Source organism: Netta rufina (assembly GCF_964035555.1).
Source record: "Netta rufina genome assembly, chromosome: 7".
Lineage (NCBI taxonomy): Eukaryota > Metazoa > Chordata > Aves > Anseriformes > Anatidae > Netta > Netta rufina.
In genome coordinates, this window is record NC_140130.1 from 8,647,449 (window position 1) to 8,933,098 (window position 285,650).

A 285,650-nucleotide genomic window follows, 5' to 3' on the forward strand; every position below is an offset into this window, starting at 1 on the left:
TCTTTCCTACCATAGATATGGTAAGTACCAGTGCTAAATGCGACACCAGTCACAGTGCTGATACACCACTCTGATAGCCTTGTCTCTTGGCCAGAGGACACTGCCATCTTTCCAACCTCTACTAGTCACTACTGCTAGTATCTAGTACCTCCACCACATAGCTAGTACCTAGCGGAGGCAGAAAGCAACAGACATGACAGTGGATGAAGCAGCTGACTGTACAAGTAAAAGGTGAAGTCTGTCTTGATGCTGTTGAAGGAAACCAGAGGGTAGTGTAGAGAACACAGGCTGGGTGCTGGTTTCTCCATCCACGGGGCATTGTTTAAACACTCTTAGGATGGATGCTGGAATTGTCCTCTACACAACTTGTGAAGTCTATCTTATGTAGTGGGACTTTGGTGTTCACAAGAGGGGGAAGACACTTAAGAGGCACAAATATGGACAGAAGTGAGGTAATGAAACAGCAAAGGCTTTCGCACACCTGTTGTGGGAAGGTTGTACCCACACACATAGCTCCTTTCAGTCAGTGATGAGCACTGATAGAAAATTAGTCTTGTGGATGGAGTAACCTGTGTGTGTTTTAAAGAAGTGTGTCTGCTGAGTATGTTTCACAACTCACAGACTGCTCCTGGACTATGGCTGGTATAAATATTAGAAGTCAACCTAATCCTTGTCCAGGAAATATACATGTAAGCAGGGCACCTGGTAGCCAGACAAAGGCTTGGACTTTTGGGTGGCTACTGAGCAGCTACAGAAAAGCGCAGGTTGTAGCATCATGGGCTGCAGGTGGAGAAAGAGCACCTTTGCTCTGTGTAATACACATCGCTTCAGCCAAACAGAGGCATTGCACAAGCTCTCCTTCTCTCTGCAGTCCATCGGCAAGATGCTAAGGTTGGTGCTTTCCCAGAGAACATTACAGAGGTTTTGCAAGTTGCCAGCTGCAAATACAATACTGCTTGGGCCTAAGAGGTATGTAGGGGCTGCCTGGGCCGCTGCCACTTATGAAGGATAGTGTAATGGCCTAGTGTTTTCCACCCACACAGCCAATGAAGTCTGGTCTGACACTCATGTGAGAGGATGGAGAGGTCAGCATGCTTGTGTGGCCTCATGAATCTGGTAGAGAGCCAGACACAGCTGCCGTTTGCCCACATCATTTCATGGGGTCTGTGTGCACAGGCAGTGAGAGCAGCCTGAGTCTTCTCCTTCCTCCACAACCCCTTCTAAGAGGCATTCCCATGGGCACACGGGAGTTAGGAAATGACCTTTTCCAAATGAAATATTTGGATGTTTTTTACTGTGGCTATCATCAGCTTAAGATGAAATTCCATAGCTGAAATTCCTTACTGCGTCACCTCAGCTGCTTCTGAAAATGTAATCCGTTGCAAGCCTGAGAGTTATGACCACAAGACCAAGTGGAGGAAGTTATCAAAGATATGACCCATGCTCACATCCCTTAATTGGAGGACACATGATCTGGTCCAGTGTTGTGCCGACGTAGCAGGGCTCTGACACAACACGCTCCTTTTAATGCTGGTGTTGGTAGAGCTACAACCATTCCCACCACCACCCTGATCAGATATGACAGTGGGCTCTGCCTGGTAATGTATTTTACTGTAATTCAGATTTGTGTTGGAGCTATCCTGAGGGTGAAAAAGCATTGACTGTTTTTGTTTGTTTGTTTGTTTGTTTGTTTTCTTTTTTTTTTTTTCTCAGTAACTTATCTCTAGGTATTAACATAGAGTTATTGTGAACACTGGGAATATTTCAGAGGGCAGATATGTCTCATGGTGTGGGAGACCCACTGGGAGGAGGATGAAGAAAGGTAGAGAGAAAACAGATGGCTGGTGGTTTGAAAAAACAGATTTGCAGCTCACGTGACTGAGTAGAAGTTACACTCTAACTTTTAATAGACTGGCAAAGCATTAGAAATCACATATAATATTAACTGTGTTACAAATATATCTTTGTTCAAGGCAAGAGATTCTAAGGTGATTAAAAACCTTTTTTTTTTTTTTTTTTTTTTTTTCAGGCAACACATTTAATAAATAGTCTTTCTACAAGTCTCTAGTAGTTTCAGTTCATGGGACCCTCGGTGGCTTCTGTGTGCAAAAACTAAGCAGTAAAGACACAGCAAAAGTATAGATATGTGTTTCTTTCGTAGTTCAAATTCTTATTTAGGATTAATTCCCTCCATGTGACAATTGGCCCAACGGCATTTTCCATCACCCTAGTACTTGCATTACATCATCTTTTTACGATTAAAACTTCAAATGGGTCTTGCCCAGTTCCCGATCCAGCCTGTGTGGAGAAGCATGGAGAGCCCTGCAGGGAATCTAAATGAAACCTGGAGATGGGAATCTCCTTTTCTTCCCCAGCACAACCTGTCATTTGTGATCTACAGATATACAGTTATTAATGAATAATAATAATATACTAATAATATTTTACACAGGTGCAAGATGTGGTTGTTCATTGCAACTTTGTTTTTGACACAAGCAGCTGCAAACTCAGAAGATGTCATGGAGCACACGACGGGTGCAAATCCTGAGACATTCATGAATATTGTAAGTTCAGGAGAAGCCTGAATTTCCTGTCTGAAGGTTTGCAGATGTGTAGCTAGGGGAAAGAGGGTTGCAGAGGGGTGGAGGGTGTGTGGAGAGGGCTTGTGTAGCTGTGTGTGCTGGGTTTGTACAGCTGAGTAGTATTATGCTGCCTCAAAAACACAATTAACAAGCCCTGCTTCCTGAATGAATCTTTTTCCTCCCAGCATTAAGCGCAATTATAAGCAGGTCAGTTAGAGGAGGCAGTAATCACAATGTGGATTGGATCAGATTTCTTCCTTGAGGGTAGAAAGTTTTGCACACTCCTCTTCTCCTTGTTCAAACAGCTTGGCATTCTCCCATTCCCCTTGATAAGGCTGGAGCTCAGTGAGGAATTAAAAGCCCCACAAGTGAGCCTAAAATGGAGCCAGCGCTGGTGGTGCTGCACCAGGCACAGGCTCACCAGCACACCAGTCCTGGGTTGGAGGCACCAGGGCAGGGCTTTGCATCCAGACCCCTGCTGGCCCCACTCCCAGCTGGGCCAGCACTGCAGATCCAGCAGGCTGCACCTTTAGATGCACTCAGGAGTTTGGCAATGAAATTGCTGAAATCAGCCTCTTCTAGCAACCATGTGAAAATGCAAGCATGGCAATCTGTAGGCTTGATTTCACTGGACTGAAACGTCCCAATCTGTTGAATTTTCAGCATAGATAAAGCTTTGGCAGAGCCACGTGAGTCCTGTGAAAAATCCTACAGAGCTTGTCCTGTTGCCACAAGAGGCACTTCCAGTCAGCCCAGCTCTGCAGGATGGATATGCCCACGATCTTATCTGCCCTGCCAGCTGGCTCAGAGCATGACATGACATGTTTTGCTGCTAGTATCAGGAGCCAGTAAGCCCTTTTGCTTTCAGCCCTCACTTTTGGAGGAATCCAAAGACACGTGATGCATGTTGCAGCTGGGCCCTGCTGCCTCCTGACCCTGAGCAGCCCCACTCCTGCTCAGTCACTGCCCATGCCTCCTCATCCCTTGTAGACCTCAGCATTTGGTATTTTCAAACATTTGATTGGGTTTTCCACCTTGTTTCTTGTTTTCTCAGAGCCAAATGATCTGCTACAGAGGGTACCCCAGTGAGGAGTACGAAGTCCTGACTCGTGATGGTTACTATGTCATCCTGAACAGAATTCCTCACGGGAGAGAAAAGCCTGGAAATGGAGGTATGGTTCTGTTTGGCAAGGAAGCCAGCAAAAAAAAGGTGTAACCCACTGATCAGCTACCTGAGATCTGTGTGAAGGGATGAAATTTATCCAGCTAAGGGAGTATATGCTGTTAAAGCTAAAATACTAAATCCATGGCACTTCTCCAATTTACAGCCAAGGTTTTGCCAGCCAGCAAATGGGTGCAGCATGGGAACCCTTTTTATCAAGCAGCAACTTGGCTTCAAGGCTCAGAGGGTGAAGACATATCGTGGGATAATTTAGTTTTACTTTTTCCTCCTAAATCTGTGACTTTGGAATCTGTACTATCCTGGGGACAGGCCTGTAGGCCTGAGCTTTTACATGGTTGCTGTGAGCTGCCTGTGGCCACGGCACTGAGGGTATGGGCATGTTGGACCAGAAGGACCTGGGAGAGACAACAGCAGCTCTCCAGCCTGAGACAACCAGGATAATAGCCATGAGACAACTACCGCAGAGATTTCCTAATGTCCCTGATCTGATGTCTTTCTCCAGGCTTCATCTTCTCAAGGAGATGTCATAACATGCATTGCATGTTGTCTGAGCATGCAACAAGGAGGCTGTCTTAGCCTGAATTTGGGTTAAGTAGGAGGATTCTGTTTGAATGAAACATGCTGTTTCTCTTTCAAATCCAGGCCCCAAACCAGTTGTGTTTCTTCAGCATGGGCTACTCGGTGAAGGCAGCAACTGGGTTGAAAATCTGTCTAACAACAGCCTTGGCTTCATACTAGCAGACTCTGGCTATGACGTCTGGCTGGGAAACAGTCGGGGAACACGCTGGTCCCAGAGACACCGGCATCTTTCCACTGATCAGGTTGAATTCTGGGATTTCAGGTAGGCTGGAGTGGATTACAAAAGCTGGCAAACTTTCCTATCTGTCACTAACCTCTGGGCAGAGGTGGGTGCCTCCATGAAGGCAAGTCAGAGCATATAGTCCCAGACATGGCCTCCCCCAGACCTCCCAGTGGAGGCTGGAGGCAGGAAGGCTGGAGACACCTGTGCAAACCCAGCTTGTGATATGGTGCCAGCATCTCCAGGCAGTGGGGTGCTGCAGCCTCTGTAGGTCTCCACCCTGTGGAGACACCAGCTTGCAGTAGACAAGCTAATAATGTAGGTCTGCATTTCACCGTATCACTCTAAAAGACACATGGGCAGGAGCTCTTGAGAAGCAGAGCAGGTGCTGGCACCCTGACCTGCAGAGCCAGTTGTGGATCTTCAGAGCTGTCATGTGTTGCACCTGAAATGCTGTGTTGCACTGCTGGCTGGGGTCTGCACAGTTTCCCAACTACGGTTATGGGAGGACTAAGCCTTTTCAAGGAACGATGAGGCCATGGTAGGAGAGATGCCTTCGGACCTCATGTAGTTCCACCCACCACAGAGCTCTTCTTGGCCATGAGAATTTTCTACTGGAAAATTACCCTCAGATGTCAAAGCCTTCTGTATATATACCTTGTAACTGACATGCTATTCCTGTATTGCAGTTTCCATGAAATGGCTATGTATGACCTCCCAGCAATGATCAACTTTGTTCTGCGGAAGACCGGCCAGAAGCAGATATATTACGTGGGCTACTCTCAGGGTGCCACTATTGGTGTGTTAGAAAGGGTTGGACATCACCTTTCTCTCCACAGCAGGGAAGGCATGGCCCGTACCACCTTGAAAACAATAATTTTTCCATATGTGAACAGAAATTCTAGAGAGGTCCTATCTTTGTGAACAGCCGAGCAGGCACATGAGGGCAATGTTCAGAAGGTCTCTTGCAGTGAGGAATCCCTCAGCAGCAGTGCTTTCTATAAAGGAGAACTGGGAGGACCAGCATGTTCCAGATCAGTAGGAAAATTTCTTGGTGACCTCAGTAAGCTCCTGAAAACCAAATTTCAGCCCAGAAAATCGAATTGCAATGTTCCGCACCAAACACAGAGGCATTTTGCATGGAGGTCACAGTTTGTGCTTTCTGATGAAGCACGCATTGTTGTTTTTTTTTCACCAGCTAGGCCACCACAAGTATGAGAGAACATAAGAGAGAACAAGACCAACAAGTCTCATATTGTTTTTCTGTTTTCTCAGCATTCATAGCATTTTCATCCATGCCAGAACTGGCTCAGAAAATCAAAATGTTTTTTGCCCTGGCTCCTGCAGTGTTAATTAAGCACGCCAAAAGTCCAGTTATGAAGATGTCGTTCCTGCTTGACAGACAATTCAAGGTATTTCAGGTATGAAATATGGTCCCTACTCTACTCCCTTGAGCTCAATTTTAATGACAGTGAGAAACAAATCCAGTGCTTTCAGCCCACCAGAGAGGTGGACTGAAAGAGAAGAGGCAAGAACATCGATTTCCCCAGCGTGCCTTCCACCAGCACATGGGCAGCACAACGTTCAGCAACCTGCACGCATCCCAGCAGGGCAGAGAGTAGAGGGAAGCAGGTTTTGCTCCCACAGGCACCCTGTGCAGCACGTCCCCTTACAGGACAGCTCATGGGGACACCGCAGGGCTCTGGCAAGCCGGGTTGCGGAAGACAGGCTGAGGGGTGGGTGCAGAAAGAGAAATGCAAGCAGTTACCTTTGCTCTTTGTTTCCCCAGCTCTTGCTGGGCCAAACGGACGCCTCACTGCGAATGAGGAAGCTCTGGAGATTTCTTCCTGACTTGTGCAGGCACCCAGTCTTGCACAAGCCCTGTGCCACCCTGTTGTTCCTGCTGGGAGGCTACAATGAGAAGAACCTCAACATGGTATGTGTGCCTCTGTACCCCTCTTGCTGCCACCCCAAAAGAAGAAGTCCACAAGCTTTCTGCACGTGCACTGCTTGTCCCCAGGAGACATGCTAAACCTCCTGGCAGCGCAAGGAAGCACCACAGCCGCACCACAGAGCAATTGATTTTTAATGGAAATTATATTTCTGAACCTGAACCAAGTCTATATGCAGCACAACTCAGCAGCGGCTGTTTTGGAAAATGCATTGTCTGGCAACTGTTGTCATTGGTCCTAACTATTTGCAAGGAATGATATCTTGAATGTTTTTCCCTGCAGACCCGGCTGGATGTATACACAGCCCACTATCCTGACAGGACATCTGTCAAAAACATGATACACTGGGCCCAGGTAGGTTCCCTGAAAGAGAGCAGAAGGACATTGAGTGTGTGAAAGTAAAGTCACCAACAGAAAGTTCTCTTGCAGCACCCTGCACACAAAACACTGCTGGCGAGAAGGGTCACACAGGTGCAAGGGTAGCACGAAATCATGTGCAACCCATTGCTTTGTGAACTTGGCAGCTATGGACACAGGAGGTCAAATCACCACCCCTGTACAAGAGGAAGGTCTGGCTCTGTGGGGATGCTACCCCACTGTGAAACATCAAGCACCCTCTTGCAAAGTAGTCCCTCAAGGAGGCTTTGAGATGTGGGACTTTTGCAGCTGCACTGAGGGGCCCCACTGCGCATCTCACTGCAGTTTGGTCCTCTCCTCCCAGGTGATGACCTCAGGAGACTTCAAAGCCTTTGACTATGGCAGTGAAAACCAAGCAATATACCACCAGGTAGGAGGAGGCTGCAGCGCTGGTGTCTGGAGGAGGGAGGTGGGCAGGTGACAGTGGCAGGGGCTGGGGAAACCCCCTTGCATTCATTCCCCAGGATGTCCCCATCCAAAACCACTGCCAGCGTCACGCCGAGTCTGTCCCAGGTGTTGCAGGGCTGGGTTAGCTTGTGGGGGTTCTCAGACGTGTCTGTGTCTCTCCAGGAGATACCTCCCTCCTACCAGCTGGAGAAGATGACTGTGCCCACTGCAGTGTGGTCAGGGGGTGAGGACTGGGCAGCCGACTGGAGGGACGTGCACCTGCTGCTGCCCCGCATCGCCCATGTCGTCTCCTACGTGCACATTGCTGACTGGAACCACTGGGACTTCATCTGGGGTTTGGATGCCCCCAGGCGCCTCTACAGCCACATCCTGGCCCTGATGGAGAGGTCCCGGTAGAGCGGGACCCAGCTCAGCAGGCCAGTTGCATCTGGACACGGGGAGGCTGGGTGCTGGGAGCAGCCCCTGTCTGTGGCAGCGAGGAGATGGATCGAGCCAAACCTTCCTCAGCTGCCACAGGGGGCTCGGGGTGGATGCGGGGAACATGGGGCCAGATGACAGCGGTGCCACTGCCAAACCGCCTGCTCCTGCTCTGCATGTCCCCACCCTGCTGCGTGCTGCAAAACCCATACCCGCACATCCAGAAAAACAAAATAAATATAAATAAATAAAAAAACAAATTGCTCGAAGGGGACGAGACAGGGCTGTGGCGCTGCCGCAGCTCCCCACGGCCATGCAGATCCGGGGTGGCCCCGGAAGCGGCGCGGGCCCCATGGAGGCCGGCGGCGGGCGGCGGGTGCTGGTGGTGGGCGCGGGGCTGGCGGCGCTGGGAGTGGCGCAGCGGCTGCAGGGCCCTGGCGCTGTGCGGCTGCTGGAGGCGGGGAGCCGCATCGGGGGCCGCATCTGGAGCCACCCTTTTGGTAGGTAGTGAGGTGGAGGGGGGGCTCCGAGCTCGGGAGCCCCGGGGTGATCCCGTCCCCCTCCTGCAGCCTCGGGGCTGGCGGAGCTGGGCGCGCACTGGATCCACGGGCCCTCGGAGGGGAACCCCGTCTTTCACCTGGCCTCCTGCTACGGCCTGCTGGGCCCTGGCGCTGCCGAGAAGGAGAACCAGCAGGTGGAGGCTGGGGGGCACCCTCTGCTGCCCTGTGTCACCTACGGCAGCTCAGGGAAGGTGCTGAGACCCGAGCTGGTGAGCAGCACCCGCGCTCTCTTCTCTGAGCTGCTGGGCTCGGCCCAGGCCTTCCTCCATGCCAAGGAGCTACCTGCTGCCGGCGTGGGGCAGTACCTGCGGGCAGAGCTCGCCCGGCTGGCCCCCACCTGGGATGAGAATGAGGACAGCAAGCGGCTCCGGCTGGCCATCCTCAGCACCTGTCTGAAGCTGGAGTGCTGCATCAGCGGCACCCACAGCATGGACCTGGTGGCCCTGGGGTCCTTTGGGGAGTACACTTCGTTGCCCGGCCTTGACTGCACCTTCCCGGGGTAAGTGTGGGGCAGGGAGCAGAGGGAAGCCCCTGGTGGGGTCCCACACAGGGTGACCAAGCAGGGCAGGCAGGCATCCCGGTTGTCATCCTCTCCCACAGCGGCTACAGCAGCCTGCCCGACCGCATGCTTGCAGCTCTGCCTGAGGGCACCGTCCTCCTCAACAAGCCAGTGAAAACCATCCAGTGGCAGGGGTCCTTCTGTGAGAAGGGGGATGTGGCGAGGATCTTCCCCGTCCGGGTGGAGTGCGAGGACGGTGACTCCTTTCTCGCTGACCACGTCATCATCACCATCCCGCTGGGTGAGACCACCGATTCCCTGCCCTGCCCATCCCTTGGCACCCAGTCCCTGCCCCACACCACGAGGGGATGTTCCTGTGCGCTGCTGCTGGCTGGCAAGGCTGAATATGGGCAGGATTGGCCTGAGCCCCTTCCCAGCCTCCCCTTCCCATGGACCATGAGGAGAAAGTATCCCAAACCCAAGCACTGCGGCCCTATCCCCTTCCCTGACTGCTGCATCACCCTGCTGAGCCCCACTGCCACCCCAGGCTCAGTGAGCAGCTGGATTGCAGTGGAAGGAGCTGCCTGGTCTTTTCTCTGTAGGTTTCCTCAAAGAACACCATCACGACTTTTTCCAGCCCCCCCTGCCCAAGTGGAAAGCAGAGGCCATTCGCCGCCTGGGCTTCGGCACCAACAACAAGATCTTCCTGGAGTTTGAGCAACCCTTCTGGGAGCCTGAGCAGCAGCTCTTGGAAGTGGTGTGGGAGGACGAATCACCCCTTGCAGAGCCCAGCACTGACCTGGAAGCCGGCTGGTTCAAGAAGCTCATCGGCTTTGTGGTCCTCCAGCCACCAGAGCAGTATGTGGCTGGGCACTTCAGCCCCACACCACGGCATCTCTGCAGTGCTGGCAGGCAGTGCTGTGTTTGGGCACCTTCAACGCAACATGAATGAGCATCTCGGTCCCGTCTGTGGTGTCAAGCCTTCACAGAGCCGCTGTCACCTCTGGCTGCAGCACAGTGGGAACAGTGCTGTTCCCAGGGCAGAGAGGGCTCTTGCCTGCGCGGAACTAGCCCCATCGCCTTCCATCCTGACAGGTGCCCTCCTCTCCCTCCCCCAGGCTTGGGCACGTCCTCTGTGGCTTCATTGCTGGGAAGGAGGCAGAGTACATGGAGACGCTAAGCGATGCAGAGGTTCTCCGCACCATGACCAACGTTCTCCGCACGCTGACAGGTACCTGCTCCCCTACCCACTGCTGCCCAGTGGGGCCAGGGTGCCTTCGGAGATGGAAGATCCCCTAAATCTCCATGCAAGAGCTCCCAGGCTGCTTAGGCAGAAGGCTGGCGGACTCTCCCAACACCCAGAGTGGTGCTGGGAGGACAGGTCTCAGCTTTGTCCCCATGTGTGTAGGGAACCCAAGCCTGCCTGCTCCCCAGAGCATTCTCCGGTCCCAGTGGCACAGTGCACCCTACACCCGGGGCTCCTACAGCTACGTGGCTGTTGGCAGCTCAGGGGATGACATTGATGCGCTGGCCCAGCCTCTGCCTGATGACGCATCAGACCCCAGGGTAATTATGCTGGGAAATGGCGGGTGTATGGGACCCATGGGACAGCCGCCCTGGTGCTGTTCCTCTGACTGGGCGGAGATGTGTGGGGATGGGTGGCCACAGGTGGGAACAGGGTACCCCAAGGACAGGGGGTACAAGGACAGATGGCTTCTGCTCTGTTCAGGAGTCCATGACGCTTGAGTCCTCCTGCCAAGCTTCAGGGATGAGGGGGGTACCCCATTCCCATACACTCTGGGGATGTGCAGCTCCCCCCCACCCGCTTCCCAGCACCCTCAGGCCACGCAGTATTCCTCCTTGGCCTCTGCCACCGTGCTTGCGGCGCACAGAGGTGCCCACCTCTTGCTCTCCGCACAGCAGGTTGTGCATGCGAGTGGGCACCCCCCCCCCCCCACGCCGGACCCCGGGGACGGGAGGCCTTTGGGTCCTGGGGGAGCTGCTTCAGCACAGCCCCCCCCCCCGGGGGAGCTCACCTCCCACCGCCCATCTCCCCGCAGCCGCTGCAGCTCCTCTTCGCCGGCGAGGCCACCCACCGCACCTTCTACTCCACTACGCACGGGGCGCTGCTGTCGGGCTGGCGGGAGGCCGACCGCCTCAACCGGCTCCCGCGAGCCGCCGAGCAGCAATAAACCCGCCTTGCCGCAGCGATCCGAGCCTCCTTTATTGAACCCGGCGCCGCCGGGGGGGGGGGGGGGGCCGCAGGGCCCGCAGCGCCGCTAGTACCAGTTGGTGCTGGCGATCATGAAGCGCACGTCGTCCAGCGGGGCCGTCGCCGGGCCGGGTTGCGGGGCGGGCTGCGGGGCGGGCTCCGCGGCGGGCGGCTGGGGGGCGGCGGCGGGCGGCTGGGGGGCGGCGGGGACCTCGGGGGGCGCCCCTCGGGCCCCTCCCGGCCCCGCCGCCGAGGCTTCGCCCCCCGCCGCAGGCGCTCCAGCGCGCGGTGTCGCCATGGCTCTAGGAACGGCGCGGGGCGGGGAGAGGTGAGGCCCGGCCCCGATCCCGGTCGCGAGCCCGCCCCCCTCGGCCCGCTCCTCCCTTGCGCGCCCGCTGCCGCTGCCGCCGGCGCCGCCATGACGGGGCGGGCGGGAGCGCTGAGAGCGGCCGCCGCCGCCGCGGGCGGGCCTCGCTGGGGGCCAGGCGCCTTCCGAGCTCGTTTCGACTTCGGCGGTCGCGACGTGGCCTCCTGGTTCCCCGGGCACATGGCCAAAGGTGAGGGCCCGGTGGCGGGCGAGCCCCTCAGCGGGCGCCCCGCTGCTCACCACCCGGCGCTGCGTTCCAGGGCTGCGGCAGATGCGGGGCTCCCTGCGGCGCGCAGACTGCCTGGTCGAGGTGCACGACGCTCGCATATCCTCCGCCACGCCACCCTCCCCGGCACCTCGCCCCGCGTTGACACCAGCACCGTGTCCCATCGCCTCCTGGTGCCCTGGCCCAAGTCCCTTAACCCTCCCCCCCCCCCCGTACAAGCCCTGTAACCCCCAAATTAGCCCCCGGACCCCACTCCCACCCCCCCAGCCCTTCTGTTTTCCCCAGTATCTGCCCCTGCTGCCAGCATGCAGTTGTTCACCTTAGCAGTGAGTACATCCCGCTGTCAGGCCGTAACCCCATGCTGCAGGAGGCACTGGGCATCCGCCCACACGTTCTGGTTCTGAACAAGATGGACCTGGCCGACCCTCGCCAGCAGCTGGTGAGCACGAGGGGTGCTGGAGCTGGCCAGGGTCCTGGTGGGGCTACTGCAGGACAGTGCCAGAAGTGCCTCTGTCTCCACAGAAAGTCCTGGAGCAGCTGAAGCAGCAGGGATGTTCTCACGTTGTCTTTGCTGATTGTCAGCGGGACAGCAATGTCAAGAAGGTAACGGGACAGCAACCCCAGTGTGGCTCCCCGCTATGCCATGCTGTGGGGAGGTGACACGTAGTAGCATGCCTGGTGACCAGCATCACTGGGCCACAGTATTCCACATCTCCAAGGCTGGCTCCAATTGGCCAAGGTGCCCCATCCTCTCCTTGGCCCCAAGTAAGAGCCCTTCTCCCTGCTTCCCTGCAGATTGTCCCCCTGGTTGCCAAGCTCGTCAGCAGCAGTCCCCGCTATGACAGGGCCGAGGTGAGAAGAGACGAGACTGCAAGCATGTGTGCAATGTCACTCTGGGCCTGCGGTCTTAGTGCCCCACCAGCAAGCGGGTGACCAGGGAATCAGGGCTGCAGGCACCTCCCTCTCCCACTGAGGAGAGGGTGCTGCATGCCTGGAAGTGCTGGCAAACACTGGGCTGCTTCTGTGTGGCTGCTGAGGTGTAGCTGGCTGGTAACCAGCTTCTGCCTGCGCGTATCCCCCTTGCTTCCAGAATGCTGAGTACAACATCATGGTGATCGGTGTGCCCAACGTGGGCAAGTCATCACTCATCAACTCACTGCGGAGGCTGCACCTCAGAAAGGGTATTTCTCTGGCGCAGGAAGGAGCCACTGGCATAGCCGTGCCGAGGCATGTCACTTGTTTCCCTCACTCTCTCCTTTCCCCAAAGGAAAAGCCACCGCAGTTGGTGGTGAGCCGGGTGTCACCAAGGCAGTGCTGACCAGAATTCAGGTACTGTCCCTTTTCTCCCTGCCAGCTGGGTGGGTGCTGGCCTTGGAGAAGGGCCTGAGCGCTTGCATGTCCTCAGAAGCCTGTCAAGGTACCCCGTTACTTTGCAGCAAGACTCCAATGAAGAGCTCAGCTTGTTAGTGGTGTCACAACCCCTGCCTGAGCCTGTGTTGCTAATTACTGGACCACATGTCTGTATAACAGCCCCGCCGTCCCACTGCAGGTCTGCGAGACGCCCCTTATGTACCTGGTGGACACTCCTGGAGTGCTGCCCCCAAAGCTGGGGGACGTGGAGATGGGCATGAAGCTGGCACTGTGTGGTAAGATGCATTCAGGGCATGAGCTGGCACTGGCCACTGGGCAGAGCAGCACCACTGTCCGCAGCCAACACTTGAGGGCTTTGTGTCTGGCCTAGTGTCCACAGGTGATGCATGGGTGCAGGGAGAGGTGACAGGGCTGGGAGTGGGGCTGCCGTAGCGCAGAGCTGAGGCAGGCTGAAGTTGCCGGGACTTGCCCTCTCTTCCAGGAGCTATCCGTGACCACCTGGTCGGGGAGGACATCATGGCTGACTACCTGCTATACACACTGAACAGGCAGCAGCAATTTGGGTGAGCATGGCGTGGAGACGGGGAGAAGCTGGAGGCACCCTTAGGCACAGCCACCTGCTGGGCTAGGTGGCAGCCACGTCTTTCTGGCAGGTACGTGCAGCACTATGGGCTGCCTGAGGCCAGTGACGACATTGGGCACGTGCTGAAGCATGTGGCGCTCATCCTGGGCAAGACGCAGAAAGTGAAGGTGCTCACGGGAACAGGTGAGGAGTGTGGGGCATTCTGTGGTCTTGGGGGGTCTTGTGGTCTTGGGTTTTGGGGGATTGTAGGGCTGTGGACTCTGCTGAGTGCTTGCACCAGCCTCTGGCACCTTCCTTCACATTAGCTGCCTCCTTCTCCAGGGAATGTCAATGTGACGATGCTCAACTACTCAGCTGCTGCTTACGAGTTCCTGCGTGCCTTCCGTGCCGGACGCCTGGGCAGGGTGACGCTGGACTGAGGGATGGGGTCAGCGTGGGCTCACCAAGGGGTGCAGAGATCTCAGCAGCAGCAGGGAGGCAGGCCCTGGTAGCATGGGGGTATGATTAAAGTGGCTCTTGCTGATCTGTGCCTTGCTGGAACTCGTGTCTGGGGGGCGAGGGGGTTGGCTGTGCCATAGGCCTTGCCCTGTAGTGTTGCTATGGGGGATGAGGTGCCTCAGTGATGGCTGTGGCCACCCTGCAAGGACTGGGGGAAGTGGGTGCCTCGAGCAGAAACCAAACACTGCAGTCACAACCTCCAGCCCCAGATGAAACCACTGTGGCCCTGGAACAGGGGTTTCGGCTGCCCCAGGGCACTCAGCTTGTGCCACCCATCCCGTATTCGGTGCCTGGGCTGCAGCCAGTCACGTGTACTTTCTGCCTGGCTTTATTGCTGCAGTGTCACTGTCAAACCATCAAGAATCCCATGTGCGAAGGGGTGGTACAAACAGGGGCGTCTGAGGTGGTGGGGTTTAACATTGGCGCAGGCAGGCCATGAGCCCGGGGCTCTGTGGGGTCCTGGCCCACAGCGGGGGGCACCTCTGGCCGGGCGTGGGTGTCTGGTCCTTGCTGGGGGATGGGAAGGATCAGGCCACCAAGCGGTGCAGAAGGGCAGCGAGCGGGCAGAGCCAGGAGGCAACCTGACCCCAGGCCACCCAGCCCGGGGCCACCGAGGTCCACGCGCCAGCTGTTGCATTGCCCTCGCGGTACTCGATGCTGTCGTCAGGCCCACTGGCCAGCCGGCCTTGCTGCAGTGCAGCCCCTGCTGCCGCCCCGCCAGCAGCCGCTGCTGCCGCAACGCGCAGGGCCCCACCGTAGCGGGGCAGGGCCCTCAGCCGGCTGCGGGCAGCCCCCCTTGCCCTGCCCCGCGCGGAACCCCGGGCACCCCCGCGCCCGCCCTTGCCGGCGGCCACATCGCAGAAGGTGGCGGTGAGCAGCATCAGCGACCAGCACCACGCCAGGCGCCGCCTCATTCCACAGGACCTGCGCGCAGGGATGGCCAGGCTGCATGGGTGCGTGGCAGGCATGCGAGCACGTGCAGAGCGTGCCGGGGTTGCACGCGTGCCCTCGCTTATGCGACGCTCGTGGGGTGTGCGGGCGTAGCACGTGCGGCAGCGCACGGGCTGCACGCGCGCACCCTGCTGAGTCTTGCACGTGCGTGCGCGTGCACGCACGGGCTTACACACATGTGGCACAGCCTCGTGTGCTCCCGTGTCCCTCTGGCGCGCCCGCGTGCGGGTTCGCGCTCAGCCGCGAGAGGAGGCTGTGGGCACTGCCGTGCGGCCGCGTGCCCGCGCCCGTGCCCAAATCACGCCGGCGGTCGCGCGCGCTCCCCTCTCCTTCCCTCCCGCGCCTCGCCGGCGTGCACCACCGCGGCCGCGCGCTTCCAGACACGCGCGCGATGGCTCCCGCCCGCGCCCCGCGCTCACCGGGACAGGGCCCGCCGCTGGTTCCCCTCCGGTCTGGCCGTGCCGCGGGAGGGAGCGGGGCTGCGCGGCCGGTGCGCGCCCACGCGCGGCGCGGGGCGCGCCGCGGGGCGGGGCCGCGCCAGCCAATGGGCGCTCCGCGGGGCCGGGGGGCGTGGCCTCGGCCGCCCTCCGGCCCCGCGCTCCGCAGACATGGCCGCCGCCGTGCGCGCGCTCCTCCGTCCCGCAGTCTCCTGCCGCCGCCTGTGCGTCCCCGTCTTGCCGGGCCGGCGTCTGCCGGCGGCGCGGGGCTGCAGCAGCGCCGGTGAGCGGGGCTCCGGGCAGCGGGAGCGTCCCGCGGGGCAAAGGGCGCCGCGCCCGGCGAAGGTCGCCCTGAAATGGCGGCGGGCGGCGCGGCGGGGGGGGCGGGGGGGCGCGGGGGGACGCGGCGGCGTGACCGGTTACCGGGCCGCGGGCAGGGCCCCCCTTCCAGTTCCTGCAGGTGCAGAAGGCGGGGAGCAAGGGCAACGTGGGCCTGATTCGGCTGCAGCGGCCACAGGCGCTGAACGCCCTTTGCGAGGGGCTGATGGCGGAGCTGCAGCGGGTGCTCGACGCCTTCGAGGCCGACGCGCAGGTGGGCGCCATCGTCATCACCGGCAGCGACAAGGCCTTCGCAGGTAGCACCGCGGCCGCCCGCCTCCCTGCCCTGCCTGCCTTGGGGTCCCCATGCCATGAGCACCCCTGCTCCCATTGCAGCCGGCGCAGACATCAAGGAGATGCAGGGCAAAAGCTTCCAGCAGTGCTATGGCGGCGCTTTCCTGGCTGGCTGGGACCGTGTGGCCACTGTCCGGAAACCCACTATCGCTGCTGTCAACGGCTATGCCGTGAGTGTCCCGGTGTCCCTGCGTGCCCTGCGCCGCGTGCCCCACGCCCGCGCTAACCCCGCTGTGTGGCCAGCTGGGCGGTGGATGTGAGCTGGCCATGATGTGCGACATCATCTACGCTGGAGAGACGGCGCAGTTCGGGCAGCCTGAAATCCTGCTGGGAACAATCCCAGGTGAGCGCGGGTGTCACAGCTCGGCAGGGCAGGGACAGCTGGGGGTCCCCGCCCGCTGTGCCCATCACCCCTTCCCCAGGTGCTGGTGGGACGCAGAGGCTAACCAGGGCAGTGGGAAAGTCGCTGGCCATGGAGATGGTGCTCACTGGGGAGCGGATCTCAGCAGCGGAGGCCAAGGCAGCAGGTAGGGATGTGAGCAAGGCCAGCATCACAGCAACACCCCCCTGACCCTGCTGCCAGCTCCCTGCTTTTCCTCTAGGTCTTGTCAGCAAGGTCTTCCCCGTGGACAAGCTGCTGGACGCGGCCATCAGCTGTGCTGAGAAGATTGCCAGCAACTCCAAGCTGGTGGTGGCTATGGCAAAGGAATCTGTCAATGCTGGTATGGGTTTTTAGGGGTAGGGAGCACCGTGGGAGGTGCTGGCTGCATGGTGTCCCCATCTTCTCTCCCTTTCCCAGCCTTCGAGACAACACTGGCAGAAGGGAACAGGACAGAGAAGCGTCTCTTCTACGCCACCTTTGCCACCGTGAGTGTAGGGCCGGCCCTCGGTGCATTGTGTGGGTGGAGCAGGCCCACGGTCTCCCCTCCTTCAGCCTCTACTCTTCCACCAGGATGACCGCAAGGAAGGGATGACGGCATTTGTGGAAAAGCGCAAAGCAGACTTCACTGACAGCTGAGCTGCAATGGCACAGGTGTCGGCTGCCGTTTGTCACCCGTGTGCCTCAGCTGGATGTACACCCCACCCCCAGCACCACATCACCCCAATTACCTCTGCGCTAGGCAAGGCAATCCCTGTCAGGGAGTTAGACATCACTATTAAAAGGCTTTCCTGGTGCTGCCGCAGCATTGGTGTCCTTGCTGGTAGCCAGGCAGGGGCCTGCCCAAGCTGGGAAGTGTTGGGGTTTGCTGAGGTCCCCACGCTGCACCGGGGTGATGGGCTGAGCCCCCCCCAGCCTGTCGAAGTTCCCCAAAGCTGAGAATTTTGGGGCTGCACTGTGGTACAGAATCATAGGATCGTTAAGCTCCAGCTGTCCCGCTACCACCAATATTACCCACTAAAGCCACATGCCCCTAAGTACCACATCCAACCTTTCCTTAAACACCCCCAGATAGTACAGAACTGTAGAACTGTGCTCCTGGCAGAAACGAGGAGACAACCAGGATAAGGAGTGCGGAGAGTTTTTATTGGGGGGGCACCTGGGGAGGGCAGAGCCTCTCATCTGCAGCCCAGGCAGGGCCACAGTCCTACTCAGCCATGGTAGAGGTGGTCGCGGTCCTTCTCAGGGCCATTCTGCACCTCCATGGACATAACCAGGGGTTTCCCGAGGTCAGCAGGCTCCTCAGCCTCAGCCTCCACTACAGAGTGGTAGAGGTGGTCGCGGTCCTCCTCCGGTCCCACCTGGACTTGGGGTGACCCTGCAGGGGGGAAGAGAGGTTTTAAGTGGCCAAGGTGGTGGCAGAGGGCCTGGGCGCTGCCAGGGCAGACCATGTTACTTGCTCCAGTATCCTTGGCCCATTCACCTTGCTCTGGTGGCTCCACCGCTCTTCGACCCAGGAGGCTGGAAGGGAGAGCAGAGGCAGCATGTAGGACAGCAGGGCAGGCAAATCACATGTAGCAAGAGCAATGCATTCCCCCTGAGGTGCCTTATGCTTGGGGGTGTTGTTTTGCCTGCTGCTTTTCCCAGCCAGATCCTCCACCACCCCCCTGAACAGTGGTGCCATGATATTTCTTACATTTCCTTCACCTCATCCAGGTCCATGTCCACATCCTCCCCAACGGGGCCACCAAGAGCCTGCAGGAGAGAGGGGGGCATGCATGAGGGCAGTGGCTCCTCGCATCAGAGTTCCTTGTGCCGCAGAGGCTCAAGCTCACCTGGGTGCCCCCGGGGGCCAGCAGGAGGAGAGCGGTGCCCAGCAGGATGGCCATGCCGCACAGAGCCATGGCTGCCTCTGCCCGCACCTGGCCTTTGCCCTGCACTTTATCCTCAGGTGCGGTGCAGCCACGTGTCTGTCTCCTGGTGCTCCATGGGGAAGCAGTGCCAGTGCACCCTGACCTGTACTGCTGCACCTGCACCCTACTTTACACTGGGACTCGTGCACTTCACTATGCACGACTGCAGCTGCAACCTGCTGTGCACTACTGGGCTTTTCTGTGCAGGTGGGTGAGCAGTACATAAGGAGGCCATTGGTGTTTTAAGAAAGGAATTGGCCGTCAGCAGGACATTGAGATGGTCTGTCCATGTGGGCCTGTGTTTTGTGGCTTGCACCCAAAGCCCCCGGGAGGTGACGGTGGACATGCTGCATTTTGACCATGTTACTCCAAGTGCTGCGCGTGGCTTCAGTGGCTACAGCACTGCCAGGACTGCTGCCACTGTAATGGTTGAGCTAGCAGCTGCTGGTGCCTGGAGCAGTGCATGAGGCTGTGAGAGTGTGGGCATTTCCTCAGCAGCACCTCCTACACGTGACAAAGCTTCCTGCTCACCCTGTGCCTGAATCCCAGTGGGATTTTGGTGCCATCTCCCACCTGTTGCAGCAGGATGGTGCTGGTGGGTGCCAGCAGCAGGCGAGTAGCAGGTGAGCAGCAGGCAATCCTGTCATTTCAGTGCATTGGGTGGAAGTGGTGAGTCTGGGGCTTGTCCTCTGTTCTGACCCTCAGGTACAGCTTGTGAATGAGGCAGAATAACTGTGAGGAGAAACAGCCTAGAGCTGGCTGCCTTTTCCTTTGCTGAGTTTTTGTTTTGTTTTCCTTTTCTGGGGCATAAAACCTCTGCAGCAAGCCAAAGCTGCTCAACCACCTCCTCTTCTTGCAGTGCTGCACTTGGGCAGTGCTGGAGCCAGAGACAGCACCTCCAGGATTCGTAGAACAAAATCACAGAATGGTTTGGGTTGGAAGGGACCTTAAAGCCTATCCTGTTCCAACCCCTGCCACAGACAGGGGCACCTCCTATTAGACCAAGGTTGCCCAAAGCCCCATCCAACCTGGCCTTGGGCACTGCTGGGGTAGAGCATCCACAGCTTCTCTGGGCAGCCTGGGACAGTGTCTTGCCACCCTCACAGTGAAGAATTTCTTCCTAATGTCTAACCTAAACCTACACTTAGTTTAAAGCCATTCCCCCTTGTCCTATCACTACACCCCCTGACAAAGAGCCCCTCTCCAGCTTTCCTGTAGCCCCCTTTAGGCACTGGAAAGCTGCTATCAGGTCTCTCTGGAGCCTTTTCTACTTCAGGCTGAACAATCCCAGCTCCCTCAGCCTGTCTTCACAAGAAGAGGTGCTTCAGCCTCTTGATCATCCTTGTGGCTTCCTCTGGACCCTCTCTGACAGGTCCTTCCTGTGCTGGCTGCTCCTGAAGGCTCCTGGGGCCTCACGAGACCTGTCTTCTGCAGCACAGGGCTCCCAGGCTAGCGAAGTAGGGGGAGCTGGAAAGATCTCCGTTGTTGAAGGCTGCAAGACCTCAGGGTGGTGCCCACCCACATCCCAAGTCCAGTGATGGCTCCAGAGACTGGAGACAGCCCTGCAGGCCTGGCATCCCCAGCAGCAGCACTGCCAGGGAGGAGCAAGCTCCAAGAGCCACCAGCCAAAGGGTTATGTGCCACCAGAGACATGCCAGGGATGCCAAAGCTAAGCAGGGGTCACACCACATGCCCTTCACTTCCTTGCTTGAAATAAAGTTTTCTCAATGGCACCAGCCACCCAGGAAAGGCTGGCCCATGGACTCTGCAAAAAGCTGATCACCCCAAAAAGAAGCAGTAGTGAGCCCAGAGTCTGTGATTATGATTTTTACTTATTTTTTAAGACCAAGGGTGGACACTCAGACACTTAGAGTCTGGGAAAAATGAAGAAAGATGTTTCCAGATGGAAGCTTCAGAGCTAAACATACAAGGGGGAGCACTGAGCAGCAGACTTGGTTTCTCCCGTGTGATCTTCATACCTCAGCGCACCTGAGCCTGCAGGCTCAGGGACTTAACATTTTCAGTTATCTCAGCATGGAAATATCTCATTAGGGGCTTCCTGCTTTGGGATGTGTTTTTGATGGCCTGCCTCTGCTGCTGGAGGTCCCAGGGCAGTGCATGGTGCTTGCTGCACTGCTGTAGCTGTGGCTGGTGGCAAGCACCAGATGTGGGGTGACATCCCTCCTTATGTAATATCCTCCACCCCATTTGTCCCTACCAGCACCTGTGCTTCCCTCTGCACAGCCTTCACTCTGTCCCTGCCCTCCCTTTCCACATTTCCCTCCACTCTACCTAGCTCCAGTTGGTTTGTTGGTCAGGGACCGCTGTAGCTGAGGAGCAAGGATTAAAGCTGGACAAACCAGTTGTTTTAAACAGAATAAAACATTTTAAACCTCACAGGGAAATCACTTATGTCCCTTTAAAAATTGCTCTCTGCTCCTATTTGCAAGGCATTTTCAAAGCCTTTTTTTTTGCCCTTTGTTCCTTCTAGAGAGGAGAAAGGGAAAAAAAGCAATTACAGATCCTAAGCTTCTTGGATAAATGCCATACCAGCAACCTCCTGTGATTATTTTTTTTCTTTATGGATGGAAAAATCATCTCCATCATCAATTGATTTTGGAGTTATTTGGGGCAAAGGCCAAAGGTTCCTTCTGCCTTTCTGGCTCCACCTGCATTGCAAGACAGCACCTTTACTCTCACCTCCACGTTGCAGTGCTCTGCTGCAGGCTGGAACTTTTTGCTAGCAGCTGGTGACAGAAAAAACAAAGTTCACCCCACCCCATGTCCATATGCTGTTGGGAGGGCTGTTTGCACCATCATCTTTCAATAATGCTGCTAGAAAACGTCAGACAAAAAGTAAGCTAGACTGTGAAAGTGTTGTGCCTTGTTATCTAGGGGCTTTCAGACATACTCTGCTCAGTACACTTAAGGCAAGATTGCAGAAGATAGAGGTATGGCAAATATAATGTTTTTTTCTGCATGCATGGTTTCACTCAGGAGCAGCGCAACCCTAAGCCACTCCAACAGCCCTTCTCAGACACTGCGCCATACAAACACAGTCCTCACCTGCAGGGGCTGGTAGGGAAGTGTGATACTCATCCAGCAGGCTAGCTGATGGGGTTGGGAGGATGAAGGGCTTCCTAGAAGATGGCATACGGTGGATGTTTCTCTGTGTTACCCCGGCTGCATTTTTGGCAGTGATTAACTCTGTGCAATTCTTGTGTCTGTCTGGAGTTCAGAAAATCATTTACCAAGATCAGGCAAGGTATGTCTTAGAAAGTTGCTACTACCCAGAGGAGTCCTGCTGATGACGAGACACAACAACTCAGCAGCACAGAGGCAGACAAATTTATCTGTAGTTTGGTTTTGGGGGTATCAGAGAAGAGAGGTTTGTGGCTCATGGAAGATGAATATAAGCATGGCTCTGCTCAGAAATCCTCTCCAAGGGATGAGGTACGCAGACACAAAGGGACTGTAGCAAAGTACCTCCCGAGATACTTATGCATCCCAAACCGCACAACCCCTGTTGTCTCCTTTCCACTTTCCTGTAAGGGAGTGGATCCTTGCATGTGACTGCAAATATTCCTGCATGGCCACGGCACTATCAATAATGTTTGCTGGTGGTGGCAGCTGGTACATTTTCATCTTGTGACTATTTCTAGTGCTTCAGACTTTCTTCCTTGGGCCTTTAAATCCCCTGGTGGCACCTTGCCCAAAGCAAATTGTGGATGGGACCCTGGAAAGAGAGACATCTGTTAACACGCATTTGTGAGATCTTTGCTCTTTGTGTATCAGCAGAGCTCCTGCTGTGACCATTCAATTATCAGAAACGGTCATGCTTTAAAATGAGAAGCTGGCTTAGCCCAAGAATGCAAGGTAATGATGCTGGAGTTAAACGAGTTAAGTGATCTTTATTTGATATTAGTGCAGAACTGACTGCTGCACAGAGTAAAACTTGAAGCACAGGGCTCAGCTGCAGCCCGTGTTAGGAAGTCTTGCAGAAACAGTCACTTATTTCAGCTTTTGCCAGCACATTAAGCACTGCAGGAGCTCTGTAGGACACAGGTTGCTAGTGCAAAGGTCTGGCTGCACACTGATTCGCCTGGACAAGCTCTCGGTGTGCTTATAGCCAGCCCATTTCCCAACACCCTGCCCATCCTTTAACACCTCACCTCCCACAGGCTCACTGGGATGTTTTTTGTCTTGCATGGTTTCCAGCACACAGGATAGGAAGAGCAAGGCATCACACACAACAAAGCAAAATATGGGGGAAATACTGTCTTCTTTTCAATTTATTCTGCACATTTCATTTATGTGCTGGAGGGCTCTCCTCTCTCTTCACAAGCAGTTACAAGCTGTTACAAAATGTAATATGCCACTGGGCAGTTAGAGTGTTTGTTTTTGTGGAGGTGTATGATTGCGAAGAGCAGAAGCAACAAGAAAAGTGAGGCCTTTCAGCAAAGTCTCTTATGACCAGGAGCATCATGTCAAATTCAAGACAGCTTTTCTTCCTTGCTTATAACCTGTTACTCCTGAAAAAGCAGTCAAGTTTAAAATGTCACTCTGTCAGCCACTTAGCATCACCTTACCCCCATGTACGTGTAAAGCAACAGTTTTCTGTCATATAGACCATTACATGCTACTGTCAAAAGCAGACCCAGTAGGCCGTAGCATGTTGGTGAGCACTTTCAGACATGGTTTCACAACTTAGAGTTGTGAAACAGCATAATTTTACAAAGTGAAGTGCAAATGCCAATGAAAGTGCAAGGGAGCTGAGGTCCCTGTGTGGCACTCCAGCACAGTTGTGGGCACACCATGCTTCCTCCAGACTGTGAGCCTGTCTCAGATGCAGCAAACTCAGAACAAAGTATCCCTTTGCTAGCTGGAATAGTATAAGGAAAACCTGGAACTATTGGTGCCGAGAGCAGGATACTTGAACTATATTGACCATTAACACTGTCACTAATATGTCAATAATCCAGGTGCTGGGAAGAGGGTGACATGCTGCTTCAGTGACCTTTGGATCACATCACATGCTGCCACTGTGTATAGATTTTACAGTAAGTGATAAAGATGATTTCAAAAGTCAAGGCAGTATTAGGCTGTTCAGATTCAATTTTCTGTAATGCTTTTATCTAAAAAAACAGAAAATACAGCAATGCTGATCTGGCCTTGGAAAAGGTAAGTAGGGTGTTCACCTACTTTATTTATACCTTGTCCCATGAGCCCAGAAAGCTACAGCCAAACACACCAGCTTGGCCCAGAGTTAGCTAGGATGGGAAAGTGCTACAAAGCAGGACAGAAACTTGTTTGAATACTTTAGGGCTTAGACTGCAACAGAATTACCTTCAGACCCATGCCATTCTGCAGTACTCTGGGAAGAGATCACCAGCTGGCAGAGTAACAGAAACAACTTGCTAACAAGGCTTTCATATCATACACACACTTTTTATTCCTTATGCTTTTCTCTTTTTTAAAAAGGGCTTTTAAAAAATAAATAGAAATATTACCTCTTTTATCTTCAATAAGAGACAGCCTGAGCTGTGTTGCAGTATGAAATTAAGATGGTACGGTCCCAACCCTGGAAATTTTTGCCTGTGAAGGCAAGTGGTACAGACCTGGATTTATAGAGTCGTTTCTCTGGCACTGTGGGGCTGGGGCTGGCTGCAGGCTGAGGGATCTCCATGCTCTCACTGGGCCCTACTTCCATGGGGTCCACTTGGAATTGCTCCGAAGTCTCCATGCTGACATCCATTGGCACACTTGCACCCTGCTGCATGGGACAGCTCATGTGCTTGGTGCCACTGCAGAGACAACATTTTGTATCCTTTCTCAGCAGATGCCATGTGAGCCCAGAGCAAAGGAAACAAAAGGTATTTAATGATGAAGTTATAAAGCAGGTCAAGTCAGACTTTTTTGAGTTATTGCATGAAAGACATTTGGCTGCACAAAACACCCACAGAGGCCATAAAGCTGCTTGAGAGCTAAGCAAAAGTATTTAGCACTGCTGCATTATAGCACACAGCTTAGTCCCTAAGTTTTATTCTTCTATCCAGAAAGCATAACTTATTCACAGGCTTGACTCCCAACTTAGGTTGGACAGGACCTCTGAAGGCCTTTAGTCCAATCCTCTGCCTCAAACAGGATGTACTGTATGACTGGAGCACGTCACCCAAGCAAGTGTCGAAAGACTCCATAGACCCAGGCTCCCTGTCCCTTTGGGCACCCATCACATGGCTGCACCCCCATGGCAGAAAGGAAAGGAATTTTCTCTTCATCCCATCATCCAGGTCACTGACACTGGTTTTAAGCAGTATCAATCCCTGTATTAATCCCTGTAGTAAATGCAGCGCTCGCTCGAAAGCAGCCAGCTGGGAAAACCATCCACTATATTTACAAAGGCTCCCTGTGCTCTACTCACACTTCTTGGGAGTGGAATATCACAAAGAGTTGCAGATAAAGCAGGAAACATGCAAAAGGTGACGCAGAGAGACGTTGGACTTGGCATTTAAACTCAAGAAAGCATGAGAGAACTAAGACACACTTCAACGTTAAGATAAGGCGAAAAAAAATTAATTTCTGAGTCTAACTTGCTTACTCTGGAAAGGGAGCAAACCAGCAGAGAAGCATAACACTACCTCTATGTGGGAAAGCCCGTTGTGATATTGCAATTCAGCAGTTACCTTTTCACTTTCTTTGGTCTACCAAATCGGAAGTCAGCAGGATAAAGGTGAATGGTGACCAAGTGATCCTTTCTGTCTTTGCTGCTCTTGAATTTCTCTGTACAGCCTTCTACCAAGCACTTGTACTGAAAGACAGGAAAAAAAAAAGACACCACTGGCAAAGGCAACCTATGGGGGATGCAGGATCATTTTGGTGGGTTCCTCTCCTCCTTCATAATGTCTGAATGGAGCAAAACTAGAAGTTAAAGAAAATATGGCTTTCCCAGTCTCACTGCCTTGCCAGCATCCTGCCACACACAGGGCAACTGCCACTTCTACAGGACTCATCCAGTGGAAGACTCACCATGTTCTGTTTCTCAGCCATTATCTGGAAGAGTGAGTCATGCCACTCCAATATGTGGATATCCAAGAGATGCCCTGAAGGAAAGGAGCGCTTGCAGAAGGAGCAGACATTTCTGTGCAGTGTGTTGTAGTGGTGCTCATAGCCCTCCAGGGTGTCAAAGACCTGGGAGCACCCAGAGATGTGACAACAGAATTCAGACACCCTACAGGGAAATTAGGATATCAACAGTATGTTACAGCCATATTCAATATAAAAATTAGTGCCTTAATGTAAGGTGTGCATACCTCTTTAGAAGATTTTATTTAACTGTGGCCTTTTTAAGAAGAAAGGGGAGAGGAAGAATTCCAGCCTGCAGCTCCCTCGCAGGGAGCAGAGGGACAGGCGCTGAGCTCTGCTCTCTGGGGACAGCGACAGGACCCGAGGGCACGGCATGGAGCTGGGACAGGGGAGGGTCAGGCTGGGGGGTAGGGAAAGGATCTGCACCCAGAGGTGTTGGGCACTGGGACAGGCTGCCCCGGGACTGGGCACACAGCACTGAGCTGCTGGAGGTCAAGGAGCTCTCAGACACAGGATTTGGGGTTTGGGTGGTGCTGCATGGAGCCAGGAGCTGGGCTCAGCGCTCCTTGCGGGTCCCTGCCAGCTCGGGGTACGCGAACAATCCGAAAAACAGCCGAAAGACGCGACGGAGTTAGGATCGTGGCGACGCCGCTCGCTGGGGTCCCCTGTCGGCTGCCACAACCCCAGCACCGCACCTGGGTCTCTCTGCCTCCTCGGCCCGGCCCGTGAGGGCGTCCCGCAGGTACAGGTGCCTCTGCACGTCGCCGTCCTGCAAGAGGAGAGGAGAGCTGGGGGTTGCCCGCGGCCGCGCCGCTCCCCCTTACCCCCGCCCCGCTCCGCCTCACCTCCAGCAGGGGGTGCTGCGGGCCCAGGCGCAGGCGGCGCGGGGCGAAGGAGAAGGGCGGCCGCGGCAGAGCCCGGCAGGGCGGCGGGGGCCGCTCCCGCAGGCGGCGGAGCTGCGCCATGGGGTCAGGCCGGGCAGCGCGCAGGCGCCGACAGCGCTTCCGTGGGGTGGTGGCGGAGGCTTCCGGGAGGAGGCCCGCGGTGGGCTCGGGCTGGGTCTGGGGAGCGGGAGCCGCTCGGAGCCGCGGGGTGAGGACGGGGCACGGCACGGCGGGGCGGGGCGGGGCGGGAGGGGGCACGGCGGCGGCCGGGAGAGAGCGGGGCCGCCGCCTGGGGCTGGCCCCGGGGCGGGGATCCACCGCTCGCTGGTTCCTCGCCGGGCGGAGCTTCACGCTGGGGCCTTCAGGCAGCTGCTTCAAACGGTTCTTTTTCCTTTTCTCTTTTCATTTTTCTTTTTCTCTTCTCTTTTTTTCATTTTTTTTTCATTGTTTCCTTTTATTTTTTTCTTTTTTCCTTTTTGTTTTTCCTTTTTCCCTTTTTCATTTTTTCTTTTTTAATTTTTCTCTTTTTCGGCAAGCCAAAAGCACGTCCATATGGTCTCTGCTCAGCACGTCTAAGGCTTGCAGTGTCGAACCCCTCACTGTTGGTTCTGTCCTGCTCTTTCACTTGTGGCCGTCGTAACTGCAGACTTTAACAGTTAATTTTGCGTTCATCCGTTCGTAATAAAGGGCAGTGGAATGTAAAAACCCTTCAGCGTGGAAGAGCTGCCATTGAGTAACTCCAGAAACAATGGGGGCATAGAGGGTTTCGGCTGTGTCTGCAGTGTGTTGCTCAGCATGTCAGCTCTTCTCGTAAAGAGACAGTATACTACTTGGCAGCTCATGTCACTTCCATGATGAAAAGTCCTCTGCTGGTTCACCCGCACCTGAAGTGAGCAGAGGTAAACCAGGCCAGACGCGGAGTTGCAGTTTTGCTTGCTTTCTCCCCTTACACGTATTTTTTTTATTCCAATTAAATGTCCCTGTGTACCATGTGGGCTCATAATAGAGTTAGGAAATGTTGTTTGTTTGGTTACATTTTTATATGTAGAAGCAAAATAATATCTCACTGCCTTTCTGTGCACCATGCGGTTTGTAACCTCGGGCAGGAATATGAGTGAGTTCCGCATCCACCACGATGTTAATGAGCTGCTCAGCCTGCTGCATGTCCATGGAGGGGAAGGAGCCGAAGTGTACATCGATCTTCTGCAGAAGAACCGCACGCCGTATGTTACCACCACTGTCTCTGCACACAGTGCTAAGGTAAATGCTGTGCTGTAGTAACGGCTGAGATGTGTTTAAAGTCTTATGGGCAGACCTACTGAAGCATTGTTCTTCCTTTGCAATTGCTGCTAAAAGCGACACGGTCTCCCACAGTATTCTGCTGGAGAAGCTGGCAGCCCACGGCTTGGATAAGTACACTCTTTGCTGGGCTAAAAACTAGCTACACAGCTGGGCCCACAGAGTGTTGGTTAATGGAGTGAAATCCAGCTGGCGACCAGTCACCAGTGGTGTTCTCCAGTGGTCGGTGTCGGGGCCCTAACTCTTTAATATGTTTACTGATGACTTGGATGGGGGAATTGAATGCACCCTCAGTAAGTTTGCAGATGACACCAAATTGGGGGGAAGTGTCGGTCTGCCATAGGGTAGGAAGGCCATGCAGAGGGACCTGAACAGGATAGGTCGATGGGCAGAGGCCAAGGGGATGATGTTCAACATGGCTAAATGCCGGGTCCTGCACTTTGGTCACAACAACCCCATGCAACACTACAGGCTTGGGGCAGGGTGGCTAGAAACCTGTGCAGAGGAAAAGGACCTGAGGGTGTTGGTCGATGCTCACCTGAACATGCACCAGCAGTGTGCCCAGGTGGCCAAGAAGGCCAACGGCATCCTGGCTTGTGTCAGGAATAGTGCAGCCAGCAGGACCAGGGAGGTGATTGTCCTCCTGTACTCTGCTCTGGTGAGGCCACACCTCAAGTGCTGTGTTCAGCTTTGGGCCCCTCACTACAAGGACATTGAGGCCCTGGAGCGTGTCCAGAGAAGGGCTACAAAGCTGGTGAAGGGCCTGGCCCACAAGTCCTGTGAGGAGCGGCTGAGGGCACTGGGGTTGTTTGGTCTGGAGAAGAGGAGGCTCAGGGGAGACCCCATTGCTCTCTCCAGGTACCTGAAAGAGAGGTGTGGGGAGCTGTGGGTCGGCCTCTTCTCACAGGTAACTAGTGATAGGACTAGAGGGAATGGCCTCAAGTTGCACCAGGGGAGGTTCAGGTTGGGAATTAGGAGGCATTTCTTAGAGAGAGGGATTAGGCATTGGAATGGGTTGCCAAGGGAGGTGGTGGAGTCAACGTCCCTGGCAGCCTTTAAGGAAAGGTTGGACATATTGCCCAGGGACATGGTTTAATGGGTAGTAGTGGTGGTAGGGAGATGGTTGGACCAGATGATTTTGGAGGTCTTTTCCAGCCTTAATGATTCTATGATTCTATAAACTGCTGGCTCCACGAAGACAAGGCATCCTATGGAGAAACTAGGCATAAACTCTTTTCAGTGTGATGTCTTTGTGTATAACCTCATCTGGAATCTTGATTTTCAACTTAGAGTAGAAAAGATCTCATCATGAAAAGATAGAATAAAAAAATCCTTGCATCTTGGAGGGACTGGTGAAAGAACATGAGGTTTGTTAAAACTGGGAGAAAAATTAAAAAGAGCTTATTTTGTGCCTGTGATGGTTGTTTCAAATTGTAATTAGAGGGGTTGTTCTCTGGAGAAATAAATGAAAAATAGTTATCCTATGAAATGTGATTGTCTGAACAATATCTGACTTTCTTTCTGAGTACCCACCCATGGTATCAGGGATTTAAAGCCTGACACTCGTGACCAGGCATACTTCAATGGCCATTGTACTCCAGACTTACGCATCATTTATGTTACAGCTATAGTTCACTGAAATGTGGGAAGGTTAAAGGAGGAGGCGGCACTGCTGGAGATCCATAGTCCAACCCTTTGTTCATAGCAGGGCCAACATCTCAGCCACAGCAGATTGCTTAGCTGTATTTTGAATACCTTCAAGAGATTCCTTCGTTTCCCTAGGCCCCATCCCAGGGCAGCATTGCTCTCTCAGTAAAGGACCCCAGGGACAGCTTGGGCTTTCTTTGGTGCTGTTTGTGTCAGTGCCTCCTGTGCTTTTGCTGTTCCTCTCATGGCAAAGTCTGCAACTCCTCTGTGAGCAATGGGCAACATGCTGTGCCCATGCTCTGGGTTCAATCCTTTTTGTTCATATCTCTATTGTTAGTGAAGCCCCCAAAGAGGACCTGGTATCCAGATGGGGCTTCATTGGTGCCAAGTGCCTTAATAAGCCTGCTGATACAAAACTATTGCTTCAGATTGTGCATGCACAAAGTCAGTTCTGCTACAGATCTTGTGCTTTCCATAATCTTTTCACTCCTGCAGTACCATGGCCATCACCTGAAGTGCTAGGACCCTCCCACACCTCTGTTGTAATTATTAGTAGGAAGCCAATGCTGTATCATTCAGTCCAAAGCCTATTCCCTGAAGTACTTTGGAGCCAGCACCAGCCTACACCTTGTCTCCATCCTTGCATAATGCTCCTCCCTTGAATGCTGTGATGATAATGTCTGTTAAACATTTAATATTAACATGGTGTTTTACAGGTTAAAATAGCAGAATTTTCTCAAACACCTGAAGATTTTTTAAAGAAGTACGATGAGCTGAAGTCTAAAAATACAAGACATCTAGATTCTTTAGTATATCTGCTGTCAAAGCTCACAGAAGATAAAGAGGTTTGTTTCTGTATTAGAATTGAGTTTGCTGTAAGTATTCAGAAGTAGTAGCAATGCATTGGTCTTAAGTGCACGTGCTTTCTGATGATAATGTTAAGTGAAATGCATTGAAATCAACAGAACACAACCAGTTCTAGCATTTTCTGTTAAATATAACCAGTTCTAGCATTTACATTAAAGTACTACTGAGAATTGCGCTCCTCTTGACATAGTCCACTTTAAGACATGATACTGGGATGTGAAGACCTGTGGTCTGATGCAGCATAACCATCTTATGGTCAGATGTTTTTTGCTTTATTACATGTTGACCAGTATTCACAAAATCTTTTTTTTTTTTTTTTTTTTTGTGTGTGTGTGTGTACAGACACTCCAGTATTTGCAACAAAATGCTAAAGAAAGAGCGGAACTTGCAGCAAATGCAGTAGCCAGTGGCAGCACAAATTTTTCCATTTCCTCATCTACTTCCAAGATATCTCTACAGGAGCTTGAGGAGCTACGCAAGCAGCTAGGCAGTGTCACAGCCAACTCCAGTGTACAGCAGGTACTAGCGTAGTCTCTTCCCTAGCCTTGGGATCAAGATCTTTCCCTACTGCTTGCATGTAGCTGTGCTCTTTCTTAACTTTTATCATCTAGTGGAATTAAAAATGTTCCTATCTATGCAGATAATATATTTTCTCTCTCAAGATGTGTTAGTCAAATTATACATGTATTAAATCTTTGTGCTGTTCTTCATAAAAGTAGCCTTTTCTATTTAAGTCAGTAAAGGTGAGTTGATTTTAGGCCACAGCAGTCCTTAGTGGCTGGGATCAATATAATTTCACTTTTCCATTTCAAACTACCTCTTTAACCTGTTCAGGCATTTCCTTTTCTGCCTGTAGTAGTGCTTACTCGGGAGCCCAGAAGCCTTTATGACCTGTCCCATCCTTGCTGAAAATTCTGCTCTCCCAGATATGTGGGTGCAATGCCTCACATAATCATTCCACAAGTGGGCACAGCCATTCTTTCTGAGCTATTTGAATGAGTCTTCCTGTAATAAATGCTTCAAATTGATCCCAGTCAAAGAGGAAAAAGGGTAAAAACAAACAAACAAATGAAACAACTGTAAAAGTAAACTGTATTATTGTAAGGCTTAGAAAACAGATAGGCAAATGTTTCATTATCAGTAGGTCAGAAAGTTCAAAGGGATGATTATTACTTAAATCCAAACATCATTTTTCCTATAATCAGTTATATAAATAACCATTTCCTAGCTATGCTTAGGCATTTTGGCTGTAGAAGGCACAGGAGCAACAGTATGAACAGTTATTTGGACAGAAGCAAAGATGATATATGGGGAGAAGGAGAAGAGTGGGGGCTCAGAGGTCCGTAGTGAGTAACTGGACAATATGTGCAAATTCTTCCATTTAAAATTTTGTGATTCCTATTCTCCTCAGAGTTTTGGTTTTGTTTCTGTTTTGCCTTTTGGCTGACTATTCAATAAAATATATCAAGGGACAAACCTATAGGCTCTGAATGTTTCTGAGATGTAGACCTGCTTCTGAACACTCAGAAAATGCGTGCCAGGGTCTTTTCAGTCTTCAGTCTATGCCACAGCAGCTCTTTGCCTGAGGTCTGTGGAGGCATTGCTGTGTCTGTATTGTGTGTGTTGTCTGTTCATATTGATGGGGTGTGAATACTCAGGTGCTCGCTCTGTAGGGGAATTCTCCATGTTTAGTGTTTAGGGATGCCTACAGGGTTTCTCAGCTTTAAGGGCTTTAAGTGCACGTGATGATGGGGAGTGCAAACCCCCCGTCTTCTGTCAGGCAGTGATGACGCTGGTCTTGTTCCACAGATATTTGTGAAGCGCATGTCTCCACAGACTGTTTGCTTGACTCATCCAAATCCACAGATGTTTTGAGTCAAGTGGTTGATTTAGATCATGAAGGAAAGACAAATTTCTAGTAAGATAACTGATGTTTTTAATAGGATTTATGTGTGGACTTGCTGTAAGAGGAGAGAAGAGTAAGCAGCGTTCCCTAGGATGTATAGTTGAATTACGAGTTGGTTTCCCATGCATGCTTTTCCTTTGAGGCACAGATATGACTCTGCAACCAAAGGAATTGAAATGGCAACATAAGCCAATTGAAAAGATTTATGCCTCCCAGCTGCTCCATTTATGCTTTCTTCAGGCTTACAGAGCTGAAACTCTCATAAAAGGTCTGATGCTCAGGGTCATTGGGTCATTGTGACCGTATCAACTCACATAGCAGAAATATCTCAGCCGCCCTCTCACAGAACTGCACTAAGTGAGGGTGGCTGTTGTTTTGTCCCTCCAGGAAAGAGATCCTGCATCTCCCCGCTGGCCTAGCCTACGGCTGCTGCTCCTATGTGGGGAAAAAAGGTCTCCTGTCAAATCTTACTATCCTGAGGATATTTGTGGGAATGTTTGGACCTCATCTGTCTTTCTTCTTGGTGTTCCAGAATTCCAGCTTAATCCAGGAATCAAACTTTTTTTTTTTTCCCCCTAAATCCAATACCTCTGAGTTGAAGCTTGCCGGAGAAGATCACTTCTGTTCAGAGGCGCTTTGTGAGCTGTTGTAGAGACGGTAGAGAAATCCAGAGGCACAGCTGTCACTGCAGAGAGGCTCCCAAGCAGATAGGATGTTCTGCAAGGCCATGAATCTGGTGCCTCTCAGGTCTGAGGACCTTGCACCAGGGTTATGCCAGCACTGAGGTTGCAGCAAACACCAGCAGAACTGGTGTTGTCTGGGGGAGCCGTCCAGTGGCTGATTCGTGTTTGAAGGGTTTTAAGACCTCACACTGGGCATCTCTTAGGATGTGAGGAATGGTTGGGGTAAGCCCCAGGGTGAATGAATTCACACTGTCCTTTAAGATGCAAAGCTCATGTTTGCTCGCTTCCTTCTCACATTCCTCTGAGTCCTCTGAGACCTTCTACGAGAAGAAAATAAAATGACCCTGTGCATATTCCATTTCACGTAAGTATTTGTAGAGCTTAAGAAATAGCTTTTATAAGCATGTCCCCCATGTTTGTGCAATTGTGGGTGTAAATGTTGATGTAGGTTACATGTCATGCAGGCCCCTATAGCTGAGAATTAATCTTTCGCTCCATTTATTTTACTGACAGATATCCAGAGCTGGTGATGAAAACTTTTGACATTTTAAGAGCTTAGTTCCTTCACTGACTGATTCAGAGTAAAAACAGCATTATTTTCCACCAGTGGATTATCGGGATTGCATTTCTGATACAGCTGCTCACTGGGCACTCTGCAGAAACTGAGTTCAAAAGTGTTCATTTACCTGTCTGCAAGTGCTCCTTTAATAAGATGTTACTGCTTACAGCTTCTCCAAGTAGTTTGCTGGCTTTTATGTGATGCACTTTGCAAACTAATAAGATTCCTGGTGCTTGTGCAGGTCCCCATTCTGCTCCCATATCTGTGCCATAGCACGGAGGCTGGTGGGGAGGCATACAGCAAGGCATTATTTGATGTATTCTCCAATAAAAAGAATGCCAACTGTATAAAAAAATCATCTCTGCAGCACTGAGACCAATAGACTAGATAGTACTAACAGACCAAATCCTGCGCTGTGCAGGACATCAGTTACATCAGTTATTCTATTTTCTGTTCTCAAGGTAGCAGCTTCAGTCAATTTCTGCTTAAAATTCAAAATTTCTTGTGCTTCTGAAGATCTTTTTCCTTTTCTCTCTCCCTCTCTCTTTTCTCAACAGCCTCTTGAGCTTACACGAAAAGTGCTCCGAGATAAGCAAAACAAGAAGAATTCAGGTCAGCCTGTTCCAGTATTTCCATCCTGGGTATATGAGAGACCTGCACTTATTGGCGACTTCTTAACTGGCACCAGTTTAAGCACTGACACAATGGTACCTATAGGTATGTGATACACAGGGAAAGTTACCTTAACGTATTATGTTCCATTCAGAAGTGCCATGATGAAATTCAGATTTCATCACACTCAGGATGAAAGTGGTCTAAAAGCAAAACATGACTCCTTGGACTCTGCAGATGAAGACCGGGGTTCCAAAAAAAACAAAACAAAACAAAAGCAAACAAACAAACAACAAAACCAACAACAACAAACTTACTTCCTTCAGTGCTTCTCCTGTGCTGAATTCCATCCCCATTGTTAAACCACACAATGTAATCTGTTTTGTGTTTTCCCAGTCCTTTTTCTCGAGTCATAGCTTCCATAACTATTCTCAGCTGTATCTGTAGTTGTACCTGTCAAAGGAGCCATCATTAATCCATCCAGTTCAATCTCCTCTCCAGTAAAACTATAAAAAACTGCCCGATTTGCTCTTGTTTCTAGCCAGAGCTGCAAGGGACCAATCCTACCCTATTGTGTTATAGCTTTAAGCAGAGTTGTGTATAGAACTCCTGTAGGAAACCTGTAGTTTTGTAGGAAACCTGTAGTTTCTTTCTGATGTGAATTTGGACTGTGTGGAACATGACAACAGTAGGCTTATTCCTGGAGGTTCCCCTAAATAATGATACATAAATAAATCCACCATTGTGTTTCTGCTGTGTCCTCTTGGGACGTTCTTTAAGGGTATGTTCCCAGCAAGCTCAGAACCATTTGTTTTGTCAAAGTTTGGAAAAGGCCAGTATGTTTTTGCTGCACACAGATCTTCTTTCTCTGAGATGCTGATTTGAATAGCAGGGCTGAGTGTTTCCCTGTTGTCAAATGGTTCTTTTAGCTGCATGGGAGTTTTAAGCATGCCTGATGCATACATTTTACATGCTTTTATTTGAGTCTTTTGAATCATATGACTGAGACTCTGTCATACCTTCAGTTAAATGTTTTTTTTTCCAGGGATTAACAAATTGTGTAGTGCCCAGTAATCACTGGTGAGTGACTGTCAAATGACTGTCAAATGCTGCACCAGCACATACATTCCTACAAACTGAGAGGGACTGTTAGCTAGTTTCATGAGATAAGGTTTGCCATAGTGAGTGCTGTAGCCACTCTGATCTGGTCCTCCAATATACTATATCACATTTCAAGTTGAGTCCTTTATCCTTCTTGATTGCACCATTCAGAGACCCTGCAACTTCTGGTTCACCTGCAGCTTTTGCTGAGTTAGCATTTATTTTTGTCTGTATTTAAACTGTATATTTGAATGTTTCAATGAAGGGAAGTAGGGGGAGTTGTCAGCAAGACTAGAACTCCTCAGATCCAGTATAACTGAGCCTATTTCAGTGAAAGGATCGGCAGTGCAAGTGATGTTTTTGTGGTCACAGATGTCAGATGTATAGCCCTGTCTGCCTGGTTTACTTTGAGTATAAATGACCAAAGGATTCTTTTTTCCTGGAAAGCAAGGTAGAAGATTTTGGAGCTGACCCTAATTCTGTTATATTTCTTTGTATCTTTGTTCTCTTTGTATGGTAGTATGTCTTCTTTTAAGCTTCAGGTCTTCAGTCAAAATGATATGAATGAAATGGCATGATCTGATTGTGTGCTTTTTTTGTCTTCCTTTTGAAAACAGGTACTTTGCCATTAGCCTCTCAGGAATCCGTGATTGTGGAGGACTTGCTATATGTTTTGATTGGTGTGGATGGAAGATACATCACAGCACAGACTCTTGTAGGCAGGCAGAACCGAACATTTTCGGTTGATCCAAACTTGGACTTGTCCATCAAAGAGCTGGTGACCAGGATTCTTCCTGTAGCAGCAAGTTACTCTGCTATCACCAGGTACAGAACTGACATTTCCTCTCGAAGGAGGATGTTCTCCTTTGAGCATCAAGATGTAGAATATAGTCTGTCATTTTGCAGATTGTGACTTCCAAGCTAAATTTAAACCTTTGGGGGTATGAAATAAGAATGACACCTTATTTGAAATGGTTTTGACTGCATTTCTTTCTTTCTGACTTTTTCCTCTGTGCTGTGTATTCACTTTTACATTCACCTCACCTTTGCTGTATCCAAACACTGTCTTGGTGCATTCAGACAAAGGAAAAATGGGTTGTGTTGTTTTATTATGGCTTGTCTCTTCCTGCTTTGCTATGGATTTCTCTTTGTTTCCTGTCTTTTGATCTCCTCTGGGCATCCAGGACTAAAACAACCTTTCTGTCTGCTGCTGAGCGGGAGACACAGCCTACTGCTGCTTAATTTCTGGTAGCTACCTTAATAATGGTTGAAAGGCTTTAGGATAAGGTACAGCTCACTGACAGCAGACGTTTGTAGGGTGGATGTCTGTGTTTGATTTGATGTCCCTAAAAGATCAGAAAAGAGAAAGAAACTCTTTAAGGAAACAATTTATCTAGTCTCTTTTACACAACTCCTTGATGTGACTTGTATTTGGAAGCATCTTTCTTTGTCCACTAACTGTGCTGGGTCTGGCTGGGATGGAGTTAACATTCCCTGAAGCAGCCCACACAGTGCTGTGCTCTGCACATGTAGCTAGAACAGTACTGGTATCACACCAGTGTTTTGTCCATTGCTGAGCAATACTGGCACCACATCAGGACTCCCTCCAACCCCCCCCCCCCACCCCCAGAGCCAGCAGGCTCTGGGTTGGCAAGAGGTGGGGAAAAGACATACTAGCACAGCTGACCTAAACCAGCTGAAGGGATATTCCATACCATATGGTATCACACTCAGTAATAAAAGGTGGGAAAGGGGAAGGGGTGCTCTCGTTGTGAAAATGTCAGTCCTCCCAAACAACTGCTACACTTATTGAGGTCCTGCTTCTCAGGATGTGGCTGAACATTGCTCGTTGATGGGAAGTAGTGAGTAATTTCTTTTCTCTCTGTGTGCTTCTGCGCAGCCTTTGCTTGTTTTTTTTTTTTTTTTGTTTGTTTGTTTGTTTGTTTGTTTTTTTTCCGTCTTCCTTTTCCCTTTAATTAAATCTTCTTTACCTCAGCCCGTGAGTTTTGTTTTTTTTTTTTCTTTCCAGTATACTTTCTTCCCTCTTCTTCTTGAGGACAGGAGGTGAGAGAGCAGTTGTGGTGGAGTTTGGCTGCCCACCTGAGTAAAACCACCACACTAACATATATGAAGCTGTCTATGTCTGATGAGGTGAATTCCTGCTGTGGCATGGAGAGTCAGAAGCTAGCAACAATGTTTTCCCCAGTGTCTGGGTCCATGATACTGCTTCCTTTTGAGATCTTTTCCTGTCTTCTAATCTGTTTCTTATATAAAGGCAATCACCTTGAAAATGGTGGCTCTCACTTTTTATAGTGGTTTTACTCTAAATTCTAGATCCCCTGCAGTTTGAGAGGAAACATTTTCCCATAGCATTCTGTACTAAGAAACTTGGTGATGAGAAGTAAAGAGGGGGACACAGAGCAAATGTGAAACATGAAACTCCAGATGAAGACTGGTATGCTTTGCAACACATGGTCTGTTCATGTTTGTATAGCCTTCTGAAGTTAAAGTGCTTGAAAATGATGGAAATTGCCTTGTCTACCCAGGAGTTTCCATTTTGCATTTTGCAGGTTTATAGAGGAGAAGTCTTCCTTTGAGTATGGACAGGTAAATCACGCTCTGGCTGCTGCTATGCGTACTCTGATCAAGGAATACATGATACTAATTACACAGCTGGAACATCTTCAGAGACAGGGACTTCTGTCACTGCAGAAACTCTGGTTTTATATCCAGCCCACAATGAGGACTCTAGAGATTCTTGCTTCACTTGGTAAGTTTCAAAAAATACAGTAATTGTTTTGACAGATGCATGACAGTGGTTTCTGAGAACTGTACATAGTAACAATACAGACATGGCATGTATCATTATGTTAAGAGGCACTGCATCAGCAGTAGCCATCTGCTGCACCACATATGGTGGAAAGGCAGAACAGGCCCTCTCTGGATACCTCAGAATTACACTAGTGTGCTGAGTGATGAGGCACAGTTGCAACCCATTTGAGAACATATATTGCTTGCACATCTCACAGGAATACTGCCAGGCAGATAATCCTTCCTATAGGAAAGAATTGCAGCACTTTCATTAATAGCATTTTAATACCTTCAATTTCTTACTTCATTGTATTGTTTCCTCAATAATTTTGATTAAATTAAACTCTCTGGAATGAGAATACTTTCATATTTCTGTCTACTAAGCCCAGAGGCTTTATCTGGACATAAAAATCTGTTTTACATAGAATCCGAAGTTGGATTATCCTTCCTGGTATTCATGTTTCCTGAAATTTTTAGGTTTCTGGAACACAACAATTAGCCATCTACATTAAGGTTTACTTCAATCAAAAATTCATGACAGTACTGTATTCCACTTCCTCTGTCCCTTACATCCCTTTTGCTGTGCAAAGTATAAATTTTACTACAAGCTTACCCAAAATCAGGTGTTCCGAGCTGTATGTGTGACTAGCTCAGTGTTACGTTGGAGAAAGGATGTACTTTTGAGATTAGAGGTTTGACAAGCAAGTCACTGAAGTGTAGGATTCTTTCATTAGTGTCTGGAAAGAAAGATCTCTGTATATGCTTCAGCACAGAAGCCTTTCGAACTTTGAGCCATCAGATGCTTTGTGTCTGCCTGAGTTCAGTTCTCCTTGTTTGGAGAACTGCTTTTCATTATTGCTTGTTTGTAAGGTGGATCATTTGGGATTTTATTTCAGTGTGTTTCAGGCTATAGGCTTTTGGCTGCATGGTGGAATAGCCTTGCATCTTCACAGATGTATAGGAGGAGTCTACTGCTGACTAGGAGAACTGCTGATGTCAGCTAATCAACTAATAAAGTCATTAAGTTGGTCAGCATAGCTTGTGCAGATAATTTGTGTATTTAAATAAAGAGCCTTGTGTCTCACACACCTATATTTTTTAATTTTAGCTACTTCTGTGGATAAGGGTGAGTGTATGGGAGGATCAACCCTGAGCTTACTCCATGATAAGACTTTCAACTACACGGGAGACAGCCAGGCCCAGGAACTGTGTCTGTATTTAACCAAGGCAGCCAGTGTGCCTTATTTTGAAATTCTGGAAAAGTGGATATATCGAGGCATCATTAATGATCCATACAGGTAAAGAACAGCTAAGGAATGAAAATGAAATCAAAAAGTTAAGAAATATTGTTTCGGTCTTTGTGATTTTTACATTTTCTAGTGTACTTGTCCCTCTGTTTTATAGAGTCTGGATAGCGTAAGTGCCCAGACCGAGCAGCAGTTGGTACACAAGGCAACATTGCCTGGAAGGGAGCTACTGGAGTGTGTTTAACTACATTTCCTATTTGATTCAGTAGTTAAACAATCAGGGGCATGCTCACTTGTTTTATAGCACGATAGTTCAAATGTGTAATCCAGTCAAATTCCACCTTACCATGCTTGTCCCACTGGAATTGTTCTCCGTCCATATCCACATCCCCTTCAGGACAGGGGTGAACCCTGTTCTCATAAAGCGCAAGTGTGCTAACTCACTGAATCTGTGTTAATGTAGTCCACTAATATGATCATCTGATATGAGTTAACAACACTCTCTAAAGTTTCTTGTCTTGTAGAATCATTTAAAGCATTTTTCTGTTCTTAATAGTTTATGCAACACTCCTGTGGCATACGGAAGTGTTTTAATTTCTTCACACATTTTCAGAATCCTAACAGGGGAGAAACTAAAATACATGTAGCTAAAAAGAAAACCTTCCTGATAGTGAGAAAGCGAAGGTCAGCTTTCTCACCTGTACACTAACAGCCAAATAACATTTAGGCTTGGTTTCTGAGCCCTGTAAAATTCTGTATCTGTGATAATTGATTGCAGATTAATGCAAACACTCCACAAAATGCTTCTCTTACTACAAATACAGACTAATGTCAGTTCTCAGTTGGAATGTATCTTCATGAGACCTTGTTTCTGATAGATTATATTACCAGTTTACAGGTCAAAACAAGTAATCCTCATTGTACCACTTCCTGCTTCTAAACATCTCCTTTAAATGTTCAGTGAGTTCATGGTGGAGGAACACGAGTTGCAGAAGGAGAAGATTCAGGAAGACTATAATGACAAGTATTGGGATCAAAGATACACTGTTGTACAGCAACAGATTCCATCATTCTTACAGAAAATGGCTGACAAAATACTAAGCACAGGTCGGTAAAGATATGTTTCTGATATAAGAGAAATCTAAGATGACCATCGCCATTCTTTACATAAAGATTAAATAAATGTCATCACATTTTGCCAGTTCATGGGGTTATCCAGCTGCAACTTCTCGGAGGAAAAGAGGAAATTAAAAGGAACTCCAAATCATGTAAATAAAAAAATGTTTGAAGGAGTACAGCAGAAAGAGGAGCTTTCTGTCTTACTCCTCTGTTACGTGGGTACAGTTTTCTAGCAGCTAGCTACATGGCTGAGGTTTGGACACACAGACTCTTAGTTCGGGCACTTGAAGGAAGCATGCCACCCAATGGTTACCATTGTTCCCTGCCATAAGTACAAACTCCTCAAAATACAAAAGTACAGCACCAGATTTTCAAAGTTTTTTGGCTGTCTGCAAAGGTGTTTTACCACCACTGGAAAACCAAAAACTGTTCTGAATCACCTTAAACATGGTATTAGTAGCCTAATTTAAATTCTGTATCATCTTTTGAAAGGCATTTAAATCCTTTCCAGCTTTTTGTAGAACTTAATATAAACATTTCACAATGTATCTTCTGCTTCATGATAGTGATTTGGAAGCTTCTTTCTTGGAGGCAGATACAATGTTGTGAATATTGGTAATTCTTTCTCTTTTAATCCAGGGAAATACTTGAATGTTGTGCGAGAATGTGGACGTGATGTTACCTGCCCTGTGGCTAAAGAGGTCATCTATACTTTAAAAGAGCGAGCGTATGTGGAACAAATAGAGAAAGCATACAACTATGCTAGCAAAGTTCTTCTGGATTTCCTAATGGAGGAGAAAGAGCTGGTGGCTCACCTGAGGTTTGATTTATTTTCTTAAATGTATGTTAAATAGATTGTTTCTGATAATGAAAATAAGGTTTTAAAGTTAGTTCTATTTTCTTGGAATATTACTATTGTATTAGCTCTGTTCCTGTTAGAAATGTTGACCTTAAAAAAAAAAAAAAGGTTTTTTCTTCCCAAAAATAATAAAAAATGGTATAAAATCACAGAAATATTGGGTGCAAAAGACTTCTAGGGGTCTCTAGTCCAACTTCCTCCTTGAAGGCTACCACCAAAACTAGGTCAGGGTGGCATTGGCTTTGTCTAGCCCAATGCTGACGCACAGCCCCATGCCCCGTGCGTAACCACAGTATGTTAAGACTGTGCTAGTCCCATTTTCACTCTGAAAATGGCAGTGATCGTGTGTGATCTTTGGCCAGATGCTAGCTCTTCTGTGAGCTGTTTCTGGGCTCCTGGCCCACTGCAGTTGATTCTCCCTCATGCCATGTAATAATTGAAGTTAATGCATCATACTATAGCAGAAGTCAACACAAGTACATGGAATACTTCAAAAGTCAGCACAGATACTTGGTCAGGAGATTTCAGGATTCTACTGAGTTAGCAACTGCCTCTTGGATAGATCTGGACTCTGTGGAGGCTGGGTTGTTTTTCGGGAGAGCAGCAATATGATCCTTTGCGTAGCAGTGTAGTGCATACCTTTTTTCTTAATGTGCATTTTTACAGGAAAAAAAGAACAGCAGCAACCCTGATATGAGTGCACAAAAGCATGCTGACTGAGGTGATGGGATGGAGGGGAACGTGAATAAAAGATTAGCTTTCAAATGGGTTATTTATATCAGTGCATTCTGTAAACAAGTAAAAAAGTTTGTTTTTTAAAAATGTAATCAATTATCCTTATTTTCCTGAGCAGATCTATAAAACACTATTTCCTAATGGATCAAGGGGACTTCTTTGTTCACTTTATGGATCTCACAGAAGAGGAGCTTAAGAAGCCTGTAGATGACATCATAACTACTAGGCTAGAAGCTTTGCTTGAATTAGCCTTGCGAATGAGCACAGCCAACACAGATCCTTTCAAGGACGATTTAAAGGTAAGAATGTACATAAGCAGAAGATAACTGAATCTGAGCAGAAGGCCTGCTATTGGGAAAATCAGCATGCCTGTAAGAAGCTGCTGAAAGTGCAGTCAATGAAAACAGAATTAATGCCTATATTTCTGCAGACCTTCTCTCAGTTCAGTCCTGTTTCATCCACATTAGCAATGGGAAACACTTGTCCTGTGCAAGGGGGCACATTTTCTTGGCTGATGCCCAAACACAGAGAAGGTGCTTTTGGTGGCATCAGGATGAGATGGGAGCAGTAGCACGTTTCATGCTTGTTCTCAGCTTGGATGCCCGCTCTGGAGTCCAAGGAAATATCTAATTAGATGTCCTGACATATAATGATTACTACATCTTAGGTGAAAGTCAAGAGCTTCTGCTGTAGTATTTTACAGAATGTGAATTGGCACAGAAGCCACACTTGGGGAATGTGGAATCTGAATTGACCTGATAGAGGCCGAGGGCAAGGTAGAACTATTGGCATAGTAGCATGTTATATGGTGATGGTCAAACACTACAGTGACACTCTCTGCTGTCTGCTGTAGCACTGTCCAGATCAGACTATTTACCATTGTATTCTAGGTTGATCTGATGACTTGAGAGCAACTTGGATAAAATGCAGTTGTTCTGCCACATAGCTCTTGCTACACAATAGTTGTGAGTACCCTATTGACTTCACTTTTTTCCTGTTCCTTCTTTATAGATTGATTTAATGCCCCATGACCTCATTACGCAGCTCTTGAGGGTGTTGGCCATAGAAACAAAACAGGAAAAGGCCGTTATTAATGCAGATCCCACAGAGCTCACTCTCAGCGGGCTGGAAGCATTTTCTTTTGACTACATCGTTAAATGGCCTCTGTCCCTTATTATAAACAGGTAAAGTATTCATCCACTGGAGGAAAAAAGGTAGAAATTTCTGTATGGGGTTAAAACACATTTGCAAACAGTAAAATACTGCCAAGTCAATGTCTTTAAAGTGATGTTAAAAATCAACCAGTAGAAAATGCTATGGGATTGCTGAGCTCCACTTACAGACTATGGAATATCGTGTGACAGTACAGCCCCAACAGACTATGCCAAAGACATACTTGGAAAGTCAAGGTTCCATTTTAAATGGAATCTCAGCCTGGTCCATGGTCATCTTGTGACCAGTTTCCCAGTGTTCATTTGTCCACAGCTTTTTGAAGAATCTCCACGAGAAGATCTTCATTTGAAAGTGAACTCTCACTAGAAGGTTTCCATGTTTCCAGTCAAACATTTCTTAGGTGTAGAGGGGCAGAAAAAAAAGTCCTTTCTGGTAGCCCTGGTTACAAACTAGAAGGATACAGTCTGTTGCTAGAATTACTGTATAAACCATTTTGCATTTAATTGAATTAGGAGGAACCAAATGTTTAATTTTTTTCTGCAATGTGTCTCCTGTTCTCCTGGAGGAACACTGGCAGACATGCTACTGTGAGCCATGGCAAATGGGACAGGCAGTGTTATGTGAAAAGGGTGACAGATGTTGATTGCTAAATGCCAGTAATTAGCTTATCCCCTCATTTCTCCTTTAAAAAAATCAGTTGACACAGCGGGACTTTCCTAATGACATGATGCTTTAGAAATTGTGTCTCTTTCTCTCAAATCGAGCATATTAACTTTGATGGTAACTATAGAGTGAAAATACTATGTGATGCAGGTTCACAAACTGTGTCGACTGGACCTCTGTAGACACCTACATGGAAGTGTCTGAATGCAAACCTGAATCCAGTCCCAGATACTATAAATAAGCATCCCCATCTGTTTCTAGCAGTGCATTGCTGGCACAGTATTGCTGCCTGTAGCTTGGTTACAGTTTTTCTTCATCTTTTTGAAGAATCCTGGTGAATTGTTTTGGCAGTTGTTGCAGTCTTAATGTACCGGGTATAAAACTACAGGCTTTTAGCCCTCCATACCAGTAGGTATGTGAGTGACCTTTCTACAGGTGGCTCAATGGAACTGGAAAAGGAGTCTCTACCTTGTGGCAGGAAGTATGGAGGAGGGTCTCCTTGGAGAGGAATTCTTTGGGATGATTACAAATGTAATTTTTTACTTTGATTTGAATTATTTCAGTGCAGATCTGTGTGTATCTGAAGGCGTAAGAAACATATTGTGTTCCTTTGAGCAGCTTCAGCCTTCATAGCTTACTTTGTCTGTCAATCAGAAAAGGGCTTAATCTGAATGGTTTTCTCCTTTCTTTCCAGGAAAGCTCTGACAAGATACCAGATGCTTTTCAGACACATGTTCTATTGCAAACATGTAGAAAGACAATTGTGCAACGTTTGGATCAGCAATAAGACAGCCAAGCAGTTCTCCCTACATTCAGCTAAGTGGTATGGCCTTTTTTCCTACTGGGTCAGTTGTGAAGCTTTGGTTTTCCTTGTTTCCATGTTAGTCAGGTATGCCATGACATGAATCAGATCACTTTGACAGGAAACAGATCATTACAAATTTCTGACAGGCTAAGAGAGGTCAGAATATAACATTTTAGGTTTCAGTTGAAAGTGTCTGCCCAATAATCTTTGCGCTGCTTGACTTGTTCCTCTTTTTTGACAAAAAGTTTAGGAAAGGAAGCCAATGATCTTTAGGGTTGGCTCATTATATACCAAGCAGTTACAGCAGAGTACGTTTGTGGACATCGTCTTGCTCGCTACTTTAGCATCAGCAAGATTAGATAAGGCCCCAGTAGTTTAAAAGCAGCTTCTTCTTCACTTCTAGCTAGGCCACTATGCAAGACTCGTGACCTTCACATAGCTTGGCAAATGTTTGGGATTTTGGTGTCATACCAAGTGAATAAGGTAAAATTGGTGAGGTGTTTTCCTAGAAAATGATTCAACCTTGTTCCATCTGTGAGGGTAGATTTTAGTCTTTGGAGCTGCACACCAAGTGCAGGGGACGCCTGTTTGGAGCATGAGAGAGGTGCCAGCACTGCAAGGCAATCCCTTCTGCCTTGCCAGTGGCACTTCCCTGTCACAAGGTGACCTCAGCCAACATGACTGTAGCTCTGGTTCCTCTGTAATTGTAGAGGAGGTTAGTGGAAGAGACCTGTGGAGGTCTCTAGTACAACGCCCTGTTTACAATGTGACTGTCACCAGCAGTGGACAGGTCATTGTGGCTGAAAACCCCTAGGGTGGGTATCCCTCACCTCTCTGGTGGCCTGTCCCACTTTAGTGAAGTCAGTTCTTAGTTTGGCATCACAGTGTCTGTGTAAATTAACATTGAAAGAACCTGTATATAATCCCGCCATTCTGCCATAGCCTGCAAAGGTGAAATTGCATTAAATGCCATTGGTGGCAGGTGATTTGATTAAATTTAATATTTTTAAGTATTCATTTAACAAGCAAGCATTTATAGGCTAGAAAGAAACATAAGCCATTTATCTTGTTATATTTTACCCTGCTAACAAATGCATGCCTCACTAGATAGCTACACCAGTAAAATGGCTTTAATACTGTCCATTTATGGCTGAGTATGAGCAAATATTCAAATTAACTGTCCAGATTCAAAATTAAGGGAACGACATTTAAATAAGTGGAAAACAATCAGAGATGTTTTCCATTAACTTTATAATCACTGTCACACTGCAGCAGTGAATTTGCTAGGACAGAAATAGTTAGCTCTCTGCTTTGCTTGGTTGTGCAAGCTTAGTGATAGCTCTTCATGGCTTCTGCTAGTTCTAAGTTGTGTGGGTGTGATTTTTTTTCCCTAGGTTTGCTGGTGCTTTCACACTGCGGCAGCGGATGCTGAATTTTGTACAGAATATCCAGTATTACATGATGTTTGAAGTGATGGAGCCAACGTGGCACATTCTTGAGAAGAACTTGAAACTGGTGAGTGTACATGCTTGAGAGAAGTACAAAGAAAATTCTTAAGTTACCAAAATTAATGTAGGGAAAAACTGCTTAATTTCGGTTACTGTAGGCCACTGTTCAGTATTTTATTGAAGACACTTTGTTGGGTGAACTATTGTTCTTATCACACTACAAACTCTGCTGCTGTTCTGCATAACCTTTCTGCTTTGTTAGTCATGTATCCCTTTCCTCTTGTGCATCCTCCTATCTGTTCCCAGCTCCCATACTCTTCATCCTGCTATGGAAAGTTGGTGTTCTACTGAACATCACTTTACACAGAGAAAAGAAATCTGTGGAAAAGGAAGAAGGATGCTGGGTACAAAGATCACAAGCAGGTCTAGACATCGTCAATTGATTCATTGAGGTACACAAGAAGTAACTCAACATGTCCTAGAGCATGTCTCAGAGGTCATTGTCAGAAGCAGGATGGTGGCCTAGAGCTTTGGTCCAGTGCAGCCCAGCTGTCCTGGTTTGTTTCACTTATGTTCTGTCCTGTAATAGGCTTCTAATATTGATGATGTCTTGAGCCATCATACGAGCTTCCTGGATAACTGCCTGAAGGACTGCATGCTAACCAATCCAGAGCTGCTGAAGATCTTCTCCAAGCTGATGTCTGTCTGTGTCATGTTCACAAACTGCATGCAGGTATGTATAGCCTCCCCATTTTTACCATGCTGGCATCAGTTGCTTTGGGTGCCAGGCAGCCCTGACAGTCCCTTCTTTCAACTCTTACCCCTCTGGTCATTGGTACATATGGAAGAGCCTCTCTTTCCCCCACCAACAGGCTTTATAAGCTTTGATGGCTCGGACTTTTCCTCCAAGTGATTTCTATAGCTTCTCCCTCTGCAAAATTGCCTTTATGCTCTTCTATTTCAGTACTGAGATCAGGTTCATATGAACCTCATTACCTCTCTTCATCCATTTCTGCAGCAGAATTAGAGGTGTAAGTTCTGCAGTTTTTAAGATGCTCTCTAGTTTTTAACACACTGTTGTAAGGACCCGTGAAGACTGTTCTCCTTAGGCAGATTCTAGCTAGCATGTCAGGGAGCCTTAAAACAAAACAAAAAAACCACCTTCCATTGGGTTAAGTCAGTTTTGTTTATTAACTTTGTAATTTTAATCTCAGAGAGTTAGCTTCCATTGGGATTAGCTAGCAGCAGGGCTAGCAGGATTGAATCAACCTCATGGTTTGCAAAGTGGAAAAAATGGGAGCTCACTGTTTCTCCAAACCTCTGTCCTTCCAAGAGGTTCACCCAGAGCATGAAGCTGGATAATGAGATGGACCGGCTCACCTTAGAACATGGCACAATGCTGGGCCCACCAACAGAGGAGGAGCGTGCTGAAGAGACCACAAAGAAGAAGCTGACTAACAAGGTGGGACGCTGGGAGAATAGCTCAGCCTCTATCAATGCTGCCTGGGGCTGCAGCTTGGTCAGGGTGGCTTTCGTGCCTCCTGCAGATAGACCATTTGGTTTCCAGAGCACCACTGGTCCCAAAAGCAGAATCTTCACAGAATTGTGGGCATTTTTGAGGGCAGCATAGAGCACTGGTGCTCTCAAAGTCTGCTTTGAAGACCTTGTCTCCCACAGAATTCACTGCACTTGTTTTTAAGTTCTTAGCTGTGTTTTCAGATGTGCAGTGGATACATGCAGGCTTTCTGCAGCTCAAGAACTTTCCTATTTCCAGACTTGCATTTCATGACAGATAAGCCAAAAAGCTGTGAGTGTGACAGCCTTTCATATCCGGGGTGTTTGTGTTGTCTGTATTCTTGTCTGTTATTCCTGTTTGTGTTGTTTGTATTCCATGTCTAGAGGCATGCTTACTAAGGCATTTGTTTGGCATGCTCTGCTGTTAGCAGACTGCCTACTGTCCTGCTGAAAGCCCCTCTCTAGCACAGAGGCACTAGAGTCCATCACACTGCAAGGCAATGAGAGCACTCCAGAGGTTGCAGCCTGGCTTAGGTAACACTCCCCTTTCTTCTTACTGACTTTTCCTACTGCCTGAAAATAAGCAACAGCATGTATTTGAGGTTTACTCTACTAGGATCTACTCTGATGTTCTCCCTGATAGGCAGGACAAGGTTTTTAATTACCCAGGATCTTGCAACTGCTTTGGAGATCTTCTTTCAGTGCCTGAGTGACTGTTAAGTTTTATGGCAATATTTTTGAACAGGTTAGAAAAATGGAGGGAATGGTTTCATCTCCTTAGCAAGTGTGAATCAGCAAATGTGAGACTACTCATCCTTTGCTTTGGTAGCTTTTAGCAGAGCATGCTGACAACTTCCACCTGACATCTGGCTTCGAAGCAACAATCAACAAGTTTGATACTAATTTCTCTATGCATCTGCTGGACCTGTTGGACAAGTTGAGTGTTTACAGCACCAATGACTGTGAGCATAGCATGCTCAACATCATCTACAGGTGAGCCAGTAGTTTCCTCTCAGTAACTTTCCCTCCTGTGGTATTCAGATTCAGCCCAGAAGAAATGATTGATGTTTATGATTGTGCATCTCCTGCATTAGTGATAACACTGAAATCACAAGAAATGTTGCTTTGCTTTTCAACACATACATTTAAAAATAATCATTTGGATTATGTGATTTTTTTTTTCTATTAATGTTGTAAATCTAATACAAACATTAGTTTTCATGGGGATTATCTCATTGAGTAGACGGATTTTTTCTTTAATGTGCTAGCTAATTCCTGAATGCAGCATAAATATTCCAAAATTAGAAAAACATGCAAGAGCTTAATCAGAAATGCCTATTTTGATAACAGCTTTTAATATTTATGGCTGGACTATGTTTTTTAAGAGTTAAACACTCATGAAACCGGTCAGCCTGCAGATTGGAAATGCTCAGCTGAGGCATGTGCATGACCACAGAATTAGAAGACAAACGTTTGTCAGGAGTTGGCATCTGTTAACTCAAAGACTTTCCATGGTGGAGTTGCATAAAAGAGCTCTTGGATACTGACTGCCTCACACCTCGCAAAGACTCTAATGGTTCAGTAATGCTTCTTGCAGACTGTTAGGCACTTAACAAACAAACAAAATTATTTTTTCCAGTATTGCACAGAGGCATAATTTTAAGAGGCTAGGAGTTTCAGGAACATAAAATATTTCAACACCAACTCTTCTGAAGTGCTTATTCTGTTTGTAAGCCTAACAGACACATTCATTCTTACACCTCTGTTGAGATGTGCCACACCTGAAATAAGAGAGTAAAGGCTTCAGGAAGATTTTTTTGATGCAGGTTGTTGTCTCTTCCTCATGCCATGGCTCTTGAAACTTTCCTTTGCCTTTTCTGGCCATATCTGACAGCCCCGTCCAGGATCGCTGGTACCTACGTGTTCAAATATTGCTTTGTGAAGTATTCCAGCAGGAGACTGGGCTTCCAGTTGTCCTTTACTTCTGAGAACTTCTTGATCAGCAACTACTGTACATTTACACGGCTCCCAGCCTCCTGTGTTGGCATCTGATGCTATGCCTGAGATGTGGTCACACAGCTGAGACCAAGGTTGAAGAGTAAAATCTGTCATTCCTGTTACCACTTGTGGTTCCAGGAGTGAAATCTAGCCCACCAGCTCCCACACCACTGTAGAAAATTGTCATTTTCCCTGAATTCGTCATGTAAGGGAGGACATTTTATCATTTCCAGTACAAGCTCCAATGGACTGGCTTTTTTATGATGCTTCATCCAGGAGATCCTAATGGCAACTAACTCCATGATCCAGCCTCTTGAACATCATTGCAGGCAGCACTGGGCACAGCCAACACACTATTGAAGATCAAGTTGCCTGAATTGTTAATAGAAGAGCATCATGGCCCACAGTCCCTGAATCCTGTAAAGAACGTGTGGAGATCCTCCCATTGGTGGCCTCACCCAGCTCAGCCCAAGGCTGGAGGTGGTTCTCAGCTTACTCAGGAATTCAGAAGAATGTCAAGTGTTTGACCATTCTTTCCGCCGTGGAACAGCAGATGTCCTGGAGCAGCCTTCCATCACATGTCATGCCAGAGATTATATTAATGTATTTTCTGGTGGTAGCTCAGGTGTTGCCCTCCTTCCAGTGCTGTTCCTAGCATAGCATCAGAGGTTCACCCCTTTTATCATTGTCTCTCCACCCTTCTCTCAACTGTTTATGCTTCCAGCAGGGTGATGGAAGCTGTATCTCTTGGTGATGCTGCACCATGGAGATTACCGGTGCATCCTGTTCAGCTGTGGGCCGCTGGTGTCCAGGCCAGGAGTCACCCTCCACCAGATTTCTTTGTGTTTTACAGACCACACGAGTGTTAGCTGTGTCAGAAGGTTAACTCCTGAGCTGTGGAGGCAGTTCTTTCAAGTAATGAGAACTTGTTTTTTAAGAGCACTTCCTGCTTCTGAAGAAAAGAGAAGTATGGTGATTCAGCAGGATGTGGGAAAACATAGAATCATAGAATATCCTGAGTTGGAAGGGACCCTTAAGGATCATCAAGTCCAACCCTTGACACCGCACAGGTCTACCCAAAAGTTCAGACCATGTGACTAAGTGCACAGTCCAATCTCTTCTTAAATTCAGACAGGCTCGGTGCAGTGACCACTTCCCTGGGGAGCCTGTTCCAGTGTGCAACCACCCTCTCTGTGAAGAACCCCCTCCTGATGTCAAGCCTAAATTTCCCCTGCCTCAGCTTAACCCCGTTCCCGCAGGTCCTGTCACTGGTGTTAATGGAGAAAAGGTCTCCTGCCTCTCGAAACCCCCTTACGAGGAAGTTGTAGACTGTGATGAGGTCTCCCCTCAGCCTCCTCTTCTCCAGGCTGAACAGGCCCAGTGACCTCAGCCGTTCTTCGTACGTCTTCCCCTCCAGGCCTTTCACCATCTTCGTAGCCCTCCTCTGGACACTCTCCAACAGTTTCATGTCCTTTTTATACTGTGGTGCCCAGAACTGCACACAGTACTCGAGGTGATTGTCTTGTTCTAGTCCTTCATATCGATTATTTAAGGGTGGATGAGAAGGTGAGGTGGGCAGAGAGAGGGCTCGCCTACCACCCTGAATAGGTACCTGCCTCCATTCCCCCCCTTGATCTAGGTCTCCTCCCGCTGCCTGGCAGGAGGAGGGAACCTCCGTCTTCTGCATAACAGGAGATGCCTGTGCTGTGGCAGGCTCGTGAGCCTGCCTCAGAGAGGGTAGAGTGCACCTCCACCAGTCAATTTCCCTCTCTGATTCCCTGATGCTCCTGAGCCTGTTCACCTCCTCCCGGAGCTCCGCTACCTGGTTGAGCAGTTCTTCAACCTGGGCACACCTCCCACAGGCATACCCACCACTGCTGTCGGAGACTGACAGAAGGCTGGGGCACACTCTGCAGCCCAGGACCTGGACGGCTGCATGTTTCCCCGAGCCCTCCGTCTGAGTAGCCACACTGGTGACCATGGCTGGAGATGCCGCACGAGATGCAGAGGCCACAGTTTTCTGCCTGGTTGATACCATGGTCAGGTTCTACGCAAGCACCAAAGGGAGAGGCAGCTGCAACAGAGAGACGATGGGCCCCCCGCTCGCCCTGCCCGTGCAAACTGCCGCGCCACGCCCTTCGACGCACCACGCCCTGTTTGCCTGTCCTGTTCGCCGCACTCCAGAACTACTCCAGAGCTACAGAACTCTTCCTTTTCAGTTTGCGTTGAGGATGGTGAGCTAAGCCACGACAGGCTGTTCTGAACAGAGTCTGAGGCCTTTGCCCTCAGGTACTTCCATGCCTCATTTCTGTTCAAGGGTTGCAGAGGAAATATTGGGTACTGGGTCTTTATGCTGTCAGGACTGTCACTGCTGTTAAGTCCCCCAGTTTGGACCATCTAGGATCATGTGAGCCCTCACCAAGATGTTGGACACAGATGGACCTTGAATTACAAAGCAGATGTCCCTATTTTCTCAACTGGAATTCTGTGTGTTAGCAGGCCATACAAGAGAATGTCTTTCTATTTCTACGGGCTGCTAGATAATGTTTTAAAAAGTGAAAATCCCACGGTGAATGCCCAGACTTGACATTTAGCTCTCATTCAGTCTGTAGAGATTATTGGATTGAGTCCTGGACTCTATGGCAACAGGAACCCAAGAAGCCAAATGGACATGGTTACCATCTAAAATACCATACTTGAGAGACAGAGGAGTTTATAAGAAATACTGGTCTTTTCTTTTTTAATTGATTATTTGTTAAAGATGATTGTCAAAATGTAAAATAGGTAATGGATACCTTTTATTCATAATTCTAATACTTTTATTGAGTTAATCCTGAATAATATTTATTCGGTTTATAGTACCTGTACATTTTTACTGAGTAACCGAGGACCAACTGTCATATTTGTAGCATCAAAGAACAGAAGACAGAGATCTAGGGGGGTTTCTTCAAGCAGTGAAGCACACACATAATTCAGATTTTCAGTATGCTGAAGATGCTCGGGTGTCTTGGCTTCATCAACAACAGTGCTGGCAAGGAGCTGCCAGCTGCAGAAAATGCCCAAAGTTTCTCTTTCACTCTGCAGCAGTCAGAAGGAGAATTACAGCCTAAGGAATTGTCAGATGGGTGACTGACTGATTTCAAATACTCCGAAAACTTTACTCATCAAGTGTAGCTAGCATTCATCAAATATCTTTCCTTCACAAATTTGGAGTCAACAGCAATGACTGAGCTTAGAGTAAGACCAGTAGAACATATGAAGTGAGGGAGAAATACAGCAAATAAAAGTTCCAGCCACAGAACAAGAAACTGAAGTATATGCTGGGTTTGAGGAAGCACCAGGCAAATTCTTAAGAAAGTTATCAAAAATAATTTGATCGTAAAAACAGAGTTGAAATGGAAAAGGATGTAAATGAGTCCTGGCCTTACAAGCCCTTAGATTTGAGTCAAAATTTGGTAAATATGACTGCCTCAGTGTCGCATTTCCTTTTTATATCATTTAAAGGACAAAAGAGTTGTAAGCTTTTCAACCAGGAGAAAGCAACCAGTAAATTCCATCTGTTTAGGCTGCTTTCCACAGTCTCAAAAAATGTCAAGGAACACTTTGTTGGCATTTATGCAACGTTGTTAAGCAACATGAAACTCAAATATTGTGCCCATTCATTGAGTATTGGAACAACTTATTTGAGAAATGAACAGAGCAACTTTTGTGTGATTCACACTTTTCACTTGGTGTTCCTAGCACACACATTTTGAAGAGCCCCATGTGTGTTACGTGGCTTCATAGTGCAGAGAACAGCCTAAGGAAGGCCACAGCAGGAGTGGAGCTGGGTGTTTCTGTGGCATATGAGACACTTGGATTGTTAAGGACACAGTTTTATGATATTGCTGGTATTGTCTCTTTTATAGATATATTTAAATGTATCAGCGATACCTGTGACTTTGCCTCAGCAGCATTCAGCCATTTGTTTGCTTCAATCATTAATCTGTTTAAAACATAATTGTCTTAATAAAAAGATGGTGGTAATGGAAACTGCATTTCATAGTAGTTACAGTAGATAATTTGGTAGATTTCATGCTATACTCCTCATACAGGAGTTCAATGTTTAAGGAGATAATTTGGGAAGGAGAATGTACTGCATGTCTTTTCACAGAATCACGGAATCATCTAGGTTGGAAGAGACCTCCAAGATCACCTAGTCCAACCTCTGACCTAACACTAACAAGTCCTAAATTTAGTCCTAAAAAAGTCCCATTTTCAGGACATAGCTACTGCTTTTGCAGTCAGGGTAATGGTGGGGATGAATTAAAGCCCAGCTTTCCTCAGATGACATGTAGGGTTGCTCCTTGGCCACTCAGTAAAATGCACGGCTTCCTCATACAGTTCTTGCAGGTGCCTGATGCCCATACCTGTCCTCTTGGTCTGTAGTGAGGGGCTTCCCCCAGCAGCATGCTTCAGCACACACAGAATCCTGCTGTGGCTGGGCAGCTGTTCCTGTTGGCTTCAGTGGCTCATTCCTCCAGAGCAGGGCACATGTCTCTGGTGCGTCACAGCACACGTGTGGCACAGGGCAGATGCTGAAATACACGGCTTTGGTTCAGACCCCTTCCTTTCAGCAAACTGCGTCCTGAAATTCATATGGCCTGTAAAACAGTCAATGTGTTTTGGGAACCCCTTGCTGCCTGCAAGCACCCTGACAAACGTGCTGCAGCACTTGTAAGCTCTCAGAGGCCCTGGGCAGCATATACAGCTTGCTGCGTGCCACTGTTTGGGGCAGGTGAGCAAGGAGGCTGATGAACTATCTGCCTTTTGTCTCTCAGGTTGGACTTCAATGGGTTCTACACAGAGCGTCTGGAGCACATGTCTGCTGAGCGGAGCCAGAAGGCAGCTCCCCTGCTTCCCCACACAGCCATAGCTGCCCAGTGAAGCCCTGCCACTGCAGCTGCTGTGTCTTCTGCACCAGCGGAGAACAGGACACTCAATCGCTTCCAGCCCTCTACACTCACTGTGAGCTGGAAACAAACCACAAAGGTTATCGCAGAGAGACAGGGGAACATATGATCTTCTGGATTGTATGTGTTGGGTTTTGCCTTCTGAGGCTTTTAAGTCCCTTTTTTTAAAAAACTGCATTGTAAAATGATGTATTTGTGTGTTGTAAAATAAAAAAAAAAAAATCAAAATTTTTTCTGTTAACAGCTGACATTGTAAATTAGTCTTTACATGACTAAATCCTGGTCAGTTCACAGAGGTCTGGCTTAGCTGCATGCAGCATTGTTTTGTGAAGACAGCCCAGCTGGATGGCTGCTGGAATGGAGGTGATCAGCTGCTCAAACTGATGAAGTGGGATTTGTAGCTGGTTAAAATATGTGATACTCAAATCATGTTGTCTTGAGTCCTTCACAGAAGCACTCAGTATCTGTGGGGTTGTGCAGGCATAAGAATTGCACGAGCCTGTTTGGGAGCAGGTATAGTAGTGGGCAATCATTGATCTCTACATTCAGGATCAGTTTAAACAGTACAACAAATAGCTGTGAAATGTTAACTTTTAAAGTTAACAAATAACTTCTAAGCACCTATCTGTGAGTAACCCCAAGATGTCCTGGTCACACCAGCACATGTACACACATGGCTCACTGTCCTAGGCAGAGGTGGTGATGCTGGTGGGGCAAAACAGAAGTGTTCCAGCAGCCTTCAGCTCCTGCTGTTTATATGCGGAGCTCTACACCCACCTTACACAGCTTTGTAGGCTGTCAGGCTGATTGCTGCTTTGCTTCAAAAGCCCCTTTAAAGCTCCCTGGGTTACTGTTTAATCCAGTTGTTGGTCATCTATCTTTTGAACACCCTCCAGTTTTTCCTGCATCCTGCTTCACATGCATATGCCATTTACACTCATATTCTTATAAGGTGTTGTCCTGGCCATTGGCCATGGGGAGAGCATGCAAGCTTCCTCCAGTGTCCCCAGAATGAGAACACACTGACAGGTAACTTCAGCTGCCCAAAAACTGTGACCCACAAGTGGCTATTTGCTTGACTGAGTGGCAACTTTGAAGGTTTGGGGGTATTCAGAGGGATCGTCCCTCTGAATACCTGGGGGGTTTGGGGGTATTAAGAGATACACCCTCTCCAAGGGCAGGCCAGGTTGGACATCCTGCTAGCACAGAGCAGGAGGCATCTGTATGTCTTCCCTCCACAAAGGGCTGCATAGCCTTCTTGTGCCAGGAGAGTGGCAAGGAACAACCGTCTGAATTCAGCAGCCTCACATCCTACAGGTCAGGTCTCAGTGTCCGGAGAAGCTTGTTGTTGCTTGACCAGTCTGTATCTCTCCTGTGAGCCAGGTCGCCTGCAGTGGTCTGTGGTTCTTTCAAGGCCTGCTCAGCTCTGCACAACTTGCAAGCACAGTCATTGCAGTGAGTACAACTGTGTAATAGAAATAATAATATTGTTATGATCAGACATGACTAGGAGTGTTCGGGTGAAAGTAATGGAAGGAAAAAATAGGCAGGAAAAGGGTTCTAGTAGGTAGACAGCACCCCGGCTGCAGGCCACCAAGGTCCCTGAGGCTCCCTAGGACACCCTGGCCAAGAGGCAAAAGACAGTGAGTAAACCCCAGTGACTTGCAGTGGTGACAAAGGACAGAGCCACTGGCCCAAGGACATGAAGCAGAGCCACAACCGGCATGTGGTCCCCGAGCCCAGGAGAACCCAGAAGAGGAGGGGGACTCGCCAAGCAGCACCCATCCCCAGGTTGTGGCAAGGAGTTGGAGGCCAGTGGAGACCCAGGCCTCCAGAACCCAGCAGCTTTGGGTCATGCGAGCCCTTGGGAAGGAGCCCATGACCACAAGCAAGCGACACCAGCCGCGCTTCCCTCCCCAGGGCCAAGATGCGGTTCTCCTCCACGGCCATAGGGCCGCTGCAGCGCCTGCAGCCGGGGCTCCCCCGTCACCATCCCCCCCCCCCCAGCCTGACGGCTGTCCGGAAGCGGGGGGGGCTCTGCTGCGTTCCTCTTGTGGTCTACCCGCCCCGGTCCCACGGACCCCCCCCTGCCGGGGGCGGCCCCATCGGAGGCCCGTCTCGCCCCGTCCCGTCCTGTCCTGCCGCCTGTGGGTGAGTCACGCCGGGCGGAGGCTGCCGGCGCGGAGCGGAGCGGCGCGGAGCGGATGGGGCCGGGCAGTGCCGAGCCATGGTCCCGACGCTCGTCCTCCGGCTGCTGGGGCTGCTGCTGCTATTGCTGCTCGGCCACGGTGAGAACGGGTGGAGGTGCCCAGGGCTCTGGGGGAGCTCGCGGGTGGGTGCGCAGGGATGCTCGCGGGGCGCGGCAGCAGCGGGGTTCCTGACCGGAGGGGTGCTGGATTGTCAGGACGGCTCGGTCGGGAAGATTTCGGCTGCTTCAGACGGGGGCTAGAGCTCCAGTGCCAGGCTGGCGGTCATCACTGCCATCGCCGCCCCACGCTCCATCACCTCTCCATGTGCCATCCACCACCTCACATTCACTTGAGGACAGGGGATGGCAAACTGGGATTGAGCCCAAGCACCTGGCTTGCCTCCTACAGCTGGAGAAGCCCCCGTCTGACACTGGTCCCCACCACAGATGTGCTCCTGGTGACCTCTGTCCTGTGCCATGCTGCCAGCCCGTGGGCTGTGCAGCGTTATGCAATTGCACCTGGATGAAACTCCTGTGAGAATGGGGGGAAGGGGGATTTGTCATCGGCAGCCTGAGATGTGCTGGTGGAGAAACTGTGACTCAGCCAGCCAAGGGGGAGGCAGCAAAGGCTGCTGGCTCTTCTCGGGCACCATGTGTGAGGCTCCAGGCACCACAGACAGGCACTTTGCTCCACTGCTGGCCTGGCTGGCTCCTGTGCTGAGGAGCCTCTGCTTTCAGACATCAAAAAACAAGGGTTGCAAAGGTGGCAAGCTCAAAGCACAGATGAATTTTGAATTTTTCCCCCTTTGAATTTTCTAGGTGTCTCTAGTGGACCAGAGGAGGAGCTGGCCCATGTCGAGCAGTATGAGATGGTGATGCCCCGCAGGGTGCTGGAGCCCCGGGGGAAGAGGGACCTCTCTGCATCACCTGTAAGTAGTGTTGCCTCCCAAATTCCATCTCTGCACAGCCACCTTCACTGCCTCTCAGGGTGTCCAGCAGGGTTTTGGTCAGCAGAAGTCAGAGCTCAGAGCTGGACCTCTTTAGCCAGGTGTCTGCACTGGTTGAATGATACTGCATGTTCTGTCCACCACAGAGGGTGGAGGTATTTGATCACAACAGCTTTTCTGGATGGTTTCAGGTCAAAATAGGGGCTGATAGCAGGAAGGAATCTCAGGGAGGGCAATGTTTAGTGCTTTCTTTGGAGATGTTATGTAGTGTGGCTATCCCTTCCAGCCTTGCACTGATCTTGTGACATCTGGTCTTTACTTAAATAGGAGTTTGCAGATTCTTGCTGAGCTTTAATCACTTTTCTTGCTGTGTTTGCTTAAGTTTTTTCTTTTTAATCCTTTGGGGACAGGAAATAAGAATCAGAAAGTTTCAGAAACCCACATGAAAGAAACTCAGTGGTTTTTTTGTTTGCTTGTTTGTTTGTTTGTTTTGTTTTGTTTTTTGGGAAACCTTGTAATCTGAGGGAGGGAATGGGGTTTGACTCAGGAGTTTTGAGTGCTCAGGTAGGCATTCATGTGATGAAGGCCTTGAACTCAAGAGGCTTTCCACATTGCCTTGAAAGAAGTGAAGACCAGCCGAATACATGGATTTGTGTTTTAAGAGTGAAAAAGCACCAATTTTAGCACCTGTGGGGATGAAAGGGTTGAGGACATTTGTTTCCTAGTAAACTCTTCATACAGCCTGTTCATCTGTGATTCAAACCCTTTCTGATAAAAGAGTTTCAAAAACACTCCCCGAAAGCATCTGTTTTCTCTGCTCTAGAAATCTAAACTTGTCCATGAGACAAATGTTGCTATTTAAAGACACCATCTGTGCCACTGGGCATCTTTGCCCCTCTCTTTGCATCCCTCTGCTCCCCCACAAGAAAGGGTCCTGGAGGAGGAGCATGAAGGGCTTTGAGGAACTTGGGCTGGACCAGTCCTCCGGGATGGTGCCAGCCAAGCCTCTGATGTGTGGCTGGGTGAATTGTGGGGAAACTTTATCATGGCTTTTTTTCGTCTCCTCACTCTGTGGTTGTCTCCAAGAGACTGCCGCTACTCTCCCCTCTGAATTGCTTTTCTGCAATTTCTTAAAGCCTCCAGAACTGCCAACAATAACACAGCACCACTTTGTCTGAGGGCGCTGGACAGACATGTCATATGGGAGACATTGTTCATGAGAGAAGAATTTGCCAGGAACCTGTGAGAGCGTTTTCTGGCAGGCAGCCGATTACTGCCAGCAGCAATGCAAGCTGGAAAGACAGGCAGCAGGACTGAGGGTGACCAAGAGCAGGAAAACCCCTCTACCTGACCAGGCTCCATGATGATTATAGGTACCATCACCATCCACCCAGGCAGAAGCCAGACACCTCATCAAGGAGGAATGTGAGCCCTCACTTTCCAGTTTGCTTGAGTCCCCACCCCAGGATCCATAAGAGCTGAGGATGCGCCTCAGGGCACTCTCTCCTTGCTGCAGCAGTGGCTGAGGAGGTCTCAGGTCCCACATCCCTTGCTGTCTCTCCCACCAGCCCCAGGGAGCTGGGATCTCTGGAGGTCTCTGTCCCAGCCTCCAAGGGTGGGGGAACACATGGGATCTTTGGCCAGTTGAAAACAAATCTTCCCATAAAGGTGGAGCAGCCCTGCTCTCTGGGGATATACAGCATCTCCATGGGGGTTCTGGGCCTTTGCCCCACTGACCTGGTCCTAGGGACCATAGGGCGTGCTTGAGACACCTTTGGGGCCCTTCCACCAGCACTATGGTGATACTGGGGGGGGAGGAGGGAGAAGGGAGGAATCCAATACAATGAGACTGAACTTTACCGTCAGTAGCAGACAAGAATCCAAATCAGGTTATTTTCTATTCATCATATTCGTGTTAGATCAGGCAGAGATAAGGAAGACTCTGCTGATGAAAGCAGTTGGGCACCAGGGATCTTTGTGGTTCAGCCTGTGAGTAAGTTCTGAACTAAGTCCCAGAAAAGGAGCTCTTGTGACTGATGAGCAGGAAACTTCAGTTTCTGATGTGGCCATCTGCAGCCATGTGTCAGACACGGGAAACCAGCTTTTGCTGACTCAGCTTCATTGCTGGCGACCTGCTTATTATCTCAGGATGTGCTGGGGATTCACATTATTGCCCGCATGCTTTCTTTTTGTCTGATTTCTTGGGTCTTTGCTGGATGCCTTCAGGGTGAGCTTGCACGTGGCCAATGAGGAGCAAGTCTCCCCATCCCACAGTTGCCTTGCAGAAGGAAGGATGTGCAAGGTCAGGGCAATGGAGCCATCCTTTATGCAGTTTGTGTTGACTTGTGCCATCATCTTGTTTCCTGCAGAGCACCTACCCGGACCATGTCCTCTACAGCATCCAAGCTGAAGGCAGGGACTACCTTCTGTACGTAGAGAAGAACAGGTGAGTGTGGGTGGGCAGGCCCTGGGCAGGCTCACTTACCACCCTGCTGCACACGTCACTTTTCTGGGGCCCAACATCACAGCTCTGGCCACCAAAGCCATCAGCCCAGACCCACACTGGGAAAATAAATCCAAGCTCTTGGGAGTGTCAAATGTGCTGTGGGTCAGGTGGGTTAGATTTGGCTTGAGAGGTCTGGAGCAACATGGAACGCTTCTGCCTTGCTTTCTAGCCATCTTCTCTCCAAAGCTGATGTTTCTCTTGATGCTGCTCCCTTTTCTGATCTGCAGGGAGCTGCTGGGACAGCATTACACTGAGACACACTACTTGGCTGATGGCACAGAGATCATAGAGAAGCCAGATGTCCAGGTACGGGTCTGGAGTAACAGCAGCCTCCTGGAAGAGGAGTTTTTGGGTCACCACCAATGACAGAGAGCCTTCATCATGCTTCCTGAGATGCCTCCAGGGCTGAGCTGAGACCCACTCCAAGCCCCTGCCATAGGCAGGGACAGCTTTCACTAGATCAGGTCACCCAAAGCCCCATCCAGCCTGACTTTGAACACTTCCAACAGTCAAGCTTCTCCAGTCAGCTTGTTCCAGTGTCTCACACACTCACTGTAAAAAGTTCTTCTGTATTCTTATGTGATCTAAATCTAACCTCTTCTAGTTTAAAACCATTTCACCTTGTCATAGCGCTACAGGCACATGTAAAAAGTACTCCCCCCCCCCCCCCCCCCCCCAGCTTTCCTGCAACCCCCATTAGGCACTGCAAGGATGCTAGAAGGTCTTCCTGGAATCTTCTCTTCTTTAGGCAGAACAACCCCAACTCCCTCAGCCTGTGTTCATAGGAGAGGTTCTTCAGCCCCTTGATCATCCTCGTGCCTTGTCCAATTCCTTCTGGGTGACATCAGTTCCCAGTAGCATATCAACCACACCACTCAGCTTGGTGTCATCCACAGACTTGTTGAGGATGTACTCAATCCCACTGTCCATGTCACTGATTAAGATATTAAATAGTATTGGTCCTGGCATGGACCCTTGAGGGACACCACTTGCTACTGGTCTCCGTTCAGACATTGAGCCATTGACTGCAACTCTATGATGTGGCCACCCAGGCAATCCTTTATCCACCAAATAGTCCATCCATCAAATCCATGTCTCTCCAATGTAGAGGCAAGGGTGTTGCCATATCAAAGGCCATACAGAAGTCCAGGTAGATGACATCAGTTGGTCTTCCCTTGCCCACTGATGCAATTGCTCCATTGCAGAGGGCCAGATTGGTCAGACACAATCTTATGCACCTCTTTTCTGTGTTTCAGGATCACTGTTTTTATCAAGGCCATGTTGTGGGGTACACAGACTCTGCAGCAAGCATCAGCACCTGTGGCGGGCTCAGGTAGGACCTGAGGTTTCCCTGGGGAACAGTTTGGCTGGGGGCAGTACAGAAGAAAGGGAAAAAAAAGACGTTCTTTCCCCACATTCTGGGTGTGCATGGCTCTGTGGCTCAGCGCCGATCAGGGAAAACAGCCACAGAGCTTTACAGTGTCACTTCTGGGGGAGTGATTCATGGCACCGAGTGAAAGTGGAATGGGACCAGAGCCATCCACTCTACCACGCCAAACTCGCTCTCCCCTAGCTTCTCGCAGTGCTGCTGCTCCTTCCTCAAAAATCTGCTTTGGCTCTATCTTTACATAGCAGCTGAAAGTTCCCTTGCAGAGGAACCTGAGCCCCCAGCTCCATGCAGGGTTGCTCAGTTTGCCATGCAAGATTTGCATCCTGCTATTCTTAAAAAAGCTCAGCTGACAGACGGAAATTGCAAAAGAATAAATCTAGTAGCTGGGGAGGAATGGTTGTCTTGCAGGGGTTTGTGTGAGAAGGACAAGGTGTCTGCAGCAGTGAATGGAGTTAGCAAGTGTGTTAGCAGGATGAACAAATGCCAGGTTGCAGGACAAGTGCCTGCTGCAGCTTTGTGGCAGCTGGTTCCTTGTTTTGTGAGCAGTGGTTGTGTCTGCAGGGACTCTGGCTCAGCAGAGCATGTGCATACATGGGACATGTAATATGTTTGTGTAGCAGGAGGACAACATGTTCACAGGCAGAACAAGCAGCATAATGATACACACAGAGAATGGGATAATACAGGTGCAGAAAGATGAGACAAAGTTGCAGGGAAGAGGCACAAAGTCCCTGGCTTTTCCTATGCACAGTGGCTAGGGATTAACATATGGCCCAAGAGCTGCTTAGGGCTTTTTGCTGTTTGTGATGGCCTGCACATGGCCAGGAGGACCTGATTGCCACAGCCTGTGAATGGCCCGTAACTCATCCCAACTACCTAGGGGAGCCACAGAAGGGTGGGTTAAGTGGTGGGTGCTTTCCTGTATGGCTGTGCGTTGTATCGCAGGTGCTCACAGGGCTGGTGTGTGGTCTGTCCATCCTGCACAGTGTCTATGAGGCTGCTGGCATGACACCGCCCCAGCCTGATGCCTGCCCTCTCTCTTGGCAGTGGCTTTTTCCAAGTGAATGAGACCACCTTCCTGCTGAAGCCTCTAGAGGAGGACGAGGCTGGCTGGCATGTGGTGTACAGAGCTGCCCACCTCAGGACAAAGCGCGGCGCATGCCAAGAGGCGGGTGCCACCCGGAGTATGCACCTGGAGTATGACCACGACCCTAAAAGTGCTGCACCCATGAAGCTTTATCACTGGGTTAAGGATTGCATTGCTTCTCCTTGTCATAGCTGACTTTTTGAAAGCCTAGGGTCTGCGAAGCCCAGGAGAGAGCTGGGCCATGCTGCATTGCATGGAGATGCTTCCCTCCCCTTGCCCTGCTCCTTGCCTGGCACAGTCCCACACAGGGTCTCACAGAGCCTCTCATCTGCCTTAAAGCAGTAGCAGGCTGGAGCTTTTCCTTGTGTGTTGGAAGATGTCTGAAACACCTGGGCAAAATAACATCAGAAAGCAGACTTAGAAGAACCTCTAGTCTTGCATTGCACTGGAAGATGCCTGAGGTTCCAACAAATCCCACAGGATGGTTAACAACAGGGCTCAGCAAACCAGAGAGCTGTACTTTTTTCTGCACTCACTTTTGTCTTCCCTTCCAGAAATCAGCCCAGTTACGCAAAGGGCCCCGATATGTGGAGCTTGTCCTGGTTGTGGACAATGAAGAGGTAAGGGAGGCTGAGTTCATGCTTTCAGTCTTACATGGCTTCTGGGAACTGGAAGCCAACTTGGGAATCTCTCTGTGTCCTTCCTCTAGTTCAGAAAATACAAGGACTTGCACAGGGTGCAGAACCGCATGAAGGAAATTGTGAACCATGTCGACAAGGTGAGCCCCAGGGTGCCAACTTACCTTCCTTACTCCTGCAGTGCTAGCACAGGCCCCAGTCACCCCAGTCAAAGCGGGGAGAGATCTGTGATAGAGCTGGAGCCAACCTCACACCATTAGATAGGTGACCAGAGGGTGACCAACTCTGCTGGCCAGTGGGGTGTGCAAAGTAGGCATTGAGGCTCGCCTCTACCTGGAGTCCTCAGGAGCATGTGAAGCCTGCCTCTGAGCTCTCTGTTAGGTACTTCACATGAGGGGACAGCAGGAAATTTCTTCTGGGAACATGTCCTACAGATGCCCTCAAGAAAAGGAAGGACCTGTCTACATAGTTTAGCCCAGCTCATACTATTTTGTGAGGAGGACTTGAGGTGCTAGACCTCATATAGTATTGCTGGTGGGGGGCCTGGCCTGGCTGGGCAACAAGTTCCCAGGGGAGGTGAGACTGTTCCTCTGCCGCACGGCTAAGGTACAAGCACTGTATTCCTTTGCAGCTTTACCAGCCTCTGGGCCTGCGTGTGGCCTTGATTGGCTTGGAGGTGTGGAGCAACAGGGACAAAATCACCGTCAGTCGCAATGCAGAGGTGACACTGGAGAACTTCCTCCGCTGGCGGGAGACAGAGCTGCTGAAGAGGAAGCAGCACGACAATGCCCAGCTGATCACGTAAGCAGGCTGGATGGTTTCTTCTGAGCTGGCACAGAGATTCCATGCCCATGGTCACTTTTCCTTCCCACAGTGGTGTAGACTTCCATGACACAACCGTAGGGCTGGCAAAGAAGCTTGCGATGTGCACCAGGGACTCAGGTGGTGTCAATCAGGTGGGTCCCACTGCCTAGGCACATGCCACAAGGGCTGCAGCAGAGGTCTCTGAGGTACCTGAGCAATAAAAAGCATCCCAGAGTTGCTCTATGGACATGGGGCTTCTCACACCACCTGTCACATGGTTGGGACTTGACTTGCAGTTGGTCTTTCATCATCTTGTTTATGCTTCTCATCCATCCACTCCTCCCCAGGGATGACATCCTTTACTGGAATGTAAGCAGTCAAATGTGCGACATGCAAAGCAGCATTTCAGGGTAGCTGCTTTATCTATGCTGATTTATGCCCTTCAGAGCCCAGTCTGGAGTTCTTCAGAGGCTGTGACACCAGGCTCAGCTTTTGTGTTCAGTTACCTCAGCCAGTGCAGAGCCACGAGGATGATTAGGGGAGTGGAGCATCTCCCTTAAGAGGAAAGGCTGAGGGAGCTGGGTCTCTTTATCTTGGAGATGATGAGACTGAGGGGTGACCTTATTAACATTTATATTTATAAATATGTAAAGGGGGTGTCAGGAGGATGGAGTCAGGCTCTTCTCAGTGACACCCAATGATAGGACAAGGGGCAATGGATGCAAGCTGGAACATAGGAGGTTCCGCTTAAATATGAGACAAAACTTTTTTTACAGTGAGGGTGACAGCACTGGAACAGGTTGCCCAGGAGGGTTGTGGAATCTCCTTCTCTGGAGACTTTCAAAACCTGCCTGGATGCATTCCTGTGTGAAATGATTTAGGCGTTCCTGCTCTGGCAGGGGGACTGGACTAGATGTTCTTTCAAGGTCCCTTTCAATCCCTAATATTCTGTGATTCTGTGACCACATTTCACTTTTTGTTCCATAGGACCATAGCATGGATCCTATCGGTGCTGCATCCACCATGGCTCATGAGATGGGACACAACCTAGGGATGTCTCATGATGAAGATATTGCTGGCTGCCACTGTCCTGTAATCAAAGATCAAGGAGGATGTGTTATGGCAGCAAAGATCAGGTGAGTGGAGAAAATGTGAAGAAAGAGTGAAGAGTAGCCCTGGGCAGCAAATATTCCTAGATGTCCTGATGAGAGCTGGAGTGAAGCTTGGTAGACTGTCAGGGAGTCTGGGAGAACATTCACCACTTTGTTAACTGACCTTTGCTGGGTGGGAAGGACTGCAGGTGCTCCACCGTGCTCACTACTGCCTGGTTTTGTGCCCCTTCAGCCTGACTTATCCCAGGCTCTTCAGCAGCTGCAGTGAGCAGGACATGTGGCAGTTCCTCAAGGACCCCAGGACCAGCTGCCTGCTGAACGTCCCCCAGGCGGATGAGCTGTACGGGGAGCCAGTGTGTGGGAACCGGTTTGTAGAGCGGGGAGAGCAGTGTGACTGCGGCAGGCCAGAGGTACAGCTTGGGTGCTCAGGAAGAAATGGAGTGGCTGGGACCTGAAACCTCGTCACTCAGACTCGGAGGGGGTTGTGGAAGCTTCTTTCCCGCCCTTGGGCTTTGCAAGACCTCCTGAATTCCCTGTGCTCCTTATGTTCATGCCAAAAAATAGCTTGGGGAAGGCATTTGTTAACTTAGATGTGTGCCCCCCCACCCCTCATGTAGCTGGCCGTGGTTTTAGCAGGAGCATTCCTAGGAAAGGCATCCCCAGGGAAACATCCCCCAGCATGTCCTCAGGAGAGATGGCCTAAGAAAGGGGACATCAGAGCGCATTGTCCTCACAAGAGGCGTGTTTAGCTCTTCCTCATCTCAGTACAACACAGGGGGAAGTTTTGTGACAAACTGCCAGGAGACCTGTGCTGGGACCTTTGGGGAGGAACCCATTGCCTTCCTCATGCAGTTAGCGCAGAGATCCTCTGTGTCATTCTTGGAGATTCGCGAAGGGTGCTACCTTTCCAGGGGCCAAGGTCATGTCTGTTTTCCTCCAAACTCCACATCTTATGAAAAATCTTTTGTAGTCTTCTGGTTTTATGGTGGTAATGGGGGTAAAGATGCTGCAGGAACAGTTCACATCCACAGTGCAGGGCCCCAGTCAGGCAGTGCAGAGTTTTGGACCAGGACGTTGCTGTGCTTTTGCCCCATGGTTCAACCTGGAGCCATTTTATGCCTATGATGGTTACACTGCCCTAGTAACTTGGCAGCCACCCAAAAATAAGGAAAGATTCTTTCAGGGGGCACTTGGAAAAGTTTCAGCCCCTTCCTCTTTTGGAAGGCTTTTGCTGCTCTCTCTGCAGCGTGGATTTGTGGCAATGGTGTTTTTCTCTTGGGAGCTTGCAGCTAAAGCAAAGCTGAGACTTGTCAGTCCTGTGGTAATGAGAGGCCCCATGCAGCCTTGGTTCTTGGTCCCACCAACACAGGCCCCATGCAACTTCTCCTCCTCCAGCCACTTTGGACTCTGCTGTCTCAAAACCAAGCCATTTTTGGCTGTGTCTCACAGGAGTGCTTTGATCGCTGCTGCAATGCCACCACTTGCCAGCTGAGAGAGGGGGCCGAGTGCGCACAAGGTGACTGCTGCCAGGACTGCAAGGTACTGTGCAGAGACCTGGTGGAGGCCTAGTGTTTGGCTAGGGCATGATGCCCACTCTCCCCTATCCCCCCACTCCAACTCCCGAGGAGCTTTGTGGCAGAGGAAATGCATGCCTACAGCTGCCAAAGGGCCTGGAGGACCTCTGCTGCTGTCCAGTGTAAGAAATGCCTTGATATGAAGGGACAGTACAGTAAGAAGACACTGGGGCAAGTCCAACCTAAAAGCAAAACACAAGGTGTTGCATGGGGGGAAGTACTTAAGTACAGGAACAACTGGTCTAATGGTATGTCCCCTTCCTGTGCAGTAGCCCAGTCAAAAGCAAACACCTTTGTGCCATCTTTGGCACAGATCTGTCTGTGACACAAGCCACCATGTCTGGATTCCCCTTTCTGGGGGTGCAAAGAGATGCTTTGCAGACCTGGGTGCTGACAGGCTCTGTCCTGGATCAGGGCAATGGGATGTGGTGCCCGTGTGGCTCTTGACAGCCTTCTTTCTGCACAGGTGAAGGCTGCTGGCACAATGTGCCGGGCCAGCAAGAATGACTGTGACCTTCCAGAGCACTGCACTGGCCTCAGCTCCGAGTGCCCGGACGATGTCTTCCAGGAAAACGGCATCCCCTGCCAGAGTGGCAATGGCTACTGCTACAACGGGGCCTGCCCCTCACACGCTGAGCAGTGCCGTGTGCTCTGGGGTGCAGGTAGCATTCCTCCTCTCCCCCCACCTTGGGAGAGGGCTGGTGGTGGGGCAGGCAGTTCTTGGTGTCAGGGATGGCCGGAGGTAGCTGCCCTCATGTTGCTGCCAGCTGCTGTTGGCTTGCTGCAGGCTCTGGCTCCACATGATCCTTCTGCTCTGTGCCTCCCACAGCAGCCCGAGTAGCTCCCGATGAATGCTTTAAGCAGAACAGCAGGCAAGACCTCAAACTCCACTGCCTGACTGAGTCTGGGAAGAGGCCCTGCAGCCCCAAGTAAGGAGCAGGGAGCCTGTTTTCAGTTCTGACCCTGGGGACCAGGCAAAGCTCCTCAGGGCTCACAGCTGCTCTGCTGACAGGGATGTGAAGTGCGGCACACTGCTGTGCATGAGTGACAACACCAGTCCTGTCCTTGGGAGCGGCTTCTTCACTCTCTCCTTTGGCCAATTCAAGTGCAAAGCAGCCCTCGACAGCAATGATGGCAATGAGATGGTGGCTAACCTCAGGCTGGTGGCCACTGGCACCAAGTGTGGGGAGGAGATGGTGAGTGCCTGGGGGATGTGCTGGAGCAGTGGGAGGTGACTCCCGGCCATGGGGCTGTGCTCAGAGCCTCTCACCCACCCCCAGGTCTGCTACACTGGGCACTGCCAGAACCTTCTGGTCTATGGCAAGAAGAACTGCTCAGCAAAGTGTAACAGCCATGGGGTAGGTTGTGCTTCCATGTTCCCTGTGGCTGCAGCTAGCAGGGCTCTCCATCTCCAAGCAACATGGGTGGTAGTCCCTGCTGTTCACTTTGCCTCCTTGCCTTGACTCTGCCCTCCCTGGTTTCAGGTGTGCAATCACAAGCGGGAGTGCCACTGTGAGCCAGGGTGGGCACCACCATACTGCCAGCGCAAGGTTTTGGAGCTCACACCAGGTAGGGCACCTTGTGCACGTAGCCAGCATCATCTCTCTGAGCTTTGTGCTTGTGCCAGGGTGGGAGCAAGGAACGAGGTCAGTGTCTTGCTGCCATGCTGGCCACCTCTCTGTCCCCATGGGGCATTTCTGGCATCGGGGTGCCTGTCCCAGTGCCAACTGTGTCTCTGTAGGGGGTAGCAGCATGGTCCTGGCTGCTGTGCTGTCCGTGCTGGCACTCTCCAGCATCCTGCTCGGTGGAGGTGTTGTTCTGCTCAGAGGCAGAGGGATGAGGTACTTCCAGAAGGGGTAAGAAGGCCTGCAGCAGGGTTAAGCTACAAGAATACAGGACAAGCTCAGGGCTGGAGGGCTGCAGCAGCCCTTGTTGCCTGTTGGTCCTTTGCCTCACAGGACCTCCAGCAGAACCACCACTGGCCTCACCAACCCGGTCTTTCACGAGGGGAACCGGCTGCAGCCCCCCAGCAGCCAGCTGTCCCACCGTGACATCAGCAGCCCCAATCTGCTCAGCACCACCATGGCCCCACACAGCACCCGGCCCCTGGTGCCCAGCTGCCCGGTCCCACAGGTAGGAGTGCAGCATGAAGTCCTGGGGTGGGAGCTGCAGTGAACCTGAGCTCTGGCTCATCCACATCCCTCTGCCTGATGGACAGCACCATCCCTGCTCCCTGGGGCAGCTGTTCCTCTGCCCTGAAGTCCGGCTGCCGTCCCTCACACAGGTCCCTTCCCAGCACCCAGGACTCAAGTCTCTCCCCTCCTGTCCCCAGCAGAGGCCAAAGCCACCCAGGAAACCTCTGCCAGCCCTAAAGAGCAAGGAGGTAGGTGCCCCCAGTACAGCACTGGTGCTGGGATGGAGTTGGGGCTGGTGGCTGGGGAGCAAGGCTGTGCAGGCTCACCTACAGGGAGTCTACTTCGCCTTTGCCTCTTGCCCCTCTGCCCAGCCCTGCAGCATGGTGGCAGGAGCAGCATCGCCATCACCACCAGCACCTCCCACTAAGCCTCCGACCCTCTTGTCTCAGCCATGCACATTCCTAGTATTGCCCCAGGTGAGCTTGTGCCCAGTGCCCCCCAGCACCCAGTGTCACTTCTGTCCCCTACCAGCAGCAAGAGGCCCCACAGGGATCTTGCGCCCCATCCCCCTAACATCCCCTTCATTGTTGCAGCTGGACATCCCCCCCAAAGTGGCCCTGAAGCCGACAGCAGCCAGAAGGTGACCTGGGACATGTCCATCACTGTGGCAGAGGAGGTATGGGTGCTGGCACTTTGGCAGGCTGGCTGAAGGCTGCTGCGTCTTCTGTCACCGGTACCTGAATCGCTTGCTGAACCTCCCTGGATAGCATTCATGTTTACAGATACTTGAATTGTGCCTTAACAGACTTCGTAGTTTTATGAATTGCCCAGACAGCCATGAGCTGGGGGCTCAGTGTCAGAGGGAGACCAGCAGCAGAGACAGTGCTGACACCACTGTACCCCCAGAACCCTCCCCTCCCCCAAACAATGCCCGTTTTTCTCCCCCAAGCCTCTCTTGGTGCCACCGATGGGACAGCTCTGATTTGGAGGCCAGCCTGGGTTGTTAGTCTGTCATGTGCTCTGGGTGCTGCTGCCTTCTCCCTGCATGTAGTGAATATGTCCTGTTCCTCACATCCCATCCCTTTTGAGGCCATAGTAAGGAGCTCCTGGCCCTAAGCACCCTGGGGTGGCACAATGAGAATGCTGTGTAGACCTGACACTGCAGCCAGGGCCAGGCACACCACGCATCTTGCCAGTGCTCTGGCAGGTCCGAGCCAGGCTTGGCTTTACTGTAGTTTCCCTCCCCAGCAGGTTTTTAGCTGCTCAAGCTACTGATCTCTTGAAATGAGATTTCCCATGTGTGTTTTTACTGTGGCCATTAATTTGATTACACAATCATTTTGAGCCCTTTGTTGTGAAATTGATCCTCCCCATTTTTTTACATCATTTAAGTTGAGGGCTTTTATACAAATAAAAGACTGAAGACAGTAGTGGCTTGGGGTGTCACATCATAGCTTTGAGGCAGGAGGGTAAATGCATGATGCACATTGAACCAGAGCCATGTGAGGACAGCTCTGGGCTGCAGGGTTCAGTGCTAATTGTGCTTGGCAAGAAGGTGTGGATGGTGCTGGAGGTGAATTGCATCCTGTGCCAGAGGTGCAGGGGCCAAGTGCCTTCTCCCAGTTGCAGGCAGTTAGATCAGCGCGGTGGTCACAAGAAAAGCCTATGGGTACCTTACATCTCTGCCCAAGGACTCTGTCCCTGGGAAAGGTTCCATGCTAGATCCCTGTGAATCACATGGCTGCAGCATGTGTGGCAGCCCAGCTCCCACCCCGAGCTCTGGGGGTAGAGACAGAACAAGCTGTAAATACCGTGTTCACTGCACAGCTCCACCGTCCTGTGGTTCTCTTTGAGCTTGGGATGCTTGAGGGGCTTCCAGTGTTGCAGTCAACAGGAGACACACCAGAGGCAGCATTACTGCTGTGTGAGCAGGAAAAAGCGACACCAGCTCTAAGACACAAAGCCACCAAAGAAATGGTAACAAAATAGTTTTATTGTTTTATAAAAAGAACACAACACTGTGCACGTAAACTTGAACATATGTATAGTGCTTTTTATAAAGAAGGTGCTGATGAAGGAGCAAGCCCCTCTAGTCACAACAGCATGCAGGCCCTTTTGAACAGAGAAAAAACAGTTCAAAGCCATGTTCCCCATTACATCCACATTCTCACTCAGCCCTCCCAGCTGAGTGAGAAGCAAAGCCCATCCCAGGTGTCAAGGTGCTCATTCAGCTGCCAGCCATGGCACCTCACCCTTTGTACATCCACTCAGGCTCCTCCATCAAGTGGGGATAGAGGCTTTTGTGCAAGGCACTGAGCATCATGCAGATATTGCTGCAGGATCTCAAACCCCAAGAGCATCGATAACCCGTCCATAAGACAAAGGGTGGAGGTGGCAGATGCACACCTAGCCAGATGGGGACAACATTTAGCCAGAGTGACAGCCACCGGAGGCAAACCCACACACACACCTGGATGGCTGCAGGGGCAGGAGATGGCTCAACCCTTCCTGCACTAGCTACCCTTCTCCCTGTGTGGGGGTCTTTTGCTGTAGAGATCTGCAAGCTGCCTTGGTGTCAGCTCAAGGCTCCCTGATGCCCTTACTCCCCAGCACCTCCAGGCTAGCATAACCCACCATGCTCACCTGTGGTATGACCCCTGGGGTCTGATGCCAGCACTACGCAATGCCTAATCCCAGGCAATTCTGTCACCTCTCTAAGGAAGGTTTCTGTTCACAGAAAGTCAGCATTCATCTCAGAAGCCAACCAAACTGAAGAGGAGAGGCTGTGTTTCTGCTGCAAAGCGACTGCTGCAAGCCAGCAACACTGAAGAACTGATATGTGTCTCCACTGGCTCCTCAAAGGCCTTCCCACAGGGAAAAGGGGGGTCTTGTAAATCCAAGAGTACTTCCAGGAGCCACTCCAAACACCACAGACACAAAGCATGCTGCCATCCCGCCTCTGGCTTGTACCCTTCCCCAGGGGCAGGCCCTGCCAGTTTTAGAAAGGCTAACCCTGTGCCTGCCTGTTCCTCTCCCATCACCAGCCATGGGATTTCAGCATCCTTCCTGCTTCCCCACCTCCACGAGGAGTCCTCAGGGCCCTCAGCAATCCCTAGCCATTAGCACCTTTACATCTCTGCTCTGCAGCAGGAGGACACTGCTTGCTCAAGCCTTTGGCAGCAAAGAGACAAGCTCCCCCTGCAAAAGCTCTGCTTGGCAGTCCCCAAGCACTGCATCTGTAAGTTGCACAGAGGCATGCAACCCATGTGCCATGCACATGCATCCTGAAGCAGAGTAGTAACTAGGCATTGGGAGTCTGCAGATGGAGGAAAGAAAGGGTTAAAACATCCCTGCTCTACTCCAGAGATGGATGAGCAGCAGCTGGGCAGGAACTGAGAAAGGGTAAGGCACCCTATGTTACTGAACTTCCTGAGGGGGTGACACCACCATCCTTTCAGCCAACAAAGCTAAACAGTATAAGCAAAATAGCACTGGAAGAACTAACACACACACACAACTACCTGGGGAGATCATTAGCAGACACTTTCATGTTGTTCATTCTGGGTTGAATGCTCCACCAAGGCAAAAGCTAAGTGAGTTCCTTCCCTTGCCAGAAGACTGTAGATGGTGCTAGGGACAGAAAAGCGGGAACATACAGATATCCAAGGTACATGGAGGAGAGGTTGTCTCTGAACATGCAGTGGGTTAAGAGGCAGACAGCACTGCAAGCAGGGGCATGGCCTTCTGGCTCAGGTCCTTGCCAGTGGCTTCTCCAGACATCATCTTCTGAGACTGTCACAGAACACAACAAGAAACAGGTTCTAGAAACAAGCACATCCTCATAGGCAAAGGGGAGCATGGAAGAAAAGAGGAAAGCAGATTATACAAACAGATTTCATCCCCCACAAGGAAATTCACCTTTGCTGCATGCCTCTTCTCTCACCCTGAAGTGATACACAGGGAGCAGGGAAATGGGTACATCATGACACATGCCAGAGCAGGAGGTCTTCCCGCCAGCATCGCTGATGAGTCAAAAACCTGTGAGGCAGCAAAGCCCAGCCAGTGCCTGTGAGACTGGAGACAGACTCCCCACTGCAGCTGGTCAAGGATGTACAAGGCCAGTCCAGCTTCTTGGAGTGATGAATGCTGCTCTGGGAAGTGGCAATGCCCTGCCAGCTTTGCAGCTGAGGAATCAATCTGCTGCAGAGCAGGGTCAACTGCACAAGTGGGATGGAGAGTGCAAAGCAGCACTGGGCTGGAAAGGCTGCCTGCTGACCTCAGGCACCTGGTTATCTGCCTGGCAGTGGTCTGTAACAGAAGTCCATCTGAGGAGCAGGATAATGATAAGACTCCTGCACTCCACCCCAAGAATTTCTTGCATCTCTCATCAATTCTCTCCCTTTGCTTTGCAGCAAGGCAAAGCCGTGTAAATTCAGCACCCTTTCTGTGGTGAAAAGACCTAGAGGGAAGCTGCAATCTGACCAATGATTTCCCAGCTCTGGACCCTCTGTTCCCAACCAGCTGCTCTGAGGTGTTCCACACACTGGTTTATGGAGCAAGGTGAGACGCAGCCACCCAGATGAAGTATACTGCAGTCAGTCATGGCCACCCAACATAAGGCTCTTGCTTGGAGAAGGGGAGTTACAGAACCCCATCAGAGACTGCTTGCTCTGAGTTGTTATCTACTTTCCACTGCCTACAGGAAAGGAAAAGATAATGGCTATGCAGATCCTATTCAAATAAACTATTCCACACCAAACCACTCCTTGCTGGGTATTGCTCTGAGCAAGAACAGGCAGCCTCTGCTGGCCAACTACAGAGATATTGAGGAGAGTTGTGTCCCGTAAGCATAAATCTGCCTTGGAGTCCACAAAGTGAAGCTTTCCCAGCAAGACGAAGGAAAACTGCTTAGCCTCAGCGAGAGCACTGTGGAACAACCAGTGTGCAGCCACACTGCACTCAAAGCCAAATATCCTACCTCAAGGGTAATGCTTGCTAAATAATTGCACCTACTGCAGAAGGCTTTCCTGGTGACCGTCTTTTAATATTCCAGTATAGGTATGTTAGTACAGAATTATCCCTCATTTGGAAGCACCAATTTAATAGGGAAGAAACGGAAGAGGCAGAGCACTTGCAATGTGCTGCTAGAAGAAAATCAACCCAACTGCCACCTATATGCAAGATGTCCACATACGCCACACGTGCCCCACCAGCACAGGGCAACATCCCCATTCACAGCTGAGTAAGCTGTCAAGCTACACCAGGTCTCTTTCTACCCCTGTCAGCCAGTACTTTCCTTTGGTTTGAGGTGGCTTTCTGCAGAGGTGTCTGGACCTTCCTGTGAAGAAAGGCTGGTGTCTTGGGCAGTCCTCAGTTCAGCTTGCTGAAAGGCACAGGAATCCAGAAACACACTGGGGATGCTGTCACCAAAATACAGCTTGCTGTTCGTAGCTATCGCCTGATACTTCATTAGTTCCAGATACTCTGGGGTAAGTTTCAGCTACAAAAAAGAAACCAGAGACTGTAAGAGACAATTTTCTAGGGTTGGCATCATTAGATTTCATCTCAGGTAGCTGCCTCCTGGAAACTGGAATGTGGGCTGTTAGATCTAGTGTGTTTTTTTTCAATGCTGCCCACCTTAACCTAGTCTGTGCAGAGAAAAAGAGTAAGCAAGTCCTCTCGTGACCAACTTTCAAGTGCTCACCTTGTTGGAATCAGCCAGCTTCCGAGCAGTGTAATACTCCGCATCTGCTTTTGCTTTCTCTCTTGCTAAGAATGCAGCATCTAACACAGCAACAGAGGATGGACAGGAAAAGAAGCATTAGGAAGTGAACAAATACTGCGTGCCCAGCATGGCACAAACTAACCCAGGTGTACCTGCGACAGCTCCTCTGCTAGGCACCTCCACTTCTGGCTTCTTGGAGAGGTGATCTCACGCTACTGCACCCTTTATTATTTTTGTAGGGCAGCACCGCTTGCGAGCCCAGTTTGAGGCTTCTCAACCCACAACCACCCTTAGGCTGAAAGATGCCCCCCAGCAGCATGCCAGCACTATGGTTACCTTCAATCTCAGAAATTCGCTTTTCAGTTTCCTTCTCCATAATCTTCTGTTGATAGTGAATCCTGGCCACCTGAGCAGCCTTCTCTGCCTCTGCAATCACAACAGGCTCATCTCAGATATTCACTTCTTAAGGCCTAAGCATTAGCACCCTGACCCCAGACCTGATCAGGGATATGCTGCCACGCAAGTGATTTGCCCTCCGCTGCCTCCCTTTCTGCTTGGGTCCTATGGTCCTGTATAGGTTCAGTGCGTTTATGCTTCAAGAAACAGTTATAGAATGACAATAGTGCTGATGCGTCTAGTACCGAACTGGCTGACCCCCTCCCTTTACAAATATGTCAACGTTCCCTGACTTGGGGACATTTTAAAGCCCAATCAGTTTTGCTGGCAGAACTGTTAACTCTTGATCTACTCCAGCAGCAGCCGTGCTGTAGGATAGAGGCACTCGTTGCTCTGCTGCTGTGGGGAGGGAGGTGGGAAGTAGATACAGCAACATAAACACTCCTGTTTTCTACCGTCTCTGACTGTTGGTGCAGCTTTCAGAGAAAACTGTCTAGCCCCAGTCTGCTGGTACTGACTGCTCACTTACCAATAAGTGCTTTTTTTCGGTCTGTCTCTGCCTCCTTCTCTACTACCTTCTGCTTCTGGGCTGCAATGAGCAGCTTGGTCTTCTCAGCTTCCCTGCACAGCAAAAGACAACATCGCATGAAAACAGTAGGGGAGCAGTTCTGCAAACAAGGGCAGTAGATGCCTGGGTGGGAAGATGTTGACCAGATGTCAGTAGCATTCCCTTGCAGCAATGAAGGCTAGCTCTATCTTCAGCTGCACGAGCACATGAATTGCCAGCAGATCAATGGAAGAGATTATTCCTCCTCTTTATTTGGCACTGGTGAGGCCACATCTGGACACTGCATATGGTTTGAGGCCCCCCACTGCAAGGGAGACATCAACAAACAGAAGCAAACCCAGGGAGGTTCTGGTGATGGTGGGTGGAAAACACGTACGTGGGGGGGGGGTGCGTATGTGTGGCCAGGATGCAGAAGCAGGGCTTACTCAGCTGCAGGCAAGGAGGCACCAGGGTCCTGAGGGCATCTCCTCTGGCCCAAGGGGGTCCTGGAGATGCTGTGGGCAGACCCTGCTCCCAGGGGTACAGTGAGAGCACTGGAGGCACCGGCACAAGTTGTAGCACCACACAGCCCCGAGGAGACAGCCCTTCCCATGCAAGCAGGGCATTTCTGTCCTTGGAGACAACCCTGATGCTCTGGGACACAGCCCCAAGGAACTGTGGTGTTGGCCCTGCTTTGGGAGGGGGTTTGGACAAGAGATCTCCACAGGTCTGTATCAAACTAAAATCTTTCTATGATTCTTTAAGTCTGCAGACAGGACCTTGCAAGCAAAGCACAAGGACTCCAGAACCCTGAATTTGGTTTATCAATCTTCTACAGGTTCTCTATAGATTAGTGTCCCCTCCAAAAGGGAGTAGTAATGTAGCCTTGCTACAGACTAACCATCTAATAACCATGAAAGGCTAAAAGGCTTCAGAGTGAAAGAGATATGAAAATGGAAAAAGACTGCACAGGTGTACCTAACCAAGCAACTGCTTGGCTAGAGTCCACCTCTCACCTTCTGAACGCGAGGTTAGAGTCTTCTAACAATACACAGGGTGGAAGGCATAAGCCTTCCAAACCAATTCATACAGTTTTAGGTGTTGCTACTCACATGAGCTCAAAATTTCTTCGGATGGCTTCTGGGATTTTGGGTTTCGTAACACGAACAGCCTATAGAGAAAAAAAAAAAAAGTGGGTGCATTTTAGATTAAACATTTTGACGAGATCTGCATAGCTATGAAATGTCTTTGCAAAACCAGACATCTTCAAATTTACCGAAGACCACACATAGAGGATTCCAGTCCTTGTGTACAAGACAGTTGAGTACAACCACTTCCAGACAAGTACCTTACATTTTATTTCCTGTCTCTGTACCTTTAATGAAACCAAAGTGATCAAGTAATGAATGTGGAAAAGACTCCTAAAGAGGTTCGCCAACTCTGCTAGAAGCCAGCTCTACATCCCACAGATGGGAAGACTCCTCAAGCATCACCAGACAACAGTTCCCAAAATAGTGCTCAAGAAAGAGGTTCACCAACCCAATGAAATTAAATTGCAGGAGTAAGAATTGCAAACAGAGGCAGAGCCACAAGCTCAGTAATGAGTTTTCTAGGAGAAAAGCTTGCAGAAGCTACCATGCAATGACAGACATTGCAGCGAAGACACAGGAGAGCAGCAGGGCATGTGGCAACTGGGCACAGCTGCTGCATGTGACCGCTGATCACCAAGAGCGATTTGCATGGCAATACTGATACCACGTGGCAAGAGGCAGAGCCAGTTGCTGAGCTGCTCTGCAGAGGGCTTCCTCTGAAACAGGAAGGAAACATCTAGAGACAAGACCAAGAGCTGATGCCTCCCAGCTGTGATATACAGAGTAATAATTTGTGTCAATAAGATGGTTGATATTAATAAAGAAGGGGGAGATTTGGGAGTGTGGCCACAGGGGTCAGCAAGCCCCATGGTTGATGATAACATCAGACTCTTAACGATGAGGCCATCAGGAGTGTAAGAGAGGTTAGAGGGAACAAAAAAGGGTGATTCAGGAGATGCCATGCAGTCTTGGGTTGCTTGTTCTCCAGCCATTACAGCATGGAAGTTGCTGGGTGTTTGCTGTTACTGGGCCAAGTTGTTTGAGCAATGAAAAGTTGTTTTGAAAAGAACTGCTATGGGGCGAAGGGTGTAAGAGGGGAACCTGTCCTCAAGATAAAAAGGAACGAATAGGGACAGGCTAGCAGAACAGAGACCAGGACGGGAACAGGCACATTGATCACCTCATGATGATAGGTTCGGCCAAACTCAGCAACCTTCTCAGAGAAGCTCCTACAGAAAGTCGATGGAAATAGGCACACCAGAGCTGGGAAGAAGGTCAAGCTGAGAGAAGTGGAGCCGCGCACACAACTGCCCCTCGCTGGTAAGCAGTTGTGCATTACGGGGAATCATACTCCTTAGAAACAAAGACTGTCCTGGTAACAATCAGACAGTTTATGATCCTGAAATATGGGACCAAATTAAGGTCAAGGTGTGGGACTCTGCAAGTAAAAACGACAAGGTTACAGTGGGATTGCTCGGCACCTGGCGAGCAGTCTCTGAGGCCTTAAAGAGCCATGTGGGGCCACAGTCAGAAACGTGTGGTTTGCCAGACAGTGAGGGAGCTGCAGGCTCGTTCACTGATCTGACTGCTACGCCATCGGCCCCTCTGCTGCTACAGCCATCGAAGGCTTTCGCTGTTACACCCCCTGGTGACCTGGACGTGCCTTCTGACCCAGGCCTCAAAAAGGAGATGGGTATGTTTTCCTTCAATCCGGAAAGAATAGGATATATAAGGCCCAAAGGCCGAGTTGCTTGACAACTTAAAGCAAGACATATTGTTCCCACGACTAGCCCTGGAATTCTCTGGTGTTTGTGATCAAGAGAAGGAATGGAAAATGGAGACTGTTATAAGTCATGGAAGATATGGGAGCACTTCAACCAGGCCAACTATGCTCCCCCAGTCATGGACATTAATAGTAATAGACTTAAAGGACTGTTTGTTACTTTTCCTGATTGTACATATGTATAGGTGTACTCGGGTTTAGTATGTAAAAGCATTGTTATGTTCGTGTGTGTGTGTTGGTAGAGCATAGACTCCCCACGCACCCAGCACTGTTTACTTGCCTTTTATAAATATTCCTTTTATAAATATTACTAAATTCAGATTGAGTTGAGACTTCATTTATAACACAGCCCATGTGCTGCCTGGTTCATTAGGGACCTTTGCAAGATGCAGATTAACACAGTCCATGGCAGTACAATGGTTTCACAACCCTCTTGTTCCAGCTCCACTGCAGGTCTAGCACCGAACCTGCTGCTCACTTCTCTCTGGGGCCAGCAAATCTGCAAAGAACAGATCTAAACTTCCACAGAGGGGAACATCACATGGGCACATCTGAAACAAGTCTTTGCAGGTGGTAAGAGAAAGGGAAACATTTGTATGACAGGTACTTCAACCCTGTTACATGCATCCTGCCTGGAGAGAAGCAGCCAGCATGGCATCACAAGACACTCAGGAACAACTGCTGCTTCTCTAAACAAGCAAAGCAAGCAGATTTATGGTACTTAAGACCAGAACATCTTTCAGCTAAAGGATTTTTTTTAAGCTCCCAACAGGAACAAAGCCTTTCCAAGTTCCTGGAAAGGTTCTGCATGCAGAAAGCTCTCCTCGAAGCAACTCCCTCATGCTCCCAGCCACAGCAGGCTGCATAGGGGTATATTACTTCTACCTCTGTAATACCACCTGCACCAAAACAAAGACTGGTTTCCAGAAGTGTGGCTTTTCAAACATGGTCAAAGATTCCTTTTCACAGTTATTAGGAACCTCCCTTGCTGGCTGTAACCTTTCAAAGATAAGTGAGTAGCTTCACAATGTCAGGAGGCAGCAACTCAGACCCTTTGGATGCAGCATCCCCCCTGGTTCCACCCATTTGTGTATTCCCATCTGCCTAAGTGGTTTCTATGCTCAAACGTCTTCTACTGCAGGCAATGCTTTACCTCTGCAGATTCTGGCAGCAGGGTAAGGACCTGGGCAGTCTGAGGGCAAGCCATGCTGGAAAGAAGTGATGGGCAAAGAAGGTGCCAAGTACGTGAGCCTTTTCCATGTTCTTAGCCACCACGTCCTCTGCCCCACAGTACAGTAGGCCTACAGCTTCTTGAGGCTTCCTCTCGCTTGGATGCACCTCTGAAGCCCTTTATGTTACCCTGAACATCCACCATTAAGTCCAAGCCCCAGCTCACCTATCCCCTTTTGTAGGCTTTTCACTTTTCAACTCAGTTGGGAGCACTGTGTTCATCCACACCCGTGCCAAAATATGTATTCAGTGCCCTTCAGAAAATCTGGTGTTGCCTGCAGCCAACCCTTTCTGCCCTTCCAAAAAATATGTCAGTGGTTAAAGCTCTCCATGAGTTCTAGTGATAACGATGCTTCCTTTGGTTTTCCTCATGCAGCTTTATCTACTTCATTCTTCACCCAGCTAGGGTGAAAGTCTGTAGCAGAGAAGGACCACACCATACCCAGTGTTTGCCTAGTCTTTACCTACACAGTATCTCATCTCGTGAGCTATCCCCAACAAGCCATGGGACTGCAAACAGGCAAGCGTTTCCAGTTGCACATTTTTGTTTCCCAAGATGCACCCATTTGTGTCTAGACACATAGGAAAAGCCCAAGAATGTACTGCTATCTGAAGGAAAGTGCAAAAGCCTGCCCTATGACACTGTCCCTAGACACCTTCTTACTATCCACTGGCCTCCGCTTCTCTTAGAATCACAGAATATCCTGAGTTGGAAGGGACCTGTAAGGATCATCGAGTCCAACTCCTGGCACCACACACGTCTACCCAAAAATTCAGGTCATGTGACTAAGAGCACAGTCCAAACACTTCTTAAACTCCAACAGGCTTGGTGCAGTGACTACTTCCTTGTGGAGACTGTTCCAGTGTGTGACCACCCTCTCAGTGAAGAACCTCTTCCTGATATCCAGCCTAAACCTTCCCTGCCTCAGCTTGACACCATTCCCACGGGTCCTATCACTAGTGACTAAAGAAAACAGATCGACTCCTTCCCCCCCATTCCCCTTTGCGAGGAAGCTGTAGGCCACGATGAGGTCTCCCCTCAGCCTCCTCTTCTCCAGGCTAAACAGGCCAAATGATCTCAGCTGCTCTTCAGACATCTTCCCCTCTAGGCCCTTCAGCATCTTTGTAGCCCTACTCTGGACACTCTCCAACAGTTTCATGTCCTTTTTGTACTGTGGTGCCCAGAACTGCACACAGTACTCGAGGTGAGGCTGCACCAGTGCAAAGCAGAGCAGGACAAGCATTTCCCTTGACTAACTAGCAATTCCAACTCTTCAGACTGTGGTCAACGTTCCACTCCACTAGGAAATAAAGTTTTTTATCAAGCAACTTGGAGGATTTGTCAAAGTTTCATCTACATTAACTAGTTTTAATAGGACCTTGAAATAAATGCTGTTAAATCCCTCTAATACCACCTTTGCAATAATGAATTGGGAGGGACCCTTTATCAGGAAGTGTAGTGATAGGACAAGGAGTAACGGCTTTAAACTAATAGATGGCAGATTTAGATTAGATGTAAGGAAGAACTCTCTACTTATGAGGGTGGTGAGGCAGTGGCACAGATTGTCCCAAGAAGCTGTGCATGCCCCATCCCTGGAAGTGCTCAAGGCCAGCCCAGATGGGGCTTTGAACAGCCTGGTTTGGTGGAAGAGGGCCTGGAAGTAGATGATCTTTCAGGTCCCTTCCAACCCACACCATGCTATGATTCTATGAATTATTAAAAAATAATAAGAAAAGATCTGAGCTTTTAATCATGATGGTAATTTTGTTTTATGAAAATCTTCCATAGGAATGCTGTGAGCAATGTACAGTTGGATATTTGGAAGAGCAGAGCCATCTCATCTTTTTTGGTAAGATACTGTCTGTGGCTGACTCTTGTCAACAGAGCAGCCTATGGCAAAAATCAACCTTAAAGCAGAAAGCAGTATTTATTGCAGCACTTCATATGTTGTCAAAGGGAGGCTCTCTGTCCCTGCACAGCCAGCTTAGCTAAATGTCGCAATAAAAATAGCAAAACAGATTTAGTTTCTTTCTTCCCCACAGTGAAAGTTTCCAGAGACTTCCATTTTAGCCCTTGCAAGCCTAAGGTTTTCCCAGTCAGTTGCCCTGAACTTCAACATGACAAAAAGCTGGCAGGTCCCATAGCCTGACTAAGACTAAAGATGATTTTCTAACATTAAACAGAAAATCAATCAGGATTCATAGCATTTCAAAGTGGTAACTGTCACATGGACAGTCTTCAACTGACAAACCTCACATCTCCAGGTTCAACTATTTCACGAGGTGGAAAACAGAAGCAAGAAACTTCATCAATACAGTAAAACATGAGCAAATAAGAGGTAGAAAAAAATATGTTTTGTTAGGCAAGGAACCTACCTGGATAGTAAGACCTGGTGCCATGACATTGAGATCTTTCTGCAGGGCCAGCTTCAGATTCTCATCTATCTGATCTGTTTGGAGGACAAGAGAGAGACCAGTTAGCTTTTATCACCATTTCTCCACTTATTTCCATTCTCCATCATTTATCTCCATTATCTCCATCATATTATCTCCATTTCAGTGTTTATCATCATTTCTCTGTGTGACAACAAGTCAGCTGGCTTTGAAGAGGCATCTCTATGGTGCAAGATAAAAAGACTTTTTGAGTACATTGCTTCCTTTCCTATACTCCCTGGAAAATATTCCCAAGAGGAGAGCTGTAAGAACCACACACTAGTGCCTATGGAAAAGTTAAACTACTGATGAATTCATGATACCTGAGCTGAGGGTAAGTGGCTTTTCTCAGAAAGGAAACATACCCAGAGCCCACAGCAGAAGCCCATCCCTCCCTAGCCAGAGCCATGTCAATCCCATTGCCAGCAGCAAGCTCTGGTCTTGAGGGACATGCAGGATCCAATACTTGCTACTGAAAAAAAAAATGTATTTGTCACTTCCAAGCTCCAGGAAGATTTTTCCACTAAACTGGACAGTTACAATGGGATTAAACTGCACATACCATCAGAAAATTCCTCTCTGACTACAGATATTTGGCAAGTCTAAGTACAGCATTCAAAGATCTACTGTTTCTTAACATTAGAAGTCTGACAGCCTTTCACCTTCCAAAGTGATAAATCCGTTTTCCCTTCCTCCTTCCCTTAAGAAGGAACATAATGCTGTTATGCCTTTGGATCCACAGGCATATGCCAAGGTCAGGGCATTGGATCCCAGGAGCAGACCATTAAATGGGATAATTCCTGAATGACTGATACCCCTTGTGAAAAAACTAGAGCAGTGCAATGAACTGCAAGCACGTCCTTCTGGCTCTTCCCTGCCAACAGTCAGAATTAAGCTTTTTAAGTAAAGAAGTTAATGCAGCAACAGAACGGAGGCTTAAAATGTAAGCGAACAAGACAGAAGCATCATCATAATGAAAACAATGAGCACGACTCCATGCACAATAGCAGAGAGCTACTTAGTATATCCAGAATTCAGTCCTAAGTGGAAGAGGACAAATCAAATCCCACATGTAGATGGGGTAAGACAAAGAAATCCAAATCATTAAGGAGTAAAGCTACAAAGGAAGTGGCATACAGATATATAAGGAGATGGTTTCTAGACTACAACTTCAGTACAGAGGCTGTTTGCTCACAGGAAACTGTTGTAACATATTCCACAACAGAAGAGGGAGACTACACAGACCTTGGTAGGTGTGTCCGGCTGCCATCCACTTACCAAACAGCTCGATGTATACTTCCTGAAGAGTATGAGCACTGCAGAACTGATTCAGCTCATGATGAATTTTATTGAAGATCAAGGTCTTATCGTAGTCCGCAGTGTAATTTTTCACAATATCATACACTGAGGAAATAAGAGAATTATCTCAGCTCACCACCAGCATCGATCGCATCCAGTGACTGTTGACATGTACTGCTTTCTGCAATGCCTGAACATCAAAATGACAGCTCAAGACATCAGGAAACTAGTACAGCAGTAGGTCACCAGAGAGTTAGGGGACATCCATCCTTGGATGTGTCAGGACTTGGTTGGACACAGTCACAACTGCCCAGACCGGCTGTTCATGATATGCCTGTAGCAAGTGGGAGGGAGGTCAGAGGAGAAACCCACAGCGGTCCTCTCCACAAGCACTGCTGGAGTTATATGACTTCAAAGAGATGAGTCAATACAGCAACATATTTTGTCAAACATTATCCTGGTTTATGATCAACATAAAAAAAAATGGCCCCTGTTCAGGACCCACATGTATAGGAAAGGACACTAGAAAAAAAATGACAAAAAGCATCATTCCTACAACTGTAACATGAAAAATGCCTCAGTAACACAAGAGTTTTGCATTAAACTATGCTGCTGAAAAAAAAGCTGTCTGGGTCTTTGGGTTTGGCAGCTGGGGAAATAAGGTAAGAGGCTCCTGTATGGGCTTTGCCTTTGTAATGGTCTCAGCTGTTGAGCTGGCAAGCAGCTGGGAGCTTTGCTGTGTACGCTGAGTTTCACAGGTTTCCCTTCTCTTCAGCTCCAAGAAATAGGATTGCTCTAGCACTTGCCACAAGCAGCCTAACATACCCAGGTATAAAATCCTTCAAGGGAGAAGCAGTCTTAGAACTTATTGTCATCTAAGCAAATCTATGGCTCTTTGAAAAGCTTGCAGACACAAACATGAAACTAAGTACTGGTAACCACAAAGGTACTAAGACAGAAAAAAAGGAAGCAGTGCTGCAAACCAAGACAGAGCTGCTAGAGGATGAGTGAAAACAGTCACAGTGCTGCTTGTTGAAACAGGACAGGAAAATACCTGCATATGGTGCCAATTTATTCACAACTTCTATTCGGTCAATGTAGATCATAACACCGCCACTACAAGTGAAAAAGAAGAGTTAATGAATTACTAATTAAATTGTTAACACTGGTTTGCATTTAAAGCAAAGTTGTCTTTTTTCACTTTTTTACCAAACTCTGTTGGAAACTTGCAGTTAATTTTTACCCAGGACAATTCTGACCTCTCGAGCATTTTGCAATCAGATGGCAGCAAGCAAGCCCCAGCTTTGCACAGACTGGTCCCTCTCTCTGCATAAATCAAAAGCCTGTTTCAACAAGTCTGCAAGGCAGCTTTCACTTCACCTTATCTCCTACTCAACCAACAGAAGGAAAATAACCTCAAACAGGAATGTAGCTGCAACCATCAGAAAGTTGGAGTCCAACACAATGAAGGGAAGGCAGCAAAGACAGCAGGTATACCTGCTGAAAGCAGCAGAGCAGCCTCTGTTTTACACAAACTGGAGACAGATGGCAGCTCTTCTAGACAGCAAATACATTTAAACAGAAAATCCACTTGTTTAAGTTCACTAACTCCAGCAGTAACTGGACAAGGCCACTGTCAGAAATGAAAGAAAGAAAGCATGTAAGAGATTTTAGTTTGCATTCACGTGTCACCATGCCACACCACAACTGCTCTGCAGCAGTAATGCAGCTGCAGAAAAACAACCACACCTCCAGATGCTGATAGGAAGGAACCCATGGCCCTCCTGGTGAGACCAGGCACTGTCAGATGGGCCAGAGAAAGCTGGCAGGGCTTGGTCCCATGAGCACTTCCAAATGATAACAGACTACTGGAGCTACTGCTCATACTCCAGAGCAACAGTAGTGACAATCCAAAATAGAAGAGAAAGCTCTGAGCCAGCCCACAGGAAGACTCACTAGCCATTTATTTTAAATCTGTGGCACTAGATGGAAATAAACCATCATCAGCACATGGACCTCCTGATCCTAATGGTCTCCAGACTTGCCTCTCAGTCCAAGGCATTAAGCGGCATCCAATGCACTTCCACTCCCTTTCACTCCTTAGCCTCTATTAGAGCTCATCCCTACCTTTAATTTATGAAATTAAATGCCATTAAATTCAGGCCTTGTTTATGACACAGGTAAAAAGCACAGACTCTGCAGAGTAGAAAAAACTAACTTGCAACAGCTTTTAACTTTCTGAAGAGCACGTTTTTAAAATATGATACTCTCTGTTTTACCCTCTGTTGAAAGGCAGGGCACAAAGAACAAGTTTTATCAGAAACCATTAAGAGACAGCTGCTCTCTAGATGTGGATCTTATCCAGCTCCAAACTAAGACTCTCTAGTGTTTTAACTCAGATGTATTCCCCACAACAAACTTGATTTCTTATTTTGTACTTTTTAACTTCATCAGTTAAAAGTTAAGTCTGCAGAAAAATTACCTTGCCAGTTTTAAGCCAAATCTTATTGCAAGTGGGCAGATTGAAACAGGGAATCATTTCTGTGCTCTTTTAGGAGAGGTCTGCCAGGCACAGCCTGTGCTTGTTCTACAAACCAGTGTGCTTCACGGTAAGCTGTTATCTGAAAAAGATGATGATGGACTGCACTTGTCTGCTGAGAGGTACATGTAAAAGCCAGCAGAAAAGACATTCATAGCTGAAGATAGACTTATTTCCTGGTGAGATAATACTCTAAGGAGAATTTCTCTCTTTTTTTTTTTTCTCAAGATTTCTTTCTAGGCCATGGTCATTCCTACTTAAGAATTATTACTTTTATTTAAGACAGGCCTTCAAAGTCCTTCACAGATGTGTCAAGCTATATGAGCAGTTATAACAACACGGTATGTGCATTTTTCTCCATCTCATTTGTTCTGCACTCTGTCCCTCTGTGCTCAAAAAAATGACTATTTATCATTTCAAGTGACTTCCAACATCATTCTGCAGGATTTTCTGAACCTGCTTTCATCCTAATGATTTGCTCCAGTCACCTCATAACACTTCCACAAGGACAGGGAAATCCAGTTACCATCTTGGCTTATCTTCAAAACATCCTGGTGAGGAACCATAGCAGAGAGTGTGGGTTTCATCCACTGCAATCCCCCAGTAGAGCAATGCTGCACATTTAAATACTGGGGTCTTTTTTGCATTTCAATTTTATGGGGCTATTAGAAGAAAAATGATAACATCTCATACAATCTCTCTCCTATGCAGCATGCATATGCAATTCCTTACCACCTCACGTGCAAGCATGAGGTGATTAGCACCTCAGGTCAGAAAGGACTGCCTGCTGACCCCAACCCAACCAACACTATCTATAACTCTTCCAAGGATCCCAGCCACCAGTGTGGGTCAACAGAAGGGGCATAAGCGAGTATGCCCGCTGAATAGGCAGGCCACCTCCTTCCTCACTGAGGGCGCAAGCCTACAAAGCAGTTAACACTGTTTTACGTTCAGCCAGCTGTTGAAGCATCTCATCTAACACTGGGCAGCGTTGATGGTCTTTTGGACCTTGCTGATGTAGATCCAGGAGCCAAACCGGACTGTAACACACTGACCTTATGATGAGCACCTCAGACAAGATCTCCTCGCAAACAGCCTGGTACAGAGGATACTGGTAATCTACTGGGCTGCAGGAGATAGCATCCTGGGCAGTTTGGGGACAGTTGTTCTTGCAAAGCACCATGCACTGATTTGGGATGAGAATCCAACTGCTTTAGCACCTACAGCTTAAACGCCATCTAGGACAAAACTCTTCCCATTTCAGCAACTGACATCCACTCAAAAAACACCTCAATTTACAAGAGCCAGATGCAAGGCAGGGTGACTCTTACAGTACAGCTCCCGCAGGGACCTCCAGTGCTTACAACTCTGCATCATAGTTTCCGCAGCCTCTCACGCACTCAAATTTGCAGCCTCTGTAGTGGTGACTCACAGGGCCCAAAGTCCTCATGTCAGAGCTGCTCATGAGGTTGGTCAGACAGAGCAGCCCTGAACTGAGCAGGCTCTTTAGTCAGGGAGAGAAGAACAAGAAGTCCGTAGGAAGTCTGAAAGGAAAATCAGCACATTGGCTATGTGCATCTGGGAGAAGTTTATGCATGTGGCAGTTTGCTATATCATCTAAGAGATGAAACCAAGAAAAGTTGCTAGAAAGAGACCCATGGTAGCAATGTCTCTACTACAAACCTTCAGCAGTACCTGTCAGCCCTAGCCACAAAACAAGATGCTCTTATTCTGGGTACTGTTAAAAAAAAAAAAAAAAAAAAAAAAAAAAAAAAAGCCATCCCTAACTTTACAGGACAGTTGAAAACGTACAGGGGATGCTACAGGAGACTGACATACACTAGCAAGCATTTCAGTAGAATTTAGTCTCATACATTTCAGGATTTTAGCTTGTGCTGGGCCAGGAGAAGTCAAGGGAAGAACTAAGGATGCTGCCATAAAAGAGGCTATAAAAAAAGCAAATCTTCAATGCTCACTGCTAGAGCTGACCACAGACAAGACCAGACAAGGTTAGGTAATGACAGCATACAAAAACAAGGCTTGAAGGTTAGACCTGATAAACCTAACACATCCACTTGCAATCTGCACAACACATTTTTCCACAGGACTAGCTAACAGGGATCCATCCTAGAGCAGCATTCCTCTAGCACTCTGGGTTCCTGCCTAGGATCTTCAGCACAAGCACAACACAACTCTCACACCTTTGCAAATAAACATCTAATACTACAAATAAAACATCTATGTTAATACAAATAAAACATCTAACGTTACCTGGGTAACAATACTACTTAGTGTCTTGACTATTTATTGTTTCTTGGCATGGTAAAACCTGTACAATATTTAGAATGAGTCCTTCCAGTTAAGTTTGCAAGAAAAATGCCACTTACCTAATTCTCTCATGTAATATTTGACTAAACTACTCTCAACTTGTTTATTATATTGCACAAGTAATACATTTAGTGAAGTATTCTTCAAGTCAGTTCTTTGGAATACCTTGCTCTTCTACAACTAGTTTCTTCTGCTCTCCTGATTTCTCCTTTATTTTAGAGATGTGCCCTGAGGAAACTGCTGAACCTCCCAAGGAATTGAGAAGGCATTTTCTTGTCAGGGAAAGTCAGAAGTCTCAGATGCTAGAGGCAATCACATAATTGATTTTCTTCATGGCTTAGAGCACATAAATATCCTACCTGCTGTAATGAAATGGTTTTACATGTAGTCTCTGGGGTGACAGCTGTTTTATGAAAAACATACATCTGGTGCCAAAATATTTTAAAACCTCTATTAAACATAATCATTTAATACTGTAAAGTATAAATGGGACAAGTAAGGCAAAAATTGGAGATGGGCACCCACACAGCCACTGGAAATCTTCCCAATGTAGATGAGGATACAGGGGACATGAACAAGGTGGAAGAGAAACCAGCCTTTGAAGTCTGATCGTTCAGAATACAATTACAGAACTTTTAAGTGTTTAGGGTCTGCTCTTTTAACAAACTCTGAGCCTAGATAGTAAAATTTCAGATTTGATCCCTTCATTACTTATAAACAAATGTTTTATTACAGAAATTTGGATTCAAACCTTTGGCACAGAGTAGCTTCAGACTTTTGATTCCAAATGCGGAAAATTTAAATGCATAAAAGAAAATACAGAAACTCATTCTAGTAATAACATCTTAAAAATGGACAGATCTACTGGGACCTTTGGTCTGAAGTATATTCAATTACTAAGAACTACTTCAGCTGCTGTTTGGTGTATTTGAGCATGCGTATTACCTGCAACTTCACAACGACTTGTAGTGCACAACTGAATTCTGCAACTCTGAAACTTAGCAGGAGCTTAATGAACTTGTCATATGAAACTACAAAGTTTAGCTGTTAAATGACAGACCTGCAGAACAACTGTCTCTGCTCAAGCAGGAACAGAGCAGCACAGTTTAATTTTGACTGTATGTCTACCGTGGTTAAGCTTCAGCAGAAATCTGTTAGGTCTGCTGAGATGGCTTCCAGGACAATGTCTCTGGCCCAGAGGTGTGACACTGTTTTACTAAGTCCAGCAGGTGAAATATTATTGATACTTGTAAGCCAAAGAAGTTAGCATTAAACACATTCTTAAAACTCTGCTCTGACGACTTATTTTTAACCATGCCATTTAAGACATGGAAAAATCACAAGTCTTACTTCTCTTCCAGCAATTGCTTTTCATTTGCACCCAAAGATTCTTTACCTAACAACAAAGCCCTGGCAGAAGCTCTGAACAGTAGCATTATTTACAAACACTCCTGTAAGAAGTTTAAGATCTAAAATTTTAGATCTGTTAGCAATCCATAAGAATTTAATTTTAATATTTAAGCCCAAGCAATGTCTCATGACTTGCTATAGGAATAATTCTAAGAAGAAAAAGAGATCAAAATCAACTTTGCTTTATTTAGGATGTTACTAGTGTTCAACTTTCAATTTCAGCAGGGTTGCTATGTGTCATTACTCAAGTCATACTGGCAGGGTTTTTTTTTTTTTTGTTTGTTTGTTTTTAAACAACCAACCAACCAAAAACCAACAACAACAACAGAAATATTAAGAGTACATTACAGTTAAAACACAGGAAGAATCACTGGTCTTGATTGATCCTGCAGGAACAGATTCTGTGATCCCTTTAACTTGAGAATGAATGAACAAACCAGAACCTGCAACCCAACTCAACTTGCTCTCTACTTCTGTTCTTGCTCTACTTGTTGGAACTATAAAAGGATCAACTTAATTATGAAGCACTCAAGGGCCACCCATGCATAGGCTGTCTCTTTAGCCTGCCTCTTCCTTTATGTCAGGTGAAATGCTTATTCCAAAAACGCCCCAACTATCCCAAGAAACTCATTTTCTTGAGCTGTTTTTGACATGAACCATCTCCCCATCAGAAGGGAGGCTTCCTATTCTCCCATTCATTATTTACTTCTGCCCACTGCTGGAGTCAACACTTGTATGAGCCACAAGCCTCAGACTAGAAATACTGCAAAACACAGGGCAGTCCAAGGCACAACAATGGGTTAGCAGAGTAACTGAGGGAAGAAAACAAGTTAAGAGAATATCACTGGAAATGCAAATGATCTCTGAACATAGATTCCAGTGAAAGCAAGAACATTCTCTCCCATACCTCTGCTTAATTTCCACGTATAATGTATGTGTTCATGTTTGGGACCAATTTTAGGGTAGGTGCCTTTACTTTCCAGCCTCTGTGTCACAGTAATATATACAGTTGCAAGCTATGCAATAGAAGACATCTGCCCATCACCTGAAGAAATACAGAGAAAAAACGTACCTTGTCCCACAAGGCACATTTTTCACTTCATCAGTCTGCAACGTGGTCTGAAATAAAAAGACAGCCAGTGCTCAGAAAAACACCACATTCCCAAGGAAGACTGCACAGTATCCAGTCCCTTACAACCATTACATAGGCATGTGGAATCAAAAACATGTCCTCTGCCTCCCTCATGACTTCTGTAGGTGTGAGCTGAAGACAGACTTTGTTCTGACTGCATTTTGGAAGACACAATGCAGCTGTGCTCATTTCCCTACTCATACTTCCTGCAACTCTCCTAGCAAACAATCAGGCCACAAATGCAGACTGTCTTCCTGAAGCAAGACATGTCTTGTCCAAGCAAGGCACATGCACTAGGGCACCCAGGTGGTGGGAACATAGGGTTTCTGAGGAGCTGTTGCTCCAACTGCCAACTCACTGAGCCTCTCTGGAAACACCAGTTACCTAAGTCACCCCTATGCAGCACTATCCCTTCTGACGTTTGCTCCCACTCACCCTCTTCCAAGATGAGGAGGCACTAACCTGCACAGATTTGAAGGTGGTAATGAATGGGAGCATGATGTGGTAGCCCGGTCCACTCGGACTAGTTAACAATGCGCCACCCCTAGAGAGAGAGAGAAAGAGAAATGCAGGAAAAAAAAGGGAAATGGAGAAAAGATTCAAGCAAACAGAAAATACTATGTGCTGGTTCTGAGAGAGAATGTTCAAAACACCAGGAGTCACAGCTGTGGTAGGGCAAATTACATTACTCACCTGCTCCAAAGTTGCAGCATCAACACAAGGTGTCTCAGAAGGAGTCACTGCAGGCCTGTAACCTTATAGACTACAATACCAAACAGCAAGCTGGTGAGCATAAAGCGAACTGCCCTGACTACACAACTCACCTATGAAAGAGCTGATTCTGCATCAGATGCTTGTCAATTGCCACTTGACAATCATTTTCTTCAGTCCTGTGAGCAATTAACTTCTAGAGATAGCAGATATTGCTAAAATCCTCCATCACTGGCAACATTGCAAAGAGCTTCAAGAATACATATTTTTCTTCCCTAAATAGTTGACTGGCAACCATGGAAAAATTCAGTTGGTGTGATAATGTCAGTTTGAATTTCCACAAGGCATTCGGTACAGTCCCTTACCCAAAGCACAAAACAAATCTACAGTCTCCTGGGTGGTCATTTAGTTAAAAGACAAGAGACACAGAACTCTTAAGTAATGAATCCTCTCAGTGCGTTAATGTCTCCTGCAGCATCCTACTTCAACACGCTTGTAATAAAAAGAAAAAGCAGCACAAAGGAAATGGCCCATGATGGCAAATGTGAAGCGTAGAAAGGATGTAACAGAAATACGGCAGGAAAAAAAAAAAAAAAAAAAAAAGAAAGAAAATCAGAAAGACTGGGTGCTGAATTCATCTGTTCCTTCATTAAAGTTTGAAGTAAAATCTGGTCAACTAGTGGCATTTAGTGACTGCTACCACTATCTCTCTTGCTCTGCAAAGAGTATCCACAGCAGCTGCAAGCCCCCTGTGAAACTTGGTCCTGAGTCAATATTCTGGATGGCCTGGGACAGAGGTAACAGCACTCAGCATGAGAGAAAGAGGGTCTACAAACAGGAAAGGACTGGGTAAACCAAGAACACTGACTTTACGCTTTTAGATCCAAGTTATGACCGGAAAAGTCATCTCATAAGAGATATGAAAAGTAGCTCAGGATTCAGAAAGACCAAAGTTCATAATGGCTCTATACACAGACAGGCTTTCTAGACCCACATTCGTGTAAGAGGGCAGAAACAACTCAGCCTGCCAATCTCTGAACGAAACCCTGGGAAAAAATCAGAGGGGAGCAATCACCTCCAAATGTGGTCCAAGGGCCGAGGAAGAAACCTAGCAACAGGAAAAAAATAGACGAAAATCCACGGAAACCTTCAGAGTGCTAGAAGGAAACAGTACCTGTAATACACAGCCAGGTGCCCCTCCTCAACCTTGTGAATGGAGGCGTACAAGAAAAAGACGAGAACTCCCGTGGCAGCGGCAACTACGGCTCCAGCCTGGGCCATGGTCATCCTTGCAGCACCTGCGGGACAAACACAAAACAGCTCAGCGGGCGGCGGGGCCGGGGTCCCGCCTCCCCTCCCGCTGCCCCTTTTGCAACGGGAAGCAAAGGGCCTGCTTAGGCCGGCGATGCGGGAGGCGCCCCCGCAGCACCCCGCAGGCCTCCCCCGTTCCCAGCGCTGTTACCGCCTCGGCCGGCGCGGTCTCTCCGCCCCCCAAATTATCGCGACCTTCCTTCGACGCCCCCCACACCGGGGAGCCGCACACCTCGCCGTCGCCCTGCGGGTTGACCCGGGACCAGCTCTCACCCGTTTAACCCGGCAGAGCCGTCCCGGGGGAGGCGCCCGCCGGGCCCTCGTACTTTTGGAGGCAGGCGCGGGCCCGTGCCGCTGGACGCCGCGCCCCCTGTTGAAGGCGAGGCCGGGCCGGGCCGCGCCCGCTGCACCGGCGGCCCAACGGCTCCCGCCACGCCCCGCGCGCAGGCTCCGCCTCTCCCCCACTCTCCAGCCGCCGGGGGCGAGAGCGCGGCAAACGAGGCGCCCGCTGATGGCGTCACGGCGCGCGGCCGCTGCATAGTTGCCCGAGCAGAGCGGCAGGACAGCTGCAGGGGGCCTCGGGGCAGCGTTTATTTACAATAAACTCGGGTTAAAAACACACGGCACCCCAGCGCGAACCGCTCCAGCCCGTCCCCTCAGCGCAGAGCCCGGCAGCGGCGGCTGCTCCCTCGGTGCAGCGCCGCCCAGCTCCATGCGGTAACGGCCGCCAGGCCCCTTCACTGCCAGGCACGTATGTCCGTTGCAGCCGTTGGCACCGGCTCGGCTGCGGTTCCAAAAGGCGAGGCGAGGGGGCTGCTGTGCCCCTCAGTAGCCCAGCACCCTCTTTTCAGGCAGCAGCACGGCAGGTCTCAGTGCTACTTCAGCCAACTCCAGTCAAATCCCTGCAAGAAGAAGCAAGGAAAGGGCTGGTGAAGGAAGCAGCTGCTCCATGCCTGAGGGCAAGGCGGTGACCGAAGGGTTCTCGCTATTGCGTGGCTCTCCTTGAAAGAATCATTTTGAGGGAACAGCTAAAAAAATCCTCCCGATTTCACTGCTTGGTTTGCCTCCTGTGCAGAAGTCCCTGTCCTCATTACAGCACTCGGGCACATCACAAGCTGTACTGTGAAGTCGCTTTGGAAATTATAGTCTGTGAATACATGATTTTGGGAATTACATTCTGTGTCTGAACAGAACCTAGTGCTACTGGTCCTACTGATTGTACAGGTACTGCAAGAACACCAAAGAAAAAGAAAACTAAAGGCTCCAAGTCATACTTCTGTAAGAATAGAGAAAATAATCTTATAGCTATTCTTTTTTTCCTCTGTGTTTTTCCAAGTGAATTGAAGAGGACAAATTTCATGTTCTGCTGCTTTTCTGTTGCCTAACTTCTGTTTCATGATGCAAGGAAAGCAGGAAGGAAACCAAGCATAAACAATCTGCAATGGACTGTGCACTTAGTCACATGGTCTAAACTTTTGGGCAGACCTGTGCGGTGAGTTGGACTTTATGATCTTTAGGGGTCCCTTCCAATTTGGGATATTCTATGATTCCATGATTCTATGCATCAACAATCCATATGCTGATCTGCAGAGCATAATGCCACCACAAGCAAACAATCTTTCTGGATTAAAATATACCAGAGACAGATGCTGCACCTTGGAATGAGAGGCTGGAGAGGACAGAGATCAACAGATAAGTAGGCAGTCACAGGTCTGCTTTCTCCTCTCCAGCAACAGCAAGGAAACACAACAGGAAAGATTGTATTACAGAATTGATACCAACCCTGTCAGGGCTGAACAAAGTATTCAATGGCCAATGGCTATGCATAATTAAGGCAGTTTTCTTGCTCACATAACTACTTTGCATTATTCAGTGGCTAATTTCATCCCTCATGCATATTGCTCAATGCCTTGGTATTATGAAGTTGTCTGCAACTCCTACTAATGAGTTTTCATTTGCAGATGAATTTTCATTTCACTGAACTCATCCTGAATAACTTAGTAACTCCAACAAACTCACTTCGCTGTTTACTATGTTTCATAAACAGCAGAACATTAAAATGTCTATGAATTAAAATGTTTACAAGAGCTCCATTTCAAACATCTTCATTTCTCCAACCCTCTGCTCCTTGCTATTTCAGCAGTTACAACTGGTAAACAGCTTTAACTTTTTATCTCATGAGAACAGATGTTAGCCCTAAGAAGACACTATAAGAAGCTTTTTCAAAATCCAAGGTATAGCATGCCAACAGATCTTACTTCTCCACAGATCAGTGACTTCCTTAGAAGACTGCAATAAATCTGTGAGACAATTTCACGCTGACAGAAGCTGTATTGACACTTCTCCTTGATAAAAAGTTTGATATACATGCCTAATTGTTCTTTTCTCATTGTATTTATATAGGTGTTTCTATGATATAGCCTCCAAGATCAGGTAAGAACCTTTTCTAGAAACCTGGTGTTCTGTGGTGCTCTTCATCCTCCCAGTAAATGAGCTCTTTTAAGCAGTAACTTACCAGCCTTCACCAGTAGTTCAGGAACAGTTTCAGATCACATCAACGCTTCTGGGTGATCTTTACTTTTTTCACGTCTTGGTATTTCAAGCACAGACTAATACAAAAAGCCTTCCTAGGACTCTCTGCTTCTGCCACAAGGAGAGCTTCATTTAATAATCAGAAAAGGGCTCTCAGAATTGGAGAGCCCTGCTCACTCCAGTGCAGGGATGACTTTGCCCCATCCTCCTTTGTTGCTCAGTAGAGCAACACCCAGAGTTCAGGGAGCAGGATGGTGAAGTTTGGTTTCTCTTTGATGTGAACCAGAACAGTCTTGTTGAAAATGAAACCAATATTCTGATCAAACTCTACCCGCCGGAGAGTCTCGCTCTGTGCAGTCTAGCCAGCTGACACTTTTCCAAGTACTACTTTCCATAAGGACCAGCATGTTAGCAGAGTCCAGGGGAGTGAAAGACATCATGTGGCAGCCACATCAATTTGCATAATTATAAATTAGCCTATTTAAGGAGGAGTTATCCGCACCCCAAGAGGATCTTGTGGCTTTTAAAAATCAGGTCCTCAGAAATACACCGACAGACTTACCATCATGCTGTTACTCTGCTCTTGTCTTGCCTCCTGTAAAATACTGCTGAAGCGGTCGAGATAATTCAGATTCTCTTCTATCACATCAATAAAATCTTCCCTGTAGGGAAAGCATAAGAAGACTGATTTAAAAGACAATTAAAACTGATGTCAGTAGGCCCTGCACTGAAGAAAACAAAACAAAACAAACAAACAAAAACAACACAAGAACTAATTGTTCTATGCAACTGTAGGAGGTGCCTTGTAGTGCACAAAACCTGCATTGAGGTGGCATTGTGCAGATCCTGACACTGGATTTGCTCTTCAGAGGCAGTACACAAACCACACTGAAATCCAACCTTAACAGAACCTGGGAAGCAAACTGAGTACAAAGGGACTGGAATTAAATCTCTCAACTTTTTGTAGTGCCTCACAGAAAAGCCATAGTTCAAGGAGGAGCTTTGCCAGAGATCACCCGCTAAAGGGTGATCAATGCACATCCCTTGGAGGTGGAATTTGCCCTGCAGCAGCAGACAGAAAAGACAAAGTAGCAAGAGTTGCTCAAGTTTCAAAAAACGGACTTCCAGCAACAGCCTGCTTAGAAAACGTGTACCTTCAGAACCTAAATATTTCCCTGACAACCAAAAAACAAAGAGATGGCCAAATGGTTTGATAAATTAAATGCTTGTGTTTATAACCCCTGCCCTCGTCAACAAAATCATCATGGCTGCAGATCGAGTGCTGAGCAGTCTTTGAGGAGTATCTTCTTTTTGTTAGGCTGACTGGAAGTAAAACTATTACTGAATTCAGAAGAGCAGGAAAAAAAAAAAAAAAAAGACAAAATCCAAACCCCTCAGCTCCTGACAACTCTCCTACTTCAGCTAGGACTAGCTGATAGACCTTAATAAAGTTATCCAACCACAAGACTAAGTAATCTGACATGAAATAAATTAATTACAGTGCTAGCTGATGGAGATTCCAAGCTGTAGCTGAAAGTAGTTTGCAGAACTTGCACAGGACCAGAGTGTGAAAGTTTGTGAATAAAGTTAACCTAACTTCTGATTTTTATAGCATTAGTAACTTACTAGGTATTGAAAGCTTTTTGAGAAGGATTAAAAAAACAGATATTGAAGCAGATGGACTGCTTACTAATAACCCCAGCTTCAGACATCCATTCACACAATTAAGACTTTTTAAAATTACTGAAGCTGTCTGTAACAAGCAATAAATATAGTCTGATTTATCTAAGACTTCTATGAGAACTTGGGTATGAAAAGAAACCGGCCAAAGTCTAATTTTGCTGTGGTCCCCTGGGTCACTGTTGTGGTGTAGCTGGAAGGAAGTTATTTAAAAATGCCAGTTAGGAACTGAACAATGTTGCCTTCGGAGGCAATACAGTATGCCATAACACTCCTTGCCTGTTATCCAAAAACCACCACATGGGAAGCGAAGACATGTCAAACGGATGGGGCCCCAAACACTGAAGACTTCAGTGGCAGAGGACAGGATTTCAAAGTGTACACACAAACAATAGTTACACTGGCTCTTTCTCTGCAGCAGCATCCTTTCCCCATAGTTCTTACCCATCTTCAGGAGTTGCCATAGGTGATAGCGGGTGAGGAACATGTTCCGAGGAGCTCTGGGGGAGCCAGGTGGCTGCGGAAGTTGAGGCTGCCCCTTCCAGGCTGGAGCTTACCAGTGATCGAGAAGAGCTCTGAGTCTAGGAAAAAAAAAAATCGATTTGCTGTTATAGACAAAATGAAGTTCCCCTGCAGCCTGTGGACAGAACCATCGTGATGCTGGCTGTCCCACTGCAGCCCATGGAGGAACCCATGCTGGAGCAGGTGGACGTGCCTAGAAGGAAGATGCAGCTTGTGGAGCAGAACCCATCCTGGAGCAGGTTTGTGGAAGCAGCTGCAACCTGTGGGGGACCTATGCTGGAGCAGTCCTTTCCTGAAGGACTCCATCCCATCCAAAGGAGCAGCTTGGTGTTATATATGTTCATCTGATTTGTGTCAGTATGGAACAGTGCTAGGGCCGCATGGTATGATAAATGTGACCTTCTGTCTTACATACCCTTGTATAACCACAAGTCTAAGAAAAACAGAATGGTTGATGTATATAGTTCTTGTACCTTGCAAAGGAATTTGTGTCAGAAAATATTCCTCAAATCTATGAACCTATTTGCTTTTGTTATTCTGAACTCTTATTTCTAACAGTTACAGCCTTTTTTATCTTCTTTGTGGTTGATTTAGCACTGCTATAGATGTGACTGTCCCTGTGAATGGCCTGTGAGGAATGTTTTAACTACTCGTGAAGTGTCAATAAGAGAGCTATTTGTGTTTGTATGTTCTTTCTTTGAAGTCTGGGGGTTTCAGAACAACTGCTAACAACTAGTGACTGTTATGGCTTCTGAATGGGACACTATGCAAGCCTCTGATATCTGGCCAGGAGATTAAGAAGAAAAAAAAGAAGCTGAAGGACAGCTAGGAGACAAGACTTGCAGGGGATGCTCTGTAAATTTGACATGCTGCCAAGGAGTACAAAGGGGAAGGACAAGAAAAAAACTTGGGAGAGGAAGACTACGAGCCTTCAGCATGAAAGACCCCTAAAGACCCCCAGAGGGACCACCGGAGACCGATGCGCATGCTCCAGTAGGAGGGACTGGATCCCGGAAGCTAATTATAATAACCTTTTTTTTTTTTTTTTTTTAGAAGTAGTAATGAATATGTATTAGTCTTGGAGCATAAAAATCAGCTACTTGATGTAACTGGTGTGCGTCCTGGTGGAGCGGAGACTCCCGGTGCACCCAGCACTGTTTGCTTACCTCTATTCTTTTAATAAATTGTAAACTTTCATTATAATCCTATTTTGAAGACTGAGCCATTTATAACATTGGGAAGCAATGCATCCCATGGGAGGTACCCTGCACTGCAGCAGGGGAAGAGCACGAGGAAGAAGGAACATCAGAGATGAAGCATTATGGACTGACTGCAACTCCCATTCCCCATCACTCGTGCTGCCCAGGGCAGGAACAAGCAGAAGAACAGAGATCAAAGTTGAGTGTGGAAAGAAAGGGAGGGTGAGCAAAAGTGGTTTTATTTTTTCTTTCCAGTTCTCACTGTCCTACTGTTATCAACTGGCAAAAAATTAAATTAATCTTCTCCAAGCTGAGTCTGTGACAACTGATGGTAATTAGTAAGCAATCTGCCTGTCCTCATCTCCAATCACAGGTTATTCATTTTATTTCTCTCCCTGTCCTGCTTTGGAAGGGAAGTGAGAGCACAGCTGGGTGGGAATGTGGAGGCCCACCCACTGCAATATGCCATGTCCTAAACTGTGAGCCATGCACAGCAACAACAATTTTGAGCGTGTAAAGGCTATGTTTCCTATGATAACCTTAAATGTTAGCATGTGGAAATCAGGAGATTGTTTTGGCCCTACAGTCACTAGAAACAATGCATAAAAAGCAGTGTATCCTTAAAACACCTTATACTATTCAAGAAAGCACCTATTTCACTTTTGCAGCAATACTATCATAATGATAGGTTTAAAAGAGCAGTCTGGAGTTCACCTATCCCAGTATATGTCCTCTGGTGCTACATGCTCAGAGAACATAAGAACAAGGCTCATGTCGTGCCATGCCATGTGTACTGTACTCCAGCCTCCAGCAGTTTGCCATCTGAGGACTCACTGGAACCAACAACTCTTTTACTGGACTTCTTTTCCATTAATTTGTCTAGTGCCTTTCTAAATCTGTGTGAACTATTAGCATCTCAAACTTCCCTTCTCTACAGGAAAGTACCGGTTGTGTGGATATATTTTTTTTTTTTGGTCTGTTTTGATCTTGTCTCTTTAGTTTCATTTGATGTTCCCTGGTTCCTGTAATGGAAGGAAGAGCCAACAACTAATCCAAAAGCTACTTACGCAAGCAATTTTGAGCAAATGCCATATCTCCCTTTGTCTTTTGCCCTGCATCTGCATCACCGAGTTATCAGCTTCTTTGATGTTATTTAAAGCCACTTCAATCTTTGGAAGCAGGTCAATAATCTTCTGCTTGCAGCCCAAGAGCTTGCTGAAATTAAAACAAAGCACAGTTACTTTTCTACTTGTGTGGCAATATGCTTTGGCAAGACCAAGGTGGCCTCATCTTGGGATTCATGAAAACGCCTGTGAGAACAGCCCTTTCCCTTAGCACAACATTGTGATGCAGGTACAATAGCCACAAGACTGGAGAGGCCCCTGGACTTTTCTAAGTCCAGTTAAGACTCAAAAAAGTGGGCAGACAACACACAATACCCAGAATATAAGCTATTCTTATACGAGATACAAAAATTGGTCCTAATGACAATGAACAACAGAGAAACTCAACCATGGTATTTTAATTTTCTTTGGTCTGTGCTGGTCTCTGTGGGATGACCGTACTTTAGCTAGCAACTTTTTTTTTTGTGGCATAAGCTACATCTGAAAATAAAACTAGGTCATGTTTTGCTGATTACTGAGATCTACATATTATTTCTTTTGTTGATCTGTTTGAAAATTTAATGAACAAATCAATGTTACCTTCTCAACTGTTACAATGTTCTTTAATTTATTTAAAAAAATAAAAATAAAAAATCCCAACCTAAGCACTGGCAGAATTTGTCACATTTTAGAGCAGCCTCTTGGACGCTAACAGTACAAGCCATTACGTTCTCCCCTTTTGCTACTAGTTGCATACATTAGCTGCATTTTAAAAGAGCTAGGTGGAAATTCAACTCTGACAAAGGAGCAGAACTAATACTGCTATGAGAAGTTCACATTTGTGAACACATCATCTGGGTTCTGTTCTCCATGGTTTTCCTCTCCTTTCCTGCTACAAAGATACAAATATGGAAAGTTGCGTTTGTTTGTTTTTCTGCATAAATACCTAAGATGGCCAAAAAGTTCCTTGAGAACTCGGTCTTGACTCTGAACTGTCTGCACAATAATCTTCACCATGTCCGTGCTGTCACTGTAGGCATGATCTGGAAGGGACATCAATCACCATATAAGTATAATACTCTTCAGTGAGGAGCCACTGTGGATACAAATGCCCAGCACCAAGGAAAGTCACTGAATACGTGCAGTCACATAAACAAACATAATTAAAAAATTCTGAAATTAGCTAAAATCTCTCATTAGGCACAGCTTTTCCTTAACGTCTCTTCTCTCCACAGATATGTATACAATTCCAGCAACTCTTGCTGCCCAGATACTGGTTTCAATACAGTCTGCAGGTGGCTGCCAAACACATACGTAACTGACTCTTCCTGCTCATGAGCTACTATGTTCAGAACACCTAACACCCAGACATGGGGCTCCATCCAGTACAATTAAGAGGTAGAAGCAGGAGAAGAAAAGAGACTGCCCTTTGACTGGAGTGATGACAGAGTTCTTCCTGAATCTGCGGGGAATAAAGGACTACCCTGTAACTGGGATAGGAAAAAAAATGCCTGGAGGCAGACAGACTTCTTCAAGGCTGATGCTCCAAGTCTGAAAATTGTAGGACAAACTCATGTCTGAGGAACAGTGCTACAGGAATTTGGGAGAGCTCTAGGCTGAGCAAGAAGAAATCAGCTTGAGGCATGCCCTTGAGTCTGGTTAGCTTTAATACAATAATTTTCCTTCTCCTAAACATTATTTTCAGGGTTGCAGAATTTGAGTTCAGAAAAATTAGCAAAAATTAGTGGTCAGGTACAAATTCAGAACAGTCTTTGAACAATTTCCTTCCATACCTGGTGGTCTTGTTTTTAATTGCTTGTACAGGTCTATGGCTCTCTGTTCCCTTAGAAAAGAAGAAAATTATTCGTACATGTATCAACAAAGAGATGACTCAAGAAAAAAACAAACAACACAACAACATTATAATTAAGTTATGCCTTGCTGAACCTCATACATTGGAGATGCCGCCTTCCATTGCAAGTGCACAAGTATGGTATTTGGGATACAGTTAACAGTCTTCCTGTGATGGAAGTCAAGACTTCCCTAAAAGCAGTCTCTCTTTTCCTGTGATTATGCATTTTCTTCTCAGACAACCACAGTAACTGGAGGTTATTTTTAGTGTCAAATTTTCATGTGGCTCAGATATGTATTCATTCTGTGGTATCTCTAATTGTGAAACTTAATTTTCAACTATAGGTACTTCTGCACAACTGCCTGAAAAATTATTGTTCCTGTTCTGCTTACTTTGCCTGGTCAATTTCACAGTGAAATTCTGCAAACAGAAAGATAGCCATATCAAAAACAATAGAACAATAGTGTTTTTCTTCTTCCCATTAAGTCTATGTTCTTTCTCTCAAATATTTCAAAAGAAGCCAAACACTGAAGCTTCTACCTTTGAACAAATCTTCACTTCTAAATCAGAAGTTGGTCATAAACAATCAGTTTAGCCAGTTTTGACACTGCACTTTAGGCTCTCACCAGGCCTCTTTCGTTAACTGCCCCTAGATCACCCCAATATGGTTCCATCGCGCAAGCTTCTTCTCATGTACATTGTTTCCAGCATACTGGATAGTTATCTATCTTGAGACTCATGCTTAAGGCAAGGATAGGGAAGAGGTGCTCTTTTCTCCTCATTAAGAACAGCAGCACAGAACTTCATCTTCATAGTGTTAGACTAGCATAATCAACAGCTTAGGGCATGCTTTAAGCACCCTGAAAATAGCTGATGCAGCCTTGCATGGTCCAAATACTAAAAACAACATTTTAGGAGGCACACTCATTAGTTTAAGCTGATCTGAATATGGGCTACTGCTGCAAGAGGTGGCTTCTCCCTTCCAGCACTTCCTCTCTTGAAAAAAAAAAACAAAAAACAAACTTTAGCTGATCTAGCTCTGCAGAGGGACAGGGGAGAACATGCCGTGAACAGGCATGTTTCCTCTCAGAATATTCAATACAGGTTAAATTAACAGATCTAACCTTGGTGGTTATTTGACCCCTCTTTTATAATTGTCACTTGTGCTCTCAACAACAGCTTGAAATATAATTGCTTCCTAGCACTTCTTAACATCAGTAGTATCTGTTCACTCTTTCATGTTTTAATGCTTTTTAAAAAACAAATACTCAAGTTCCAAAATATTAAAGTATTCATGAGTTTTTAATTATCCTTGCTCTGAAATCATACTAAAGCTATTTAACACGATTTTACAACAAACTCCTAACTTTCACATGAAACATTGTAAATTCACTCTTCCCCAGTGCCAAAAGAAATCTTCTGCATTTTCGAGACCAAGATATTCATATCTTGGGCCCATCCTATTCTTAGATGAAGTCTCACAGTCAATGACAGAAAAGCATCCTGTTTTCTCCAGCTGTGTTCTCCAGGTTTCCCCAAGTCTAGTTATTCTGTGGCTGCAGTTAAGTTAGATAAGCTAGGTAAGCTTGCTCCTGTGACTGAATGCTAATCTTTCTTGGACATCTAGCTTTCTGACAAATCAGTGTCAATCTGCCTTGCCATGTTGCTAACTGATCAGTTGATCTTCAAGAGGAAGGCGGAGCATACGTCAAAGAAAGTGGGACTTCCTCTCTTACCAGCAGAATGATCTTAAACCGATTGCAAAGCTACTCTGCATACTCAGTTTGCAAAAAAAAAAAAAAATAAAAATTGAGGAGCGCGTTTCTAAAGTGCTGACAGAACAGCCATTACAAAAGACAGAAAATATTGCTCAAACACCAAAGCCCACAAAATCCATTCATGTACAACAAAAACAGCAAGCAAAAGACTTACAGACTCTCCATGACTTCTCCTTGGCGTCTTGCGTATGGACTCTTCTGAAGCTCCACAATCTCTGTGTGCAGAGCCATAATCTGTTCATCTAGATATCCAATATCTTCAGCCTAATGGGGAAACGTAGCTGCAAATCAAACTGAAGGAGATAGAAATTCCCAGAATACACACTTGTGTAACAGGCAGACTTCAGGAGACAAAGGCTCTTCAACATGGCTGCTGCTGTAATAACTGAGGTCATTATTAGTACCTTCTCAGTGATGATACCACCTCCATTCACATCTCTGACAATCACACTGGATGAGAAAAAACAACTTCTATATAAATCACAGTGCTTTAAGATGCACACTTCACACACACGCAGGCTCTACAAATGTTCTAGCAATGGAGAATTTTTCCCCTGCTCTTACAGAATGAATGAAGGATGTTCTCATTTATTTTATACCTCCATATGCCGGGGGCGTAAAATAAATCTGCATTTTGGTCTGATATATTTCTAGTATTTCACACCTTCCTCAGAGCAAGGTACCAACCTCATACCAAGCCCCCCACATGACTTAGATGAAGCAAACATCAAGAACTTCTTGAGCATGAGGACTAGCCAAGTGGTGCCTGACACGCACCAGAGATCTCTGGTAGCATGGTAGAGAAGACACAGGCTAACATCTTTGTACCATGGACTGGGCACTGATCACACAATACAACTGGGTGGCAAAGAAACTGCCTTCCTGAGAAAGTATTTTGCCATATTTCAGCTTTTTCTTTCTGTCTTGGGGTTGTAGGATCTGCAGAAGGAGTATTTTCTAGAATGTACTTGGTGCTGAAGCTGCAGAAGTACTTGGCATGAGGCTGTATAAGTGGGATGTGACCCCTTGACCAGAAAAGGACATCTTGGAAGTAAAGAACAAACCAAGAAGAGAAGAAGTCACACATGGTCAAAAGAGAATCAGATTGTGAGAAAAATGTGAAGTAAACCATGTTGTCAGAGTCTCTATCTGGAGCACGATGGCTCACAAACTGTGTCTCACAGAAGTTAAGGTGCTCTCTAGATAGTCTAAGATACCACTGTATACTACACGGTAAAATATTTTCCATTCCTGATAAATCTTATGTGGTGTGACCAGTTATTGGACTACACAGCTTGAAGACAGAACATAATTCTGATTCTCTGAAAAGCAAACAGATGTTGATGCTCTTGGTTTTCTGTAAACCGCCATCAACAGCTTTCAATTATCCTGCTAGAAGCAGCTTCCATTCTATCTTTCTTGCATTCTAAAAGGAACTGTATTGGGTTTATGTGACAAGGTTTTCGTAGCAAGGGGCTATAGGAGTGGCCTCTGTGCAAACAGACCAGGAGCTGCCCCCATCCTGGACGGAGCCAGTTCCAGCTAGCTTCGAAACGTACCTGGTGCAATAGCAGAGATGCTATCAGTGGTGCTGTCATAACCTATTTAAGGAAGGGCTAAAAATGCAGTGCAACAGCAGTGAGAGAGGAGTGAGAAAAGTATGAGAGAAGCAACCCTGCAGACACCAAGACCAGTGAAGGAGGGAAGGAGGTGCTCCAGATAGGAAACCAGATGTTTCCCTGCAGCCTGTGGAGGAGCATGTCAGAGCAGACATCCATGCTACAGCCCATAGAGAGCCCCCAAAGGAACAGGTGGGTATGCCCTGAAGGAAGCTGCAGCTTCCATTAGAAAAGAAGAAGCAACAGCAATAATTTGACAATAAACTTTTACACTCATCCTACTTCCAAACCTAATTTTCATAGCTAGAAGTTTACTCTATCCCTATTAAGGTCTGGACAGAACTGTAAGCAGAATTAGTCCAACTCCTCACTGCTTTCAGTGGAAGTAGAATTAAAATGCTCATTCCTCAAAAATGGAGATCAGAATTCTAATTAGGATATAAATTTCAACTAAACCTTCTTGTAGGACTAACTAGCTGAGAAACAGAAAGCCATTATGTCAGCTCAGCTGTCTACAAATGAAGACATCCATTATCCATTAGGACAACTCTGAGTAAGAACTAGCTCTAGCTCCACTCTGAATTTCTTAAGAATGCATCTGCGCTGGTGTGGCCTCACCTCAAGTACTGTGTGCAGTTCTGGGCACAACAGTACAAAAAGGATGTAAAACTGCTGTGTCCAGAGGAGAGCCTGGAGGGGAAGACATATGAGGAGCGGCTGAGGTCACTTGGCCCGTTCAGCCTGGAAAAGAGGAGGCTGAGGGGAGACCTCATCGTGGTCTACAGCTTCCTCACAAGAGGGAGTGGAGGGGCAGGCACCAACATATTCTCCTTAATCACCAGTGATAGGACCCGCAGGAATGGTGTCAAGCTGAGGCAGGGGAGGTTTAGGCTGGACATCAGGAAGAGGTTCTTCACTGAGAGGGTGGTCGTACACTGGAACAGGCTCCCCAGGGACATAGTCACTGCACCAAGCCTGTCTGAATTTAAGAAGTGTTTGACTGTGCTCTTAGTCACATGGTCTAAAATATTGAGTAGACCTGTGCAGTGCCAGGAGTTGGACTTGATGATCCTTACAGGTCTCTTCCAACTCAGGATATTCTATGATTCTATGATTTAATTTCTTTTACCAAAACCTAATTTGCATATTTACTTGCAAAATACAAACAAATGTATGTCTGTACTCCTCAACGAAGTAGTGCAATTTTGAAACCACTGTTTAGTAAGGGATTGGTACTATTTTCAGCTTCAGCAATGCAAACTTGTGTGTGTAACAAAACCAACAAATACTCTTGGCTATAGCAACGCTATTTCTTCTCTGCAATAAATAACATTTCTGCAGTCTACCATCCTATACAGACAACTGAGTCTGGTGAAATTTGCATTTGTTTTGTTCAAACCAATAAATCCAAACAACCTTGTGACTGAGGACTGTTTCTTTTTAATGCTCCCACCTCTAGCCATGATTTTCTCATTCTCACAGCAAAAAGTTTATCAAATAGACTAAAGGGACAAAGCAATACAAGACAGTTAAAGTTGCTGTCACATCCTTTACAGAGAGATAACAAAGTCTCTTTAATATCACCTACCTGGGCACACTGAGAAGCCTTCTCTTCCATCTCCTTCCATGCTTTGAGCATCTTTTCTGAAGCTTAAGAGAAGAGATTTGTTAATTTAAAAAAAAGCTATAGATAACAAAAATAAAGCACGACTTGAACTTTGCATCTATCAGTTGAATTTAAACGCAAACAGCATAAGGCCAAATCTCCAAGCAGGAGCCATAAACCCAGAGATCAGAGAGAGCCAGTAAAGCCACAATGTAACAGAAACTCCAAGCTGACCTTAACTTGAAGCAAACTGTTTTGATAGGATTTCACTGTTTGCAAGCACTGGTCTAAAATGGCTTTGAGTCTTTAAACACCATTATTAAGCTCAACAACTGCCACATTTGATTAAATACAGACTGTACAAAAACAGTTCAGCGAGTACTTCTATTTTCCATCATAATCCTTCTGCCCAGTTATAATTTTTGACTCAAGTTTCACTTTCTAGCCATATGTCCAAACTATGCATAAATTGCTACTGTCCCCTGAATAATATTTGTAAGATCCAAACATTTCTACAACATTAAAACTGCAGTTAGGGCTTTTTTTTTTTTTTTTTTTTTTAACCTAATCTCTCAACCTGACTTGCGCTACCTCCTGGTATCAGCCACCACAAAATTGCTCTTTCAGCACTGTTCAAAACAGTGTTACAATTACCATGTTGGTTTCTTTTGCCACAGATGGTTAGCAGCTCTCCTACTGCACATCAAGTGCAACAACTCTGCCCTTCACTTTATACCCACTGACCATTCCAAATCTGTAAAACTTTGAAGAAATAAACAGCAAACATTTACAACTTGAGTATGTGGCAGAATGGGCAATGTTATATATCTTAAATTATAAAAAAGTGACATCATTCACATGGAGCCATATGTGCTACAGGAGCCCAATGTTCCTTTATTTTCCTGGCTTGATATTAGTAGGGAACAATCTACTTGTTTCACTGTGCCTGAAGGTACACAGACATCTTTTACTTATCTTCCTGCCTTTGCTTGTGCCAAACTCTTCTCTTGCATTTACTCCCAGCAAAGACATAGAGATGCTGAAGAACAGAATGGCAGCTCCTGCATTCATTTTCTTTTAAGCTAGTTCCTACCCACAGTCCTTCATAGTCAACCTGATCCTTTACAGGATCAGGAAAGAAACTCAGGCGAGTATTACACAAATACGTACATATGCCATAAGCCATCTGGTCACTGTATCTCTCCAGGTCGAGGCGAATGCTCTGATGAAAGAATTCCAGCTTTGCTTTCAGTTGCTGAGATGCTGATACCATATTGTTTTTCATTTTGATTAGGTTGGCATTATACCGAAGGAGACTCAGCCTAACAAGTGAAACAAGAACAGTACATGTTAGTTGAAAAGTGTATGTGGACTTACGTAGCCAGAGATCAAAGAAGCTGTCGCATCACCTGAAGGGAAGACACTTAGCAAAAAATTGCCTAGGATCTTTGGAACAGGGAGTCTTGGTGGGGCCACAGACTCACATCCACAGAAGCTGCAGGTGCTCAGCAAGCAAAAGAGAAAGTACTTCCATGGTTCCTCATCCCCCCCAGCCCCCAATTAAACAGTCTTTGCAGTGTGTACTACTTTTAGCATATATGGACTCCTGTAGCACATGTGGCTCCATGTGAATGATGTCACAGAATTGAAGGGGTTGTAAGGGACCTCGAAAGATCATTGGGCCCAACCCCCCTGCCAAAGCATGTTCCTTAGAGCAGGCTGCCCAGGTAGGCGTCCAGACGGGCCTTGAATATCTCCAGAGAAGGATACCCCACAACCTCCCCGGGCAGCCTGTCCCAGCACTCCATCACCCTCACTGTGAAGAAGTTCTTTCACATGTTGGTGTGGAAATTCCTGTACTCCATTTTGTGGCCATTGCCCCTTGTCCTGTCCCCGCAAACCACTGAGAAGAGGTTGGCCAAATCCCTCTGTCTTCCACACCTCAGGTATTTATACACATTGATGAGATCCCCTCTCAGTCTTCTCTTCTCCAGGCTGAACAGACCCAGGTCTCTTAGCCTTTCCTCATATGGAAGATGCTCCAGGCCCTGTATCATCTTTGTGGCCCTCCGCTGGACTCTTTCCAGGAGATCTCTGTCTTTCTTGTACCAGGGAGCCCAGAACTGGACATAGTACTCCAGGTGAGGCCTGACCAGGGCAGAGTAAAGGGGGAGGATCACCTCCCTTGACCCGCTGGCCATACTCCTTTTAATGCACGCCAGGATCCCGTTGGCCCTCTTGGCCACAAGGGCACAGTGCTGGCTCATGGTCAACCTGTCATCCACCAGGACCCCCAGGTCCTTCTCCTCAGAGCTCCTCTCCAGCAGGTCATCCCCTAGCCTGTACTGATACGTGTGGTACTTCCCAGGTGCAGGACTCTACACTTGCTCTTGGTAAACCTCATTTGGTTTCTTCCTGCCCATCTCTCCAGCTGGTCCAGGTCTCGCTGAATGGCAGCACAGCCTTCTGGCGTGTCAGCCACTCCTCCCAGCTCTGTGTCATCGGCATACTTGCTGAGGGCAGACACTATTCCCTCATCAAGGTTGTCAATGAAGATGTTGAACAAGACTGGACCCAGCACCGACCCCTGGGGAACACCGCTAGTCGCAGGCCTCCAGTCAGACTCTGTGCTGCCGATCACCACCCTGTGAGCTTGGCCAGTCAGTCCCTTCTCAACCCACCTTACTGTCCACTGCTGTATCCCACACTTTCTCAGCTTTGCTATGAGGATGTCATGGGAGACAGTATTGAAAACCTTGCTAAAGTCAAGGTAGATGACATCCACTGCTCTCCCCCCATCTACCCAGCTGGTGATGGCATCATAGAAGGCAACGAGGTTGGTCGAGCACGACTTCCCCTTGGTGAATCCATGCTGACCACTCCTCATAACCTTCTTCTTCTCCTCTTACAATTGCCTGGAGATGGCATCCAGAACAAGCTGCTTTAACATCTTTCCAGGGACAGAGATGAGACTGACTGGCCTGTAGTTTCCCGAATCGTCCTTCTTGCCCTTCTTGAAGACTGGAGTGAGAGTGGCTATCCTCCGATCTTCAGGCACCTCTCCTGTTCTCCAGGACCTTTCAAAGATGATAGAGAGCGTTTTGGCTCGTCACCTCTGCCAACTGCCTTAGCACACGTGGATGCATCCCATTGCAACCCATGGATTTGTGTGCATTGAGCCCACTCAGATGCTCCTGAACCACTCCTTTGTCAACAAGGGGGGAGATCTCCACTTTCCAGACTCTTTCTCCTCCCTCCAGGGGGGGGAGTCCCTGAAGCAAAGAAAGCATTCAGTATCTCCGCCTTCTCAGCGTCTCTCATTACCAGGACACCCCCCTCGTTCAGCAAGGGACCCACGTTACCCCTAGTCGTCCTTTTACTGTTTACATACTTTAAAAACAAACAAACAAAAAAAGAACTTATTATCTTTTATCTCTTTTGCAAGCCTCATCTCTAGGTGGTCTTTAGCCTTCCTTGTCATTTCCCTGCAGGCCCTGACAACACTTCTATACTCCTCCCAAGAGGACAGGCCCTTTTTTCACATTTCATAAACCTTCCTCTTCTTTTTGATCTTGCCAATGAGCTCTTTGCTCATCCACGCAGGTTTCCTGCCCACCTTCCGGAATTTCCTACTCTTAGGGATGCACAGGTCCTGAGCTTGGAAGAAGTGCTGTTTAAATGTAGCCCAGCTCTCACATGCACCCTTGCCTTCTAGCAACCTAGCCCATGAGATACACCCAAGCAGGTCCCGGAAGAGATCAAAGTTGGCTCTCCGGAAGTCCAGGGTAGCAATCCAGCTTTTAGCCTTACTTCTTATGTCACCTTTTTTTTAATCAATTGATATAGAACAGTGCCCATTCTGCCACTCGGTCATAGGATAAAACCTACAAATGTAGCAAGCAGTTCCATAGATTCTGTCACCAGTTCCATGGATTCTGCAAAACAACTGTACTGGGCTGCGCTGGGAGGAGCACTGCCAGCAGGCTGAGGGAGGTGATGTGATCCCTCCCTTCTGCTCAACTGTGGTGAGATCACACCTAGAGTTGGGTCCAGGTTTGCTCTCCCCAGTACAGGAGAGATGTGGAGCTACTGCAGAGAGTCCAACGAATATGATTAAGGGACTGGAGCCCCCCTCCTATGAGGATGGGCTGAGAGAGCGGGGACTGTTCAGCCTGGAGCAGAAAAGGCTGACTGAGGATCAGCATGTGCAAATACCTGAAGGGAGGGTATAGACAGAGCCAGGCTCATTTCAGTGGTGCCCAGTTACAGGACAAGATGCAATAAGCCAAAAATGAAAACACAGGAGGTTCCATCTAAACATCAGGAAACAAGTTTTTACTGCGTGGGTGACAGGGCACTGACATAAGTCGCCCAGAGAGGTTGTGGGGTCTCCCTCCTTGGAGATCTTTTCAAGTTGTCTGGATGTGGTCCTGGGAAAGCTGCTTGAGCAGAGGTTAGACCAGATAACCTCCAGAGGTCCCTGCCAAACTCAGCCATTCTAGAAGTAAGGTTCAACTTTCTTAAATTATTATCAACATCAGGAACTATGCAGTAAAATTCATGGAGTGGAACTATTTCCAAGCCCAGATACGCTTTATAATGTAAAAGTGCAGAAGAGCAGAGGGCTGTAAAATTTTTGGTAATCAAAACTCCCCTGAGATGTACATTTCCATTCAAACAGTCTCCATGCTTACATAATACTGTATGTCCAGAATTAGGAATAACAACTTACATGGCAGCTCTCTGGCCCTGGAAAAGCCTGCTATAATCTTCTTTTAGGCCAATCACGTAGTGAACTGCTTCTGCCCATACCTTGCGCAGTTGAGGAATTGGCAGCTGGATTTTACTATCCTGTACTGAATGCAAGAAAAACATGACTGTACATAAATGACAGAACAACTGTTGAAAAGGAGCCTAGTAATTACACCATTCCCAATTCCTGATTTAGGTGCCTAAACTAAGAGATCAAGACATGTAAGAGCTGCTTATTTGTTACATGGTGATGCTTAAGCACATACAAGCTTTTCATGTTACAGTTCTCAGGTACTGGCCAGGCAGTAGCTCATGTTTAAACTCACAGCTAAGATTTCTTTGAGCATTTTGGTTTTTGGCACTACAAGTCATGAACTAACACCACATGAAACATGGCAGAAGACAGGACCCATGACTGGTTTTATCCAATAACTCCGTTACCTGAAGTACTTGCTTAAGCTATCAAAACAAATTTAGTTGCTCTCTTTAACCAACTGATACTGGTCACTGTCCTGACACGTGTTTCATCTGAAATTGCCTTCCAATCTTCTTTACATTTCCCTCCAGATTCCTGAAGTAGATACCTAAAGAAAAGATGTAGGATTCACGTGGATTCCCCTACAGAGACGAGGAACTGTCAGTACACTGGTATATCAATGAGCGTGCTGTAAAAAGCCTTAGCCCCAAGATATTCAGCAGAATAGGGCAATACAAAGGGACTCACCAGACTAAAATAGTCCAACATATAGAAAACAAACAAACAAACACACAGAATAAACCTGAGCATCAGTAAAAGGAGTCAGGGAAATCCTGTAGAATCAGGCCAAAGAAAATTAATATATTTAACAGTAACTGGTACGTGTCATGAGGCATTTCCTTTACATGCAGCATCCTTGCAGACGTTTCCTGTCCTTTGACACTGTTTTTTCTTTTGTAGAGATATAGTAGGTCAGGCAATAAATGCTTTGCCCTGTTAAATCTACAGAACATGGAAATACAGCACTGTAGATGAAACTTTGTTAGGCTGCTCCAGGTTCTTAAACGTTCTTTGAACTAGAGGCTGCCCTTCAAGATATACACAGAGATCTGTAAGGCAAATCTACCTCCATATTAAGTGAGAAGCAATGCTTTCAGGTCCAAGGGGTCCTCCAGCATTACTTACCAATGTAATTTACACAGTCGGACAGACTCCGAGAAGCAAAGGGTCCATCATAGACAGTTTTGCTTTTATCAAACAAATAGACCATATAGCTATCCCAGCCTCTCTGGTGAGGAAAAAGAACATGAACATGAGAAATCCTGGTTACAACATGAGTTAATTATTGTTGACAGACACTCATCTGGTGCCTTAAAAAAAACACATTTTGATGGATCCTACAGAAACACTGGACCATTTGCTAGCAAGTTACTTTAAATAAAGATTTAGAGTATAACCACAGGAACCTAATTTACATTACCCAATAAAGAAAATAATGCTGCATAGAGTAAACTCCCCAGTGGGAAGAGAACAAGGCAATTAATCTTTCCTAAGATTTTACATTTCCTGAGAATGTGAAAGGCATTAAATTAACAGAATCATTCTTACTACGCCATCAATAACACATTGGGAAGCAGGCTTCCGGGGGTCCAGGCAAATTCCCGTTTCCAAGAGCAGTTCCTGATTACCAGTACTTATTCCAGTTTCATACTCAATCCGAGTCTGAAGGGAATGAAGGCTTTCCTCAGAATGCAAGAGAAATGAAACAATCTTGGCAGAGGTCATATTTAGGATATGTACTATCTGTAAAAAGAGTACAAGTTAATTACAAATCACTGGCTGTCAAAGACAAAGGACCCAAAGGCATTAGAGGGAGTACGTAGCAATAAGTGGAAGTTAGGCTAAGAGCATAATTAGAGTTTTGATGGCCACAAAAATCAACTAAAAGCCCCATAACAAAAAATTCAAAGCCTGGGCCTTTAACTTTTAATGTCAGAGAAAACTATCATCAAACCCACTGACAGCTTTTGTAAGCCATTCTGCAGCTTAATTACACCAACAGAATAGCAACAAGCTAGAAAAAAGGCCATCTTCAATCCTGTTGTTTTTGATGTTAGCCAACATCGCTCCTAAGAAGGGGAGTCTCACATCTCTTAATTCCTCCATATAAAAAAAAAAAAAAGCATTTACACACCTCTGCCTATCTTCTCATTGCTTTCTCTAGTTTTACTGTATCCGGGTGGAGACTGTAGGACTCAAACCCCACCACAATATACAAATTTTTTCAAGTTCTAATTATTGGCACATTTCTTGCTTCTGTCTCCAATTCCTCTGGAATCCTTCCAGATCAGACCGAACTGTCCTCTGGCTTCTGCATGCACTTGCCTCAGCTAGTCTCACTGCGGCAAAGCTCCAACAAATCACTTGGAGGGGAACAGTCAAGCGAATACAATCCCTGCTTTACTACATATAGTAGTACACAGGCCTGGAAATCACAGTATCAGTAACAGTGTTCAAAAATAACAGTCATTAGAAAATACTAAACCATCACTTGAGCTTGCTGAGTCCTTATTAAGATGGCAGGCCGGAATATAGGGCCATTCTCCTGGAAAGATTAATATAACTGGTGGTATTTTACCTTCAAATATGTACTGGCTGCATATACACTTCCCAGTATCAACAAAACATTCCTCATGATCCACAAGTTTGATGATGCCAGGATTATAGCCTTGCTCCACTGAATGCAATTTCTGTCCTCTGCTTTCAGTAAACCCAATAGAACTACGCTCACCTTCAGATTCAGTATGTGATCCATTACTATGAAACATTTTGGACGACTGGTCTCAGGATCAAAACCTCCACCCCTCTGTTGTGGATCCCAATTCAGCATCAGTTGCAACCAGTTTTCCATGGGTTCTACAATTAAACTAAACAATAATAACTTTATAAACAGAAGAGTGATGAGAAAGAGAAGACAGATATTCTGCCACGCTAAACCCACTTAGGAAACCAGAGTCTTACAAAAGCAGTACGGTTACAAGAACATCTCAGACAATAGTACACAGTGCAGAAAGCTCAAAGCACTACGTAACTTTGTATTTCATTCTCAACTTCAGTACTTTTCCTCAAAGTTTGCCTGGGTCAATGAGTTGTGCTGCACCTGCTAGGCACTTTAGCACTTGTGTCTTTAGATAAGTGACAAATAACCTGAGTTTGACTTCTGACTTGATTAGAATTCTTTATTCTTCCTTCTTTATTTTGGTTGGAGGCACTCCCAGAGGTCTCTCAGTCCGGGCATTGCTCCCAGCAGGGCCAGTGCCACAGATCCAGCAGGCTGCACAGGGCTGTATCAAGGATAAAAGCATGAAGAATTCCCACTGCCTGGGCCTGTCCCATGGATGCATTACTAGCATGAGGAAACTTTCTTATGTCAAATTTCACTTCCCTTTTTGAAACTTGCACTGTGGCCTTCTGTCCTTTCATTTTGCCCCGTTAAGAGTCTGAATCCACTGTCTCTGTAACGTCCCACTATACAGTGGGAGACAAAAATCAGATCCCCCTTTGCCTTCTTTGTCTGTCTGAACAAGCGCAGCTTCAGGGACCTCTTTTCTAATACGCTTAGCAGGCTCTGACCATCTTTGTGTCCTTTGCTGGGCTTGCTGCAGTTTTTACCCATCACAAGTACTAGAAGCCTTTGCTTTCACAGAGCAGCTAATTCAAGTACCTGTGACTAAGTTATATTAGAAATGTTTAATACCTGTTTTATGATATTTAGTACCATCAAATTTTCAGGTAGATACTAATACTACTCAGTGGCTGTGTGATAATGGGTGGAAAGCAGTGACAGAGCTCACACTGCAAGGTGAACTGCTACCATATTATTTATAGCTCCACTCTCATTGGAGAGCCCAAAGTATCAAAAAAAAAAAAAAGAGCCACTGTGGCTATAGGCTATTCATAGAATCACAGAATGGCATGGGTTGGAAGGGAACTTAAAGCCCACCCATTTCCAAGTCCTGCCATGCACAGGAACACCTCCCACCAGCCCCGGCTGCCCAGAGCCCCATCCAAGTTGGCCTTGGGCACTGCTGGGGTGGGGCATCCACAGCTTCTCTGGGCAGCCTGTGCCAGTGTCCCACCACCCCCACAGGGAAGAATTTCTTCCTAACATCTCAATTCAGCAATGTTGTAACCCCCTGTTGTGGTTTAACATGGACAGCAACTAAGCACCACACAGCCATTTGCTCACCACCTGCTGATTGTTGCCCAGCCTACCCCCAAAGCAGCCAGTCCCCCCACCCAGGCCAGCCCTCCCATATTAATTGTTCAGCATGCTGTCAGACGGTATGGAATACCCCTTTGGCCAGTTTGGGTCAGCTGTCCTGGGTCCGTCCCCTCCCAGTCCCCTCCCAGCTCGTACTGCACCCCCAGCCTGCCCACTTGCAGGCCAGAATGAGAACCTGAAAAGTCCTTGTCTTAGTGTAAGCACTGCTCTGCAAAAATTAAAACATCAGTGTGATATCAACATTATTCTCATCCTAAATCCCAAACACAGCACCATACCAGCTACTAAGAGAAAAGTTAACTCTATCCTAACTGAAACCAGGACACCCCATCATAGCAGGCCACCAGATTTGTTAGGCACAATCTGCCCTTAGTGAAGTCATGTAGGCTGTCACTAATCACCTCCTTATTTTCCACGTGCCTTGGTAGAGTTTCCAGGAGGATCTTCTCCATGATATTACTGGGTACAGAGATAAGACTGACTGGCCTGTAGTTCCCCTAGTCTTCCTTATTTCCCTTATTAAATATGGGGCTTATGTTTCTCATACTGTATTACTTAACTGCAAATGGTAGTTTGCCTGAGGGCTCAAACAGTGTTTAGAAGAAAGAAGGACCCTTCTGTTTAAAAGGCAAGCGAAAAAATATCACTTGAAATCACATCATCACACTTACCCACAGACACTGTGAGGCTGTGGCAAATGAGTACTAAAGCGAACTTCCCCATTCATCTCTTCAAAAGCAAATATGTGCTTTGGATCCTTCTTCTTGATTTTTTCATGCCTAGAAAACAATTTGTGGATATACTAACAGTTTTACTTTTGCAAAGGTACAAGTTAAATTTGGTACCATCAGGAAGTGCCAAATTATAGCAACTTTAGAAAATAAACTGTTCTTTCAGCGCAAAGAAGACATTTCCAAACAATCCACCTCGAACAACTACCTCCAAGAGGAAGAAACGAACCCTTGCAATTATCTCTGCCTCTGGAAACATTTTCACATCTGCTTGCAAGGACATCTGGAGAGCATTAAACAAAAGGATCAACAGGTAACCCTTCACTGACCACAGGGCAAGTTTTCCGTATATTGGAAAAAGTGGGACAGATACTGAATTATTAAAATAATAATGTTTATTCTGTTGCAGAATCACCCTTTGAAATACCTGGCTTACATACAGTACTGATATTGCAAGGCAAGAAGTGGAAATACATAAATAAGCATCTCTGCCCTTTGTTGTAGCTATCAAAGAGCAAGAAGAAACTTCCACATGCAAGTTAAAGTCTGTTAGTCCTCATTTTTGCAAAGTTATTGAAAAGCACATTCTTTGTGTTTACTACAGAACACATTGTCTTGTGTGTGTTATTTATTGCCAAAACGTAAGTAACCTCACAGCCTAGGTGAACATAGGACTGTATGACTCCTCCCCACACCTGAAATTTTTCTGACTCTGCTGCTGCCTCAATGCACCATCATTTAACTAACTGACTGGTTTATAATTTTTTTGATTCAAATTTCCCTTTTGAAGGAACTGCTATACCCAGAGGCTATCACATGAGGTAATGAGCACATATGACAGTATGTATAAATAGCCAATTGAATCATCATTGATGCCATGGAAGAAACACCTGCTTCTGCAAAGCTGAACAGACCAACAGCCTCACCATGCAACCAACAATAAATCTGTCATTCTGGTTCACACAGTCCCCTCAGTACACACAACAGGCGTTGGGTCCTCTTGAGAATGTCTTACCAGGTGAATGGCTGTAGATTATGTAAGAAAGGTCGAAATCCTGCAATGCACTCAAACACCATCGTTCCAAAGCTCCAGTAATCAACAGTAACAGAGTAGGATTTATTCTCAAAGAGTTCAGGAGCCTAGAAAACAGCATAAAAAGACATTTTGAAAGCAGCGTTTTCAGGCCACAGCTGCCCTGACCTAGAGCTGGTGCCAGCCCCAGTGCCAGCTGCAGGCTGACAAGGGACCTGTGCAGGTTCTGACACATGCTTCCATGATTGTATAAAATGTGGTAATAACAAGTTATTTGTATACATCACCCACCCACCTCCCCCATCTTACCAAATATTGTAATGTTCCAACAAATGAAGTGCATAAACTTCCTTGATCCAGGTCCTTTGCATAACCCAGGTCTATTATTTTGTGAACAATCTGAAAGCAGATTAAATAGTTCATCAAACAACAAACAAAACCTGTTCAGTGACATCCAGAGCATGCACCTAAGAAGGGGGAAAAAGAACAGAAATTCCAGAAAAGGTCCATGGTGAAACTCTGAAATGTGACACAGTGTTAAAGCCTGCTGTTTCACCACGTAAGCTGGCCTCATTCACTTAACTCAGCTTAGACTATTTATAGAGCTTGGCCAGTTATAGCTTGGCTGTATCTAGCTTTCTATCCTGGCATTTGAAGTTATTTATTAAAACAGTAACAATAAAGAAAACCCCTTTTATTAAAAAAATCCCCTAGGTTGTCTATTTTAACTAGTTTGATTGTACATGCAACTGTCAACCCTACAAATATACTGTTATCATAAGCTACAATCTCATATCTTTCATATTCTGTTTCATTAAAGGTTCTTGAATGGAAGCAAAAGTTGTTTGACATGGTTTTCAGAATAAGCAAAATAGCATTTGATTCTGTGAATCAAAGAAGAAGATGTGAACTTTTCATAAATTCAGAGTTGAGTTTTCAGCCCAGTACAATGCCAGAAACTACACACTCTCTTTTATTTCTCTCAGGCAAAGCAGATGCTGACAATTTCTAGAAATGACAGCTGGAACACTGCTGACAGAGGCCACCTGACCTACCTTCCCACCTTCATCCTGTAGAACAATGTTTTCAGGCTTCAAATCTCTGTGTATAATTTTGTTTTCATGCAAATACTGGATACCAGACCCTGAAAGACACGTGTGATTTAAGAGGAAAAAAAACCACACTGATTAAAGACATTGTTAATAAAAATCTAATGTCTGATTTTAGAGTTGACAGCAGCACATTTTCACTTAAAAGCATCGCTAAGAACTTGACTTAGATTTATAAGCTTTAAGCATATGGATACAGGACTAAACAAGCCCTGTTTCTCTGCTCCGCAAAAATTGAGGCCATTGTGGGGTTTAGACCTTGTGGTATAACCGCAGGTCAAATCCCTTGCCTTAAAGGTGAGAGAGAAGGGAGATGAATTCTTCTCAAACTGTACAGTTACAAAATGAATCATGACATGCAGACAAGAAAAAGGTCTCTAAAACGTGCAGACTGCCTGAAACCTCTCTACATGTCCTCTGTTCTAAGACACTGGTAAATAAGGACAAGATAATGAGAAGGCTTATTTATACTTTTAAGACGTTATGCAAAATACTGTTGTAAGAAAGCACTGACATTCATTATGTAAATGAAACAAGTCCAACTTTCTTTTGACCTGGAACTACTACCAAACAGTGGCTTACAAAGTGTCTCATAAACTTGTACTGCTCCCTGAAGCAGTGCAGTGCACATCATTGCTTCAGGGAGGGGACTGTCCAGCTGCGGTAAGACAGAAGCACAGCTGGAGCTAAGGACTCACGTCTGGGTAGCCTCTGCTTAGGACTGCATGGAGCAGCAGCCCCATCCGTAACAGCAGCACTGAACTCATTGGCTTAGGGAATCCCTTCTCCTGCTGGGGAACCGGTGTGCTTGAAGCAGCATCGCTTTTGTCACTCCCACCCTTAAGAATGTTAATTCCATGGTTGCTTTAAGCTGATCTACATGGGGTCTGTCCCCAGAATGAACACAGGCTCCTGAGCTCTCCTTTCCCAGACACAACTTCCATGGCAGCACAAGCATTTATCGGGCTGCGTGATCAGCTTGATCCCGGAGCTGATCCAGCTGGAAAATGCACAAGAAAAAAATAAATCAGGTTTTAGCCAGGCTGGTTTCCAGAGCCTACTCCTCACATTGTTATGGGTGAGGCTGGAGGGAACAGGAGCACTCGCCCAAGAACAGGCAAAGGGCAGGATTTTGCACTGTGGCAAGTTGCCTTGAGGTGACTGTACAGACACTAGCAAAAAAAGAAACACAGCATAAATCCTGCCGGAGAGAAGGGGAAAAATCAAGTCTGTCCAAAGAATAATGCAGGCTGCTAAATAAAAGGTTTTCTGCTAAGTATCTGCCACAGGACAAATCCATAGAAAAAAAAAAAAAGACTTTCAAAATCAAATTTATTTTTTTCTAAGTCATGATTTTTCAGTCTTGGAGATGTCCAAGTGGAAACAACTAAACAAAAAAAGATCCTGTGAAAGGCCCAAGACAGGTAGTGTATCTTCCTCTCTCCATCATAGGGTACTTTAAATTTTGCTATGCGAAAGGTATTCAGACTGCAAATTGTGTTAATCCAGAAGCCTAGTACTAACCAGCCATGCCTGTAAATTCATTATGGCATTATTATACGGGAAAAATTCAATCCATGTGCCTTATCCACAGTTCAACACTTCATCCCATCAGAGCCAAGCCCCCAGCCTTCACTGATTTATCACTCATTTACACACTTAACAGCTTTTCATTTGTGCATTTCTTCTCCATGGCATTTTCAAATGCCTTGAGAGCCACTGCAGACACAGAAAAGCACCTATAGCGTGAATTTAATACAAAGGCAGCAAAACTCTGCATGTGGAAAAGGAACAGGGATGAAGGAAGATGGGAGTTGCATCCAATTTGGGAAATTCAGCTGCAAGTCCTCTGAGCACTGGAAGAAGAGAAGCATGCTGCTAAATGGGCTGTGAATTTGGAGAGGCCTTTGAGTTCACGCACCTGATCCGCACCTCCAACACTTCTGAGTTGGACTGTTTCCCGTGATTTTTCAAGTGGTGTCATACCCCCCACTTGAAATGGCTTTTTTCTTTCACCAAACACAATTTCCCTGCTACTAAGCAAACCCCACACAGACAAGCCACACTGCAACTTTGGCGCTTCTCAGATTGCTTCTTGCTTTTAGGCATGCACAAATTGCTTCAGCTGACATGGAGATTGGCATCTGCAGAGCCATGAATTGAACGTTCAGAACAGTAAAACTGCCACCTTAATGCTACGGTTACCCACAACTGATCACTGCACATCTTTTCCAGTCCCTTCCCACAGACATCATTAGTGCAAATTTCTCATCTCTGTGGTCAGGAGGGACAGACACAAGGTCCCTCCTCTGGAACAAAAGCCCAATTTGTTTTTGCTCCCTGACCTTGTTAGTACCCTTCTCAGGGTCAGCTGAAAAAGCAAAATGCCATTACACATAATAAACACATAAAAACAAACAAACAAGATAGGCAGTAGACTACATACCAATGTCGCTAAGCAGAGACAGTATTTGACTTTCCTTAAGTCCACAGCAGTTTTCTGGTTTGTTTAGCAGCTACAGTAAAGAAAAAGATGTTTATACTCATAATGCAACAGTTAATAGTCTAGAATGTCATCTTACATTCCCTGCCCACATGTCACAGAAAACAGCCATAGCTCAAATGTAACTCTAGTTGAACAGAGTGAAATAAAAGAGGGGATGGGAGGAAAGAAAACAAGTTTGAACAAACAAAAATTCACTGCACTGAGTCAGGGTTGAAAAGAGTTGGGCTGCTAGAATAATAGTGCAGAAGCATAAAAGCCATCTGAAGGCAAGAGACTCAGGCAGGGCTGCATGCGACTTAACCAAGCCCTGTTTTGGAGCACGGTCTCCTTCCTGACTACTCTCCCAAAATGGCAAGAAGCTGCTCAGCACTCAGGCATGCTGACTCCGAGATCAACCACATGGTTAACCCTGAAGTAAAAAGCAGATCATGGACCACGATTTGGAGTCTCAGCTCTGCACCCACTCTAAAGCGCTCCTTCATCTGTCCTCTCCCTTGCCCAGAGTATTTTTCCTCTAGAGAAAGGTGTGGTAGAAGCGCTGCAGGACACCCTCTCCTAAATTACCGTCTCAGACAGTGAATACGCCCTTGAATCAACTGGCATGTGATCTGTTGTTGTTTTTTTTTCACTGAGGACTTTTATAAATGACTGAGGTACTCTCTGCTCTGCAGCCACCTGATGTACCCTCGTACTTCTGCCTGCCTCCGACATCACAGGCACAAGCAGCAGTCAGACTTCTACAGGAAGAGAAACCAAACTTCACCATCCTGCTCCCTGAACTCTGGGTGTTGCTCTACTGAGCAACAAAGGAGGATGGGGCAAAGTCAGAAATCGGGCTCAAAGCCCTAAAAAAGCACAAACAAAAAATATGTGCATAGCCCATATACAGAAGCTGTCTTTATAAAAGATTATGGATGTGTAATGAGAAATTAACAGCTGTGCAAAACACAATGCCAAGCAACTGGAAGAGAAAGATTCAAAGATGAGTAGGATCAGAACTAAGAAACCATGGCTATTTTTTTAAGGAACAAAGCATTAAATATGATCAAGTGAAATAAAGCATGTTACTTCTTAAATTGTACCACCACTTACACTTTAGAAATTAAATACTGCACTGAAGGTAGAGCTAATATAACCCCAAATTTCTTGGGCTCCAATTTACCTTTAAATGTCCCCAAAACTTTTCCATAAATACAACACCCAACTGTCACCATTCTTTGGAATTTTCTTTGCAATATGCTATTTTTGTGCGCACCCACTTCCTTTAACTGCCAACCTTTCAGCCTCTTAATGTCCCAATTGTTTCAAACAACACTAAAAAATAAAATGAGACTAAGTAAGTTACACATTAACTGCTGCCACTGATATGCAGTTACTGCATTCAACATCTGCTCACATTTCCTAGTTCATCTGCTATGTATCTCCAGAAATAAAAACAAAAAATTAACAAAAAAAGTTTCCCGATCGCTTAAATAATCTAACTTCTAAGCAGATGTTAAGCAACAGAAATTTACTTCTTCATCCGTACACAAATGGCTGCTTCCTGACCTTAACTATCTACAATGGAGATGGAGCATGAGCTCCCCTCTGGCCATGCAGCTGCTGCCTTCCTCGAGTGCTGCTGCCTTGCACAGGGGGCAGTTCCCAGCTCAACAAGAAAGAACCTGCTAAAGCCTCTGAAATCCTAGTGGCCCCAATCCGGTACAAAAGAATTCTTCCTTAAGCAATGCAACACCAGAGAGACACAAATTAATTTTAAACAGATACAGACACAGAGCAACAAAGCCAGACACAGTGGGTGCTAGGATCTAGGCTGCAGGAAGCTGCACTAATGCTGAAGCAGTTCTGTGAAAGGATACACTGCTTCAAGATAAGGTAATAGGGATTGCTGTCTGTCATCTGGCTTCAGTAGTGCAAACCTTACTTTCCCACTCATGATCGCTGTACATTTATTTCCTTGCACTTCTACTAAAAAGAGAAGTGCCACAGAACATACAGGGTTTCACAGATGACCACAGCTATGGACACAGCATTAGTCGCACTCATTTTGCTACACGGTGCAAAGCAAAGCAGACATTACCTTACGGAGGTCACCCCCTGAACAATACTCCATTGACAGACGAGGAACACCATTAACAAGAAAGTTCATCTCCTCAGGAACTTCACAGGCTTTTACTACATTGGGATGGTTCAACCTAGGCACATGGAGATCTTGATGAAAACTCCAACTCCTCTTTTGGAAGAAGGGCAATAAAAATTGCCAGCTAACCAGTTTTATTTCAGGTATCATTTCTGTTCCCCAAACATATCCCTGCTAAGAAGTGCCACCTACCAGTTGGTATCCAATTGCATAAAATTTCTACATTGTGTCATTCCTGACCACTGCAGGGGGGTTGGAACTAGATGATCTTTAAGGCCCCTTCCAATCCAAGCCACTTAATGATTCTGTGATTCTATGAATACAGAAACCAGCAATAAGCAGAAATATCTCAAAGCCAAGATATAGGACTTTGACGGTAAAGACCCAGGTTTCTTGATTCCTGCACATTCCCTGCAAAGTCATTTTATATGTCTCTCTGCATATGGGTACAGCTTCTTTCTGGTCCAGGAGGTTTCTTGAGAATATTGTCTAACTATACGGGGGAGGTGGAACCAGGTGGGTGAAACACATGTACACTACAAAGGATTCATTTCTGCAACTGAATTCTAGCAGGGGCCCCCCCAACTACCTTTAATTCACTACTGCTTGGAACAATGACGGAATTAGACAATCTTTAAGGTCCCTTCCAACCAAAACCATTCTGTCATTCTATGACAAACATATCAGGAAGAACCTGAGGACAAATTCCTCTTCTGTACACATCCCAACCCCCCTACAAGCCAACACAAGAGCAGTTACAGACATGTGTCTGAGTGTCTGTGCTCGGCAACTAACAGGTTTGTATGAAAAGTTAGCAGGAGCGGCAAACACCCAGTCCCAGCTCAGGCTGGGCTCCGAAGCGCTGCGAGTGGCCTCCTTGGCCACCAGGCCAGCGAGGCGCGGCAGGAGAGCTAGGTGGGACAAGGGCTCCTGGCAGGCTGCAGCGACCCCCAGGTCCCCAGGATGGGGTCAGGCGGGCGAGGTCCCGGCACCCACGGGGAAAGCCCCGGCCCAGGACTGGGAATCGCAGCTGAGGCGACTCGAGGGCCGTGCTCCGCACTCACTTCTTCATGATGTCGATCTCGTGACACCAGCGGTCCTTGTTCTTCACGCTCAGCTCCAGCCGGCACGACTTGACGGCCACCTTGGCTCCCGTGTCCTGCGGGACGCAGCGCCGTCAGCGGGCCCGCTCCCGGCCCCGGCCCCGGCCCCCCGCCCCCCGGCCCCACCTGGTGCTGGTAGAGGCACACGTTGCCGAAGCCGCCGGTGCCCAGGCGGTCGCGCATCTCCCAGAGCCCGCAGCTGGCCGCCGGCTGCCCGCGCGGCGCCGGGCCGCTGCTAGAGGGGACCCGCTCCGCGCCCCGCTCCATGGCGCCGCAGCCGACTCCGCGCCCGGACAGCTCCGCCTTTATTGCCGCGTCAGCGCCGCCGCCCGCCCGCCCGTCCCCCCGCCCCGCCCGGCGCCCCGGCGTCACTCCGGCAGGGCCAAGTCGAAGGGCTGGAAGTCGCGGCGGAAGGCGCGGGCCTGCGCCGCCTCCTCGGCCCGCCCCGCGGCGCAGCGCCGCCAGTCGGCCCGCTCCGGCAGCGCCAGCAGCGCCGGGCTGGCCAGCACCGCCCTGCGAACACAACGGGGCCGCCTCAGCGCCGGGCAGCGGCCGGCGGAGGGGCCGGGGTAAGGGGGAGAGGGAAGAGGGAGGCGCCCACCTGCCGAACTGCAGCGGGAAGCTGCGGCGGATGCTGTGGAAGAGCTTCTCGCCCGTGTCCAGCTCCACGTAGAAGTATGGCGTGCCCGGCCGTGCTACCTGCGGGGAGGGGAAGAGGGAGGCTGAGGCCTGCGCTCTGATCGCCAAACGCCCCCCTGCGATGGGTTTCCCTGCCGATTCCTCACCACTTGCCTCCCTAGCTGCCAGGGGAACTCGTGTGTCCCCCAGCACTTCTCTGAAACCATACAGACCCAAAAGCTCAAGCCTTTTGGTTTGAAAACACATGCAGAGCCTATCCATGTCTGGTAGCTACTCTAAAGAGCAGGCATTGCCTCACAAGAGGCTCCAGCTCCATTACTTTTACATGGGAGCCCAACAAAACAAGCAAACCCAGACTGCAGCACACATTCCACACTGCATCAGTGGAGATCTCAAAAAGTTAACTTCCAAATCTAAGAAAGTGGTGGATTGAAAAGTCTTACAAAAAGAGGCAGATGGAACTAGGGTTTCGTAGCCTGGAGTAAAGGAGGCTCAGGGGAGACCTCATTGCTCTCTACAACTACCCCAAAGGAGGCCGCAGTGGGGTGAGGGTCCATCTCTTCTCCCAAGCAACCAGCAAGAGGGTAAGAGGAAATGGCCTCAAGTTGTGCCACAGCAGGTTTAGGTTGGGTATCAGGAAGAATTCCTTCACTGAAAGGGTTGTGAAGCAGTATTTGGACAGGCTACCCAGGGAAGTCCCCATCCCTGGAGGTATTTAAAAGATGTGTAGATGTGGTGCTTAGGGACATGGCTTGGTGGCAGACTTGGCAGTGCTAGGCTAACGGTTCGACTTGATGTTCTCTTCCAACCTAAACAATTCTATGATTGGTTTCTGCTGGGTTCACAGTCTACCCTTGCCACACAGGGCACTGGACAGAACACTACTATAATATTTGTTGCAGTTTAATTCTGCAGATAGCACTACAGGGACATTAAATAACAGAGCTCGGGTACAAATGATCAGAACTCCCTGGCTAAGCCATCCCATGCTAATATGCCATATTGTAGAGGAAGAAGGGAAAATTACATGAAGAGAGTACATTTGTACTTCTCAGCTGAGAAACTGGCCTCAAAGCTTGCCAGGGTGGCTATAAGCAATTGTAATGACTAAGAAAGCAACCAGCATGCACAGTGCATACTGTTTCAGGACTCCCTGTGACCACTTGGTACACACAAAAGAACCCTAAGTCCCTGCTGACTCACTTCTCTCACCATATCAGGAAGATTTAAAATTCTTATCTGGTGGAAATTAAAACTACCTGATGTGCAGTGACACTGGAAAAGGGGTTGTTGATTTCAGGACAAGTAAGTTCAGCAAGCCTTACACAGAGCTGAAGTAACATGATAAAGGCTATTTCTTAAATCCCTGCCCTCTGAATCATGTTTGTACGTCACCCTTGTGTCTTAGCTGTATTTTGAGTTTTGCCTCTAGGAAAAGCCATGCTGAGGAAACCAGAGGACATCTTAGCATTCTGCATTGTGACAGAAGTGCTAAAAGAACCTGGAAGCACAGACGTGTGTCAAATGGAAAGAAGACCCATGCTTTAGGCCCTCCATAGGTAGTCAACAAATGCTGTAGGCAGACAAACCACTTAATTTTCAGATAAACAATGCATCTTACACTGTTTACAGGAACTTTACCTGGAGCAGAACACATTTGGCATGGGGGCTCCAAACTGAGTCTACCATGGCCTGCCTCCAACAGCTTAACCTCACCCCACAAAGTGATCTCATGGGGAAACAGAAGCCCCAACAGGGCAGAGGTGAAGTAAAAAGGAAGTGAAACCTTGTCTCATACTTGCGTGATATCCGAGTGCTCTGGGATTTCTAATAGATCAATCTGTTGCTCCCGTGCCTGTGTAATAAAGGACTCTTTAATATCTTCGGAAGTACAGTCCAATGGGACAGGAATTACCTGGGGAGGGGAGACAACATTTCCAAAGAGATGAGTGAAACAACTCAAAGCAAAAAAAGCAGATCAATCCATCATTGAAGCTGGTATGCTCCTCAGTTCTGATCAACATCATCAAACAGGAATGGTGAGCACCTCCCTGTACAGACTTAAACTTATGAGAGATTTTCTGTGGGAGGTGAGCAAAAAGCTGAAAACTAGGAGTCTGAAGAAGTTCTCAGCACAGTTCTCCCTCCTTTCTGATCTCTGTGGTAGTTCAAGGCTGCTCCGATACAGTTACAGATCTGCCAAATCCAGAAGCTACCACAAGGAGCCACTGACTGATATACATGGAAAATAAAACCAAAGGGTTGGTATGACTATGACCAGAGTTCTGCATATATCCTTAGATTTTCAGTCTACTCCAGTTACACTGTGAGCACCAAGAGCCTCTGTATCCATGGGAGCCTATCAGAGGAAGAGCAAGGTCTCGTAACTTGTCTAGAAATCATGCGGGCTTTTAAAATCAGGTCCAAGGGAAAAGTATTCCTTATTCATTCAACACAGTCAACACTGTGCTGCTGTACCAGGAAGAATTTAAGGGCTGTGGCAGAACCATCACACTGGTTTTATTTTTATTTTGCCTCTATCTGTGGGCAGAATGACTTCTCCCTGTACTCTGAAAAGGCACAGAATGAAGAGGGAAAGCTGAAGGTGAGCTTTCTCTTTCAGTTTATTCAAGTGCAAGGTTATACTCTCTTAAGGTTACACTAAAACCATACCTGTAACTGCAGATGCTGACTCTTATAGTTTCTTTCAAATAAAACATATCTCTTCCCCTTGCTTCTGAAAAATTCCTTCAGGGCAGATTTGTACTTGGTCACTTCTTCCATCACCTCTGGAGACAAGTCAACCACCGACTGATAGTGCCCAATAGGCAAAATCAACACGTGATCAGGTAGCAATCCACCTTTGGCCAGAGCAAGATAACACTAGAGTGACACAATACACAACAGTTACTCACTGCAAGCAACACTTACTGGTGTGCTGTGCAAATTTACTTGTGCTCTCCGGCTGCACTCTAGGTATCCCCCCAGCCTAGCTGTTTTACCTTTACAGTCTTTTACCCCATGTCACTTATTAGGGATTGTTGAATAGCAATCAATAAATTACTAGCAGAATGAGAAAGGAAAATGAACTGCTGAATTTATAAATAAATAACACTCTTCTGAATGCCAGAGAATGCAAGGTCTGCAGGAAAACAGCTGAGTGAACTTTACCACTGCTGCTAGAATTTCTCATCATGACAGGAAAATTCACTTGAAAATTTATACCTACTTTTAAACTAAAAACATGGACAAAGGTGTCCTAGGAGTTTGAAGTGGATTATTCCATACAGTAGCAACAACTTGAGGCAACAAATTGCTCAAGTAAATATACCAGTGACTTAATTAATCTCCAAGATGTACTTTGAAATGTTGGCTTAAAAGCTGTCTCATCTTCTGCTTAATCTACATGTGACAATATTGGAACCAATCAATGCAGGGGCTTTTGGCATAATTCCAGACAGTACATCCCCTTGTCAGCAAGGTCTCAGTTTACACCAAATTCATAGTGGAAAAGTTCTGAATTTAGTAACTGAAGCAAATCATGAAGACTGCTACAGCAAGAACTCTTAAGGCTCTAGAACTCAGCTCTGCTGATGGAGCAAAATGGCCACATTTCATACTTGAAAAGACTTCTGCATATATACCTATGTCTTCCGTGGGGGGGAGGGGGTGCAAAGTAACTCAAAACAAAAATAGGAGTCAGTTCCAAACAGATTGTTTTCTTCTTTTTTAACATTTAAAATTAGAGACAGGTATTTTATATTGCCACGCATTAGCATGATTCTGCTGTCATGTCGGAAACTGCTACGGGTACTTACATGCGTGCCAATGCTAACAACCAAGTGCTTCTCCACTTCTGGGCTGGCAAGGCAGAACCAGCAGGGCCCTGTGGGCTGTGCTTTATTGGGAAAGGAAAAATAACAAGTGTTAGATAAAAGCTCATTGGTCAGAACAAGGTCTGGCAGAGCTGAATTTTCCAGCCACCTTTACCAGTTGGTGCAGTGCTGAAGATGTCAAAAGGTCACAGCCCTGGGAAACAGGATCTGGCCAGAGAACTGATTCCTCTGGGAAATTCCAGCAAAAGAGCAGCAGGTGGCAGAGTCACAAACTTGCTGAATGCCATTCCCACTGAGTGCTCTAATTTACTGGAAGAGCACTATGTCCAAGAATTTTGTGATTACAGCTCACTAATAAAAAAGCACCACTCAATTCAAACACAAATCAAAATGAGTTAAAATTACCATATAGATATAAGGACAGATGCTGTCAGACACACATGCTTGTTTTGGCCTGTTCATCACACTCAGAACATCTGAATTCACACACGAATCGCAATACTTGATCTGATCTTTAATATAAACTAACGGCACTGATAACCTAGGCCTCTCAATAGGGTTAAACACTACATTCACACCCTCCTCCACAAGCTTTGCACAGGAACAGGAATCAGCTTTGCAAATACAATACATGATAGGGCTCTCTCAAGAACCACAGGAAACCAAAGGTCCAAGACAAGGGTTCATTTCCAAGCAAAACAGTGTATTGAGGCTCCCTTCGCACAACATGAAACTCCGGAAGATTTTGGAAGTTATATGAATGTGCACAAGGGCACGCTATGTCCCACAGAACAAGTTGGTCTGCAGAACTGCCTGCTGTCAAGTGGAGATGCCGGTCTGGTTCACAGGGTAAACGGCATTAGCCCAAGACTCACAGTTCAACTAACTTTTAAACTATATTTTTGACTTTTCTTCCATCTGTTTACTGCCAGTTTTTTTAGGAAACAAGGGATCGCTCATTCCTCTGTATACCTACATTACCTAGTACATTTGCAAGGTGATATCATAGAGAGCCCAACAGCCTGAGAAAAATGAGGAGTCAGATGGTCCAATGCCTTCAAAGATCTTAGGGGAAAAAAAAAAAGAAAAAAAAAAGCATCCAGACTTACAGGGGGTTTTGGCTTGCTTAGGTTGCGAGTTCCCTCTTTCTTTCACATCTGAGGGACGTTTCTTTCCTTGATGTTTGTTCAAATCAAAGAAAAACTGACATGCTGGTTCTTCCTGTTTAGAAAATGAAAATCAAAACCCATTCATTATATCTGCATCCCAGAGTCACAGTGCATACAAGGATCTGCTGTTTTCCTGAAAAAGTGTGTAGCCATCTAGAAAAACCTCAATATCCTGGATCAGAACGGCTTCAACTCTCCCACTCATGCAATAACCTTTGCCAGCCTGGATACATAACCTCAATCGGGGAAAGAGTTATGGGAGAGCTGCCACAAACTGCTACATTTCCCTGCATAGCCTCATGTCCAACATTCAGAATTGCTCAATTCTACAGATGATTCATATCTCTTTTCACTTCACAGCCAGTGCTAAAATGATGGCTTTATCTCTTTGTGGCTAGATTCACAGCAAACTCACATGGAGTCTGAAATCATTTGAGTAAGCAGTAATTTAAGACAGAACACCTGAGCACAGAGTGAAACCAGAGCAGCTGAGTGCAGCAATACCTCTGCACACACAAGTGGTTTTGTGGTCTTCTGTGCCTCCTTTCGTGACTTTCGGTATGGATTTTCTGTGACGTCTTGTGGCTGTTTCACTAGCTCTGCAGGATCCATCAAGCTCATTGGAACAATGCTGAATGCGTAGAGATACTGGAAAGAAAACAGACTGCTCAAATGCAAGAAGCTTTTGCCACAACAGTAGCTCTGAAGAGGTCAGTTCTAAACTACCAAGATGTCCCTCTATACCAATATTCTGTAACTTTCTTAAGGGGAGAAGAGAAACGGGTTAAAACAACAACAACAACAACAAACAACCACAAACAAAACACCCATCCCACCCCAAAAGATATTTTAAACAATTTGTAAGGGTTCTCATAGAACTTTGCTTTTTTCCTAAAGCAGCCCATGGGAAGGGAAAATTAAAGAAGCTGAGGAAGGGGAAGGAATGGCATTTTCCTCTGCAGCAGTCTTCACAGCTAAATGCCACTTGACCAGGTAGAGAGAAACAAAGGAGTCTCAGAATACATCTTGCAGTCAGTATCGTTCTGACATGACAGGCAAATGATACGTTACTGAAGTGAGACACCTCCACTTCAGCAGAGCTTTTAAGTGATTTACACTGTCTTCCAACTAGCCAAATTTGGGGTTACTGCCATGTTATTTGTACTTGAGAAAAGAAGAAAGATTCAAGAGTGCCAATACCTTTTTCTTGCTTGTATTGCCAACATCAGCAAGAGCAATAAACCTGCTCACATGCTGTGGGGTCTCCTGTAGCACTGTGTGATTTCTGTAGGGAAACAAAATGTGATTGTATTGGCACATACGTAAAAGGAGTGAGAAAATCACACGTCCTTCATGAAGGCACTCAGATACCACATCAAACACGTGAAGGCCTTCACTGAGAACAAGGAGGTTTGAGAACATAAAGACTCAGGGGATCTAATGACCAACAGCTGTGCAGACCAAAATGGCATCTCACTGCAGACCAAACATGGAGCCAAGAGGACAATTCACTAGACTGAAAACAACTACATTTTTCAAGTGTTTTTGCCGTGGCAAGAGTATTATGCAGCATTCACAAAAACAGCCTTAGTTTTATTTGTAGGTTGTTCTGACACCTTCTTTATGTCACTAGTCACATTTTGTATATGAAGTTACAATTAAAGACACCAAACTCTTAACCATATGAGAGCTCTTCCACAATACACTTTAGAGATATACCCCTAAATTAGACTGAACAATTTTGAAATAGGACTCAGGGCAACTAAATTGCCATCAGATTCACAGTGGCATACTTGGATCAGTATCATCAACAATAGCATAATTTTTGAGGCAGCAGGCATTATAGTCATAAGAGATATCTGAGAAACAATCTTGACTCATTGTTGAAAAAAGTGAGAGGTTTAAAGTGGTAGCGTGACTTCATAAAATTACCTTAGAGATTTCCTCCTATGTCCTTCAAAAATTGAACTCTCATTACAAAATAAATGAGATTTCAGAGCGTCTCACAAACCTGTAAGGAAGTCTTTCATAATAGGCCTTCTCCAGTGCAGCAAAGTGATACCTTGGTTTGAGACTTGCAGCTAGATCAGATATTAATGTGGAACCATGTTTCTTGGTATTTATTTTTCCCTACAAAATATAAAACAAGTTTTATTTTAAAAACTCTGTCAGGTTACAGTGAAAAGAAATTGTTTTATAACAAAATGCTTGCTGGATACTTAGAGGTTATGACTACAACTGTTGCTATTCCTTGTAGCAGGAAAGTAAAATTGGCTACATCCCTTATCTCCAACCCAAGCCTACTCATTTATTCCATTCTGTGGGCTCAAGGTTTGTATCTACTCATTTCACCAATTCAAATTTGTCCTTTTTTTCTTCTTTTGGTCTCGTGAAGCCAGTGCAGCATATAATGAGTTTTGGCAAACACCAACACACATCAAAATCATTAAAATGAGTTTTAAGCACACGCCCAGAGTGTCAGAGCTATAGTCCATGAATCAAGTGAATAAGAAAATGCTGAAGTTTCCTGAGGAAGCAAAATGTTATCCCACTCCCATCCCTAAGACATCAGAGCAAACCAAAATACCAACAAAGAGCAGACTTCAAACTGTTATCTTCGGTGAAGGCTATTTTTGTCCTGTCTGTTCCTTATTAGCCTGAAAAGTTACTTCATTATTGAGAAGTAAAGTAGAGAACAAGGGAATCTCAGAGACTTATTACAGAAATCTTCAGGTCATGAACTACACATTTCAGTAAGATGCCTATTTTAATATCATTATTAACGTATTCATCTCTTAATCCAAGTGAGTATGTTTTCAGAAATTAATGTTGAAGGAAACCAAGATCAGAACAATATGCTGAACTACTACAGAGGATCCTCATGTGGATTTCTAGGCACATTTTTTTTCTTTAACGTAGAACATCCCTACATCTTGATCCTCTCCAACCACCTAGTCTTGTGGGGTTGGCTTTTTTATTTGTTTCACTGTTTTGTAGACGTTTGCTTTTTGAGGGGCTTGGGAAGACAGTTTTTATGCTTTTACAGGGAGGATCATATCTCCCCCTTTTGCATGTCAGAAGATGCTGAGAAGAAGCAAAAAGTCGTCATTTTGTCATATGTAGCATTCCTCACCAGGGAGGTTTCAGATCATCTTAGTTATGACTGGCAAGTCATTTTTGCCAAGCAAACATTACAACTGTAAGTTGTACACAAACTAAACACCCTCAAAATTCAGACAGAGGAAGAATCAGACCATTTAGTACAACTGACTGATACTTAAGGAAATAAACACAAACACTTGAAAAGTTTTGAAGGGTGCAGAAAGATGACTTTATATCAAGTAATAAGGGAGGTGGTTAGAACACAGCATTCAACAGAGACTAACGGCACGGCCCCACAATAACTGCACCCAGTTGAATACAGAGCAAAACCTGTGAGTAAATGAAAACTGTTTACTCTGATTTTTCTATCACAGAAAGATAAAACACGCTGAAATTTCACAAATCCACCTCCCCATCTGTCCTTAACTTCATTGTTGAAGAAGAGCCAGAACATCCAATGTCCATTTTTCACTCTCAACTTTAGCAAGCCCTTGGAGATGGCCCAATGAGTGGGATTCAACTTTGATGTAAATGACAAAACTGACAGCTACTTTGGTAAAGCTGAAGTTCCAGAGCATCAAGAATGCTGGGTGGAGAGGGAAAAAGACATACTGGGAAAACATTTGCAGCCCTCATAGCAACATCCACAAAAGGCGAAGGTTGGATCTGATTCTTCACAAGTAACATTTCTACAGCTCTGGACTTTTGCAGTGCCAAAGGGAAAAATCTTTAAGAGATATTCTCTATATATCTGAGGCAAGTTTTAAGCGGCAGCCTGTGTTTGACAAGGTCAGCTGGCAAGAGAGGCACCAGGACAGAGAAAGTACAGAGTAAGCCTGATACAAGTTTCCTCTAACAATTAAAGAACTGGAGGGAAGAAATGACTCTTAAACCAGAGCAGTTTCCTCCATCACCTTCATTTAAGACAGCTCTCAACGCTGGATTGAAGTAACCTGTAAAAACAGAGCAAGCAGCTTTTACTTAAACCCACTGATAAGTCCTGCTTTGGAACACTGCTTTGGGGTTCAAGAGACTCATGTTGACTAGATTAAATGTGCAGAGCTACAAGAACGGAACAGTGCCATGAAGGGACTATTAAAGAAAATAATATATGTACAAGGAAAAAAAAAAAACAACACAAACAGAATTCAAGGAAATAACTTAGCCTTTCCATGATTATCACAAGTGTGTTGTTTCTTAAAAAAAATAAATATTAACAGAAACCTAAGTTTAAGGTAAAGCATGACCAGTTACAGAATGAGCAAGGATTACTCACTCCAGAGACAGCAGTAAAGGCATCTAAGGATTAGGATGACTTTTTTTATCTGATGAAACAGCATTAGCACCCTGGCAGCCTGAAGGCTTACAGTAGACTATGGAGAAAACTGCAATCCTAGGCTTTTTGTGGGGTCATTTTCCTGCAATGGGCTTTGCCTTTGCACAACCAAGGCAAACCAAACATTTCCACTTGAGCCTTCCAACTGAAATGCCAGGATCCCAAGGGGGTCAAGTCTGTAGGACTCAGGAAGACTTTGCTGAGAAAATAATGATTCCAAGGGAGCAGCACTGTGAGGACGTACAGCCTCACAGTCTGAGCACAGCACCTTGCTGTAAGCTTTACTTATTGGACCTCAACTTTTCTACACAAATGCTAGTAATCTCCATGGAAAGAAAGCCTAAAGGCAACTCTTTCCATATCTAAAGGCAATTATCCCCCAAAGCCCTTACCTACGTAAATTCCAGCAAAGAGAAGGGTCCTTCTGCTAACAGCTAGAACAAGCAGAAAGGCAGTCATTTGCTAAATTTATCCAGAAACTCATTCCACTAGAAAACACAAGACTTACCGGACTGTTGGCAAAATTCCCCACATCTCTGGGCCATGGAGACGTCAGCAATATATCCACACCCTTGAAGTTTGGGGTTGATAACAAAGATGTTTTTAATTCTGTCACATCCTTTGAGCTAAAGCTGTAGGCAGGAGCTGGCTCATCCTGGGACTCAGTGCCACTCAGGTATGCAATCTGCAGTCCAGAGGTACTGCTGAAAACACCTCGACGGCCTGCATGAATACAAAGGCAAGCACTTAAGAGATTACTTGCAGTGTTTAAATCTGATCTGTGTTGTAAACAGAGGACCAAATTTAGCAGTCATGCCTTACTTTGACTGAAACTTTACTTATGGATAGATCATTTTCTATGTTCATAAATATGCTGTAGTGCAATGGCAACAAAGAGTGCAACAAACCCTGATGACAGTGCAGACGACATTTAGACAACTCCCAGTTCTTCTTTCCTCACTGTTACCTTACCTCCCAAAAATCAATTGATATCAAAAGCTTGGTACAAAGACTGAATAAAAAAAGCCAACTGGAAGTGCCTTCATTTGTTACTATTTTGTCAGGCTGCATTCTAGAAAGAAATCAGCTTTTCATTTTGCTACAGCTTCATTATCTTTAAAGATGATACTTACCTCTGCTACTCCAATACAGTCTTATAACACAACAAAATCATGCTTCACACAGAAAACCTTCACCGCACGGAGATGGACACAGGACAGGAATAAATTGCTCTCACACAAGACTATAAACCACTCTTTCTTTTGGTTAGCAAAATTCAGAGTGTTAGAAAACAATAAAAAACTGCTTTTTCCCATTTTACAGAGCAGATATCAGCCTTTTAATGTGAAGTTCAACTCCTGTCTTAGTGTCAGAAGGCTCGAAGCAGGAAAATCAGAAAAACTTCATGAAAGCATTATCACTCGACTATATTACCTAAATAAGTGATGTTCTCAGCTAATTCACAGCCACTGAAGTCTGGAAAATAGCGCACAGTCTCTTGGTTATTAGCGCCAAGCACAAAGGTTTGAATTGGAGCTGAGGGAGAAAAGACAATTGGTCAGGCAATTGGTCTGGTGTAAATCAAGTACATTAAGAGAAGCTCAGTCCATGTGTACTAGGAATCACAGCCATCAATTCACCATCCAGACACCCCTTCCTTCAAGTGGGCTGAAAAGCAATAAGCCCAGAACAAGTATATAACTTTCCTTCAAAGTAAGGTCCCCAAGCCTGCTGCTTCAAAAAAATGCTTATCTCACCAGCTGAGAACAACCTCTGGTTTAACTAGAACTAGCTCTGCCATCTGCATATGATGTTCTATGTAGGAGCATCATCTACTCCTATGTGATCCACAGCCCTAAGAACACACATTTTCCCTAGGGTGATGTTAAGTAAATACACAGCGACACCTGGTGATTCACTTTAAGCTATTCTAAATTCCTGTGGCTATTGAAAACCTGCAAACCACTGATATTTTTTCTTAGGGGAAAAGGTCAAGAACATCACAGTTTTGATTTACTTGGCAGAATAACTTGTTACATGATATAAGGTAGAAATTCTTTACTCTGAGGGAGGTGAGGCACTGGAACAGGATGCCCCATCCCTGGAAGTGCTTAAGGCCAGACTGGATGGGGCTTTGAGCAGCCTGGGCTGGTGGAAGGTGTCCCTGTGCATGGCAGGGGGTTGGAATTAGATGATCTTTAAGGTCCCTTCCAACATAAACAATTCTATGATTCCCTCTCAACATGTGCACAAACCATGGCCCTTGCAAGGCCAGGAACTAGTGAATATATGTTAAAAATAAAAACAATGTGAAGTACCCGTTTTACATTCTCTACAGCTAAGTGATCAGTAAAGACTGTACTTATGCTGTTTGGATAAATCAATTTTCTCAAGCTACTAAAAGTTAGAAAAAGCAATGGCTGGTGTCAGAGACACCTCCTGTAGATTTCCTGCCAGACCAGCATGGCAGTAAGCCTGTCAACATCTCACATGGTCAGGCCATACTAAGCTTTTCCCTGAATGAAATCCAGCAATAGCTTTCCACTTTGGAGCACAGAGCTGCAGCAGTATAGCAACTCTGCCACAGCTCTTGCTGGATTTGTGCTTGAAGTTCCAGCTCCCACCACCAAATGCTATGAGAGACTGATTAGCCTCCCTATGTTAAGTCCTCATCTAGGAGTTGCATACAGGACAACTGTTGTCCAGACAGCTCACACAAGCCAGGGTGTAACTCTGGTGAGCGTTGCAGAAGCAGAGATGACCATGAAAGCCAGAACCCTAGCTCCCTTGTGGCTCTCCTTGTGCCAGAGTTAAGAGCCAGAGCAATGCTGAAAAGGAAAGAGGAACAAATACTCATAGAAGTGCATCATGAGAGAGCATCTCCCTTGTAAGAGCCATGTGGAAAGAGGCAGAGGAGAAGCCCACACAGCATTTTTCATACCCACAGGCAGAAAACTACCTTTGATGCCCAAGCCATGAAAGGACCACTTGGAGACATACATCCTCATGCTTCTGAGCAAAGGACTGGTAGTGGAATGGGTTTGATTTTAAAATAAACCCATCTTTCCCTCCTGCATGGCATTTTCCTACTTTAGCTGAGTTTAACTACTCTAACATTACAACCTGTACAACTGAATTCAAACACCTGTCACAACAAAGCAGGTAAGTGGGTTGCTAAATAGGACAATCCCCAGCACATTAATGCATATGCCATCCAAAACAACTTCTTCCTTACCTTTCTTGGCCCCTGTGCGATACTCTGTCCATTCAGGGTCTGAAGTAGAGCCAAAGAAATTCCCAACACACAAAAGCATCTAAAAACATTGCATAAAGTGAGAGTTGCTACAGAACCACAGCAAGGTACACTCACAAAGATGTTTCACCACACCATGACACGCATCTCTTCAATACCATTTCATTTGGTAAGGAAACACCTCTCTGCTCTTTGATGTCACGAATTAAAGGCATAAGGGAGACTTTACTGCATTTAAATCTAAAAAAGAAAGAGTTGCTCGCCTCCATGCCCAGCCTGCAGCCTTCTGCTCCCCCAGCACCTCGGCGCAAGGCCAGCAAGGCCGACGGCCTGCGAAGACCCCGCCGCCAGCCCCCTTGCCCACGGGCACGGCACAGGCCGGCGGGGAGGGCGGCCAGCCACCTCCGGGACAGCTTCCGCCCCGTGCCCGCTGCGGGAGCCGAGGGGGGCGCCGCACCCCGGCACCGCTCCCCCCGCCCCGCCGCAGCCCTTACGTCGAAGCGGCCGCTCTTGTCCTGGATGGCCCGGACCCGCCCGAAGAGCGCCTCCAGCCGCCCCTCCGCGTCGCCGCACGCCAGCCTGCGGGAGACAGAACCTCAGCGGTTGCCGCGGCACGACGCCGCCGCGCCTCGGCCGCCGCCTCGCCCCCGCCCCGAGCCCACTCCGCTCACACGCGCAGCGGCGCCGCCATCTCGGAACTGCTCGGCGGGGCCGCCCTTCCGGGTGCACCGCCCACAGCGCCCCGCTGTCGCCACCAAGCGGGAGAAACAGCGGCGGCCGGGCGGTAGCGGCTGGGCTCGTCCGCGGCGCGGGGCTGTGCTGGTCTCCCGCAGCGGCCTCCGGGACTCGTCTGATAGGCAGCAGGAGTCGCTTGCGTGGATTTACGAAGGGGAAATCTTCTTCACCAGCCTGGTGAAGGTCCTTCTGCAGCTTGGGGGCTGCCTGCAGCCTCAGCACAGCCGTAAGTGACGCAAAATCGGTGGGAGCGTCTGAGAAGGCAGAGGAACCTCACCAGCCTGAGAGAAAACTCGTGGGGTTCAGTTAAAGGAAACACAAAGCTCTACCTCTGCGGAAGAGCAGTCCCACGAACTAGGATGTGCTGGAGGCGACTAGTCGGAAGGCAGATCGGTAGAAAAGGGCCTGGGATGAGACAGGGAACAAGATAAAGGATTGTTGGTGTTTAACCCAGTCGGCAGCTAAACACACAGCCGTTCGCTCACCCTCCCCCCTCCTTCTCTGGGATGGGGAACAGAAACGGGAAAGTGAAGCCTGTGAGTTGAGATAAAGACAGTTTATTGAGACAGGATAACAATAATAATGATAATAATGTGTACAAAACAAGTGATGCACAATGCAATCTATCACCACCTGCTGACTGATGCCCAGCCTAACCCCGAGCAGCCAGCCCCGCCACCCCAGCTAGCCACCCCTATATATTGTTCAGCATGACCCCAGATGGTATGGAATACCCCTTTGGCCAGTTTGGGTCAGCTGTCCTGGGTCTGTCCCCTCCCAGCTCGTACTGCACCCCTAGCCTGCCTGCTGGCAGGACAGAGCGAGAAGCTGAAAAGCCCTTGGCTTGGTGTAAGCACTGCTCTGCTACAATTGCCACTGCAATTGTAGCAGTCTCCCTGACGTGACACAGCCTTCTCACTGCCTCCTGCAGCTGAGCCATCCAGGAGGTCCTCCCCCTGGGCACATTTTTTCAGGCAGGTCTACTTCCTATCCTTGCCACAGGAGAAAGATCTAGGCATTATCTCCACTCTGAGGTGTGCACTGCAGTCTTTCCCTTCAGCAGCTCCATCTGGGTGGAGGCATCAGCCAGCACTGGTGTAGATGGTGCAGACCCCCAGCTGGAGCTTTACTCTTGGATGAGTCCTGCACATTCTGCCCTAAGGCTCAGGTTGGAGGAGAGCCCTTGAGCAAAGCAAATCACCACTGAGCAGTCCCCTGTTCTTGGGTTAAACATGTGTTGAGTGTCCCACTCTGCCAGTACAATAGCCGTCTTTCTAAGAGGTGTCCACCCTGTGCCCTTTCACGCACACTACATCATAAATTGTCCTCCCTGGTCGGCGCTCTCCCTAGGGCTTCCTTTTATAAGTGTGGGGGTTGGTCACTGTTGTTCCTGGCACTGCCCAAGCCCCATCAGCTGCTCTCATGAGAGCTGCCAGATGTTAGCGGTTCTGTCACCCTAGGCTTTCCTTAGTAGAGGAAAACATCCCGTACAGTGTGAACCTTCACTCTGCTGCAGACTGTTCAGGCACAAGTGTTGATCACCACGGTGATTCAAAGATCGAAGCCGAAATTCCTTTAAGTGGTATATTCTTTATTGCAGCGCTGGATGCACGGGGGATCTCTCCACCTATCGTGCATACCCAAAGCAAAAAGCAGTCTTGAATTTATACAATCAATCTATCAATATTCTACAAGCACCTATACATATGCATTACCTATCCCCGCCTTCCCTCGCTTCTCATGCTAATTAGCCTTTTGGCACCTTGCGCCTGCGTAGAGCCTTCCAAGAATTGTGGGCAGGGGTCTTTGGGACGTGGGCAGGGGTCTCTGGGAGGAAGACCCCGAGTCTTCCTCACAGTGTACTTTTCACCTTTGGTCAAGAATCTGCTGAATTGGCATGTTTCTTAATTGCGAGAGCTGGTTGTTGCCAATTCTTCCGTTTGTTGTATCTTTATAATGAATTCCAATGTCCAGTTTTGAGATTTATAGTCCTTACGTTTGTTTCTCTGTCCGTCTGCCGCTTCCTTATCATGAGTTTCAGTGTCTTGTTTCGAGATATACAGTCCATGTCTGGGGATTGTCCTTGCCTCCCCAATGCCTCCCCAATACCTCCTTAATCAATCCCCCCTTTTCTTTTCCCATGCAAATTCTTTTGCATCAGATACTTTCATTATTTACAGTAACACAACAAAGCAGGCATCTAAACAACATACACACAAATATTCCTAACACTACTAATGCGATTAGAGCAATGAACACTTGTTTCAACCATTGAAAATTGGGCAACCAGGAGGTTAACTTATTCCATATTTCACTAAAACTCCATGAAAGATCATCTTTACTGATCTCATGTAGGATCCTTGTCTGCTTCCATATTTCTTCCAGGTCGGTAGAGATCCTTCCACTCTGATCTACATACATACAACAACTTGTGTTTATTACTGTACAGACTCCCCCTTGAGTGGCCAGTAACAAGTCTAGGGTCATCCGCTTTTGTAATACTACCTGTGATAAACTAGATATCTCTTCTTGTTGAGCCTTTATAGCATCCAGAATTTTGTTTTCTAACTTCTCTATAATTGCAGAAATATTAACTATTGCCTTTTCCAATTCACTCACTCCTAACCATGGGATAAACCATCACACAAAACTATGAAAAGCGGTGTGTCTCTCTATCAATGGATTGTTAATTTTTCGTCTGATTCTCCGCATATGATTTCTCAAGTAACCTCGAGGCACTACATCATGTACTGTCATATTGGGGACTACCGCTCTAAGAGTGCAAGTTCCCTTCCAATTCTCAGGCAAGACCTTACAGGCTGTATCATTGCATAGCCAATACCACCCTTTTCCTTCTGGTACTGGCCAGCTGGTTGAATTTGCCCAACTGCTAGTTGTACTAATATCAATTTTTCAATTACAAGATGTCTGATTCCCCACATAAGTAGTACCTGTGTTTATACAATCCTGTTTTCCCATACCCTTAGGCGGGTTACACCTTTGTACACATACATAATAGGATTCTAATGGCATGAAGCTACTCACTTCTAGTTCCAAAACTTCTTAATATTTTCGACCCCAAGATGTGTTTTCCCACAAATTAGTCCAAGATAAGTTTGCAGGCAAGGGAATCCCGATTAACGATACACCCTTATTCCCATGCTGTGGCAGATGGGTGCATACCCAACAGTTCGTCTTATTAGTTACTTGAGAAATTGTTTGTATTAAGGTCAGGTGTAAGTTCTCATCCCAAGTTGCCCACCCCGAATCCGAGAACCGCACCCCTGCAATCATTAGGATCTGGAAAACCGTAATTTTGTTGGTCCAATTGGAGTGGTGGTCTATATCCTCGCCGGGACCTTCTTCACCCTTGAATTGTGGATCCAAGCTGCTTGCTTCTTAATCTTAATGGCGGTGTGTGTTGTCAGTAATACTTGGTATGGTCCCATCCACTTTCCTTCCATTTTTCCTGTAGGGGTTGTCCTGAAAAAGTCTTTATATATATATATATAATTCCCGAGCTTAAAGGGGTGGATTGGTTGATCCAACCCTCTAGCCCTGGTCCCTAAAACAAATTTATGTACTTTATTTAATTGTTTCTGAAGTTCAGTTATATAAGCATATAAATATTCTGATCCTAACTGCGTTAGGTCCTCTCCACTAAATAGAAATTGCTATGGCCTTCCATATAAGATTTTGAAGGCACTCAAATTCCCTTTTATTCTAGGTTTAACTCTAATTCCAAGTAATGCTAAAGGGAGGGATTGAGGCCATGACAAATTAGCTTCTTATCCAATTTTAGCTATTTATTGTTTAATTAAATGGTTCATTTTTTCTACCTGTCCACTTGCCTGTGGTCTATAAGGAGTATGCAGTTGCCAATCTATCTTTAGAATCTTACTTATCTGTTCTACCACTTGTGCACAAAAATGTGAAACTCTATCAGAAGACATTGCTACTAGAATCCCAAAGCATGGTATTATTTCATTTAACAAGACTTTAACCACTTCTCTTGCTTTGTTTGTTCGACAGGGAAAAGCTTCAGGCCTTCCTGAAAACGTGTCAGTCAGAACCAGTAAATAATGATACCCCCCTTTTCTAGGGAGTTCTGAAAAATCAATTTGCCACTGTTGCCCCGAATAATTTCCTTTACCGATTATTCCAAATCTTATTCTATTCTTGGTATTGGGGTTATTGTGTAAGCAAATGCTACATTGTTGAGTTACTTGTTTTATCATATCGTCCCACTAATGTCTGACTCAGGCTCTTATGCAGTATGCCAGCTCCCCAGTGCGTTTTATTGTGTTCTGTAAGAACTATGGGCCATGTCAAACTAGAGGGTATTACTATGTGGTTATCTTTTAAATATACTCATCCATCTGGTTTCATTTTACCTTTCAAATCTTCAATTAATTTTAAGTCTTCTTTTGTATAATTTGGATATAGTTTGGATTTTACCATCTGGTATCAAAGACAATGCCTTCACCTCAGTTATTTCAGCTGCCTGCTTAGCCTCTGCCAATCGATTTCCAATTTCAAAATCGGTGTTCCCCTTTTGGTGTCCCTGACAATGCATGATAGCTACCTTTTCTGGTTGTTTTACAGCCTCTAACAATTTTAAAATTTCTTCAGCATACTTTATGTGTTTTCACTGAGCGGTCAGCAATCCATGTTCTTTCCAAATTGCTCCATGAGCATGTACCACGCCGAATGCATATTTAGAATCTGTCCAAATATTTACCCTTTTTCCAGCTGCCAGTTCCAATGCTCTCGTGAGAGCAACTATCTCCGCCTTTTGAGCTGATGTTCCAGGGGGTAAAGGCTTAGACTCGATTACCTGCTGAGTAGTTGTTATAGCATATCCAGCTTTACGTTGTCTTTGCGTAACAAAACTGCTCCCATCCGTGAACCAAGTTTCTTCCGCATCTTCCATAGGCTCCTCCTTAAGGTCTGGTCGGCTGGAATACACAGTCTCTATAGTTTCTAAACAATCGTGAATCACAGGTTGTGCCGGAGCATCACTAAGAAAAGAGGCTAGATTCACAATATTAGTTATCACAATTTCCACGTCGTCCTGTTCTACCAATATTGCTTGATATTTCAAAATCATCAATTCTTGTTTAAGTTGTTTAAAGACTTTTTGTGCTTCTCCAGTCCAGACTAACTTTGACTGGTTAATCTTTATCAATTCACATAGAGGCTTTACCAATAGTCCATAATTATAAATCCAAAGGCGACACCAACCTGTCATTCCTAAAAAGGTTTGTAGCTCCTTTACCATTTGAGGTTCTGGAGTCCGGCAAATGACTTCCTTATGTTCAGTTCCTAGTTCTCCTTGTCCTTCCGAAATTTCAAATCCCAGATAGGTCACACTTTGTTGAGCCAGCTGGACTTTCTGTCAAGAGACTTGATATCCATTTAAACCCAGAAAATTAAGACGACTTATAGTCCATTGAATACAACTCCCTTTAGTCTCAGTAGCTATTAAGAGATCATGTACATATTGTAACAAAGCACCTTCAGTGTCCGGAGGCATCCATGTTTCGAGTTTCCTTGCTAATTGGTTTCCAAAAATAGTGGGGCTATTCTTGAATCCTTGAGGTAGTAATGTCTACGTAAGCTGCGTCTTTCTGCCTGAATCGGGATTTTCCCATTCAAAGGCGAATAGGTTTTGGCTTTCTGTGGCTAAGCCTAGGCAGAAGAAGGCGTCTTTTAAATCCAGCACGGTAAACCAGACTTGACTATTCTTTAATTTAGTCAGCAAAGTATAAGGGTTTGCCACTACTGGATGTATATCCTCAGTGATTTTATTTATGGCCCTCAAATCCTGAACTAGCCTATAGCTTTTTCATCTGCCTTTTTAATTGGCAATATGGGTGTATTGTATTCTGATTCGCATTCAATCAATAATCCATACTGTAAAAAATTATTAATTATCTCTTTAATTCCTTTCCTATCTTCTATCCTCAAAGGATATTACTTAACCTTAACGGGTTTCTGTCCTGGCTTTAATTTAATAATTATTAAGGTCACATTTTTAGCTCTTTCAGGGGTTTCAGTAGCCCAAACTCCTGGACATACTTGATCTGTGATCTCTAAAGGTATTTCACTTTTAGGGTCAGTTTGTATTAGTGCCAAGCTTAACACATTTGTTAGTTGTTCTTCTCCTATTCTTAATTCCATTTTCCCTTTTTCAAAGACAATTTCTGCTCCTACTTGCTCTAATAAATCTCTACCTAAGAGTGCCCATGAGGAGCTAGGCATATATAAAAATCTGTGTATGCCCCATTGTTTCCCTAACTTGTACTTCAAAGGTTCACAAAAATAAGCCTTTTCGGTTACACCTTGTCCTGGTTTCAGTTAGAACAGAGTTAATTTTCTTCCTAGTAGCTGGTAGAATGCTATGTTTTGGCTTAGGATGAGAAGAGTGCTGATAACACCCTGATGTTTTAATTGTTGCAGAGCAGTGCTTATACCAAGCCAAGGACATCTCAGCTTCTTGCTCTGTCCTGCCAACAGGCAGGCTGGGGTGCAGTAAGAGCTGGGAGGGGACAGACCCAGGACAGGTGACCCAAACTAGTCAAAGGGGTATTCCATACCATCTGATGTCAGGCTAATACCATCTGATGTCAGGCTAAACAATACATAGGGGTGGCTAGCCAGGGGGAGGGGGCCGGACTGCTCGGGGTTAGGCTGGGCATCGGTCAGCAGGTGGTGAGCAATTGCATTGTGCATCACTTGTTTGTACACATTATTAGTAGTGGTACTATTATCATCATTGTATTATTATTATTATTATTATTATTATTATTATTATTATTATTATTATTTTGTCTTATTAAACTGTCTTTATCTCAACTCACGGGCTTCAGTTTCCATTTCTCTCCCCCGTCCCAGAGAGGGAGGGGGAGGGTGAGCGAACAGCTGCGTGGTGTTTAGCTGCCGGCCGGGTAAAACCACAACACACCTTTTACCCTAACATAATAATTCTGTGAAGGCATTAATGCTTGATTTAGAACTGAATACGTTGCCCCATATCAATAAAAAATTTCACTTCCATTCCTCCGCTAGCTTCATTATAACCAGTGGAGGATCCGCTAGGGTAGATTCCCCAGGTCCCCGTTATTCCTGTTGAAATCAGGGGTCGATTACCCTAGGAAAAGGCTAGTCAATTTGTCCTCCGAAGCCAGGTCCAAACCGTTTTGTTTTATTTATTTATTTATTTATTTTCATTACATTTCAGAGTTGGTCCAAAAATTCCATAGGGGTTTCTTTTAGACCTTGTTGGAAGCATATTCTCAATTCCCAATTCATCCAGGTTTTAGTATTTACTTAACCGTTCATAATTTTCAGGATGATTTGGGTCTTAGTGGGGGTCGGTCAGGGGAATGCAATTGTCCACAGTTCCCTGAGCGGTCCCATCGGCAATCTGAGCTCGCACATGAACTCAGGTTGTTTTAAGAGTTAACTGCTTTTCTGTTTCTGTGAGAACTCTCTCGGACTCATCATGGTCCCTTTGCCCCAAAGGGCTAACACCCATGATTTTAAGATCTCTGCCTCTGGCAGAGGCAGAACTATTATCATTCCTACATCCTCTTTCCCTGCTCATTCAACTTCAAACACCTTTAACACTTTCAACAACCCTTTTAACACTTCCTTTATCTTTCTCCAGCCTGTACTTCTCTAATGCCATCATCAAAGGCTCAGTCAGGGGCCAACTTAATTCCGTACCTTTTCCCACCAAGATGCCGAAACATCAGTATACAACATTTCATCCTGTTCTGCTTCTCAAAAAACAACATTAACTGTAGCAAAATATTATAGTTTAAAGTTCCATTTAGGGGCCACTTTTCTCCACATTCCAGCTTATAAAGCGGCCACCACTGATTACAATATTTTATCAATGTTTTCCTGTTCACACTTCCACCGGCAGATCCTCCAATATCCTTCCAGTGACTTAAAACACATCCTAACACACTTTTCTTTAAAATTTCACTGCTTGTTTGCCCCCCCATTTTCCAGTTTACACTTCCAGAATACACACGTTACTTGCAAAAGCGTATCACAAAACGTATCACTCACAAAAATACGGGCACGCAATATCTTTCAGTAGCGATGTCACAAAACTATTACTATTACCAGGAATATTGCCAAAATCACAATAACAATAGTCAGAGTCAAATTCCACATGCGATAAGTCAGAAAACCGAGCTGTGTAACACCGTAACGATATCTTTCTTATAACAATGCCACGAACCTACTATTACCACCAGGAAAATAGCCAAAATCGCAGTAACAATAACCAGAGTTAAATACCATACTCCATGAGTCAGAAAACCGAAATAGACAACACAATTCCAGATGGACCTTAAAGCGAGCTCTTTCCTTAAGGTCCCCAAATATACTTATGGTGCTTACCACAAAGTATATACCAAACACTGCCTCGCAGAAGATCACCTTCTGACTTACAGACAGTTCCAGATACAGATGGACCCCAAGGTCCCCAGATATACTTGTGGTACTAACCACAAAGTATATACCAAATACTGTCCTGCAGAAGTCACCTTCCGACTTACTGGACAGTCCCAGATGACCGGTCTACCAGAAAACCAAACCAGAATAAAGAATATACTCACTTACAATGATGGGGTCCTTGTCTGCCTCCGCAGTGATCCGGTGAGTCGAGGAGTCCCTCCGGGAAATCCCGGGGGTACCCTAGGGAGTCCTGTCCCCAGCGGGTCCTGCGGTCCGGCAGAGAGGTCGTCCCATCTGGGGTGCCAGATTGATTCAAAGATCGAAGCCGAAATTCCTTTAAGTGGTATATTCTTTATTGCAGCGCTGGATGCACGGGGGATCTCTCCACCTATCGTGCATACCCAAAGCAAAAAGCAGTCTTGAATTTATACAATCAATCTATCAATATTCTACAAGCACCTATACATATGCATTACCTATCCCCGCCTTCCCTCGCTTCTCATGCTAATTAGCCTTTTGGCACCTTGCGCCTGCGTAGAGCCTTCCAAGAATTGTGGGCAGGGGTCTTTGGGACGTGGGCAGGGGTCTCTGGGAGGAAGACCCCGAGTCTTCCTCACAGTGTACTTTTCACCTTTGGTCAAGAATCTGCTGAATTGGCATGTTTCTTAATTGCGAGAGCTGGTTGTTGCCAATTCTTCCGTTTGTTGTATCTTTATAATGAATTCCAATGTCCAGTTTTGAGATTTATAGTCCTTACGTTTGTTTCTCTGTCCGTCTGCCGCTTCCTTATCATGAGTTTCAGTGTCTTGTTTCGAGATATACAGTCCATGTCTGGGGATTGTCCTTGCCTCCCCAATGCCTCCCCAATACCTCCTTAATCAACGGCAAGTGATTTAGACACATGAAATTCAATGTCGATACAAGAAAACACTTTCTTACTGTGAGACTGGTCAGACACTGCAACAGATTGCTCAGAGAAGTTGTGTATACAAATCTGAGAAACTCCAAACTCTGTGGACTGTGTATTGAACACCAGCTCAAGCTGATGCTGAATGAATGCGTAGGTTGGACTAAGGGGTGATGGCAGGTGATGGACGCGCTTTAGCAGAAGAGATTGCCCCGTCCTAGAGGACCGCAGAGCCCACGGCCCAGCCCTGACCACCCAAAGCCCCCCAGGCCCAGGGAGCCCCCGGCACTGATGGGCACGCTGCCAGCGCCGAGCGAGCTCCCCACGGCAGCCGATGCTGTGGATCCCACGGCTGTGCTCTGAGGGAAGGAGCTGAGGATTGGGCCCGTCACATCACCAGGACTGGAGAGGGCTGAATCGCAACGCTGGAGTCAGCACACCAGAGGACACACGGTTCGTTGCAGCTGTTTGCAAGAGGAGCTGGGCCGCAGGCGGCTGGCAGGCACGGGCTGTAGCACGACATGTCTGGCAGAGGAGGGAGCTGACCCTGCAAGACGGAGGTGGGAGGGAGCAGAAGGCGTGAGCTGTCGCAGCATTTCAGTCTCCCCCAGCTCCCAGCTGAGCACCTCTCGTAAGCTGGGAGCTCAGCGGTGAGAAGGACCTTGGCGAGGGGCCTCGTTCCGGCAAGCTATGTCTGGCAAGAGGGTCCGCCATGGCGCCACACTGTGTTTGGGCAGAACAGCACAGTGCAGCACAATGCAGTAGTTGTGCAGCACAAGACACTGTGGTAGCACGACCCAGTTGTTGAAGGCCCTGCCGTGGCACCAGAGGGGGTGTTTGTGGGTATTTGGGTGGGCATGCGGTGTGTAGCTGTTGGTAGTTTATGGGTGATCACAGAAGGGGAGGCTCCCCCTGTGCAACTCAAGCTCCTGTCCAGCCTGTCTCACCTCTCCCCAACATGCCCAGTGGAGGCCCTCTCCAGCCTCCGCTTGCTCCATTTCCAAGGGTACATCTCCAGCCTGCAAGGCTGTTTCCTTCACAACCTACAACAAGGGTTCTGCTCCGCCTTGAAGGCTGCACTGGAAAATTTGCCAGGAAAATGCGAGTCCTCAGTTCACCAGCTCCCGAGGAGGTAGGAGGACCTGGATGCAAATTCTTTCTCATCGGTTGAGTTTAGCCTCGCTGCTAGTGCCTCAGACAGGGCAAGATTTTCTACCGCAGACCAAGAGGCCCCCTCTCGCCACCCCGCTGTGAAGGTCTTGCTCATCAGCCGCTGTTCCCAGCAGAAGGCAATTCTTCCTTTATTCTTCCAGCATCTGGACCTCAGTTTGTTTGCTCTGACAAATAGGTTTCCTCCCCCTCCCAAGCGCCCTGGTCTTGTCAGGTAAACTCCTCTCTCCCACTTCTTTCAGCGGGGGACAGCTCTGAGTAAAAGACAATGGGGCTCCTGAGGACATTAGCCGCCGTACCGCCATACGTCTGGGGTGCCGGTGGGGGGAGAGGGAGTGGGGCAGGGGTTTGGTCTAGGTCTACTTTGGAAACTCCTCATCATGCTAAAAATGAAACAAGGGCACTGCTTCCCCACGGATGGTGGAGGAAGAAGCCCGGTCATTGTTTAGAGAGTGTCGGCAATAGCCCCGGAGCCTTGAAAAGAGCTACAGCTGACAAAGAAGGCCACCCAAGCCCCGTTTCAGGTGAAAGAAGCTACGCCTTCCCACGTTCCCTCCCAGAAGAGAAGTCAGGCGTGGTTGTCAGTTCCGGGCCATTTGTGGAGGACGGGGGAGGAAAAACGAGTGCAGCCCTCTCCACAAAATCCACTCTGAGCAGTGAGGAGACAAGAGGCAAAGGGAAGTGAACTGAGACGTACCGATTTCAGAGAGGAGAGCAAGGCCCAAGCAGAGGATAGAGCAGCTGGGAGCTGGCACCTTCTTATACTGCAGCCCAGAGCCTCGAGGCAGCTGAAATGGCATGAACGTGAAGCCCAGGCAGAAAGGGTAATTTGGGCTTTCAAAGCTCTGCTGGCAGATGAAAGACATTCCTCCTTCCCCTGAAATGTTTGGCTGTCTTGTTGTGCCACGTAAGGCGGAAGAGAGTTGCTTGACGGCAGATCTGTTTCTGCCTCAGACCAATTCTCCGTTTGAGGGCTCATTGCAGGTGCTGGCGAAGACGTGAAGAAGGCTCAGGCCACGAGCAGGGGTTGCACACATCCTCCCCTTGCTGGGGATCATGGCCACCACTTAGGACTTTTCCCGTGGAGCACTGATGAAGGGACGTCTCGAGCGTTTCCATTTGACAGGCGGAGGCCGAGCCTGAGCAACAGCGGTGCCCGCAGGCTATGGAGGAGCTCAGAGCACAGGCAAGCCTCTTCAGGAGGACTGCCCCAGTGCAGGACAGAGCCTGGAGGAGGCTCAGATGCACTGGGGTGGTCGGAAGGCAGCGGTCAGACAAGGTCCCCTGCAATGTGGATAGAAACCCTTGTGTGTGTGCAGGGTGAGGGACCCTGAGGCCAGTTGCTGCAGTGGGTCAGGCCTCCCCGTGGAAGTCTCTGCTCCCCTCCAGCCTCAGTGATGCATGCACTTTGGTGCCATGCAAAGGGCAGTTCAGCTGTTGCCTTCAGCCACGGAAGGTCAGAGTGTTTTCTTGGGGAAGGGCGCAGCACGCGCCTTACCCAACTAGCCGTACTGATTCCACAGCTGAGGAGAGGCCAGAGCTGCACGGGGCCCTGGAGAGTGATGAAGGAGGCTGCTGAGTCATGCCCGAAAGTGAGCCGTAACCAGGAGAATCTGCTGGCTTCAGCACTGTCTTGCCATGCCACAGTCAACTAGGCACCATTCCCTGGTGGGTTGTTTTTCCGGTCACTGACCCAGAGGCTCTGGCTTGTTTTCTCTTGCTAAGGGACAGAGAGGCACATGCAGTGCCCTTTAATTGCAAGGTGGCATCAGCAGACCGCTTTGCGCTTACCTGTGAGTCACCAGAAAGTGCTGAGGCATTGTAAGAAACCTCAGGTGAACCTCGGTGTGAGTCATCCACACGCTGGTATCTGGCATACTGGGGACAAGGCTTCCGGTGTGTAAGTGACTCTGGTCATGACCCCACGTCCTTGTACTTGCAGAAACTTAGCCTTCCTTGCAGTGTTGTCAAGGCCATTGGCATCTTGCCCGACCACTTGGTGATGCCTTGAAACGCCATCACGCTCCCTGATGAAAGGGCAGACAAAGGAGGACAGCAGAGACGTGCCCTGACATTCCTACTCTTGGTCACTGGTGGAGCACAGACCAAGAAGAGGAAGGTTGCTGTCCTAACCTGGCCAGGGGCTGGAAAGGCAACTTTTCTGATGGGCCGGTGTGCCAGAGCACGGGACCGAGGCAGCAGCCGCTGAGTGGCACTGCGTGGTTCAAGCTGTCACCCGGCAAGATACGGAGGCAACCGTGCTGGTTTGGAAAGGTCCGGGGGGCACTCTAAGGCCTGGTGTGGGTCTCCAGCCCTGAGCAATGGCTAGAAAACTGTCAGGAGATGTCCCGTGCTCCTTGGGAAGACGAGCCACGCTCTCACTTGGACGGAATAGTATCCGGTGGCAAGAGACCAGGACAGAACCTCCGCTTCTTACATGGTGCCTTCTTTGTCACCAGGCAGGACCATACCACAGCCCTTTAGAGCTGTGGTAGAGCAGGTAGCGACTGAGGTGGAGTCAGCACACCGGAGCACACACAGCTCGTTGCAGCTGTTTGCAAGGGTAAGGGCAAGTGTAAGGGTAAGGATGAGCATTAGGGTATGTATTGTGGTAATGGTAAGGGTAAGGGTTAGGGTTAGCATAAGGTTAAGGGTAAGGGTACGAGAAAGTGTTAGGGTACAGGTTATGGTAAGGGTAAGGGAAAGGGTAAGAGGAAGGGTTAGGGTAAGTGTAAGGGTAAGGGTGAGTGTAAGGGTACGGGTCACGGTAAGGGTTAGAGTAAGGGTTAGGGTTAGGGTTAGGGTTAGGTTAAGGGTAAGTGTTAGGGTAATGGTTAGGGTTAATTTTAGGGTTAGGGTGAGGGAAGCGTAAGGGTAAGTATTAGGTTAAGGTTAAGGTTAAGGGTAAGGGTAAGGTTAAGAGTAAGTGTAAGGTTAGATTTAGACTAAGGGTAAGTGTAGCAGAAAGGGTAAGGGTTAGGGTAAGGGTAAGTGTTAGGATAAGGGTAAGGTTTAGGGTTAGGTTAAGGGTAAGGGTAATGTTTAGGGTAAGTGTAAGGGTAAGGGTAAGAGTATGGGTAAGGGTAAGGTTAAGGGTTAGGGTTAGGGTAATTGTACGAGTAATGGCTAGGGTAAGTGTAAGCGTAAGTGTACATATAAGTGTTATTGTACGGCTTATGGTAAGGGTAAGTGTAAGGGTAAGGGAAAGTGTTAGGGTATGTGTTAGGGTAACGGGAAGTGTAAGGGTAAGGGTAAGGGTAAGGTTATAGTTAAAGGAAAGAGTAAGGGTAAGGAAAAAGTAAAGGTAAGGATTTGGGTAATGGTAAGGGTGAGAAGGGTTAGGGTAAGGGTTACGGTAAGGGTTAGGTAACACAGTGTACAACCTGGGACGTCACATGCAGAGCTGCCTCTGGCAAGGTGAGTGAGGAACAGATGTAGCAGTTGTTGTGTTGTAGGTCTCACTGTTACTCTAAGCATCCCCTCTTTGTCTTTTAGAGGTGTTGTAGCTGTTTGAAGAGGGTAGATTGAAGCATCTGCCTCGGGGGCTGGTAAGCAGCAGAGGTAAGGGAGCAGATGAGAGTAACTTACCTACTTGTGCTGTGTCTTTGGATGCTGCATCGGCCTATGCATTTCTTTTTCTTTCACAGGTGTCTCGCACAGGCTCCAAGGAGCAAACTGCACTCTGAAGAGCTGTGTAAGAAAAGGGGCTGGTCATGAGCTGGGTTGGAGCAGAATGACCAAGTAGCACAAGGTGACTATGAAAGGTGTCCGTCTCGCTTTGCAGGTGCCGTGGCAGGCTCTCCACAGAAGTGACTAAGGATATGAGATAATGTAGGATAACCCGACCGAAAGCCCTGGGACAAACGGACACAATGACCAGCGTTCTGTGCCGTAAGCCAATTTATTACTGCGTGACATTATCTTATATAGTGTCAAAGCGTCCCACCCAGGAACCCAGGACCCCTCCCACTGTGCTCGCAGGCACCCCAGTCCCCTCCTTTCGTGCACGCAGGCACAACCCAGAATAATCCCACACCTCCCCCCTCTTTATGCAGTAATGTACCCCCTTTAACCCGTTACACTAAGCGTGATTTAGTCATAATTACTTAGGGACGAATATCCGTCCCAGGAGCAAGCGGTGGCAATGGGAACCCTTCATGATTTTTGGTGAGAATGGTCAGCATGCTGCGATTCATTATACTGTTTCTATCTATTTTTGCTTTAATACATGCATATACTAGCCCTACAACAATGAATACTATTACCAGTAGCAATATTGTTTGTAAGAGCGATTTAAACCATCCTTCTAGCTGAAAGCCTAACCCCTCGAGAGTTGCCCCCAGCCAATTCTGTTCTGCGTCACGCTGCTCTTCTTTTATTTTGTCTTCTACCTGGGCTATTTGGGATATGTCACGTTCTACATCGGCAGTTACATTCGGAATGTGTATACAACAATGGTCAACCTTATCTTTAAGGTATCCACAGATGCCATGTTCCTTTAACAGAAGCATATCCAGGGCCAATCTATTCTGCAGGGTCATTCTAGTTGTGGCTTGTAACTGTATATTTAATTCCTTAAACCCCCTTTTGGTTATGTTGGCCAGTCTATGTACTTGCCCCATCAAATTGTATATCAGCTCCCTGTTGTGGTAGGAGGCTATCGGGGCAAACAACAATTCTACCACCCATCCTATCTTTATCCCAGTGGACGGTTCCTGCCACTCATCGTCTTCTTCACTTACTTCTCTTTTTGTCCTTCTCTCTATGAGAGGAGATTTTTTCCAAAGCGGGCAAAGGGTGGGCAATCCTAACGTTATTTCTTTTACTGGGCCATCCAAACTTAAATGAGTTGTCCAAGTTCCATCACTGGCGGCCCACACAAAATGTCCCATGCTTCGTATAGTCGAAGATTTACAATTCACTAAGGTCTTTTCCCTACCAGTCTGGCTGGCTATATTCCGATTGGTTATACTCATGTTAACTTGTAGACCTCTGCATGCACATCCGGTGGCTAAGGCTATCTTTACCAGGAGCAGAGATATTGTTTCTAAAGCAGTGTCACTATTGAATATTTGTGTACAATTCCACCACGGGACTGCCTTTACCCTCTCCCGACCACTAGTTTCTCTCTGAGCCGTCTCATATAGTAAACTCTGGTCATTATTCGTCCTTCCTACCCACTGCAAACACCAAGGAGTATTCCCTCCATATTGGTATTTCTGCAGTATACTTAATGCCCATGCTGACTCCCAACCCTCTAATCTTCCTATCTCATTACCTTCTTTACACTTCCATATAACCTTTTCCTTTTGTCGTGTGCGTGGTGCATCATACTCACACATTCCTAGTCGTCCATCCTCGTTGTCTAGGTCCGTAAATATGTAATTTCTTTCCTTTTGACACCCAGAATAAAGGCGAATCTGACACTTTCTATAAAACCCTTCCAGCCTTTCTGTCTCTATGACTGTTTCCGATTCACATTGGATTGTTTTGTTTTTCTCAATCTGGGGTATCGGTGATGTGATTATACCCCAGGGTATAGAATCGCCTGCAGATTTAGGTATAGGTAAACAAGCGGTCACTTGACTCACATTCTGCATTTTTGCAAAATCTCTAATTAACCCTATCATTAAATTTTCCTCTTAATTGCTCCTTGCTTGCTGTGTGTACTGAACTGACCTTTTATCTCTCATTTTTAACAACACTGGAATTTTACAGACTCCTCGGGTTGCTCGAGGGCTGCGAGCAGTGCGATGTGGCCACAATAGCAGACCCATAGAGCACAGACCAAGTGTCCTGTTAGCTGGAATCACCTTCCAAGCACGTTCCTGAGAACAGAGCAACCAATAGGGGTTAGGTAAACGCCAATGAACAGAGTTCGAAACATGCGCGACGCGGACCGATTGATAAAGGGCTGTCACACGGTTATTTACAGTCCAAGCATCCCCAGGGAAAAAGTCCACTGGTGCAGGAGCTTGACCCGGTGGCCCCACCCACAGCCAGGCCACCGACTGATTGCACACCGTGGTCTTAACTGTCCACGGCGGAACGGTCACATCCGCTATTGTCCCATTGTCCCAAACGTCAATGGAGCTGCACAATTGTGCCACCGGCAGAACGGTTTCTTTTCCGTCCTCCGTCGCATGCGTGGTGCTGTCCAATGACAAGTGTATTTCATGTGTCAGATTGATACCTGCCTGCACGGTGGCATTGATACGGATGGTAGTCAGCTTCCTTCCCTGGCAAGTAACAGGCGGGAACAACCCACAAAGTGTCCCATTGAGTACTGGCTCAGCAGACCGTAGGTTGTAAGTGTATGGCATTGGAAACAGCGGAGCGGTCCGGTAGCCCACAGCATACTCCTGCCAGTAGCCCCCATACACTGCAGGGCACAAGGTGAGGACAAGCAGGAGTCGCTTGAGGGAGGACAACCCATTCATACTGGGCTGCTGGCTGCATATTGTTCAACGATGGAATGGTTAGAGCAAAACGCTTGGTGTCATCGGGATGCAAAGGTATGCAATCGTTTTCTGGCCTGAGACTGGACGGCGGACTTGTCCACCCCTGCTCGATGGGGGTTGGGACCCACGCTTGCGGCCGAGACGGTGGGTCCCTTTTCGTCCTGGCGCTGGCGTTTCCCGACAGCCCCCCCCTCTTTTCCTCTTTTACCTCCCCTTTTTGTTGTGAACACTCACGAGCGCGGTGGCCAGGCCGCCCACACACCCAACAACGGACACGGCTGTTTTCGATCACAGGTTCCCTTTTCTTGGAACAATCACGAGCTACGTGACCACACTGTCCGCAGCGAAAACAACCTCCAGGATGAATCTGGAGAGCAAACGCCTGGAGGGCAGATGTGACCCCAACCATCTGCTCACTGAGAGCAGCAGCAAGAGGCTGCATCTCCTGAGCCTTGCCAAACGCACATCCGCGAGCAATCAGCTCGCCCGCGCTTGCAGAAGCTGGAAGCGCTGCAAGAGCGGCCTTGAACTCAGGTAGAGCTCCCATTCTGAAGCATTCTCTCAAAACAACATCTTGTGCTTCCAGTGGTAAATTACTGCTCACCACAGCTGTCTGCACTCTATCTGCAAAGTGCCCAAAATGTTCCTCAGGTTTTTGCCGAATATGGAGATAACTGGGAGTCGGGCTGACTACAGCATTCATCCGCTCTAATGCTCTACGGCCCAAATCAGCAGCGGCAATCAGCACGGGCTGCGGCAGCAACAGCTGTTCCTGTAGAGTATTCCACCTCCCCCGTCCCAACAACGCTTCCCCAGGCATACCATGTAAAGGATCCTGGGGATTCGCCCATGCACGCGCCATTAACACTTCACCTTCCTCTTCTAGCAAAGACTCAAACATGGGTACCTGCGCTGCCGTCAGGCAGGCTCGGGCAACCTGCCGCCAATCAAACATCAGGGGCCCTTGCAAGGCCACCGCATCCAACAAAACTTGTGTCTGTGGGCTAGAGAATCCCCCCTCCTGTACAGCCTTTTTTAACTGTAGCAGCATCTTATAATCTACCGGCTGCCACTGATGTCCTTGAGACCCCGCAAAAACAGGATAGCACCCTATCCGCACAGGACTTGGCGTTATTTCACAGCCTGAGAGAAGACATTCTCTCGTACTAATAGTCCATTTTTCTCTTGCCTTTTGCACCTCCTCGCGGATGTGCATTGGCTGCCTTGGGGTAGCCTGTCTAGGATCCCGAGACTCCTCATCTGTTGAACTCTCACTATCCACTCGTTCTCTCTCTCGGGACGCAGCACCCGACAGAACGGGAACGCGACGCACGGATGATGGTAGGGGCTTCTCCGAAAAAGACTCTACTCGCGCTTCCCCCCCCTCCCGCCCTCCAGGGTCAAACGCGGGGGGGGCTGCATACAGCGGTGGCCGGAGGGAGCCTGAAAACGCCGGCGCCTGCCCGGATGCCACCCCTGCCCCTTCAGGACCCCTGGCAGGGAACAGAATAAGGGAGCCCTTCTTATTTACCCCCCAAAAGGACCCGTCCGATGAAGTATGTACTGTGCTCCCTTCCGCCGGAGGAGCACTAGGTGTTGCTATTCTTTCACAATCCAACCGAACTCGCAGGGGGGCCACAAAAGGTTTCCCACCCTCTTCTTTCTCCTGCTCCACATTATTTTCATCCCCCGATCGAGCCTCCTCCTTCTCCTGCCCTGACCCTTCCTTTAGATTGTTTATTATCGGCAGCTCCATAGGAGCCTGCTTATTCTCACTGTCCCCATCGGACAAAAGCATACAGTGCACAGTAGCCCACAGGCATGCCTCGTTGGCTACCTTTTCCAAAACCACTCGCACCGACCCATAGGTCGGTAATAAAGTCTGCACCTCTTTGTTCCCGATGCAAGCGCTGTCACATAAATCCCGTCCCACTGCTTCTAAAGTAGCCTGTCTCAGGCAATGGACAGGAGACCCCACCAGATTCCGGCGTGTTGCCCAAAACAAGAGGGACCAAATGTCCTTCTTTTGTAAAGTTATTCCTACTTCCTTGGCCAAGGATTTTAAAGTACTCACCACCTCATCGACTCCAGGCCCCATGGCCACCCGCGTACCTAGCACGTACGCACCATGCCTAACTCGCGCCGCGCCTAACTCGCGCCAACCAGTTGCACATTGGGGTTCGTATCACGTCAGGGTCACCATATGTAGGATAACCCGACCGAAAGCCCCGGGACAAACGGACACAACGACCAGCGTTCGGTGCCGTAAGCATATTTATTATTGCGTGACATTATCTTATATAGTGTCAAAGCGTCCCACACAGATACCCAGGACCCCTCCCACTGTGCTCGCAGGCACCCCAGACCCCTCCTTTCATGCACGCAGGCACAACCCAGGATAATCCCACAGATAAGGCCAGAGAGCGACAAGGAGCGGCACGTGCAGGGATGGTTTTGAAGCGCTGCGGTGGCTTACTCTTCTGTTCATCAGGTGCCACAGACAAGGTGGGTTGTAACATCAGTCGTTATATTTGCATGAAAGCAGTTCACTTGAATGCCACAGTGCATCTGAGTAGGGTGTTCTAGCAGAAAAAGCTTGTCTGGTACAGCGGTGCCTGATGGCAGTGTGTTTCCTCAGGTGAAGTGGTGCCTGAAGCCCCATCCTATCTAGCCTGCACACAATTATCTGAGAATGAAAGCTGCTTTCCAGTAATTCAGAAAGCCAAGTTACGTCTCAGCCTTGTGCATCTCGGGCTTTTGGGCCTGTCTGTAACATTTGGCACCAGCACTAATACTTTTCTTGGCATATGTTTAGCGTTTGGGGCCTGTGTCTGGGATTTGGGCCCTGTCTCGAACCACTGGGGCTTTGTCCTGGGTTTTGGAGCCTGCCTCTAGAGTTCAGGGCCTGTGATTAGGCTTTTGGGGTCTGTGTCTGGGGGCCGGTATCTGGGGACAAGAGGGGAGCTGCTTGTAGACCCTTGGGGCCAGCATTGAGGGGGTTGGGAGCTGACTGTACACCTTTGGGGCCTGCTTCTGGGTGCGGGGGGGGGGTTGAGACCTGCATCTGGGGAAGGGGTGGGAGCTCTTTGTATTCCTTTGGAGCCTGTGTCGGGAGACCCATTGGGGGGGGGGGGTTGGGGGTGGGTGGGAGGGGGAAGGGGAGGGTTGGTTGGGAGCTGCTTGTACACTGTTGGAGCCTGGGTTGAGGGAGGAGGTTTGGAGCTGCTTCTACACCTTTGGGGCTGGCATCGGGGGTAGGGGGTTGGGTGCTGGTTGTAGGGGCCTGTGTTTGGGGGCGGGGCTTGGGGCCTGCATCTGGGGGGGGGTGGGAGCTGCTTGTACACCTTTGGGGCCTGCATCTGGGGGGGGTCAGGGCCTGTGTCTAGGGGGCTGGGAACTGCTTGTACAATGTAGGAATCTGTTTCTGCAGGGTGGCTGGGAGCTGTTTGTACAACTTTGGGGCCAGCATCTGGGGGTGGCTGGGAGCTGCCTGTACACTGTAGGGGCCTGTGTTTGGGGGGGCTTGGGGGCCTCCCTCGGGGCGGGGGGGGAGGGTTGGGAGCTGCTTGTATAGGGTAGGGGGCCTGCCTTGCAGGGGTTGGGAGCTGCTTGTAGAATTTGGGGCCCTGTGTCTGGGGGGGGGGGTTAGGGGCTGTGTCTCAGGGGTGTTGGGAACTGGTTGTACACCTTTGGGTCCTGTCTCTGGGGGGGAGCTACTTGTACACTTTTGGGGTCTGTATTTGAGGGGGTTGGGAGCTGCTTGTGCACTTTTGGACCTATGTTTAGGGGGGTTGGGAGCTGCTCATGCATTCTAGGTGCCTCCCTTTTGAGAGGGGTTGGGGCCTGCATCTGTGGGTGGTTGGGAGCTGCTTGTACACTATAGGGGCCTGGGTCTTGAAGGGGGGTCTGGGCTGTTTACACACCTTTGTGGCCTGTGTTTGGGGGGGGTGGGGTGCCTGTGCCTGGGGGAGTTGGGAGGTGCTTGTTCACTCTAGGAGCCTCCATTTGGGGGTCTTTGGGGCCTCCCTTTGAGGGGGAGGGAGTTGGGAGTTGGTTGTACACCTCCGCATCCCATGTCTTGGGGGGGGTGGGGGGGGCTGGGACCGTTCTCTGAAGAGGCGGGTTGTGAGCTGCTTGTACACCTGTGTCGGGGGGGAGGGTGGGGGGGGTGAGGGGGGGCGGGGGGCGGGCCCGGGTCTTGGGCCAGTGTCTGTGTGGAGTCCAGTTCTTGGGAGGGGGTGGTGGGGTAGGAGCTGCTTGTGGGCAGTTGGGGTCTGCATCTGGGTGTGGTTGGTGCCTGCTTCTGTTGGCAGTTTGGGGCCTGCTTGTAGACTTCTGCAGCCTGGGTTTGGAGGCTTTTCTGTCACGTTTGGGGTCTGCATTTTTGCTTTGGGATGCATCTTGAGCTTTTGAGGCCTAGCTGTAGCATTTGGGGCCTGCATCTGGGGCTTTTCTGTAGCGTTTTGGTTGCGTATTTGTGATTTGGGGCCTGTATCCAGGGTTTTGCCTTTTTTGTAGTTTCCATCTTTGTGTGTGTGTGTTTCGTTGTTGGTTGTCTGGGGTTAGGGGCAGTTTGGGGTTTGGATTAAGGTCAGTGTCATTAGCGTTAGGGGGTGGATAATAAGGGTTAGGGTTGTGGTTAGAGTTGTTAGGTTTAAGGGGAATAAGGCTTTCAGGGTAAGGGGATCAAGGTTGTGGGAATAAAAATGTTGTTTTTGCGCAGTTACATCCTGTAGAGGGAAGGAAGGTGGTATTGAGATACGCTTGCAGCGATAAGACAGCTTAACAGTGTGAAATGAGTTCATCTGATTCGTGTCAATATGGAACAATGCTAGGGCCGCATGATATGATGAAATGTGACCTTCTGTCTTACGTACCCTTGTATAACCACACGTCTGAGAAAACCACAGTGGTTAATATATATAGTGCTTGTATCTTGCAAAGGAATGGTCCAGCAATTCGGGTCAATAGGGGATAAGAGAACAAAGGGGTTTCAGAATAACTGCTAACTATTACAACTGTTGCATGGGACACTATGCAAGTGTCTGACATCCAGCCAAGATGGACAAAGGAGAAGGACAAGAGAAAAGCCTGGGAGGAAGACTACGAGCCTTCAGTACGAGCGGCCACCAGAGGGACCACCGGAGACTGATAACGCATGCACCAGTGGGAGGGTTCGGATTTTGGGAACTAATTAGAATAACCCTGCCTTTTGTAGAAGTAGTAATGAATATGTATTAGCCTAGCAGCATAAAAACCAGCCACCTGATGTAACTTGTGTGCGTCTTGGTGGAGCAGAGACTCCTGGTGCACCCAGCGCTGCTTGCTTACCTCTATTCATTTAATAAATTGTAAATTTCAATTGCAATCCGATTGGGGACCCAGTCATTTATTACAACTGGGGGCTCGTCCGGGAGGGCTTTGGTTCCTGATTTCTGGTTTGATCTCGGAGAGGCACCCCCACCATTTGGTGGCTGCTGTTTGAGTCAGGTCGGAACTAATGGCATCTTGAACCTGAATAAAGGTAAGCAAAGTTTCTGATTTTTTTTTTCAGCTCCCTTGCTAGCCGCAGCACTATATTTTGTCCATAATTCTGTGTGTGAAGATCCGAACGAAGATGACGGAGTCGTAAGCATTTAAAGCGTGTATCGTTCGGTTGGGTGGGGTTCGGTTGCCTGTGTGTGTAAGAGTGTGACTGAGATGGAACTTAGTTCCGAAGCAATTGTGGAGGTCTTCTAACCGCGGTTCCAATCTACCGAGAGGGACTTGGCCATGGAAGGACCGAAGAAATTCCTATAGGATTTGTGGGTGTGTGATAGGTCCTCGACCCCCTGCAAGACACTCTTACTAAGGTAACCAAGGGCTGTGGGAATTGCCATAGTAAAATTCCTAGATGGGTCAGAGAAAATCGAAGACCAGGGACCAGAAGAAAGGGAGCAAATTACCAGACATACCACCAGAAAGTCCATTAGGAATAACGATTAGATATTGGAATGATAGGGACCCCAGAAAAGGAAAAAGTAAATTAAAAATGGTCCAGTATTGTGTGACAGAATGGCCAAAGGAGGCTTTAAGACTACATGTCTTTTAGCCTGTTTTTGGATCCTTCAAAGACTGGATTTGCCAGGCCTTAAATATCCATGTTAATTCAAAGGAACCTTTTAGCCAGGAAGAAAGTGATTATGCAGGATTATGGATCAGGAGGACTTCACGTCCTTTTCCAGCCTCAATATTTACACTAAAAGCAGGTAAGAAATTTGAAGAACAAGAAGAACATGAAAAAGAAAAAGAAGATAAACGTGAGCCGTTGGATAAGCTACCACCTCCATATCCTAACAATCCACCCCCGGCGGCTCCCCCTCCGGTGGCTGTGGTATCTCCACCAGTACCACCGTTGCCCCAGCTTCCACCACCAACAGCACCAGAATTAGACCGACCTCCGGCTGCATGCACGAGAAGTAGGACTGCCGGATCTGAGAGAGCTTCTGTATATCCCTTAAGGGAGGTAACTGGTGTATAACTGGTGGTGTATAACTGGTCTTGGTGGAGCAGAGACTCCCAGCGTACCCAGCACTGTTTGCTTACCTCTATTCATTCAGTGAATTGTAAACTTTGATTGTAATCCTATTTGGGACTTTTATTTATTATAACAGACAACCTTGTAAAACGCAGACAACCAGAATCCTTACAGCAATTAGGTGGAAATCACGGCGTAAGAAACATTACCACCTCAAAGAGTAAAAACCTCAAAAGAAATGTGACTTGTAACAGGCCAGCAGCTGTGTATTTTCTGTGACGCACCAGCTAGATTATGAACCTTGAATAGCACAGTTAATGGGGAAACAGGGGAGGGTCCCGGTCCTCGGCAGAAAAAAAAAGTGTATAAACTGTGTATGGAATTAGTAGGCACCCTCCTGCTTGTGGGACACCCGCCATTGTAATCTCGAATAATAATGCTACTGTACTGAGATCCTCGACTCAGCCTATGCTATTTGCTACAGATTGATTCAGGGTTTTAAGGTTTCAGGGATTGGGCACTTGGGTTGGGTTTCAGAGTAAGGGGTTTCGGGGTTTATGTTTAGGATTTTAAGGTTTTTAGGGTTGGAGTTTTAACGGTTAGGATTTTAAGGATTTGGGGGTTAGGGTTTTAAGGGTTTCAGGGTTAGCGTGTTAGGGTATTAGAGTTTTTTGGGTTGTAGTGTTGATACGTTTTTTAGGGTTAGAGTCTTAGGGTTTTATTTTTGGTCAGTTATTTACGGTTAGGGTTTTAAGATCTTGTGGTTTGTGGTTTGTGGCTTGTGGTTTGATATTGTATAAACTTACTTTAGGATAGAATAAAACCTGTGATTAAAAGTTAGCAAGGACAAAGTAAACAACATTTTGTTATCCGTAGACCTTCTGTTACGTTTAAGCATTTTTGTTATTTGAAAACACCCCATTATCCGTTAACACTCAGTCAGGCTGAGACTTGAGATAACTTGAGTCAACTGTCTGTTCTGTCCTGTTAACTGAGACATCCTGTTATCCGCCGACCCCCAGTTAAACCAAAAGACAACTCAGCGTTTTTACAGCCTGGAAAACAACTGATTAAGAAAGTGCATTACGAGGAAGACCTACGGCCTTCCTCCCAAAGACCACTGCCCACATCCTGGAGACCCTGGCCCACAATTCTTGGAAGGCTTTGCGCAAGCGCAAGGACTGATAAGCTAATTAGCATACGAAGCGAGGGTAGGCGGGGTTAGGTAATGAATATGTATAGGTGCTAATTGAATATTCATTGTTTCACTGTATAAATGCGAGATAGCTTGTCACTTCGAACATGCACGATAGGCGGAAGGATCCCCCGTGCATCCAGCGCTGCAATAAAGAATATACCACTTAAGGAAATTCGGCTTTGATCTTTAAATCATAACGTTTTGGGTTGGGTTTGGGTTTTGAGCATCCTAAGATTTTGGGTTAGGGGTTTTAGGCATAGGTCTTCAGGGGTTTAGTGTGGTAAATAGTTTGGGTTAGGCCTGTAGGGGTTTCGAGGTTTTTTTGATGTTAGGGCTTGAGGCTTTTTTTGTAAGGGCGGTGAGGGTTGCAGTGAGCGCTTGTAAATGTAGTTCTCGAGCACTCGGCCTGTGATTGGCCATGCCGGCTGTTCGGGGAATGCTGGTAGGTGTAGTTTTCCGGCACTGGGAGGCCATGTTGGGTGCCCAGAGCATGCCGGGAGATGTAGTTCTCGGGACTCCAGACTTCCGGGAGGCCATGTTGAATGCCCAGAGCATACCGGGAGATGTAGTTCTCGGGAACTAGGGTTAGGGGCTAGGGCTAGGGCTAGAGTTAGGATTTCGGGTGAGGGTTGGGGGTTATTGTTAGGGTTAGAGGGTTAGGGTTAGGCTTAGAGGGTTAGGCTTAGAGGGCTAGGGTTAGGGATAGGTTTAGAGGGTTAGGGTAAGGGTTAGGGGTTAGGGGTTAGGGGTTTGGGTTGTGGTTAGGGTTAGGGTAAGGGTTAGGGTGAGAGTATTAGGGTTAGGGTTTGGGTTCAGATTAGAGTAAGGGTAAGGGTTAGGGCAAGGGTAAGGGTTAGGGCAAGGGTAAGGCTAAGGGTAAGGCTTAGGGTGAGGATAAGGTTTAGGTTTAGGGAAAGGGTTAGGTTTAGGATAAGGGTTGGGGTAAGGAGTAGGGTAAGGGTAAGGGTAAGGGTAAGGGTAAGCTAATGGTTAGGATAAGGGTAAGGGTTAGGATAAAGGTTTTCATTTGTTAAAGCTGAAACGCAGTATGCAATCTGGGACGTCACAGCCAGAGCTGCCTTTGGCAAGGTGAGAGAGGAAAAGATGGAGCAGATGTTCTACTCCTAGTTTTTTCTTTATACGTAAATAAAAGTTTGAGCTAATTCCAGTTGGAAGAGTTCCAATTACTTGCTTGGTCATAATGTCTTTTAATATTCAAAGCTGCAGCAAGAGCATGGGGATTTTTGCTTCTAGAAACACCCTAGTTCTCTTGTCTGCACTATGCATGCTGTTGAGGTAAAACTGATTAAAAAAAAAAAAAAAAAGAAAAATCACACAAATACACACACAAAAAAAAAAAACAAACACACCACAGCTGCTGCTGCTCTCTTCCTACTTCCTTGTGCTTTGCCCCTACCCTTTCCCAGGTGATTGGGTTTGGGTGCTAGGCGGGGCCAAATGGTATGTGAGTCCCAGGCATCCCCTCAGAGAGCTCATTCTGCTTGGGCTGCTCTTTGGGGTGTTTGTTTTTCCTTCGGACAGTTGCAGGCTTCTACAGGTGGATCAGAGTTTATGGACTGATGCGTTTCCAAGTAGTGAGGGGTATGCTACGCACATCTTTTTGAGGTAACAGCTAGTAGGATCTGTTAGAATAAACTAATGTAGTACTTGTTGCCTTTATTGCATGCAGTTCTGTATCAGGTGAGTAACTGTTGTGAGTAACTGAAGTCAATGTTACTTTGTGTTTTTGCTGTGCAGTGCCTGTGCGGACTATTGCACGAGACACAGCTTTCTGACGTCTGGCCCAGCAACTACTAAATAAGGGGAGGGGAGAAGCTGAAGAACGACCAAAGGACAAAGCCTGGGAGGAAGACTGTGAGCCTTCAGTACGAGCGGCCCCCAGAGGGACCACCGGAGACTGATAACGCATGCACCAGTGGGAGGGTTCGGATTCTGGGAACTAATTAGAATAACCCTGCCTTTTGTAGAAGTAGTAATGAATATGTATTAGCCTAGCAGCATAAAAACTAGCCTCCTGATGTAACTGGTGTGCGTCTTGGTGGAGCAGAGACTCCTGGCGCACCCAGCGCTGTTTGCTTACCTCTATTCCTTTAATAAATCGTAAACATTAATTGTAAGCCTATTTGGGACTCGGTCATTTATTACAACTGGGACCTCCCGATGGGTGGAAGCAGTAGGGATAGCTCGGGATGCTGAGGCGTGGAGCTGCAAGGAGTTTGGTGGTCGGTGGAAAAGGCGCTTGTATGGGGGGGGCTGCGCATTCAGAGGAACCTTGACAGGCTGCAGATAGGGGCAGGCAGGAACCTTTTGAAGTTCAGGAGAGGGAAATGCCAAGCCCTACCCCCTAGGGAGAAACACCTCTGTTCACAAGCACTGGATATCTCCATACTAAATAAGCATTTCTTCATGGAAGGGGTGGTATGATATTAGAACAGGCTGCCCGGGGAAGGGGTAAGAGACCCGATCCTTAAAAGTATTGAAGAGACATGTGGACATAGCCGGGGACTCCGGCCTCCGGCAGGGCGGGAGCTGGCTCTTCCGAGCCCCTGTGCTCCGGTCTTGTGCGACGCGTTTGCAAGCAGCACCGGGTTCCGGGTCCGACATTGGACGGTTCGGGGACGGCGATTCCAGGGCCGTCGGATAGCGGGGGCCGGCTATCTCATGTCCCGGGGATCCGAATTCAGGGGGCGTGGGGGCCGGCCGTGCAGTGAAGCGGGGCGCTGGCGTCCGCCGGCTTCCCAAAGAGCGGGCTTTCGGTCCCGTGCGGTTCGGTGGCCGGCCGTCCCGAAACCCTGGGCACCGGTCTTGTGCTAGACTCAGCGGGCTCCGGGGCCGAACTCGGCTTCTCGGGGACGGCGGTCCCGCTGTCCAGGTGTCCCGCCTCGGGCGGCGCGGGGCCGGCTGTCCCTAGCAGCTGGGCTCCCAAGAGCTTCTGGGCTCCCAAGCATCGCCCAAGACCGGATCCCAGAGAATCGGGACGGCCGGCCACACCGCTGCGACTAGCACAAGCGTCTCCCGACAACGGAGCCCAGGGGCTTGCGAGGGTCAGATCCCGCGCCCCGGGATAGAGAAACGGGGAGCGCGGGTCGGCCGGCCGCAGCTTCGCACGGGACCGAACCCCCTGTCTCCGGGACGGCCAGACCCCGAGCCGGTGGACAGCAGCCTCCCGCTTCACGGCTCGGCAGGCACCCACGTCGCCCGACTTCGGACCCACGGGACACGGGACAACTGGCACCCGCGCCACCGGAGGACAGAATCCCGTGCCCCGGGATCACCGTCCTGAAAGCGCCCGAAGTCGGCTCCTGACCTCGCTGCGACTTGCACACGCCTCGCCCAAGACCGGAGCACAGGTTCTAGGGACAGACTGCTCCAGAGCCGCCTGAGGTCGTACTGGGACTGCGGTGCGGTTTGTACATGCATCGCCAAAGACCGGAGCCCTGGGAAGCGTGATGGCTGGACCCCACGCAGCCCGAGTTCGGACCCACGGGACACGGGACAGCCGGCACCCGTGCGTGGCTCTTGGGGGCTTGGAAGGAGTCCTGATGCTGTGCCAGCACTATGCAGCAATAGACACAACACTGGAGTGATAGCAGTGCTGTTCCAGCTACGAGTGCAGAGTACAGCACTGTGCGGGCTGCTGCAGGGAAAAGGTGACTCCAGCTCAGACAGACCCAACAGAACTTCCACCCCTTATTCCATAACATTTGTGTCACAATCAGGTACAGTTTAGTATATAGATGGTCTCATCACCATTGTTTTCTGTCCATTGAAGCATTTTTATGCCTGTACTTCTCTTTATTCTATAGGTCTTTTCCCAAAATGCCGATAAAAACTGTTGATGGTTTCACCTTCATCTGTCAAAGTGGTCACTCAGGGCAGGCGAAGTTGGTTTTCTTGACACCAGCACCAGCTCAGCTCACATCACTGTTGCACTTGCCCGGTTCCTTGCAAAGTTGACCTGTCATTGGTTCTGCAGTGTCCTCCTACAACACGTAACTTGGATGACAGATTAATTTTCTCCCAGTGTTAAATCTCCTTGAGGCACACACTTGATATCCCCATCTTTCTGCATCACCCACCAGGTATACCTGGTCCTTGGGCAAAGACAATCCCACGAGTGGGTTTGCCTTTTCCCATGGCAGGGGCAACCCACACCGCCTTCCCCATCCACTTCCCCACATGCACTACAGGGACTTTAGCTTCTCCCACAGTGTGTAGGGGTTTTGTTTCAGCAGGACCAGCACGGCTTTCAGACCCCCTGTCGTTAACTAGCCAAGTGGCCTCTGGTAGATTTATAGCCCAATATGTCCCAGCACCCAATGCTCGCAGCATCGTTTTTAACAGTCCATTGTACTTCTCAACCTTCCCAGAGGCTTGTGGGTGATAAGGGATGTGATACACCCATTCAATGCCGTGTCTCTTGGCCCGTTTGTACCGTTTGCCTTGGCGGGTTTGTGGAAGTGGTCCGATGTAGTCAATCTGCCAGGCCTCACCATATCGAAATCCAAGCCATCTCCCCCTATTCCAGGGAGACTTTACCCTCATGGCTCGTTTGATTGCAGCACAGATCTCGCACTGATGGCTAACCTGTGTGACGGCCTCAATGGTCAGGTCCACCTGTCGATCACGAGCCCATCTGTATGTGGCATCCCTCCCCAGATGTCCTGATGTTTTATGAGCCCATCGAGCTACAGACAGCTCACCCTTACGTCCCCAGTCCAGGTCCACCTGAGCTATTTCAATTTTTGAAGCTCAATCTACGTCTTCGTTGTTCTGCTATTCTTCGGTAGCATGACTCTTAAGCATAAAAGGCATCTACATGACGTACCTTTCCAGCCAGGTTTTCTACCCGGGCAGCACTATCTTGCCACAGGGTAGCAGCCCAGATAGGTTTACCTCTGCGCTGCCAGTTGTTCTGTTTCCATTGTCGCAGCCACCCCCATAGCGCATTTGCCACCATCCATGAGTCAGTGTAGAGATACAGTACCGGCCACTTTTCTCTTTCAGCAATTTCTATGGCGTTCACTTCTGCATACTGTCTTGACTCACCTTCCCCTTCCATGGCCTCCACAACTTGTCGTGTGGGACTCCACACAGCAGCTTTCCACTTCCGATGGCTCCCTACCACACGGCAGGATCCGTCAGTAAACAGCACATAGTGCTTTCTGTCTTCTGGCAACTCATTGTATGGTGGTGCCTCTTCAGCACGAGTTACTTCTTCTGTCGGTGCTCCGAAATCCCTGCCCTCTGGCCATAATCCTTTCCAGGATTCCCGGGCGGTTGGGTTTCCCCATTCGAGCCCGCTGTGTAATTAACGCTACCCATTTACTCCACGTAGCATCGGTTGCATGACGTGTAGTGGGGATTTTCTCTTTGAACATCCAATGTAACACAGGTAGCCGTGGGGCCAAGAGAAGTTGTGCTTCTGTACCAACAACTTCTGAAGCGGCTCGAATCCCCTCATATGCTGTTAATATTTCCTTTTCAGTTGGGGTGTAATTGGCTTCTGATCGTCCAGAACCCCAAAGGTAGGCCTCGAGTTTCTCCTGGGGTCTTCTGCCAGAGGCTCCAGGTGAGCCCATGCTCCCCAGCTGCAGTGTACAGTATGTTTTGCACAGCTGGTCCAGTACGGACAGGCCCAAGGGCTACTGCACGAGCTATTTCTTGTTTGATTTGTTCAAATGCCTGTTGTTGCTCGGGGCCCCACTCGAAAGAGTTCCTCTTTCGAGTCACTCAATATAGAGGACTCACAAGCTGACTATAGACTGGCACATGCATTCTCCAAAATCCCACGAGACCTGGGAAAGCTTGTGTTTCTTTTTTGCTGGTTGGCGGAAGCATAACTGTTATTTTGTTGATCACATCCGTCGGAATGTTGCGACGTCCATCCTGCCATTTTACCCCCAAGAACTGGATTTCCTGTGCAGGTCCCTTGACCTTATTCTGTTTAATGGCAAATCCAGCTTTCAGGACAATTTGAATTATTTTCTTCCCTTTCCCAAAAACTTCTTCTGCTGTGTTACTCCATACGATGATATCATCGATATACTGCAGGTGTTCAGGAGCGTTCCCCTGTTCCAGTGTCGTCTGGATCAGTCCATGGCAGATGGTAGGGCTGTGTTTCCACCCCTGGGGCAGTCGATTCCAAGTATACGGAATGCCCCTCCAAGTGGAAGCAAATTGTGGCCTGCACTCTGCTGCTAGAGGGACAGAGAAAAATGCATTAGCAATATTGATTGTAGCATACCACTTTGACTCTAGTTCGTACTGGAGTTCTAGCATGTCTGGCACTGCTGCACTTAGTGGCGGTGTGACTTCATTCAGGCCCCGATAGTCCACTGTTAGCCTCCACTCGCCATTGGACTTTTGCACTGGCCATATAGGACTCTTAAAAGGTGAATGAGTCTTGCTGATCACTCCTTGACTCTCCAGATGGTGAACGAACGAAATGGATAGGAATCAGGGAGTCTCGCTTGGTGCGATATTGCCGCCGGTGCACAGTTGGCACTTGCTGTTCTTCAATCCTCAGCAATCCTACAGCAGAAGGGTCTTGCTCATATCTTCCCCGTGGTCACGTAAATAAAACCACAAGGTACCTCGCGGTGTGAGTCCCGGATTCTCCCTTGTTTGAGCCGGGGACTGCTGGCGCTTGATGGCCAAAAGATTTTTCCGTCTAGGTGAGGACGAAGCTATGTGTTCATCTAACCGTTGGGACAGTCTCTCCACAGCTGAAATGCAGCCCCGTACTGGGGTAGAGAGATTTTCTTCATATTTATGAAGTTGATTGCACACGTTGTCCACAGTTGGCCCCATCCCCTCGTCCCAACCCATGACTGCCAGCGTGCTGGCATGTGTTGGAGGTGCAGCCCGTGCAAACTTCCGCCACATGGACGCTGTGCATTGAACTTCATCGGGGTCTTTAGGTGCCTGGGCGTTGTTTAAATCACTATAAAGCATCTCCAGCACAGCTAATTCCCGCAGCTGCTGGAGGCCCTTATCCATAGTGGTCCATTTGTTTACTTGGTAGACAATGTCCTCTTTGTGGGGATACCTTTCTTTCACAGCTGTTAGGATTCGCCTCCAGAGGCTGATAACTTGTGCCTCTCTTCCAATTACTCTGTCAATGAGCCTTTCTCCAGAAAGGGATCCCAGCTGCTTGGCTTCGTTGCCTTCTAGCTGTTGGGTATTGGCCCCGCTATCGCAGCATCGAAGCAGCCAAGTGAGGATGTGCTCACCTGGATGGCGACTGAAGTCTTCTCGTATTTCTCGCAGCTCACTCAAGGATAGAGACCTAGTCGTTTCCGATTCATCTCTGATTTCAGTCTCTTCTTCGCGATGTTGCCGTGATAACGCTGCTTTAGAGCCGCTTGCCTTTTCCTCTTCTCCCTCATCTGTAGGAGGAGCTTCTTCCCTTACTAAACGACCTGATCTCCGTTTCCACTGTTTCGTCTTTACTACAGGGGCGACTGATACCATAGATGGTCGGTCCTCTGGGGTGGTCACAGTGTGTGCTGTCTCATCATCAAATTCAAGAACCTCCCTTGAGGGTGCTGGGCAATCTTAATTGACATCTGATAGGCGTAAGCCAGGCCCCAGCAGAGTGCAGCCAGCTGGTGGAGTTCTCTAGTATTGCCAGGGTCAGGGCATACATCTTTCAAACATTCTACCAGTTTTCTTGGATTTTGTACTTGTTCAGGGGTGAAATTTAGAACCATTGGAGGAGAAAACCGTGATAGCTACCCGCCCAAATCCCACCACACACCTTGCCACCCACAACTTTGGGGACAGGTCCTTGGATAATATTCTTAATAAATTGCTTTACCTTGGGGAAGAAGACAAACACGAGACCTAGTAATAGGAGGATAATATCTGACCAGGGGTATCCAAGATACTGAAAGGCTGCTGTAATTAGCCCACAGGGAGAAAAATAGAAGGCACCACACCCGATATTATTCACGGATTGACTGCTTGGGGCAAAAAAAGAAGGCACTGTAATTCTTAATATTTTCAATAAGATAATCTCCAGGAGACCAGGAGGATAACAATGCCGGGCTTGAATACCAAACAAAACTGAAGGCCAGTATGTTACAGCACAACATGATAAAAAAAACAAGCACAGACTTCAACACTTTCTCCGATCGGATGTAAAGGAAAAAGAAAACAGAGAGTGGGCTACATACAACGTATCCACACGGAAAAGTATTACCAGAAAACAGCGTTATGACTACCAATATGTTGGTTGTAAATACTTCAATCAATACTATTGTTATCTCAACCAACCCTCGAGCCCACGTTGGGCGCCAAAAAGAACTGTGGTGGTTTTACTCAGGTGGGCAGCCGAGCTCCACCACAAGCGCTCTCTCACACGCTCTCCTCAAAGAGGAAGGGGGAGAAAATACAACACAGAGAACTCGAGGTTTGAGACAAGAAAGGTTTAATTAAAGGGAAAGGGAATGGGAGGAAAAAACAGAGACAAAAGAAGCAATCAGTCCGCGCGGAAGCAAAGAGAGAGAAAAAATTATTCTCTACTTCCCATTAGCGAGCGGTGTTCGGCCACGCCTCAAACGCGTAGTGGTTGTTCAGGAGGAACAGCCCCCTCCCCCACGAGAGCCCCCCTTTTATTGCTGAGTGTGACACCAGGTGTTATGGAATATCCCTTTGGTTGGTTTAGGTCAGCTGCCCCGGCAATGTCCCCTCCCCATCACCTGCTGGCTCCTGGGGGCTCGGAAGGAGTCCTGATGCTGTGCCAGCACTATGCAGCAATAGACACAACACTGGAGTGATATCAGTGCTGTTCCCGCTACGAGTGCAGAGTACAGCACTGTGCGGGCTGCTGCAGGGAAAAGGTGACTCCAGCTCAGACAGACCCAACACACGGGGTCCGGGTCCGACTTCGGGAGGCTCGGGGACGGTGGTCCCGGGGCCCGCGTGACCGGCCTCCGTCAGCACGGGTGCCGGCTGTCCCGTGTCCCGGGGGTGCGAACTCGGGCTGCGTGGGGTCCGGCCATCACGCTTCCCAGGGCTCCGGTCTTTGGCGACGCATGTGTCAACCGCACCGGGTTCCCGGTCCGAACTCGGGCGGTGCGGAGCTGGCTGATCCTATCATCTGGGCTCCGGTCTTTGCGATGCGTGTGCTGGACGCACCGGAGACCGTGTGTGACTTCGGGCGGTTCGGGGACGGCGATACCGAGGCCCGTGTGTCCGGCCTCCGGCGGCGCGGAACCGCCTGTCCCGTGTCCCGTGGGTCCGAAGTCGAGCGACGTGGGTGCCTGCCGAGCCGTGAAGCGGGAGGCTGCTGTCCGCCGGCTCGGGGTCTGGCCGTCCCGGAGACAGGGGGTTCGGTCCCGTGCGAAGCTGCGGCCGGCCGACCCGCGCTCCCCGTTTCTCTATCCCGGGGCGCGGGATCTGACCCTCGCAAGCCCCTGGGCTCCGTTGTCGGGAGACGCTTGTGCTAGTCGCAGCGGTGTGGCCGGCCGTCCCGATTCTCTGGGATCCGGTCTTGGGCGATGCTTGGGAGCCCAGAAGCTCTTGGGAGCCCAGCTGCTAGGGACAGCCGGCCCCGCGCCGCCCGAGGCGGGACACCTGGACAGCGGGACCGCCGTCCCCGAGAAGCCGAGTTCGGCCCCGGAGCCCGCTGAGTCTAGCACAAGACCGGTGCCCAGGGTTTCGGGACGGCCGGCCACCGAACCGCACGGGACCGAAAGCCCGCTCTCTGGGAAGCCGGCGGACGCCAGCGCCCCGCTTCACTGCACGGCCGGCCCCCACGCCCCCTGAATTCGGATCCCCGGGACATGAGATAGCCGGCCCCCGCTATCCGACGGCCCTGGAATCGCCGTCCCCGAACCGTCCAATGTCGGACCCGGAACCCGGTGCTGCTTGCAAACGCGTCGCACAAGACCGGAGCACAGGGGCTCGGAAGAGCCAGCTCCCGCCCTGCCGGAGGCCGGAGTCCCCGGCTATGTCCACATGTCTCTTCAATACTTTTAAGGATCGGGTCTCTTACCCCTTCCCCGGGCAGCCTGTTCTAATATCATACCACCCCTTCCATGAAGAAATGCTTATTTAGTATGGAGATATCCAGTGCTTGTGAACAGAGGTGTTTCTCCCTAGGGGTAGGGCTTGGCATTTCCCTCTCCTGAACTTCAAAAGGTTCCTGCCTGCCCCTATCTGCAGCCTGTCAAGGTTCCTCTGAATGCGCAGCCCCCCCCATACAAGCGCCTTTTCCACCGACCACCAAACTCCTTGCAGCTCCACGCCTCAGCATCCCGAGCTATCCCTACTGCTTCCACCCATCGGGAGGTCCCAGTTGTAATAAATGACCGAGTCCCAAATAGGCTTACAATTAATGTTTACGATTTATTAAAGGAATAGAGGTAAGCAAACAGCGCTGGGTGCGCCAGGAGTCTCTGCTCCACCAAGACGCACACCAGTTACATCAGGAGGCTAGTTTTTATGCTGCTAGGCTAATACAAATTCATTACTACTTCTACAAAAGGCAGGGTCATTCTAATTAGTTCCCAGAATCCGAACCCTCCCACTGGTGCATGCGTTATCAGTCTCCGGTGGTCCCTCTGGGGGCCGCTCGTACTGAAGGCTCGCAGTCTTCCTCCCAGGCTTTGTCCTTTGGTCGTTCTTCAGCTTCTCCCCTCCCCTTATTTAGTAGTTGCTGGGCCAGATGTCAGAAAGCTGTGTCTCGTGCAATAGTCCGCACAGGCACTGCACAGCAAACACACAAAGTAACATTGACTTCAGTTACTCACAACAGTTACTCACCTGATACAGAACTGCATGCAATAAAGGCAACAAGTACTACATTAGTTTATTCTAACAGATCCTACTAGCTGTTACCTCAAAAAGATGTGCGTAGCATACCCCTCACTACTTGGAAACGCATCAGTCCATAAACTCTGATCCACCTGTAGAAGCCTGCAACTGTCCGAATGAAAAACAAACACCCCAAAGAGCAGCCCAAGCAGAATGAGCTCTCTGAGGGGATGCCTGGGACTCACATACCATTTGGCCCCGCCTAGCACCCAAACCCAATCACCTGGGAAAGGGTAGGGGCAAAGCACAAGGAAGTAGGAAGAGAGCAGCAGCAGCTGTGGTGTGTTTGTTTTTTTTTTTTGTGTGTGTGTATTTGTGTGATTTTTCTTTTTTTTTTTTTTTTTTAATCAGTTTTACCTCAACAGCATGCATAGTGCAGACAAGAGAACTAGGGTGTTTCTAGAAGCAAAAATCCCCATGCTCTTGCTGCAGCTTTGAATATTAAAAGACATTATGACCAAGCAAGTAATTGGAACTCTTCCAACTGGAATTAGCTCAAACTTTTATTTACGTATAAAGAAAAAACTAGGAGTAGAACATCTGCTCCATCTTTTCCTCTCTCACCTTGCCAAAGGCAGCTCTGGCTGTGACGTCCCAGATTGCATACTGCGTTTCAGCTTTAAGAAATGAAAACCTTTACCCTAACCCTTACCCTTATCCTAACCATTAGCTTACCCTTATTCTTACTCTTACCCTACTCCTTACCCCAACCCTTACCCTAAACCTAACCCTTTCCCTAAACCTAAACCTTATCCTCACCCTAAGCCTTACCCTAACCCTTACCCTTAGCCTTACCCTTACCCTTGCCCTAACCCTTACCCTTGCCCTAACCCTTACCCTTACTCTAATCTGAACCCAAACCCTAACCCTAATACTCTCACCCTAACCCTTACCCTAACCCTAACCACAACCCAAACCCCTAACCCCTAACCCCTAACCCTTACCCTAACCCTCTAAACCTATCCCTAACCCTAGCCCTCTAAGCCTAACCCTCTAAGCCTAACCCTAACCCTCTAACCCTAACAATAACCCCCAACCCTCACCCGAAATCCTAACTCTAGCCCTAGCCCTAGCCCCTAACCCTAGTTCCCGAGAACTACATCTCCCGGTATGCTCTGGGCATTCAACATGGCCTCCCGGAAGTCTGGAGTCCCGAGAACTACATCTCCCGGCATGCTCTGGGCACCCAACATGGCCTCCCAGTGCCGGAAAACTACACCTACCAGCATTCCCCGAACAGCCGGCATGGCCAATCACAGGCCGAGTGCTCGAGAACTACATTTACAAGCGCTCACTGCAACCCTCACCGCCCTTACAAAAAAAGCCTCAAGCCCTAACATCAAAAAAACCTCGAAACCCCTACAGGCCTAACCCAAACTATTTACCACACTAAACCCCTGAAGACCTATGCCTAAAACCCCTAACCCAAAATCTTAGGATGCTCAAAACCCAAACCCAACCCAAAACGTTATGATTTAAAGATCAAAGCCGAATTTCCTTAAGTGGTATATTCTTTATTGCAGCGCTGGATGCACGGGGGATCCTTCCGCCTATCGTGCATGTTCGAAGTGACAAACTATCTCGCATTTATACAGTGAAACAATGAATATTCAATCAGCACCTATACATATTCATTACCTAACCCCGCCTACCCTCGCTTCGTATGCTAATTAGCTTATCAGTCCTTGCGCTTGCGCAAAGCCTTCCAAGAATTGTGGGCCAGGGTCTCCAGGATGTGGGCAGTGGTCTTTGGGAGGAAGGCCGTAGGTCTTCCTCGTAATGCACTTTCTTAATCGGTTGTTTTCCAGGCTGTAAAAACGCTGAGTTGTCTTTTGGTTTAACTGGGGGTCGGCGGATAACAGGATGTCTCAGTTAACAGGACAGAACAGACAGTTGACTCAAGTTATCTCAAGTCTCAGCCTGACTGAGTGTTAACGGATAATGGGGTGTTTTCAAATAACAAAAATGCTTAAACGTAACAGAAGGTCTACGGATAACAAAATGTTGTTTACTTTGTCCTTGCTAACTTTTAATCACAGGTTTTATTCTATCCTAAAGTAAGTTTATACAATATCAAACCACAAGCTTTATTCTATCCTAAAATGAGTTTATACTATATCGGTTAGGATGCTCAAAGCCCTAGCCCAAAAACTTAGGACGCTCAAAACCCAAACCCAATAACTTTGGATACTCAAAACGCAAACCCAAAACATTAAGATGCTCCAAACCCTATCCTGAAAATTTAGGACGCTCCAAACCCTACCCTGGAAATATTAAGATGCTCCAAACCCTATCCGGAAAACTTTGGACGCTCCAAACCCTATCCCGAAAGCTTAGGATGCTCCAACCCCTAACCCAAAAACATCAGGACGCTCAAAGCCCTAACCCAAAAACATTAGGACGCTCCAACCCCTAACCCAAAAACATCAGGACGCTCAAAGCCCTAACCCAACTACTTAGGATGCTTAAAAGCCTATCCCAAAAAATTAGGGCACACAAAAGCCTAACCCCAAAAATTAAGATGCTCAAAATCCAAACCCCCAAAATTAGGATACTCAAAACCCTGGCCCTGGAGAACCTAACCTGAAAAAAAAAAAAAAAAAAAAAAAGATCTTAAAACCCTAACCGTAAATAACTGACCAAAAATAAAACCCTAAGACTCTAACCCTAAAAAACATATCAACACTACAACCCAAAAAACTCTAATACCCTAACACGCTAACCCTGAAACCCTTAAAACCCTAACCCCCAAATCCTTAAAATCCTAACCGTTAAAACTCCAACCCTAAAAACCTTAAAATCCTAAACATAAACCCTGAAACCCCTTACCCTGAAACCCAACCCTAGTGCCCAATCCCTGAAACCTTAAAACCCTGAATCAATCTGTAGCAAATAGCATAGGCTGAGTCGAGGATCTCAGTACAGTAGCATTATTATTCGAGATTACAATGGCGGGTGTCCCACAAGCAGGAGGGTGCCTACTAATTCCATACACAGTTTATACACTTTTTTTTTCTGCCGAGGACCGGGACCCTCCCCTGTTTCCCCATTAACTGTGCTATTCAAGGTTCATAATCTAGATGGTGCTTCACAGAAAATACACAGCTGCTGGCCTGTTACAAGTCACATTTCTTTTGAGGTTTTTACTCTTTGAGGTGGTAATGTTTCTTACGCCGTGATTTCCACGTAATTGCTGTAAGGATTCTGGTTGTCTGCGTTTTACAAGGTTGTCTGTTATAATAAATAAAAGTCCCAAATAGGATTACAATCAAAGTTCACAATTCACTGAATGAATAGAGGTAAGCAAACAGTGCTGGGTATGCTGGGAGTCTCTGCTCCACCAAGACGCGCACCAGTTATACACCAGTTACCTCCCTTAAGGGATATACAGAAGCTCTCTCAGATACGGCAGTCCTACTTCTCGTGCATGCAGCCAGAAGTCGGTCTAATTCTGGTGCTGTTGGTGGTGGAAGCTGGGGGCAACAGTGGTACTGGTGGAGATACCACAGCCACCGGAGGGGGAGCCGCCGGGGGTGGATTGTTAGGATATGGAGGTGGTAGCTTATCCAACGGCTCACGTTTATCTTCTTTTTCTTTTTCATGTTCTTCTTGTTCTTCAAATTTCTTACCTGCTTTTAGTGTAAATATTGAGGCTGGAAAAGGACGTGAAGTCCTCCTGATCCATAATCCTGCATAATCACTTTCTTCCTGGCTAAAAGGTTCCTTTGAATTAACATGGATATTTAAGGCCTGGCAAATCCAGTCTTTGAAGGATCCAAAAACAGCCTAAAAGACATGTAGTCTTAAAGGCTCCTTTGGCCATTCTGTCACACAATACTGGACCATTTTTAATTTACTTTTTCCTTTTCTGGGGTCCCTATCATTCCAATTTCTAATCGTTATTCCTAATGGACTTTCTGGTGGTATGTCTGGTAATTTGCTCCCTTTCTTCTGGTCCCTGGTCTTCGATTTTCTCTGACCCATCTAGGAATTTTACTATGGCAATTCCCACAGCCCTTGGTTACCTTAGTAAGAGTGTCTTGCAGGGGGTCGAGGACCTATCACACACCCACAAATCCTATAGGAATTGCTTCGGTCCTTCCACGGCCAAGTCCCTCGCGAGAGATTGGAACCGCGGTTAGTAGACCTCCACAATCGCTTCGGAACTAAGTTCCTTCTCAGTCACACTCTTACACACACAGGCAACCGAACCCCACCCAACCGAACGATACACGCTTTAAATGCTTACGACTCCGTCATCTTCGTTCGGATCTTCACACACAGAATTATGGGCAAAATATAGTGCTGCGGCAAGCAAGGGAGCTGAAAAAAATAATCAGAAACTTTGCTTACCTTTATTCAGGTTCAAGATGCCATTAGTTCCAACCTGACTCAAACAGCAGCCACCAAATGGTGGGGGTGCCTCTCCGAGATCAAACCAGAAATCAGGAACCAAAGCCCTCCCGGACGAGCCCCCAGTTGTAATAAATGACTGGGTCCCCAATCGGATTGCAATTGAAATTTACAATTTATTAAATGAATAGAGGTAAGCAAGCAGCGCTGGGTGCACCAGGAGTCTCTGCTCCACCAAGACGCACACAAGTTACATCAGGCGGCTGGTTTTTATGCTGCTAGGCTAATACATATTCATTACTACTTCTACAAAAGGCAGGGTTATTCTAATTAGTTCCCAAAATCCGAACCCTCCCACTGGTGCATGCGTTATCAGTCTCCGGTGGTCCCTCTGGGGGCTGCTCGTACTGAAGGCTCGTAGTCTTCCTCCCAGGCTTTTCTCTTGTCCTTCTCCTTTGTCCATCTTGGCTGGATGTCAGACACTTGCATAGTGTCCCATGCAACAGTTGTAATAGTTAGCAGTTATTCTGAAACCCCTTTGTTCTCTTATCCCCTGTTGACCCGAATTGCTGGACCATTCCTTTGCTAGATACAAGAACTATATATATTAACCACTGTGGTTTTCTCAGACGTGTGGTTATACAAGGGTACGTAAGACAGAAGGTCACATTTCATCATATCATGCGGCCCTAGCATTGTTCCATATTGACACGAATCAGATGAACTCATTTCACACTGTTAAGCTGTCTTATCGCTGCAAGCGTATCTCAATACCACCTTCCTTCCCTCTACAGGATGTAACTGCGCAAAAACAACATTTTTATTCCCACAACCTTGATCCCCTTACCCTGAAAGCCTTATTCCCCTTAAACCTAACAACTCTAACCACAACCCTAACCCTTATTATCCACCCCCTAACGCTAATGACACTGACCTTAATCCAAACCCCAAACTGCCCCTAACCCCAGACAACCAACAACGAAACACACACACACAAAGATGGAAACTACAAAAAAGGCAAAACCCTGGATACAGGCCCCAAATCACAAATACGCAACCAAAACGCTACAGAAAAGCCCCAGATGCAGGCCCCAAATGCTACAGCTAGGCCTCAAAAGCTCAAGATGCATCCCAAAGCAAAAATGCAGACCCCAAACGTGACAGAAAAGCCTCCAAACCCAGGCTGCAGAAGTCTACAAGCAGGCCCCAAACTGCCAACAGAAGCAGGCACCAACCACACCCAGATGCAGACCCCAACTGCCCACAAGCAGCTCCTACCCCACCACCCCCTCCCAAGAACTGGACTCCACACAGACACTGGCCCAAGACCCGGGCCCGCCACCCGCCCCCCCTCACCCCCCCACCCTCCCCCCCGACACAGGTGTACAAGCAGCTCACAACCCGCCTCTTCAGAGAACGGTCCCAGCCCCCCCCACCCCCCCCAAGACATGGGATGCGGAGGTGTACAACCAACTCCCAACTCCCTCCCCCTCAAAGGGAGGCCCCAAAGACCCCCAAATGGAGGCTCCTAGAGTGAACAAGCACCTCCCAACTCCCCCAGGCACAGGCACCCCCCCCCCCCCCCCAAACACAGGCCACAAAGGTGTATAAACAGCCCAGACCCCCCTTCAAGACCCAGGCCCCTATAGTGTACAAGCAGCTCCCAACCACCCACAGATGCAGGCCCCAACCCCTCTCAAAAGGGAGGCACCTAGAATGCATGAGCAGCTCCCAACCCCCCTAAACATAGGTCCAAAAGTGCACAAGCAGCTCCCAACCCCCCTCAAATACAGACCCCAAAAGTGTACAAGTAGCTCCCCCCCAGAGACAGGACCCAAAGGTGTACAACCAGTTCCCAACACCCCTGAGACACAGCCCCTAACCCCCCCCCCAGACACAGGGCCCCAAATTCTACAAGCAGCTCCCAACCCCTGCAAGGCAGGCCCCCTACCCTATACAAGCAGCTCCCAACCCTCCCTCCCCGCCCCGAGGGAGGCCCCCAAGCCCCCCCAAACACAGGCCCCTACAGGGTACAGGCAGCTCCCAGCCACCCCCAGATGCTGGCCCCAAAGTTGTACAAACAGCTCCCAGCCACCCTGCAGAAACAGATTCCTACATTGTACAAGCAGTTCCCAGCCCCCTAGACACAGGCCCTGACCCCCCCCAGATGCAGGCCCCAAAGGTGTACAAGCAGCTCCCACCCCCCCCCCCAGATGCAGGCCCCAAGCCCCGCCCCCAAACACAGTCCCCTACAACCAGCACCCAACCCCCTACCCCCGATGCCAGCCCCAAAGGTGTAGAAGCAGCTCCAAACCTCCTCCCTCAACCCAGGCTCCAACAGTGTACAAGCAGCTCCCAACCAACCCTCCCCTTCCCCCTCCCACCCACCCCCAACCCCCCCCCCTCCCCCCCCTCTCCCCCCCCTCTCCCCCCCCTCTCCCCTTCCCCGCCCCGACACAGGCTCCAAAGGAATACAAAGAGCTCCCACCCCTTCCCCAGATGCAGGTCTCAACCCCCCCCGCACCCAGAAGCAGGCCCCAAAGGTGTACAGTCAGCTCCCAACCCCCTCAATGCTGGCCCCAAGGGTCTACAAGCAGCTCCCCTCTTGTCCCCAGATACCGGCCCCCAGACACAGACCCCAAAAGCCTAATCACAGGCCCTGAACTCTAGAGGCAGGCTCCAAAACCCAGGACAAAGCCCCAGTGGTTCGAGACAGGGCCCAAATCCCAGACACAGGCCTCAAACGCTAAACATATGCCAAGAAAAGTATTAGTGCTGGTGCCAAATGTTACAGACAGGCCCAAAAGCCCGAGATGCTCAAGGCTGAGACGTAACTTGGCTTTCTGAATTACTGGAAAGCAGCTTTCATTCTCAGATAATTGTGTGCAGGCTAGATAGGATGGGGCTTCAGGCACCACTTCACCTGAGGAAACACACTGCCATCAGGCACCGCTGTGCCAGACAAGCTTTTTCTGCTAGAACACCCTACTCAGATGCACTGTGGCATTCAAGTGAACTGCTTTCATGCAAATATAACGACTGATGTTACAACCCACCTTGCCTGTGGCACCTGATGAACAGAAGAGTAAGCCACCGCAGCGCTTCAAAATCATCCCTGCACGTGCCGCTCCTTGTCGCTCTCTGGCCTTATCTCATATCCTTAGTCACTTCTGTGGAGAGCCTGCCACGGCACCTGCAAAGCAAGACGGACACCTTTCATAGTCACCTTGTGCTACTTGGTCGTTCTGCTCCAACCCAGCTCATGACCAGCCCCTCTTCTTACACAGCTCTTCAGAGTGCAGTTTGCTCCTTGGAGCCTGTGCGAGACACCTGTGAAAGAAAAAGAAATGCATAGGCCGATGCAGCATCCAAAGACACAGCACAAGCAGGTAAGTTACTCTCATCTGCTCCCTTACCTCTGCCGCTTACCAGCCCCCGAGGCAGATGCTTCAATCTACCCTCTTCAAACAGCTACAACACCTCTAAAAGACAAAGAGGGGATGCTTAGAGTAACAGTGAGACCTACAACACAACAACTGCTACATCTGTTCCTCACTCACCTTGCCAGAGGCAGCTCTGCGTGTGACGTCCCAGGTTGTACACTGCGTTACCTAACCCTTACCGTAACCCTTACCCTAACCCTTCTCACCCTTACCATTACCCAAATCCTTACCTTTACTTTTTCCTTACCCTTACTCTTTCCTTTAACCTTCCCCTTACCCTATACCTTACTCCAACCCTTCCCCTTACCTTCCCCTTCCCCTTACACTTAACCTAACCCTTACCCTTACCCTTCCGCTTCCCCTAAAACATATCCTAACACTTTCCCTTACCCTTACACTTACCCTAACCCTTACTATTACCCTTACACTTAGTCTTGCCCTAATCCTTGCTTTCACCCTTACACTTATCCTAACCCTTACCCTTACCCTTACTCAAACCCTTACTCTAACCCTTACCATGACCCATACCCTTACACTTACTATTACACCTGACCCGTACCCTTAAACTTAACCTAACCCTTACCCTTACTCAAACCCTAACCCTGACCCGTACCCTTATCCTTACCCTTATACACACCACTACCCTTACCCTTAACCTTTCTGCTACACTTACCCTTTTCCTAAATCTAAATCTTACCCTTACCCTTACCCTCAACCTTACCATTACCCATAACCTTACCCTTACCCTAACACTTACCCTTACCCTATCCCTTACACTTATCCTTATCCATACAACTTATCCTTAAACTAACACTTAACCTTAACCCTAACCCTAAATCTTACCCCAACCCTTACGCTGACCCTTACATTAACCCTAACCCTAACCCTTACCCTAAACCTTACACTTACTCTTAACCTTAACCTTAGCTATAACCTAATACTTACCCTTACCCTAACCATTACCCTAACACGTACCCTTACACTAAACCTAACCCTAAACCTTACTCTATCCCTTACCTTACCCTTACCCTTACCCTTACCCTTACCCTTACCCTTACCCTTACCCTTACCCTTACCCTTGCCCTTACCCTTACCCTTGCCCTTACCCTTGCCCTTGCCCTTACCCTTGCCCTTGCCCTTGCCCTTGCCCTTGCCCTTACCCATACCATTACCCTTAACCTTAACGTAACCCTAAACCATACACTTCTCCTAACACTTACCCTTACCGTAACCCTTACCCTTTCTGCTACACTTACTCTTAGCCTAAATCTAAACCTTACCCTAACCCTCACCCTTACCCTTACCATTATACTTACTTTTACCCTTAACCTAAACCTTACCCCAACCGTTACCCTGACCCTTACATTAACCATAACCCTTCCCTAAACCTTACACTTTTTCTTAACCTTAACCTTAGCTATAACCTAATACTTACCCGTATGTTTCCCTCACCCTAACCCTAAAATTAACCCTAACCATTACCCTAACACTTACCCTTACCCTAACCGTAACAATGACCCGTACACTTACACATACCCTTACCCTTACTCTTACCCTAACCCTTACCCTTCCCATAGCTCATACCCTAACACATACTTGTACCCTTAACCTTACTGTTACCCTTACCTTTACTCTATCAGTTACCCTTACGCTTACCATTAACATAAACCTTACTCTTAACCTTACCCTTAACATAAGCCATAGAAAAACAATTACATGTTCACTTATGCTTACACTTACCCTAGCAATTACTCGTACCATTACCCTTACCCTTACACTTACCCTTACCAAACCATTACCCTTACCCTTAACCTAACCCTCAACCTTACTCTTATCCTAACACTTACCCTTACCGTAACCCTTACCCTTTCTGCTACACTCTCCCTTAGCCTAAATCTAAACCTTACACATACCCTTACCATTATCCATACCCTTACTCTTACCCTTACTCTTACCCTTAACCTTACCCTTACCCTTACCCTTACCCTAACACTTACCCTATTCCTTACACGTGTCCTTATCCATACAACTTACCCTTACCCTAACCCTTATCCTTAACCTAACCCTAACCCTAAACCTTACCCCAACCCTTACACCGACCCTTACATTAACCCTAACCCTTACCCTAAAAATTACTCTTACTCTTAACCTTAACCTAACCCTTAACCATAACCTAATACATACCCTTTCTTATCCGTCACCCTAACCCTAAAATTAACCCTAACCATTACCCTAACACTTACCCTTACAATAACCCTAACCCTAATCCTAACTCTAAACCTTACCCTGAGTTGTACACTTACCCTTATCCTTACACTTACCCTAACCCTTACTCTTACCATAACCCATACCCTACAACATACTTCTACCCATAACCTTACCGTTACACTTAACCTTACTGTATCCGTTACCCTTACACTTACACTTAACATAAACCTTACCCATAACCTTACCCTTACCATAAGGCATACAACAACACTTACATGTACACTTAGGCTTACACATACCCTAGCAATTACTCGTACAATTACCCTTGCCCTTAACCTTACCCTTACCCTTAACCTTACCCATAACATTAGCCTAATACTTACCCTTACTTTTCCCTCACCCTAACCCTAAAATTAACCCTAACCATTACCCCAACACTTCCCCTTACCCTAACCCTTACTCTAACCCTTACCCTTACCATAATCCATACACTAACACATACTTCTACCCGTACCTTACCCTTACCCTTACCCTTACCCTTACCCTTAACCTAACCCTAAACCTTACCCTTTCTGCTACACTTACCCTTAGCCTAAATCTAAACTTTACACGTACCCTTACCGTAACCCTCACCCTTACCATTACCCATACCCTTATTCTTACCCTTACCCTAACCCTTAGCTTTACACTTAAGGTTACCATTAACCTTACCCTTAGCCTAACACTTATCCTGAACCTACCCTTACCCTAAACCTTACCTAAACCCTTACCCTGATCCTTACATTAACCCTAACCCTTCCCTAAACCTTACACTTACTCTTACCCTTACCCTTAACCTTAACCTAATACTTACGCTTATTTTTCCCTCACCTTAAGCCTATAATTAACCCTAACCATTACCCTAACACTTACCCTTACCCTAAACCTAACCCTAATTCTTACTCTAACCCTTATCCTGACCCGTACACTTACACTTACCCTCACCCTTACCCTTATACTTACCCTAAATCTAACGCATACGATAACCCATACCCTGACACATATTTGTACCCTTAACCTTACCGTTACCCTTACCCTTACTCTATCCGTTACGCTTATGCTTACCCTTAACATAAACCTTACCATTAACCTTACCCTTATGCTAACACCTACCCTTAACCTATCCCTTACACTTATCCTTATCCATACCCTTACCCTTACCCCAACCCTTACCCTTAACCTAACCCTAACCCTAAACCTTACCCCAACCCTTGCCCTGAACCTTACATTAACCCTAACCCTTACCCTACACCTTACACTTACTCTTAACCTTAACCTTATCCTTAACCTTTAGCTAGTACTTAACCTTACGTTTTTCTCACCCTAACCCTAAAATTAACCCTAACAATAACACTAACACTTAGCCTTACCTTTACCATAAGCCATACAACAACACTTAAATGTACACTTACGCTTACACTTACCGTAGGAATTACTCGTTCAATTACTCCTACCCTTACCCTTACCCTTAACCATACCATTCCCCTTACCCTAAACCTTACACTTACCCTTATCCTTACCCTAACCCTCACCCTTACCATTAACCATACCCTTACTCTTATCCTTACCCTAAACCTTACCCCAGCCCTTACCCTGACCCTTACATGAACCCTAACCCTTACCCTAAACCTTACACTTACCCTAAACCTTACACTTACCCTTAACCTTAAATTAATACTTACCCTTTCTTATCCGTCACCCTAACCCTAAAATTAAGCCAATCCATTACCCTAACACTTACCCTTACCATAGCCCATAACCTAACACATACTTCTACCCTTAACCATACTGTTACCCTTACCCTTACTCTACCCGTTACCCTTATGCTTACCCTTAACATAAACCTTACCCTTAACCTTACCCTTACCATAAGCCATACAGCAACACTTACAAGTACACTTAAGCTTACATTTACCCTTGCAATTACTCCTAAAATTACCCTTACCCTTACCCTTACCAAAAACATTACGGTTACCCTTAATCTAACCCTAAACCTTACCCTTATCCTAACCCTTACCCTTTTTGCTACACTTGCACTTAGCCTAAATCTAAACCTTACACTTACACTTACCCTTACCCTCAATCTTACCATTACCCATGCCCTTTCTCTTACCCTTATCCTAACCCTTATCCTTACACTTACTGTTACCTTTAACATTACCCTTACCCTAACACTTACCCTTACCCTATCACTTCCACTTATCCTTATCCATACCCTTACCCTTACCCTAAACCTTACCCTTAACCTAACCCTAACCCTAAACCTTACCTGAACCCTTACCCTGACGCTTACATTAACCCGAACACTTACCCTAAAACTTAAACTTACTCCTATCCTTAACCTTACCCTTAACCATAACCTAATACTAACCCTTACGTTTCCCTCACCCTAAGCCTAAAATTAACCCTAACCATTACCCTAACAATTACCCTAACCCTAACCCTAACCCTTAGCCTGACCCATACCCTTACCCTTACCCTTACCCTTAACCTAACCCTTACCCTTACCCTTACCGTAACCTTACCCTTACCCTTAACCTAACCCTCAACCTTACCCTTATCCTAACACTTACACTTATTGTAACCCTTACCCTTTCTGCTACACCTACCCTTAGCCTAAATCTAAACCTTACACTTACCCTTATCCTAAACCTCACCCTTACCATTACCCATACCCTTACTCTTACCCTTACCCTAACCCTTACCCTTACCCTTACACTTACCGTTACCATTAACCTTACCCTTACCCTAACACTTACCCTTACCCTATCCCTTACACTTATCCTTATCCATACAACTTATCCTTAAACTAACACTTAACCTTAACCTAACCCTAAATCTTACCCCAACCCTTACGCTGACCCTTACATTAACCCTAACCCTTACCCTAAAACTTACACTTACTCTTCACCTTAAGCTTACCCTTAAGCTTAACCTAATACTTTCCCTTTCTTATCCGTCACCCTAACCCTAAAATTAACCCTAAGCATTACCCGAACACGTACCCTTACACTAAACCTAACCCTAAACCTTACTCTATCCCTTACCCTGACCTGTACCTTACACTTACCCTTAAACTTACCCTAAACCTTACACTTACCATATAACATACCCTAACACATACTTGTACCCTTAACCTTACCGTTACCCTTACACTTACCCTTACTCTATCCGTTGCCCTTATGCTTACCCTTAACATAAACCTTACCCTTAACCTTACCCTTACCATAAGCCATACAACAACACTTCCAAGTACACTTAAGCTTACACTTACCCTAGCAATTACTCGTACAATTACCCTTGCCCTTACACTTACCCTTACCAAACCATTACCCTTACCCTTAACCTAACCCTCAACCTTACTCTTATCCTAACACTTACCCTTACCGTAACCCTTGCCCATTCTGCTACACTCTCCCTTAGCCTAAAACTAAACCTTACACGTACCCTTACCATTATCCATACCCTTACTCTTACCCTTACTCTTACCCTTAACCTTACCCTTACCCTAACACTTACCCTATTCCTTACACGTGTCCTTATCCATACAACTTACCCTTACCCTAACCCTTATCCTTAACCTAACCCTAACCCTAAACCTTACCCCAACCCTTACACCGACCCTTACATTAACCCTAACCCTTACCCTAAAAATTACTCTTACTCTTAACCTTAACCTTACCCTTAACCATAACCTAATACATACCCTTTCTTATCCGTCACCCTAACCCTAAAATTAACCCTAACCATTACCCTAACACTTACCCTTACAATAACCCTAACCCTAATCCTAACTCTAAACCTTACCCTGAGTTGTACACTTACCCTTATCCTTACACTTACCCTAACCCTTACTCTTACCATAACCCATACCCTACAACATACTTCTACCCATAACCTTACCGTTACACTTAACCTTACTGTATCCGTTACCCTTACACTTACACTTAACATAAACCTTACCCATAACCTTACCCTTACCATAAGGCATACAACAACACTTACATGTACACTTAGGCTTACACATACCCTAGCAATTACTCGTACAATTACCCTTGCCCTTAACCTTACCCTTACCCTTAACCTTACCCATAACATTAGCCTAATACTTACCCTTACTTTTCCCTCACCCTAACCCTAAAATTAACCCTAACCATTACCCCAACACTTACCCTTACCCTAACCCTTACTCTAACCCTTACCCTTACCATAATCCATACACTAACACATACTTCTACCCGTACCTTACCCTTACCCTTACCCTTACCCTTACCCTTAACCTAACCCTAAACCTTACCCTTTCTGCTACACTTACCCTTAGCCTAAATCTAAACTTTACACGTACCCTTACCGTAACCCTCACCCTTACCATTACCCATACCCTTATTCTTACCCTTACCCTAACCCTTAGCTTTACACTTAAGGTTACCATTAACCTTACCCTTAGCCTAACACTTATCCTGAACCTACCCTTACCCTAAACCTTACCTAAACCCTTACCCTGATCCTTACATTAACCCTAACCCTTCCCTAAACCTTACACTTACTCTTACCCTTACCCTTAACCTTAACCTAATACTTACGCTTATTTTTCCCTCACCTTAAGCCTATAATTAACCCTAACCATTACCCTAACACTTACCCTTACCCTAAACCTAACCCTAATTCTTACTCTAACCCTTATCCTGACCCGTACACTTACACTTACCCTCACCCTTACCCTTATACTTACCCTAAATCTAACGCATACGATAACCCATACCCTGACACATATTTGTACCCTTAACCTTACCGTTACCCTTACCCTTACTCTATCCGTTACGCTTATGCTTACCCTTAACATAAACCTTACCATTAACCTTACCCTTATGCTAACACCTACCCTTAACCTATCCCTTACACTTATCCTTATCCATACCCTTACCCTTACCCCAACCCTTACCCTTAACCTAACCCTAACCCTAAACCTTACCCCAACCCTTGCCCTGAACCTTACATTAACCCTAACCCTTACCCTACACCTTACACTTACTCTTAACCTTAACCTTATCCTTAACCTTTAGCTAGTACTTAACCTTACGTTTTTCTCACCCTAACCCTAAAATTAACCCTAACAATAACACTAACACTTAGCCTTACCTTTACCATAAGCCATACAACAACACTTAAATGTACACTTACGCTTACACTTACCGTAGGAATTACTCGTTCAATTACTCCTACCCTTACCCTTACCCTTAACCATACCATTCCCCTTACCCTAAACCTTACACTTACCCTTATCCTTACCCTAACCCTCACCCTTACCATTAACCATACCCTTACTCTTATCCTTACCCTAAACCTTACCCCAGCCCTTACCCTGACCCTTACATGAACCCTAACCCTTACCCTAAACCTTACACTTACCCTAAACCTTACACTTACCCTTAACCTTAAATTAATACTTACCCTTTCTTATCCGTCACCCTAACCCTAAAATTAAGCCAATCCATTACCCTAACACTTACCCTTACCATAGCCCATAACCTAACACATACTTCTACCCTTAACCATACTGTTACCCTTACCCTTACTCTACCCGTTACCCTTATGCTTACCCTTAACATAAACCTTACCCTTAACCTTACCCTTACCATAAGCCATACAGCAACACTTACAAGTACACTTAAGCTTACATTTACCCTTGCAATTACTCCTAAAATTACCCTTACCCTTAGCCTTAGCCTTAGCCTTACCCTTACCAAAAACATTACGGTTACCCTTAATCTAACCCTAAACCTTACCCTTATCCTAACCCTTACCCTTTTTGCTACACTTGCACTTAGCCTAAATCTAAACCTTACACTTACACTTACCCTTACCCTCAATCTTACCATTACCCATGCCCTTTCTCTTACCCTTATCCTAACCCTTATCCTTACACTTACTGTTACCTTTAACATTACCCTTACCCTAACACTTACCCTTACCCTATCACTTCCACTTATCCTTATCCATACCCTTACCCTTACCCTAAACCTTACCCTTAACCTAACCCTAACCCTAAACCTTACCTGAACCCTTACCCTGACGCTTACATTAACCCGAACACTTACCCTAAAACTTAAACTTACTCCTATCCTTAACCTTACCCTTAACCATAACCTAATACTAACCCTTACGTTTCCCTCACCCTAAGCCTAAAATTAACCCTAACCATTACCCTAACAATTACCCTAACCCTAACCCTAACCCTTAGCCTGACCCATACCCTTACCCTTACCCTTACCCTTAACCTAACCCTTACCCTTACCCTTACCCTTACCGTAACCTTACCCTTACCCTTAACCTAACCCTCAACCTTACCCTTATCCTAACACTTACACTTATTGTAACCCTTACCCTTTCTGCTACACCTACCCTTAGCCTAAATCTAAACCTTACACTTACCCTTATCCTAAACCTCACCCTTACCATTACCCATACCCTTACCCATACCCTTACCCTAACCCTTACCCTTACCCTTACACTTACCGTTACCATTAACCTTACCCTTACCCTAACACTTACCCTTACCCTATCCCTTACACTTATCCTTATCCATACAACTTATCCTTAAACTAACACTTAACCTTAACCTAACCCTAAATCTTACCCCAACCCTTACGCTGACCCTTACATTAACCCTAACCCTTACCCTAAAACTTACACTTACTCTTCACCTTAAGCTTACCCTTAAGCTTAACCTAATACTTTCCCTTTCTTATCCGTCACCCTAACCCTAAAATTAACCCTAAGCATTACCCGAACACGTACCCTTACACTAAACCTAACCCTAAACCTTACTCTATCCCTTACCCTGACCTGTACCTTACACTTACCCTTAAACTTACCCTAAACCTTACACTTACCATATAACATACCCTAACACATACTTGTACCCTTAACCTTACCGTTACCCTTACACTTACCCTTACTCTATCCGTTGCCCTTATGCTTACCCTTAACATAAACCTTACCCTTAACCTTACCCTTACCATAAGCCATACAACAACACTTCCAAGTACACTTAAGCTTACACTTACCCTAGCAATTACTCGTACAATTACCCTTGCCCTTACACTTACCCTTACCAAACCATTACCCTTACCCTTAACCTAACCCTCAACCTTACTCTTATCCTAACACTTACCCTTACCGTAACCCTTGCCCATTCTGCTACACTCTCCCTTAGCCTAAATCTAAACTTTACATGTACCCTTACCGTAACCCTCACCCTTACCATTACCCATACCCTTATTCTTACCCTTACCCTAACCCTTAGCTTTACACTTAAGGTTACCATTAACCTTACCCTTAGCCTAACACTTATCCTGAACCTACCCTTACCCTAAACCTTACCTAAACCCTTACCCTGATCCTTACATTAACCCTAACCCTTCCCTAAACCTTACACTTACTCTTACCCTTACCCTTAACCTTAACCTAATACTTACGCTTATTTTTCCCTCACCTTAAGCCTATAATTAACCCTAACCATTACCCTAACACTTACCCTTACCCTAAACCTAACCCTAATTCTTACTCTAACCCTTATCCTGACCCGTACACTTACACTTACCCTCACCCTTACCCTTATACTTACCCTAAATCTAACGCATACGATAACCCATACCCTGACACATATTTGTACCCTTAACCTTACCGTTACCCTTACCCTTACTCTATCCGTTACGCTTATGCTTACCCTTAACATAAACCTTACCATTAACCTTACCCTTATGCTAACACCTACCCTTAACCTATCCCTTACACTTATCCTTATCCATACCCTTACCCTTACCCCAACCCTTACCCTTAACCTAACCCTAACCCTAAACCTTACCCCAACCCTTGCCCTGAACCTTACATTAACCCTAACCCTTACCCTACACCTTACACTTACTCTTAACCTTAACCTTATCCTTAACCTTTAGCTAGTACTTAACCTTACGTTTTTCTCACCCTAACCCTAAAATTAACCCTAACAATAACACTAACACTTAGCCTTACCTTTACCATAAGCCATACAACAACACTTAAATGTACACTTACGCTTACACTTACCGTAGGAATTACTCGTTCAATTACTCCTACCCTTACCCTTACCCTTAACCATACCATTCCCCTTACCCTAAACCTTACACTTACCCTTATCCTTACCCTAACCCTCACCCTTACCATTAACCATACCCTTACTCTTATCCTTACCCTAAACCTTACCCCAGCCCTTACCCTGACCCTTACATGAACCCTAACCCTTACCCTAAACCTTACACTTACCCTAAACCTTACACTTACCCTTAACCTTAAATTAATACTTACCCTTTCTTATCCGTCACCCTAACCCTAAAATTAAGCCAATCCATTACCCTAACACTTACCCTTACCATAGCCCATAACCTAACACATACTTCTACCCTTAACCATACTGTTACCCTTACCCTTACTCTACCCGTTACCCTTATGCTTACCCTTAACATAAACCTTACCCTTAACCTTACCCTTACCATAAGCCATACAGCAACACTTACAAGTACACTTAAGCTTACATTTACCCTTGCAATTACTCCTAAAATTACCCTTACCCTTAGCCTTAGCCTTAGCCTTACCCTTACCAAAAACATTACGGTTACCCTTAATCTAACCCTAAACCTTACCCTTATCCTAACCCTTACCCTTTTTGCTACACTTGCACTTAGCCTAAATCTAAACCTTACACTTACACTTACCCTTACCCTCAATCTTACCATTACCCATGCCCTTTCTCTTACCCTTATCCTAACCCTTATCCTTACACTTACTGTTACCTTTAACATTACCCTTACCCTAACACTTACCCTTACCCTATCACTTCCACTTATCCTTATCCATACCCTTACCCTTACCCTAAACCTTACCCTTAACCTAACCCTAACCCTAAACCTTACCTGAACCCTTACCCTGACGCTTACATTAACCCGAACACTTACCCTAAAACTTAAACTTACTCCTATCCTTAACCTTACCCTTAACCATAACCTAATACTAACCCTTACGTTTCCCTCACCCTAAGCCTAAAATTAACCCTAACCATTACCCTAACAATTACCCTAACCCTAACCCTAACCCTTAGCCTGACCCATACCCTTACCCTTACCCTTACCCTTAACCTAACCCTTACCCTTACCCTTACCCTTACCGTAACCTTACCCTTACCCTTAACCTAACCCTCAACCTTACCCTTATCCTAACACTTACACTTATTGTAACCCTTACCCTTTCTGCTACACCTACCCTTAGCCTAAATCTAAACCTTACACTTACCCTTATCCTAAACCTCACCCTTACCATTACCCATACCCTTACCCATACCCTTACCCTAACCCTTACCCTTACCCTTACACTTACCGTTACCATTAACCTTACCCTTACCCTAACACTTACCCTTACCCTATCCCTTACACTTATCCTTATCCATACAACTTATCCTTAAACTAACACTTAACCTTAACCTAACCCTAAATCTTACCCCAACCCTTACGCTGACCCTTACATTAACCCTAACCCTTACCCTAAAACTTACACTTACTCTTCACCTTAAGCTTACCCTTAAGCTTAACCTAATACTTTCCCTTTCTTATCCGTCACCCTAACCCTAAAATTAACCCTAAGCATTACCCGAACACGTACCCTTACACTAAACCTAACCCTAAACCTTACTCTATCCCTTACCCTGACCTGTACCTTACACTTACCCTTAAACTTACCCTAAACCTTACACTTACCATATAACATACCCTAACACATACTTGTACCCTTAACCTTACCGTTACCCTTACACTTACCCTTACTCTATCCGTTGCCCTTATGCTTACCCTTAACATAAACCTTACCCTTAACCTTACCCTTACCATAAGCCATACAACAACACTTCCAAGTACACTTAAGCTTACACTTACCCTAGCAATTACTCGTACAATTACCCTTGCCCTTACACTTACCCTTACCAAACCATTACCCTTACCCTTAACCTAACCCTCAACCTTACTCTTATCCTAACACTTACCCTTACCGTAACCCTTGCCCATTCTGCTACACTCTCCCTTAGCCTAAATCTAAACTTTACATGTACCCTTACCGTAACCCTCACCCTTACCATTACCCATACCCTTATTCTTACCCTTACCCTAACCCTTAGCTTTACACTTAAGGTTACCATTAACCTTACCCTTAGCCTAACACTTATCCTGAACCTACCCTTACCCTAAACCTTACCTAAACCCTTACCCTGATCCTTACATTAACCCTAACCCTTCCCTAAACCTTACACTTACTCTTAACCTTACCCTTAACCTTAACCTAATACTTACGCTTATTTTTCCCTCACCTTAAGCCTATAATTAACCCTAACCATTACCCTAACACTTACCCTTACCCTAAACCTAACCCTAATTCTTACTCTAACCCTTATCCTGACCCGTACACTTACACTTACCCTTACCCTTATACTTACCCTAAATCTAACGCATACGATAACCCATACCCTGACACATATTTGTACCCTTAACCTTACCGTTACCCTTACCCTTACTCTATCCGTTACGCTTATGCTTACCCTTAACATAAACCTTACCATTAACCTTACCCTTATGCTAACACCTACCCTTAACCTATCCCTTACACTTATCCTTATCCATACCCTTACCCTTACCCCAACCCTTACCCTTAACCTAACCCTAACCCTAAACCTTACCCCAACCCTTGCCCTGAACCTTACATTAACCCTAACCCTTACCCTACACCTTACACTTACTCTTAACCTTAACCTTATCCTTAACCATTAGCTAGTACTTAACCTTACGTTTTTCTCACCCTAACCCTAAAATTAACCCTAACAATAACACTAACACTTAGCCTTACCCTTACCATAAGCCATACAACAACACTTAAATGTACACTTACGCTTACACTTACCGTAGGAATTACTCGTTCAATTACTCCTACCCTTACCCTTACCCTTACCCTTAACCATACCATTCCCCTTACCCTAAACCTTACACTTACCCTTATCCTTACCCTAACCCTCACCCTTACCATTAACCATACCCTTACTCTTATCCTTACCCTAAACCTTACCCCAGCCCTTACCCTGACCCTTACATGAACCCTAACCCTTACCCTAAACCTTACACTTACCCTAAACCTTACACTTACCCTTAACCTTAAATTAATACTTACCCTTTCTTATCCGTCACCCTAACCCTAAAATTAAGCCAATCCATTACCCTAACACTTACCCTTACCATAGCCCATAACCTAACACATACTTCTACCCTTAACCATACTGTTACCCTTACCCTTACTCTACCCATTACCCTTATGCTTACCCTTAACATAAACCTTACCCTTAACCTTACCCTTACCATAAGCCATACAGCAACACTTACAAGTACACTTAAGCTTACATTTACCCTTGCAATTACTCCTAAAATTACCCTTACCCTTAGCCTTAGCCTTAGCCTTACCCTTACCAAAAACATTACGGTTACCCTTAATCTAACCCTAAACCTTACCCTTATCCTAACCCTTACCCTTTTTGCTACACTTGCACTTAGCCTAAATCTAAACCTTACACTTACACTTACCCTTACCCTCAATCTTACCATTACCCATGCCCTTTCTCTTACCCTTATCCTAACCCTTATCCTTACACTTACTGTTACCTTTAACATTACCCTTACCCTAACACTTACCCTTACCCTATCACTTCCACTTATCCTTATCCATACCCTTACCCTTACCCTTAACCTAACCCTAACCCTAAACCTTACCTGAACCCTTACCCTGACGCTTACATTAACCCGAACACTTACCCTAAAACTTAAACTTACTCCTATCCTTAACCTTACCCTTAACCATAACCTAATACTAACCCTTACGTTTCCCTCACCCTAAGCCTAAAATTAACCCTAACCATTACCCTAACAATTACCCTAACCCTTAGACTTAGCCTTAGCCTTAGCCTTAGCCTTAGCCTTACCCTTACCCTTACCCTTGCCCTTACCGTAACCTTACCCTTACCCTTAACCTAACCCTCAACCTTACCCTTATCCTAACACTTACACTTATTGTAACCCTTACCCTTTCTGCTACACCTACCCTTAGCCTAAATCTAAACCTTACACTTACCCTTATCCTAAACCTCACCCTTACCATTACCCATACCCTTACTCTTACCCTTACCCTAACCCTTACCCTTACACTTACCGTTACCATTAACCTTACCCTTACCCTAACACTTACCTTTACCCTATCCCTTACACTTATCCTTATCCATACAACTTATCCTTAAACTAACACTTAACCTTAACCTAACCCTAAATCTTACCCCAACCCTTACGCTGACCCTTACATTAACCCTACCCCTTACCCTACACCTTACACTTACCCTTAAACTTACCCTAAACCTTACACTTACCATATAACATACCCTAACACATACTTGTACCCTTAACCTTACCGTTACCCTTACACTTACCCTTACTCTATCCGTTGCCCTTATGCTTACCCTTAACATAAACCTTACCCTTAACCTTACCCTTACCATAAGCCATACAACAACACTTACAAGTACACTTAAGCTTACACTTACCCTAGCAATTACTCGTACAATTACCCTTACCCTTACACTTACCCTTACCAAACCATTACCCTTACCCTTAACCTAACCCTCAACCTTACTCTTATCCTAACACTTACCCTTACCGTAACCCTTGCCCTTTCTGCTACACTCTCCCTTAGCCTAAAACTAAACCTTACATGTACCCTTACCGTAACCCTCACCCTTACCATTACCTATACCCTTACTCTTACCCTTACCCTTACCCTTACCCTTACCCTAACACTTACCCTATCCCTTACACGTGTCCTTATGCATACAACTTACCCTTACCCTAACCCTTATCCTTAACCTAACCCTAACCCTAAACCTTACCCCAACCCTTACACCGACCCTTACATTAACCCTAACCCTTACCCTAAAAATTACACTTACTCTTAACCTTAACCTTACCCTTAACCATAACCTAATACATACCCTTTCTTATCCGTCACCCTAACCCTAAAATTAACCCTAACCATTACCCTAACACTTACCCTTACAATAACCCTAACCCTAATCCTAACTCTAAACCTTACCCTGAGTTGTACACTTACCCTTATCCTTACACTTACCCTAACCCTTACTCTTACCATAACCCATACCCTACAACATACTTCTACCCATAACCTTACCGTTACACTTAACCTTACTGTATCCGTTACCCTTACACTTACACTTAACATAAACCTTACCCATAACCTTACCCTTACCATAAGGCATACAACAACACTTACATGTACACTTAGGCTTACACATACCCTAGCAATTACTCGTACAATTACCCTTGCCCTTAACCTTACCCTTAACCTTAACCTTACCCATAACATTAGCCTAATACTTACCCTTACTTTTCCCTCACCCTAAACCTAAAATTAACCCTAACCATTACCCCAACACTTCCCCTTACCCTAACCCTTACTCTAACCCTTACCCTTACCATAATCCATACATTAACACATACTTCTACCCGTACCCTTACCCTTACCCTTAACCTAACCCTAAACCTTACCCTTTCTGCTACACTTACCCTTAGCCTAAATCTAAACCTTACACGTACCCTTACCGTAACCCTCACCCTTACCATTACCCATACCCTTATTCTTACCCTTACCCTAACCCTTAGCTTTACACTTAAGGTTACCATTAACCTTACCCTTAGCCTAACACTTATCCTGAACCTACCCTTACCCTAAACCTTACCTAAACCCTTACCCTGATCCTTACATTAACCCTAACCCTTCCCTAAACCTTACACTTACTCTTACCCTTACCCTTAACCTTAACCTAATACTTACGCTTATTTTTCCCTCACCTTAAGCCTATAATTAACCCTAACCATTACCCTAACACTTACCCTTACCCTAAACCTAACCCTAATTCTTACTCTAACCCTTATCCTGACCCGTACACTTACACTTACCCTCACCCTTACCCTTATACTTACCCTAAATCTAACGCATACGATAACCCATACCCTGACACATATTTGTACCCTTAACCGTACCGTTACCCTTACCCTTACTCTATCCGTTGCCCTTATGCTTACCCTTAACATAAACCTTACCCTTAACCTTACCCTTACCATAAGCCATACAACAACACTTACAAGTACACTTAAGCTTACACTTACCCTAGCAATTACTCGTACAATTACCCTTACCCTTACACTTACCCTTACCAAACCATTACCCTTACCCTTAACCTAACCCTCAACCTTACTCTTATCCTAACACTTACCCTTACCGTAACCCTTGCCCTTTCTGCTACACTCTCCCTTAGCCTAAAACTAAACCTTACATGTACCCTTACCGTAACCCTCACCCTTACCATTACCTATACCCTTACTCTTACCCTTACCCTTACCCTTACCCTTACCCTAACACTTACCCTATCCCTTACACGTGTCCTTATGCATACAACTTACCCTTACCCTAACCCTTATCCTTAACCTAACCCTAACCCTAAACCTTACCCCAACCCTTACACCGACCCTTACATTAACCCTAACCCTTACCCTAAAAATTACACTTACTCTTAACCTTAACCTTACCCTTAACCATAACCTAATACATACCCTTTCTTATCCGTCACCCTAACCCTAAAATTAACCCTAACCATTACCCTAACACTTACCCTTACAATAACCCTAACCCTAATCCTAACTCTAAACCTTACCCTGAGTTGTACACTTACCCTTATCCTTACACTTACCCTAACCCTTACTCTTACCATAACCCATACCCTACAACATACTTCTACCCATAACCTTACCGTTACACTTAACCTTACTGTATCCGTTACCCTTACACTTACACTTAACATAAACCTTACCCATAACCTTACCCTTACCATAAGGCATACAACAACACTTACATGTACACTTAGGCTTACACATACCCTAGCAATTACTCGTACAATTACCCTTGCCCTTAACCTTACCCTTAACCTTAACCTTACCCATAACATTAGCCTAATACTTACCCTTACTTTTCCCTCACCCTAAACCTAAAATTAACCCTAACCATTACCCCAACACTTCCCCTTACCCTAACCCTTACTCTAACCCTTACCCTTACCATAATCCATACATTAACACATACTTCTACCCGTACCCTTACCCTTACCCTTAACCTAACCCTAAACCTTACCCTTTCTGCTACACTTACCCTTAGCCTAAATCTAAACCTTACACGTACCCTTACCGTAACCCTCACCCTTACCATTACCCATACCCTTATTCTTACCCTTACCCTAACCCTTAGCTTTACACTTAAGGTTACCATTAACCTTACCCTTAGCCTAACACTTATCCTGAACCTACCCTTACCCTAAACCTTACCTAAACCCTTACCCTGATCCTTACATTAACCCTAACCCTTCCCTAAACCTTACACTTACTCTTACCCTTACCCTTAACCTTAACCTAATACTTACGCTTATTTTTCCCTCACCTTAAGCCTATAATTAACCCTAACCATTACCCTAACACTTACCCTTACCCTAAACCTAACCCTAATTCTTACTCTAACCCTTATCCTGACCCGTACACTTACACTTACCCTCACCCTTACCCTTATACTTACCCTAAATCTAACGCATACGATAACCCATACCCTGACACATATTTGTACCCTTAACCGTACCGTTACCCTTACCCTTACTCTATCCGTTACGCTTATGCTTACCCTTAACATAAACCTTACCATTAACCTTACCCTTATGCTAACACCTACCCTTAACCTATCCCTTACACTTATCCTTATCCATACCCTTACCCTTACCCCAACCCTTACCCTTAACCTAACCCTAACCCTAAACCTTACCCCAACCCTTGCCCTGAACCTTACATTAACCCTAACCCTTACCCTACACCTTACACTTACTCTTAACCTTAACCTTATCCTTAACCATTAGCTAGTACTTAACCTTACGTTTTTCTCACCCTAACCCTAAAATTAACCCTAACAATAACACTAACACTTAGCCTTACCCTTACCATAAGCCATACAACAACACTTAAATGTACACTTACGCTTACACTTACCGTAGGAATTACTCGTTCAATTACTCCTACCCTTACCCTTACCCTTACCCTTAACCATACCATTCCCCTTACCCTAAACCTTACACTTACCCTTATCCTTACCCTAACCCTCACCCTTACCATTAACCATACCCTTACTCTTATCCTTACCCTAAACCTTACCCCAGCCCTTACCCTGACCCTTACATGAACCCTAACCCTTACCCTAAACCTTACACTTACCCTAAACCTTACACTTACCCTTAACCTTAAATTAATACTTACCCTTTCTTATCCGTCACCCTAACCCTAAAATTAAGCCAATCCATTACCCTAACACTTACCCTTACCATAGCCCATAACCTAACACATACTTCTACCCTTAACCATACTGTTACCCTTACCCTTACTCTACCCGTTACCCTTATGCTTACCCTTAACATAAACCTTACCCTTAACCTTACCCTTACCATAAGCCATACAGCAACACTTACAAGTACACTTAAGCTTACATTTACCCTTGCAATTACTCCTAAAATTACCCTTACCCTTAGCCTTAGCCTTAGCCTTACCCTTACCAAAAACATTACGGTTACCCTTAATCTAACCCTAAACCTTACCCTTATCCTAACCCTTACCCTTTTTGCTACACTTGCACTTAGCCTAAATCTAAACCTTACACTTACACTTACCCTTACCCTCAATCTTACCATTACCCATGCCCTTTCTCTTACCCTTATCCTAACCCTTATCCTTACACTTACTGTTACCTTTAACATTACCCTTACCCTAACACTTACCCTTACCCTATCACTTCCACTTATCCTTATCCATACCCTTACCCTTACCCTTAACCTAACCCTAACCCTAAACCTTACCTGAACCCTTACCCTGACGCTTACATTAACCCGAACACTTACCCTAAAACTTAAACTTACTCCTATCCTTAACCTTACCCTTAACCATAACCTAATACTAACCCTTACGTTTCCCTCACCCTAAGCCTAAAATTAACCCTAACCATTACCCTAACAATTACCCTAACCCTTAGACTTAGCCTTAGCCTTAGCCTTAGCCTTACCCTTACCCTTACCCTTGCCCTTACCGTAACCTTACCCTTACCCTTAACCTAACCCTCAACCTTACCCTTATCCTAACACTTACACTTATTGTAACCCTTACCCTTTCTGCTACACCTACCCTTAGCCTAAATCTAAACCTTACACTTACCCTTATCCTAAACCTCACCCTTACCATTACCCATACCCTTACTCTTACCCTTACCCTAACCCTTACCCTTACACTTACCCTTACCCTAACACTTACCCTTACCCTATCCCTTACACTTATCCTTATCCATACAACTTATCCTTAAACTAACACTTAACCTTAACCTAACCCTAAATCTTACCCCAACCCTTACGCTGACCCTTACATTAACCCTACCCCTTACCCTACACCTTACACTTACCCTTAAACTTACCCTAAACCTTACACTTACCATATAACATACCCTAACACATACTTGTACCCTTAACCTTACCGTTACCCTTACACTTACCCTTACTCTATCCGTTGCCCTTATGCTTACCCTTAACATAAACCTTACCCTTAACCTTACCCTTACCATAAGCCATACAACAACACTTACAAGTACACTTAAGCTTACACTTACCCTAGCAATTACTCGTACAATTACACTTACCATTACACTTACCCTTACCCTTACCAAACCATTACTCTTACCCTTAACCTAACCCTCAACCTTACCCTTATCCTAACACTTACACTTATTGTAACCCTTACCCTTTCTGCTACACCTACCCTTAGCCTAAATCTAAACCTTACACTTACCCTTATCCTGAACCTCACCCTTACCATTACCCGTACCCTTACTCTTACCCTTACCCTAATCCTTACCCTTACACTTACCGTTACCATTAACCTTACCCTTACCCTAACACTTACCTTTACCCTATCCCTTACACTTATCCTTATCCATACAACTTATCCTTAAACTAACACTTAACCTTAACCTAACCCTAAATCTTACCCCAACCCTTACGCTGACCCTTACATTAACCCTACCCCTTACCCTACACCTTACACTTACCCTTAAACTTACCCTAAACCTTACACTTACCATATAACATACCCTAACACATACTTGTACCCTTAACCTTACCGTTACCCTTACACTTACCCTTACTCTATCCGTTGCCCTTATGCTTACCCTTAACATAAACCTTACCCTTAACCTTACCCTTACCATAAGCCATACAACAACACTTACAAGTACACTTAAGCTTACACTTACCCTAGCAATTACTCGTACAATTACCCTTACCCTTACACTTACCCTTACCAAACCATTACCCTTACCCTTAACCTAACCCTCAACCTTACTCTTATCCTAACACTTACCCTTACCGTAACCCTTGCCCTTTCTGCTACACTCTCCCTTAGCCTAAAACTAAACCTTACATGTACCCTTACCGTAACCCTCACCCTTACCATTACCCATACCCTTACCCTTACCCTTACCCTTACCCTTACCCTTACCCTAACACTTACCCTATCCCTTACACGTGTCCTTATGCATACAACTTACCCTTACCCTAACCCTTATCCTTAACCTAACCCTAACCCTAAACCTTACCCCAACCCTTACACCGACCCTTACATTAACCCTAACCCTTACCCTAAAAATTACACTTACTCTTAACCTTAACCTTACCCTTAACCATAACCTAATACATACCCTTTCTTATCCGTCACCCTAACCCTAAAATTAACCCTAACCATTACCCTAACACTTACCCTTACAATAACCCTAACCCTAATCCTAACTCTAAACCTTACCCTGAGTTGTACACTTACCCTTATCCTTACACTTACCCTAACCCTTACTCTTACCATAACCCATACCCTACAACATACTTCTACCCATAACCTTACCGTTACACTTAACCTTACTGTATCCGTTACCCTTACACTTACACTTAACATAAACCTTACCCATAACCTTACCCTTACCATAAGGCATACAACAACACTTACATGTACACTTAGGCTTACACATACCCTAGCAATTACTCGTACAATTACCCTTGCCCTTAACCTTACCCTTAACCTTAACCTTACCCATAACATTAGCCTAATACTTACCCTTACTTTTCCCTCACCCTAAACCTAAAATTAACCCTAACCATTACCCCAACACTTCCCCTTACCCTAACCCTTACTCTAACCCTTACCCTTACCATAATCCATACATTAACACATACTTCTACCCGTACCCTTACCCTTACCCTTAACCTAACCCTAAACCTTACCCTTTCTGCTACACTTACCCTTAGCCTAAATCTAAACCTTACACGTACCCTTACCGTAACCCTCACCCTTACCATTACCCATACCCTTATTCTTACCCTTACCCTAACCCTTAGCTTTACACTTAAGGTTACCATTAACCTTACCCTTAGCCTAACACTTATCCTGAACCTACCCTTACCCTAAACCTTACCTAAACCCTTACCCTGATCCTTACATTAACCCTAACCCTTCCCTAAACCTTACACTTACTCTTACCCTTACCCTTAACCTTAACCTAATACTTACGCTTATTTTTCCCTCACCTTAAGCCTATAATTAACCCTAACACTTACCCTTACCCTAAACCTAACCCTAATTCTTACTCTAACCCTTATCCTGACCCGTACACTTACACTTACCCTCACCCTTACCCTTATACTTACCCTAAATCTAACGCATACGATAACCCATACCCTGACACATATTTGTACCCTTAACCGTACCGTTACCCTTACCCTTACTCTATCCGTTACGCTTATGCTTACCCTTAACATAAACCTTACCATTAACCTTACCCTTATGCTAACACCTACCCTTAACCTATCCCTTACACTTATCCTTATCCATACCCTTACCCTTACCCCAACCCTTACCCTTAACCTAACCCTAACCCTAAACCTTACCCCAACCCTTGCCCTGAACCTTACATTAACCCTAACCCTTACCCTAAACCTTACACTTTCTCTTAACCTTAACCTTATCCTTAACCTTTAGCTAGTACTTAACCTTACGTTTTTCTCACCCTAACCCTAAAATTAACCCTAACAATAACACTAACAGCCTTACCCTTACCATAAGCCATACAACAACACTTAAATGTACACTTACGCTTACACTTACCGTAGGAATTACTCGTTCAATTACTCCTACCCTTACCCTTACCCTTACCCTTAACCATACCATTCCCCTTACCCTAAACCTTACACTTACCCTTATCCTTACCCTAACCCTCACCCTTACCATTAACCATACCCTTACTCTTATCCTTACCCTAAACCTTACCCCAGCCCTTACCCTGACCCTTACATGAACCCTAACCCTTACCCTAAACCTTACACTTACCCTAAACCTTACACTTACCCTTAACCTTAAATTAATACTTACCCTTTCTTATCCGTCACCCTAACCCTAAAATTAAGCCAATCCATTACCCTAACACTTACCCTTACCATAGCCCATAACCTAACACATACTTCTACCCTTAACCATACTGTTACCCTTACCCTTACTCTACCCGTTACCCTTATGCTTACCCTTAACATAAACCTTACCCTTAACCTTACCCTTACCATAAGCCATACAGCAACACTTACAAGTACACTTAAGCTTACATTTACCCTTGCAATTACTCCTAAAATTACCCTTACCCTTACCCTTACCCTTAGCCTTAGCCTTACCCTTACCAAAAACATTACGGTTACCCTTAATCTAACCCTAAACCTTACCCTTATCCTAACCCTTACCCTTTTTGCTACACTTGCACTTAGCCTAAATCTAAACCTTACACTTACACTTACCCTTACCCTCAATCTTACCATTACCCATGCCCTTTCTCTTACCCTTATCCTAACCCTTATCCTTACACTTACTGTTACCTTTAACATTACCCTTACCCTTACCCTAACACTTACCCTTACCCTATCACTTCCACTTATCCTTATCCTTACCCTTACCCTTACCCTAAACCTTACCCTTAACCTAACCCTAAACCTTACCTGAACCCTTACCCTGACGCTTACATTAACCCGAACACTTACCCTAAAACTTAAACTTACTCCTATCCTTAACCTTACCCTTAACCATAACCTAATACTAACCCTTACGTTTCCCTCACCCTAAGCCTAAAATTAACCCTAACCATTACCCTAACAATTACCCTAACCCTTAGACTTAGCCTTAGCCTTAGCCTTAGCCTTAGCCTTAGCCTTAGCCTTACCCTTACCCTTACCCTTACCCTTACCGTAACCTTACCCTTACCCTTAACCTAACCCTCAACCTTACACTTATCCTAACACTTACACTTATTGTAACCCTTACCCTTTCTGCTACACCTACCCTTAGCCTAAATCTAAACCTTACACTTACCCTTATCCTAAACCTCACCCTTACCATTACCCATACCCTTACTCTTACCCTTACCCTAACCCTTACCCTTACACTTACCGTTACCATTAACCTTACCCTTACCCTAACACTTACCCTTACCCTATCCCTTACACTTATCCTTATCCATACAACTTATCCTTAAACTAACACTTAACCTTAACCTAACCCTAAAGCTTACCCCAACCCTTACGCTGACCCTTACATTAACCCTAACCCTTACCCTAAAACTTACACTTACTCTTAACCTTAAGCTTACCCTTAAGCTTACCCTTAAGCTTAACCTAATACTTTCCCTTTCTTATCCGTCACCCTAACCCTAAAATTAACCCTAACCATTACCCGAACACGTACCCTTACACTAAACCTAACCCTAAACCTTACTCTATCCCTTACCCTGACCTGTACCTTACACTTACCCTTAAATTTACCCTAAACCTTACACTTACCATATAACATACCCTAACACATACTTGTACCCTTAACCTTACCGTTACCCTTACACTTACCCTTACTCTATCCGTTGCCCTTATGCTTACCCTTAACATAAACCTTACCCTTAACCTTACCCTTACCATAAGGCATACAACAACACTTACAAGTACACTTAAGCTTACACTTACCCTAGCAATTACTCGTACAATTACCCTTACCCTTACACTTACCCTTACCAAACCATTACCCTTACCCTTAACCTAACCCTCAACCTTACTCTTATCCTAACATTTACCCTTACCGTAACCCTTGCCCTTTCTGCTACACTCTCCCTTAGCCTAAAACTAAACCTTACTTGTACCCTTACCGTAACCCTCACCCTTACCCTTACCCTTACCCTTACCCTTACCCTTACCCTAACACTTACCCTATCCCTTACACGTGTCCTTATGCATACAACTTACCCTTACCCTAACCCTTATCCTTAACCTAACCCTAACCCTAAACCTTACCCCAACCCTTACACCGACCCTTACATTAACCCTAACCCTTACCCTAAAAATTACACTTACTCTTAACCTTAACCTTACCCTTAACCATAACCTAATACATACCCTTTCTTATCCGTCACCCTAACCCTAAAATTAACCCTAACCATTACCCTAACACTTACCCTTACAATAACCCTAACCCTAATCCTAACTCTAAACCTTACCCTGAGTTGTACACTTACCCTTATCCTTACACTTACCCTAACCCTTACTCTTACCATAACCCATACCCTACAACATACTTCTACCCATAACCTTACCGTTACACTTAACCTTACTGTATCCGTTACCCTTACACTTACACTTAACATAAACCTTACCCATAACCTTACCCTTACCATAAGGCATACAACAACACTTACATGTACACTTAGGCTTACACATACCCTAGCAATTACTCGTACAATTACCCTTGCCCTTAACCTTACCCTTAACCTTAACCTTACCCATAACTTTAGCCTAATACTTACCCTTACTTTTCCCTCACCCTAAACCTAAAATTAACCCTAACCATTACCCCAACACTTCCCCTTACCCTAACCCTTACTCTAACCCTTACCCTTACCATAATCCATACATTAACACATACTTCTACCCGTACCCTTACCCTTAACCTTGACCTAACCCTAAACCTTACCCTTTCTGCTACACTTACCCTTAGCCTAAATCTAAACTTTACACGTACCCTTACCGTAACCCTCACCCTTACCATTACCCATACCCTTATTCTTACCCTTACCCTAACCCTTAGCTTTACACTTAAGGTTACCATTAACCTTACCCTTACCCTAACACTTATCCTGAACCTAACCCTTACCCTAAACCTTACCTAAACCCTTACCCTGATCCTTACATTAACCCTAATCCTTCCCTAAATCTTACACTTACTCTTAACCTTACCCTTACCCTTAACCTTAACCTAATACTTACGCTTACGTTTCCCTCACCTTAAGCCTAAAATTAACCCTAACCATTACCCTAACACTTACCCTTACCCTAAACCTAACCCTAATTCTTACTCTAACCCTTATCCTGACCCGTACACTTACCCTTACCCTTACCCTTATACTTACCCTAAATCTAACGCATACGATAACCCATACCCTAACACATATTTGTACCCTTAACCGTACCGTTACCCTTACCCTTACTCTATCCGTTACGCTTATGCTTACCCTTAACATAAACCTTACCATTAACCTTACCCTTATGCTAACACCTACCCTTAACCTATCCCTTACACTTATCCTTATCCATACCCTTACCCTTACCCCAACCCTTACCCTTAACCTAACCCTAACCCTAAACCTTACCCCAACCCTTGCCCTGAACCTTACATTAACCCTAACCCTTACCCTAAACCTTACACTTTCTCTTAACCTTAACCTTATCCTTAACCTTTAGCTAGTACTTTACCTTACGTTTTTCTCACCCTAACCCTAAAATTAACCCTAACAGTAACACTAACACTTAGCCTTACCCTGACCATAAGCCATACAACAACACTTAAATGTACACTTACGCTTACACTTACCGTAGGAATTACTCGTTCAATTACTCCTACCCTTACCCTTACCCTTACCCTTACCCTTAACCATACCATTCCCCTTACCCTAAACCTTACACTTACCCTTATCCTTACCCTAACCCTCACCCTTACCATTAACCATACCCTTACTCTTATCCTTACCCTAAACCTTACCCCAGCCCTTACCCTGACCCTTACATGAACCCTAACCCTTACCCTAAACCTTACACTTACCCTAAACCTTACACTTACCCTTAACCTTAAATTAATACTTACCCTTTCTTATCCGTCACCCTAACCCTAAAATTAAGCCAATCCATTACCCTAACACTTACCCTTACCATAGCCCATAACCTAACACATACTTCTACCCTTAACCATACTGTTACCCTTACCCTTACTCTACCCGTTACCCTTATGCTTACCCTTAACATAAACCTTACCCTTAACCTTACCCTTACCATAAGCCATACAGCAACACTTACAAGTACACTTAAGCTTACATTTACCCTTGCAATTACTCCTAAAATTACCCTTACCCTTACCCTTACCAAAAACATTACGGTTACCCTTAATCTAACCCTAAACCTTACCCTTATCCTAACCCTTACCCTTTTTGCTACACTCTCCCTTAGCCTAAATCTAAACCTTACACTTACACTTACCCTTACCCTCAATCTTACCATTACCCATGCCCTTTCTCTTACCCTTATCCTAACCCTTATCCTTACACTTACTGTTACCTTTAACATTACCCTTACCCTAACACTTACCCTTACCCTATCACTTCCACTTATCCTTATCCATACCCTTACCCTTACCCTAAACCTTACCCTTAACCTAACCCTAACCCTAAACCTTACCTGAACCCTTACCCTGACGCTTACATTAACCCGAACACTTACCCTAAAACTTAAACTTACTCCTATCCTTAACCTTACCCTTAACCATAACCTAATACTAACCCTTACGTTTCCCTCACCCTAAGCCTAAAATTAACCCTAACCATTACCCTAACAATTACCCTAACCCTACCCCTAACCCTTAGCCTGACCCGTACCCTTACCCTTACCCTTACCCTTACCCTTACCAAACCATTACTCTTACCCTTAACCTAACCCTCAACCTTACCCTTATCCTAACACTTACACTTATTGTAACCCTTACCCTTTCTGCTACACCTACCCTTAGCCTAAATCTAAACCTTACACTTACCCTTATCCTAAACCTCACCCTTACCGTTACCCATACCCTTACTCTTACCCTTACCCTAACCCTTACCCTTACACTTACCGTTACCATTAACCTTACCCTTACCCTAACACTTACCTTTACCCTATCCCTTACACTTATCCTTATCCATACAACTTATCCTTAAACTAACACTTAACCTTAACCTAACCCTAAATCTTACCCCAACCCTTACGCTGACCCTTACATTAACCCTAACCCTTACCCTACACCTTACACTTACTCTTAACCTTAACCTTATCCTTAACCTTTAGCTAGTACTTAACCTTACGTTTTTCTCACCCTAAACCTTAAATTAACCCTAAGAATAACCCTAACACTTAACTTTACCCTTACCATAAGCCATACAACAACACTTAAATGTACACTTACGCTTACACTTACCCTAGCAATTACTCGTACAATTACCCTTACCCTTACCCTTACCCTAAGCCTAAACCTTAACCTTATCCTAATGCTTACCCTTACCGTAACCCTTACCCTATCTGCTACACTTACCTTTAGGCTAAATCTAAACCTCACACTTACCCTTACCTTTACCCTCAACCTTACCATTACTCATACCCTTACTCTTACCCTTCCCCTAACACTTCTCCTTACACTTACTGTTACATTTAACATTACCCTTACCCTAACCCTTACCCTTAACCTTACCCTAACCCTAAACCTTACTCCAGCCCTTACCCTGACCCTTACATTAACCCTTACCCTTACCCGAAACCTTAGACTTGCTCTTAACCTTAACCTTAGCTGTAACCTAATACTGTCCTGGTTTCAGTTAGAACAGAATTAATTTTCTTCCTAGTAGCTGGTGGAATGCTGTGTTTTGGCTTAGGATGAGAAGAGTGCTGATAACACCCCGATGTTTTAGTTGTTGCAGAGCAGTGCTTATACCAAGCCAAGGACATCTCAGCCTTTCGCTCTGTTCTGCCAACAGGCAGGCTGGGGGTGCAGTAAGAGCTGGGAGGGGACAGACCCAGGACAGGTGACCCAAACTAGCCAAAGGGGTATTCCATACCATCTGACGTCATGCTAAACAATATATAGGGGTGGCTAGCCGGGGGGAGGGGGCCGGACTGCTCGGGGTTAGGCTGGGCATCGGTCAGCGGGTGGAGAGCAATTGCATTGTGCATCACTTGTTTGTACATATTATTATTATTTTCCTATTATCACCATTGTATCATTATTATTATTATTGTTATTATTATTTTGTTATTATTATTTTCCTGTCGTATTAAACTGTCTTTATCTCAACTCACGGGCTTCACTTTCCATTTCTCTCCCCAGTCCCAGAGAGGGAGGGGGAAGGGTGAGCGAACGGCTGCGTGGTGTTTAGCTGCCGGCCGGGTTAAACCATGACAGTCTTTTTGGCGCCCAACGTGGGGCTCGAAAGGTTGAGATAACGGCAGATCTGACCAGAGTGTGTTAAACTAAAATTGGTGTAAGTATTAGACCTGCTTAATAGTCACTTGTCATAATGCTGATTGCTTTAATCTCAACTCTGCTGCGCCTGTTTTCCAAATTGAGTATTATAGTACATTATTTTCCGTATTTGCTCTCTGTCATGTTGTTTATCCTCTCCGGGCCCTGGTTTCAGATCATTACGGTACTGAGTGTTGTAGCAATGGCTTATGAGACGATGAGATATCTGGTCATGACTCTAACTTGGTATTTGGACTCAGTAACATCGTCGACTCTGTATTTTGGAAACTGTATCTTGGAAACTGTTAGCAATTATACCTATTGTTTTTTTCCATTAGGGAGTCAATCTGTGGAGGGGAAAGGGGAAGATATTTTTTCTTACTTGATTACTCTCCCTTTCTCCTTCACCACGCCTGTATCCTCCTGGATCACTCTGCCTTCCTCCTTCACCACCCTCTTACCCTCCGAGCTTGCTACAATAGCTCTCCAAGATATTGAATATCCTTGGGATACTCAGACCAGCATAGTCTTGTTGTTCTGCCTCCTGAATGCACTTCAGGGTCTGCTTAAAGTTAAACAACTACTTAGGAAGCTCATCCGGAGATCTGCCCGGAGGCAGTATAGTTGTGGGTGGCAGGGAATATGGGAGGATATGGGCAGGCATCTAGAGCAGTTGGCACCCCCAGTGTTTTGGAAATTCACCCCTGAACAACTGCAAAATCCTAAAAAACTGGCAGAATGCTTGAGAAAAAGGTGTCACGATTCTGGCAGTTCCAAAGTAACACAAATCATTGTAACATGCTGGGGCCTGGCTCATGCCTATCGAGCTGCCATGGATACTGCTATCAAGTTAGTGACAGACCCTGCGGCCACTCCAAGCCCTGTGACAGATCCAATGGCCACTGTGACCCCTACGGTGGACTCTGCAGCCGCTCCAGTCCCAGCTCCTGCAGCCGCTCCAGTTCCAGCTCCTGCAGCCGCTCCAGTTCCAGCTCCTGCAGCCACTCTAGTCCCAGCTCCTGCAGCCGCTCCAGTTCCAGCTCCTGCAGCCGCTTCAGTTCCAGCTCCTGCAGCCGCTTCAGTCCCAGCTCCTGCAGCCGCTCCAGTCCCAGCTCCTGCAGCCGCTCCAGCTCCTGTGGCTGGGTCAGAGAAACGAGCTGTAGCAGTGCAAGCTGCCCCTTTAGAGAAGGTGAAAAAATGGTATAGAGATTCAGGTCGTTTAGAACGCAGAGAGTCTTCTGCCAAATCTAGGTATAGAGACGACGGAGACGACGACGACGCTGGGCCATCAAGGATTCAGGAGGAGGAAGATGAGGATGCTGAAAAATCAACAGTAACTACCCGAAGCCTAAACGAGCGTGAGTTACGAGATGTGCGAAAAGATTTTGGTCACTGTATAGGTGAGCAGCTTGTCACCTGGCTGCTCCGATGCTGGGACACTGGAGCCAATTGTGTGGAATTAGACGGCAGGGAAGCCAAGCGACTGGGATCCCTTGCTAGAGACGCAGGCATTGACAAAGCAATTGCAGATGGAGCACAATCTCACAGCCTCTGGAGGCGTCTCCTCTCAGCTGTGAGGGAAAGGTAATCCCTTCAAGGAAGAACTTTTATGTCTACCAGGCAAGTGGACCACTATGGAGAAGGGAACCCAGTACCTGAGGGAATTAGCCGTACGGGAAGTGATTTATGAGGATCCAGACCTCAGACAAACGTCCAAAGATCCAGATGAAGTCAGGTGTACACGACCCATGTGGCGGAAGTTTGTACGGAGTGCACCATCATCATACGCCAGCTCATTGGCAATAATGGCCTGGAAAGAGGATGAGGAACCCACAGTGGATGAAGTGGCTAAACAACTCCGGCAGTACGAAGAAAGTCTCTCCTCTTCCTTACAGGCCTGCGTCTCAGCTGTGGAGAAACTTTCTGAAGAGTTCCACCAACTTGAAGAGAATCTATCGTCCTCCCCACCTGAACCAACCAGTGTCCACCGACCAAAAGAGAACACTTGGGAGAAACTTTCTGAAAAGGTTCACCAACTTGAAGAGAGATTATTCTCCTCCGTACCTGTACAAAGCAGTGTCTCAGCTATCAGGGGAAGGCGTTCATCCACACAAGGAAGACACTATGGTGGGTACTCACCCCGTGCCACCCTGTGGTTTTACTTACGAGACCATGGAGAGGACATGAGAAAATGGGATGGAAAATCTACCGCGACCCTAGAGGCACGGGTACGTGAGTTGCAAAAGAAAACAATCAAGAAAAAGGGATTCTCTGAAAAGTTTGCTGCTCCAACTTCCAGCAGACAGTCCTTCAAACACAGAAACGAAGAAGATTCTGACCAGGATTAGGGGGGCCCTGCCTCCAGCCAGGGGGAGGAAAGGGACAATCGAGTTTATTGGACTGTGTGGATTCGATGGCCTGGCACGTCACACGCACAGAAGTATAAGGCTTTAGTAGACACCGGTGCACAATGTACTATAATGCCATCGAACTATAAAGGACCAGAGCCCATTTGTATTTGTGGAGTGACAGGGGGATCTCAGCAGTTGACTGTATTGGAGGCTGAAGTGAGTCTGACTGGGAATGAGTGGGAAAAGCACCGCATTGTGACTGGCCCGGATGCTCCATGTATCCTTGGCATAGACTATCTTAGAAGAGGATATTGCAAGGACCCAAAAGGGTTCCGGTGGGCTTTTGGTATAGCTGCCTTAGAGACAGAGGGCATTAAACAATTATCTACTTTGCCTGGTCTCTCAGAGGACCCCTCTGTTGTGGGGTTGCTGAGGGTCGAAGAACAGCAAGTGCCAATTGCTACCACAACTGTGCACCGGCAGCAATTTCGCACTAACCGAGACTCCCTGATTCCCATCCATAAGCTAATTCGTCAATTGGAGAGCCAAGGAGTGATCAGCAAGACTCATTCACCTTTCAATAGTCCCATATGGCCAGTGCGAAAGTCTAATGGCGAGTGGAGACTAACAGTGGACTATCGTGGCCTGAACGAAGTGACGCCACCACTGAGTGCTGCAGTGCTGGACATGCTGGAACTTCAGCATGAACTTGAATCGAAGGCAGCCAAGTGGTACGCCACAATTGATATTGCTAATGCATTTTTCTGCATCCCTCTAGCAGCAGAGTGCAGGCCACAATTTGCCTTCACTTGGAGGGGAGTCCAATATACTTGGAATCGGCTGCCTCAGGGGTGGAAACACAGCCCTACCATTTGCCATGGGCTGATCCAGTCTGCGCTAGAGCAGGGGGAAGCTCCTGAACACCTGCAGTACATTGATGACATTATTGTGTGGGGTGACACAGCAGAGGAAGTTTTCGAGAAAGGGAAGAAAATAGTCCAAATCCTTCTGAAAGCCGGTTTTGCCATAAAACAAAATAAAGTCAAAGGACCTGCACGAGAAATCCAGTTTTTAGGAATAAAATGGCAAGATGGACGTCGTCAAATCCCAATGGATGTGATCAACAAAATAAGAGCTATGTCTCCACCAACTAACAAAAAAGAAACACAGACTTTCCTAGGTGTTGTGGGGTTTTGGAGAATGCACATCCCAAATTACAGTCTGATTGTAAACCCGCTCTACCAAGTAACCCGTAAGAAGAATGAGTTTGAATGGGGCCCTGAACAACAACAAGCCTTTGAACAAATCAAGCAGGAAATAGTCCATGCAGTAGCCCTTGGGCCAGTTCGAACAGGACCAGATGTAAAGAATGTGCTCTACACTGCAGCCGGGGAGAACGGCCCCACCTGGAGCCTCTGGCAGAAAGAACCTGGGGAAACTCGAGGTCGGCCCCTGGGGTTTTGGAGTCGGGGATACAGAGGGTCTGAGGCCCGCTATACTCCAACTGAAAAGGAGATATTGGCAGCATATGAAGGAGTTCGATCTGCTTCGGAGGTGGTCGGTACTGAAGCGCAGCTCCTCCTAGCACCCCGATTGCTGGTACTAGGCTGGATGTTCAAGGGAAGGGTCTCTTCTACGCATCATGCAACTGATGCTACATGGAGCAAGTGGGTTGCACTGATTACTCAGCGGGCTCGAATAGGAAACCCCAGTCGCCCAGGAATATTGGAAGTGATTATGGACTGGCCAGAAGGCAAATACTTCGGGATATCATCAGAGGAGGAGGTGGGTCGTGCTGAAGAAGCCCCACTGTACAACCAGTTACCAGAGAATGAAAAGAAATATGCCCTGTTCACTGATGGGTCCTGTCGTATTGTGGGGAAGCATCGGAGATGGAAGGCTGCTGTATGGAGTCCTACGCGATGAGTTGCAGAAGCTGCTGAGGGAGAAGGTGAATCGAGTCAGTTTGCAGAAGTGAAAGCTATTCAGCTGGCTTTAGACATTGCTGAACGAGAAAAATGGCCAGTTCTCTATCTCTACACCGATTCATGGATGGTAGCTAATGCCCTGTGGGGATGGTTACAGCAATGGAAGCAAAACAACTGGCAGCGTAGGGGCAAACCCATCTGGGCTGCTGCTTTGTGGCAAGACATTGCTGCTCGGGTAGAGAACCTGGCTGTGAAAGTACGTCACGTAGATGCTCATGTGCCCAAGAATCGGGCTACTGAAGAACATCAAAACAACCAGCAGGTGGATCAGGCTGCTAAGATTGAAGTAGCTCAGGTGGACCTGGATTGGCAGCATAAAGATGAATTATTTATAGCCCGATGGGCCCATGACACCTCAGGCCATCAAGGTAGAGATGCAACATACAGATGGGCTCGTGATCGAGGGGTGGACCTGACCATGGACGCTATAGCACAGGTTATTCATGACTGTGAAACGTGCTGCAATCAAGCAAGCCAAACGGTCAAAGCCTCTTTGGTATGGAGGATGATGGCTGAAATATAAATATGGAGAGGCCTGGCAGATTGATTACATCACACTCCCTCAAACTCGCAATGGCAAGCGCCACGTACTTACAATGGTGGAAGCAACCACCGGATGGCTGGAAACATATCCTGTGCCTCATGCCACCACCTGGAACACTATCTTGGGCCTTGAAAAGCAAGTCCTATGGCGACATGGTACCCCAGAAAGAATAGAGTCAGACAGTGGAACTCATTTCCGAAACAACCTTATAGACACTTGGGCCAAAGAACATGGTATTGAGTGGGTGTATCACATCCCCTATCATGCACCAGCCTCCGGGAAAGTTGAACGATACAATGGACTGTTAAAGACTACATTGAAAGCAATGGGCGCTGGGACATTCAAAAATTGGGATACGCATTTGGCAAAGGCCACCTGGTTAGTCAATACTAGGGGATCTGCCAACCGAGCTGGACCTGCCCAATCAAACCTGTTACGTACTGTAGATGGGGATAAAGTTCCTGTAGTGCATGTAAGAAATATGCTGGGTAAAACAGTCTGGGCTACTCCTGCCTCAGGAAAAGGCAAACCTATTCGTGGAATTGTTTTCGCTCAGGGACCTGGATACACTTGGTGGGTGATGCAAAAGAACAGAGAGGTCCGGTGTGTACCTCAAGGAGATTTAATACTGGGTGAGAATAGCCCATGAACTGAATTGTACCATGTTAATTACCATATAATACTGTATGTTATCACTACTATGACTAATATAGGGGACTAAGTAGAATGTATGGAAAAGAGTGTAACCTGAGCATGACATAAATGGTATGGAATAAGGGGTGGATAGATGTCCTGGTTTCAGTTAGAACAGAATTAATTTTCTTCCTAGTAGCTGGTGGAATGCTGTGTTTTGGCTTAGGATGAGAAGAGTGCTGATAACACCCCGATGTTTTAATTGTTGCAGAGCAGTGCTTATACCAAGCCAAGGACATCTCAGCCTTTCGCTCTGTTCTGTCAACAGGCAGGCTGGGGGTGCAGTAAGAGCTGGGAGGGGACAGACCCAGGACAGGTGACCCAAACTAGCCAAAGGGGTATTCCATACCATCTGACGTCATGCTAAACAATATATAGGGGTGGCTAGCCGGGGGGAGGGGGCCGGACTGCTCGGGGTTAGGCTGGGCATCGGTCAGCGGGTGGAGAGCAATTGCATTGTGCATCACTTGTTTGTACATATTATTATTATTTTCCTATTATCACCATTGTATCATTATTATTATTATTGTTATTATTATTTTGTTATTATTATTTTCCTGTCTTATTAAACTGTCTTTATCTCAACTCACGGGCTTCACTTTCCATTTCTCTCCCCCGTCCCAGAGAGGGAGGGGGAAGGGTGAGCAAACGGCTGCGTGGTGTTTAGCTGCAGGCCGGGTTAAACCACGACAAATACTTACCCTTACGTTTCCCTCACCCTAAGCCTAAAATTAACCTTAACCATTACCCTAACAGTTACCCTAAACCTAACCCTTACTCAAACCCTTACAACGACCCGTACCCTTACACATACCCTTACTCTTACCCTTACCCTTACCCTTACCCTTACACTTACCGTTGCCATTAACCTTACCCTTAAGCTTAACCTAATACTTTCCCTTTCTTATCCGTCACCCTAACCCTAAAATTAACCCTAACCATTACCCGAACACGTACCCTTACACTAAACCTAACCCTAAACCTTACTCTATCCCTTACCCTGACCTGTACCTTACACTTACCCTTAAACTTACCCTAAACCTTACACTTACCATATAACATACCCTAACACATACTTGTACCCTTAACCTTACCGTTACCCTTACACTTACCCTTACTCTATCCGTTGCCCTTATGCTTACCCTTAACATAAACCTTACCCTTAACCTTACCCTTACCATAAGCCATACAACAACACTTACAAGTACACTTAAGCTTACACTTACCCTAGCAATTACTCGTACAATTACCCTTACCCTTACACTTACCCTTACCAAACCATTACCCTTACCCTTAACCTAACCCTCAACCTTACTCTTATCCTAACACTTACCCTTACCGTAACCCTTACCCTTTCTGCTACACTCTCCCTTAGCCTAAAACTAAACCTTACATGTACCCTTACCGTAACCCTCACCCTTACCATTACCCATACCCTTATTCTTACCCTTACCCTAACCCTTAGCTTTACACTTAAGGTTACCATTACCCTTACCTTACCCTAACACTTATCCTGAACCTACCCTTACCCTAAACCTTACCTAAACCCTTACCCTGATCCTTACATTAACCCTAACCCTTCCCTAAACCTTACACTTACCCTTAGCCTTACCAAAAACATTACCGTTACCCTTAATCTAACCCTAAACCTTACCCTTGTCCTAACCCTTACCCTTCTTGCTACACTTGCACTTAGCCTAAATCTAAACCTTACACTTACACTTACCCTTACCCTCAATCTTACCATTACCCATGCCCTTTCTCTTACCCTTATCCTAACCCTTATCCTTACACTTACTGTGACCTTTAACATTACCCTTACCCTAACACTTACCCTTATCCTATCCCTTACACTTATCCTTATCCATACATCTTACCCTTACCCTAACACTTAACCTTAACCTAACCCTAAATCTTACCCCAACCCTTACGCTGACCCTTACATTAACCCTAACCCTTACCCTACACCTTACACTTACTCTTAACCTTAACCTTATTCTTAACCTTTAGCTAGTATTTAACCTTACGTTTTTCTCACCCTAAACCTTAAATTGACCCTAACACTTAACTTTACCCTTACCATAAGCCATAAAACAACACTTAAATGTACACTTCCACTTACACTTCCCCTAGCAATTACTCATACAATTACACTTACACTTATTTTTAAACCCTTACCCTGACCCTTACATTATCCCTAACCCTTACCCTAAACCTTAAACTTACTCTTCACCTTAACCTAATACTTACCCTTACTTACCCTAAAACTAAGTCTAACCATTACCCTAACACTTATCCTTACTCTAACCCTTACCCTGAACCATACCCTTACACTTCCACTTACCCACTTAAGGGTAAGTGTTAGGATAAGGTTACCCTTAAGGGTGACCCTTAAGCTTATCCTTAAAGTTTATGGTTAGGTTAAGGGTAAGGGTAACGGTGTGGATAAGGGTAAGGATAAGGGTAATTGTACGAGTAATTGCTAGGGTAAGTGTAAGCGTAAGTGTACATTTAAGTGTTGTTGTATGGCTTATGGTAAGGGTAAAGTTAAGTGTTAGGGTCAATTTAAGGTTTAGGGTGAGAAAAACGTAAGGTTAAATACTAGCTAAAGGTTAAGAATAAGGTTAAGGTTAAGAGTAAGTGTAAGGTGTAGGGTAAGGGTTAGGGTTAATGTAAGGGTCAGCGTAAGGGTTGGGGTAAGATTTAGGGTTAGGTTAAGGTTAAGTGTTAGTTTAAGGATAAGTTGTATGGCTAAGGATAAGTGTAAGGGATAGGGTAACGGTAAGTGTAAGGGTAAGGGGTAGGGTAAGGGTATGGGTAATGGTAAGGGTGAGGTTTAGGATAAGGGTAAGTGTAAGGTTTAGATTTAGGCTAAGGGTAGGTGTAGCAGAAAGGGTAAGGGTTACAATAAGTGTAAGTGTTAGGATAAGGGTAAGGTTGAGGGTTAGGTTAAGGGTAAGAGTAATGGTTTGGTAAGGGTTAGGTTAAGGGTAAGGGTAAGGGTCAGGCTAAGGGTTAGGGTAATTGTTAGGGTAATGGTTAGGGTTAATTTTAGGCTTAGGGTGAGGGAAATGTAAGGGTTAGTATTAGGTTATGGTTAAGGGTACGGTTAAGGATAGGAGTAAGTTTAAGTTTTAGGGTAAGTGTTCGGGTTAATGTAAGCGTCAGGGTAAGGGTTCAGGTAAGGTTTAGGGTTAGGGTTAGGTTAAGGGTAAGGTTTAGGGTAAGGGTAAGGGTATGGATAAGGATAAGTGGAAGTGATAGGGTAAGGGTAAGTGTTAGGGTAAGGGTAATGTTAAAGGTGACAGTAAGTGTAAGGATAAGGGTTAGGATAAGGGTAAGAGAAAGGGCATGGGTAATGGTAAGATTGAGGGTAAGGGTAAGTGTAAGTGTAAGGTTTAGATTTAGGCTAAGTGCAAGTGTAGCAAAAAGGGTAAGGGTTAGGATAAGGGTAAGGTTTAGGGTTAGATTAAGGGTAACCGTAATGTTTTTGGTAAGGGTAAGGCTAAGGGTAAGGGTAAGGGTAAGGGTAATTTTAGGAGTAATTGCAAGGGTAAATGTAAGCTTAAGTGTACTTGTAAGTGTTGCTGTATGGCTTATGGTAAGGGTAAGGTTAAGGGTAAGGTTTATGTTAAGGGTAAGCATAAGGGTAACGGGTAGAGTAAGAGTAAGGGTAACAGTATGGTTAAGGGTAGAAGTATGTGTTAGGTTATGGGCTATGGTAAGGGTAAGTGTTAGGGTAAGTGTAATGATAAGGTAAGTGTACAAGTCAGGTTAAGGTTTAGAGTTAGGATTAGGGTTAGGGTAAGGGTAAGTGTTAGGGTAATGGATTGGCTTAATTTTAGGGTTAGGGTGACGGATAAGAAAGGGTAAGTATTAATTTAAGGTTAAGGGTAAGGTTAAGGTTAAGAGTAAGTGTAAGGTTTAGGGTAAGGGTTAGGGTTCATGTAAGGGTCAGGGTAAGGGCTGGGGTAAGGTTTAGGGTAAGGATAAGAGTAAGGGTATGGTTAATGGTAAGGGTGAGGGTTAGGGTAAGGATAAGGGTAAGTATAAGGTTTAGGGTAAGGGGAATGGTATGGTTAAGGGTAAGGGTAAGGGTAAGGGTAGGAGTAATTGAACGAGTAATTCCTACGGTAAGTGTAAGCGTAAGTGTACATTTAAGTGTTGTTGTATGGCTTATGGTAAGGGTAAGGCTAAGTGTTAGTGTTATTGTTAGGGTTAATTTTAGGGTTAGGGTGAGAAAAACGTAAGGTTAAGTACTAGCTAAAGGTTAAGGATAAGGTTAAGGTTAAGAGTAAGTGTAAGGTTTAGGGTAAGGGTTAGGGTTAATGTAAGGTTCAGGGCAAGGGTTGGGGTAAGGTTTAGGGTTAGGGTTAGGTTAAGGGTAAGGGTTGGGGTAAGGGTAAGGGTATGGATAAGGATAAGTGTAAGGGATAGGTTAAGGGTAGGTGTTAGCATAAGGGTAAGGTTAATGGTAAGGTTTATGTTAAGGGTAAGCATAAGCGTAACGGATAGAGTAAGGGTAAGGGTAAGGGTAAGGTTAAGGGTACAAATATGTGTTAGGGTATGGGTTATCGTATGCGTTAGATTTAGGGTAAGTATAAGGGTAAGGGTAAGTGTAAGTGTACGGGTCAGGATAAGGGTTAGAGTAAGAATTAGGGTTAGGTTTAGGGTAAGGGTAAGTGTTAGGGTAATGGTTAGGGTTAATTTTAGGCTTAAGGTGAGGGAAACGTAAGCGTAAGTATTAGGTTAAGGTTAAGGGTAAGGGTAAGGTTAAGAGTAAGTGTAAGGTTTAGGGAAGGGTTAGGGTTAATGTAAGGATCAGGGTAAGGGTTTAGGTAAGGTTTAGGGTAAGGGTAGGTTCAGGATAAGTGTTAGGCTAAGGGTAAGGTTAATGGTAACCTTAAGTGTAAAGCTAAGGGTTAGGGTAAGGGTAAGAATAAGGGTATGGGTAATGGTAAGGGTGAGGGTTATGGTAAGGGTACGTGTAAGGTTTAGATTTAGGCTAAGCGTAAGTGTAGCAGAAAGGGTAAGGTTTAGGGTTAGGTTAAGGGTAAGGGTAAGGGTAAGGGTACGGGTAGAAGTATGTGTTAGAGTATGGATTATGGTAAGGGTAAGGGTTAGAGTAAGGGTTAGGGTAAGGGTAAGTGTTGGGGTAATGGTTAGGGATAATTTTAGATTTAGGGTGAGGGAAAAGTAAGGGTAAGTATTAGCTTAAAGTTATGGGTAAGGTTAAGGTTAAGGGTAAGGTTAAGGGCAAGGGTAATTGTACGAGTAATTGCTAGGGTATGTGTAAGGCTAAGTGTACATGTAAGTGTTGTTGTATGCCTTATGGTAAGGGTAAGGTTATGGGTAAGGTTTATGTTAAGTGTAAGTGTAAGGGTAACGGATACAGTAAGGTTAAGTGTAACAGTAAGGTTATGGGTAGAAGTATGTTGTAGGGTATGGGTTATGGTAAGAGTAAGGGTTAGGGTAAGTGTAAGGATAAGCGTAAGTGTACAACTCAGGGTAAGGTTTAGAGTTAGGATTAGGGTTAGGGTTATTGTAAGGGTAAGTGTTAGGGTAATGGTTAGGGTTAATTTTAGGGTTAGGGTGACGGATAAGAAAGGGTATGTATTAGGTTATGGTTAAGGGTTAGGTTAAGGTTAAGAGTAAGTGTAATTTTTAGGGTAAGGGTTAGGGTTAATGTAAGGGTCGGTGTAAGGGTTGGGGTAAGGTTTAGGGTTAGGGTTAGGTTAAGGATAAGGGTTAGGGTAAGGGTAAGTTGTATGGATAAGGACACGTGTAAGGGATAGGGTAAGTGTTAGGGTAAGGGTAAGGTTAATGGTAACGGGAAATGTAAGGCTAAGTGTTAGGGTAAGGGTAAGAGTAAGGGTATAGGTAATGGTAAGGGTGAGGGTTACGGTAAGGGTAAGTGTAAGGTTTAGATTTAGGCTAAGGGAGAGTGTAGCAGAAAGGGTAAGGGTTATGGTAAGGGTAAGTGTTAGGATAAGAGTAAGGTTGAGGGTTAGGTTAAGGGTAAGGGTAATGGTTTGGTAAGGGTAAGGGTAAGGGTAAGGGTAATTGTACGAGTAATTGCTAGGGTAAGTGTAAGCTTAAGTGTACTTGTAAGTGTTTTTCTATGGCTTATGGTAAGGGTAAGGTTAAGGGTAAGGTTTATGTTAAGGGTAAGCATAAGGGCAACGGATAGAGTAAGGGTAAGTGTAAGGGTAACGGTAAGGTTAAGGGTAAAAGTATATGTTAGGGTATGTTATATCGTAAGTGTAAGGTTTAGGGTAAGTTTAAGGGTAAGTGTAAGGTACAGGTCAGGGTAAGGGATAGAGTAAGGTTTAGGGTTAGGTTTAGTGTAAGGGTACGTGTTCGGGTAATGGTTAGGGTTAATTTTAGGGTTAGGGTGACGGATAAGAAAGGGAAAGTATTAGGTTAAGCTTAAGGGTAAGGTTAATGGCAATGGTAAGTGTAAGGGTAAGGGTTAGGGTAAGGGTAAGGGTAAGAGTAAGGGTATGTGTAAGGGTACGGGTCGTTGTAAGGGTTTGAGTAAGGGTTAGGGTTAGGGTAACTGTTAGGGTAATGGTTAGGGTTAATTTTAGGCTTAGGGTGAGGGAAACGTAAGGGTAAATATTTCTCGTGGTTTAACCCGGCCGGCAGCTAAACACCACGCAGCCGTTCGCTCACCCTTCCCCCTCCCTCTCTGGGACTGGGGAGAGAAATGGAAAGTGAAGCCCGTGAGTTGAGATAAAGACAGTTTAATAAGACAGGAAAATAATAATAACAAAATAATAATAACAATAATAATAATAATGATACAATGGTGATAATAGGAAAATAATAATAATATGTACAAACAAGTGATGCACAATGCAATTGCTCTCCACCCGCTGACCGACGCCCAGCCTAACCCCGAGCAGTCCGGCCCCCTCCCCCCGGCTAGCCACCCCTATATATTGTTTAGCATGACGTCAGATGGTATGGAATACCCCTTTGGCTAGTTTGGGTCACCTGTCCTGGGTCTGTCCCCTCCCAGCTCTTACTGCACCCCCAGCCTGCCTGTTGGCAGAACAGAGCGAAAGGCTGAGATGTCCTTGGCTTGGTATAAGCACTGCTCTGCAACAATTAAAACATCGGGGTGTTATCAGCACTCTTCTCATCCTAAGCCAAAACACAGCATTCCACCAGCTACTAGGAAGAAAATTAATTCTGTTCTAACTGAAACCAGGACAGTATTAGGTTACAGCTAAGGTTAAGGTTAAGAGCAAGTCTAAGGTTTCGGGTAAGGGTAAGGGTTAATGTAAGGGTCAGGGTAAGGGCTGGAGTAAGGTTTAGGGTTAGGGTAAGGTTAAGGGTAAGGGTTAGGGTAAGGGTAATGTTAAATGTAACAGTAAGTGTAAGGAGAAGTGTTAGGGGAAGGGTAAGAGTAAGGGTATGAGTAATGGTAAGGTTGAGGGTAAAGGTAAGGGTAAGTGTGAGGTTTAGATTTAGCCTAAAGGTAAGTGTAGCAGATAGGGTAAGGGTTACGGTAAGGGTAAGCATTAGGATAAGGTTAAGGTTTAGGCTTAGGGTAAGGGTAAGGGTAATTGTACGAGTAATTGCTAGGGTAAGTGTAAGCGTAAGTGTACATTTAAGTGTTGTTGTATGGCTTATGGTAAGGGTAAAGTTAAGTGTTAGGGTTAATTTAAGGTTTAGGGTGAGAAAAACGTAAGGTTAAATACTAGCTAAAGGTTAAGAATAAGGTTAAGGTTAAGAGTAAGTGTAAGGTTTAGGGTAAGGGTTAGGGTTAATGTAAGGGTCAGCGTAAGGGTTGGGGTAAGATTTAGGGTTAGGTTAAGGTTAAGTGTTAGTTTAAGGATAAGTTGTATGGATAAGGATAAGTGTAAGGGATAGGGTAAGAATAAGTGTTAGGGTAAGGGTAAGGTTATGGGTAATGGTAAGGTTGAGGGTAAGGGTAAGGGTAAGATTTAGATTTAGGAAAAGGGTAAGTGTAGCAGAAAGGTTAAGGGTAAGGGTAGTGGTGTGTATAAGGGTAAGGGTAAGGGTACGGGTCAGGTGTAATAGTAAGTGTAAGGGTATGGGTCATGGTAAGGGTTAGAGTAAGGGTTTGAGTAAGGGTAAGGGTAAGGGTTAGGATAAGTGTAAGGGTGAAAGCAAGGATTAGGGCAAGACTAAGTGTAAGGGTAATAGTAAGGGTTAGGGTAAGTGTAAGGGTAAGGGAAAGCGTTAGGATATGTTTTAGGGGAAGCGGAAGGGTAAGGGTAAGGGTTAGGTTAAGTGTAAGGGGAAGGGGAAGGTAAGGGGAAGGGTTGGAGTAAGGTATAGGGTAAGGGTAAGGTTAAAGGAAAGAGTAAGGGTAAGGAAAAAGTAAAGGTAAGGATTTGGGTAATGGTAAGGGTGAGAAGGGTTAGGGTAAGGGTTACGGTAAGGGTTAGGTAACGCAGTGTACAACCTGGGACGTCACACGCAGAGCTGCCTCTGGCAAGGTGAGTGAGGAACAGATGTAGCAGTTGTTGTGTTGTAGGTCTCACTGTTACTCTAAGCATCCCCTCTTTGTCTTTTAGAGGTGTTGTAGCTGTTTGAAGAGGGTAGATTGAAGCATCTGCCTCGGGGGCTGGTAAGCGGCAGAGGTAAGGGAGCAGATGAGAGTAACTTACCTGCTTGTGCTGTGTCTTTGGATGCTGCATCGGCCTATGCATTTCTTTTTCTTTCACAGGTGTCTCGCACAGGCTCCAAGGAGCAAACTGCACTCTGAAGAGCTGTGTAAGAAGAGGGGCTGGTCATGAGCTGGGTTGGAGCAGAACGACCAAGTAGCACAAGGTGACTATGAAAGGTGTCCGTCTTGCTTTGCAGGTGCCGTGGCAGGCTCTCCACAGAAGTGACTAAGGATATGAGATAAGGCCAGAGAGCGACAAGGAGCGGCACGTGCAGGGATGATTTTGAAGCGCTGCGGTGGCTTACTCTTCTGTTCATCAGGTGCCACAGGCAAGGTGGGTTGTAACATCAGTCGTTATATTTGCATGAAAGCAGTTCACTTGAATGCCACAGTGCATCTGAGTAGGGTGTTCTAGCAGAAAAAGCTTGTCTGGCACAGCGGTGCCTGATGGCAGTGTGTTTCCTCAGGTGAAGTGGTGCCTGAAGCCCCATCCTATCTAGCCTGCACACAATTATCTGAGAATGAAAGCTGCTTTCCAGTAATTCAGAAAGCCAAGTTACGTCTCAGCCTTGAGCATCTCGGGCTTTTGGGCCTGTCTGTAACATTTGGCACCAGCACTAATACTTTTCTTGGCATATGTTTAGCGTTTGAGGCCTGTGTCTGGGATTTGGGCCCTGTCTCGAACCACTGGGGCTTTGTCCTGGGTTTTGGAGCCTGCCTCTAGAGTTCAGGGCCTGTGATTAGGCTTTTGGGGTCTGTGTCTGGGGGCCGGTATCTGGGGACAAGAGGGGAGCTGCTTGTAGACCCTTGGGGCCAGCATTGAGGGGGTTGGGAGCTGACTGTACACCTTTGGGGCCTGCTTCTGGGTGCGGGGGGGGTTGAGACCTGCATCTGGGGAAGGGGTGGGAGCTCTTTGTATTCCTTTGGAGCCTGTGTCGGGGCGGGGAAGGGGAGAGGGGGGGGAGGGGGGGGGGGTTGGGGGTGGGTGGGAGGGGGAAGGGGAGGGTTGGTTGGGAGCTGCTTGTACACTGTTGGAGCCTGGGTTGAGGGAGGAGGTTTGGAGCTGCTTCTACACCTTTGGGGCTGGCATCGGGGGTAGGGGGTTGGGTGCTGGTTGTAGGGGACTGTGTTTGGGGGCGGGGCTTGGGGCCTGCATCTGGGGGGGGGGGGTGGGAGCTGCTTGTACACCTTTGGGGCCTGCATCTGGGGGGGGTCAGGGCCTGTGTCTAGGGGGCTGGGAACTGCTTGTACAATGTAGGAATCTGTTTCTGCAGGGTGGCTGGGAGCTGTTTGTACAACTTTGGGGCCAGCATCTGGGGGTGGCTGGGAGCTGCCTGTACCCTGTAGGGGCCTGTGTTTGGGGGGGCTTGGGGGCCTCCCTCGGGGCGGGGAGGGAGGGTTGGGAGCTGCTTGTATAGGGTAGGGGGCCTGCCTTGCAGGGGTTGGGAGCTGCTTGTAGAATTTGGGGCCCTGTGTCTGGGGGGGGGGGGGTTGGGGGCTGTGTCTCAGGGGTGTTGGGAACTGGTTGTACACCTTTGGGTCCTGTCTCGGGGGGGGAGCTACTTGTACACTTTTGGGGTCTGTATTTGAGGGGGGTTGGGAGCTGCTCATGCATTCTAGGTGCCTCCCTTTTGAGAGGGGTTGGGGCCTGCATCTGTGGGTGGTTGGGAGCTGCTTGTACACTATAGGGGCCTGGGTCTTGAAGGGGGGTCTGGGCTGTTTATACACCTTTGTGGCCTGTGTTTGGGGGGGGGGGGGGAAGGGGGTGGGGGTGTGCCTGTGCCTGGGGGAGTTGGGAGGTGCTTGTTCACTCTAGGAGCCTCCATTTGGGGGTCTTTGGGGCCTCCCTTTGAGGGGGAGGGAGTTGGGAGTTGGTTGTACACCTCCGCATCCCATGTCTTGGGGGGGGTGGGGGGGGCTGGGACCGTTCTCTGAAGAGGCGGGTTGTGAGCTGCTTGTACACCTGTGTCGGGGGGGAGGGTGGGGGGGTGAGGGGGGGCGGGTGGCGGGCCCGGGTCTTGGGCCAGTGTCTGTGTGGAGTCCAGTTCTTGGGAGGGGGTGGTGGGGTAGGAGCTGCTTGTGGGCAGTTGGGGTCTGCATCTGGGTGTGGTTGGTGCCTGCTTCTGTTGGCAGTTTGGGGCCTGCTTGTAGACTTCTGCAGCCTGGGTTTGGAGGCTTTTCTGTAACGTTTGGGGTCTGCATTTTTGCTTTGGGATGCATCTTGAGCTTTTGAGGCCTAGCTGTAGCATTTGGGGCCTGCATCTGGGGCTTTTCTGTAGCGTTTTGGTTGCGTATTTGTGATTTGGGGCCTGTATCCAGGGTTTTGCCTTTTTTGTAGTTTCCATCTTTGTGTGTGTGTGTTTCGTTGTTGGTTGTCTGGGGTTAGGGGCAGTTTGGGGTTTGGATTAAGGTCAGTGTCATTAGCGTTAGGGGGTGGATAATAAGGGTTAGGGTTGTGGTTAGAGTTGTTAGGTTTAAGGGGAATAAGGCTTTCAGGGTAAGGGGATCAAGGTTGTGGGAATAAAAATGTTGTTTTTGCGCAGTTACATCCTGTAGAGGGAAGGAAGGTGGTATTGAGATACGCTTGCAGCGATAAGACAGCTTAACAGTGTGAAATGAGTTCATCTGATTCGTGTCAATATGGAACAATGCTAGGGCCGCATGATATGATGAAATGTGACCTTCTGTCTTACGTACCCTTGTATAACCACACGTCTGAGAAAACCACAGTGGTTAATATATATAGTGCTTGTATCTTGCAAAGGAATGGTCCAGCAATTCGGGTCAATAGGGGATAAGAGAACAAAGGGGTTTCAGAATAACTGCTAACTATTACAACTGTTGCATGGGACACTATGCAAGTGTCTGACATCCAGCCAAGATGGACAAAGGAGAAGGACAAGAGAAAAGCCTGGGAGGAAGACTACGAGCCTTCAGTACGAGCAGCCCCCAGAGGGACCACCGGAGACTGATAACGCATGCACCAGTGGGAGGGTTCGGATTCTGGGAACTAATTAGAATAACCCTGCCTTTTGTAGAAGTAGTAATGAATATGTATTAGCCTAGCAGCATAAAAACCAGCCGCCTGATGTAACTTGTGTGCGTCTTGGTGGAGCAGAGACTCCTGGCGCACCCAGCGCTGCTTGCTTACCTCTATTCATTTAATAAATTGTAAATTTCAATTGCAATCCGATTTGGGACCCAGTCATTTATTACAACTGGGGGCTCGTCCGGGAGGGCTTTGGTTCCTGATTTCTGGTTTGATCTCGGAGAGGCACCCCCACCATTTGGTGGCTGCTGTTTGAGTCAGGTCGGAACTAATGGCATCTTGAACCTGAATAAAGGTAAGCAAAGTTTCTGATTCTTTTTTTCAGCTCCCTTGCCAGCCGCAGCACTATATTTTGCCCATAATTCTGTGTGTGAAGATCCGAACGAAGATGACGGAGTCGTAAGCATTTAAAGCGTGTATCGTTCGGTTGGGTGGGGTTCGGTTGCCTGTGTGTGTAAGAGTGTGACTGAGATGGAACTTAGTTCCGAAGCGATTGTGGAGGTCTTCTAACCGCGGTTCCAATCTCTCGCGAGGGACTTGGCCGTGGAAGGACCGAAGCAATTCCTATAGGATTTGTGGGTGTGTGATAGGTCCTCGACCCCCTGCAAGACACTCTTACTAAGGTAACCAAGGGCTGTGGGAATTGCCATAGTAAAATTCCTAGATGGGTCAGAGAAAATCGAAGACCAGGGACCAGAAGAAAGGGAGCAAATTACTAGACATACCACCAGAAAGTCCATTAGGAATAACGATTAGAAATTGGAATGATAGGGACCCCAGAAAAGGAAAAAGTAAATTAAAAATGGTCCAGTATTGTGTGACAGAATGGCCAAAGGAGGCTTTAAGACTACATGTCTTTTAGCCTGTTTTTGGATCCTTCAAAGACTGGATTTGCCAGGCCTTAAATATCCATGTTAATTCAAAGGAACCTTTTAGCCAGGAAGAAAGTGATTATGCAGGATTATGGATCAGGAGGACTTCACGTCCTTTTCCAGCCTCAATATTTACACTAAAAGCAGGTAAGAAATTTGAAGAACAAGAAGAACATGAAAAAGAAAAAGAAGATAAACGTGAGCCGTTGGATAAGCTACCACCTCCATATCCTAACAATCCACCCCCGGCGGCTCCCCCTCCGGTGGCTGTGGTATCTCCACCAGTACCACCGTTGCCCCAGCTTCCACCACCAACAGCACCAGAATTAGACCGACCTCCGGCTGCATGCACGAGAAGTAGGACTGCCGGATCTGAGAGGGCTTCTGTATATCCCTTAAGGGAGGTAACTGGTGTATAACTGGTGGTGTATAACTGGTCTTGGTGGAGCAGAGACTCCCAGCGTACCCAGCACTGTTTGCTTACCTCTATTCATTCAGTGAATTGTAAACTTTGATTGTAATCCTATTTGGGACTTTTATTTATTATAACAGACAACCTTGTAAAACGCAGACAACCAGAATCCTTACAGCAATTAGGTGGAAATCACGGCGTAAGAAACATTACCACCTCAAAGAGTAAAAACCTCAAAAGAAATGTGACTTGTAACAGGCCAGCAGCTGTGTATTTTCTGTGACGCACCAGCTAGATTATGAACCTTGAATAGCACAGTTACTGGGGAAACAGGGGAGGGTCCCGGTCCTCGGCAGAAAAAAAAAGTGTATAAACTGTGTATGGAATTAGTAGGCACCCTCCTGCTTGTGGGACACCCGCCATTGTAATCTCGAATAATAATGCTACTGTACTGAGATCCTCGACTCAGCCTATGCTATTTGCTACAGATTGATTCAGGGTTTTAAGGTTTCAGGGATTGGGCACTAGGGTTGGGTTTCAGGGTAAGGGGTTTCAGGGTTTATGTTTAGGATTTTAAGGTTTTTAGGGTTGGAGTTTTAACGGTTAGGATTTTAAGGATTTGGGGGTTAGGGTTTTAAAGGTTTCAGGGTTAGCGTGTTAGGGTATTAGAGTTTTTTGGGTTGTAGTGTTGATACGTTTTTTAGGGTTAGAGTCTTAGGGTTTTATTTTTGGTCAGTTATTTACGGTTAGGGTTTTAAGATCTTTTTTTTTTTTTTTTTTTTTTTTTTTCAGGTTAGGTTCTCCAGGGCCAGGGTTTTGAGTATCCTAATTTTGGGGGTTTGGATTTTGAGCATCTTAATTTTTGGGGTTAGGCTTTTGTGTGCCCTAATTTTTTGGGATAGGCTTTTAAGCATCCTAAGTAGTTGGGTTAGGGTTTTGAGCATCTTAATGTTTTTGGGTTTGGGTTTTGAGCGTCCTAATGTTTTTGGGTTAGGGCTTTGAGCGTCCTGATGTTTTTGGGTTAGGGTTTGGAGCGTCCTAAGTTTTCGGAATAGGTTTTGGAGGGTCCTAAGTTTTCAGGATAGGGTTTTGAGCGTCCTAAGTTTTTCGGATAGTGCTTTGAGCGTCCAACGTGTTATAAGTTGCCCCCTTAATTAATTTTCAGAGAGCATTGTATTAATCATAGAAAGGAATTTATTGAGTAAGCAAACATCAAGGAAAACAGCACTGGGCGGCCGGGGAATCTCAGCTCCGCCAACGGCACGCACCTCACCCCCGCCAGGGTCCCTTTTTATTTATATTTTGCTAATTCCGGGATTACGCAGCACATCCTGGTATATTCTGCGACTGCGCGCACTGTTGCTAGGGGGTCGTTTCTGTCCCTCTGGTGGTCGTGAAGATGAAGGCCGTAGTCTTCCTCGGCGTTGTGGTTCAACTTCTTTTATTATTAGGTCATGTTGGCCCAGCGATAGACAGGAAGGCATGTATGTCGATACACTAGTTTAGCAACTTATCAGGAGATGGTTACATGAGCTTTGCAACAGTGTCTTTGAACAAAAGAGGCAACTGAGATGCAGAAGGAGAATGGGTTGGGGGGAATCTCTTTTTTGTTATGTTAAGCAAAAGTATTTTCATAGTGTCTAGCCAAGCATTATGCAGCTCCTTACTTCAGCAGGGAGCTTTTGCAACTCCCGCTCCTCAAACAGAACTCCTTGTTTTTATAATACAAAAGACAATGAACAAACATTTATGGTGTATTACACTAAGTTTTTGGGTTAGGGTTTTGTGCGTCTTAACGTTTTGGGGTTAGGGTTTGGAGCGTCCTAAGTTTTTGGGATAGGGCTTTGAGCATCCTAACGTTTTGGGTTGGGTTTGGGTTTTGAGCATCCTAAGATTTTGGGTTAGGGGTTTTAGGCATAGGTCTTCAGGGGTTTAGTGTGGTAAATAGTTTGGGTTAGGTCTGTAGGGGTTTCGAAGTTTTTTTGATGTTAGGCTTTTTTTGTAAGGGCTGTGAGGGTTCCAGTGAGTGCCGGTCAATGTAGTTCTCGAGCACTCGGCCTGTGATTGGCCATGCGGGCTGTCCGGGGAATGCTGGTAGGTGTAGTTTTCCGGCAGTGGGAGGCCATGTTGGGTGCCCAGAGCATGCCGGGAGATGTAGTTCTCGGGACTCCAGACTTCCGGGAGGCCATGTTGCGTACCCAGAGTATGCCGGGAAATGTAGTTGCCGGATTCGGGACTTCCTTGAGGCTATGTTGAATGCCCAGAGCATACCGGGAGATGTAGTTCTCGGGAACTCGGGTTAGGGTTAGGGGCTAGGGCTGGGGCTAGAGTTAGGGTTTCGGGTGAGGGTTGGGGTTGGGGGTTATTGTTAGGGTTAGAGGGTTAGGGTTAGGCTTAGAGGGTTAGGGATAGGTTAGGGGTAGGTTTAGAGGGTTAGGGTAAGGGTTAGGGTGAGAGTATTAGGGTTAGGGTTTGGGTTCAGATTAGAGTAAGGGTAAGGGTTAGGGCAAGGGTAAGGGTTAGGGCAAGGGTAAGGGTAAGGCTAAGGGTAAGGGTTAGGGTAAGGCTTAGGGTGAGGATAAGGTTTAGGTTTAGGGAAAGGGTTAGGTTTAGGGTAAGGGTTGGGGTAAGGAGTAGGGTAAGAGTAAGAATAAGGGTAAGCTAATGGTTAGGATAAGGGTAAGGGTTAGGGTAAAGGTTTTCATTTCTTAAAGCTGAAACGCAGTATGCAATCTGGGACGTCACAGCCAGAGCTGCCTTTGGCAAGGTGAGAGAGGAAAAGATGGAGCAGATGTTCTACTCCTAGTTTTTTCTTTATACGTAAATAAAAGTTTGAGCTAATTCCAGTTGGAAGAGTTCCAATTACTTGCTTGGTCATAATGTCTTTTAATATTCAAAGCTGCAGCAAGAGCATGGGGATTTTTGCTTCTAGAAACACCCTAGTTCTCTTGTCTGCACTATGCATGCTGTTGAGGTAAAACTGATTAAAAAAAAAAAAAAAAAAAAAGAAAAATCACACAAATACACACACACAAAAAAAAAAACAAACACACCACAGCTGCTGCTGCTCTCTTCCTACTTCCTTGTGCTTTGCCCCTACCCTTTCCCAGGTGATTGGGTTTGGGTGCTAGGCGGGGCCAAATGGTATGTGAGTCCCAGGCATCCCCTCAGAGAGCTCATTCTGCTTGGGCTGCTCTTTGGGGTGTTTGTTTTTCCTTCGGACAGTTGCAGGCTTCTACAGGTGGATCAGAGTTTATGGACTGATGCGTTTCCAAGTAGTGAGGGGTATGCTACGCACATCTTTTTGAGGTAACAGCTAGTAGGATCTGTTAGAATAAACTAATGTAGTACTTGTTGCCTTTATTGCATGCAGTTCTGTATCAGGTGAGTAACTGTTGTGAATAACTGAAGTCAATGTTACTTTGTGTGTTTGCTGTGCAGTGCCTGTGCAGACTATTGCACGAGACACAGCTTTCTGATATCTGGCCCAGCAACTACTAAATAAGGGGAGGGGAGAAGCTGAAGAACGACCAAAGGACAAAGCCTGGGAGGAAGACTGCGAGCCTTCAGTACGAGCGGCCCCCAGAGGGACCACCGGAGACTGATAACGCATGCACCAGTGGGAGGGTTCGGATTCTGGGAACTAATTAGAATGACCCTGCCTTTTGTAGAAGTAGTAATGAATATGTATTAGCCTAGCAGCATAAAAACTAGCCTCCTGATGTAACTGGTGTGCGTCTTGGTGGAGCAGAGACTCCTGGCGCACCCAGCGCTGTTTGCTTACCTCTATTCATTTAATAAATCGTAAACATTAATTGTAAGCCTATTTGGGACTCGGTCATTTATTACAACTGGGACCTCCCGATGGGTGGAAGCAGTAGGGATAGCTCGGGATGCTGAGGCGTGGAGCTGCAAGGAGTTTGGTGGTCGGTGGAAAAGGCGCTTGTATGGGGGGGGCTGCGCATTCAGAGGAACCTTGACAGGCTGCAGATAGGGGCAGGCAGGAACCTTTTGAAGTTCAGGAGAGGGAAATGCCAAGCCCTACCCCTAGGGAGAAACACCTCTGTTCACAAGCACTGGATATCTCCATACTAAATAAGCATTTCTTCATGGAAGGGGTGGTTTGATATTAGAACAGGCTGCCCGGGGAAGGGGTAAGAGACCCGATCCTTAAAAGTATTGAAGAGACATGTGGACATAGCCGGGGACTCCGGCCTCCGGCAGGGCGGGAGCTGGCTCTTCCGAGCCCCTGTGCTCCGGTCTTGTGCGACGCGTTTGCAAGCAGCACCGGGTTCCGGGTCCGACATTGGACGGTTCGGGGACGGCGATTCCAGGGCCGTCGGATAGCGGGGGCCGGCTATCTCATGTCCCGGGGATCCGAATTCAGGGGGCGTGGGGGCCGGCCGTGCAGTGAAGCGGGGCGCTGGCGTCCGCCGGCTTCCCAGAGAGCGGGCTTTCGGTCCCGTGCGGTTCGGTGGCCGGCCGTCCCGAAACCCTGGGCACCGGTCTTGTGCTAGACTCAGCGGGCTCCGGGGCCGAACTCGGCTTCTCGGGGACGGCGGTCCCGCTGTCCAGGTGTCCCGCCTCGGGCGGCGCGGGGCCGGCTGTCCCTAGCAGCTGGGCTCCCAAGAGCTTCTGGGCTCCCAAGCATCGCCCAAGACCGGATCCCAGAGAATCGGGACGGCCGGCCACACCGCTGCGACTAGCACAAGCGTCTCCCGACAACGGAGCCCAGGGGCTTGCGAGGGTCAGATCCCGCGCCCCGGGATAGAGAAACGGGGAGCGCGGGTCGGCCGGCCGCAGCTTCGCACGGGACCGAACCCCCTGTCTCCGGGACGGCCAGACCCCGAGCCGGCGGACAGCAGCCTCCCGCTTCACGGCTCGGCAGGCACCCACGTCGCTCGACTTCGGACCCACGGGACACGGGACAGGCGGTTCCGCGCCGCCGGAGGCCGGACACACGGGCCTCGGTATCGCCGTCCCCGAACCGCCCGAAGTCACACACGGTCTCCGGTGCGTCCAGCACACGCATCGCAAAGACCGGAGCCCAGATGATAGGATCAGCCAGCTCCGCACCGCCCGAGTTCGGACCGGGAACCCGGTGCGGTTGACACATGCGTCGCCAAAGACCGGAGCCCTGGGAAGCGTGATGGCCGGACCCCACGCAGCCCGAGTTCGCACCCCCGGGACACGGGACAGCCGGCACCCGTGCTGACGGAGGCCGGTCACGCGGGCCCCGGGACCACCGTCCCCGAGCCTCCCGAAGTCGGACCCGGACCCCGTGTGTTGGGTCTGTCTGAGCTGGAGTCACCTTTTCCCTGCAGCAGCCCGCACAGTGCTGTACTCTGCACTCGTAGCGGGAACAGCACTGATATCACTCCAGTGTTGTGTCTATTGCTGCATAGTGCTGGCACAGCATCAGGACTCCTTCCGAGCCCCCAGGAGCCAGCAGGTGATGGGGAGGGGACATTGCCGGGGCAGCTGACCTAAACCAACCAAAGGGATATTCCATAACACCTGGTGTCACACTCAGCAATAAAAGGGGGGCTCTCGTGGGGGAGGGGGCTGTTCCTCCTGAACAACCACTACGCGTTTGAGGCGTGGCCGAACACCGCTCGCTAATGGGAAGTAGAGAATAATTTTTTCTCTCTCTTTGCTTCCGCGCGGACTGATTGCTTCTTTTGTCTCTGTTTTTTCCTCCCATTCCCTTTCCCTTTAATTAAACCTTTCTTGTCTCAAACCTCGAGTTCTCTGTGTTGTATTTTCTCCCCCTTCCTCTTTGAGGAGAGCGTGTGAGAGAGCGCTTGTGGTGGAGCTCGGCTGCCCACCTGAGTAAAACCACCACAGTTCTTTTTGGCGCCCAACGTGGGCTCGAGGGTTGGTTGAGATAACAATAGTATTGATTGAAGTATTTACAACCAACATATTGGTAGTCATAACGCTGTTTTCGGATAATACTTTTCCGTGTGGATACGTTGTATGTAGCCCACTCTCTGTTTTCTTTTTCCTTTACATCCGATCGGAGAAAGTGTTGAAGTCTGTGCTTGTTTTTTTTATCATGTTGTGCTGTAACATACTGGCCTTCAGTTTTGTTTGGTATTCAAGCCCGGCATTGTTATCCTCCTGGTCTCCTGGAGATTATCTTATTGAAAATATTAAGAATTACAGTGCCTTCTTTTTTTGCCCCAAGCAGTCAATCCGTGAATAATATCGGGTGTGGTGCCTTCTATTTTTCTCCCTGTGGGCTAATTACAGCAGCCTTTCAGTATCTTGGATACCCCTGGTCAGATATTATCCTCCTATTACTAGGTCTCGTGTTTGTCTTCTTCCCCAAGGTAAAGCAATTTATTAAGAATATTATCCAAGGACCTGTCCCCAGACAAAGTTGTGGGTGGCAAGGTGTGTGGTGGGATTTGGGCGGGTAGCTATCACGGTTTTCTCCTCCAATGGTTCTAAATTTCACCCCTGAACAAGTACAAAATCCAAGAAAACTGGTAGAATGTTTGAAAGATGTATGCCCTGACCCTGGCAATACTAGAGAACTCCACCAGCTGGCTGCACTCTGCTGGGGCCTGGCTTACGCCTATCAGATGTCAATTAAGATTGCCCAGCACCCTCAAGGGAGGTTCTTGAATTTGATGATGAGACAGCACACACTGTGACCACCCCAGAGGACCGACCATCTATGGTATCAGTCGCCCCTGTAGTAAAGACGAAACAGTGGAAACGGAGATCAGGTCGTTTAGTAAGGGAAGAAGCTCCTCCTACAGATGAGGGAGAAGAGGAAAAGGCAAGCGGCTCTAAAGCAGCGTTATCACGGCAACATCGCGAAGAAGAGACTGAAATCAGAGATGAATCGGAAACGACTAGGTCTCTATCCTTGAGTGAGCTGCGAGAAATACGAGAAGACTTCAGTCGCCATCCAGGTGAGCACATCCTCACTTGGCTGCTTCGATGCTGCGATAGCGGGGCCAATACCCAACAGCTAGAAGGCAACGAAGCCAAGCAGCTGGGATCCCTTTCTGGAGAAAGGCTCATTGACAGAGTAATTGGAAGAGAGGCACAAGTTATCAGCCTCTGGAGGCGAATCCTAACAGCTGTGAAAGAAAGGTATCCCCACAAAGAGGACATTGTCTACCAAGTAAACAAATGGACCACTATGGATAAGGGCCTCCAGCAGCTGCGGGAATTAGCTGTGCTGGAGATGCTTTATAGTGATTTAAACAACGCCCAGGCACCTAAAGACCCCGATGAAGTTCAATGCACAGCGTCCATGTGGCGGAAGTTTGCACGGGCTGCACCTCCAACACATGCCAGCACGCTGGCAGTCATGGGTTGGGACGAGGGGATGGGGCCAACTGTGGACAACGTGTGCAATCAACTTCATAAATATGAAGAAAATCTCTCTACCCCAGTACGGGGCTGCATTTCAGCTGTGGAGAGACTGTCCCAACGGTTAGATGAACACATAGCTTCGTCCTCACCTAGACGGAAAAATCTTTTGGCCATCAAGCGCCAGCAGTCCCCGGCTCAAACAAGGGAGAATCCGGGACTCACACCGCGAGGTACCTTGTGGTTTTATTTACGTGACCACGGGGAAGATATGAGCAAGACCCTTCTGCTGTAGGATTGCTGAGGATTGAAGAACAGCAAGTGCCAACTGTGCACCGGCGGCAATATCGCACCAAGCGAGACTCCCTGATTCCTATCCATTTCGTTCGTTCACCATCTGGAGAGTCAAGGAGTGATCAGCAAGACTCATTCACCTTTTAAGAGTCCTATATGGCCAGTGCAAAAGTCCAATGGCGAGTGGAGGCTAACAGTGGACTATCGGGGCCTGAATGAAGTCACACCGCCACTAAGTGCAGCAGTGCCAGACATGCTAGAACTCCAGTACGAACTAGAGTCAAAGTGGTATGCTACAATCAATATTGCTAATGCATTTTTCTCTGTCCCTCTAGCAGCAGAGTGCAGGCCACAATTTGCTTTCACTTGGAGGGGCATTCCGTATACTTGGAATCGACTGCCCCAGGGGTGGAAACACAGCCCTACCATCTGCCATGGACTGATCCAGACGACACTGGAACAGGGGAACGCTCCTGAACACCTGCAGTATATCGATGATATCATCGTATGGAGTAACACAGCAGAAGAAGTTTTTGGGAAAGGGAAGAAAATAATTCAAATTGTCCTGAAAGCTGGATTTGCCATTAAACAGAATAAGGTCAAGGGACCTGCACAGGAAATCCAGTTCTTGGGGGTAAAATGGCAGGATGGACGTCGCAACATTCCAACGGATGTGATCAACAAAATAACAGTTATGCTTCCGCCAACCAGCAAAAAAGAAACACAAGCTTTCCCAGGTCTCGTGGGATTTTGGAGAATGCATGTGCCAGTCTATAGTCAGCTTGTGAGTCCTCTATATTGAGTGACTCGAAAGAGGAACTCTTTCGAGTGGGGCCCCGAGAAACAACAGGCTTTTGAACAACTCAAACAAGAAATAGCTCGTGCAGTAGCCCTTGGGCCTGTCCGTACTGGACCAGCTGTGCAAAACATACTGTACACTGCAGCTGGGGAGCATGGGCTCACCTGGAGCCTCTGGCAGAAGACCCCAGGAGAAACTCGAGGCCTACCTTTGGGGTTCTGGACGATCAGAAGCCAATTACACCCCAACTGAAAAGGAAATATTAACAGCATATGAGGGGATTCGAGCCGCTTCAGAAGTTGTTGGTACAGAAGCACAACTTCTCTTGGCCCCACGGCTACCTGTGTTACATTGGATGTTCAAAGAGAAAATCCCCACTACACGTCATGCAACCGATGCTACGTGGAGTAAATGGGTAGCGTTAATTACACAGCGGGCTCGAATGGGGAAACCCAACCGCCCGGGAATCCTGGAAAGGATTATGGCCAGAGGGCAGGGATTTCGGAGCACCGACAGAAGAAGTAACTCGTGCTGAAGAGGCACCACCATACAATGAGTTGCCAGAAGACAGAAAGCACTATGTGCTGTTTACTGACGGATCCTGCCGTGTGGTAGGGAGCCATCGGAAGTGGAAAGCTGCTGTGTGGAGTCCCACACGACAAGTTGTGGAGGCCATGGAAGGGGAAGGTGAGTCAAGACAGTATGCAGAAATGAACGCCATAGAAATTGCTGAAAGAGAAAAGTGGCCGGTACTGTATCTCTACACTGACTCATGGATGGTGGCAAATGTGCTATGGGGGTGGCTGCGACAATGGAAACAGAACAACTGGCAGCGCAGAGGTAAACCTATCTGGGCTGCTACCCTGTGGCAAGATAGTGCTGCCCGGGTAGAAAACCTGGCTGGAAAGGTACGTCATGTAGATGCCTTTTATGCTTAAGAGTCATGCTACCGAAGAATAGCAGAACAACGAAGACGTAGATTGAGCTTCAAAAATTGAAATAGCTCAGGTGGACCTGGACTGGGGACGTAAGGGTGAGCTGTCTGTAGCTCGATGGGCTCATAAAACATCAGGACATCTGGGGAGGGATGCCACATACAGATGGGCTCGTGATCGACAGGTGGACCTGACCATTGAGGCCGTCACACAGGTTAGCCATCAGTGCGAGATCTGTGCTGCAATCAAACGAGCCATGAGGGTAAAGTCTCCCTGGAATAGGGGGAGATGGCTTGGATTTCGATATGGTGAGGCCTGGCAGATTGACTACATCGGACCACTTCCACAAACCCGCCAAGGCAAACGGTACAAACGGGCCAAGAGACACGGCATTGAATGGGTGTATCACATCCCTTATCACCCACAAGCCTCTGGGAAGGTTGAGAAGTACAATGGACTGTTAAAAACGATGCTGCGAGCATTGGGTGCTGGGACATATTGGGCTATAAATCTACCAGAGGCCACTTGGCTAGTTAACGACAGGGGGTCTGAAAGCCGTGCTGGTCCTGCTGAAACAAAACCCCTACACACTGTGGGAGAAGCTAAAGTCCCTGTAGTGCATGTGGGGAAGTGGATGGGGAAGGCGGTGTGGGTTGCCCCTGCCATGGGAAAAGGCAAACCCACTCGTGGGATTGTCTTTGCCCAAGGACCAGGTATACCTGGTGGGTGATGCAGAAAGATGGGGATATCAAGTGTGTGCCTCAAGGAGATTTAACACTGGGAGAAAATTAATCTGTCATCCAAGTTACGTGTTGTAGGAGGACACTGCAGAACCAATGACAGGTCAACTTTGCAAGGAACCGGGCAAGTGCAACAGTGACGTGAGCTGAGCTGGTGCTGGTGTCAAGAAAACCAACTTCGCCTGCCCTGAGTGACCACTTTGACAGATGAAGGTGAAACCATCAACAGTTTTTATCGGCCTTTTGGGAAAAGACCTATAGAATAAAGAGAAGTACAGGCATAAAAATGCTTCAATGGACAGAAAACAATGGTGATGAGACCATCTATATACTAAACTGTACCTGATTGTGACACAAATGTTATGGAATAAGGGGTGGAAGTTGTGTTGGGTCTGTCTGAGCTGGAGTCACCTTTTCCCTGCAGCAGCCCGCACAGTGCTGTACTCTGCACTCGTAGCTGGAACAGCACTGCTATCACTCCAGTGTTGTGTCTATTGCTGCATAGTGCTGGCACAGCATCAGGACTCCTTCCAAGCCCCCAAGAGCCACGCACGGGTGCCGGCTGTCCCGTGTCCCGTGGGTCCGAACTCGGGCTGCGTGGGGTCCAGCCATCACGCTTCCCAGGGCTCCGGTCTTTGGCGATGCATGTACAAACCGCACCGCAGTCCCAGTACGACCTCAGGCGGCTCTGGAGCAGTCTGTCCCTAGAACCTGTGCTCCGGTCTTGGGCGAAGCGTGTGCAAGTCGCAGCGAGGTCAGGAGCCGACTTCGGGCGCTTTCAGGACGGTGATCCCGGGGCACGGGATTCTGTCCTCCGGTGGCGCGGGTGCCAGTTGTCCCGTGTCCCGTGGGTCCGAAGTCGGGCGACGTGGGTGCCTGCCGAGCCGTGAAGCGGGAGGCTGCTGTCCACCGGCTCGGGGTCTGGCCGTCCCGGAATCCAGCAGTTCGGTCTCTTGCGGAGCTGCGGCCGGCCGACCCGCGCTCCCCGTTTCTCTATCCCGGGGCGCGGGATCTGACCCTCGCAAGCCCCTGGGCTCCGTTGTCGGGAGACGCTTGTGCTAGTCGCAGCGGTGTGGCCGGCCGTCCCGATTCTCTGGGATCCGGTCTTGGGCGATGCTTGGGAGCCCAGAAGCTCTTGGGAGCCCAGCTGCTAGGGACAGCCGGCCCCGCGCCGCCCGAGGCGGGACACCTGGACAGCGGGACCGCCGTCCCCGAGAAGCCGAGTTCGGCCCCGGAGCCTGCTGAGTCTAGCACAAGACCGGTGCCCAGGGTTTCGGGACGGCCGGCCACCGAACCGCACGGGACCGAAAGCCCGCTCTCTGGGAAGCCGGCGGACGCCAGCGCCCCGCTTCACTGCACGGCCGGCCCCCACGCCCCCTGAATTCGGATCCCCGGGACATGAGATAGCTGGCCCCCGCTATCCGACGGCCCTGGAATCGCCGTCCCCGAACCGTCCAATGTCGAACCCGGTGCTCCTTGCAAACGCGTCGCACAAGACCGGAGCACAGGGGCTCGGAAGAGCCAGATCCCGCCCTGCCGGAGGCCGGAGTCCCCGGCTATGTCCACATGTCTCTTCAATACTTTTAAGGATCGGGTCTCTTACCCCTTCCCCGGGCAGCCTGTTCTAATATCAAACCACCCCTTCCATGAAGAAATGCTTATTTAGTATGGAGATATCCAGTGCTTGTGAACAGAGGTGTTTCTCCCTAGGGGTAGGGCTTGGCATTTCCCTCTCCTGAACTTCAAAAGGTTCCTGCCTGCCCCTATCTGCAGCCTGTCAAGGTTCCTCTGAATGCGCAGCCCCCCCCATACAAGCGCCTTTTCCACCGACCACCAAACTCCTTGCAGCTCCACGCCTCAGCATCCCGAGCTATCCCTACTGCTTCCACCCATCGGGAGGTCCCAGTTGTAATAAATGACCGAGTCCCAAATAGGCTTACAATTAATGTTTACGATTTATTAAAGGAATAGAGGTAAGCAAACAGCGCTGGGTGCGCCAGGAGTCTCTGCTCCACCAAGACGCACACCAGTTACATCAGGAGGCTAGTTTTTATGCTGCTAGGCTAATACATATTCATTACTACTTCTACAAAAGGCAGGGTCATTCTATTAGTTCCCAGAATCCGAACCCTCCCACTGGTGCATGCGTTATCAGTCTCCGGTGGTCCCTCTGGGGGCCGCTCGTACTGAAGGCTCACAGTCTTCCTCCCAGGCTTTGTCCTTTGGTCGTTCTTCAGCTTCTCCCCTCCCCTTATTTAGTAGTTGCTGGGCCAGATGTCAGAAAGCTGTGTCTCGTGCAATAGTCCGCACAGGCACTGCACAGCAAACACACAAAGTAACATTGACTTCAGTTACTCACAACAGTTACTCACCTGATACAGAACTGCATGCAATAAAGGCAACAAGTACTACATTAGTTTATTCTAACAGATCCTACTAGCTGTTACCTCAAAAAGATGTGCGTAGCATACCCCTCACTACTTGGAAATGCATCAGTCCATAAACTCTGATCCACCTGTAGAAGCCTGCAACTGTCCGAAGGAAAAACAAACACCCCAAAGAGCAGCCCAAGCAGAATGAGCTCTCTGAGGGGATGCCTGGGACTCACATACCATTTGGCCCCGCCTAGCACCCAAACCCAATCACCTGGGAAAGGGTAGGGGCAAAGCACAAGGAAGTAGGAAGAGAGCAGCAGCAGCTGTGGTGTGTTTGTTTTTTTTTTTGTGTGTGTGTATTTGTGTGATTTTTCTTTTTTTTTTTTTTTTTTTAATCAGTTTTACCTCAACAGCATGCATAGTGCAGACAAGAGAACTAGGGTGTTTCTAGAAGCAAAAATCCCCATGCTCTTGCTGCAGCTTTGAATATTAAAAGACATTATGACCAAGCAAGTAATTGGAACTCTTCCAACTGGAATTAGCTCAAACTTTTATTTACGTATAAAGAAAAAACTAGGAGTAGAACATCTGCTCCATCTTTTCCTCTCTCACCTTGCCAAAGGCAGCTCTGGCTGTGACGTCCCAGATTGCATACTGCGTTTCAGCTTTAAGAAATGAAAACCTTTACCCTAACCCTTACCCTTATCCTAACCATTAGCTTACCCTTACCCTTACCCTTAGCCTTACCCTTACCCTACTCCTTACCCCAACCCTTACCCTAAACCTAACCCTTTCCCTAAACCTAAACCTTATCCTCACCCTAAGCCTTACCCTTAGCCTTACCCTTAGCCTAATCTGAACCCGAACCCTAACCTTAATACTCTCACCCTAACCCTTACCCTAACCCTCTAAACCTACCCCTAACCTATCCCTAACCCTCTAAGCCTAACCCTAACCCTCTAACCCTAACAATAACCCCCAACCCCAACCCTCACCCGAAACCCTAACTCTAGCCCCAGCCCTAGCCCCTAACCCTAACCCTAACCCGAGTTCCCGAGAACTACATCTCCCGGTATGCTCTGGGCATTCAACATAGCCTCAAGGAAGTCCCGAATCCGGCAACTACATTTCCCGGCATACTCTGGGTACGCAACATGGCCTCCCGGAAGTCTGGAGTCCCGAGAACTACATCTCCCGGCATGCTCTGGGCACCCAACATGGCCTCCCACTGCCGGAAAACTACACCTACCAGCATTCCCCGGACAGCCCGCATGGCCAATCACAGGCCGAGTGCTCGAGAACTACATTGACCGGCACTCACTGGAACCCTCACAGCCCTTACAAAAAAAGCCTAACATCAAAAAAACTTCGAAACCCCTACAGACCTAACCCAAACTATTTACCACACTAAACCCCTGAAGACCTATGCCTAAAACCCCTAACCCAAAATCTTAGGATGCTCAAAACCCAAACCCAACCCAAAACGTTAGGATGCTCAAAGCCCTATCCCAAAAACTTAGGACGCTCCAAACCCTAACCCCAAAACGTTAAGACGCACAAAACCCTAACCCAAAAACTTAGTGTAATACACCATAAATGTTTGTTCATTGTCTTTTGTATTATAAAAACAAGGAGTTCTGTTTGAGGAGCGGGAGTTGCAAAAGCTCCCTGCTGAAGTAAGGAGCTGCATAATGCTTGGCTAGACACTATGAAAATACTTTTGCTTAACATAACAAAAAAGAGATTCCCCCCAACCCATTCTCCTTCTGCATCTCAGTTGCCTCTTTTGTTCAAAGACACTGTTGCAAAGCTCATGTAACCATCTCCTGATAAGTTGCTAAACTAGTGTATCGACATACATGCCTTCCTGTCTATCGCTGGGCCAACATGACCTAATAATAAAAGAAGTTGAACCACAACGCCGAGGAAGACTACGGCCTTCATCTTCACGACCACCAGAGGGACAGAAACGACCCCCTAGCAACAGTGCGCGCAGTCGCAGAATATACCAGGATGTGCTGCGTAATCCCGGAATTAGCAAAATATAAATAAAAAGGGACCCTGGCGGGGGTGAGGTGCGTGCCGTTGGCGGAGCTGAGATTCCCCGGCCGCCCAGTGCTGTTTTCCTTGATGTTTGCTTACTCAATAAATTCCTTTCTATGATTAATACAATGCTCTCTGAAAATTAATTAAGGGGGCAACTTATAACACGTTGGACGCTCAAAGCACTATCCGAAAAACTTAGGACGCTCAAAACCCTATCTTGAAAACTTAGGACCCTCCAAAACCTATTCCGAAAACTTAGGACGCTCCAAACCCTAACCCAAAAACATCAGGACGCTCAAAGCCCTAACCCAAAAACATTAGGACGCTCAAAACCCAAACCCAAAAACATTAAGATGCTCAAAACCCTAACCCAACTACTTAGGATGCTTAAAAGCCTATCCCAAAAAATTAGGGCACACAAAAGCCTAACCCCAAAAATTAAGATGCTCAAAATCCAAACCCCCAAAATTAGGATACTCAAAACCCTGGCCCTGGAGAACCTAACCTGAAAAAAAAAAAAAAAAAAAAAAAAAAAGATCTTAAAACCCTAACCGTAAATAACTGACCAAAAATAAAACCCTAAGACTCTAACCCTAAAAAACGTATCAACACTACAACCCAAAAAACTCTAATACCCTAACACGCTAACCCTGAAACCCTTAAAACCCTAACCCCCAAATCCTTAAAATCCTAACCGTTAAAACTCCAACCCTAAAAACCTTAAAATCCTAAACATAAACCCTGAAACCCCTTACCCTGAAACCCAACCCTAGTGCCCAATCCCTGAAACCTTAAAACCCTGAATCAATCTGTAGCAAATAGCATAGGCTGAGTCGAGGATCTCAGTACAGTAGCATTATTATTCGAGATTACAATGGCGGGTGTCCCACAAGCAGGAGGGTGCCTACTAATTCCATACACAGTTTATACACTTTTTTTTTCTGCCGAGGACCGGGACCCTCCCGTTTCCCCATTAACTGTGCTATTCAAGGTTCATAATCTAGCTGGTGCGTCACAGAAAATACACAGCTGCTGGCCTGTTACAAGTCACATTTCTTTTGAGGTTTTTACTCTTTGAGGTGGTAATGTTTCTTACGCCGTGATTTCCACGTAATTGCTGTAAGGATTCTGGTTGTCTGCATTTTACAAGGTTGTCTGTTATAATAAATAAAAGTCCCATATAGGATTACAATCAAAGTTTACAATTCACTGAATGAATAGAGGTAAGCAAACAGTGCTGGGTACGCTGGGAGTCTCTGCTCCACCAAGACGCACACCAGTTATACACCAGTTACCTCCCTTAAGGGATATACAGAAGCTCTCTCAGATACGGCAGTCCTACTTCTCGTGCATGCAGCCGGAGGTCGGTCTAATTCTGGTGCTGTTGGTGGTGGAAGCTGGGGCAACGGTGGTACTGGTGGAGATACCACAGCCACCGGAGGGGGAGCCGCCGGGGGTGGATTGTTAGGATATGGAGGTGGTAGCTTATCCAACGGCTCACGTTTATCTTCTTTTTCTTTTTCATGTTCTTCTTGTTCTTCAAATTTCTTACCTGCTTTTAGTGTAAATATTGAGGCTGGAAAAGGACGTGAAGTCCTCCTGATCCATAATCCTGCATAATCACTTTCTCCCTGGCTAAAAGCTTCCTTTGAATTAACATGGATATTTAAGGCCTGGCAAATCCAGTCTTTGAAGGATCCAAAAACAGCCTAAAAGACATGTAGTCTTAAAGGCTCCTTTGGCCATTCTGTCACACAATACTGGACCATTTTTAATTTACTTTTTCCTTTTCTGGGGTCCCTATCATTCCAATTTCTAATCGTTATTCCTAATGGACTTTCTGGTGGTATGTCTAGTAATTTGCTCCCTTTCTTCTGGTCCCTGGTCTTCGATTTTCTCTGACCCATCTAGGAATTTTACTATGGCAATTCCCACAGCCCTTGGTTACCTTAGTAAGAGTGTCTTGCAGGGGGTCGAGGACCTATCACACACCCACAAATCCTATAGGAATTGCTTCGGTCCTTCCACGGCCAAGTCCCTCGCGAGAGATTGGAACCGCGGTTAGAAGACCTCCACAATCGCTTCGGAACTAAGTTCCATCTCAGTCACACTCTTACACACACAGGCAACCGAACCCCACCCAACCGAACGATACACGCTTTAAATGCTTACGACTCCGTCATCTTCGTTCGGATCTTCACACACAGAATTATGGGCAAAATATAGTGCTGCGGCTGGCAAGGGAGCTGAAAAAAAGAATCAGAAACTTTGCTTACCTTTATTCAGGTTCAAGATGCCATTAGTTCCGACCTGACTCAAACAGCAGCCACCAAATGGTGGGGGTGCCTCTCCGAGATCAAACCAGAAATCAGGAACCAAAGCCCTCCCGGACGAGCCCCCAGTTGTAATAAATGACTGGGTCCCAAATCGGATTGCAATTGAAATTTACAATTTATTAAATGAATAGAGGTAAGCAAGCAGCGCTGGGTGCGCCAGGAGTCTCTGCTCCACCAAGACGCACACAAGTTACATCAGGCGGCTGGTTTTTATGCTGCTAGGCTAATACATATTCATTACTACTTCTACAAAAGGCAGGGTTATTCTAATTAGTTCCCAGAATCCGAACCCTCCCACTGGTGCATGCGTTATCAGTCTCCGGTGGTCCCTCTGGGGGCTGCTCGTACTGAAGGCTCGTAGTCTTCCTCCCAGGCTTTTCTCTTGTCCTTCTCCTTTGTCCATCTTGGCTGGATGTCAGACACTTGCATAGTGTCCCATGCAACAGTTGTAATAGTTAGCAGTTATTCTGAAACCCCTTTGTTCTCTTATCCCCTATTGACCCGAATTGCTGGACCATTCCTTTGCAAGATACAAGCACTATATATATTAACCACTGTGGTTTTCTCAGACGTGTGGTTATACAAGGGTACGTAAGACAGAAGGTCACATTTCATCATATCATGCGGCCCTAGCATTGTTCCATATTGACACGAATCAGATGAACTCATTTCACACTGTTAAGCTGTCTTATCGCTGCAAGCGTATCTCAATACCACCTTCCTTCCCTCTACAGGATGTAACTGCGCAAAAACAACATTTTTATTCCCACAACCTTGATCCCCTTACCCTGAAAGCCTTATTCCCCTTAAACCTAACAACTCTAACCACAACCCTAACCCTTATTATCCACCCCCTAACGCTAATGACACTGACCTTAATCCAAACCCCAAACTGCCCCTAACCCCAGACAACCAACAACGAAACACACACACACAAAGATGGAAACTACAAAAAAGGCAAAACCCTGGATACAGGCCCCAAATCACAAATACGCAACCAAAACGCTACAGAAAAGCCCCAGATGCAGGCCCCAAATGCTACAGCTAGGCCTCAAAAGCTCAAGATGCATCCCAAAGCAAAAATGCAGACCCCAAACGTTACAGAAAAGCCTCCAAACCCAGGCTGCAGAAGTCTACAAGCAGGCCCCAAACTGCCAACAGAAGCAGGCACCAACCACACCCAGATGCAGACCCCAACTGCCCACAAGCAGCTCCTACCCCACCACCCCCTCCCAAGAACTGGACTCCACACAGACACTGGCCCAAGACCCGGGCCCGCCACCCGCCCCCCCTCACCCCCCCACCCTCCCCCCCGACACAGGTGTACAAGCAGCTCACAACCCGCCTCTTCAGAGAACGGTCCCAGCCCCCCCCACCCCCCCCAAGACATGGGATGCGGAGGTGTACAACCAACTCCCAACTCCCTCCCCCTCAAAGGGAGGCCCCAAAGACCCCCAAATGGAGGCTCCTAGAGTGAACAAGCACCTCCCAACTCCCCCAGGCACAGGCACACCCCCACCCCCTTCCCCCCCCCCCCCAAACACAGGCCACAAAGGTGTATAAACAGCCCAGACCCCCCTTCAAGACCCAGGCCCCTATAGTGTACAAGCAGCTCCCAACCACCCACAGATGCAGGCCCCAACCCCTCTCAAAAGGGAGGCACCTAGAATGAATGAGCAGCTCCCAACCCCCCTAAACATAGGTCCAAAAGTGCACAAGCAGCTCCCAACCCCCCTCAAATACAGACCCCAAAAGTTTACAAGTAGCTCCCCCCCAGAGACAGGACCCAAAGGTGTACAACCAGTTCCCAACACCCCTGAGACACAGCCCCCAACCCCCCCCCCCAGACACAGGGCCCCAAATTCTACAAGCAGCTCCCAACCCCTGCAAGGCAGGCTCCCTACCCTATACAAGCAGCTCCCAACCCTCCCTCCCCGCCCCGAGGGAGGCCCCCAAGCCCCCCCAAACACAGGCCCCTACAGTGTACAGGCAGCTCCCAGCCACCCCCAGATGCTGGCCCCAAAGTTGTACAAACAGCTCCCAGCCACCCTGCAGAAACAGATTCCTACATTGTACAAGCAGTTCCCAGCCCCCTAGACACAGGCCCTGACCCCCCCCAGATGCAGGCCCCAAAGGTGTACAAGCAGCTCCCACCCCCCCCCCAGATGCAGGCCCCAAGCCCCGCCCCCAAACACAGGCCCCTACAACCAGCACCCAACCCCCTACCCCCGATGCCAGCCCCAAAGGTGTAGAAGCAGCTCCAAACCTCCTCCCTCAACCCAGGCTCCAACAGTGTACAGGCAGCTCCCAACCAACCCTCCCCTTCCCCCTCCCACCCACCCCCAACCCCCCCCCCTCCCCCCCCTCTCCCCCCCCTCTCCCCCCCCTCTCCCCTTCCCCGCCCCGACACAGGCTCCAAAGGAATACAAAGAGCTCCCACCCCTTCCCCAGATGCAGGTCTCAACCCCCCCCGCACCCAGAAGCAGGCCCCAAAGGTGTACAGTCAGCTCCCAACCCCCTCAATGCTGGCCCCAAGGGTCTACAAGCAGCTCCCCTCTTGTCCCCAGATACCGGCCCCCAGACACAGACCCCAAAAGCCTAATCACAGGCCCTGAACTCTAGAGGCAGGCTCCAAAACCCAGGACAAAGCCCCAGTGGTTCGAGACAGGGCCCAAATCCCAGACACAGGCCTCAAACGCTAAACATATGCCAAGAAAAGTATTAGTGCTGGTGCCAAATGTTACAGACAGGCCCAAAAGCCCGAGATGCTCAAGGCTGAGACGTAACTTGGCTTTCTGAATTACTGGAAAGCAGCTTTCATTCTCAGATAATTGTGTGCAGGCTAGATAGGATGGGGCTTCAGGCACCACTTCACCTGAGGAAACACACTGCCATCAGGCACCGCTGTGCCAGACAAGCTTTTTCTGCTAGAACACCCTACTCAGATGCACTGTGGCATTCAAGTGAACTGCTTTCATGCAAATATAACGACTGATGTTACAACCCACCTTGCCTGTGGCACCTGATGAACAGAAGAGTAAGCCACCGCAGCGCTTCAAAACCATCCCTGCACGTGCCGCTCCTTGTCGCTCTCTGGCCTTATCTCATATCCTTAGTCACTTCTGTGGAGAGCCTGCCACGGCACCTGCAAAGCAAGACGGACACCTTTCATAGTCACCTTGTGCTACTTGGTCGTTCTGCTCCAACCCAGCTCATGACCAGCCCCTCTTCTTACACAGCTCTTCAGAGTGCAGTTTGCTCCTTGGAGCCTGTGCGAGACACCTGTGAAAGAAAAAGAAATGCATAGGCCGATGCAGCATTCAAAGACACAGCACAAGCAGGTAAGTTACTCTCATCTGCTCCCTTACCTCTGCCGCTTACCAGCCCCCGAGGCAGATGCTTCAATCTACCCTCTTCAAACAGCTACAACACCTCTAAAAGACAAAGAGGGGATGCTTAGAGTAACAGTGAGACCTACAACACAACAACTGCTACATCTGTTCCTCACTCACCTTGCCAGAGGCAGCTCTGCGTGTGACGTCCCAGGTTGTACACTGCGTTACCTAACCCTTACCGTAACCCTTACCCTAACCCTTCTCACCCTTACCATTACCCAAATCCTTACCTTTACTTTTTCCTTACCCTTACTCTTTCCTTTAACCTTCCCCTTACCCTATACCTTACTCCAACCCTTCCCCTTACCTTCCCCTTCCCCTTACACTTAACCTAACCCTTACCCTTACCCTTCCGCTTCCCCTAAAACATATCCTAACGCTTTCCCTTACCCTTACACTTACCCTAACCCTTACTATTACCCTTACACTTAGTCTTGCCCTAATCCTTGCTTTCACCCTTACACTTATCCTAACCCTTACCCTTACCCTTACTCAAACCCTTACTCTAACCCTTACCATGACCCATACCCTTACACTTACTATTACACCTGACCCGTACCCTTAAACTTACCCTAACCCTTACCCTTACTCAAACCCTAACCCTGACCCGTACCCTTATCCTTACCCTTATACACACCACTACCCTTACCCTTAACCTTTCTGCTACACTTACCCTTTTCCTAAATCTAAATCTTACCCTTACCCTTACCCTCAACCTTACCATTCCCCATAACCTTACCCTTACCCTAACACTTACCCTTACCCTATCCCTTACACTTATCCTTATCCATACAACTTATCCTTAAACTAACACTTAACCTTAACCTAACCCTAACCCTAAATCTTACCCCAACCCGTACGCTGAACCTTACATTAACCCTAACCCTAACCCTTACCCTAAACCTTACACTTACTCTTAACCTTAACCGTAGTTATAACCTAATAGTTACCCTTACCCTAACCATTACCCTAACACGTACCCTTACACTAAACCTATCCCTAAACCTTACTCTATCCCTTACCTGACCCGTACCTTACCCTTACCATTACCCTTACCCTTACCCTTACCCTTACCCTTACCCTTGCCCTTGCCCTTGCCCTTGCCCTTGCCCTTGCCCTTACCCATACCATTACCCTTAACCTTAACGTAACCCTAAACCATACACTTCTCCTAACACTTACCCTTACCGTAACCCTTACCCTTTCTGCTACACTTAATCTTAGCCTAAATCTAAACCTTACCCTAACCCTCACCCTTACCCTTACCATTATACTTCCTTTTACCCTTAACCTAAACCTTACCCCAACCGTTACCCTGACCCTTACATTAACCATAACCCTTCCCTAAACCTTACACTTTTTCTTAACCTTAACCTTAGCTATAACCTAATACTTACCCGTACGTTTCCCTCACCCTAACCCTAAAATTAACCCTAACCATTACCCTAACACTTACCCTTACCCTAACCCTAACAATGACCCGTACACTTACACATACCCTTACCCTTACTCTTACCCTAACCCTTACCCTTCCCATAGCTCATACCCTAACACATACTTCTACCCTTAACCTTACTGTTACCCTTACCTTTACTCTATCAGTTACCCTTACGCTTACCATTAACATAAACCTTACTCTTAACCTTACCCTTATCCTTAACCTAACCCTAACCCTAAACCCTTACCCTTACCATAATCCATACTCTAACACATACTTCTACCCGTACCCTTACCCTTACCCTTACCCTTACCCTTAACCTAACCCTAAACCTTACCCTTTCTGCTACACTTACCCTTAGCCTAAATCTAAACCTTACACGTACTCTTACCGTAACCCTCACCCTTACCATTACCCATACCCTTATTCTTACCCTTACCCTAACCCTTAGCTTTACACTTAAGGTTACCATTAACCTTACCCTTAGCCTAACACTTATCCTGAACCTACCCTTACCCTAAACCTTACCTAAACCCTTTCCCTGATCCTTACATTAACCCTAACCCTTCCCTAAACCTTACACTTACTCTTAACCTTACCCTTACCCTTAACCTTAACCTAATACTTACGCTTACGTTTCCCTCACCCTAACCCTAAAATTAACCCTAACCATTACCCTAACACTTACCCTTACCCTAAACCTAACCCTAATTCTTACTCTAACCCTTATCCTGACCCGTACACTTACACTTACCCTTACCCTTACCCTTATACTTACCCTAAATCTAACGCATACGATAACCCATACCCTAACACATATTTGTACCCTTAACCGTACCGTTACCCTTACCCTTACTCTATCCGTTACGCTTATGCTTACCCTTGACATAAACCTTACCATTAACCTTACCCTTATGCTAACACCTACCCTTAACCTATCCCTTACACTTATCCTTATCCATACCCTTACCCTTACCCCAACCCTTACCTTTAACCTAACCCTAACCCTACACCTTACCCCAACCCTTGCCCTGAACCTTACATTAACCCTAACCCTTACCCTAAACCTTACACTTACTCTTAACCTTATCCTTATCCTTAACCTTTAGCTAGTACTTAACCTTACGTTTTTCTCACCCTAACCCTAAAATTAACCCTAACCCTAACCCTAACCCTTAGCCTGACCCTTACCCTTACCCTTACCAAACCATTACTCCTACCCTTAACCTAACCCTCAACCTTACCCTTATCCTAACACTTACACTTATTGTAACCCTTACCCTTTCTGCTACACCTACCCTTAGCCTAAATCTAAACCTTACACTTACCCTTATCCTAAACCTCACCCTTACCATTACCCATACCCTTACTCTTACCCTTACCCTACCCCTTACCCTTACACTTACCGTTACCATTAACCTTACCCTTACCCTAACACTTACCCTTACCCTATCCCTTACACTTATCCTTATCCATACCCTTACCCTTACCCCAACCCTTACCTTTAACCTAACCCTAACCCTAAACCTTACCCCAACCCTTGCCCTGAACCTTACATTAACCCTAACCCTTACCCTAAACCTTACACTTACTCTTAACCTTATCCTTATCCTTAACCTTTAGCTAGTACTTAACCTTACGTTTTTCTCACCCTAACCCTAAAATTAACCCTAACAATAACACTAACACTTAGCCTTACCCTTACCATAAGCCATACAACAACACTTAAATGTACACTTACGCTTACACTTACCGTAGGAATTACTCGTTCAATTACTCCTACCCTTACCCTTACCCTTACCCTTAACCATACCATTCCCCTTACCCTAAACCTTACACTTACCCTTATCCTTACCCTAACCCTCACCCTTACCATTAACCATACCCTTACTCTTATCCTTACCCTAAACCTTACCCCAGCCCTTACCCTGACCCTTACATGAACCCTAACCCTTACCCTAAACCTTACACTTACTCTTAACCTTAACCTAATACTTACCCTTTCTTATCCGTCACCCTAACCCTAAAATTAAGCCAATCCATTACCCTAACACTTACCCTTACCCTAACCCTAATCCTAACTCTAAACCTTAACCTGACTTGTACACTTACCTTATCATTACACTTACCCTAACACTTACCCTTACCATAGCCCATAACCTAACACATACTTCTACCCTTAACCATACTGTTACCCTTACCCTTACTCTACCCGTTACCCTTATGCTTACCCTTAACATAAACCTTACCCTTAACCTTACCCTTACCATAAGCCATACAGCAACACTTACAAGTACACTTAAGCTTACATTTACCCTTGCAATTACTCCTAAAATTACCCTTACCCTTACCCTTACCCTTAGCCTTACCCTTACCAAAAACATTACGGTGAGCCTTAATCTAACCCTAAACCTTACCCTTATCCTAACCCTTACCCTTTTTGCTACACTTGCACTTAGCCTAAATCTAAACCTTACACTTACACTTACCCTTACCCTCAATCTTACCATTACCCATGCCCTTTCTCTTACCCTTATCCTAACCCATATCCTTACACTTACTGCTACCTTTAACATTACCCTTACCCTAACACTTACCCTTACCCTATCACTTCCACTTATCCTTATCCATACCCTTACCCTTACCCTAAACCTTACCCTTAACCTAACCCTAACCCTAAACCTTACCTGAACCCTTACCCTGACGCATTAACCCTTACATTAACCCGAACACTTACCCTAAAACTTAAACTTACTCCTATCCTTAACCTTACCCTTAACCATAACCTAATACTAACCCTTACGTTCCCTAAGCCTAAAATTGACCCTAACCATTACCCTAACAATTACCCTAACCCTAACCCTAACCCTTAGCCTGACCCTTACCCTTACCCTTACCAAACCATTACTCTTACCCTTAACCTAACCCTCAACCTTACCCTTTTCCTAACACTTACACTTATTGTAACCCTTACCCTTTCTGCTACACCTACCCTTAGCCTAAATCTAAACCTTACACTTACCCTTATCCTAAACCTCACCCTTACCATTACCCATACCCTTACTCTTACCCTTACCCTACCCCTTACCCTTACACTTACCGTTACCATTAACCTTACCCTTACCCTAACACTTACCCTTACCCTATCCCTTACACTTATCCTTATCCATACAACTTATCCTTAAACTAACACTTAACCTTAACCTAACCCTAAATCTTACCCCAACCCTTATGCTGACCCTTACATTAACCCTAACCCTTACCCTAAACCTTACACTTAGTCTTAACCTTAACCTTATCCTTAACCTTTAGCTAGTACTTAACCTTACGTTTTTCTCACCCTAAACCTTAAATTAACCCTAAGAATAACCCTAACACTTAACTTTACCCTTACCATAAGCCATACAACAACACTTAAATGTACACTTACGCTTATACTTACCGTAGCAATTACTCGTACAATTACCCTTACCCTTACCCTTACCCTTACCCTAAGCCTAAACCTTAACCTTATCCTAATGCTTACCCTTACCGTAACCCTTACCCTGTCTGCTACACTTACCTTTAGGCTAAATCTAAACCTCACACTTACCCTTACCTTTACCCTCAACCTTACCATTACTCATACCCTTACTCTTACCCTTCCCCTAACACTTCTCCTTACACTTACTGTTACATTTAACATTACCCTTACCCTAACCCTTACCCTTAACCTTACCCTAACCCTAAACCTTACTCCAGCCCTTACCCTGACCCTTACATTAACCCTTACCCTTACCCGAAACCTTAGACTTGCTCTTAACCTTAACCTTAGCTGTAACCTAATACTGTCCTGGTTTCAGTTAGAACAGAATTAATTTTCTTCCTAGTAGCTGGTGGAATGCTGTGTTTTGGCTTAGGATGAGAAGAGTGCTGATAACACCCCGATGTTTTAATTGTTGCAGAGCAGTGCTTATACCAAGCCAAGGACATCTCAGCCTTTCGCTCTGTTCTGCCAACAGGCAGGCTGGGGGTGCAGTAAGAGCTGGGAGGGGACAGACCCAGGACAGGTGACCCAAATTAGCCAAAGGGGTATTCCATACCATCTGACGTCATGCTAAACAATATATAGGGGTGGCTAGCCGGGGGGAGGGGGCCGGACTGCTCGGGGTTAGGCTGGGCATCGGTCAGCGGGTGGAGAGCAATTGCATTGTGCATCACTTGTTTGTACATATTATTATTATTTTCCTATTATCACCATTGTATCATTATTATTATTATTGTTATTATTATTTTGTTATTATTATTTTCCTGTCGTATTAAACTGTCTTTATCTCAACTCACGGGCTTCACTTTCCATTTCTCTCCCCCATCCCAGAGAGGGAGGGGGAAGGGTGAGCGAACGGCTGCGTGGTGTTTAGCTGCCGGCCGGGTTAAACCATGACAGTCTTTTTGGCGCCCAACGTGGGGCTCGAAAGGTTGAGATAACGGCAGATCTGACCAGAGTGTGTTAAACTAAAATTGGTGTAAGTATTAGACCTGCTTAATAGTCACTTGTCATAATGCTGATTGCTTTAATCTCAACTCTGCTGCGCCTGTTTTCCAAATTGAGTATTATAGTACATTATTTTCCGTATTTGCTCTCTGTCATGTTGTTTATCCTCTCCGGGCCCTGGTTTCAGATCATTACGGTACTGAGTGTTGTAGCAATGGCTTATGAGACGATGAGATATCTGGTCATGACTCTAACTTGGTATTTGTACTCAGTAACATCGTCGACTCTGTATTTTGGAAACTGTATCTTGGAAACTATTAGCAATTATACCTATTGTTTTTTTCCATTAGGGAGTCAACCTGTGGAGGGGAAAGGGGAAGATATTTTTTCTTACTTGATTACTCTCCCTTTCTCCTTCACCACCCCTGTATCCTCCTGGATCACTCTGCCTTCCTCCTTCACCACCCTCTTACCCTCCGAGCTTGCTACAATAGCTCTCCAAGATATTGAATATCCTTGGGATACTCAGACCAGCATAGTCTTGTTGTTCTGCCTCCTGAATGCACTTCAGGTTCTGCTTAAAGTTAAACAACTACTTAGGAAGCTCATCCGGAGATCTGCCCGGAGGCAGTATAGTTGTGGGTGGCAGGGAATATGGGAGGATATGGGCAGGCATCTAGAGCAGTTGGCACCTCCAGTGTTTTGGAAATTCACCCCTGAACAACTGCAAAATCCTCAAAAACTGGCAGAATGCTTGAGAAAAAGGTGTCACGATTCTGGCAGTTCCAAAGTAACACAAATCATTGTAACATGCTGGGGCCTGGCTCATGCCTATCGAGCTGCCATGGATACTGCTATCAAGTTAGTGACAGACCCTGCGGCCACTCCAAGCCCTGTGACAGATCCAACGGCCACTGTGACCCCTACGGTGGACTCTGCAGCCGCTCCAGTCCCAGCTCCTGCAGCCGCTCCAGTCCCAGCTCCTGCAGCCGCTCCAGTTCCAGCTCCTGCAGTTGCTCCAGTTCCAGCTCCTGCAGTTGCTTCAGTCCCAGCTCCTGCAGCCGCTCCAGTCCCAGCTCCTGCAGCCGCTCCAGCTCCTGTGGCTGTGTCAGAGAAACGAGCTGTAGCAGTGCAAGTTGACCCTGCAGAGGGTATTCCAACCTCTGTGGCAGACCCTGTAACAAGGTCAGAGAAACGAGCTGTAGCAGTGCAAGCTGCCCCTGTAGAGAAGGTGAAAAAATGGTTTAGAGATTCAGGTCGTTTAGAACGCAGAGAGTCTTCTGCCAAATCTAGGTATAGAGACGACGGAGACGACGACGACGCTGGGCCATCAAGGATTCAGGAGGAGGAAGATGAGGATGCTGAAAAGTCAACAGTAACTACCCGAAGCCTAAACGAGCGTGAGTTACGAGATGTGCGAAAAGATTTTGGTCACTGTATAGGTGAGCAGCTTGTCACCTGGCTGCTCCGATGCTGGGACACTGGAGCCAATTGTGTGGAATTAGACGGCAGGGAAGCCAAGCGACTGGGATCCCTTGCTAGAGACACAGGCATTGACAAAGCAATTGCAGGTGGAGCACAATCTCACAGCCTCTGGAGGCGTCTCCTCTCAGCTGTGAGGGAAAGGTAATCCCTTCAAGGAAGAACTTTTATGTCTACCAGGCAAGTGGACCACTATGGAGAAGGGAATCCAGTACCTGAGGGAATTAGCCGTACGGGAAGTGATTTATGAGGATCCAGACCTCAGACAAACGTCCAAAGATCCAGATGAAGTCAGGTGTACACGACCCATGTGGCGGAAGTTTGTACGGAGTGCACCATCATCATACGCCAGCTCATTGGCAATAATGGCCTGGAAAGAGGATGAGGAACCCACAGTGGATGAAGTGGCTAAACAACTCCGGCAGTACGAAGAAAGTCTCTCCTCTTCCTTACAGGCCTGCGTCTCAGCTGTGGAGAAACTTTCTGAAGAGTTCCACCAACTTGAAGAGAATCTATCGTCCTCCCCACCTGAACCAACCAGTGTCCACCGACCAAAAGAGAACACTTGGGAGAAACTTTCTGAAAAGGTTCACCAACTTGAAGAGAGATTATTCTCCTCCGTACCTGTACAAAGCAGTGTCTCAGCTATCAGGGGAAGGCGTTCATCCACACAAGGAAGACAATATGGTGGGTACTCACCCCGTGCCACCCTGTGGTTTTACTTACGAGACCATGGAGAGGACATGAGAAAATGGGATGGAAAATCTACCGCGACCCTAGAGGCACGGGTACGTGAGTTGCAAAAGAAAACAATCAAGAAAAAGGGATTCTCTGAAAAGTTTGCTGCTCCAACTTCCAGCAGACAGTCCTTCAAACACAGAAACGAAGAAGATTCTGACCAGGATTAGGGGGGCCCTGCCTCCAGCCAGGGGGAGGAAAGGGACAATCGAGTTTATTGGACTGTGTGGATTCGATGGCCTGGCACGTCACACGCACAGAAGTATAAGGCTTTAGTAGACACCGGTGCACAATGTACTATAATGCCATCGAACTATAAAGGACCAGAGCCCATTTGTATTTGTGGAGTGACAGGGGGATCTCAGCAGTTGACTGTATTGGAGGCTGAAGTGAGTCTGACTGGGAATGAGTGGGAAAAGCACCGCATTGTGACTGGCCCGGATGCTCCATGTATCCTTGGCATAGACTATCTTAGAAGAGGATATTGCAAGGACCCAAAAGGGTTCCGGTGGGCTTTTGGTATAGCTGCCTTAGAGACAGAGGGCATTAAACAATTATCTACTTTGCCTGGTCTCTCAGAGGACCCCTCTGTTGTGGGGTTGCTGAGGGTCGAAGAACAGCAAGTGCCAATTGCTACCACAACTGTGCACCGGCGGCAATTTCGCACTAACCGAGACTCCCTGATTCCCATCCATAAGCTAATTCGTCAATTGGAGAGCCAAGGAGTGATCAGCAAGACTCATTCACCTTTCAATAGTCCCATATGGCCAGTGCGAAAGTCTAATGGTGAGTGGAGACTAACAGTGGACTATCGTGGCCTGAACGAAGTGACGCCACCACTGAGTGCTGCAGTGCCGGACATGCTGGAACTTCAGTACGAACTTGAATCGAAGGCAGCCAAGTGGTACGCCACAATCAATATTGCTAATGCATTTTTCTGCATCCCTCTAGCAGCAGAGTGCAGGCCACAATTTGCCTTCACTTGGAGGGGAGTCCAATATACTTGGAATCGGCTGCCCCAGGGGTGGAAACACAGCCCTACCATTTGCCATGGGCTGATCCAGTCTGCGCTAGAGCAGGGGGAAGCTCCTGAACACCTGCAGTACATTGATGACATTATTGTGTGGGGTGACACAGCAGAGGAAGTTTTCGAGAAAGGGAAGAAAATAGTCCAAATCCTTCTGAAAGCCGGTTTTGCCATAAAACAAAATAAAGTCAAAGGACCTGCACGAGAAATCCAGTTTTTAGGAATAAAATGGCAAGATGGACGTCGTCAAATCCCAATGGATGTGATCAACAAAATAACAGCTATGTCTCCACCAACTAACAAAAAAGAAACACAGACTTTCCTAGGTGTTGTGGGGTTTTGGAGAATGCACATCGCAAATTACAGTCTGATTGTAAACCCGCTCTACCAAGTAACCCGTAAGAAGAATGAGTTTGAATGGGGCCCTGAACAACAACAAGCCTTTGAACAAACCAAGCAGGAAATAGTCCATGCAGTAGCCCTTGGGCCAGTTCGAACAGGACCAGATGTAAAGAATGTGCTCTACACTGCAGCCGGGGAGAACGGCCCCACCTGGAGCCTCTGGCAGAAAGAACCTGGGGAAACTCGAGGTCGGCCCCTGGGGTTTTGGAGTCGGGGATACAGAGGGTCTGAGGCCCGCTATACTCCAACTGAAAAGGACATATTGGCAGCATATGAAGGAGTTCGATCTGCTTCGGAGGTGGTCGGTACTGAAGCGCAGCTCCTCCTAGCACCCCGATTGCCGGTACTAGGCTGGATGTTCAAGGGAAGGGTCTCTTCTACGCATCATGCAACTGATGCTACATGGAGCAAGTGGGTTGCACTGATTACTCAGCGGGCTCGAATAGGAAACCCCAGTCGCCCAGGAATATTGGAAGTGATTATGGACTGGCCAGAAGGCAAATACTTCGGGATATCATCAGAGGAGGAGGTGGGTCGTGCTGAAGAAGCCCCACTGTACAACCAGTTACCAGAGAATGAAAAGAAATATGCCCTGTTCACTGATGGGTCCTGTCGTATTGTGGGGAAGCATCGGAGATGGAAGGCTGCTGTATGGAGTCCTACGCGATGAGTTGCAGAAGCTGCTGAGGGAGAAGGTGAATCGAGTCAGTTTGCAGAAGTGAAAGCTATTCAGCTGGCTTTAGACATTGCTGAACGAGAAAAATGGCCAGTTCTCTATCTCTACACCGATTCATGGATGGTAGCTAATGCCCTGTGGGGATGGTTACAGCAATGGAAGCAAAACAACTGGCAGCGTAGGGGCAAACCCATCTGGGCTGCTGCTTTGTGGCAAGACATTGCTGCTCGGGTAGAGAACCTGGCTGTGAAAGTACGTCACGTAGATGCTCATGTGCCCAAGAATCGGGCTACTGAAGAACATCAAAACAACCAGCAGGTGGATCAGGCTGCTAAGATTGAAGTAGCTCAGGTGGACCTGGATTGGCAGCATAAAGATGAATTATTTATAGCCCGATGGGCCCATGACACCTCAGGCCATCAAGGTAGAGATGCAACATACAGATGGGCTCGTGATCGAGGGGTGGACCTGACCATGGACGCTATAGCACAGGTTATTCATGACTGTGAAACATGTGCTGCAATCAAGCAAGCCAAACGGTCAAAGCCTCTTTGGTATGGAGGATGATGGCTGAAATATAAATATGGAGAGGCCTGGCAGATTGATTACATCACACTCCCTCAAACTCGCAATGGCAAGCGCCACGTACTTACAATGGTGGAAGCAACCACCGGATGGCTGGAAACATATCCTGTGCCTCATGCCACCACCTGGAACACTATCTTGGGCCTTGAAAAGCAAGTCCTATGGCGACATGGTACCCCAGAAAGAATAGAGTCAGACAATGGAACTCATTTCCGAAACAACCTTATAGACACTTGGGCCAAAGAACATGGTATTGAGTGGGTGTATCACATCCCCTATCATGCACCAGCCTCCGGGAAAGTTGAACGATACAATGGACTGTTAAAGACTACATTGAAAGCGATGGGCGCTGGGACATTCAAAAATTGGGATACGCATTTGGCAAAGGCCACCTGGTTAGTCAATACTAGGGGATCTGCCAACCGAGCTGGACCTGCCCAATCAAACCTGTTACGTACTGTAGATGGGGATAAAGTTCCTGTAGTGCATGTAAGAAATATGCTGGGTAAAACAGTCTGGGCTACTCCTGCCTCAGGTGATTTAAAGATCAAAGCCGAATTTCCTTAAGTGGTATATTCTTTATTGCAGCGCTGGATGCACGGGGGATCCTTCCGCCTATCGTGCATGTTTGAAGTGACAAACTATCTCGTATTTATACAGCGAAACAATGAATATTCAATCAGCACCTATACATATTCATTACCTAACCCCGCCTACCCTCGCTTCGTATGCTAATCAGCTTATCAGTCCTTGCGCTTGCGCAAAGCCTTCCAAGAATTGTGGGCCAGGGTCTCCAGGATGTGGGCAGTGGTCTTTGGGAGGAAGGCCGTAGGTCTTCCTCGTAATGCACTTTCTTAATCAGTTGTTTTCCAGGCTGTAAAAATGCTGAGTTGTCTTTCGGTTTAACTGGGGGTCGGCAGATAACAGGATGTCTCAGTTAACAAGACATAACAGACAGTTGACTCAAGTTATCTCAAGTCTTAGCCTGACTGAGTGTTAACGGATAATGGGGTGTTTTCAAATAACAAAATGCTTAAACGTAACAGAAGGTCTACAGATAACAAGATGTTGTTTACTTTGTCCTTGCTAACTTTTAATCACAAGTTCTATTCTATCCTAAAGTAAGTTTATACAATATCAAACCACAAGCTTTATTCTATCCTAAAGTGAGTTTATACTATATCACAGGAAAAGGCAAACCTATTCGTGGAATTGTTTTCGCTCAGGGACCTGGATACACTTGGTGTGTGATGCAAAAGAACAGAGAGGTCCAGTGTGTACCTCAAGGAGATTTAATACTGGGTGAGAATAGCCCATGAACTGAATTGTACCATGTTAATTACCATATAATACTGTATGTTATCACTACTATGACTAATGTAGGGGACTAAGTAGAATGTATGGAAAAGAGTGTAACCTGAGCATGACATAAATGGTATGGAATAAGGGGTGGATAGATGTCCTGGTTTCAGTTAGAACAGAATTAATTTTCTTCCTAGTAGCTGGTGGAATGCTGTGTTTTGGCTTAGGATGAGAAGAGTGCTGATAACACCCCGATGTTTTAATTGTTGCAGAGCAGTGCTTATACCAAGCCAAGGACATCTCAGCCTTTCGCTCTGTTCTGCCAACAGGCAGGCTGGGGGTGCAGTAAGAGCTGGGAGGGGACAGACCCAGGACAGGTGACCCAAACTAGCCAAAGGGGTATTCCATACCATCTGACGTCATGCTAAACAATATATAGGGGTGGCTAGCTGGGGGGAGGGGGCCGGACTGCTCGGGGTTAGGCTGGGCGTCGGTCAGCGGGTGGAGAGCAATTGCATTGTGCATCACTTGTTTGTACATATTATTATTATTTTCCTATTATCACCATTGTATCATTATTATTATTATTGTTATTATTATTTTGTTATTATTATTTTCCTGTCTTATTAAACTGTCTTTATCTCAACTCACGGGCTTCACTTTCCATTTCTCTCCCCCGTCCCAGAGAGGGAGGGGGAAGGGTGAGCAAACGGCTGCGTGGTGTTTAGCTGCCGGCCGGGTTAAACCACGACAAATACTTACCCTTACGTTTCCCTCACCCTAAGCCTAAAATTAACCCTAACCATTACCCTAAGAGTTACCCTAACCCTAACCCTTACTCAAACCCTTACAACGACCCGTACCCTTACACATACCCTTACTCTTACCCTTACCCTAACCCTTACCCTTACCGTTGCCATTAACCTTACCCTTAAGCTTAACCTAATACTTTCCCTTTCTTATCCGTCACCCTAACCCTAAAATTAACCCTAACCATTACCCGAACACGTACCCTTACACTAAACCTAACCCTAAACCTTACTCTATCCCTTACCCTGACCTGTACCTTACACTTACCCTTAAACTTACCCTAAACCTTACACTTACCATATAACATACCCTAACACATACTTGTACCCTTAACCTTACCGTTACCCTTACACTTACCCTTACTCTATCCGTTGCCCTTATGCTTACCCTTAACATAAACCTTACCCTTAACCTTACCCTTACCATAAGCCATACAAGAACACTTACAAGTACACTTAAGCTTACACTTACCCTAGCAATTACTCGTACAATTACCCTTACCCTTACACTTACCCTTACCAAACCATTACCCTTACCCTTAACCTAACCCTCAACCTTACTCTTATCCTAACACTTACCCTTACCGTAACCCTTACCCTTACATTTCCCGTTACCATTAACCTTACCCTTACCCTAACACTTACCCTATCCCTTACACGTGTCCTTATCCATACAACTTACCCTTACCCTAACCCTTATCCTTAACCTAACCCTAACCCTAAACCTTACCCCAACCCTTACACCGACCCTTACATTAACCCTAACCCTTACCCTAAAAATTACACTTACTCTTAACCTTAACCTTACCCTTAACCATAACCTAATACATACCCTTTCTTATCCGTCACCCTAACCCTAAAATTAACCCTAACCATTACCCTAACACTTACCCTTACAATAACCCTAACCCTAATCCTAACTCTAAACCTTACCCTGAGTTGTACACTTACCCTTATCCTTACACTTACCCTAACCCTTACTCTTAGCATAACCCATACCCTACAACATACTTCTACCCATAACCTTACCGTTACACTTAACCTTACTGTATCCGTTACCCTTACACTTACACTTAACATAAACCTTACCCATAACCTTACCCTTACCATAAGGCATACAACAACACTTACATGTACACTTAGCCTTACACATACCCTAGCAATTACTCGTACAATTACCCTTGCCCTTAACCTTACCCTTACCCTTAACCTTACCCATAACATTAGCCTAATACTTACCCTTACTTTTCCCTCACCCTAAACCTAAAATTAACCCTAACCCTAATACCAACACTTACCCTTACCCTAACCCTTACCCTTACCATAATCCATACTCTAACACATACTTCTACCCGTACCCTTACCCTTACCCTTACCCTTAACCTAACCCTAAACCTTACCCTTTCTGCTACACTTACCCTTAGCCTAAATCTAAACCTTACACTTACCCTTAGCCTAACCCTCACCCTTACCATTACCCATACCCTTATTCTTACCCTTACCCTAACCCTTAGCTTTACACTTAAGGTTACCATTACCCTTACCCTTACCCTAACACTTATCCTGAACCTACCCTTACCCTAAACCTTACCTAAACCCTTACCCTGATCCTTACATTAACCCTAACCCTTCCCTAAACCTTACACTTACCCTTACACTTACCCTTAGCCTTACCAAAAACATTACCGTTACCCTTAATCTAACCCTAAACCTTACCCTTATCCTAACCCTTACCCTTCTTGCTACACTTGCACTTAGCCTAAATCTAAACCTTACACTTACACTTACCCTTAACCTCAATCTTACCATTACCCATGCCCTTTCTCTTACCCTTATCCTAACCCTTATCCTTACACTTACTGTGACCTTTAACATTACCCTTACCCTAACACTTACCCTTACCCTATCCCTTACACTTATCCTTATCCATACAACTTACCCTTACCCTAACACTTAACCTTAACCTAACCCTAACCCTAAACCTTACCCAACCCTTACCCTGACCCTTCCATTAACCCTTACCCTTCCCTAAAACTTACCCTTACATGTACTGTTACCATTCATCTTACCCTTACCCCAACACTTGCCCTGACACTTACCCTTCCTTACTCAACCTAACCCTACCTTACCCTTAACCGTACCCTTCCCATAAGCCATTCAACAACACTTACATGTACACTTCCACTTACACTTCCCCTAGCAATTACTCATACAATTACACTTACACTTATTTTTAAACCCTTACCCTGACCCTTACATTATCCCTAACCCTTACCCTAAACCTTAAACTTACTCTTCACCTTAACCTAATACTTACCCTTACTTACCCTAAAATTAAGTCTAACCATTACCCTAACACTTATCCTTACTCTAACCCTTACCCTGAACCATACCCTTACACTTCCACTTACCCACTTAAGGGTAAGTGTTAGGATAAGGTTACCCTTAAGGGTGACCCTTAAGCTTATCCTTAAAGTTTATGGTTAGGTTAAGGGTAAGGGTAACGGTGTGGATAAGGGTAAGGGTAAGGATAAGGGTAATTGTACGAGTAATTGCTAGGGTAAGTGTAAGCGTAAGTGTACATTTAAGTGTTGTTGTATGGCTTATGGTAAGGGTAAAGTTAAGTGTTAGGGTTAATTTAAGGTTTAGGGTGAGAAAAACGTAAGGTTAAATACTAGCTAAAGGTTAAGAATAAGGTTAAGATTAAGAGTAAGTGTAAGGTGTAGGGTAAGGGTTAGGGTTAATGTAAGGGTCAGCGTAAGGGTTGGGGTAATATTTAGGGTTAGGTTAAGGTTAAGTGTTAGTTTAAGGATAAGTTGTATGGATAAGGATAAGTGTAAGGGATAGGGTAACGGTAAATGTAAGGGTAAGGGGTAGGGTAAGGGTAAGAGTAAGGGTATGGGTAATGGTAAGGGTGAGGTTTAGGATAAGGGTAAGTGTAAGGTTTAGATTTAGGCTAAGGGTAGGTGTAGCAGAAAGGGTAAGGGTTACAATAAGTGTAAGTGTTAGGATAAGGGTAAGGTTGAGGGTTAGGTTAAGGGTAAGAGTAATGGTTTGGTAAGGGTAAGGGTAAGCGTCAGGGTTAGGGTTAGGGTAATTGTTAGGGTAATGGTTAGGGTTAATTTTAGGCTTAGGGTGAGGGAAACGTAAGGGTTAGTATTAGGTTATGGTTAAGGGTACGGTTAAGGATAGGAGTAAGTTTAAGTTTTAGGGTAAGTGTTCGGGTTAATGTAAGCGTCAGGGTAAGGGTTGGGGTAAGGTTTAGGGTTAGGGTTAGGTTAAGGGTAAGGTTTAGGGTAAGGGTAAGGGTATGGATAAGGATAAGTGGAAGTGATAGGGTAAGGGTAAGTGTTAGGGTAAGGGTAATGTTAAAGGTAACACTAAGTGTAAGGATAAGGGTTAGGATAAGGGTAAGAGAAAGGGCATGGGTAATGGTAAGATTGAGGGTAAGGGTAAGTGTAAGTGTAAGGTTTAGATTTAGGCTAAGTGCAAGTGTAGCAAAAAGGGTAAGGGTTAGGATAAGGGTAAGGTCTAGGGTTAGATTAAGGGTAACCGTAATGTTTTTGGTAAGGGTAAGGCTAAGGCTAAGGCTAAGGGTAAGGGTAATTTTAGGAGTAATTGCAAGGGTAAATGTAAGCTTAAGTGTACTTGTAAGTGTTGCTGTATGGCTTATGGTAAGGGTAAGGTTAAGGGTAAGGTTTATGTTAAGGGTAAGCATAAGGGTAACGGGTAGAGTAAGGGTAAGGGTAACAGTATGGTTAAGGGTAGAAGTATGTGTTAGGTTATGGGCTATGGTAAGGGTAAGTGTTAGGGTAAGTGTAATGATAAGGTAAGTGTACAAGTCAGGTTAAGGTTTAGAGTTAGGATTAGGGTTAGGGTAAGGGTAAGTGTTAGGGTAATGGATTGGCTTAATTTTAGGGTTAGGGTGACGGATAAGAAAGGGTAAGTATTAGGTTAAGGTTAAGAGTAAGTGTAAGGTTTAGGGTAAGGGTTAGGGTTCATGTAAGGGTCAGGGTAAGGGCTGGGGTAAGGTTTAGGGTAAGGATAAGAGTAAGGGTATGGTTAATGGTAAGGGTGAGGGTTAGGGTAAGGATAAGGGTAAGTGTAAGGTTTAGGGTAAGGGGAATGGTATGGTTAAGGGTAAGGGTAAGGGTAGGAGTAATTGAACGAGTAATTGCTAGGGTAAGTATAAGCATAAGTGTACATTTAAGTGTTGTTGTATGGCTTATGGTAAGGGTAAAGTTAAGTGTTAGGGTTATTCTTAGGGTTAATTTAAGGTTTAGGGTGAGAAAAACGTAAGGTTAAGTACTAGCTAAAGGTTAAGGATAAGGTTAAGGTTAAGAGTAAGTGTAAGGTTTAGGGTAAGGGTTAGGGTTAATGTAAGGGTCTGCGTAAGGGTTGGGGTAAGATTTAGGGTTAGGTTAAGGTTAAGTGTTAGTTTAAGGATAAGTTGTATGGATAAGGATAAGTGTAAGGGATAGGGTAAAGGTAAGTGTTAGGGTAAGGGTAAGGTTAATGGTAACGGTAAGTGTAAGGGTAAGGGTTAGGGTAAGGGTAAGAGTAAGGGTATGGGTAATGGTAAGGGTGAGGTTTAGGATAAGGGTAAGTGTAAGGTTTAGATTTAGGCTAAGGGTAGGTGTAGCAGAAAGGGTAAGGGTTACAATAAGTGTAAGTGTTAGGATAAGGGTAAGGTTGAGGGTTAGGTTAAGTGTAAGAGTAATGTTTTGGTAAGGGTAAGGGTAAGGGTAAGGGTCAGGCTAAGGGTTAGGGTTAGGGTAATTTTTAGGGTAATGGTTACGTTTAATTTTAGGCTTAGGGTGAGGGAAACGTAAGGGTTAGTATTAGGTTATGGTTAAGGGTAAGGTTAAGGATAGGAGTAAGTTTAAGTTTTAGGGTAAGTGTTCGGGTTAATGTAAGCGTCAGGGTAAGGGTTGGGGTAAGGTTTAGGGTTAGGGTTAGGTTAAGGGTAAGGTTTAGGGTAAGGGTAAGGGTATGGATAAGGATAAGTGGAAGTGATAGGGTAAGGGTAAGTGTTAGGGTAAGGGTAATGTTAAAGGTGACAGTAAGTGTAAGGATAAGGGTTAGGATAAGGGTAAGAGAAAGGGCATGGGTAATGGTAAGATTGAGGGTAAGGGTAAGTGTAAGTGTAAGGTTTAGATTTAGGCTAAGTGCAAGTGTAGCAAAAAGGGTAAGGGTTAGGATAAGGGTAAGGTTTAGGGTTAGATTAAGGGTAACCGTAATGTTTTTGGTAAGGGTAAGGCTAAGGCTAAGGCTAAGGGTAAGGGTAATTTTAGGAGTAATTGCAAGGGTAAATGTAAGCTTAAGTGTACTTGTAAGTGTTGCTGTATGGCTTATGGTAAGGGTAAGGTTAAGGGTAAGGTTTATGTTAAGGGTAAGCATAAGGGTAACGGGTAGAGTAAGGGTAAGGGTAACAGTATGGTTAAGGGTAGAAGTATGTGTTAGGTTATGGGCTATGGTAAGGGTAAGTGTTAGGGTAAGTGTAATGATAAGGTAAGTGTACAAGTCAGGTTAAGGTTTAGAGTTAGGATTAGGGTTAGGGTAAGGGTAAGTGTTAGGGTAATGGATTGGCTTAATTTTAGGGTTAGGGTGACGGATAAGAAAGGGTAAGTATTAATTTAAGGTTAAGGGTAAGGTTAAGGTTAAGAGTAAGTGTAAGGTTTAGGGTAAGGGTTAGGGTTCATGTAAGGGTCAGGGTAAGGGCTGGGGTAAGGTTTAGGGTAAGGATAAGAGTAAGGGTATGGTTAATGGTAAGGGTGAGGTTTAGGGTAAGGATAAGGGTAAGTGTAAGGTTTAGGGTAAGGGGAATGGTATGGTTAAGGGTAAGGGTAAGGGTAGGAGTAATTGAACGAGTAATTCCTACGGTAAGTGTAAGCGTAAGTGTACATTTAAGTGTTGTTGTATGGCTTATGGTAAGGGTAAGGCTAAGTGTTAGTGTTATTGTTAGGGTTAATTTTAGGGTTAGGGTGAGAAAAACGTAAGGTTAAGTACTAGCTAAAGGTTAAGGATAAGGTTAAGGTTAAGAGTAAGTGTAAGGTTTAGGGTAAGGGTTAGGGTTAATGTAAGGTTCAGGGCAAGGGTTGGGGTAAGGTTTAGGGTTAGGGTTAGGTTAAGGGTAAGGGTTGGGGTACGGATAAGGGTATGGATAAGGATAAGAGTAAGGGATAGGTTAAGGGTAGGTGTTAGCATAAGGGTAAGGTTAATGGTAAGGTTTATGTTAAGGGTGAGCATAAGCGTAACGGATAGAGTAAGGGTAAGGGTAACGGTAAGGTTAAGGGTACAAATATGTGTTAGGGTATGGGTTATCGTATGCGTTAGATTTAGGGTAAGTATAAGGGTAAGGGTAAGTGTACGGGTCAGGATAAGGGTTAGAGTAAGAATTAGGGTTAGGTTTAGGGTAAGGGTAAGTGTTAGGGTAATGGTTAGGGTTAATTATAGGCTTAAGGTGAGGGAAAAATAAGCGTAAGTATTAGGTTAAGGTTAAGGGTAAGGGTAAGGTTAAGAATAAGTGTAATTTTTAGGGTAAGGGTTAGGGTTAATGTAAGGGTCGGTGTAAGGGTTGGGGTAAGGTTTAGGGTAAGGGTTAGGTTAAGGATAAGGGTTAGGGTAAGGGTAAGTTGTATGGATAAGGACACGTGTAAGGGATAGGGTAAGTGTTAGGGTAAGGGTAAGGTTAATGGTAACGGGAAATGTAAGGGTAAGGGTTACGGTAAGGGTAAGTGTTAGGGTAAGAGTAAGGTTGAGGGTTAGGTTAAGGGTAAGGGTAATTGTTTGGTAAGGGTAAGTGTAAGGGTAAGGGTAATTGTACGAGTAATTGCTAGGGTAAGTGTAAGCTTAAGTGTACTTGTAAGTGTTCTTGTATGGCTTATGGTAAGGGTAAGGTTAAGGGTAAGGTTTATGTTAAGGGTAAGCATAAGGGCAACGGATAGAGTAAGGGTAAGTGTAAGGGTAACGGTAAGGTTAAGGGTACAAGTATGTGTTAGGGTATGTTATATGGTAAGTGTAAGGTTTAGGGTAAGTTTAAGGGTAAGTGTAAGGTACAGGTCAGGGTAAGGGATAGAGTAAGGTTTAGGGTTAGGTTTAGTGTAAGGGTACGTGTTCGGGTAATGGTTAGGGTTAATTTTAGGGTTAGGGTGACGGATAAGAAAGGGAAAGTATTAGGTTAAGCTTAAGGGTAAGGTTAATGGCAACGGTAAGTGTAAGGGTAAGGGTTAGGGTAAGGGTAAGAGTAAGGGTATGTGTAAGGGTACGGGTCGTTGTAAGGGTTTGAGTAAGGGTTAGGGTTAGGGTAACTGTTAGGGTAATGGTTAGGGTTAATTTTAGGCTTAGGGTGAGGGAAACGTAAGGGTAAGTATTTGTCGTGGTTTAACCCGGCCGGCAGCTAAACACCACGCAGCCGTTTGCTCACCCTTCCCCCTCCCTCTCTGGGACGGGGGAGAGAAATGGAAAGTGAAGCCCGTGAGTTGAGATAAAGACAGTTTAATAAGACAGGAAAATAATAATAACAAAATAATAATAACAATAATAATAATAATGATACAATGGTGATAATAGGAAAATAATAATAATATGTACAAACAAGTGATGCACAATGCAATTGCTCTCCACCCGCTGACCGACGCCCAGCCTAACCCCGAGCAGTCCGGCCCCCTCTCCCCGGCTAGCCACCCCTATATATTGTTTAGCATGACGTCAGATGGTATGGAATACCCCTTTGGCTAGTTTGGGTCACCTGTCCTGGGTCTGTCCCCTCCCAGCTCTTACTGCACCCCCAGCCTGCCTGTTGGCAGAACAGAGCGAAAGGCTGAGATGTCCTTGGCTTGGTATAAGCACTGCTCTGCAACAATTAAAACATCGGGGTGTTATCAGCACTCTTCTCATCCTAAGCCAAAACACAGCATTCCACCAGCTACTAGGAAGAAAATTAATTCTGTTCTAACTGAAACCAGGACATCTATCCACCCCTTATTCCATACCATTTATGTCATGCTCAGGTTACACTCTTTTCCATACATTCTACTTAGTCCCCTACATTAGTCATAGTAGTGATAACATACAGTATTATATGGTAATTAACATGGTACAATTCAGTTCATGGGCTATTCTCACCCAGTATTAAATCTCCTTGAGGTACACACTGGACCTCTCTGTTCTTTTGCATCACCCACCAAGTGTATCCAGGTCCCTGAGCGAAAACAATTCCACGAATAGGTTTGCCTTTTCCTGTGATATAGTATAAACTCACTTTAGGATAGAATAAAGCTTGTGGTTTGATATTGTATAAACTTACTTTAGGATAGAATAGAACTTGTGATTAAAAGTTAACAAGGACAAAGTAAACAACATCTTGTTATCTGTAGACCTTCTGTTACGTTTAAGCATTTTGTTATTTGAAAACACCCCATTATCCGTTAACACTCAGTCAGGCTAAGACTTGAGATAACTTGAGTCAACTGTCTGTTATGTCTTGTTAACTGAGACATCCTGTTATCCGCCGACCCCCAGTTAAACCGAAAGACAACTCAGCATTTTTACAGCCTGGAAAACAACTGATTAAGAAAGTGCATTACGAGGAAGACCTACGGCCTTCCTCCCAAAGACCACTGCCCACATCCTGGAGACCCTGGCCCACAATTCTTGGAAGGCTTTGCGCAAGCGCAAGGACTGATAAGCTGATTAGCATACGAAGCGAGGGTAGGCGGGGTTAGGTAATGAATATGTACAGGTGCTGATTGAATATTCATTGTTTCGCTGTATAAATACGAGATAGTTTGTCACTTCAAACATGCACGATAGGCGGAAGGATCCCCCGTGCATCCAGCGCTGCAATAAAGAATATACCACTTAAGGAAATTCGGCTTTGATCTTTAAATCACCTGAGGCAGGAGTAGCCCAGACTGTTTTACCCAGCATATTTCTTACATGCACTACAGGAACTTTATCCCCATCTACAGTACGTAACAGGTTTGATTGGGCAGGTCCAGCTCGGTTGGCAGATCCCCTAGTATTGACTAACCAGGTGGCCTTTGCCAAATGCGTATCCCAATTTTTGAATGTCCCAGCGCCCATTGCTTTCAATGTAGTCTTTAACAGTCCATTGTATCGTTCAACTTTCCCGGAGGCTGGTGCATGATAGGGGATGTGATACACCCACTCAATACCATGTTCTTTGGCCCAAGTGTCTATAAGGTTGTTTCGGAAATGAGTTCCATTGTCTGACTCTATTCTTTCTGGGGTACCATGTCGCCATAGGACTTGCTTTTCAAGGCCCAAGATAGTGTTCCAGGTGGTGGCATGAGGCACAGGATATGTTTCCAGCCATCCGGTGGTTGCTTCCACCATTGTAAGTACGTGGCGCTTGCCATTGCGAGTTTGAGGGAGTGTGATGTAATCAATCTGCCAGGCCTCTCCATATTTATATTTCAGCCATCATCCTCCATACCAAAGAGGCTTTGACCGTTTGGCTTGCTTGATTGCAGCACATGTTTCACAGTCATGAATAACCTGTGCTATAGCGTCCATGGTCAGGTCCACCCCTCGATCACGAGCCCATCTGTATGTTGCATCTCTACCTTGATGGCCTGAGGTGTCATGGGCCCATCGGGCTATAAATAATTCATCTTTATGCTGCCAATCCAGGTCCACCTGAGCTACTTCAATCTTAGCAGCCTGATCCACCTGCTGGTTGTTTTGATGTTCTTCAGTAGCCCGATTCTTGGGCACATGAGCATCTACGTGACGTACTTTCACAGCCAGGTTCTCTACCCGAGCAGCAATGTCTTGCCACAAAGCAGCAGCCCAGATGGGTTTGCCCCTACGCTGCCAGTTGTTTTGCTTCCATTGCTGTAACCATCCCCACAGGGCATTAGCTACCATCCATGAATCGGTGTAGAGATAGAGAACTGGCCATTTTTCTCGTTCAGCAATGTCTAAAGCCAGCTGAATAGCTTTCACTTCTGCAAACTGACTCGATTCACCTTCTCCCTCAGCAGCTTCTGCAACTCATCGCGTAGGACTCCATACAGCAGCCTTCCATCTCCGATGCTTCCCCACAATACGACAGGACCCATCAGTGAACAGGGCATATTTCTTTTCATTCTCTGGTAACTGGTTGTACAGTGGGGCTTCTTCAGCACGACCCACCTCCTCCTCTGATGATATCCCGAAGTATTTGCCTTCTGGCCAGTCCATAATCACTTCCAATATTCCTGGGCGACTGGGGTTTCCTATTCGAGCCCGCTGAGTAATCAGTGCAACCCACTTGCTCCATGTAGCATCAGTTGCATGATGCGTAGAAGAGACCCTTCCCTTGAACATCCAGCCTAGTACCGGCAATCGGGGTGCTAGGAGGAGCTGCGCTTCAGTACCGACCACCTCCGAAGCAGATCGAACTCCTTCATATGCTGCCAATATCTCCTTTTCAGTTGGAGTATAGCGGGCCTCAGACCCTCTGTATCCCCGACTCCAAAACCCCAGGGGCCGACCTCGAGTTTCCCCAGGTTCTTTCTGCCAGAGGCTCCAGGTGGGGCCGTTCTCCCCGGCTGCAGTGTAGAGCACATTCTTTACATCTGGTCCTGTTCGAACTGGCCCAAGGGCTACTGCATGGACTATTTCCTGCTTGATTTGTTCAAAGGCTTGTTGTTGTTCGGGGCCCCATTCAAACTCATTCTTCTTACGGGTTACTTGGTAGAGCGGGTTTACAATCAGACTGTAATTTGCGATGTGCATTCTCCAAAACCCCACAACACCTAGGAAAGTCTGTGTTTCTTTTTTGTTAGTTGGTGGAGACATAGCTGTTATTTTGTTGATCACATCCATTGGGATTTGACGACGTCCATCTTGCCATTTTATTCCTAAAAACTGGATTTCTCGTGCAGGTCCTTTGACTTTATTTTGTTTTATGGCAAAACCGGCTTTCAGAAGGATTTGGACTATTTTCTTCCCTTTCTCGAAAACTTCCTCTGCTGTGTCACCCCACACAATAATGTCATCAATGTACTGCAGGTGTTCAGGAGCTTCCCCCTGCTCTAGCGCAGACTGGATCAGCCCATGGCAAATGGTAGGGCTGTGTTTCCACCCCTGGGGCAGCCGATTCCAAGTATATTGGACTCCCCTCCAAGTGAAGGCAAATTGTGGCCTGCACTCTGCTGCTAGAGGGATGCAGAAAAATGCATTAGCAATATCAATTGTGGCGTACCACTTGGCTGCCTTCGATTCAAGTTCGTACTGAAGTTCCAGCATGTCCGGCACTGCAGCACTCAGTGGTGGCGTCACTTCGTTCAGGCCACGATAGTCCACTGTTAGTCTCCACTCACCATTAGACTTTCGCACTGGCCATATGGGACTATTGAAAGGTGAATGAGTCTTGCTGATCACTCCTTGGCTCTCCAATTGACGAATTAGCTTATGGATGGGAATCAGGGAGTCTCGGTTAGTGCGAAATTGCCGCCGGTGCACAGTTGTGGTAGCAATTGGCACTTGCTGTTCTTCGACCCTCAGCAACCCCACAACAGAGGGGTCCTCTGAGAGACCAGGCAAAGTAGATAATTGTTTAATGCCCTCTGTCTCTAAGGCAGCTATACCAAAAGCCCACCGGAACCCTTTTGGGTCCTTGCAATATCCTCTTCTAAGATAGTCTATGCCAAGGATACATGGAGCATCCGGGCCAGTCACAATGCGGTGCTTTTCCCACTCATTCCCAGTCAGACTCACTTCAGCCTCCAATACAGTCAACTGCTGAGATCCCCCTGTCACTCCACAAATACAAATGGGCTCTGGTCCTTTATAGTTCGATGGCATTATAGTACATTGTGCACCGGTGTCTACTAAAGCCTTATACTTCTGTGCGTGTGACGTGCCAGGCCATCGTATCCACACAGTCCAATAAACTCGATTGTCCCTTTCCTCCCCCTGGCTGGAGGCAGGGCCCCCCTAATCCTGGTCAGAATCTTCTTCGTTTCTGTGTTTGAAGGACTGTCTGCTGGAAGTTGGAGCAGCAAACTTTTCAGAGAATCCCTTTTTCTTGATTGTTTTCTTTTGCAACTCACGTACCCGTGCCTCTAGGGTCGCGGTAGATTTTCCATCCCATTTTCTCATGTCCTCTCCATGGTCTCGTAAGTAAAACCACAGGGTGGCACAGGGTGAGTACCCACCATATTGTCTTCCTTGTGTGGATGAACGCCTTCCCCTGATAGCTGAGACACTGCTTTGTACAGGTACGGAGGAGAATAATCTCTCTTCAAGTTGGTGAACCTTTTCAGAAAGTTTCTCCCAAGTGTTCTCTTTTGGTCGGTGGACACTGGTTGGTTCAGGTGGGGAGGACGATAGATTCTCTTCAAGTTGGTGGAACTCTTCAGAAAGTTTCTCCACAGCTGAGACGCAGGCCTGTAAGGAAGAGGAGAGACTTTCTTCGTACTGCCGGAGTTGTTTAGCCACTTCATCCACTGTGGGTTCCTCATCCTCTTTCCAGGCCATTATTGCCAATGAGCTGGCGTATGATGATGGTGCACTCCGTACAAACTTCCGCCACATGGGTCGTGTACACCTGACTTCATCTGGATCTTTGGATGTTTGTCTGAGGTCTGGATCCTCATAAATCACTTCCCGTACGGCTAATTCCCTCAGGTACTGGATTCCCTTCTCCATAGTGGTCCACTTGCCTGGTAGACATAAAAGTTCTTCCTTGAAGGGATTACCTTTCCCTCACAGCTGAGAGGAGACGCCTCCAGAGGCTGTGAGATTGTGCTCCACCTGCAATTGCTTTGTCAATGCCTGCGTCTCTAGCAAGGGATCCCAGTCGCTTGGCTTCCCTGCCGTCTAATTCCACACAATTGGCTCCAGTGTCCCAGCATCGGAGCAGCCAGGTGACAAGCTGCTCACCTATACAGTGACCAAAATCTTTTCGCACATCTCGTAACTCACGCTCGTTTAGGCTTCGGGTAGTTACTGTTGATTTTTCAGCATCCTCATCTTCCTCCTCCTGAATCCTTGATGGCCCAGCGTCGTCGTCGTCTCCGTCGTCTCTATACCTAGATTTGGCAGAAGACTCTCTGCGTTCTAAACGACCTGAATCTCTATACCATTTTTTCACCTTCTCTACAGGGGCAGCTTGCACTGCTACAGCTCGTTTCTCTGACCCAGCCACAGGAGCTGGAGCGGCTGCAGGAGCTGGGACTGGAGCGGCTGCAGGAGCTGGGACTGGAGCGGCTGCAGGAGCTGGAACTGGAGCGGATGCAGGAGCTGGAACTGGAGCGGCTGCAGGAGCTGGGACTGGAGTGGCTGCAGGAGCTGGAACTGGAGCGGCTGCAGAAGCTGGGACTGGAGCGGCTGCAGAGTCCACCGTAGGGGTCACAGTGGCCGTTGGATCTGTCACAGGGCTTGGAGTGGCCGCAGGGTCTGTCACTAACTTGATAGCAGTATCCATGGCAGCTCGATAGGCATGAGCCAGGCCCCAGCATGTTACAATGATTTGTGTTACTTTGGAACTGCCAGAATCATGACACCTTTTTCTCAAGCATTCTGCCAGTTTTTTAGGATTTTGCAGTTGTTCAGGGGTGAATTTCCAAAACACTGGGGGTGCCAACTGCTCTAGATGCCTGCCCATATCCTCCCATATTCCCTGCCACCCACAACTATACTGCCTCCGGGCAGATCTCCGGATGAGCTTCCTAAGTAGTTGTTTAACTTTAAGCAGAACCTGAAGTGCATTCAGGAGGCAGAACAACAAGACTATGCTGGTCTGAGTATCCCAAGGATATTCAATATCTTGGAGAGCTATTGTAGCAAGCTCGGAGGGTAAGAGGGTGGTGAAGGAGGAAGGCAGAGTGATCCAGGAGGATACAGGGGTGGTGAAGGAGAAAGGGAGAGTAATCAAGTAAGAAAAAATATCTTCCCTTTTCCCCTCCACAGATTGACTCCCTAATGGAAAAAAACAATAGGTATAATTGCTAATAGTTTCCAAGATACAGTTTCCAAAATACAGAGTCGACAATGTTACTGAGTCCAAATACCAAGTTAGAGTCATGACCAGATATCTCATCGTCTCATAAGCCATTGCTACAACACTCAGTACCATAATGATCTGAAACCAGGGCCCGGAGAGGATAAACAACATGACAGAGAGCAAATACGGAAAATAATGTACTATAATACTCAATTTGGAAAACAGGCGCAGCAGAGTTGAGATTAAAGCAATCAGCATTATGACAAGTGACTATTAAGCAGGTCTAATACTTACACCAATTTTAGTTTAACACACTCTGGTCAGATCTGCCGTTATCTCAACCTTTCGAGCCCCACGTTGGGCGCCAAAAAGACTGTCATGGTTTAACCCGGCCGGCAGCTAAACACCATGCAGCCGTTCGCTCACCCTTCGCCCTCCCTCTCTGGGATGGGGGAGAGAAATGGAAAGTGAAGCCCGTGAGTTGAGATAAAGACAGTTTAATACGACAGGAAAATAATAATAACAAAATAATAATAACGATAATAATAATAATGATACAATGGTGATAATAGGAAAATAATAATAATATGTACAAACAAGTGATGCACAATGCAATTGCTCTCCACCCGCTGACCGATGCCCAGCCTAACCCCGAGCAGTCCGGCCCCCTCCCCCCGGCTAGCCACCCCTATATATTGTTTAGCATGACGTCAGATGGTATGGAATACCCCTTTGGCTAGTTTGGGTCACCTGTCCTGGGTCTGTCCCCTCCCAGCTCTTACTGCACCCCCAGCCTGCCTGTTGGCAGAACAGAGAGAAAGGCTGAGATGTCCTTGGCTTGGTATAAGCACTGCTCTGCAACAATTAAAACATCGGGGTGTTATCAGCACTCTTCTCATCCTAAGCCAAAACACAGCATTCCACCAGCTACTAGGAAGAAAATTAATTCTGTTCTAACTGAAACCAGAACAGTATTAGGTTACAGCTAAGGTTAAGGTTAAGAGCAAGTCTAAGGTTTCGGGTAAGGGTAAGGGTTAATGTAAGGGTCAGGGTAAGGGCTGGAGTAAGGTTTAGGGTTAGGGTAAGGTTAAGGGTAAGGGTTAGGGTAAGGGTAATGTTAAATGTAACAGTAAGTGTAAGGAGAAGTGTTAGGGGAAGGGTAAGAGTAAGGGTATGAGTAATGGTAAGTTTGAGGGTAAAGGTAAGGGTAAGTGTGAGGTTTAGATTTAGCCTAAAGGTAAGTGTAGCAGATAGGGTAAGGGTTACGGTAAGGGTAAGCATTAGGATAAGGTTAAGGTTTAGGCTTAGGGTAAGGGTAAGGGTAAGGGTAATTGTACGAGTAATTGCTAGGGTAAGTATAAGCGTAGGTGTACATTTAAGTGTTGTTGTATGGCTTATGGTAAGGGTAAAGTTAAGTGTTAGGGTTATTCTTAGGGTTAATTTAAGGTTTAGGGTGAGAAAAACGTAAGGTTAAGTACTAGCTAAAGGTTAAGGATAAGGTTAAGGTTAAGAGTAAGTGTAAGGTGTAGGGTAAGGGTTAGGGTTAATGTAAGGGTCAGCGTAAGGGTTGGGGTAAGATTTAGGGTTAGGTTAAGGTTAAGTGTTAGTTTAAGGATAAGTTGTATGGATAAGGATAAGTGTAAGCGATAGGGTAAAGGTAAGTGTTAGGGTAAGGGTAAGGTTAATGGTAACGGTAAGTGTAAGGGTAAGGGGTAGGGTAAGGGTAAGAGTAAGGGTACGGGTAATGGTAAGGGTGAGGTTTAGGATAAGGGTAAGTGTAAGGTTTAGATTTAGGCTAAGGGTAGGTGTAGCAGAAAGGGTAAGGGTTACAATAAGTGTAAGTGTTAGGATAAGGGTAAGGTTGAGGGTTAGGTTAAGGGTAAGAGTAATGGTTTGGTAAGGGTAAGGGTAAGGGTAAGGGTAAGGGTCAGGCTAAGGGTTAGGGTTAGGGTTAGGGTAATTGTTAGGGTAATGGTTACGGTTAATTTTAGGCTTATGGTGAGGGAAACGTAAGGGTTAGTATTAGGTTATGGTTAAGGGTAAGGTTAAGGATAGGAGTAAGTTTAAGTTTTAGGGTAAGTGTTCGGGTTAATGTAAGCGTCAGGGTAAGGGTTGGGGTAAGGTTTAGGGTTAGGGTTAGGTTAAGGGTAAGGTTTAGGGTAAGGGTAAGGGTATGGATAAGGATAAGTGGAAGTGATAGGGTAAGGGTAAGTGTTAGGGTAAGGGTAATGTTAAAGGTGACAGTAAGTGTAAGGATAAGGGTTAGGATAAGGGTAAGAGAAAGGGCATGGGTAATGGTAAGATTGAGGGTAAGGGTAAGTGTAAGTGTAAGGTTTAGATTTAGGCTAAGTGCAAGTGTAGCAAAAAGGGTAAGGGTTAGGATAAGGGTAAGGTTTAGGGTTAGATTAAGGGTAACCGTAATGTTTTTGGTAAGGGTAAGGCTAAGGCTAAGGCTAAGGGTAAGGGTAAGGGCAATTTTAGGAGTAATTGCAAGGGTAAATGTAAGCTTAAGTGTACTTGTAAGTGTTGCTGTATGGCTTATGGTAAGGGTAAGGTTAAGGGTAAGGTTTATGTTAAGGGTAAGCATAAGGGTAACGGGTAGAGTAAGGGTAAGGGTAACAGTATGGTTAAGGGGAGAAGTATGTGTTAGGTTATGGGCTATGGTAAGGGTAAGTGTTAGGGTAAGTGTAATGATAAGGTAAGTGTACAAGTCAGGTTAAGGTTTAGAGTTAGGATTAGGGTTAGGGTAAGGGTAAGTGTTAGGGTAATGGATTGGCTTAATTTTAGGGTTAGGGTGACGGATAAGAAAGGGTAAGTATTAATTTAAGGTTAAGGGTAAGTGTAAGGTTTAGGGTAAGTGTAAGGTTTAGGGTAAGGGTTAGGGTTCATGTAAGGGTCAGGGTAAGGGCTGGGGTAAGGTTTAGGGTAAGGATAAGAGTAAGGGTATGGTTAATGGTAAGGGTGAGGGTTAGGGTAAGGATAAGGGTAAGTGTAAGGTTTAGGGTAAAGGGAATGGTATGGTTAAGGGTAAGGGTAAGGGTAGGAGTAATTGAACGAGTAATTCCTACGGTAAGTGTAAGCGTAAGTGTACATTTAAGTGTTGTTGTATGGCTTATGGTAAGGGTAAGGCTAAGTGTTAGTGTTATTGTTAGGGTTAATTTTAGGGTTAGGGTGAGAAAAACGTAAGGTTAAGTACTAGCTAAAGGTTAAGGATAAGGTTAAGGTTAAGAGTAAGTGTAAGGTTTAGGGTAAGGGTTAGGGTTAATGTAAGGTTCAGGGCAAGGGTTGGGGTAAGGTTTAGGGTTAGGGTTAGGTTAAGGGTAAGGGTTGGGGTAAGGGTAAGGGTATGGATAAGGATAAGTGTAAGGGATAGGTTAAGGGTAGGTGTTAGCATAAGGGTAAGGTTAATGGTAAGGTTTATGTTAAGGGTAAGCATAAGCGTAACGGATAGAGTAAGGGTAAGGGTAACGGTACGGTTAAGGGTACAAATATGTGTTAGGGTATGGGTTATCGTATGCGTTAGATTTAGGGTAAGTATAAGGGTAAGGGTAAGTTTAAGTGTACGGGTCAGGATAAGGGTTAGAGTAAGAATTAGGGTTAGGTTTAGGGTAAGGGTAAGTGTTAGGGTAATGGTTAGGGTTAATTTTAGGCTTAAGGTGAGGGAAACGTAAGCGTAAGTATTAGGTTAAGGTTAAGGGTAAGGGTAAGGTTAAGAGTAAGTGTAAGGTTTAGGGAAGGGTTAGGGTTAATGTAAGGATCAGGGTAAGGGTTTAGGTAAGGTTTAGGATAAGGGTAGGTTCAGGATAAGTGTTAGGGTAAGGGTAAGGTTAATGGTAACCTTAAGTGTAAAGCTAAGGGTTAGGGTAAGGGTAAGAATAAGGGTATGGGTAATGGTAAGGGTGAGGGTTACGGTAAGGGTACGTGTAAGGTTTAGATTTAGGCTAAGGGTAAGTGTAGCAGACAGGGTAAGGTTTAGGGTTAGGGTAAGGGTAAGGGTAAGGGTAAGGGTAAGGGTAAGGGTAAGGGTAAGGGTAAGGGTAAGGGTAAGGGTAAGGGTAAGGGTAAGGGTAAGGGTAAGGGTAAGGGTAAGGGTAAGGGTAAGGGTAAGGGTAAGGGTAAGGGTAAGGTACGGGTCAGGTAAGGGTAAGGGTAAGGTACGGGTCAGGTAAGGGATAGAGTAAGGTTTAGGGTTAGGTTTAGTGTAAGGGTACGTGTTAGGGTAATGGTTAGGGTAAGGGTAAGTATTAGGTTATAGCTAAGGTTAAGGTTAAGAGTAAGTGTAAGGTTTAGGGTAAGGGTTAGGGTTAATGTAAGGGTCAGCGTAAGGGTTGGGGTAAGATTTAGGGTTAGGGTTAGGTTAAGGTTAAGTGTTAGTTTAAGGATAAGTTGTATGGATAAGGATAAGTGTAAGGGATAGGGCAAGACTAAGTGTTAGGGTAAGGGTAAGGTTAATGGTAACGGTAAGTGTAAGGTTAAGGGTTAGGGTAAGGGTAAGGTTATGGGTAATGGTAAGGTTGAGGGTAAGGGTAAGGGTAAGATTTAGATTTAGGAAAAGGGTAAGTGTAGCAGAAAGGTTAAGGGTAAGGGTAGTGGTGTGTATAAGGGTAAGGGTAAGGGTACGGGTCAGGTGTAATAGTAAGTGTAAGGGTATGGGTCATGGTAAGGGTTAGAGTAAGGGTTTGAGTAAGGGTAAGGGTAAGGGTTAGGATAAGTGTAAGGGTGAAAGCAAGGATTAGGGCAAGACTAAGTGTAAGGGTAATAGTAAGGGTTAGGGTAAGTGTAAGGGTAAGGGAAAGCGTTAGGATATGTTTTAGGGGAAGCGGAAGGGTAAGGGTAAGGGTTAGGTTAAGTGTAAGGGGAAGGGGAAGGTAAGGGGAAGGGTTGGAGTAAGGTATAGGGTAAGGGTAAGGTTAAAGGAAAGAGTAAGGGTAAGGAAAAAGTAAAGGTAAGGATTTGGGTAATGGTAAGGGTGAGAAGGGTTAGGGTAAGGGTTACGGTAAGGGTTAGGTAACGCAGTGTACAACCTGGGACGTCACACGCAGAGCTGCCTCTGGCAAGGTGAGTGAGGAACAGATGTAGCAGTTGTTGTGTTGTAGGTCTCACTGTTACTCTAAGCATCCCCTCTTTGTCTTTTAGAGGTGTTGTAGCTGTTTGAAGAGGGTAGATTGAAGCATCTGCCTCGGGGGCTGGTAAGCGGCAGAGGTAAGGGAGCAGATGAGAGTAACTTACCTGCTTGTGCTGTGTCTTTGGATGCTGCATCGGCCTATGCATTTCTTTTTCTTTCACAGGTGTCTCGCACAGGCTCCAAGGAGCAAACTGCACTCTGAAGAGCTGTGTAAGAAGAGGGGCTGGTCATGAGCTGGGTTGGAGCAGAACGACCAAGTAGCACAAGGTGACTATGAAAGGTGTCCGTCTTGCTTTGCAGGTGCCGTGGCAGGCTCTCCACAGAAGTGACTAAGGATATGAGATAAGGCCAGAGAGCGACAAGGAGCGGCACGTGCAGGGATGGTTTTGAAGCGCTGCGGTGGCTTACTCTTCTGTTCATCAGGTGCCACAGGCAAGGTGGGTTGTAACATCAGTCGTTATATTTGCATGAAAGCAGTTCACTTGAATGCCACAGTGCATCTGAGTAGGGTGTTCTAGCAGAAAAAGCTTGTCTGGCACAGCGGTGCCTGATGGCAGTGTGTTTCCTCAGGTGAAGTGGTGCCTGAAGCCCCATCCTATCTAGCCTGCACACAATTATCTGAGAATGAAAGCTGCTTTCCAGTAATTCAGAAAGCCAAGTTACGTCTCAGCCTTGAGCATCTCGGGCTTTTGGGCCTGTCTGTAACATTTGGCACCAGCACTAATACTTTTCTTGGCATATGTTTAGCGTTTGAGGCCTGTGTCTGGGATTTGGGCCCTGTCTCGAACCACTGGGGCTTTGTCCTGGGTTTTGGAGCCTGCCTCTAGAGTTCAGGGCCTGTGATTAGGCTTTTGGGGTCTGTGTCTGGGGGCCGGTATCTGGGGACAAGAGGGGAGCTGCTTGTAGACCCTTGGGGCCAGCATTGAGGGGGTTGGGAGCTGACTGTACACCTTTGGGGCCTGCTTCTGGGTGCGGGGGGGGTTGAGACCTGCATCTGGGGAAGGGGTGGGAGCTCTTTGTATTCCTTTGGAGCCTGTGTCGGGGCGGGGAAGGGGAGAGGGGGGGAAAAGGGGGGGGGAGAGGGGGGGGGAGGGGGGGGGGGTTGGGGGTGGGTGGGAGGGGGAAGGGGAGGGTTGGTTGGGAGCTGCTTGTACACTGTTGGAGCCTGGGTTGAGGGAGGAGGTTTGGAGCTGCTTCTACACCTTTGGGGCTGGCATCGGGGGTAGGGGGTTGGGTGCTGGTTGTAGGGGCCTGTGTTTGGGGGCGGGGCTTGAGGCCTGCGTCTGGGGGGGGGGTGGGAGCTGCTTGTACACCTTTGGGGCCTGCATCTGTGGGGGGTCAGGGCCTGTGTCTAGGGGGCTGGGAACTGCTTGTACAATGTAGGAATCTGTTTCTGCAGGGTGGCTGGGAGCTGTTTGTACAACTTTGGGGCCAGCATCTGGGGGTGGCTGGGAGCTGCCTGTACCCTGTAGGGGCCTGTGTTTGGGGGGGCTTGGGGGCCTCCCTCGGGGCGGGGAGGGAGGGTTGGGAGCTGCTTGTATAGGGTAGGGGGCCTGCCTTGCAGGGGTTGGGAGCTGCTTGTAGAATTTGGGGCCCTGTGTCTGGGGGGGGGGGTTGGGGGCTGTGTCTCAGGGGTGTTGGGAACTGGTTGTACACCTTTGGGTCCTGTCTCTGGGGGGGAGCTACTTGTACACTTTTGGGGTCTGTATTTGAGGGGGGTTGGGAGCTGCTCATGCATTCTAGGTGCCTCCCTTTTGAGAGGGGCTGGGGCCTGCATCTGTGGGTGGTTGGGAGCTGCTTGTACACTATAGGGGCCTGGGTCTTGAAGGGGGGTCTGGGCTGTTTATACACCTTTGTGGCCTGTGTTTGGGGGGGGTGGGGTGCCTGTGCCTGGGGGAGTTGGGAGGTGCTTGTTCACTCTAGGAGCCTCCATTTGGGGGTCTTTGGGGCCTCCCTTTGAGGGGGAGGGAGTTGGGAGTTGGTTGTACACCTCCGCATCCCATGTGGTGGGGGGGGGGTAGGGGGGGCTGGGACCGTTCTCTGAAGAGGCGGGTTGTGAGCTGCTTGTACACCTGTGTCGGGGGGGAGGGTGGGGGGGGTGAGGGGGGGCAGGGGGGCGGGCCCGGGTATTGGGCCAGTGTCTGTGTGGAGTCCAGTTCTTGGGAGGGGGTGGTGGGGTAGGAGCTGCTTGTGGGCAGTTGGGGTCTGCATCTGGGTGTGGTTGGTGCCTGCTTCTGTTGGCAGTTTGGGGCCTGCTTGTAGACTTCTGCAGCCTGGGTTTGGAGGCTTTTCTGTAACATTTGGGGTCTGCATTTTTGCTTTGGGATGCATCTTGAGCTTTTGAGGCCTAGCTGTAGCATTTGGGGCCTGCATCTGGGGCTTTTCTGTAGCGTTTTGGTTGCGTATTTGTGATTTGGGGCCTGTATCCAGGGTTTTGCCTTTTTTGTAGTTTCCATCTTTGTGTGTGTGTGTTTCGTTGTTGGTTGTCTGGGGTTAGGGGCAGTTTGGGGTTTGGATTAAGGTCAGTGTCATTAGCGTTAGGGGGTGGATAATAAGGGTTAGGGTTGTGGTTAGAGTTGTTAGGTTTAAGGGGAATAAGGCTTTCAGGGTAAGGGGATCAAGGTTGTGGGAATAAAAATGTTGTTTTTGCGCAGTTACATCCTGTAGAGGGAAGGAAGGTGGTATTGAGATACGCTTGCAGCGATAAGACAGCTTAACAGTGTGAAATGAGTTCATCTGATTCGTGTCAATATGGAACAATGCTAGGGCCGCATGATATGATGAAATGTGACCTTCTGTCTTACGTACCCTTGTATAACCACACGTCTGAGAAAACCACAGTGGTTAATATATATAGTTCTTGTATCTTGCAAAGGAATGGTTCAGCAATTCGGGTCAATAGGGGATAAGAGAACAAAGGGGTTTCAGAATAACTGCTAACTATTACAACTGTTGCATGGGACACTATGCAAGTGTCTGACAAAGATGGACAAAGGAGAAGGACAAGAGAAAAGCCTGGGAGGAAGACTACGAGCCTTCAGTACGAGCGGCCACCAGAGGGACCACCGGAGACTGATAACGCATGCACCAGTGGGAGGGTTCGGATTCTGGGAACTAATTATAATAACCCTGCCTTTTGTAGAAGTAGTAATGAATATGTATTAGCCTAGCAGCATAAAAACCAGCCGCCTGATGTAACTTGTGTGCGTCTTGGTGGAGCAGAGACTCCTGGTGCACCCAGCGCTGCTTGCTTACCTCTATTCATTTAATAAATTGTAAATTTCAATTGCAATCCGATTGGGGACCCAGTCATTTATTACAACTGGGGGCTCGTCCGGGAGGGCTTTGGTTCCTGATTTCTGGTTTGATCTCGGAGAGGCACCCCCACCATTTGGTGGCTGCTGTTTGAGTCAGGTCAGAACTAATGGCATCTTGAACCTGAATAAAGGTAAGCAAAGTTTCTGATTCTTTTTTTCAGCTCCCTTGCCAGCCGCAGCACTATATTTTGCCCATAATTCTGTGTGTGAAGATCCGAACGAAGATGACGGAGTCGTAAGCATTTAAAGCGTGTATCGTTCGGTTGGGTGGGGTTCGGTTGACTGTGTGTGTAAGAGTGTGACTGAGATGGAACTTAGTTCCGAAGCGATTGTGGAGGTCTTCTAACCGCGGTTCCAATCTCTCGCGAGGGACTTGGCCGTGGAAGGACCGAAGCAATTCCTATAGGATTTGTGGGTGTGTGATAGGTCCTCGACCCCCTGCAAGACACTCTTACTAAGGTAACCAAGGGCTGTGGGAATTGCCATAGTAAAATTCCTAGATGGGTCAGAGAAAATGGAAGACCAGGGACCAGAAGAAAGGGAGCAAATTACCAGACATACCACCAGAAAGTCCATTAGGAATAACGATTAGAAATCGGAATGATAGGGACCCCAGAAAAGGAAAAAGTAAATTAAAAATGGTCCAGTATTGTGTGACAGAATGGCCAAAGGAGCCTTTAAGACTACATGTCTTTTAGGCTGTTTTTGGATCCTTCAAAGACTGGATTTGCCAGGCC

The 285,650-nt window shown here is 46.9% G+C and overlaps 11 protein-coding genes and 1 long non-coding RNA gene across 20 annotated transcripts; 7 read left to right on the forward strand and 5 right to left on the reverse strand.

The window, feature by feature from the left end:
- Positions 1–2,459: 2,459 nt before the first annotated feature.
- LOC311211309 (lysosomal acid lipase/cholesteryl ester hydrolase-like) lies at positions 2,460–7,737 on the forward strand (the record flags this gene model as incomplete). Its single annotated transcript, XM_084289947.1, has 9 exons — positions 2,460–2,564; positions 3,637–3,754; positions 4,408–4,606; positions 5,254–5,363; positions 5,840–5,985; positions 6,354–6,500; positions 6,799–6,870; positions 7,238–7,303; positions 7,504–7,737. 9 exons carry the CDS (start codon positions 2,460–2,462, stop codon positions 7,735–7,737), a joined length of 1,197 nt encoding a protein of 398 aa, XP_084146073.1.
- A 373-nt stretch (positions 7,738–8,110) lies between these two features.
- On the forward strand, positions 8,111–11,026 carry PAOX (polyamine oxidase; the record flags this gene model as incomplete). Of its 2 annotated transcripts, XM_084290608.1 has the most annotated exons (7): positions 8,111–8,258; positions 8,328–8,817; positions 8,919–9,118; positions 9,420–9,675; positions 9,936–10,048; positions 10,226–10,383; positions 10,878–11,026. In XM_084290608.1, 7 exons carry the CDS (start codon positions 8,111–8,113, stop codon positions 11,007–11,009), a joined length of 1,497 nt encoding a protein of 498 aa, XP_084146734.1. In that variant the 3' UTR covers positions 11,010–11,026. The 2 variants fall into 2 exon arrangements, with proteins under 2 accessions (XP_084146734.1, XP_084146733.1); XM_084290607.1 differs by lacking the exon at positions 10,878–11,026 and having other exon boundaries at positions 10,226–10,832.
- Positions 11,027–11,078: 52 nt separating this feature from the next.
- MTG1 (mitochondrial ribosome associated GTPase 1) lies at positions 11,079–14,091 on the forward strand. 2 transcript variants are annotated; one of them, XM_084289855.1, is made up of 11 exons: positions 11,087–11,586; positions 11,657–11,720; positions 11,956–12,061; positions 12,145–12,225; positions 12,418–12,474; positions 12,713–12,803; positions 12,890–12,951; positions 13,172–13,268; positions 13,475–13,556; positions 13,647–13,759; positions 13,898–14,091. In XM_084289855.1, the coding sequence occupies exons 1-11, from the start codon at positions 11,448–11,450 to the stop codon at positions 13,993–13,995; spliced, it is 990 nt and encodes a 329-aa protein (XP_084145981.1). In that variant the 5' UTR covers positions 11,087–11,447; the 3' UTR covers positions 13,996–14,091. The 2 variants fall into 2 exon arrangements, 1 of the variants encoding a protein (XP_084145981.1); XR_014618599.1 differs by lacking the exon at positions 13,898–14,091 and having other exon boundaries at positions 11,079–11,586; positions 13,059–13,268; positions 13,647–13,702.
- A 1,513-nt stretch (positions 14,092–15,604) lies between these two features.
- On the forward strand, positions 15,605–17,318 carry ECHS1 (enoyl-CoA hydratase, short chain 1). Its single transcript, XM_084289726.1, has 8 exons — positions 15,605–15,745; positions 15,900–16,097; positions 16,177–16,304; positions 16,378–16,477; positions 16,557–16,661; positions 16,737–16,856; positions 16,934–17,001; positions 17,087–17,318. The coding sequence occupies exons 1-8, from the start codon at positions 15,634–15,636 to the stop codon at positions 17,150–17,152; spliced, it is 897 nt and encodes a 298-aa protein (XP_084145852.1). The 5' UTR covers positions 15,605–15,633; the 3' UTR covers positions 17,153–17,318.
- Positions 17,319–17,382: 64 nt separating this feature from the next.
- On the reverse strand, positions 17,383–20,097 carry LOC311211209 (uncharacterized protein). Its single transcript, XM_084289788.1, has 2 exons — positions 18,210–20,097; positions 17,383–18,034 (listed from the first exon to the last, which is right to left on the reverse strand). The coding sequence occupies exons 1-2, from the start codon at positions 18,287–18,289 to the stop codon at positions 17,725–17,727; spliced, it is 390 nt and encodes a 129-aa protein (XP_084145914.1). The 5' UTR covers positions 18,290–20,097; the 3' UTR covers positions 17,383–17,724.
- A 143-nt stretch (positions 20,098–20,240) lies between these two features.
- ZNF511 (zinc finger protein 511) lies at positions 20,241–26,482 on the reverse strand. Its single transcript, XM_084289787.1, has 6 exons — positions 26,355–26,482; positions 26,205–26,278; positions 25,453–25,654; positions 25,110–25,234; positions 24,045–24,230; positions 20,241–22,162 (listed from the first exon to the last, which is right to left on the reverse strand). Exons 1-6 carry the CDS (start codon positions 26,472–26,474, stop codon positions 22,093–22,095), a joined length of 777 nt encoding a protein of 258 aa, XP_084145913.1. The 5' UTR covers positions 26,475–26,482; the 3' UTR covers positions 20,241–22,092.
- Positions 26,483–26,532: 50 nt separating this feature from the next.
- Positions 26,533–54,584, forward strand: TUBGCP2 (tubulin gamma complex component 2). Of its 2 annotated transcripts, none has more exons than XM_084289915.1 (18): positions 26,533–26,601; positions 27,500–27,653; positions 30,056–30,184; positions 30,549–30,725; positions 33,912–34,071; positions 35,685–35,892; positions 37,638–37,837; positions 38,987–39,176; positions 40,087–40,232; positions 40,884–41,064; positions 41,957–42,137; positions 42,850–43,022; positions 44,369–44,497; positions 45,874–45,994; positions 46,517–46,660; positions 47,261–47,389; positions 48,272–48,435; positions 54,261–54,584. In XM_084289915.1, exons 2-18 carry the CDS (start codon positions 27,504–27,506, stop codon positions 54,364–54,366), a joined length of 2,688 nt encoding a protein of 895 aa, XP_084146041.1. In that variant the 5' UTR covers positions 26,533–26,601; positions 27,500–27,503; the 3' UTR covers positions 54,367–54,584. The 2 variants fall into 2 exon arrangements, with proteins under 2 accessions (XP_084146041.1, XP_084146042.1); XM_084289916.1 differs by lacking the exon at positions 26,533–26,601 and adding an exon at positions 27,193–27,292.
- A 2,035-nt stretch (positions 54,585–56,619) lies between these two features.
- ADAM8 (ADAM metallopeptidase domain 8) lies at positions 56,620–69,417 on the forward strand (the record flags this gene model as incomplete). Its single annotated transcript, XM_084290167.1, has 23 exons — positions 56,620–56,680; positions 57,400–57,509; positions 59,897–59,973; positions 60,261–60,339; positions 61,290–61,366; positions 62,471–62,669; positions 63,065–63,130; positions 63,220–63,288; positions 63,780–63,949; positions 64,023–64,104; positions 64,940–65,088; positions 65,297–65,474; positions 66,514–66,603; positions 67,105–67,300; positions 67,468–67,567; positions 67,651–67,834; positions 67,919–67,996; positions 68,123–68,207; positions 68,380–68,494; positions 68,597–68,771; positions 68,971–69,021; positions 69,145–69,249; positions 69,367–69,417. 23 exons carry the CDS (start codon positions 56,620–56,622, stop codon positions 69,415–69,417), a joined length of 2,547 nt encoding a protein of 848 aa, XP_084146293.1.
- Positions 69,418–70,844: 1,427 nt separating this feature from the next.
- On the reverse strand, positions 70,845–93,114 carry ERLIN1 (ER lipid raft associated 1). Of its 6 annotated transcripts, XR_014618591.1 has the most exons (13): positions 92,860–93,101; positions 92,572–92,695; positions 91,149–91,230; positions 90,627–90,673; positions 84,332–84,393; positions 83,257–83,382; positions 81,922–81,995; positions 76,554–76,612; positions 75,424–75,515; positions 74,835–74,924; positions 74,478–74,557; positions 72,692–74,273; positions 70,845–72,565 (listed from the first exon to the last, which is right to left on the reverse strand). XR_014618591.1 is itself a non-coding variant. In XM_084289754.1 (12 exons), exons 2-12 carry the CDS (start codon positions 92,682–92,684, stop codon positions 74,055–74,057), a joined length of 1,044 nt encoding a protein of 347 aa, XP_084145880.1. In that variant the 5' UTR covers positions 92,685–92,695; positions 92,982–93,114; the 3' UTR covers positions 70,845–74,054. The 6 variants fall into 6 exon arrangements, 5 of the variants coding, with proteins under 5 accessions (XP_084145880.1, XP_084145882.1, XP_084145881.1 ...); XM_084289754.1 differs by having other exon boundaries at positions 70,845–74,273; positions 92,982–93,114; XM_084289756.1 differs by having other exon boundaries at positions 70,845–74,273; positions 92,941–93,101.
- Positions 93,115–93,281: 167 nt separating this feature from the next.
- On the reverse strand, positions 93,282–124,531 carry CHUK (component of inhibitor of nuclear factor kappa B kinase complex). The gene is made up of 21 exons (XM_084289751.1): positions 124,362–124,531; positions 124,197–124,291; positions 123,073–123,187; positions 120,933–121,002; positions 118,433–118,521; positions 117,687–117,776; positions 117,360–117,484; positions 116,285–116,392; positions 114,120–114,255; positions 112,937–113,131; positions 112,514–112,616; positions 111,332–111,455; positions 107,770–107,921; positions 106,582–106,643; positions 103,529–103,638; positions 101,538–101,587; positions 100,691–100,787; positions 99,709–99,856; positions 97,365–97,501; positions 95,803–95,902; positions 93,282–93,610 (listed from the first exon to the last, which is right to left on the reverse strand). Exons 1-21 carry the CDS (start codon positions 124,500–124,502, stop codon positions 93,584–93,586), a joined length of 2,274 nt encoding a protein of 757 aa, XP_084145877.1. The 5' UTR covers positions 124,503–124,531; the 3' UTR covers positions 93,282–93,583.
- A 39-nt stretch (positions 124,532–124,570) lies between these two features.
- CWF19L1 (CWF19 like cell cycle control factor 1) lies at positions 124,571–138,288 on the reverse strand. The gene is made up of 14 exons (XM_084289752.1): positions 138,242–138,288; positions 138,065–138,149; positions 137,553–137,631; positions 135,752–135,853; positions 134,826–135,040; positions 131,891–132,009; positions 131,080–131,164; positions 130,384–130,527; positions 129,820–129,931; positions 128,693–128,772; positions 127,548–127,757; positions 126,673–126,789; positions 124,837–124,934; positions 124,571–124,748 (listed from the first exon to the last, which is right to left on the reverse strand). The coding sequence occupies exons 1-14, from the start codon at positions 138,259–138,261 to the stop codon at positions 124,604–124,606; spliced, it is 1,611 nt and encodes a 536-aa protein (XP_084145878.1). The 5' UTR covers positions 138,262–138,288; the 3' UTR covers positions 124,571–124,603.
- A 60-nt stretch (positions 138,289–138,348) lies between these two features.
- LOC311211350 lies at positions 138,349–160,572 on the forward strand. The gene is made up of 6 exons (XR_014618606.1): positions 138,349–138,531; positions 152,353–152,418; positions 152,505–152,551; positions 152,642–152,748; positions 157,705–157,823; positions 160,361–160,572. It is a non-coding gene; the product is annotated as an uncharacterized lncRNA (long non-coding RNA).
- Positions 160,573–285,650: the final 125,078 nt, after the last annotated feature.

Bases quoted from the DNA above. Each gene is read 5' to 3' on its own strand.
- MTG1 (XM_084289855.1), top strand. From the start codon at position 11,448: ATGACGGGGCGGGCGGGAGCGCTGAGAGCGGCCGCCGCCGCCGCGGGC. The intron at 11,721-11,955 runs CATATCCTCCGC...TAGCAGTGAGTA, and splicing joins GTCGAGGTGCACGACGCTCG to CATCCCGCTGTCAGGCCGTA. The intron at 13,269-13,474 runs GTAAGATGCATT...CCTCTCTTCCAG, and splicing joins CATGAAGCTGGCACTGTGTG to GAGCTATCCGTGACCACCTG.
- ECHS1 (XM_084289726.1), top strand. From the start codon at position 15,634: ATGGCCGCCGCCGTGCGCGCGCTCCTCCGTCCCGCAGTCTCCTGCCGC. The intron at 16,305-16,377 runs GTGAGTGTCCCG...CTGTGTGGCCAG, and splicing joins CTGCTGTCAACGGCTATGCC to CTGGGCGGTGGATGTGAGCT. The intron at 16,478-16,556 runs GTGAGCGCGGGT...CCCCTTCCCCAG, and splicing joins CCTGCTGGGAACAATCCCAG to GTGCTGGTGGGACGCAGAGG.
- LOC311211209 (XM_084289788.1), bottom strand. From the start codon at position 18,289: ATGCCCCCCTCTCTCCTGCAGGCTCTTGGTGGCCCCGTTGGGGAGGAT. The intron at 18,035-18,209 runs GTAAGAAATATC...TCTCCCTTCCAG, and splicing joins CTGGATGAGGTGAAGGAAAT to CCTCCTGGGTCGAAGAGCGG.
- ZNF511 (XM_084289787.1), bottom strand. From the start codon at position 26,474: ATGGCGCAGCTCCGCCGCCTGCGGGAGCGGCCCCCGCCGCCCTGCCGG. The intron at 25,655-26,204 runs GTGCGGTGCTGG...ATTTCCCTGTAG, and splicing joins GAGGAGGCAGAGAGACCCAG to GGTGTCTGAATTCTGTTGTC. The intron at 22,163-24,044 runs GTCTGTACCACT...CTCTCTTTCCAG, and splicing joins AAACGACTCTATAAATCCAG to GGTCCCATCCACAATTTGCT.
- TUBGCP2 (XM_084289915.1), top strand. From the start codon at position 27,504: ATGAGTGAGTTCCGCATCCACCACGATGTTAATGAGCTGCTCAGCCTG. The intron at 35,893-37,637 runs GTACAGAACTGA...TGCATTTTGCAG, and splicing joins AGTTACTCTGCTATCACCAG to GTTTATAGAGGAGAAGTCTT. The intron at 37,838-38,986 runs GTAAGTTTCAAA...TTTTAATTTTAG, and splicing joins AGAGATTCTTGCTTCACTTG to CTACTTCTGTGGATAAGGGT.
- ERLIN1 (XM_084289754.1), bottom strand. From the start codon at position 92,684: ATGACCATGGCCCAGGCTGGAGCCGTAGTTGCCGCTGCCACGGGAGTT. The intron at 75,516-76,553 runs GTGAGTAGCAAC...TTTGCTGTGCAG, and splicing joins CGAAGAAATTTTGAGCTCAT to GGAAGCTGAGAAGACCAAGC. The intron at 74,925-75,423 runs GTAAGTGAGCAG...TTGTGATTGCAG, and splicing joins CCGAAAAAAAGCACTTATTG to AGGCAGAGAAGGCTGCTCAG.
- CHUK (XM_084289751.1), bottom strand. From the start codon at position 124,502: ATGGAGCGGGGCGCGGAGCGGGTCCCCTCTAGCAGCGGCCCGGCGCCG. The intron at 117,777-118,432 runs GTAGGTCAGGTG...ATCTGCTTTCAG, and splicing joins TACAGGATGAAGGTGGGAAG to ATTGTTCACAAAATAATAGA. The intron at 116,393-117,359 runs GTAAGACATTCT...ATTGTTTTCTAG, and splicing joins AATCTACAGCCATTCACCTG to GCATGAAAAAATCAAGAAGA.
- CWF19L1 (XM_084289752.1), bottom strand. From the start codon at position 138,261: ATGGCGGCGCCGCTGCGCGT. The intron at 137,632-138,064 runs GTAAGGGCTGCG...CAATGTTTTTAG, and splicing joins ACAAGAGCGGCCGCTTCGAC to ATGCTTTTGTGTGTTGGGAA. The intron at 135,041-135,751 runs GTAATATAGTCG...GTATTCATGCAG, and splicing joins TGAGAACATCACTTATTTAG to GCCGTCGAGGTGTTTTCAGC.